This window comes from Acartia tonsa, chromosome 11 (assembly GCF_053477335.1).
Source record: "Acartia tonsa isolate MP-2025a chromosome 11, ASM5347733v1, whole genome shotgun sequence".
Lineage (NCBI taxonomy): Eukaryota > Metazoa > Arthropoda > Copepoda > Calanoida > Acartiidae > Acartia > Acartia tonsa.
The window spans coordinates 18126022-18336502 of NC_137270.1; the positions used below are offsets into that span (position 1 = coordinate 18126022).

The window sequence follows — 210481 nt, forward strand, 5'->3', positions numbered from 1 at the left end:
GGTGGACAAGAACCGGTTCTCATCCATACGAAAGAACTATGTCTAGCACCGTATTATATCCAGCTTTCTACGAATATAAACATGTACAATCATAAGATTAAAGCCAGTTTTTAGCCCGCGCCTTCGGCACCTCGGGCCTAAAAAAACTGGTTTTAAACTTATATTTGTACATTCTATATCCGCGGAAAGCTATTTAGAATACAATGCGAGAAATAACTTGAATTTTGATTAGTTGGTTCAAGATTAGTAGTATACAAACTATTCTGCCAATAATGCTAATCTTCAGAAGGGTTAATTTTGTTTCTCATCATTGCCCTAAACCTATTTACTTTTTTTCCTTCCTGTTCTTTTAAACTACCAGACGCAGTAAATATTAATCGTATGTTAATACAATAACAGCTAAAAACGTTTTGAAACATATACACGCTTTCGTTATTTTTTATGTAACTTTTTGTAACGCAATCAAAATAGTATTTATTGCATTTGACATGTTATGTAATAAGTAATTAAGATCATTTAATGGATATAGAATAAGTGGCTATATTGTCAGAGGTAAATTTTGTCGTCAATTTAGGTAGCCGATATGGACCTTATTTGTTGGTCAGTTCGTACATACATTAGGAGGGGAAATGATGGGGTAAAATGGCTGAATGAGGGGGTTATTTTAGCCAGCTGCTAGTATGGCGTTATTAGAGTACATGCAACATCCCATCATATCTGAGCTGGATCTTAAAATGTGTAGTCGTTGACGTAGCCGTGGCCGTAGTCATGGCCGTATTCGTAGCTGTCGCCATTGCCAGTGCTGCCAATAAAACATGGATTTTTAATTGTTTGAAGTTTTTACTTATTATTTTTATCATTTTTTTTCATATTTTACTGAAATTTCAAAAAGTGGTTGTGTTTAAGCCGTGGCCACGCGTAGCCAATTTGATTTAAAGATCGCTATTAGGTTAGTGGCTGTACCTCTGGCAGCGGCAACGGCTACACATTTAAAGATCCAGCTCAGAATTTAGAGAACAAGTATATTTCATAAGTAGCGCAGCAATAACAAGCTACCAATTCCTCATAATGCAACAATACAGTTATACAGTAATAATATGAAGAGAACACGATGTCTGTAATAAAGTGATTCTCGCAGCTGGCTAAAATAACGATACCTCCATTAAACCCCCTTTGCCCCATCCTCTTTTCTCTTACTGGATAAACTAACTGGCCAATAAAAGAGGTCCAAACAAGCAACCTTAATTTACGACAAAGTTTTCTTCGTCGATATATCCACATATACAATATCCATTATATTATAAATCAAAATACACATATTCATGCATTGGATAGAATTTGTTTTACCCAGCACACCTGTCTTGAAGTGTAAATGGAAAACAAAATATGTCTGCCCTAAGTTTTAGACATTTATATCAAGATTAAACCCTGAAATTTTCAAAATATTCTAACGATGGTTTTTAAGAAATTAGATTTGAAAATTTCAAGTTCAATTTTCACCCCCTAGGAGTTGCCGCATAATCATAACAAGAAAAGCAAAGATTATTTATCTAAAATTTTGAACAACTTTGCTTTTATGAAGTCTTTCATAAAACCTCTCTATATATGATTTATTTAAGGCTGAATAGTAGTGACCTTAGCAAAGCAACTGATAAAAATGACCATTAATTAACTCCCTTCAGGAGAGGTTTTATGAAGAACTTCATAAAAGCAAAGTTGTTCAAAATTTTAAATAAATAATCTTTGCTTTTCTTTTCATGATTATGCGGTAACTCCTAGTAGATGAAAATTGAACTTGAAATTTTCAAATCTAATTTTCTCAAAAAACCCTTGTTAGAATATTTTCGAAAATTTCAGAATTTAATCTTGATATAAATGTCTAAAACTTTTATTTTCTTCTTATAGGGCAGACATTTATTGTTTTTCATTTACACTTCAAGACAGATGTGGCCAGGGAATAAAATTTGCTTTTGGGTGAAGTCGTTCATATCAGGAATAGTTTCTCACAAGGGGGGGGGGGGGGGGGAGGTTTGTCTTGACCATATATGCTACAATATGATAATTTTTCCAGAAATAAAAATGACAAAATGTATTCTGTTAATATCATTGGTTTGTGTTGCACTACTGCCCCTTGGAACTTGTGATGATAACGAGGTAAACTTATTCACACAACCAGCGGCGACCGTGTATCAACACGTAGTGTGTCATAACTAAAGACGTTAAAAAAACGTTCCTACTGCTGCTATTCAGAGTAGGGAAAATGCATAGACCAAAAACAGGCGCAACTCATTACCTTGCTTATTTAGGACTTTCAAACAATGGACAAAGGACAAAGGGTTGGTTGACTGCTGGGTGTTTCTTAACCCAGTACCCTGGTTGTTTGGACAGAAAAGAAAGATTTGGCTCCCCTAAGTTATCCTTGGTTGTTGGAACTGAAATTAAAGTGTCATAGACGAGAAAATAAGCCCGCACATTATTTACATTCCATAAAGTCAACATTTTCATATTTCTTTGTATTGTGCATGGTAAATTTTAACGTGCCGGGTTTCTGGCGGGCAGGTATCAAGTTCAAGTCTTGACATGAAGGACGCCCAAAAAGGGGGTAAAATGGGGTTTGAGGTTGAGGAGGGTATTCTAATGTACTTTTAAAGTTTTAGAGAACCAAAATGATTGGTTTTAAAGATTGATGAAAGTAAAAACCCACCTACCCCCCACCCCCTGTGGACGTTTATGCTTAACACCACCGCAGTGTAGCAAAGATGGTAAAAATGTTGCTATGACATTTTACATTAATAGCAAGATTATTTAAAAAAATGTATTTAGCTAAAAAAAATATGTTTGCAGAATGATGGATGGTTCAACGCCTCTCCTCAAGAGATAGTTTCAAAGGTTAATAATATAATCTTTCACTCTATACTGCTTCAAGAATTTGCGCGTTTGATAGCTTGGAATTATTTTAAATTGCCCAAAATATCTTTCAGGGGTGGGGGGTGGATAGTGTAAAAACATACACTTTAGACTTGTGAATTGTGAAATGGCACAAATTTCAATGAAGTTTTTTAAACTTAGAGATAGCTATTATCGTTAAGTGTCATAAAAAGAAGGAGAGGGGGAGGGGGATGAGATAGAAGTCAGCAAATGTCTTTCTCAGAAAAGAGTACTCCCACCACCCTCATTCAAATACTTACTTTGGACATACTTAAGTCCAAAATTTAAATAAAGCTTTCATAAATTTATCTTAGGACTCTGGTGATTTATTAGCAATGGAGAGCCAACAGTATGAAACTAAACAAGAATACGCGCCAAGTGGTAATTGTTCGTAGCGCAGCAACTCTATAATTAGGCTGTCTGTATGTCAGTCAGAATATATTTAAAGCTAACAGAATGTTAGTAAACAAGAATATAAGAAGTGTTAATTATTTGTTAGCGAAGATCTATAGTTATGCATTTTATATGGGAGGAGGACTTCACAATACCTCTTAATCTCTTACAGGCTAGGGGCGAAGCCAGTATTATTATATGAATAAGGCTCGGCTGCAATAAAGATCCAGCTGCTTTCCAGATCCAAAATATTAGTAAAAAAAATGTTTCAAACGCTCGGCTAAATATCTAAATTCTTATTTACCAATTAAATGCATAAATTACTAAAAAATTTAAATTACAGATGGTAGTTATGGGGATGAGAGAAGGAGAAGGCGAAAATTCAGGTATAAAGGGAATAGGAAATAATTTTAAAAATGCAAGGACGTCCAAGCTTTTTTTTGTGTGGGGATATGCTTACAAAATCTCAATATGAGGTGATATTTGGTTTGAAATTTTAAATTTGGATTGGGAAATTACTCCCCTCCCCCACCAAAGAAAAACCTTTTGTTTTAAAATGTTTTTAGGCGATAGATTTTTTTTTGGGGGGGGGGGGGGGTAAATGAGTTAGACAATCAATTTACTTTACCCTTTCCCTTCGTTTTCGGATGTCCTTGAGTGTATTTATACAGAAGAGTAGAGGAAAGACAGAAAGACACATTCACCTATCATAGAGTTGCTTTGCTAATAATTTTTTTTTAACCTATTATATTTAGAAATCGGCCAGTTCTAAGATACGGCCAGGCCTACCCCAGCTACGACTACAAGGAACACAATTTATAAATTTAAAAAATAAGATGGTAACAATGTCGTGCATAGAGTTTTGCCAGCCAGCCAGCAGCAATGTTAGTGACAAAAAAATAGGCTTTTTTATTAACCCTTACAGATCGGGATTTGGGGGGGGGGGGCTTTAAGAGCCCCCCCCCCTATAGTTTTTTCAATGTAAATTTTTTTGTAGGTAAGATAGAGAGCTGTGACTTCATGACTTTTTAAGTTTAGTAATTATACATCGGCAAGAGTTGATTTTATAAGGATATCTGGTCTGTGTCGGTCGTGGTGTCCGGTCAAAGTCGGTTAGTTAGCACCAAAATTAGAAAAATTTCAAAATAAATCCTAATTTTTACATTAAGACTTTTATGTATAAGGTAGAGCCCTACAATTTTGAATACTTGGATATCAATGATCATCTGAAAAAAGTGGTGTTATGACGGTTTGACTGTTTGACCGCTCCCTGACCGATTTTTGTCCGGCTTTTACTGTGGACAAATATCATGAATATCGTGGCTTATATTACAGCTAGAGACCTATAAATTTTTTTTGATAAATCCTTGAGCAATCTAAAACAGATAAAAATATTATTTGGCGCCGCCAACCGCCGTTTTACCGCCGTAACCGCCAAAAATTGCGGTTTCCGTTATTTGCCGTTTTTAGGCGATATTCCGAAAAAGTAATTTTTTGTTATGAAAAAAAAGTTCCACCTAAAATTTGGTAATCCTAGCTTTAAAATTGGCCGCTCTACAGCTGTTTCAATATTTAGCGGCTAAGGAGCGGTCTGGCCGCTTTGACTAGAAAAAGTAATTTTCTCTATAACATACACATGAACCACCAGAAAAAATTGTATGTCTCTATCTATGACAGGAGCCGAGATAGTGGGGAAGGCTCTTAGAGCCACCCCCCCCCCCCCATCTATTGTGTCAGAATTGGAATGCCAAAATTCAAATTGATAGATTAGTTGTATCATATATAGTTAGTATTAATTATGTAGAACAATTCTAACATGCATAAATAAACAGACATAGCTATCCAATACGGATTTACGGACGGATTGGCTCAAATTGTAGAATGCTTCGCTTCTTAAGAAATATCAAGTTGAAAAATTATTATTTGGTTCAAATAACATATTTTACTTTCTTTACCAATATATTAGAGTAAAACACTAGAGGGAGAGAGGGTTAAATAGCGTGTATCTCTCCATCACAATGTCATTGTGGCGACTTTTAATTTGGTCATTGAAAATTGACCAATGGTGTTGGGAATATTAACACAGCCAAGTAGCAAAATACATTTTAATTGCAGACGAAAAATGTCGTTGAAAAAGGGAGAAAGGTAGTTATCTGTATATACATCTATACTAAAGAACTGTTACCAATAAAAAGATAATTTTGTGTGTAAGTAGCGCAACAACAGTAAAACTTTAGAAAAGAAGACGTATAGTTTAAGCAATTATATCCTATAATATAAAGTACTAAGTTTTTTTGTTTGTAGCGAAGGATCTCGCTAACCACAGAACCAATATGGTTCTCATTTAGAGGAAAGCTTCGTACAGGCCCTGAGATGGTTTTAGGCTATTTTATTTTTATAAATAAGTCTGGGTATGGTTTTAAGCTATTTTTCTGCCCTTCGAATATAGAGCCCCTAGATGCTAGGGGCACAGCCGCTAGTCCTTAATAAACTAGTGGCTACGCCCATATAGATCTCAAGGGGCATTTTATGTGGTAGTCCGGAATCTACCCTCCCCCCCCCCCATTACTTTTATTCTTAATTTTGAAAAAAAAACTCTCTTACAATAGTTATAAACCTTCCGCGGACCCATGATAAGCTGTAAAGGAGACAAAACGGTACAAAACTAACAGACACATTAATTTACAGACATTCTGTTACGAAAAATCTTTCCGTTACGGACGGACGTACGGACGGACGGACCGACCCTAATTATAGAAAAGCTTCGCTTTTAAAAATAGATGTAAAATAATAAAATAGAAAAATTAATCTTCTAGTTACATATTTAAAAGGACTCTCCACAGAAAAATCAACTTTGGATTTTTGAAAATCTAACCTGAAACTATTATTCTCTGTTCAATTTTAGGTATTTTTTGTTTTTGTGGCATCGCGATCGAAGCCCTTTGAAAATTTTGTCCGCCGCCTATTTGTACTGCAGCTATAACAATATATACTACACTTTCCTCCACTCAATATATGTTTGCCGCTAAAGAACATTTGCTCCATTGCAACCGGCCGCTCTACGATTTATCCTCTTCCTTGACTGGACAATCCTGCCGCCTCTATTTTGTGTTCGCCTCCGCCAAATATAACCATCTTTTGCTGCAGTTGCCGCATTCATCGCCCTTCTCCGCCGCTACTCCGCTATACATTGCGTACGTCGCTATACACAACACCCCCAGCCTCCATTTAATTTCTGAACAAGGGAGAGGGGAGCATGTATTGAAACGCGACGTACAGCAATGAATAGCGGAGTAGCGGTGGAGAAGGGCGATGAATGCGGCAACATAGAAGCTAAAAATCACTAAAGCAGCACAAATTGAATGGCGGGAGGATTCACTTAAAGGAGGTAAAAAATTTTAAAGGGCTTCGATCGCGATGCCACAAAAACAAAAAATGCCTAAAATTGAACAGAGAATAATAATTTCAGGTTATATTTTCAAAAATCCAAAGTTGATTTTTCTGTGGAGAGTCCTTTTAATCTTAAAGATATAAAATCATATAAATATTTATATATATTTTTTTTTAAACAGAAACTATTTGAAATTCAATTCCGAATAAAATATTTAATTTATATATTTTACTAACCACAATTATTCATTATTTGTAAATTGGTGTAAAAAGTACATTTCTCATTTAAATAACACTTTTATAAAAAAAGATTTCGTGATTTTTACCATTATTATTATCTATCAATGTTCTTTTTCTTTTTATTTTCATCTTATCTTTATGAAGAACACTATGCTTGTTTTTGCTTTGCTGCTTAAGGACGTTGTCATTCTTGTTAACTTTTGTTTTACCTATTTTACCAATCTCCAGTTAAAATTGACAAGGATGACAACATCCAAGGACGTTCAGGGGGCACAGTGGGATCCAGTGGGACATCCAAAAAATTTAAAATTGACTTTTATCTATCCTAGGAATTAATAATGGCTGTAAGTAGACAGCTAGAAAAGAAATTTTTAAAAGATATTCAATTTTGGCGGATTTATGCCATTTTTAAAAAAGGTAGTGAAAAATTTCTTTTCAGTTTTGATGATTTTCCAGATTTTTTTACACAATTTTTTCAAAGCAACAAAAAAATACATTTATGTTCATCTTATGAAAATAATTTTTGATTGAGGTACTTTTCAGATACCTGTACCAATGTCTAATTAAAGAAAAATTTTTAAAAAATATTTTTTTGGTGGTGTAAATTGACATTTTGTGAGAAAATTTCACCAAAAATATTAAGATTTTTAACCCCAAAAAATCAGTTTTCTCCATTTTACCCAAAAACGGCCAGGATGCCCCGGGTTTTGCAATAATAATATTAATATGCAACATGTATTGTGTTTAAAACAGTTTTCATAACCTGGGGCCTCCCGGCCGTTTTTGAGTAATTGAGCATTTTACATTGCATGGTTTGAACAATTTCGTTCTTGTTAATTTGAAATTTTCCCTCGTTAGAGGGGGAAGGAGTCATTTTAGAGCCCAAAGTCATCTATGCAATGTTTTCTAACTTTTTGAGGCGAAACTTTCTTTACTTATGCATTATTTGCCTCCGGCCAACCGTTTCGCCGTTATTTGCCGCCGTAGGTGTTATTTTTAACGATTTTTGCCGTTCTCGCGGTTTTAATGGACATTTAAGGGAACAAGGAGTCCTTAAAAAAAGATGACTTATAAATACTTTTATTTTAGCAATTAAATTTGCTAAATTTCATGTGTTCTGAAAAAAATTGTATTTCTAACTGGTTTTGGTTCAGCAGAAATTCAAATTCGGGGATTAATTATAATATTGCAAAAACATTATATATGCGTGTGAGAGAGAGAGAGAAATATACATTTGAGAGAGAATATAATATAAGCAATTATGTTTATATTCTTATACAAACTTTAAATGAAGATAGCTAGACTTAGAATAAAGGTATTAACACAAAATCAAAAGTGTTTTGAAAATTATGTTATTGTTGTTTATATCTGTAAAAAAAACATTAGAAAACATGCCTTGTTAGTGTCCTATTTTACTTATACTGGACCTACCTAAAAATGCCGGGACTCGAACTGGGTGCACCTGACGCTATATTCATGTTCACAAACATTGCTTGCATTGAAGAAATATTTACATAGACGTTTATTTTGTTAAAATATTCCTATCCTAACTAAAGTTATGAAGGTTTATAGAATTTTTTAAAAATAGGGTAGCTTCGCTCCTCCAAAACGCCAGACGTACTTACCAAATGCACATTAGAAGTTAACAGGAGCAAAATTTATGTTATTTTTGAGTTAAAGCAAAAGAAATTACATAATTTCGTCAAGTACAAGCTTTTTTATTGATGTTTACTTTTGTCTACCCTTAATGTCCCGTTTTTTGGCAAAAGATCCCACTGTGGGGGGGGGGGGTAAAGTGTTGATTACCCCCCCAAACGAATTTTTTTTTCATTTTACCCACCTCATTTAAAATTTACCCCTACCTTGAAAAAGGGGGGGGGGTAAATACCCCCCCCCCAAAAAAAATAATCCCTAACAAATAAAATTTTTGCGCGCTTCTCGAGCATTTTTACTACTACATATTTAATAGTATTTCATAATTAGGTTGGTACCTTTTTACATTATTAAATTACCCCATAATATTTTACCCCGGGGGTAAATTATTTTTTTTGGGGGGGTAAAAAAAATTTACCCCTGCCAACAGATTTCAGGGGGGGTAATTAACACCCCAAAGCAAATTTTATCCCCCCCCCCCCCAAATAAAAAAGCTTAAACGCCCCTGACAACATCTATACAAACAAAAATAATACATAAACTTAATAATAATAATAAAAGAAAATCACAAAACCATTCACAAAAAATGCTTATGCCGTTTGAAGCATGACAGACAGACAGACAGGCGGACAAACCAATGTATACACTAGAACGCATATTTATTTGAAAATATCAGTTGTCTATCTTCGATAGCATCCGAGAAGATATCATTTCCCCCATCTTTAAGGACTAACTGATGTACAGACAAAAGGAAAATACAGAGTAACATCGCTACTAAAAATTTACAAAATTGTGTTGTTAGTATGACAATGAGTACATTGATAGAATAGACAGAGATGGTGTGCCAGCTTCTTCAGGTATAGATAGATAGATAGATGATAGATAGATAGATAGATAGATAGATAGATAGATAGATAGATAGATAGATAGATAGATAGATAGATAGATAGATAGATAGATAGATAGATAGATAGATAGATAGATAGATAGATAGATAGATAGATAGATAGATAGATAGATAGATAGATAGATAGATAGATAGATAGATAGATAGATAGATAGATAGATAGATAGATAGATAGATAGATAGATAGATATATATATATATAGATAGATAGATAGATAGATAGATAGATAGATAGATAGATAGATAGATAGATAGATAGATAGATAGATAGATAGATAGATAGATAGATAGATAGATAGATAGATAGATAGATAGATAGATAGATAGATAGATAGATAGATAGATAGATAGATAGATAGATAGATAGATAGATAGATAGATAGATAGATAGATAGATAGATAGATAGATAGATAGATAGATAGATAGATAGATAGATAGATATATAGATAGATAGATAGATAGATAGGTAGATAGATAGATAGATAGATAGATAGATAGATAGATAGATAGATAGATAGATAGATAGATATATATATAGATATATATATATATATATAGATAGATAGATAGATAGATAGATAGATAGATAGATAGATAGATAGATAGATAGATAGATAGATAGATAGATAGATAGATAGATAGATAGATAGATAGATAGATAGATAGATAGATAGATAGATAGATAGATAGATAGATATATAGATAGATAGATAGATAGATAGATAGATAGATAGATAGATAGATAGATAGATATATAGATAGATAGATAGATAGATAGATAGATAGATAGATAGATAGATAGATAGATAGATAGATAGATATATAGATAGATAGATAGATAGGTAGATAGATAGATAGATAGATAGATAGATAGATAGATAGATAGATAGATAGATAGATAGATAGATAGATAGATAGATAGATAGATAGATAGATAGATAGATAGATAGATAGATAGATAGATAGATAGATAGATAGATAGATAGATAGATAGATAGATAGATATCTGAAAATATTAAAGGAAAATATATTTAAGAAATATTTAATAATGTGATATTATCAAAAATTCAGGGAAGAAAGGGTAATAAAGTGAAAATTAATCTACATACCTTTTCTCACCCAAAATATTTTTAAACGGAAACTTGTCAATAAAAAAAACATTGAGGGGAGGGGAAATATTAATTTATTGTGCATTGTCTTATCCCTGACAAAAAGTAGATTACACAAATTCTTTTGACAAAATTATTAACAAAGAAAAAACCTTTCACAGTTTTTTGTTATTTTTAGAAAACTTCTCAAAGGTTTTGTCGTAAGATTCTTTCTTTAAATTTTTTTCTGAACAAATGTTCATAGTTATTCAAAATTTGAAAATCTGAAAAGACTTTAAAAAATTATTGTAATAAAAAATATTCCTTTTTAAACGAAAATTTTCTAAATTTACAATTTTTTATCCATTTTTCCTCTTTCCATCCGCTTCAGAGATGTACAGAAACCCAACTTGAGTTGAAGTGTAGAATATACCCATTGGTTTAGACGTTTATCTCATATGGCAGCCTAGTAAATCCAATGAACATCATACATTTTGTCCACTTAATAACTTTTGAAAGGATAGATAGACTTTGTGCGTTATATAGTAGCTTCATTCTTTAAAAAAACAATATATAGGTTACAGTGGACCTAGCAGCTATGACGTTCCACCTCTAGCATATGAACAACAGAGTTCTGGTTATGATGTTCCTGCTGGTTATGAAGCACCCAGGTATAATATAATCCCAACTCAAGGATATGAACAACAGAGCTCTGGTTATGATGTTCCTGCTGGTTATGAAGCACCCAGGTATAATATAGTGATACCTCTAGCATATGAAAAACAGAGCTCTGGTTATGATGTTCCTGCTGGTTATGAAGCACCCAGGTATAATATAGTCCCACCTCTAGCATAAGAACAACAGAGCTCTGGTTATGATGTTCCTGCTGGTTATGAAGCACCCAGGTATAATATAGTCCCACCTCTAGCATATGAACAACAGAGCTCTGGTTATGATTTTCCTGCTGGTTATGAAGCACCCAGGTATAATATAGTCCCACCTCTAGCATAAGAACAACAGAGCTCTGGTTACGATGTTCCTGCTGGTTATGAAGCACCCAGGTATAATATAGTCCCACCTCTAGCATATTAACAACAGAGCTCTGGTTATGATGTTCCTGCTGGTTATGAAGCACCCAGGTATAATATAGTCCCACCTCTAGCATAAGAACAACAGAGCTCTGGTTATGATGTTCCTGCTGGTTATGAAGCACCCAGGTATAATATAGTGATACCTCTAGCATATGAAAAAAAAAGCTCTGGTTACGATGTTCCTGCTGGTTATGAAGCACCCAGGTATAATATAGTCCCACCTCTAGCATATGAACAACAGAGTTCTGGTTATGATGTTCCTGCTGGTTATGAAGCATCCAGGTATACTATAGTTCCAATTCTAGTTTATGAACAACAGAGCTCTGGTTATGATATTCCTGCTGGTTATGAAGCACCCAGGTATAATATAGTCCCACCTCTAGCAAAAGAACACCAGAGCTCTGGTTATGATGCTCCTGCTGGTTATGAAGCACCCAGATATAATATAGTTCCACCTCTAGCATATGAACAACAGAGTTCTGGTTATGATGTTCCTGCTGGTTATGAAGCACCTAGGTATAATATAGTTCCAACTCTAGTATTGAACAACAGAGCTCTGGTTATGATGTTCCTGCTGGTTATGAAGCACCCAGGTATAATATAGTCCCTCCTCTAGCATATGAAAAACAGTTCTCGGGTTAGTCTACCTGGAGCTCATTACAATGCTAATTATGAATCTTGATTTAGTGGTTATGAAGGTCTAGGTTATGTGGACAATAGTATTGATGGCACCATTCCCTCTGTATCTTATGATTCTATATTTAGTGGTTATGAAGGTCTTGGTTATGTAGATAATAGTATTGATGGTACAATTCCTTCTGCATCTTATGATTCTACACCTTCTTATTCTGGGTAAGTTCAAAATTTTTGAGTAACAAAGAAACATGTGTGATGGGCGAACTCTGTATAAAACTTTAAATGCATGTTTGAATTTTTTAAAACTGGAATAGCATGAACTTTTGTTGTTGTCAATGTTTACTTGTGTTAAAAATTAATTTTAAAATGATTATTAATATTATGATAAATTTGTTAAAATGACAAACTGAAATCCACCAAATTTGATTTTGAAACATAATTCAGAATATCTTTCTATTGTGCTTGGATGAACTGTTTCTAGAGTAAAATCTATATGGTATATAGATTTTCCTTCTATAACTATCAGCTTATTATAAAGAAATATTTGTATATTAAAGTTTCTTATATCAAATGCTTTATTAATATCAAGGTGCATATAATTTAGGACTATAAAATTGTAGTTAGTTACCCGTAACATTTTTTCTCGTATTCATTCGAATCCGGTGGATAGAAACCGGTTCTCATCCATACGAAAAAACTATGTCTAGCATCGTATTATATCCATCTTTCTACGAATATAGAAATGTACAATCATAAGATTAAAACTAGTTTTTTTTAGCCGGTGCCTTCGACACCTTGGGGCTAAAAAAACTGGTTTTAATCTTATAATTGTACATTCTATATCCGCCAAAAGCTGTTTATAATACGATGCGAGAAATAACTATTACCAGCAGATACGGGAATTGACTTTTCAAGTTTAATTTATTTTTGGAGGGGGGCATTTTTATCTAGGGATTATTCTCTTGGGAGGGTAATGGCATCCTCCCCCAATTAGTAATAAACCTTCCCAGTGAGGAGTTACTCTAAAAAGGAGAATGATAACGGTCAGCAGTTAGCGATATCCTAAGGCATGAACAGACAGACGGATAGACAAAAAGACCGAAAGCAGCCATCCTGATACTTCTAAATACAGCTATAACAATTGAAAATTTTTTTTTTGACAAATAGTCAATTAGATTAGAACATTTTCTTCAGTGTTTTAATAATTTTAAAATAATATAAAATTAGTGAGTTTATAATTATTTAAAAACAGAATTATTAAACATGAAATATGAACGCTTTTTATTTTAAATGAGGTTCTATTCATGAAAAGAAGATACTCTATAAGTTTTTGTGTCGAATTTAAGTTATGAAATATTGCCTCTAGTGACGTCACGAGATATGGTTAACTGGAGGGAGAGGAGATTGGACTTTACATTACCAAAAGTTTAAATAGTTTTTTCTTTCATCGTATTGTAAACAGCTTTCCGCGGATATAGAATGTACAATTATAAGATTAAAACCAGTTTTTTAGCCCCGAGGTGCCGAAGGCACGGGCTAAAAAAAACTAGTTTTAATCTTATGATTGTACATTTTTATATTCGTAGAAAGCTGGATATAATACGATGCTAGACATAGTTTTTTTCGTATGGATGAGAACCGGTTCCTATCCACCGGATTCGAATGAATACGAGAAAACTACATTATCTTATTCTTTTAAACTTTGTACACTTTTCTTTATTTTAATTGATCGGGTCAAACCTAGTGATGCCCTAGCTAACTAATGACTTTAATATAAAGTCAGGAATGATTTTGTTTATCATTATTGGGGATGTATGAAAATTTATAGTCCATTGTCTGACAGTTTTCGATAGCATTTGTCAACCAAGTGTAAAGTCTATGGGTGAACTTTTTCTTACATTCTTTTGAAGATTAAGATTAAGAGGTTTTTCTTCTCAGAAATATAAATACTAATCCAATGTTAGTTTTAAGCTTCTATTAGGAGGGGTGGGACACCCTGATCCTCCCTAGAAAATTGTCCTCTTTCCCCCCAATTTTTTTCCTTCATGAATGCCCTTATAATTACTTGCTTTGCTACTATTGGATCTGATCATCTTTGTTTAATTAAAACTTTTAATTTTTTTAAAAAGTAAATCCTTATAAATAATCCAAATATATATAATTGAAGTTATATAAATTTTATAACATTATATTATAAAAATAAGCGTTTTTTATTAAAATTATATCAGTGTAATAGATATAGAATACGTGGATATTGTTACAGATTCTCGCACACCCTGTACATACATCCTTGCGGGGGGAGAGGGGGCAACAGGAGGGTAATTGGTCATATTTATTTATGGCATTGTACTATAGACAGCTTTCCGCGGATAATAAATAAAAAAATTATAAGATTAAAAGCATTTTTGTTTATAAACTGTTTCTTTTTTCAGCTTTCGTCGAAAACTGTCTGTAACACGATTTCATACATAATTTTTCAGTATGACTGAGAAACGGTTCTAATCCGGCGGATATTAATCGGTTTCAAAGCCATACTGGAAAATGCATTCAGAATTCTTAAAATTGTTATTTGCATGAAAAGGTCTGCACTAACATCACGTCGTGCCCGTCGGCGGCTGGACTATGGCGGCGGTTACGGCAGCTTTAGCGGTTTCGGTGATTTCTCAAGTGAAGGAGACGCAACGGGAAGCGGAGCAGGTGTGGCAGCTGTGGGGGCAGATGGGCGTGGCAGCGGCGGTGTGGCCAATAACGGGGCGAACGAGTCACTGCTAACAAAAGCTCTCAGGAACATTGCATGGATATTATTAATCTGAAGCTTGCCCACAAAGTGCCTACCGAGCACAGAAACTCCCTTAATTTTATAAATAAATTTCAATAATGGGGGGAGGGGGGAGTTCTGTATTCCTTGTCCTTGCTGGGGGTCCTATCCCTGCAGTATCTATAGCTTCCATGTACCCAATATAACCTACCCTAAATTGACCTAAAGAAGAAAATTAAAAAAATACACCCTTTTATTTTTAATTTTAAAATTCTATGCTTGGCTTGGCACCTTACTCTAGGTATATCAATCACAAAAAATAAATGCCCGTGTCCAACATATTGTGCTTAAAATATTTTATTTATGAAAATAAAATATCTTTCATGTAATTTTCTTTATGAAAATATTAAAAATCTAATTTTCCACTTTTTTATTGTTATAAAAGAGAACCTATCATGTAAAATATCACGTATAAAATTTTATTAAAACAAGGAAGACTACTTCCATAAAAGCGAAGCTGTCAACTCAGACGGTTGGATAAACGAACATTAATTCTTAATAATCTGAATATTAAGTTTTAGTTATCTGCAAAATTGCAAAATTTGAAATCGATAAGGCAATTCTAACATGCTAAATTAAATATATAATCTATCTCTTACGGACGGACGGACCTACCCTAAATATAGAAAATTTTCGCTTTTGATAGAATTTTAATTTGAAAAGATAGTACAAGAACTAGAAGAATCCTTTATTTTGGCCAATATTCAACTTATATCTCCATATAAACACATAAAATATATCTAGAATAGAGGGCAAGTAGAAGGTTGGAAAAAAATTAATGGAGATATCTTTTTAAAAATATTTTACGTGTATATCACAAGAAAATAAAACAAGCCCCCCATCCAAAAAATACTTAGTTTTTAATTTAAACTCCACCTAATGGCCTCTGGGGGCGCAGCCGCTAGTATATATATATTTATATAATTGAAAGAAAGACAAAATATGAAAGATAATTGTGAAACCGGAGCTCAATTAATTGTTGAAAGAGATTTGATTTCAATGGTTTCTGATAATTGTACTATGTAAAGAAATTAAAAGTCATAATAACACCATAAGCTCTATGCCTGTTTACAAATTTAAAGTAATTAAGAAATTATTGGTGTGTTTATTCCTTTTTTCGCCTGAAAAATTATTTCATTAGCCTGTTTTTTTTATTTTCTATTATAGGATTTATGCAATTTAAACCCTATATCTATTTTTATACCTTATACAGTTCCTAATTAAAGTGCCAATGGAATAGATGGAAAGGATGCAAACTTGAATCCACATCTTACCAAAGACATTGAAAATGATTTGGCACAAAAGTTTGAGTAGGATGAATGCAATTGCCCCAAAAAAGGCATAACTCTTTACTATGCACAGCAAGGATTTCCAATCAAAGGGTTGGTTGTCTGCAAGAACTGTTCCACAGGTTTGGGGCTAGCTTTTGAGTTGACAAGTTGACTGTTCAGTCCAGATGCAACATACCCATAAGACATTTACATCATAGCTTTAAAATGTGGAATACACTTACAATGATAAAGGGATATAGATTACAATTATTATTAGGGGGACATAAATCTAAAGAAGCTGAGCTAAGATTCTTTAATTCTTATAATTGTGCAATACAATTAGACATATCATATTACACCAACTGTATATGATACTAGAGACAATTAAACACAAACTATATTGTTATTCTGTAATCTTACTACTTACTAGAAAAATAAAGTTTTCCTATCAAATTGTCTTATAATCAAATGCAAAAATCTATAGGCCAGCTTTCCAAAATGGTGTATACATAAAATGGTGCTTATATAGTTTTGGAAACTTTGGACATTAAAGAAATTGGGGAAACACCTATTTTTTTATTATTTACTTAATACCATCGTATTCCAAATAATATATTATTTTTCTTTTCTTGAAAAGGATAAAAAAAACAGTCTTTTGATAAAAAAAAACCTGAATTGGGCAGACATAATAATAGTTATTTCTCTTTTTGTATTATAAACAGCTTTCTGTGGATATAAGTCTGATATACAATTATAAGAATAAAAACAGTTTTTGTAGCCGAAAGCATTTGCGAACAAAATGGTTTCGATCTTATGATTGTACATTTTTATATTCGTAGAAAACTAGATATAATAAGATGCTAGACATAGTTTTTTTTCAGTATGGATAGGTTGTTATCCACTGGATATTAATCAGTTTCAAATGAATATGCAACTCCGCAGAAAGCTGTTTAACTAATAGTGTTTTTTAAACAATGTTTATTCACAGTCTAAACAAAATTGTTCATAAATTTGATGCAAAATTGTATAATTACAGGATACAGTAAAAGAACATACTTTCATTTTTAAAATTTGATTATAAAGATGCCTCACATTTAATTTTGTACTTTGTTGTCCTGGTGAAATAAGGGTGAGAAAACAATTTTTGTTAGAGATTGAGTTGAGTATCCTTTCTGAAAAAGTAAAATCTTGAACTATTTTTAAAAAGTTTTTTTTAGTAAATATGGTAAGTTAAAATTTTGGCGCTTAGTAGCACCACTTACGCATGCAATGCCACAAAAAGGTTTTTGGGATTCCAAATGTCGTCTTATTCAACAGGAAGAAATGGAGATGCTTTCTACGATGATGACTACTTCACACCGTAAGCATGCAATCAATTAATCAATTAATTTTTCTCAGACAAAAAAGAAATAATAAAAACAAATTTATTAAATGATTTATAATCATAATTTGATCGGGTGGAATGCCTTGGTTATGGATTTCCACTTACAAAAATGTTTAGGATTTGCATGATGATTCATAAAAATGTATTTTTCACTTTATTGCATGATTTTTAAAAATTTGCACGCTTTATGATATTTATAGATTAAGAAGGTAAAGTATGTTTAAAATAAAATAGTGTAAAGCCATTTCTGGATCTTTGTGAAGTATCAAAATATTTATTGAAATCTTAGGCTAAACCATTACTACTTTAGGATCTACAGCAGTTCACGGTAAAATATTGCTGGTAAGCAATATTTACAAAAATCTATGAACTTTACATGCTGCTAGCTGCTAAACGGCTGAACGTACAGATCATACCCGCACACCATTTTAAGTGGCTTAAGAAGGCCTACAAATAATCTGTAATAGCCAAGATCCAATTATGCACAGGGAATGCTTCAATGAAGAAAAAACGCGTAAAATAGGTCTTTTTCGCGCATTTCTCTGCACTGCGAGATAATTATGCATTATTGATTTATGGCTATTCCAGATTATTTGTAGGCCTTCTTATGCCGCTTAAAACAGTGTGCGGGCATGATCTACACGTTCAGTAGTTTGGCAGCTAGCAGCATGTAAAATTCATAGATTTTTGAAAATATTGCTTTCCAGCAATATTTTACCGTGAACTGCAGTAGATCCCTACTTTATATAATAGGATAGGCTACGTAGAAGAATATACAACACTAGGAGTTTGGGAGGGGGCGGGGGGGAATGTTAGAGAGGGATTTCTCTTGATTAGTATTTGACACTTTTCAGGGGGGGGGGGGGTACCTCTACTCTATTAGAGAAATTAATCCTAGAAAAATGTCTCTCCCCCCAAAAATTGTATCTTTTAAAATTTAAATCTATATTTAGGGTTCAACTACAATCACCCCCTTTCCTTAAGTACCTCTAGAGTTCTCTAGGGGCATAGTTGGTAGCATAAAAATAACTGATAACATTACATCTGTAACTCAAGCATAAAAAATCAAATATTTTACAAAATACAAATAAAGTTTAGAAAATCACTGTATTTTAGATTTTAGATAATAAAATTCACAATTCACATGTATTTAATATTTATGTAGGAACAGCAAAAAGAAGAGCACATTTAGCGGATTTTTGAACGCACTGGCAGCTTTCCTCCCCATTGGTCTGTTTTTGGCGGCAATTCCACCCAATCTTATTGTCATCAACTCAGATACATCGTAAGTACTTTGCTCTCATTGGTTGTTTCTTATTTCTAGTCACACTGACGAACCGGTTTATTCACTGTTTGGCGGGTTTATCAAGACGATTCTACCAATAGGTAAACAAAGTTGTTTTTTTTAAAGACAAAAATGGTCATCTATCAATTGAATTCTCGATAACATAGTTGAACTAGGTTTTTAATTGATTGCTTTCAACACAGACGACCTTTTTTTCTTTAACTACCCAACTCAGGATTATATTTAAGATGAGTAGTATCTCTTATAAGTATCCACTTCTCTCACTGATTGACTCACTGATTCCCTTACTCCTTCCAACAGAAATTTTGTATACAGCTATCATTAGAGTTTATGCTATTGGAGTGCCCTTAGATTTAAAGGTTTTATGATACATTAGTGATAAAATTTCTTTCTCGTATTCATTGGAATCCGGTGGATAGGAACCGGTTCTCATCCATACGAAAAAACTATGTCTAGCATCGTATTATATCCAGCTTTCTACGAATATAAAAATGTACAATCAAAAGATTAAAACCAGTTTTTTTAGCCACCCCGGGGCTAAAAAACTAGTTTTAATCTTTTAATTGTACATTCTATAACCGCGGAAAGCCGTTTATAATACGATGCGAGAAATAACTATTTCTTCTTTCAATAAACCCATTTGATGTTTTACCCTTTTTTAATTTTTTATTTTTACAGGGGGGAAGGGACAACAAAAATTAAATCAACATTTTACTCTCTCTATAAATAAAATATAGATGTCAGGATAATAGCATAAAGCCAACAAGGCATTTATATAGCTTCCTTTAGCAGTACATACAATTTGGATCAATGTTTTCCGAGATCTTTAGCTTCAGACAAACCTTATTACTTTATACTACAGGATATATGTTATCTATTCTCTGTTAAATAATATAAATTATATGTAAATTTCATCTATGACAGTTTTCGGTCTTGTTTTTATACTTTTGCTGCGATAATTTGACCAATTTTCTTCTGATACAAAAAATTGCGCAGTTACTCTTAGTAAATGTAATATTTAGTACGTTTCGTTTGCAAATAATATTTAAAACTAAATGAAATGTAACAGAAAAAAATCAGAAAAAAACAGAATATGTATTTAAAAATCATGTGAAAAAATAATCAAAAAAGTTTCAGGAAATACTCAAATATTCTTTTATGGAAAATTAGAATTGTCAATGTCCAAGAATGGTGATTTATTGCAAAGTATAATATACAGCTTTCCGCGGATACAAACAAAAAATCAATATTTATAAAATGAAAAACATCTTTATTTTTCCCGAGGCGCCGAAGGTCCAGGCCTTACAAAACAAGATTTTTTATTTTAGTATTCGTAGAAAATTGTCTGTAATACGATACTATACATGATTTTTGTGTCAGTTCAACCGGTTCTAATCCAGCGGATTTTTATCGGTTTCAAAGCAATATTCCTTACTTAAAGTTGGTTAGGTCCATATCTATAAAAAGAAATATTTACTAAATAAATTATATTTCATAACTAATCTTGAAATACAGTTGATCTTTAAGGCCTTGAAATAATAAGAATGACAGCATCTGTAAAAACGAAGCTTAACCAATCAGAATTGCTTAAATTATAGTGTTTTATCGCCCAAGTAATCATCCAAAAATCAAATGTGTAAATAAATATATTATTACTAAATAAGAAGTTTGTTTAAATGGAGCTAAAAAGTGAATGTACCGACTTTCTGGTAATTGATAAAATGTTGCTATCTTCTTAAGGGTTACAAGAATCATAATAAAAAGTTTAAAATCATTATGAACATTCTAACATGCCTAGATTACAAAATAAGAGTTAGGTAAGATAGACTTACCTACCCTAAATGTATAAAAGTTTCGCTTTAAGAATGATATTTAATGTATTAGTATTTTTTGAAATTGATACTTTTTAGAATTAAAATTTTCAAAATCATCTTCTCATGAAAGGCAAAATTTTGTTTTACATAACTTAAACTCTTTAATATGTGTGGCACGTTTTTATGCCAAAAATACCCCAGACCACTTTTCAGGGAAAGAGTGGCAAACCTGAAATAGTCAACATTTTTAGTCTAACCCATAATAGTCGCATTGTAGACAGCTTTCGCGGATAATAAAATACAAAATATAAGATTAATTTTAGTTTGTTGAATATTTTATCATTTGCAGAAAATTGTCTATAATACGAAACATGATTTTTAGTTCGGCTCTAACTGATTCTCACCGGGGTGTGGGGGGGGGGGGTGTCTGCACTACCCCACTTTCAATTTTAGTTTTAAAAATTGGAGTTTTCTTAATTTTTCCTAATGGCGATTTCTCTTGGGAGATTGGTGGTACCCTCCCCTAAAATATAAACTATGAGAATTATTATGGTTCAGTGGTTAGCAAAATCCTTGGTTACAAACAGACAGACTTACACCCTTCCTGTTCCTTTCATTGATGGATATTGGATTTGACATTTTATAACATTGTATACCTAATTTTGTTACTTATGCAACTAAAATAACTTTTTAATATAATTATTTATTATTTAAACTTCAGGATTACTGATATCAGCTCTAGTACCAACTCATGTCACACTTCATGGGTAAATAACCAGGGGTAGAGGGATAGGAATAGCTCTAGTAACAACTCATGTCACACTTCATGGGTAAATAACCAGGGGTAGAGGGATAGGAATAGCTCTAGTAACAACTCATGTCACACTTCATGGGTAAATAACCAGGGGTAGAGGGATAGGAATATCTCTAGTAACAACTCATGTCACACTTCATGGGTAAATAACCAGGGGTAGAGGGATAGGAATAGTTCTAGTAACAACTCATGTCACACTTCATGGGTAAATAACCAGGGGTAGAGGGATAGGAATAGCTCTAGTAACAACTCATGTCACACTTCATGGGTAAATAACCAGGGGTAGAGGGATAGGAATAGCTCTAGTAACAACTCATGTCACACTTCATGGGTAAATAACCAGGGGTAGAGGGATAGGAATAGTTCTAGTAACAACTCATGTCACACTTCATGGTTAAATAACCAGGGGTAGAGGGATAGGAATAGTTCTAGTAACAACTCATGTCACACTTCATGGGTAAATAACCAGGGGTAGAGGGATAGGAATAGCTCTAGTAACAACTCATGTCACACTTCATGGGTAAATAACCAGGGGTAGAGGGATAGGAATAGCTCTAGTAACAACTCATGTCACACTTCATGGGTAAATAACCAGGGGTATAGGGATAGAAATAGCACTAGTACCAACTCATGTCACACTTCATGGGTAAAAAACCAGGGGTAGAGGGATAGGAATAGCTCTAGTAACAACTCATATCACACTTCATAGGTAAATAACCAGGAGTAGAGGGATAGGAATAGCTCTAGTAACAACTCATGTCACACTTCATGGGTAAATAACCAGGGGTAGAGGGATAGGAATAGCTCTAGTAACAACTCATGTCACACTTCATGGGTAAATAACCAGGGGTAGAGGGATATAAATAGTTCTAGTAACAACTCATGTCACACTTCATGGGTAAATAACCAGGGGTAGAGAGATAGGAATAGCTCTAGTAACAACTCATGTCACACTTCATGGGTAAATAACCAGGGGTATAGGGATAGGAATAGCTCTAGTAACAACTCATGTCACACTTCACGGGTAAATAACCAGGGGTAGAGGGATAGGAATAGCTCTAGTAACAACTCATGTCACACTTCATGGGTAAATAACCAGGGGTATAGGGATATAAATAGTTCTAGTAACAACTCATGTCACACTTCATGGGTAAATAACCAGGGGTAGAGAGATAGGAATAGCTCTAGTAACAACTCATGTCACACTTCATGGGTAAATAACCAGGGGTATAGGGATAGGAATAGCTCTAGTAACAACTCATGTCACACTTCATGGGTAAATAACCAGGGGTAAAGGGATAGGAATAGCTCTAGTAACAACTCATGTCACACTTCATGGGTAAATAACCAGGGGTAGAGGGATATAAATAGTTCTAGTAACAACTCATGTCACACTTCATGGGTAAATAACCAGGGGTAGAGAGATAGGAATAGCTCTAGTAACAACTCATGTCACACTTCATGGGTAAATAACCAGGGGTAGAGGAATAGGAATAGCTCTAGTAACAAATCATGTCACACTTCATGGGTAAATAACCAGGGGGAAAGGGATAGGAATAGCTCTAGTAACAACTCATGTCACACTTCATGGGTAAATAACCAGGGGTAGAGGGATAGGAATAGCTCTAGTAACAACTCATGTCACACTTCATGGGTAAATAACCAGGGGTAGAGGGATAGGAATAGCTCTAGTAGTAACTCATGTCATGATTTTCGTTTGTTTATTGATCTTCTATTTAATCTAAGTAGCTTGTTTTAGAAAGTATTTAGAATCACATAAAATTTAGATAATACTATCTCCTAGGTTATTACTAGCTCTAGTAACAACTCATGTCACACTTCATGGGTAAATAACCATGGGTATAGGGATAGGAATAGCTCTAGTAACAACTCATGTCACACTTCATGGGTAAATAACCAGGGGTAGAGGGATAGGAATAGCACTAGTAACAACTCATGTCACATTTCATAAGTAAATAACCAGAGGTAGAGGAATAGGAATAGTTCTAGTAACAACTCATGTCACACTTCATGGGTAAATAACCTGGGGTATAGGGATAGGAATACCTCTAGTAACAACTCATGTCACACTTCATGGGTAAATAACCAAGGGTATAGGGATAGGAATACCTCTAGTAACAACTCATGTCACACTTCATGGGTAAATAACCAGGGGTAGAGAGATAGGAATAGCTTTAGTAACAACTCATGTCACACTTCATGGGTAAATAACCAGGGGTAGAAGGATAGGGATAGCTCTAGTAACAACTCATGTCACACTTCATGGGTAAATAACCAGGGGTAGAAGGATAGGAATAGCTCTAGTAACAACTCATGTCACACTTCATGGGTAAATAACCAGGGGTATAGGGATAGGAATAGTTCTAGTAACAACTCATGTCACACTTCATGGGTAAATAACCAGGGGTAGAGGAATAGGAATAGCTCTAGTAACAACTCATGTCACACTTCATGGGTAAATAACCAGGGGTAGAGGAATAGGAATAGCTCTAGTAACAAATCATGTCACACTTCATGGGTAAATAACCACGGGTAGAGGGATAGGAATAGTTCTAGTAACAACTCATGTCACACTTCATGGGTAAATAACCAGGGGTAGAGGAATAGGAATAGCTCTAGTAACAACTTATGTCACACTTCATGGGTAAATAACCAGGGGTAGAGGGATAGGAATAGCTCTAGTAACAACTCATGTCACACTTTATGGGTAAATAACCAGGGGTAGAGGGATAGGAATAGCTCTAGTAGTAACTCATGTCATGATTTTCGTTTGTTTATTGATCTTCTATTTAATCTAAGTAGCTTGTTTTAGAAAGTATTTAGAATCACATAAAATTTAGATAATACTATCTCCTAGGTTATTACTATAAATCTAAAAGTTATCATTAATATTTAGATAAAACATGTCACCCTTAGGTAGATCAAAAATGTAGTTAAATTCAAACACATGATCAAAGTTTAAAAATTTTTAATAATCTTGAAATCAAGGTTTCACCCTTAGATATATTACAAATTGTTTTACTCTTTGTTTTGACGTTTGTTAATATTTCTAAGGATGGTGGAAGAATGCTTACTTCAACAAATAAAAGTTGTTCTTCTGTCAAAATGTGTAATACGTTGAATAAGTTACAAAAACAAAATAATTTTTAATTCACTAAAAATTGATTTAAAAATCTGCATTTTAAGTAGGTATTTATTAAAGATAAATTTATATTTACTGCTTTTACTTTTTTGTCATATTTCTAAAATGTATTTTTGATCGTTTGTCTTTTTCTGAGTTTTTACTTATCATAACTTGCTATAGAACATTCATATGCGGATGCTTCAAATCTTTTCAATTGGTTCATTATAATTATATCATTTTCATTTCTACCCTTCCCTATTCTGTGATGTCCAGTACACTCAAAATTTCAATTAGTGAAAGGGAGGGGATAGAATACCTAACCCTCCCACCTTTCACAATGAATGAAAAAGATGTAATTCAAAATGTCATTTCGTCAGTCTGTGAGCTATACGTTTTCAGATAAAACATGATTTTCTAGGCAGCTATAGATGGCTAAATTTTGTTAAATGTTTCCTATGATAAATAATAAATAGCCAAGGTACAAAAAAAATTAAATTTTTACTGTCCATCTTAAATGCACTAAGAGAAATGAAATTAATTATTAAATTGTTTTTGCTTTGCTGCCTAAAGATGTTGTTGTTATCCTTGTTAATGAATATTAACATTTATGTCATACAATAATTAAAAGCGAAGCTTTTCTATAATTAGGTTCGGTCCGTCCGTCCGTCCGTCCGTACGTCCGTCCGAGATAGATAGCTTTTATTCGTTAATTTAGGCATGTTAGAATTGTCCTATCGATTTCATGATGATTCCTGTAGTAGTTGGGTACGATTTAGAAAGCGTAGCAACTCTATAATCATTACCAGAATGTCCGTACGTCCATTTTAAACATGTTGATTTTTCTACTTTTTTAACAACAAATTTTCAAGTGTTTTAATTATCCGTTTGATCTGATTTTTGGTATATTGATTCCTGGGACAACAAAGAACAATATTATAAGCGAAGCAACTCTATAATCAAGTCCAAAAATGTAAGTATGTCCATAAACATCATCCTGTTTTTAAGCAGTTTTTCAACAAATTTACCTACAACTTTGATTCGACATTTATACATTTATGTTCCGATTTTTCAGTTCAGATACTATACAAGTGTTAATGTCCGTTTGTCCTACCGTTTCAGTGCTTCGCTTTTATGGATGTTGTCATCCTTGTTGTATTAATAAATATACATTCATAATTACTTTTTAGATAACCATTAGAAATTGGAAATCACACTGTAAAAAAGTATTCACAAATTGAATTAAATCTAGCATAAAATGGCTTATGTACAGGTTGCATTTTATTGGCATAACTAGCGGCTGCACATCTAGCATCTAGGGGCTTTGTATTTAAAGGGACAAGAAAAATAGCTTAAAACTATCCCAAAACTTGAAACTAAAATTAAATAGCCTAAAACCAACAAGGGACCTACGTTAAGATTTCCTAAAATAGATATCTCAATCAGTTCAGTAGTTATTGAGATCTTAAGATTTAGACAAAAAACCTTACTACTTTTTTACATAATAAGATAACATAATAAGATTTAATTTTTTAGGTCAAAACGTTGGCAAAACTAATAGGGGAAGTAAAGTGAAAGTAAAAGAGGGAATTTATTTTTTACAGTATATTATACAAATTATACAGTTTATTAAAAGCAAAGCTTTTCTATAATTAGGGTCGGTCCGTCGGTCCGTCCTTACGTCTGTAACGGATAGTTTTTTTCCATCAATTTAGGCATGTTAGAATTGTCCTATCGATTTCAAACTTTACATGATGATTCCTGTAGTAGTTAGGTACGATCTAGAAAGCGTAGCAACTCTATAATCATTACCAGAATGTCCGTACGTCCATTTTAGACATGTTGATTTTTTAAATTTTTTAATAACAAAGTTTTATGTGATCTAATTATCCAATTGATCTGATTTTTCGTATACTGATTCCTGGGACAACAAACTACAATATTATACACGAAGCAACTCTATAATCAAGTCCTAAAAATGTAAGTATGTACATAAACATTTATCTGTATCAAGCAGTTTTTCAACAAGTTTACTTACAATTTTGCTTCGACTCTTATACATTTTCATTCTGCTAATTCAGTTCTGACAAAATACAAGTGATAATATCCGTTTGTCTTACCGTTTCAGTGCTTTGCTTTTATGGATATTGTCATCCTTGTCTATTCATAGATTTGATATATAATTGATTAATATGAAGACACACAAATATATGAAAAAAACAAGGCGAAACTATTAACCCTTAACAGTCGGGGGGGGGGGGGGCGTTGAACGCCCCCCCCTCTGGTTTTTTCTATCTCATTTTCTGTGTGTGAAAGATAAAGAGCCCAAACTGCTTGACTTTTTAAGTATAGGTATGACACATAACTGAGAGTTGGAATTTTTTGAAAATCTCCATCCTGGCGGGCACAGGATGCCAGCAAACCTGGCAGGGTCATCCAGGTAAAGAACAAAAATATTTTTTTGACTTAAACAAAGCATTTTATCTTACCAAATTAATAAATATCCTTTAGTAGTACATCCTCATCTTAAATACAGGTGTTTAAGTCAATTTCAGTTTCCAGGTTTGATCCTGCAGGTCCTGATCCTCCAGGTCTCCAGAAATCTTTTAAAGGCTCCTGTGGCCGCAATTTTTGTCTTAGAGACTTCAAATTTTAAACTTAAGCTTTTCTTACATGTCTTGATAACGTATTAAAATTTCATAAAGATCCGCCGCCGTTTTCCCGCCGACCGCCGACTGCGGCGGCTGGCAGCTGCCAAATACAGCTGCGGCCGCTGAAATTTATGTTTGATATTTCAAATATAAAATTGTTCTTCTAGCTTCAAAAATAAAAAAATTACAGTCGTTTGAAATTTTTAAGTAAAAAAGGACCTAAAAACAAAGGTTGTTAAATAAAAGGGTGAAGGAAGCGAAAATTGACTTAGACTTATAAAAGGTCGGAAATTCATCATAATACAGGGGACTTGCACAAAAAAATTTAGCCCTCTAGCTCTAATAGGAACTGAGATAATATGGGGAGGGGCGTTGAACGCCCCCCCCCCCCCCCCCCGACTGATTAAGGTGCGGCAAGGGGCCCGACTGTTAAGGGTTAAGGGGGTGTAAAGTGAAAGTCAAATAGTAATTTTTTTTTCATAGTATATTATACAGTTTATCTATTCATAGATTTGATATTTATAATTGATTAATATGAATACATACAAATCTATGAAAACATAAGGATGACAAGTTACAACATCCATAAAAGTGAATCTCTGAAACGGTAGGACAAACGATTGTCAGAACTAAACTTTTTCGAAAATAATTTTTAAACAAATTTGTTGAAAAATTGCTTAAATACATTACACTGTTTAAAGATATACTTACAATTTTTAGGACTTGCTTTGCTTCGTTGTCCAAGAAGTCAGTATTCAAAAAATCAGATCAAACGAATGTTTATATTACATACAATTTGCTGTCAAAAAAGTTAAAAATTAACATGTTTAAAATGGACGTACTGAAATTCTTGTAACGATTACAGAGTTGCTACACTTTCTAAATCGTATCAAACTACTACAGAAATCAACATGCAAAGTTTAAAATCGATAGGACAATTCTAACATGTCTAAATTAACAAAAGGACTAACCGTTACGGAGTGACGGACGGACTGACCCTTTTTATAGAAAAAGCTTCACTTTTAAAAAGATAATAAATATACATATAAATAAGTGTAAACCTAGATAACTATTTTCTTAAGAATGTAGAACATAGTTGCACTTGTAGTTATTGATTTTTTGGATTGGTTAAAATCAAGCAGTTTATTGAAAATTAAAAATGTAATAATAGTTTTTTCTAATTTAGAACGTTAATGTATGTATTACTGTAATTCATACATTTTACCTTAGACAAATTTATTTATCACAACTTTGTAATATTTCACATGCGGGAATAGATATCTAAATTATTCTGTCAATATAGTGATCACATGACAAAATTAACTATTCTAGCATAGTTTCTTATGTTTAAAGCACAGCTTAGTTAGAAACAGAGAAAACAAGGATAACAACATCCATAAAAGCGGAGCTCAACAAAGCCTACAGACAAGCGTACATTGTCTAACAGCTAATGACTTTATTTTTAAAATCAAAGAAACTTAGTACCTAGTATAATTTCAAAATCGTTGCAAAATTTTATACTACATGATATTAAGTATCGAATAATGTTTTTAGACTTGATTATAGTGATACTTTGCTAATTACAAAAGGATCATCACTTCAAATATTAGACGGACTTGCTCTAAAAGTAGAAAAGCTTTGTCTTTAAAAAAGTTTGAGATGTTCAAATTTTTATTTTTAATTTAGAAAACGGAAAAGGTCTGCTGAGGAGTTGAATAATTCTGTTGATGAAACCAGTCAGCTAAATATCATGGACAGGATAGGTAGGTTTCAACTCTCGACTGTGACGTAACACGTAGCGCATCTGCACTATTTCAGGAAGGTGATAGGCTCTAATTTCGGACAAACACCGCGTCATAACTAAAGACATTGAAAATGGTTCCTAATGCTGCTTAGTCAGGTGTGCGACAAAAATATAGTTAAAGTGGTGGTTATGTATTGGCCTAAAACAGGCCCATCTTACCATACATGTTCAGTTAAGAAATACAGACAAAGGTCGTGCAATTAAAGGGTTGATTGTCTGGAGAACGTTGATCTTAAACCACCCCTTGACCAGTATTCAGTATATATAATTCTTGAAAAATAGAGTATTATCAGTTAAGCATTTACCGAGATCCTAATCTTCAGACAGACAATTAGACAAACTGCTAGACGGACAGACAGAAATCATACTTTTTTGTATTGTATATTAGAGGCACCCCATAGCATCTAATGGCAGAGAGAGGCTAGAAAATATCTAAAACCATTACAGGACCTATGGGAAGTTTACCTAAAGTAGAAAACCCAATCGGTTCAATCATTTTCGAGATCTTAAGCTTAGACAAACAAAATCATAATACTTTATATAAAAGGATTTCCAAATATCTAAAATGTTGTAAATTTTATATTAGAAATGGGCCTAGCACGCTTACAAGATACCAGCTGTCAGAAGTTCCTGGCTTGTGAAAATGCCCTGTATGGTAAACATCAAGAAGATGCAAACAGGTAAATATTTAAATAAAAGTAACAGGATGTCCAGGATTTTGTCTGTTTGGATATCATGCTAACCGCTGAATCGATATGATACTCCTTTGCAATAAAGCTTCTTAAATGTCTGGGGTAGGTAGTTATATTTCTGTTTTTGGGGGTGTGCACCCACACCCTCCCAAGGAAAATCGCCATTTCTTTTTTAAGCAAAATATGGGGGAGAGGGTAACTTTAAATATTTTTTTATAATTTTTCTTTTTAAAACTAAAATATAAAGTGTCCCCTACCACCCACTCCCTCCCCCTAAATTTTTTTTTGAGGGGTTAAGGGTGTCTATTCCCCACCAATATATAGTTATAAACCTTCAAGAAAATAGGAGAAGCTACACTGTAAAGAAGAACCTTATCGATTCAGCGGTTAGAAAGATATAGTCACTATTATTATAGTGTGTCCCAGCTACTAGAAATGATTATAGCATAATACAAAAATTATGAAATAAAATAAAGATTCCTGGATTAATGTAGAATAAAAATGTAAATCTAGATTGCAACGAGCTCTCTCCAGCCTGGCCTACTATACTCCAGAGTTTTTAGCAGAATATTTCAACACATTGGACGTTTTGAAGGTAATTATCAGGGCTCGGCAGCGCGCCTCTTTAAACCTGCTTTTGTGCCAAAAATTTATTGATTGTCTGTTTAGGAAGATGTTTAGATATCTGGCAGAATTTTAAAGTTATAATATTACGATTTCACTGAGGCTGCCGAGCCCTAGTAATTTTAGCAGCATTAGCTACTCTAAAAAACATTTTATAACAAGAAAGTGAGGGTCGTTTAAAATTGTCTATGCATAATCTCTGAGGTTCTAACTCTACACTTACAGGGCTACCCAGTACCTGATATCATCTATCACAACCTAAACTAAACTAATAAACCAAAAACTATATGTACTTCTACTATAGCTGTATTTCAATACTTGGATAAAATTTGTATCAAAATAAAATTCGTTAAATATTTTTCACATTACGTTACCTAAATATTCATAAATATATTTTACATTTACTAATATTGTTTTATGCTATTTTAGGCAGTCCAGAGCGATGATTGCAGCACGTTTTCATGCCATCAATTTTAAACTAAACTAGTTATAATTAAACTGGATCTACTGCAGTTCACGGTAAAATATTTCTGGTAAGCAATATTTCCAAAAATCAATGAATTTTAAAGGCTGCTAGCTGCTAAACGGCTGATCGTACAGATCATATACGCACACCATTTTAAGTTGCATAAGAAGGCCTACAAATCATCTGGAATAGCCAAGATCCAATTATGCACAGGGATAGCTTCACTGAAGAAAAACCGCGTAAAATAAGTTTTTTTCGCGTATTTCTGCACTGCGAGATAATTATGCATTATTGATTTATGGCTATACCAGATTATTTGTATGCCGCTTAAAACAGTGTGCGGGCATGATCTGTACGTTCAGCCGTTTGGCAGCTAGCAGTCTTTAAAATTCATAGATTTTTGGAAGTATTGCTTACCAGCAATATTTTACCGTGAACTGCAGTAGATCCATTAAACTTCAGTAATTTTCAATTTAATGTTTTTTTTTTAACATGACAATTTGGTTTTAAGAAGGAGAGGATGTATATACTCCTATATTATCCCCAAATAATTTTAAACATCAATTTATCGTCCATTGTTCTATTCGTTAATTCCTGTCCTTCAATAGTTCTTATTTTTTATCAAATGCTTTATTAATATCAAACCAACAATAAATGGCTTTGAGATAATGAACGATAAGTTAACATACATCCCTTATGATAATAAACAAAATAATTATATGAAAAATTGAACACTTTACTATTATTTTGAAACATTCAAATAAAATAACCTAAAGTTTTTTAAGCAAACAAATAAGAATACGTGGTTATAAAACTTTGGATACTCCTTAATAAAAATCCTTGCTGAAGAATCCATTTTATAAAACAATAAATTAATAAAAAATAATATTTTTTTTATAATAAAATTTGCATTTTTATTAGAATGACAGAAATAAATTTCCAGTTTGGCTTCGAATCCGATTAATATCCGCTGGATCAAAACCGGTTCTTAGTCATACTGAAAAAATCATGTACAGCATCGTATTACAGACAAATTTCCACAAATTTTAAATAAAAAATTATTTATGATTAAAATCAGTTTTGGTAGCCCCGAGGGGCCGATGGCTTTGTTTAGAAAAACTGGTATTAATTTTATAATTTTCATTTAAATATCCGCGGAAAACCGTCTATTATACGTTGCGATAGATAATTGATAACTTATTGATTCTCTTGTTCTAATAAATACCTATTATTTGTAAAATTTTTGTCATATTTACCTAAATTTTAGAATATTTTAAAGGAATTTTATAAAATCTATTTCAATTGTATACGGCCATATTTTAATTTTGCTTAAACTAAGAATCTCAATTCCATGTTAATGCACAATTTAATTTTAATAATCATAATTTAGATAAAAATAATATTATTGTGATATTTAGTTGTATATGTTTTAAACAAATAAATAAAAATGAAAAGAAAGAAATGTTTAAAGAGTTACATTTCAACTGAAGGAGAACTGTAAAAAAGCGAGGCTTTTTAATAATTATGACCATCCGTACATAACGGATAGATCTGATCGTTAATTTAAACATGTTATAATGTCCTATCCTATCAATTTCAAACTATGTATGATATATTATCATTGCCAGTAAGTCTGAACGTCCATGCCGATTTTAAAAAAAGTTTACAACAAATTAACGTATTGTCTGAACCTAACTGTAAAAAAGCTTCGTTTAAAAGTCATTTATTTGTGGCTGCCAAATAATATTTTATCCTTGTTTAAAAAGCTAGCAGCCAAGCCCCTATCATTAAAGAGCTTTGTGTTCAAAGGTGCTGGAAAAAAAAGCCTAAAGCCATCCAAAGACTTGAAACTGAAATTAAATTCGCCTTATACCATAACTGGACCTCTGTGAAGATTGCCTTAACCTAACCTAGTTATTGATATCTAACGCTTAAAAAACAACTTACTACTTTAAAGAGGAGGATAATTTGTTCAAAGCCTTTTCGCTTTGTCGTCTTACTCTTATTTTGAATTTTTTACTTAGTAAGCCATTAAAATCTAATTTAATACATATAAAGTTAAGCATAAACGAGCAAAAATGGGGCGTTTTCCCCTTTTTCAAACCCTAAATAAATACACTTCTTGGTAAAAATCTACGCACGCCACTGGTGGTTAGCTTAATAAATTTCTGTGCTTTCACTCAAAATTGTTTTGTGTCAAATGAGAACATCACCCATCTTCTCCCCTCTAATTTTTTTATTTCTTTCAATATAAATTTCTATCCTCTATGGGGGGGCTGTAACCATGCAGGGCACAATACCCCTTCGGTTTTTTCCTTCCAGGCACGACTAACCTTTATTTAACCTAACCTAACTGTGAGGGGGTCATTTTTTACTGGTAGTGTAGAGATACCCTCCTCCAAAATAGCTAAAACCCTTCCCTGGACCTATTAGAAGCTTCACTGTAAAGGAGAACAATATCGGTTCAGCAGTTTATGAGTACCTTTGCTACAGACAAAAAAAACTTACTACTTTATATAATAGGATGAAAAAATTGTGATTTGTGAATTAGTGTTGCAAATAAAAATAGGTTATTGAATAAATTAACCCAACAAGTATTATCGACAAAATTTGCGTACTGAAATTTCATTAAAATTATAGAATTTAAAAATAAAGTTTGTCTATGTTAGAACTATAATTTTGCAATAGAAAAAAAGTAATAATTCTATTAATACATATATTTATAAACATTTATGATTGTTTTTAACATGAACTTTTTACAATATTTACAGTACAGGTTCTGTGTATATACAAGTGGGTAATCTCAAATTTAGCTAATTTTTAAATGACGACTTATGAAAAGTATTTCATATGACTGAATGTATCTGATAATAATGACCCTTCCAAATGTTTTTATCTACCACAGTGAGCCCTCTCAAAAGAATTATACATTGTTGGGTAAATTAATACATCTGGCTCTCCAAATGATTCAAACTTACGAAACCCTTATCTTATCCCCTTGAGATAAAAAGCTTGGACGTCCCTGTCCTGAAAATATACCAACCAAAAATAGTTATACAATTAATAACCCATTGAATATATTACTAAATATTCGCAAAATACTTTTAAGGATTTAATTGAGTGTAATTTTAAAAGCAAAAAATTAGTAAGTTTTGAAGACTACAAAATTCGAGATTTCCTTTAAAGGAAGCCAGCAGCAAATTCCGGTCTTTTTCCCACTAAATGTAAACATATTTTTAAATTAACAAAATTTCTTGTAAAACCCTAGCCAATTACATCAAATAGTTACAAAGCATTATAATTCCTATTAATTTTTTTCTAATAATTTTTAATAATGCATAATTTGTCAATTGTCAATTCTTTTTTTGGGGGAAGAAGTAAAATCTCGTTAGAGGGAGTTATTTAACTTTTGGATTGGTTTTAAAATTTATATTATGGGGTATTTACCACATTTGGCATTTTGGCACAAGGAGTTATACATTACTGTCATGGACTCTATGCTGGAAAGCCCGTTTCATGGCGAATGCATGCCTAATTTTAAAATAACTGCCAGGATTGGGATGAATGATCAACAAGGTGGTTGTCAAGTTTTATTAAACTCTAGCATAAAAGCAGTTGACAATCCTAAAAAATATACATAATTAGTACATTTAAAACATTATAAAATAATATTTCAATTGCTTAAAAAATATTCAGTGTTATGACCGATTGGACTCTGTTTAATTTTTTAAAAGAATTAAATCAAATCTTTAGGTATTTGACAAATAAAAGACATCTAAGCTTTTTAAAAGAAAATATTTACTCAATGACAAAAACTCTGGGGTTTAAGAAAATCTAAAAAAATATCTTTTTTATATAAAAAAACACTTTTTTTCACCAAAATATCTCTCAGTTTTTTTTGCCACACAAAACATGCAATTTTCATACTTAGGGAGGGTTAAAATAAATCATAAACTCTCACCTCTTAGACACATTCATAAATCACCCAAACCACTACCAGATCTATGCTCCTAGAAGCTTTATACCCCTTACACAACCCTTATACAAAAGTTCTATTTAAATATCAGAAACTATTTTCATCTTTTCTGAAAACAAAAAAAAAACATTCCCAAAACAATTACATTTTGCTCATGAGTTTTTACCCCACTTGGTTATTCTCCATGATGCATACCTCTAGTTAACAAATTGTCTAAAAAAGAAGCTAAGAACAATGGGAAATCTAATGTTGATATTATTATTTACTTTAATGTAAAACAAGGATGACAACATCCATAAAAGCGAAGCGCTGACACGGTAGGACAAACGGACATTAACACTTGTATAGTGTCAGAACTGAATAATCAGAATATAAATGTATAAGAGTCGATGCAATATTGTAAGTGAAATTGTTGAAAAACTGCTTGATACAGGATAATGTTTATGGACATACTTACATTTTTTAGGTTTTAATTATAGAGTTGCTTTGCTTATAATATTGTACTTTGATGTCCCAGGAATCAGTATACAAAAAATCAGATCAATCGGATAATTAGATCATATAAAAATTTGTTGTTAAAAAAGTAAAAAAAACAACATATTTAAAATGGACGTACGAACATTTTGGTAATGATTATAGAGTTGCTACGCTTTCTAAATCGTACCTAACTACTAGAGGAATCACCATGCAAAGTTTGAAATCGATAGGACAATTCTAACATGCCTAAATTAATGAAAAAAGCTATCCGTTACGAACGGACGGACGGAGTGACGGACGGACCGACCGACCCTAATTATGTATGTATGTATGTATTTCAAAATTTTTACTATCGTTAATACAGTTATTATAAAATAATATAAAAAATAAGTTACGAAATAGGTTAATGTACAAAGATAGTAGAGATTATTACACCTCTTTTAGTACAGTCAGTTCTGGTAGAGGTTTTACAAATAAACTCAGTTATGATAATAGGTTTAAGGGTGTAGCGAACAAGTGAGCACAGGGGAGCAGGTGTAGGTCAGGGTAATGGACCAGAGTTGACCGGATTTTTTTTTATTTTGGTGAGCTTTGATTGGATATTAGTCAATTTGGATTTAGATAGTGGAGTCTGTATGCATTATAGAAAAGCTTTGCTTTTAAAAACCTGCTAAAAAGCAGTCTTAAACTGTTTTTAACCTATTTTTGAATGGGGGGTCAAAAATATACTAGGACACCTATAAAATCAGACTGCAGAGCCCAAATTTGAATTAAGTCCCCAATAAACCAGAATACAATATTTATGAAGCAAAACACTCTAAAAGCTACGAATTTTACCCAAATAAAAAAAAACCTTTTGCTTCGGTCAAAATGATCATGGCAACAGTAAAAATTAATATTTAAATCCCCCCAAAAAAGTTTATTGTGGACTTAATTCAAATTTAGGCTCTGCAGACTCATTCTACTGGTGTCATAGTATATTTTTTATATACGTTTTAAAAATAGGTTAAAAACAGTTTAACACCATGGATGTTTTTTTTTAATAGATAATTATGCTCCATAATGATGGAATGTTGACAAGAAGCTTCATCCTTCTATCTAAAATGACAGCCGAGAAAAAATTTCCCCAAGGCGTTACGGAATGAAGGACAGACATAGTGATTTATAGAGCCGTTTCGCTGTTAAAAAATGGGCTTATGGTACAGGCTTCCTTTGACAAAATAGTACGCATTTAGTAGCACCCGTTCCTACAGTTGTCGTGTCGTTTATTTTACAATAGGTACTCATGTATAGGGTTGTACTGTCACATTTAATTAAATAACGGTTATAGGAATAACCTAGGAAGTATTTAGTGGATTTTGAGTATATTTTATCAGTGTAGTAGGTACATTCACCGGTGATTGTACTACAGGATGATTACCAAATTATCATTATTTTTATTAACGGTAATATATATTTTTTAATATTTTCTATATTTTATTTCGAATATTTTAAAATTTATTCTTTTTCTTTAATTATGGACCGGTCTTTATGTCCGTCCGTACGTTCCGTTCGCAACAGTTTCGTTAATATGAACATGTTACAAATGTCTTTTCGATTTCAAGCTTTGCATAATCATTCCTATAACAATTAAGGACGATTTATAAAGTGTAGCATATCTATAATAGTTATCTGAAAGTCTTTGTGTCTTTTTAAAAATGCTTATTAAAGCTTTTAAAAACTTTTTAAGATCGAATTATCATATCAGATTTTTGGAATGTTATGTTCAAAAAGGTATGATTGTCACTTTAATATGTTTAGCTTTGCTTCTTATGGATGTTTTTATCCTTGATACTATCTAGGTGGCGGGGCTGTGTAGGTACAGCCATGGGCAGGAAGAAGAGGAGGAGGTAATTATGTTTTCAGGATCCATTTATCTTTAATACAAAGTATGTCCGACCGTATGTCCGTTCGTCTGTCCCTTAAGATCTCTAACCACGGAACCGTTCTGATTCTACCCTTCAGGTCATATACCTACTGTTATACTATTCTTTTAATGTTAACGATTTTGTTAACCTTTTTTTTATCCTAGCTTGGAGGCTTTTACTCCCGGGTGATAGAGAAATCTGGGGTGCCACAAAATATGTCCACTGAAAGATATCAACAAGAACAATTAATTAGATTAAGGGTATGTATGTTTTTAGATTCAGAGACTAAAAAAAAATATTTTTTTGAAGGGGGGAGGTGTTAAATTGGAACTACTCTTTAATACTATTTATGGGTTCCAAATGTTCAACTTGGATTTAATCAGGATTTAGTCCCCCCCCCCCTAAAAAAAAAACTAAAATATATCATCTCATTGAGATTATGTACTCTCTACCCCCCCCCCCTCTAAAAAGTTTGACTTCCTTTTTTTATTTTTTATAATTAGCATGGGGGGGGGGGAGAATGTGTAGGGGTGAAACAAAATTATTTTTGGGTTCTATGAGATAATTCTTACATTTCGTACTTCATTATGAAAGTTCCTAGTCTAAATTAATGTCCGTGATCTTTTTTTAATACTTAATGTTTATTTTAGGAGGTTCTTGATAAATTAACATCTGAGGTAATTATTTTATAATTAAAATGGAAATCCGTGTAAAAGTAGTAGTTCCACGAATAATTCAAATATATAACTATCTATGTAACAAGTAATCAAAACCGAACTCATTTGCTACGTATTTTTTTTACATGATTAAGAATAAATATCTACTTTGAGTAACTTACAAATAAAAATATTTATCGTTTTAGGAGGGAGTCTTTTGATCTTTTAATATTAGACTTATTTTTTTTATTTGCCAGTATTTTTTTGTGGTAGTTTGGTTATATCTCATTTTAGATTTATTAAAGGGGTAGTTTCACGAAATGCATTTGAACTTAATTTAGTGAACCGCATATTTTTTGCTAGTTAATGGGTTCAACTATATTTATATGGCATATATTAGAAAGAATTTCAATTTTCTACCACTTTGAAAATATCAAGACTAGAAAATCTTCTTTTTGTTATATATGCAATTCAAAAAGACTATTTTTCAAGTCTTTATATTTTTAAAACTATGGGGTAGAAAATTTAAATTCTATCAAATATATGCCATATAAATGTAGTTTAACCAATTAACCAGGAAAAAATATACGGTTCATTAAATAAAGTTAAAATGCCTTTCGTGAAACTACCCCTTTTCCCTATGGAACTATCCCTTTAAAATAGTTTTAAACTTGTTGTAAGACTTTTCATGAAAGTTCTACTCTAGGATGAACCTTTGGATCATAGCAGACATAAAAGATCTATTGAAGAGGGTTTCCTTGCCAATATAAATGTGGGATTCTATAAACAGGTTTGTTTTTTTTTAATAAATTTAAAAAATCTAGATTATCAATTGGATCTTAAAACATAAACTCATAAATATGCAGAGAGTGGGGGGGGGGGGGGACAATGAACTGTTTAGCATTCTCCAAAGTTTTATGATAACCTTTTATGTGTTGGTTTATCAACTTTGTGAAGATTGATTGATTCATCAAGTTGAATGTTCCAACTTTTCAACCACTAATTTTAAATTACAGAGTGGGTAATTTTGTGTATCTATTAGGAATTTATATAAATTTATCGGCCCTAGTCTAATTCCTGAAGATCCTGTTGATATGATGCATACCATTAATACGAGCGATGAAAGCTTTAGACATTACCTAAAGCTGCTTATTATTGACGGGTTGTCCTATGCTTTACATATAGATTTAGTAAATTTAGATGATCGAACTGGCTCTAAAATCTGACAGACTATCCTTTTTGATTATTTATAGATCTATACAGGGATCTAAAGGGATAAGGCTAGGCGGTAATTGAAAGATTTTTTTTTTGGAAAGATAATTTCTCTTTTGCTTTATGGGACAAAGGTGGAGGTAGGTTGAGCTAAAATTCCGTAAAAGAGTTTTATGGCTTAAAACAGTAGAACGATAATATTCACTTAATATTTGTAGTCCTTATTGAAAAGAACTAAAGACAAATTGTTTTTTTCTAAAGTTAACATAAATTTTATCTTTTTACTATTGTTTTTAAGCCCTAAAACTTACACTTTTACGGAATGTTAGCACAACCTACCTTTCCCTTGATTGTAAAGAATCACTTGTACAAAGCTGATATTTATTTTTTAGGATACTCTCTTAATCAACAAATTTCAATCTTTTGCCACAACTTCTGGTGAAGAAAGCGTTACAGACCCTGCTCAGTTCATGATTGAGAAGATTGTGGAGTACAATGATGCCGATAATGTCAAGACCTTGCTCAAATTTACTGCTACAGTAAGTAATTGTTTTTCTTCTTTCGGCAGTGCCTATATCATTGTTTAAATGGATGTATAATACACGTGGATATTAAAAACACTAGAAAAATTTTAGTTTATATAAGTTGCAATATCTCTTCGCTTTTATTGGTCAGGCTGTTTATCCAGTTGGAGGGGAATGAATGGGGTAAAGAAGGGGATGGGGTAAAGGAGGGAGATCGTTATTTTAGCCCGCTACAGAGTTCACTTTATTATAGAACATGGAAAGCTGGGGTACGATCTGACTAATAATAAATCCATTCTTTTTTATTCAATTTTTAATGACCAGGGAGCAAATTATTGTCAATTGGCTCATAAAATAATAATTCAAATTATCTAAACTGATAGTCCTAAGCGCAAATTTTAACTCTAATAAAAAATATTTTAGGATTTTTTTTATCTTAGATCACCTTTTCTAATATATTAGTAATGTAATAAAGGCTTTCCTAAAATGGTGCTAATACAGTTTAAATTCAGGGTAATTTCTTATGAAAGTAACTCTCCCTCGCCCCATTTTATTTTTATAGAAATAAAATGGATTATAATACCCCCCCCCCCTCCCCCCTTCAACTTAATTAAGCAATTATTTTTATGTCAAATTCGGGGCAGGGGTGTCTGTCCATATTGTAACATTATTTGTCTTCCTCTCTTAGGGAAGTACAAGCTTTTTATTTTGAGATGGATGGGAGGTAATATTAGATGTTTAACGATGGGAGTGGGTGGGGTGGGGGTTAAACACTCTTTTATCCCTTAGAAGTCTATATTCTCTGTAATTCAAGAGAAATTTTGATATGTATATTCAAACACTTATTTTCAGAGAGCTGGTATTACTATACAATCCTACAATGCTGCCCAAACTACGTGGACTACATTGACTGCTGATGGCAATTCATTCGCGTAAGCTATAAGACCTTTTAAGAAGCACGGCTCTTTTAGTTTTGTTTGTATGTCTCGTAGAGAAAAAAATAAAAGAGAGGAATCTAAGCAACTAGAAGACGAAAATAGGCAGTATTTCTATTTAAAAAAATTTGTTTATGAAAGATGAATCCTTCTATTTCTAAAAAGGGGGAAATTTTTTTCATAATGAACATTCAGCTGATTCTGACCGCCCACGGCTGTTTGCTAAATATCGCTTTTCTTTTTATTCACATTATTATTTATGATTGACTTACAAAAAGCCCTGGGCGGCTTTTGATTTTCGTCTGCTTCTAAATTTAGAGATGGGGAAGTAGTATTTTACCATGAAAAAGGGGTGATTATTCATCCTCTTATCCTTTTTCCTTATGGTATGTCTAAATTCATTTTTCTGTATCCCGCCTAATTGCCAACTGGGTATTGTTTGTTTTTAATTTGGACCTTTTAGTACTTTTCTTTAAAAATTGGTAATCTTTCTACTACCATATCAGGTGCTTTGGTATGGGGAATGCCTTGACACTTAAAACAAGTGCTACTCGGTACAATGCGCTTTTTCGACTTCCATACATATGTTGTGCAATCAAAGGTATCTTTAATTGTAATTTTATTTGACTAAGTTTCTTAAACGGATATGTCCTTGCTCCGGCTGGCAAAGATAATCTTAGCCATCTGTCCAATCGAGCTACAGTAAGATTTTAAACTTTGATGGTCTAAAAATTGAAAAATCATTATCCTAATAAATGTTTTTTTAGTAACTTTGTGCAAACCTCTGACAGCAAGCTTACCATTACTGATGTTGAGATGGGTAATAATCCTGCCAGTGTGTATAATTTCTTGTGCATCACCATTGATTTTGATGATGGATATCCCAGGTATTTTATTGTGTACTGCGGCTACGCCCCTTAGATGCCTCTAGGGGCACTTTATAAGGGGGGGGGGGGGAGAGGAGGAAAATTCGAAAACCTAATCTTTTACTCTGGATTTAAAAAGAACCATTTTTTTGGGAGGAGGGCAGGGGGTTTTACTCTTCCTTAAATCTATTTATTAAAAATATTTTTTCAGGAGAGGTATTTTTTCTATGAGTAATTCGCAGTAATATTAAAAATGTCATGGTTTACATCTTGACGTTAAAAGCCGTCGTAGAAATCTTGTTTATTACTTTAACTACCTACAAAGAATTATTTTAAAATAACCGTATTGCATAATTAAATCCACTTAACTTAAATTGTTCATTATTATCTCCTTTTCTTAATTTTCCTCTTCCATCAATATTCTAAATACATTTATGCTAATATGTTCAAACCATGAAATCTGATTTTCTAAATTTTCAAGTCGAAAAAGAGTTTGATTCCTGATTTGTCAGGGCTTAGTGGGTTAAATAAAGCAATTGATTCCATTGAAAAAAACTCTGTATAATTTGACACGATCCTAATGAATTCGCTAAAACTTTCTTGCAGTAATGTGTATAGAAATACTTTTGTTCATTCATTTTTCCTCTAAAATTTGATATCTTGAATGTATTAACATATTTTTGGATAACTTTTTGTTTTCAGAGAGCGTACTGATATTGTTATGGAGAAGGATATTAACCAGCCCTTTATTCTTGAAGATGTGCATAAATCTATCCTGTTTTAGTAAGTACCTTTATAGTGGTTATTTATATTTGAAGCTCTAACTTCCTCCTATTGTATTTTTCTATTCCCCAAAATGGTTCTAAACCCTGCCTGCCAGAACCTATGAGAAGCTACCTACATTATCTAGGAGAACCATTTCGGTTCAGCGGTTAGCTAGATCCTTCGACGCATTAGTTAATTACTCTTCTGTTGGGTTTCTACAAAGGTTATAGGTTATTTTTGTCTAATAACTCTTATTATTTGAAGATCTTGTTAAAGCCTTTAACACTAGGAAATCTCTTGGGGCACTTGTGGTTGAGGATGGGAGGTCTTACCCATCCCTTTAGTTATGAAAACCTACATATATATTACACATGCCTCAGATTACTTATAATAATAAAGATTAATGTTTCTCTTTTATTTTAGCTTTAATCTTGATCTTGAAAACAACCAATTCACGTTGACTCCCTATCAATTGGATACTACCCATGCAAGGGTAAGAATAGTTATTTATATCGTAGTATTATAGACAGCCTTCCGCGGATATTAAGTAAAAAATTATAAGATTAAAACCAGTATTGGTAGCCACCGAAGGTCTAAAGGCCTGGTTTAATAAAGCTGGTATTAATTTTAGGATTACTATTTTTTTATTATTGTGGAAAATTGTCTGTAATATGATGCTATACATTATTTTTCATAATGTTTGAAACCAGCGGATTTTAATAGGTTTCTAAGCTTAATGTTTCGAAGTTAACCTGTCTTATTTGTTTAAAGTGCGTCTGTTTGATTTTTATTTAACCTTATTTTTGTATTATAGAAACAAGCTCTTTTCAATAAAATATATTTCTAGTAGGAAGCTACTCTTTAATTTGAAATGTCCATCAGTCACAAGTGGGAGAAACGTGATTTCCTCGGCTCCTATGAAAGATAGAAGGCTGAAATTTTCGGGGATTAAATATATTAACATTTTTCATATTTTCACAAAGTTTCTTTAGCATTCGTCATTTAATTGGGGTGCTAGATGGCTTCCTACATTTTAAGTTTTCATGATTTTCGTAACTCCAATTAAAGTTAGACGGTTGTTAAGTTTTATTGAATTTTGTTTATTTGTTTGGGGGTGCTCGATTCCTTTATTTTTAATTTTTCACGATTTTCTTTACTCCTATTCAAGAAAGACTGCTGATATATATAGGGATTAGATATGTTAACAATTTACATATCCCCATCAAGGGGGAGGGGGGTAGAGTGGGGATTACCTCCCCCAAACTATTTTTTTTTTATTTTACCCCTCCCATTTAAAATTTACCCCTACCCTGAGGGTGCCGTAGGCACCTCAACCATTTAGAAGGGGTTGTTTACCCCCCAAACAATTTTGGGAGTTAAATACCCCCCAAAAAAACTAATAACCCCCTTAAAAAATTTTTACCCCCCCCCCAAAAAAAAAAGAAAAAGCTTGGACGCTCCTGATCCCCACAAAGTGTCATTCAGATTTGCTTTTTGGTTGAGGTGCTAGATCGATTCCAAGTTTTTCACGTTATAAATCTCACAAGGTTGCATGATTTTTTTAGGTTAATGATTTTTATAACCCTCCTCTTAAGTAGGTATATTTTTTCCGGATATCCATCAATAATTTTTGACTTTCGCTACTTATGGATGTTGTCATCATTGTTTAAGTGTTCTTTTATTTTTAAGCTATTTTAACTTTTATATCATTAACTAATAGATGGGTTAAGAAATGCTAACCTGTAGACTTTAGGTTAAGTTAGGGCGTTAGCTTGAAATTTGTTCATTTTTCAAAAGTTAAGCTTTTCTATAACTTTGTTTGTTCTTAAATATTTTTTATAATAATAAGGATGAAAACATCCATATAAGTTAAGCACTGAAATGGTAGGACAAACGTCATTAACACTTGTATAGTGTCAGAACTGAATAATCAGAATATAAATATATAAGTCGAAGCAAAATTATAATTAAATTTGTTGGAAAAACTGCTAGATACAGGATAATGTTTATGGACATACTTACATTTTTAGGACTTTATTTTAGAGATGCTTCGTTTATAATATTGTACTTTGTTGTCCTAGTAATCCGTATTCAAAAAATCAGATCAATCGGATAATTTTATCTGATACAAATTTGTTGTTAAAAATCAACATGTTTAAAATGGACACCCGGACATTCTAGTAACGAATATAGAGTTTCTACGCTTTCTAAATCGTACCTAACTACTACAGGAATCACTATGCAAAGTTTGAAATAGATAGGACAATTCTAACATGCCTAAATTAACGAAAAAAGCTATCCGGTACGGACGGAAGGACCGACCCTAATTATAGAAAAGCTTCGCTTTTAATAAGCCTGGCATATATATAATAAATTCCAAAAAATAAAGTGTACTTAAAAAGTATTTTTATGAAGCAGTTAATAAACCAATTTACTTACAATTTTGTTCAGACTTCAACATTATATTCTGCCTATTGGAGTTCTGTTATTTACAATTGTTAATGTTAGTTTGTCCTCCTTGTGTTTAAGTCATTAATCTCTTTGATAATAACCTATATTTTAAGGATTGTGAATTCTGGGTTGCTGACGAAAAATTGATGCTTGGAATTGCCCAGTATGGCAACATTCAGACGGATCAGCCTAGACAGAAGTCAAAGATTTATTACCAAACTAATCCAGACGTACCATTTTTTGAGGAATTCATTTCAGAGGTAATCTATTTGTTTTTGCTCATGAATATACTGATAAAGCTCCAATATCTCTTTGTCTGTACCTAATGCTCTAGGATATCTTTATTTTATTCAACACACTTCTACTTTTTAAATTTAATGCTCAAATAACATATTACTACAGAGCATCTACTTTGACTCTGTCTCGTTAATGCTTGGAAGGGTTTGGATTGTAGTTTTCATCTTTAATCTTTCATTTCTTTAGACTAAACCTAATTAAATCCTTTTAAGGCTGATACTGAATTGTTTGCAACTTACAAAGCTGTAAGAGTTGTGCCTTTCATGATGGATGGGCAGAGTTGTGTTCTGTTTGTGAATAGTTGGGATGGTATCAATGAATCTCCTATCTACTGCTACAGTTTCCAAACCATGAACTTTGCATTGAAGCAGAATGTGCACACATTTGGAGCGCAAGACGCGGCATTCTTAACCATTAGAGATACTTATCCAGCAAACTCTTTCTTTTTCCTCATCGTCTGCAATAAAGTGGTAAATATAAAATAATTTTAGTGTCGCTTTGCTAATTGTAACTAAGGTTTAGCCAATTGCATTGTTATTAGTTTCTTTTTTTGCTTATTGTTAAATTGTTAGATAACTGATCACTAATATTATTTTTCATTAGGATCCTTATCTCTGCTATTTGTAAAGGGGTTGGTGTTTATCTAATTCTCTTAAATATTTTGCATTTGTTTAGTTCCATTACTTAGACTACATTTTATTTAGGAAAGAGTTGGCTCTATATTGTCTCCAGTGAGCCCAACCGTCTTCAAAAGAACACATGGAAGATTTATTCCTTACCAAACCTTGTCTGACATGGAGGCTTGTGAAAATATAAGATCCTTCGCAATGCAAACTGATCCTGTCAGTGCAAATTCCAACTTGCCAAACTTACAAACTGTAAATCTCCAACACTTTGTTGCTGTAGCAGGTGATAATCGAATAAGAAGCTATCAGTTTGATGGAAAGCATTTTGTTCCCCAGGGTTCTGATATTGTTTTTGGTTCTGGCACACCATACATTCCAAATTCTCTAAGTTCTGTTTATGATCTGAATCCTACAGTCCATGAACCGAGATTGTCCTACAGGGTATTTGTTTAATATTGGAATCTTAAAATATTTCATAAAGATTATTTTTTTCTCTTCTGTATTGGTTTTATTTTAATGCCACTGTACAGGATACTGCAAATATTCTCTTAATCAAAGCGCAAATTGTACTTAGAATCTGTATTTTAGGAAGAAAGTGGTAGTTTCACGAAATGTATTTGAACTTAATTTAGTGAACCGCATATTCTTTCCTAGTTAACGGGTTAAACTAAAATTATATAGCATTCTTTTGAAATAAATTTAATTTTCTACCACGTAGTTTTTAGAATAATAAAAACTTAAATTGTCTTTTTGTGATATATGCAATTTAAAGACTATTTTCAAGTCTTTATATTTTAAAAACTACGAAGTAGAAAGTTGAAATTCTTTCAAATATATGCCATATAAATGTAATTTAACCAGGATAAAATATGCGGTTCACTAAATTAAGTTCAAATGCATTTCGTGAATCTACCCCTATGGAATGAATATTCTTTGGTAGGTCTATTTTCCCTTATTTGAATAAAAAGTTGGAAAAGTACTGGCTGGTGGCTCAGCCGTGTAGCAAGTTTTTTTTGTCTATTTTTAGGGCAAATCAATCTGGAATTGTGTAATAATAAACTTTTTGAATGATATTTGTATATTGATATTAAAATGATACTCTTGGCATTTTATAGCTTCTTCCAGCCGTTTTAAGTCTGTTCTGCTCTGCTCTGAAGCAGCTGTCACTAGATAGATTTAAAAAGTTTATTTGTATCATTATTGATAATTTTGCCCTCTCCAAAGCCCAAAAACGGCTTAATGGCTGAGCTGGCAGCCGTTCCCCGTTACTTTTTATTCAATTTAGGGAAAATAGACTTACAAAGGAATAGGTACTCATGCCAAGTTGCATAACAAAATTCTGATTCTGAGGACCATTTGTGCATTGATTATGAGATGGTTGCATTAAACCCCACCCACCTTAAAAAAAACTAAAATATAAATGATACATGAAACTATTATTTGGGCCTAAACCTTAAAATCCTACTTTTCATTTTCTCTTGCTACACTAGGTTGTGTTTGCTACATAATTTGTGTATAATTAAAATCACGCATACCCTTTAACTTTTTTAGTATGCTGATCATTTTTTAATAACTTTAACAAGTTTTTTATTTGGTTTTTCTTACACTTAAACAATTGTTATTCCTCTCCTTGACTCCTATATCCAATTTTGAATAAATACTTTTTAGAAGACTAATGGTATATCAGTTAAGAAGCCAACATTTCAAGATGTTTCTCATGATCTTAGTGCTCAAACTCATAATATGCTGGAGTATTGTCTCACAAAATCAAAGTCTAGATTGGATACACAAAATCCAAGTGAACTTTACAAGTTTTTCTCACTTGCTCCAAAGTTTGCTGATTTAGCTACAGGACTTCACATTGATGATGTTACTTTTGATGGTACTGTTACTGTAACTAATACTAAAGTTGAAACTATAAATTCCACCCTTCTCAAATTTGATGTTGCTGATCTTCAAACTATTGATGATTCCTACCCAGATAGAGTTACTGATATTGATAATCTAACTACCACACATGTTGATATCCTTGATACTTTGACTACTTTGATTGATGGTTCCAACACTGTGAAGACTGATGTGGACAATAATTTTGCTGGTCCTATTGCACTTAATAACGTGCTTGGAACAGAGTTGGCAGGAGATAAGGTGTCTCTTGTTGATGAAGAGTTCTATATTCTGAAAGACAGCAATGTTCCTGTTACTTCAATTGACACCACGGACTTTTTTAGCAACCTGTGCCTAATCAAAGGAGCCAATGTGGTTGAGGCTGGTTTCCTGCTAAATAAGGAAACTATTTTTGAAAATGTTGTGGTTAATGAGGGCTATGATATTGAGAAAATTCAAGACAGCCTTGTACTGGATTATGTAGATAAGTCTCAAGATGACGTAATCTTGACTGGTGAAGTAACCTTTGATTCTGCCAATACATTTAAAGGAGCTTTCAATGCAGAGACTGTGAATTCTGCAGCTTTTGATGAAACTACTGTAATCCTCAGACAAGGTGACCAAACTTTGAAAAATCTTAAATTTGGAAATACAGCTAAATTTAATACAATCAATTTGGCTAATTTTAATGAAGCTGATCTACAGATAGTTGATGCTGCTTTGATTGTTGAGCCTGCACTTACAATTCCACAAGATCTTACTGTTAATAGCCTTACTGTTTTTGGAGAAGTTGATGCTACTTTTAAAGCTGAAGATAGTCAAGGTGGTCAGGTTGTTGTTGATTTTAATGATCTATTAAATAATCATATGAAAGTTACTGCATCAAGTATTGTTGATGTTCAGCATCAGTATACAAAGAGAGCGTCTGTTAATGATATCACTGTTAGTGACATTAATAATTCTCAATGGCCTCAGGATTATGTTAAAATAGATAGTGGAACTCTGGATCAAACAAATACAGTGACTATAGGTGATACAAGTTTTACCAATGGTATAACTGTTAATGAGCAAGTTACAGATGGTACAAATTCTCTGACTGTTGATGTTTCTACAACCTTGCCTGTAATTCCTCTTACTTCAGAAGATTCTTACACTATCACGTCAACCAAATCTTTTGGAACAATTAACCTGCATGCTGATGGAACTGTAAATGAGCTTCTTCAAGGTTTGTCTCCTGCTGATTTGCAGTCACGCGTTACCACTGGTGAAAAGCACCATTCTGGCTCCATAACCATACAAGATGTCATTGCTTCTGGAAGCCACGAAATTACAACCCTTGAACTTCTCAACTCTGGTATGATCAAATCAGAGTGTGGAACTTCTTGTGTACAAAATAATTTAGTTAATCTGTTCAATGGCAAAGGTATTAAAAGACTTGCTACACATATCAACAATGCCAACCTTGTATTTGACAGAGCTGAATTTTCTAGCAATGTTGATACTAACCTGCTTGATCAAATTAATCTTTCTACTCAATGGGTGACTCTGGATGGGTCTGATGAAAGAATATTGAATGACATGTCATTCAAGGGTGTTGTTGAATTTGACGCTGATCTTGCTCAAGTTGAAGCAAAAAAGATTATTGCCTGTAAAGATAATGCTGTACGTAGAATTTACTGCAAGCCAAATCTTTGCACTACTGGACATTCCAGTTGTGAAATGGTCAACAAAGAATGTCTCGTCAAAAACGGTATTAATGATGACACTCTTTGTGTGGAGGAGTTGTCTGAAAATATTCATTATATCTGGGAGAATTCTTTGAAAAATGATGAAGAAGTAACTCTGTCTAGAAGTGTTTATTTCCATGCTGGATTTAAGGCTCGTGAAGTTGAAATTCGTTCTGGCACTGAATGTACCCTAAATGGTGTAGATTGCTTAAATGTAGCCACCACAACTCATGATGAAGAATTCACTGGTGATAACCATTTTGATGGGTCAATGCATTGGTATCAAAAGGTTGTTGTTGAAGACCTCCAAGTTGATGGTACAGTTGAAGGTGTGGATATAGATGCAATGTATAGTGATTCACTTTTCATAAACTCTGCAGATGCCCAAGATGTTTCCAACCTTATCTTTAGTGATAAATTTAAAGCTGATGCTTTTAATGCTAATGGGATTGATATTGCTTCAATTGCTGCTAATGATCTTACTAACAGAGCAACTAATGTGCCATTATCTGGATCTGCTAGGTCACTTTCAAGTAAGTTGGTAATTACTCAACCTGCTACAGCTGCTAGTCTTCAGGTGGATACATTTGATTCAGTTGATATGAATAATTATCACACAAACAAAGTAACTATAGCCGATGGCCAAACTATAACCTCTGACATAACCGTTAATGGAGATTTAACCTTCTTGGGAGCAGCAAATCAAGGTGGCAGCACCACAGATGACACAAAGGTCAATGGCTTAAATCTTTTCCAATTGCAAGATAATCTTGCAAGAATTGATGATGCTTCACTTTCTTTCAACAATGTTGATTTTGATGCTATTACAGTCAAGAAAGGTATAAATGTAAACAATCAGCTGATTGGATTAAGTGTTCCCACTGATGTTGTTTATGAAACTGCGAACACCATTGCATTTAATGCAAATAAAGTGTTTGTGAATGCCGACACAGAAGTTTTGGGTGATGTTCTCTTGACTAGTTCTACATGGAAAAAGAATGATGCTAGTGCTGCAGTTGGTTCAGATAACCTAATACAATTTATGGATGATGACAATTTGGATAACCTCTACTTTGCATCTGGTGTGACAATTACTAATGAGCCTACAATAACAAATTTAAATGATCAAAGTGTAGCCACAAGAATTACTGATGTATGGATGAATGATAGAGATGATACTATAAACTTCAACACTAAGTTTAGTTCATTAACTGCTAAGAGTTCTTTTATTATGCAATCTGGTAATGAAAAAATTAATGCTATTGACATTACTGACCTTAACAACTATGTTAGCATTACAAATGTTCCTGTAAACACTAATGGTCCTGCTGATGTTACTTTCCTAGCTGGATTAACTGTTAAAAATCTTAATGTTCCTGCTGCTACTCTGGAAGACAATTCAGTGGAGAAGGCTGTAAACATTGGCTCTACCGTTGTTAAGCCAAAGGATCTTACTTCCAGAGCAATTCATCTTGATGGCACAAATGGAAATCTGCCTGTTCAGTTGTCAATTGATAATATTGATGTAAACACTGTTCAAATGGCTGATGGTCAGACCTCTAATAATGTTGATCTAAGTGATCAGGCCCTGACTTATGTTGGTGGTAAAGCATTCCCAGGAGCTTTGACAATCACAAGTGATCTTGTTGTTGAAACCTTAAGCTCTGACTCTGGACCTGATGCCTTGCATTTTAATTTCCCTACACAAAGGGCAGATGAAACTCATACTGGAGTGTCTGCTTCCAACGGCTTGCTTCAAGTAAATACCTGGGGCGCTGCTAAAGGAAATGCTGTTTACAATGACAATAATGCGGCAACCATCTCTGGATCAAAAACTTTCAGGTAATTTTATTATTCATTCAGTTATATTCTTAGTTCTTGCAAATATTTTAAATCCTTGTAAAGTTATTAATGTCAAACTGCTCTTGGTTTTTTTAAAGTATTCTCTCAGAGGGGGGGGGGGGGTTAATGCAACCAGCCTGTAATCAATGTATAAATGGCACTTAGAATTAGATTTCCGATCTGAAATTTAGCATGTGTAATCCTTTGTAGGTCTATTTTCCCTAAATCAAACAAAAAGTTGAAAAAGTAACTGCTAACGGCTCAGCCGTTTAGCCTTTTTTTTTGTGGCTATTTTTAGAGCAAATCTGTCCTAAATTACGTAGGAATCCACTTTTGAAACATAAATTTGCTTTTAATCATGTGAAACTATACAAAAAATCATGTTTTAGATTTCTAGTTCCAGCAACTACCGGCTAGAACCGTTTGAAAACGTTTTAGAGCGGGAAAGAGTATTATGTGGATAGGATCGTGAAGGATTTACCTTCAAAATAGCTTTAAAATTGCTAAACGGCTGCGCCGTTAGCCGTTACTTTTTTAACTCTTTGTTTGATTTAGGGAAAATAGACCTACCAAGGATTACTCCTACAAAATTTCAGATCGAAATTTGAATTCTAAGTGCTATTTATACATTGATTACGAGATGGTTGCATTAAACCCCCCCCCCCCCCCCCGTTTTATTAAAGCTAATTGTTTAGTAACTATTTGATTTTATTTTCAGTGGAAATGTTGATATGACAACTCTATCAGTCACCGGAAATCTGAATAATGTACCCGTTGGTTCTTGTGCTAATCCACAAATTTTGTTGGACTCTCCATGCAGTGGCAGTACTCCACAGGTATGGTTATTGTTTTGAACCTGGAATTATGTTGCTTATTGTTATCACCTAAACCGGTTTTATCTTTTAGTCTTACTCCTTTTATTTCCTTTATTCCCTACCCTTTAGTTCTAAATATCAGTCGGTTGGCATGTCTATAAATTTTCTTCATAGTCAGTAGGTCTATCTGTTATTTAACATACATTTTAATTAAAAATATGTAGTCATGACCTTTATATGACTAATTACATCAATACAATGTCAGTCTATTTACTTATATTTTTACATTAAAGAGCTTCGGTACTTAAGGATTTGTCATCCTTTATTTCTTTGTTATATGTATTTTATCTCTATCCTCTTTAAATGTAGGTACTTTATGTTCAGGGAGGTAGGGGATATAATGCTGTTTATTACATTAGTTGACGGAAAAACTTTGAGGACTCGTATTGAATTTTAGTTGGTACATTAGGTTTAGTGTAACTATTCATTCACTAATTTTAATTTACAGAAGGAGTAATCTTGTGTTTCCTCATTTGGTTGTACATTAATTTATTGGCCATTGTCTTATCCTTTTATTCCCTGGTTACTGTTCGAATTAATTCTAGACCTTATTTTTGTTCTAGACTATTTCTGGCTCTTGGACCTTCAACAGTGATGTTACCGCCAACACTGTCTCTCTCGTCAACCTTGAGGGAGAGAACTTTGATGCATTGAGTGCCAAATTTGTGTACAGAGATGGAGATAGTGTTATCACTTTTACTGGATCTAATACCTTTACAGCGGATCTAGAAATTTCTGAGGATTCCGCCTTTGCCTCCGGAAAATTGGCTTTCGGTGGAGATGTAAGTTTTAAATTAATTTCCTATATGGCTAAAAACTAGTTTACATCCACTGCACTGTATAAGAACTGGTCTTGAGTCATCAAGGAAAACTATGTTTCGCATTGTATTAGACAATTTAAAAACTTCTTATTATTTGTAATAAAATGTCAAATTTTATTTATCCTAATTTTAAAAATTAGTATGCTGTATGATTATGGTAATTTGGAATTATGTTATATTTTTTATTATCTGGCAAAATGTTTTCTTTATATTTTTCCCACTATTAATCTGATTGTTTGATCATAGGTTGGTAATCTGAAGACTTATGCCAATTCTGAGATGACTGCTTTGGACATGTCTTATGCTAGTGGAGACACTGCTCCTGATGTCAAGGCAATCATCAATGAAGTAAAGAAAGAAAGTGACCGTGTTCCAGAGAAGTTTCTTCATACTTCAAGAAATGGCAAGTTTTATTTTCTTAAATTTTCTGAAACTCTTTTTATGCTGAGAATTTATTTATCTATATATATGAGCAATATATGTACTTAAACCTCAAATTATTACATATATATTTTGTTTTAGAATGGGTTCAAACTACAAACAAAGCTTTGGCTGTATCCATCACTGGATCAATGTCAGACTCCTTCCCACTGCATCTACTTGGTAAGTAACTACTGCTTTTTTATACTAGTGCTCGACAGATACTTCGAAAGAAAGCAGCAAGTTTTATAGTTATTTTTAGTAGCGAAGCTTCTCTATGATTTAAAATGTCCTGTCCGTCCGTATGTCAAACGTTTTGGGGTCAACGTGATTTTCTCGGCTCGTATGAAAGATACAGTGGAAATTTTTAGTGAAGATTCCCATTATGTTTGCCAATTTAATATACCTATTGTCCATCTGTCATTTGGGGGGGTTAGATAGATTCCTCGAGTTTTACGTTTTCGTGATTTTCTCCTCTTAAAAGATAGAGGACTCAAATTTTCAGGGATTAATTATTTTTACATTCTACATATTTTCATGAAGTTTTATTAAGATTTGTCTACAAATTGGGGTGCTAGATCGATTCCTAGATTTTTAGGTTTTCTGGATCTTTTTTTAGGATTGATGGCTGAAATTGTCAGGGATTGAATTTGCCTATGCTCTACATTTTTCTATAAAGTTTTATTAAGATTTGTCGAATAATTGCAGTGCTAGATGATTCCTAGATTTGATGATTTTAAAGGTTGCGTGATTTTAAAGGTTTCTTGATTTCCCTATTTTATCAAGTTTGTTTATTATAAACTGCTTTATATTAAAATTTTGATCTTATTGCAGGATTGGAAGTTCACCACCTCTCTCAGAATGAACTAATTGAAAAAACCACTGGAAAATTGACAATGTACTCAGTACCCACTGATTATGCTCTCCATGACAGAAATATTCTTTCTTCACTAAAGGATATAGATGTTACAATTGAAAATCCAGGTGACCGGATTTAGTTTTTTTAGTAACAAAAACTGAATGTGAAATTTCTTTGCATTTACTTTTCAAATATTAAATTTTTTCTCAAAGATTTATTTAAATATTTGCTAGGGGGTAAATTAAATATTTTTGTGTGGATTGATTCTTTTAAATATAAATTGATTTACACTAATTAGCACTATTAAACTTTTAGTTGGAAAAATATTTGTTTAGATGAAATGGACATTATTTGCCTGCACCATGATGATACTAAAAGAATTCTGTTAGTGAAAGGTAATTATGAGTTGAAAATAATGCTAAGTTTCTTTGGTCTGCACGAGTAGAAAGAATACAATCGCTGGTTTTGACACAATTGTTTATTTGTTTTTTTTTCTTTGTAAAATAAGCATATATGTTTACCCACTGTAAAAATTACATCTTTACTGCTGTCATAAATAGTTTCATTATTTAAATTCAAATTTAATTGGTTGTGAAATTCAGTCTAAGTTTACCAGCAGTTCGGACTTTCAGTCAAAAGTCCTGTAATCAAAGAGTTTATTGTCTGTTAGGTGTTACGTAATCTAATACCCCGGTATTGTACTGAAGGATCTCACTAACCGCTGAACCAATTAGGTTCTCCTTTACATTGTAGTTCCTTATAGGTCCAAGGCAGGTTTATAATTATTATGGGAGGGTACTAACACCCTCCCAAGAAATATCACTCCAAAGAAAATAAATCGCCCCACCCCAATAAAATTCTTTTATTTTTAAAATTATAATTAAAACTGTGGGTCGTAGCCCCACCCCCCAAAAAAAATTAATAGTTGTAATCACCCCCCCCTCCCCTCCTTCCCTTCATTAGTTTTTTGAAATTATTTATATTTATAGAATTTATTCCTTCTGTGACTGCGAGCTTTGAAAGCATGCCGGAGCCTCTTAACTTTCTTGGTGCTGAGAATGGTTTCTTGGCATTAATGACAGTTGATGTATCTTCGGGAAATGTTGTCACATCGTAAGTAACTTTTTTTTCTCGTATTCATTCGAATCCGGTGGATAGGAACCGGTTCTCATCTATACGAAAAAACTATGTCTAGCATCGTATTATAAACCGCTTTCTACGAATATAAAAATGTACAAACATAAGATTAAAACCAGTTTTTTAGCCCGTGCCTTCGGCACCTCAGGGCCAAAAAAAACTGGTTTTAATCTTATAATTGTACATTCTGTATCCGCGGAAAGCGGTTTATAATACGATGAAAGAAATAACTATTCTCGTTTGTAAACTTTTTCAATAATTTTTAGTTTATTTTTCTTAGAATATTGAAGATGCATCTTTACTGTATTTTATAGTTTTTTTCTTTCAGTGTTCTACAGGCTGGAAAGGCTGGTGAGACCATTCAAGACATTGCATCTGTAATTATTGGAACCAAGAAATGTGTTGCTATTTGTGTGGTAATTATTCAAAGTGGTTTTTATAATTAAATCGGTCCGTACGTCCGCAACGGATAACTTTTTAGTTAGTTGTCCTATCAATTTTAAACTTTGCTTGATTATTCCTGTAGTAGTTAGATTAGATTTAGAAAGCGTAGTAACTAAACAATCGTTACTAGAATATTTAATTTTTTAAATTTAAATTTGATTGATTGTATTTGGAGTACTGATTGCTATAACAATGAAGTGAAATATTATAATCTAAGTATCTCTATAATCATGTCTTAAAAATGTCCTTAAATAATATTCTATATTTAAGAAGTTTTGCAACAAATTTACGTATAATTTTGTCAAAACTTTTATATTTATATTGTATATTCAGATCTGAAACTACTAGAGTTAATGTTCGTCTGTCCCAACATTTCAGAGCTTCGCTTTTATGGATGTTGTCCTACTGTTTTTTTCTAAAGCTGTAGATCTCTGAAAATATTAAGTTGTTATTTAAATTTTATATTTTTTTCTCAGTAGATTTTTTGTTGAAATTTTGATTCCTGTTTTATTACTAGGGTGGTACAAGAGGAGTTTCTGTCTTGTGTCTAAACGATGCATTTAAACTGGAAACCAGACAGGTAATTTGCTTTTCAGGTTGTTTTAAATATTGATGTTTTTTGATAATACTTATATAAAAGTGCCTGTACTGAAGGAAATTGCCAATAGCTGAAAAAAAAGTTTTTCTCCAAAGGGATAGTTGCAAGAGTTGGGGGAACTTGTAAAAGTGAACCTTTAAATGTTTTAGTAGAATATTATATATTTTAAGATTAGCCAAGAAGAAATTTGAAAGAAAAATAAATTTTAAACTTAGAGTCATATCCAAAAATGTCTAATTTGTGTTGGTAAAAGGAAAGCTTTCAGTCTTGATATTTTAAAAACTAAGTGGCAGAAAATTTAAATTCTTTCAAATGTATGTTTTATAAATATAGTTTGAACCATAAAACGGGAAAAATATGTGGTTCACTAAATTAAAGTTCAAATGCATTTAGTACAACGACCCCTTTTTATTAAACTTTTATTAAAAGTGAATTTAGATATGTTTTTAAGGGGTGGTTGCACCTAGTACAATTTAAAACTTTAATATTGTGTACTGTAATTTTTTTCTGTTCAATAGTCTACATTACATTTACAGAATATAAATTTGAAAAAATTTTAATTTTCTACCAGGTAGTTTTAAAAATATAATATTTGAAATTCATTTCTTTATTATAAGTATTATAAGTAACTTGTGCTTGCAATCAAACTTTTAAATTCAGTTTATGCAACTATTCCTTGGTTTCTTATTTCTGTACACCTTACCTCTAAATCTATACTAAATCTCTAAAACCTGTACATGATAGCTCTATAACCTGTACATATTCAACTGTTTCAGATCATACCTGGTACATGTACACAAGTTACTGCCACTCCCGACGTCATGTCTTCATCTGATGTGGTGAGTTAATGATTTTTGTATAATTTGGGTATTCCTGGAGGTTAATTATGCTCCCATCTTTCTCAATTTTGCCTGTGCTATTATATTGGTCTCTAAAGAAATGACTTGACAATATATTGTAAGAATTCATAACTTTGAGCACCCCCTAAATATTTATTTAATAGTTTAAATAGAACATGTTTCTAAAACTTTAGGGAATAGTTATTTATGATTTGGACTCTTCTGTAGGAAAGGGATTATTAGGAAATAAAGCTGAAATTATTTTTAAACTTTTCATCCAATAATATATATGTACTGAATATTGTTAATGGTTGGTGGGATCTTAAAATTATTGCCATGTCTTTACCCTGAAATGGGCGTTTTATATACTGAACTGCCTCTAATCCTTATGAAATTATGCATTTGATAGCTGATTAATTTTTTATTTCAGAGCAAAGCATTTTTAGCTATTGCCAACAACAATCCGGCTGCTAATGAAAAGAATCTGCGTGTTTTCAAGTTTGATAACTCTGCCAATTCTTTTGTAATAATCCATGAGGATTTAGCTGGTGAAGATGTTCAGATGAAACTGTTTGGCTTTATTGGTAAGTAGCTGATGGAGTAGTTGAGTGCTATATCTGCCTACTCTGTTTTTTTAACATTGTTAAAGTTTAATAAATCTTCAGTAGAAAAGATGCTCAAACTATTGTGGGATTTATTTGTACATTAGTAAGTGGATATGTACATTACTAGATTTCCATGTCTTTAAAGCTAAATTTTCACTATATCCCTTTCTTTTAACTGGATGGATGAACTAAAAAATGAGTTTTGGGTCTACATTCTAGTTCTCCATGTCTAAATCTATATTTTTTATATCTATTTATCTATTTTCTATATCTATTTATCTTTATTTGTTGTAGAACATGTTGCAGTTCATTGCCGAAATTGTACCCTTGATTATTTTTAGATACTTCTACCGGTTCTCCTGTTGAAAGAACCCTTCTGACTCTCTACCCAGGACCTAACAACTTTGTTATCCTTGAATACAGCCAAGCTTCCAATACGTTTGAGGTGATCTAATGTTTTATCAGGGGTGTATATTCTGCACAAGATTTATTTTTTCCCCCGGCTACAAATTTTTTATTTTTTTCCCCCATAGTTTTTTCTCACCAAATAGGGGGGAAATTAGAATAGTTATTTCTCGCATCGTATTATAAACAGCTTTCTGCGGATATATAATGTACAATTGTAAGATTTAAACTAGTTTTTTAGCCCTGAGGTGCCGAAGGCACCGGCTAAAAAACTGGTTATAATCTTATGATTGTACATTTTTATATTCGTAGAAAGCTGGATATAATACGATGCTAGACATAGTTTTTTCGTATGGATGAGAACCGGTTCCTATCCACCGGATTCGAATGAATACGAGAAAAGTTTTTTTTCACCAAGGAAGGGGAGAAATGGAATTTTTTTTTTCAGTTTTCTTAATTTTTACCTCAACACTTATTTTTTTATTCCCCCCCCCCCCCCCCGTCTGAGCCGGGGATCCCATGTAGAATATACACCCCTGTGTTTTATTATAATCTTATATTTTCTGTATTTTCTGTCTATCAAGAAACCTTCCATATACCTATAATTGAAGATATATTTTCCCTACAAGGAAAGGGTTGTTATAAAAGGCTGAACTTTTCAAAGTTTTTTTCCATAAAACAATTTAACTGTTTTAGTTTATATAACCTAATTAGACATAAACCTAGTAAATTCAAAAAAAAATACTAAGGTTCAATGCTTTAAATCACTTATTCTTGTTCGTGAATAGTCTCCTATTAAGTAAACCCCCTCTATCTATTTTAAATTATTTTTATTATTTCTCTTTAGTTTTATGATATGATTGATCATGATCATGACGTGAAAGACGTTGACTTTACTGCTGTTAATGGCATTGGTGTTGAGTTGCATCTTCTCTTGTTGGAGAGGGAGGCCACCTTTATTCACACCTACACCAACAGGTCACCATTTGATTTATTACCAGATTTTTATTATTTTAATAAACTGTTATTTTATCTAGCTGAGAATACACAGTTATGGATTCTCGACTACAAAGATTTTTTTATCCAATCTTGACAAGTGAGGTATTTTTGGAAAGAGGAATATACGTAGAAAATGCTTATGTAAATTAGAAAATCCGCAGAAATCATATTTGCAAGTTATTTGCAAAAATCTGCAATGTTAATTTGCAAAATTTATTTCATGCCTTAAATGGCTTATTTAGAAAAAAATCTCTTTATGAAATGTGTTTATCTATAAGTTTAGAACATACTTAAGGCAAAAAAATTTCTTTACTGTTACTTTTTTCACCTTATACATGAAAAAAGCAGTTTCTCACAATTTATGATAAAAAAAAGGTATTGGAACAAAAAATATGTTTTTTCTTGATGTAAACACAATAACTGGCATAAAATCTATCATCCTAAATGTAAAAATCAGATATAGACTCCTTTTTAGAGCAAATATAGTGCAAAAAGTAACCAAGACATTTTTGCAAAGTATGAAAATCTAAAAAAAATAGTTCTTTTTGATTTTGATATACATATCAGATAAATGTATATAAAATTAGTGATCAAAAACTATAAAACAAGTTATAACTTTTTCAACCCTATCATTGAATGAAATGCACTTTTAGGTTTACTCAATACCAAAGTTGCACATAAAAACTCTTTTATTAAGTTTTTAAACAAATTAAATTCAAATCAACAATTAGGCGTTTTTTTATAATGCAGTAGGCCATTTTGTAGTTGGTTTTTTGGCATTTATTTTGTTTAATTACTACATAAAAAGAGTTTTATGCACTACTTTGGTAATTCTTAAACCTAAAAGTGCAATTTAATCAATGACAGTGTTGAAAAAACTTATAACATGTTATATTGTTTTTAATCACTAATTTTATATACATTTATCTGATATGTATATCAAAAGCAAAAAGAACTATTTTCTTTAGATTTTCATACTTTGCAAAAATGTCTTTGTTACTTTTTGCACTATATTGACTCTAAAAAAGGATTCTACATCTGATATTTTCATTTAGGATGATAGATTTTATGCCAATTATTGTGTTTACATCAAGAAAAAACATATTTTTTGTTCCTATACCTTTTTTTATCATAAAATGTGAGAAACTGCTTTTTTCATATATAAGGTGAAAAAAGTAACACTAAAGAATTTTTTTTTGCCTTAATTATGTTCTAAACTTATAGATAAACACATTTCATAAAAGATTTTTTTCTAAATAAGTCATTTAAGGCATGAAATAAATTTTGCAAATTAACATTGCAGATTTTTGCAAATAACTTGCAAATATGATTTCTGCGGATTTTCTAATTTACATAGGCGTTTTCTTTGTATATTCCTCTTTCCAAAAATACCTCACTTGTCAAGATTGGATAAAAAAATCATTGTAGTCGAGATTCCATAACTGTGAATATATAAACTGATACACCACCTTCCTTCCATCCTCCTAATTTAAGGAACCGACTAATAAATATGGTGCATATTAGCAATCTAAATTTACAGAAAATTTTTAATTGTCTTTATGTCCTAGTATTCTAAATCCATTGTTGAAGACTATTCTGTCCCTTAATAAGAAATTAAAAATCCAAATTTAAAGTATTTTTGAAGTATTGCTTACTGAAATTATGTATAGCATCTCATTTTGTAAAATTTTCTAACAATATTAAAATGTACAATTATGAGATTGTACATTTTATATCCGTGGAAAACTGTTTATATTACGATGCGATAAATAAGTATTCTCTAATATATTATTTTTTCATTATCAAACCCTTTATCCTGTGTGCTTTATTAACTTTTATTTAGGGGATTTGCCAAATTCTCTAGCTATGGACCAACCGAGGTTGTCAAAATGCATAAGGATGTTAGAAAGATTAAAGTTTCTTTCAATTTTGACAAAAAGGTTACCTACACTTTTTTCTTTTTTTTTCTGAATTTCCTTTTGGATTTAGTTTTTGGGGTTTAAGTAGTATTTATCAAGTCTTAAAACTTCAATGGATTAAAACCTGCCCAGAAGTAAGACTAGAATATCTGTAAATTGGGTTCTAAATCTTTTTTAGTTTGAGAACTTTTCATACATGATTAATTATTTTGTTCCTGTATATATGGTACTAGCGGCTACGCCCCTAGATGCCTCTAGTGGAATTAAAATTTTTTTTTATTTTAAATATCTAATTTGAGAAATAATTTGTCTGTTATCAGCTGTTAAATTCATGTCTCTACGCCTTGGTACCCTCCCCAAAATGGTTATAAACCTTCCCGGGACCTATGAAAAGCTACCCTGTTAAGGAGAACCGATCGGTTCAACGGACACACAGACATCATGTTACTTTAGTATAAGGATTGTTTAATTTTTTGTTTATTTTGCAGAAGTTCGTTGCTGTTCATGGTCCTACAAAATATGAAAATTCTGTCTTGCTTGGATATGTCAACAAGGTATCGTACACATGGAGGGAGAAGATACTAGAATTTAAAATAATTCTGGTTCCTTTGCTATTAATAACTACATTTCGTCTTTTTTCGGCTTAAAATCTTTAGTATTTTTTAAATCGTTATTGTTTAAATCTAAGATAATATAATTGTAAATTATTTCACTGTAATAATTGAAGTAATTATTCACGGCTGGACCCTCAGATGTCAAAACTTTATTTTAGTGTTTGGCCAAAATGACTTAGCAATTGTATCTGTAAGTACGTCTAATAACACCCTTTGCTATTTTTAAAATCCTAGAAAATTTTTTTTGCAAGAAAATTGCATAAATTCGCAACCTTTTTTAGAACCACTACATAACTCGAGTTTTAAAACTTTTTATATAAAATCCTTTTTACAAAATATATCAATAATTACTTAAAATTAAACCTGAAAGAAAAAAAATCTCATTACACGTGTTAATTTGCATGTTTTAGGTCTTTTTTTGAGGAAAGTATAACTTCCACATTTTTGACAATAATATATTTTTTTAACATTTCAAAGTAAAATATAATAAAACCTAAACGATTTTTCTTGAATTATCAGTTGAAAATTTCATCAAACATGCAATTTAAGTGATGAAAATTTAATAAAATCATTTTTTGAATGTTTAGAATTACCAATTTTCTACATTTAAAACAAAATGTTAACAAAATTTAAAAACATTCTAATATATAACTTTAAAAATCAATAACATTTTATAAAATGATGTTTTAAAAAATAAATCATTAAAAGGTATTAAAATGCATTTTAAGTTGCTTAAAATTAAAACGAGAATATCTTTTTACACTTTATTCTTTGTAATAGAGATTAATCGTCATTTGCTGAAAATGAAACATTTAATAAACTAATAGAATCTTTTTGTGACCATGTTTAAACTTTTTAATTTTTACACTAAGGTGTTTTTTAATGAAAATCTTTGTTGAATTCTCTTTTGCGACAAATAAAGAAAGGGAATTTTTTACTATTCCTAGGTTATCTTATGTAATTTAAACTATATAATATGAAATAATTTTTAATTGTCTTTCTTTTGAGCCACAAAACACTGTAAAATGTAACATATATGCAAAAATAACAATTTTTTTAATGAATATTATAATATCCTTATATGACATTGCGTCAGAGCTTATTCTTTAGATCATATGTTCATGAAAAGTAGTCATAAACTTGGAGGGTTGCGCTATTTATTAGAATATTAAATAAACTTGAATGGTAAAAATATTAGCATAGCCTTTGTCAATTCAAATGCTTTAGGTATATTATTCGGAAAGTTAGTTAAAAAAGAGAGAATTTGCTGTGTATACTGTTGAAAGACTTTCAAAAATGTAAATTACAAAGCAATCCTAAAAGATCGGGTCGTAGGCGAGTCTTAGTCGGGGGTTTCCTGATAGCAAATATTGCGTTATTGGTACACAATGTAAAAAAAACATTTTAAAGAAATTCTTTAAATAAAACCCAACGTGTATTGGCAGTACAAACATCTAGCAGACATATGTTTATCAACATTTGCAGAAAACTATTTCCACAAGAAAAATTATTCAGGTTTCTACTTCACAATTTTAAATATTTCTTTCTGATAAAATGTTTGACATATATCGTATAATCATTTACCAAAAAGAATATTTTGATAATTTAGATTTCAGAGAAGATTAATCCTTTCAAAAAACTAAGACGACATTTTGCATCTTCTCTCATGACATTTTAGAAAAAATATAAAAAAACAAAATTTAGTATGAAAACTATTTTCATCGATTTTTCTGAAGGTATTATCGTATTCTGTGGCTTTGTTATTATCATTTACTTATATCGAAAGTGCCAAACATTGTACCCTAACTTATTCATTTAATAAAAAACTAACCGTGTATTGTAAGGCAAATTATTGGTTGGCACTTTCTGTCCTTTGCCAGTGATTAAAAAAATTATGCTGAATGTTAATGTTAACACCTGATGGAGATTAGAATATTAAAGAGATTTGGCTACTTCATGCTTTGTGTGTCTTAAGAACTATTTAAGTTTTGGCCAATTAATAAGAGAACATAGTTGTAATGCTATGAGTCCTAGTGTAAATAACAATGTTTTGAAATATTTACAATTGTAGGAGCCAGTTGCTTTAACATGTATGGTTAAGTGGGAGGATTTTTACCACTCTTCCCCATAAAGTTTACTTAATAATTGGGGTTGTCATTTAAATTTAAAATCTTCGACGTCTTTACTTAAAATTTCATCCTCATTTTTATTCTAATTTAGAGATAAAATCCTTTTTCAGTCAAAAAAGTTGTTTCCAAGAATATTTGAATTATAAAAATAATTTAGATCAATGATGTGGCGGCAGTAAGACAAGAATTCCAGGATTCCAACAACATTCCTCCAGAATTTGTCTCTTTGGTAAATTTTAATTATTTACTTTAAATTACCCAACAGGGTGTCTAAATTTTAAATTTTTCCGCTTAAGTTCGTAAAAGGGAGTAGGTTGCGCTAAAAATCTAAAGGCTTAAAAAAAGTAGAACAATAATATTCACTAAATCTGTGTATTTCTTATTGAAAAGAACTATAGATAAAATTTTTTTTTAAGTTAACAAATTTTTATTGTCTACTATTTTTAACCTAAAACTCACAACCTTTACGGATTTTTAGCGCAACCTACTCCTCCCTTTAGAACTTTTTAGAATTCTAAACTATTTAACTTTTGTTCATAAACCTTCTGCTTGTGGTAAGGACCAGTATACCTGACAGAAAACACGCAACCTAAAAATAGATTAAAATCTATGAAATACTTGTTATTTTGTTAGGACTGTCACACAATGGTTGCCAATAACCTTAAGGCGTTGTACAGTGACGATACCTTCGAATTGGATACGGTAATTATTTTTCTCGTATTTATTCGAATCCGGTGGATAGGAACAATTTAACAATCCTGAAAATTGTGCAGCCGAACATCGTATTGCATAAGATTAAAACAATTGTTAGCTTCTAGGTTAAAGTTGTAAGATTATATGCAATAAATATTTATCTTATTTTAATAGCTAATATACTTTTCTTAATTTTGTCTATCCACAAGAAACTTTACAGGAGTTATTTGGCTACGCCTTTAGAGTTATCTATAGATGGTGTTTAAGGGTGTGGGTTAGAATATATAAGTTGGAAGGAATTTTAATGTTAGGGGGAGATTTGAAATCTGCATAAAATTTTAAGGAATTTTTATAAAATTCGTTTTTGTATAATTCCTTATCTAAAAGCGGAAATATAATTTAAGTTAATTAATTTTGACCAATAGGATAGGTGGATTAGAAACTACCTGCGCTCTAATTGGGTGAATGATATACGACACTTAAGCTTCTCCAATCAGAGCGCAGATAGTTTTCAATCCACCAATCACAGATGTCAAAATATATGAACTTAAATTGTATTTCCGCTTTTAGATAAAGAATTATACAGAAAAATAATTTTATAAAAAAAATCCTTAAAATTTGATGCAGTTTTCAAATCTCCCCCTAACATTGAAATTCCTTCCAACTTATATATCCTAGTGTGGGTAGGGGGTTGTGGAAGTCGCTCCCTCCCCCCTATTTCAATGAAATTTTTTATAAAGTAAAAGTAAAAAATAAATAAAGGAGGAAATAACCTTTTTCTTTTAGAGGTTGGTGTTAATCTCTCAAACCTTCTAGGACAGGCTACCTTGTTTAAGGGAACCATTTCGGTTCAGTGGTTAACGAGATCTTTTGGGCAGACAAACTGACTGGTTCATTTACTTTATTATAGGGATTTGCAAAGGTAGATTTTTTTACTTATGTATTGAGAAATGATTATTATTTTTTCTTTAAGATTTCTGACATGTTTATACGCCTGATGCCAAATGATCATATCAACTACAGACCTATGGACTTCCCTGACCCAGTCAAGGCCATTCTGGAAGATGCTAGATTCCAAACTCTTCTTTCACCGTAAGATTTTTCTATAATTAACAATTCTGTTACTATGTCGGTTCGCATACCCGTGACTTAAGTCAAACCTACCGCTTTTATGTGAGATTAGAGACTTAAATGTACTATAGAGCTAAATAATTTAGCATAATATTAAACTACTTTTAAGTCATGCAATGAAAGGTTTGTTTGTATTAGTTGGGACCAAGCAATAGTGTCACGTGACTTATGAAGTCTTCAAAATTAGGTTTTTTGTCAAATGCTTTAAGATCTAAATACATCTAATTATGATTAACAATTTTGTTTAATTTTAATTAAAAGCATTCATTGGTTATATTCTATTTTGTTTCTAGGCTTACAAGTAGTAAGTCTGAATATTAATATTAGTTGTTGCACTCATAGCATATAGCGGCTGTGCATTGAAAATGGCTCTAATCTAATTAAATAGCCTAAAACATTCCAAGACAAAATATAAAAAAAAATTAAAAGGAGAACTTTTTACTAATGTTCAGTAGTAATTGAGATCTTGAGCTTCAGACGAAACAAACTTTCTACTTTATGTAGTTTAATTTTAATTAATTTTTTCAGTCAACAGCCAACCAGTGTTGCTAATATTTACAAGTATATCAACGATGTTAGAACACCAAGTGATGCCAGCTACATGGGATCTATCCTCCTTTACCAGGTATACTACATTAAAAGGACTTGCCAGATTTTTTAAAGAGGTTAATTAAGGGGTTTGAAAGCTTTAAGGGGGGTAAAACTAATAGAATGTATACTATTTGGATTTAAAAGTTTTAGGTGGGATAAGTCAAAGTATTATTATTTAAGTGATTTAAACTTCCCTTTACAGCTCTCTCCCTTTTGCACTCCAGCCCAAATCTCCTCTTAAAAATAATTATTCTACTCCGCACAACCACTTAATTTTGTTAAGTTTTCATTTTTTTTTATTTCACAAAAATTCAGCTTTGTAAATTGAAATTCTGCTATATTTTATCTATATTGGTAGAAATTTGATTTAATTAAGGAGTTCAAATCTTAAAATCTTTTAGTTATAATTAACACTTTCTAAATTATTTAGGAGTACGGTACTGTTGCCTATGTATACTCCAGATTATTAACTGATAGTTCTACCTTCCATGCCATTTCTTTCTGGACTTCTTGTGAACCTGATGCTACTCAAGTAAGTTAGATTTCAGAGGTGGATTCTTTAAAAATAATTAGGATTGTTGGTGAGGCAAAATTGTTTATTCGAAAAATCCTCTAAAATCACTTTAGAAAGCTAAAAAAATGAAATAAAATCTTAAGGTTATAAACATGAGATTTTATTTAATGTTTGTAGATTTTTTATGCGATTTTAGAGGATGATTCATACCTGCTACCCAGAGCTGGATCTTTAAATCATTTCAATGGTGCGCCAAATCGGGGTGAGCCAACTTTCACCAATAAGAGCCCAGCATTTTACGAAATGCCGTCCTGTGATTTGCTGAAATTCGGCGCACCATTGAAATTATTTATAGATCCAGCTCTGAACTTCCAAAAACCTTAAATGTTAGCCCTAAAAACCAGAAACCTATATAAGTCTAGGAAACTCTTAGTCAATGGAGCTAATAAATACTCTTAAATTTTCAGTCTACCGTTGAGCAGTTCAGTGGAGCTGACGTTGACCCCAGGGTTGTAGCAGATTCTGATACTCTTACCAAGCACCAGTGCGGACTGGTACATGAGCTGGCACAGGACTTGCGCACAAGATTGGGTGCTCTGGATAATAAGGTGCATTTTCCCTTTTATTTGTAATGGATATATTGATTAGGTGGATATTGTGATAGGGAGATTTCAACATAAATCTAAGTTTTATAGTCCTTAGATATTATTAATACGATTTTCATAGTATGGGGAGGGTAGAATTAAGATGGGTGAATATATTGGCCAGCTCTAAGAAATATTTTAAAAGATGAAATGTGCAAAAAACTATCTATATCCACATATTCAATTTTTGGATTTAAAAAAAAATTTTAACGTTGTTTCTTTTTGTCAGGTTTTTAATTAATGACCCTTTTTTAGAATGATGCTGGAGCAATTGTTATCCATGCAACTGATTCTAAAACATCAGCTAGGTAAGTTTATTTTTAATTATTAATTTCAAATAATTGTCTTAATCTAGCTTTTGTTTCAGGCTTTCTTTAATTTTATGAAATGTGGTTCTATTTTGCTAGTAGTTAAGCTAGATCAATTTTAGTCTACACTTCGAATTGTAGAGTAGCTTTGCTATTAAAATTTATAGAAATGTCGTTAGACTGCTTAAGGGAATCTTCATTTTCTTCACATTTAATAAAAAAGAAGACTTTTAATTCTAATGTTATGGTTTTTTGTTATTGAAAAAATCACTTCAAACTAAGAGTTCTTCAATGCTTTCTAGTAATTTCTAATTAATGCAGCTGTATAATGGAGTAACTTAAATTATTAAGGCTTGGATGTGGATATTTGAAGAAGCCAACAACGGCCAAAATCCAATTCTTGAGAGACCATGATGAAGCTGCCATTGGATTTGAACCTTTCATTCAGTACACTATCTAAGTACATACAGTACACTATGTAGTCATTTATTGTACCTACTATGTAAATCTTAATAAATATTTTAAATTTTAATGATAGTTTTTATTTCTTACTTTTTTTAGTAATGCTTGTTTTTTTTGCTTGCTTTGTGTTTGTCCTTCCAGCTATAAACAAGGACGACAACATTCATGAAGCGAACCTCAAATTCGACATTCGGAAAAAACATCTAAGGCGTTGTCATTAACTTCGGCCCTATTAACAGATGGATAAAACATTGGATAGATCGGATACACATTAATATGAATCTTCGCTAAAAACTTCAGATATATATCTTGAATAGACATCCTCATTCAATCCCATGACCATGAAGGAACTTACTAATATCTGAGGACAATATTTACATTTTTTATTTGTTTTGACTGGGCAACATTATTTGAAAGTTCTGCTTTTATGTTTAATAATATTGCATATTTTGTAGTATCCTAAACTAGTAGTTATGCCTTTAACGGCGTTAAATCTACCCCCCTAACTTTCTAGTTTTAAGTTTTTTTTTCGCCTTTTTGTTCTACGAGTGCTTTCTATTGGGAGGATGGTGGTATACTACCTCAATATTGTTAACCCAACCTTCCTAGGACCCTTGTGAAGTTACTCTAAAGGAGACATCCTGTTACTTTAATACAAGGAAAAACAGTTTTGGATGAAATTTCAATGTCTATTATTTTATTTATTATTTGTTACAGTCTAAAGTCATAGTTACAATACAAAAATGAAAAATGCGGCGCTTTCCCTTTAATTACCTTGTCGGGCGCTTAATATCCCCCTATAATAATTATTTACATTGAAAATAAGAGGGGACAGGGTATGTTTTGTTTAGTACTCCAGTTTAAGTTCGAATATATTTGGTGCTTTGGGGCCCCTCAGTTAAAGGCCCTACAGGGGAAGTTCATAGGGAAAAAATAACCCTCTTATTTCAATTTAATTAAAGAAAGAAATACAACTTTGTTGAAAAATATACACCCCTGCACCCTTATTAATAAAATGGAGGTCTTATTGGCATCGTGTTGAAATGTCCAAAAGCAGAACTGTGGACTTCCTTCATTCTGAAAAAAACTTATAGTAAAAATATCTTTCCAGTTTGGATTTGAATAGTTAAATTTATCGCAACGTATTATAGACAGATTTCCGCGGATAAAACAATCTAAGATTAGAGGGCCGGCCAATAAAACCTGCATCAATATTCTGAGTCTTATTTTATTATTCACAGAAAATTGTCTCTGAAAAAAATACGATACATATTTACTAATATGAATTAGAACTGGATCTAAGCCAGTGCAGTGGAGACTTCATAACGCAGAGAAAGGCATCGTTTATGGTAAGGTTGAGAAAAGTTTATTTGCCAAATTGCCTGGTTTAACAAATTATTCTTAATAGCAGCTATTTATATTCCCTAGAGGCACGTGAAGGCAGGGATAGGGCGACATTCAATTCTCTTTAAATAGTTCTAAAATTTTCCGGAACCTATGAAACGTTTTCTTGTTAAGGAAAACTATATCGGTTACGTGATAAGCGAGATCCTACGGTACACACACAGATAAATATAATATTACTTTAAATTGGTACCTGATCCAAACAATGATGGTGATGACAACCTTGACCATACCAGGAAGAACATAGTATGTCCTGATTTCAGTGATTAGGAAATAGTTGTTTTGGTTCTTTTACTAGTTGCTTCGCCCCTAGCCTCTAGGGAAAGGTGGAGAAGGGGGTCAGAATTATGACCTGAAACCATATAAGGACATTTGTACAGCTTCTTTTAAAAGTACAACCCATTCGGACCAGCAATTTCCGAGATCTTGGCTTCAGACAATAATAGTTATTTCTCGTATCGTATTATAAACGGCTTTCCGCGGATATAGAGTGTACAATTATAAGATTAAAACTAGTTTTTTTAGCCCCGAGGTGCCGGAGGCACCGGCTAAAAAAACTGGTTTTAATCTTATGATTGTACATTTCTATATTCGTAGAAAACTGGATATAATACGATGCTAGACATAGTTTTTTCGTATGGATGAGAACCGGTTCCTATCCACCGGATTCGAATGAATACGAGAAAGTCTTATTACTTTATATTTTAGGATTAGCGATTCATTTCTTCCCCTTCACTTTCCTTAAACTTCTCTTCTTTCTTAAATTTTCAATTCACTTCACTTACACTTCACCTTTACTTACCTTACAATCCCCCTTCACTTCCTTTACAATTCCCTTTCACTTCCCTTACAATTCCCCTTCACTTCCCTTATCATTTCCCTCACTTCCTCTTCACATCCCTTAAAATTCCACTTCAGTTCGCTTAAACTTCCCCTTCACATCCCTTACACTTCCCCTTCACTTCTCTTATATCTTACTTTAATTTCCCTAAACCTCTCCTTCCACTTTCTCTTCATTTCCCCTTTACTTCACTTAAACTTCCCCTTCACTTTCCTTAAACTTCTCCTTCACTTTCCTTACACTTCCTCTTCTCTTCCCTTTCACTTTTCCTTTATTTCCCTTATCTTTGACCATCATTTCCTCTTCACATCCCTTAACCATTTCACTTCTCTTAAACTTCCCCTTCACATTCCTTCAACTTCCCCTTCACTTTGCTTCAACTTCCCCTTCACTTCTCTTAAAATTCCCTTCACATCCCTTACGCTTTTCTTAAATTCTCTTATTCTCTCTGTAATCTTACACTTCCTTTCCTCTTCACATCCCTTCCTCTTCCCCTTTACTACGCTTAAACTTTCCCTTCACTTTCCTTACACTTCCCCATCACTTCCCACAATCTAAAAATCCGGCCAACTTGTTCCTATAATATATTCTATAATCCTGCCTTGTATAGATTGTAGAACCAATGATTATGCTTACAAAGCACATAATCTCCAACAAATACCTAAAATGATTATTTTGAAAATTGATCCAGGGCGCCTTTGAGCCAACAAAACTGACATTAATCCATTATTTTTTTTCTATATCTATAAAGATATGTAACTATCAAAGTCTGTATTGCAATTATTAAGGGGTTATAAATTCTATTTGCCAGAGGGGGAGAGGAAGATTATATACTTTCAATTTGTCAGTTTTTATGTGTTTTCCTTCAATAATTTAAATCTGCACATTCACAATGGTGCATAAAAGGATTTTTTGCTCATAATTAGGACAAGGGAGATAGAATAGTTATTTCTCGCATCGTATTATAAACGGATATAGAATGTACAATTATAAGATTAAAACTAGTGTTTTAGCACCGAGGTGCCGAAGGCACCGGTTAAAAAAAAACTGGTTTTAATCTTATGATTGTACATTTTTATATTCGTAGAAAGCTGGATATAATAGGATGCTAGACTTAGTTTTTTCGTATGGATGAGAACCAGTTCCTATCCACCAGATTCGAATGAACACGAGAAATTTCATTATAGATTTTATTAGTAGCGCAGCTACTACATAATTCTCCTTTTCTGTCCGTGAGTCAGTCCGTAACGCTATGAGACATATGGAATTTTCTCGGCTGAAAATAAATCTGAAATTTTTAGTGAAGATTCCAATGACATATGCATATGGTGCATTATTTGCCAAATGTACCACTTTTCTGCACTACCTCTCCGATTTTGTTAATACTCTATATTTTGGTCCGTTGGGTCATTCAAGGATGCTGGATGGCCAAAAAAAAGTTTCAGAGTCCCTGGATGTCTAGATATCTAGCTATCTATGAAGGTAGGTAACAAAAATTTAAAAAACACCCATTTTTTCACAATTTAAAAAATTATTTTTTTCATCAATCTTACATCCAGCCTATACATTTTATACACCAAAATGATCGTTTATTCATGTAAAAAGCGCACATATTGCTATTTTAACCAAACCTCTAATTTTACAGGGTGTCCAACAAAAAGTGTATTTTGGATATCTAGCGTAATACCCAAAATACCTGTCCGAAAAAAATCATTTTTTTTTGCTTAAATCCTGTGTTTTATCTGTGTGCATATGTGGTATATAACGGTTCGGACCACCCGGGACTATAAGGTTGTCAAATTTCACTTTGGGACACCCTGTAAATGTGATTTTTGCGTCTGTAGAGCTAAAACTTGGTCCAAATCAGACATATGTCTACTAGAAATCTATTCAATAGATCTTAGACGATGGAAATTTGAAACTGTCGGGTCAATATTTCTTTAATATTCCCCCTAGTTTCTAACTGTCCAAAGACGTTTATAACAATTAGGGAAAGGGTTGAATTTGGACAGGAAACCTAAATATTAAAATCTTTTCTAAATTTATACGATCCTGAAAGTTAATATTTACTGATATTTTCCAATAAATTTTTTCGTTTCGTCAAAATTTGGAAAAATAGCCAATATGGCTGTCTAGAAAAAACACGAAACCTCTACACCTAATATTTTCTCAGTGTTTTTTTTACTTTTTATACAATTTTTTTAAAAAATTAAATATTGATGAGTTTTTTATTTTTATAGAATGAATTATAAAAAAAATAATATTGGTTGATTGGTTTTTGCGATATCAGAACTCAGAACCATATCAGTTTTACTTTTAAACAATTCAATAAATATGAAAACTTTAAAAATTAAATATTGATGAGTTTTTTTTATTTTTTTAGAATGAATTATAAAAAAATAATATTGGTTGATTGGTTTTTGCGATATCAGAACCATATCAGTTTTACTTGTAAACAATTCAATAAATATGAAAACTTAGATATAAAATTTGTATAATAGATAAGACTTTTAAATAATTTATTCTCCCCTTTCTTTATTCCAAAAATCTCGATTTTTCTTTCATTGTCATATCCTAGTATTTATTATGTGTATTTGTATTGTCGTGTGAGTATGTGAGAGGGTTGTAAAGGATAGATAAATTACCACCCCCCCCCCCCTCTCCCTCACATAGCTGTTAAGACTTAAGATTTTTTGTTTCAGGCTTTCAGCGTATCTACTCTATAATAATCCACCTTCCAAAGATCCAACACCCTACATTATCCAACCCTCCACCCTGCTTACTGTCTTCTACATTTCAACTCAACCATATATCAAACTTGCTAATATCATAAAGTGAAAGAAAAGTTAAAAAATAAACCACCAATAACCATTAAATAATGTATTAATCATTCTAACTCAAGTAATATGTACTAATTTATTATTTAACCTAACATACTAACAAAACAATAATCATAACTTTTTTTACTTTAATGAAATAAATAATCTAAATAAATAAATAAACTATGTTGACTTAAATAAAATGAAAATAAATATTTTTATTTTATTTGGATTGGAGTTAGTTTTGTAAATTGTAACGATTTGTCCTTGTTCTCTAAGGTCTCATATTTCCTGTATCATGAGTTGACCCTTAGCTTTATGCGGTCATAAATGTTCCCCCCCCCCCCCCAAAAAAAAAAACGCTTTTATCAATATACCTTGTATATTGGGGAATATTAACAAGGATTAAAACATCCATAAAAACTAGTACTGAAACTTTATGACAAACGGATACAGGAAGCAAATGCCTACATTACCAGAAATGAAAAAAGCTATCCGCTTTCTTACGGAGATTGACCAGCCCTAATTATAAAAAAGCTATTGTTCTGTAAGATTAAAACGATTTCTGAAACTGTATAACAAACGGATAATAACACAAACACTTAAATAGTTCAGAATAGTCGACAAATAGTCGACGGACAAACTGACCCTAATTATAGAAAATTATTGTTCTGTATGAACTTGAAGATCTCATATTTCTCATGTGAGTTCAGTTAAGTTGACCCTTCCAGTTTCCCTTCCTTAATCAGGTGACATAAATTTTTCCTCCCCGCCCCCCCCCCAAAAAATAAATATTGTACAGCGATTAAGGCGCGAAGATATGTTAATTTTATTTACCATAAAAACGAGTACTTTTATTATCAAACTGACATTATTCTTTTATTTTAGTAATTATGGGAAAATTGAAACAAATTTAAAATGCACGGAAAAATGTCTATAAAAATTTTAAAAAACTTAATTATGAAATAGCTTCGCTCCAAAAAAAATAAAATACTGAAGGGAAACAAACTAATCTCAAATCTTAAATATATATGAACATAGCTTTGTAAGTATGTCTGTCCAGGCGATAAATTTAATTCAAAAAATAGATATTTATCAAATTATCACATCGTATTATAAGCGTATGACCGGAAAGTAAAAACGATTTCTTTCAACTGAAGTCCAAAAAAACCGTATATAGTTATTCCGAATTTTACGATTTGTATTTAATAAAAGATAGACAGACAAAAAGAAAGAACTAAAATTATTAAAGTGATTATCTAAATTTGGTTACTATCATCATATCTTTGTAGTTTGTATAATTGATCAAAAAGCCTTCATAAAACTCCTAGGAAAGTTTTTTATCCGTGGAGATTAACAGACATCCTATTATTTTATTCTTTGGTTTTCAATGATAACTATGATATATAGACAGAACAGAAATGTACAATCGTTTGATTATTAAAACCAGTTTTTTTAGCCCCGAGGAGCCGTTTAACTATGAAAGAAATAGCTATCTGTCTTAAAGAACGAACGAATTAAAAAGTAAAAACTTTGTATATTTGTTTTATTCAAAAAGAGTAGGTTTTATTGCAATTAGAGTCTTCCAACTAATTCACTTACAATTTTGCTTCATATCCGTGTCATGTTATTTAGTTGACCCTTTTTAAAAAAATTTAAATTTCCCTTCCTTGCGAAAGAATGTTTTTTAAACTTAAAACATATGAAATGATATTATCACAGATATTATCATCAATCTATAATATAATTGGCCAAAAAGCCTTCATAAAGTGTTATAAAGCATATAGAGAAGTTATCTATATTCCAACTTTCAATATGTAACTTTGAAGCAATTTTGTTTGTTTTCTACATTACCGAATACTTTGTGAAATCAATTCGTCTTAAATGTAACTTTTCTTAAAAATAGGTTTCTAAAACTTGAAATATAATTTTTAACTTTTCTCACCAATGAATGATGAAAGTATAAATTTAAGAACAATTTGAAATATTTACCCTCTAACGGCTAATTTATTTACTATAATTTCATCGTATTAAATCCAAATTTAATCTTGTTTCTCCCCCCCCCCCCACCCCAATTATTACCATACCATTACCAGGTTGGTTACGATATTATATATTTGTTTTTTATCCGTGGACCGTGTGACATGAAAGATTAAGCATCAAATCCTCCCCCCCTCCTCAAAGGGGAAATTAGCATAATTCTTACATGTCTACCTAATAATTATAAAACATACATAAGTAGCGAAGCTCTAAAATTATGAATAATAAATAGACCATTTGGAACAATGTATGGTTGTCTTTTGAAGCATTAAGCTAATAGAAAAACGTTAAAACTTAAACAATTGAATTTACAATTACATAATCCTAAATTTGCCTAAACTTAAAATTGTTTATTAATTATTTCTTATCAGTTCAGCATTTTGATTTTTGATTATTATTTATTATTGTCAACTGTCCTATCCCCTCCTAATATTTATGTTTTTCCCCCTTTTTTTTTGGGGGGGGGGGGGGAGCTAAACAGATATCCTATTACCTCCTAATATTTATTACATACAACACCAACCCCAATTTTAGGGGGTTACATGGGGGGGGGGGGGGGGGCGCGCATTACCACTCCGCCCATATTCATAATGAGCGGTGAAAATGGACAATTCAAAACATATGGAAAATAGGAATTAGCGAAGCTTTTCTATAATTTGTGTTGGTTATAAACGTCAGTTAGTATTACTATTTTATATAATTTATAGACAGAATACTTAGTTTATAATTATACTTATGCATTTATGTTAATGTTCCCCCCCCCCCCAAGAAACAAAACAAAACAAAACATATGGAAAATTCAAAATACTAGGAATTAGCGAAGCTTTTCTATAATTAGTGTTGGTTATAGACGTCAGTATGTTAGTATTTATATAATTTATACTTATAGACAGAATACTTACTTATAATTTTGATTATACTAATGCATTTATGTTAATGTTTTGCTTTAATGGATATTGTCATCCTTGTTAAAAATATTTCACACATCCGATCCCATTGAAGATATCTAGAATATTATAAATCTTAATAATTTCTTGGAAACCAACAACAAAGAAAAATTTGTAGGGGGTAATTAATGATTCCTTGAAATTTCATTTGCTTACAGACCTTTGAAGTGACAACATTTGAACATTTGTTTTATTTTTGCTATCGTTATTATGGCGGAACAAGGACAGAGAGTCACAGTTGGGCGCAGGCGCAAGCCGGTAGCGATGGATGACTTGGTTCCTTACTTCCCCCGTACACTTACCTGTACAGATCCAGAACCAAGTTTATACCCCGACCTGATGCCTGGATGGTACGCCCATTATCAGGTCCTTCACAGATCTTTTAAAGATATATCTAACCTGCTTTACAGGTCGGGGTTTCAGAGTGTTCGGAATATGCAGGCGATCAGACTATTTAGTGAAGGAATTGGTATATACCAATTCCTTCACCAAGCCCTTCCATCTTCTCAGCGTACACGCGAACAAAACCAACTTGTTCTGCAGCAAATGGAAGCAAAATGCAACGGTTACCGTGACGACGTTATCCAGGCGTTAGCTGTCTATGACCGTGCGATAGGATTAGATGGCACAGTAGATCTATCAGATGAAGACGAATATCCCAATATCTCCGGCGATGTAAATCCATCTTCCGATGATGGAGATATTGACGCCATCCTGGAAGTTCTGGAACACGAAGGTGGCGCGAGCGAAGGTGAAGGTGATGACTCTGATGAGTCAGTGATCATTATCGATTGAGTTGAGAATGAGATCGCATTCCTGTGAATATTTAGTTAGATTCCACATAAATAACATAACTTGACATATATATGCTATAATAATAAAACTATGAAAAATAATTTTCTTATTTTTATTTAATTTAATTTGTAATTGCGATGCTGCTCTATAATTTGAATTATAATTGAAGAAGTAAGCTCTGTTTGTCTGTAGCTAAGGATCTCGCTAACCACTGAACCTATATGGTTCTCCTTTACAGTACAGCTTCGTATAGGTCCTTAGATGGTTTTATTTGTGTACTTATTTTAACTTTGAATTGAAGACATAAATTTAAAATTATCAATAGCTATAGTATTAACTTTAACAAACAAAAACATTTAAAGTGCCACTAGAGGCCTCTAGGGGCGTAGCCGCTAGTAAACTTATAAAGAAGTAAGCTCTGTTTGTCTGTAGCTAAGGATCTCGCTAACCACTGAACCTATATGGTTCTCCTTTACAGTACAGCTTCGTATAGGTCCTTAGATGGTTTTATTTGTGTACTTATTTTAACTTTGAATTGAAGACATAAATTTAAAATTATCAATAGCTATAGTATTAACTTTAACAAACAAAAACATTTAAAGTGCCACTAGAGGCCTCTAGGGGCGTAGCCGCTAGTAAACTTATAAAGAAGTAAGCTCTGTTTGTCTGTAGCTAAGGATCTCGCTAACCACTGAACCTATATGGTTCTCCTTTACAGTACAGCTTCGTATAGGTCCTTAGATGGTTTTAGGCTATTTTTCTGCCCTTTCATATCCCTTCGAATATAGAGCCTCTAAATGCTAGGGGCGCAGCCGTTTGTATCCAAGGAAGAGACTCGAGAGACGTTTGATATAGTTATTTGATATACTTAGGTAGGTAGGTAGGTAGGTTCGAATATAGAGCCTCTAAATGCTAGGGGCGCAGCCGTTTGTATCCAAGGAAGGAAGAGAGACGTTTGATATAGTTATTTGATAAAACTTAGGTAGGTTAGGTAAGCGTTCCACGTATTTAAAATTATCAATAGCATCGAGACTCGAGACTCGAGAGACGTTTGATATAGTTATTTGATATACTTAGGTAGGTAGGTAGGTAGGTTCGAATATAGAGCCTCTAAATGCTAGGGGCGCAGCCGTTTGTATCCAAGGAAGGAAGAGAGACGTTTGATATAGTTATTTGATAAAACTTAGGTAGGTTAGGTAAGCGTTCCACGTATTTAAAATTATCAATAGATAGCTATTTCTTGCATCGTTAACGAATAAAAGCTAACTATCTCGGACGAAAAATCAACATGTTTAAAATGGACGTACGGACATTCTGGTAATGATTATAGAGTTGCTACGCTTTCTAAATCGGACGGACCGACCATAAGAATGAATAAAAAAGTGTATTATTTCGAGTTTCTTATCACATTTATTTTTATCACGAATATGAATATGAAATGAAATGAATGAATTTATGAAATACAAAATGAAAATGAAACAATGAAATTGAAAAACGAAAAAAAAACAGACAGACAGACAGACATATTTACATTTAGAAATATAAAGTAGATTTGCTACTAAAAAATGAAACAATGAAATTGAAAAAAAAATTAAATGAAAATATTAAAACTAAAGAAAAGGGGTAGTTTCACGAAATGCATTTGAACTTAATTTAGTGAACCGCATATTTTATCCTGGTTAAATGGGTAAACTACATTTATATGGCATATATTTGAAATGAATTCAATTTTCTACCACGTAGTTTTTAAAATATCAAGACCTTAAAATTGTCTTTTTTGTGATATATGCAATTTAAAAAGACGATTTTCAAGTCTTGACATTTTAAAAACTATGTGGTAGAAAATTGAAATTTTTTCAAATATATGCCATATAAATGTAGTTTAACCATTTAACCAGGATAAAATATGCGGTTCACTAAATTAAGTTTAAATGCATTTCGTGAAACTACCCCTTTAAAAAATCTGCAAATTTAGTAAATAAAGTATTATAAATATATCAAAAATAGTATATACAAAATTTGAAAATATCCCCCCCACCAATAAAAATAACCGCGGGCGCTCGGCCCCCTAGCCATATAACCTAACCTAGCCTAACCTAATCCAGTCATTTAGTCGGGGGGGGGGGGGGGGGGGGATAATTGGAATTCTAGTAAATAAAGTAAATATATCAAAAATAGTATATACAAAATACAAAATAGATTTTTACAATTTTTATCCCCCCCCCCCCCCCCACCAATAAAAATAACCGCGGGCGCTCGGCCCCCTAGCCATATAACCTAACCTAGCCTAACCTAATCCAGTCATTTAGTCGGGGGGGGGGGGGGGGGGGGATAACAACACAAAATAACAATAAATTAACAGTAAATATCAACAATAATCAATAGAATTGAAATTGATTATTGTTGATATTTACTGTGGCGTGCGCACCTATTGTCAAATTGAAAATAGGTTGCACACGTTGAGGTTGACGTTCTTGCTGTGGCGGGGGTGGGGGAGGTGGATTGTTGTCGGGAAGGGGCTCTGGAGGGTCGTCCTGCTGTTGAGGGTGGTCCGGCTCTTGAGGATGGTCCGGTTGTGGTGGTTGATGGGGAACATTGACATTATTGTTGTTCCCCATGTTCCCCATCTGTTGGATAACCTGTTGACCTTAATAAATTAAATCAAAATTAAAATTAAAATCTCTCAGGAGGGTGGTCGATAGATCGATGTACATCCCCAGTGATTTTCCCTTCTGTAGATTACAATTAGTTCCATAAAAGCCAAAAAAAATACATTTTAATTAAAGATCCAGCTTAGATTTTTTGACGCATTTTTTGGAGCTTCTCTTTTATGGATGTTTTCATCCTTGTTTTATAATAATCATGTAAGCAATTCTGTATGATATTTACTATTAATTTAAAATAAATGGTTATTTTTTCCAAACCATAAAATATCTCAACGCAATTAATTAATTAAATTAATTCCAAAAGGTGAATTTATTATTTTAGAGTAAGGTTACTGGACAAACGTATTATATATAATACCTACCTAATTGTCTTGCAGCATTACGGCGTCGTTGTCGTCGAACTCGACGCTGGTCATCAGGCTGGGGTGCAATAGCAGCCACAACCGGATCATCTCGGAGGGGGGCCTCAACAGGAACAGGAAGAGGAACAGCGACACCTTAATAAATTATAAATGTATAGAGTCGAAGCAAAATTTTAAGTAAATTTGTTGGAAAACTGCTTCATACAGGATAATGTTTATGGTCATACTTACATTTCTAGGACTTAATTATAGAGTTGCTTCGCTTATAATATTATTCTTTGTTGTCCAAGGAATCAATATACCAAAAACCAGATCAAACGGATAATTAGATCACATAAAATTTTGTTGTTATAAAAGTAGAAAAATCAACATGTTTAAAAGGGACGTACGGACATTCTGGTAATGCTTATAGAGTTGCTTCGCTTTCTAAATCGTACGTAACTACATCATGCAAAGTTTGAAATCGATAGGACAATTCTAACATGCCTAAATTAACGAATAAAAGCTAACTATCTCGGACGAAAAATCAACATGTTTAAAATGGACGTACGGACATTCTGGTAATGATTATAGAGTTGCTACGCTTTCTAAATCGGACGGACCGACCATAATTATAGAAAAGCTTCGCTTTTAAAAAGGTAAAAAGGAGAACCCGATCGGTTCATCGGTTAGCGAGATCCTTTAGTATAAGGATTATTTATTCATTATATTACACTTTGTGGAATAAGTTATAACTATAAAAACAAGGATGACAACATCCATAAAAGCGAAGCTCTGAAAAGGTAGGACAAACGGACATTAACACTTGTATAATGTCATGTTTATAATTGTTTATGGTTATGGTTATGGATTTACGGACATTCTGGTAATGATTATAGAGTTGCTTCGCTTTCTAAATCGTACGTAACTACATCATAATAAATAAATAACTAAAAATAAATAGAATTCAATATATATTATACCTTGACGTCGTTCAAGTATTCGCTGGCTCCTTCGTTTCGTGCTGCTGGGTACTCTAGATTTCATTATTCGTTGATCGTTCGGATATTTATACTGAAATAATAATTTAATAATTAGTATTTTATTTTTCATAATGCAAATGCAGATATAATTAATTTCAATTTCAATTCAATTTCATCAAAACGTTCACAATATACGTATAAAAACACTGCAAAATCAAATATTAAAAAATAATTAAGTTTATAAGTTTATTTTATGCGTATATAAAAACTAATTACGCATTAAAACAAAGAGAAAGGCGGTCAAAAGGTAGAGAAAGCCATTAAAATAAAGGGGTTGTATGCAAAAATGTAATTTCCTCATTACCTTCCGATAAGCCGCTGAAATTTATTTTGCCTTTTCTCGGCAGTTTTCGGCGGTTGCGCCGCCGTTTCTTCTCCCCTTAGTATCCAAGTAACTTGAAGTTGGCTGGCCCATCTCTCGTTCGTCGCCAACCTACTATTTAACTTTAAATTACAAATTTGTAAAATGTAAATTATCTTTATAAACCAACCTAATGCCGTAAAATCAATCTTCGAATAAACCAACCTAATGCCGTAAAATCAATCTTCGATATTTATTATTTAGAAAATGTTAAGATTTTTAATTTGTTAATACTAATAGTCTAATAGCATGAAAAAATTTTATCTTTACATACCCTTTAAAATAAGTGGCATCCGAGAGGTCAATATCCAAACATATATGGGTGGGGGAAAAGGGTTTTACATGTAAGTAACAGTTAACACCTTTATAGTCCCCCCCCCCAAAATAAAGGGAAGGGCAATGGGCTGTTTATTTTACTCTAGTCTCCCCCCCCTCCCCTTTTAAGGAGGGTTGCTATATGAAAAGAAAGGGTTGAACTTGATTTTGAATATAACCCCCCCCCCCCAAAAAAAAAATACAAAGAATAATCCCTTTATTTATTTAAATTTTCCTTTATAAAAATTTTCCATAATATATATATGACGACACCTTTATTATACATAGAATATATGAAAAGAAAGGGTTGAACTTGATTTTGAATATAACCCCCCCCCCCCCCAAAAAAAATACAAAGAATAATCCCTTTATTTATTTAAATTTTCCTTTATAAAAATTTTCCATAATATATATATGACGACACCTTTATTATACATAGAATATATGAAAAGAAAGGGTTGAACTTGATTTTGAATATAACCCCCCCCCCCCCAAAAAAAACACAAAGAATAATCCCTTTATTTATTTAAATTTTCCTTTATAAAAATTTTCCATAATATATATATGACGACACCTTTATTATAACCCCCCTTTATTTATTTAAATTTTCCTTTATAAAAATTTTCCACTAATGCTGGGTGACGGGAGAGAGTTTTTTTTTAACTTTTAAGAAAGGTTTATATATATGACACCTTTATAAATTATAACCTTATATTATAATGGCCGATAAATTGATGTACACTCCCAATGATGATGCACAAAATTACCCCTTTTGTAAATAACAATTCATAGTTGAAACGTTTTTACACTCAACTTAATGAAGCAACCAAGTCCCAAAATTCCCCAAAATTGTTGAGCAAACCAAAAAGAAAACGTTGGTATAAAACTTTGTTTTTAAAAGATATGAAATGATACAGATATTCATCATATCATTATCATCAATCTATTCTATAATTGGCCAAAAAGCCTTCATAAAGTGACCTCAAAGCTGACAATGTCAATGGTAATCCTTGAATGTTATGTAACTTCCAATATGTAACTATGAAGCAATTTTGTTTGTCTACATTACCGAATACTTTTTTAATTCTATTCATCTCAAATGTAACTTTTCTTAAAAATAGGTTTCTAAAACTTGAAATATAATTTTTAACTTTTCTTACCAATGAATGATGAAACTTAAGTATAAATTGAAAAACAATTTGAAATATCCAGCCTCTAACGGCTAATTTATTTACTAAAATTTCATCGTATTAAATCCAAATTAAATCTTGTTGGTTCCCCCCCCCCCCCTCCTCCTAACCATTACGTTATGATGGGTGGAGAAAAAAAGATTACATATAATTATATTCAAATAAGAAGTGTTGAAAAAGGGGGGTGGGGCAGGTTTCAAATAATCTTTAATCTTTTAATCTTTAATCTTTTACGGAGGGTAAATTAAGTGTTAAATTACCCCTTCTGCAGATTAAGCATCAAATCCTCCCCCCTCCTCAAGGGGAAATTAGGAGAATTCTTAGTCTTACATGTCATATAAATATTTTCCAACACAGATTATAGTTATACCCCCCCCCCCCACACTTTCTTTTATGTGTGTTTATTTTATCCCTTACTATTCCAAAAAATAAAATTATGGGTGGAGTTACTGTTAAGTTGTTAACCCTTTTCTTCCCCCAATCATCCAATGTAAGCGGTAACCTGGCCATTCTCACCACCTTAGGCTTAAAGTCATAAAGTCATAATTAATATTAATCTTTTTTTTTAGTTTTAGTTCAGTTACAACATCGTTAGAGAATGGCTGAGCCTGACTCTAATAAAGTTATAGGTGACGATGATGACAGTGAGGTTGTCCAAGCTATGCCTGACTCTTCAGTTACGCGTACTCGTAGTTTGCGTGAACGTAAGACGATCCCCGATGCAAGCATACCCGATGTTTTGGATGAGGTTGACCTTGATATGTTGGAGGAAAAGGAGGGTTTGGGGTCCCCCCCCAAAAAAATAACCCCCAGTGATAACATTAGGTAATAATAATATTTTCATTTTATATTTAATAATGTTATAAAAAAACTAAAAGGGGTAGTTTCACGAAGTTTATTTATTAAGCTCAAATGCATTTCGTGAAACTACCCCTTATAAAATTAGTGGGTTTCGTCGTATTTTTACTTTTTATTTACTATTAAGCTCAAATGCATACCCCTAATAAAATTATAATAAATGGGATTATGAAAAGTAGTAACTTTTTATCTTAGGGTAGGTAAATGTTATTTATTTATTTAATTTTCAGTTGCACTCCAGGGTCGGTAATGTTGGAGGAGAAGGAGGGGTTGGGGACCCCCACAAAAAAAATAACCCCCAGTGATAACATTAGGTAATAATAATATTTTCATTTCATATTTAATAATGTTATAAAAAAACTAAAAGGGGTAGTTTCACGAAGTGCATCTACCCATGCTAAAAAAAGTATAGAAATGGGATTTTTACAGTAACTTTTTATTTATTAAGCTCAAATGCATTTCGTGAAACTACCCCTTATAAAATTAGTGGGTTTCGTCGTATTTTTACTTTTTATTTACTATTAAGCTCAAATGCATACCCCTAATAAAATTATAATAAATGGGATTATGAAAAGTATTGTATTTTTACAGTAACTTTTTATCTTAGGGTAGGTAAATGTTAAAAAAATATCCTTACTTACTTTTGGTCAGGTTAGGTTGGGTCCTCCATCCATCCTCCGGGGCGCATTCCTTCCATGTTCAGCAACTCTCGGTGCTCTACACACCAAGAGAGGCCATTTTTTTTTAGAATATAATCCCAAATTTGGTAAATTTGGTGGGTTCTAAAAAGAACCAGAGAAATTGAAAATTTATTTATTTATTTAATTTCAGTTGCACTCCAGTCACTTCAAAAATAGCTGATCCACAACGGAAGCGAATAATAAAGTTGTGTTCACCTCCAAGGGTCAAGAAAAGAAGAACAGAGTCTTCTCCACAATCGAGGTAAAAAAAACAAGTAGCCAAATAATTTTTTTTTATTTTGTCCAGAGGGCAAGGGAAAAATAATATTAATTAATAATTAAAATAATAGGCTATTTTTTTAAGGTCAAAACCTGACAGCCCAGAACCTGAAAATCCAACTTCACCCCCCAAACCTTCTCCCCAATCGAGGTAAAAAAAACAAGTAGCCAAATAATTTTTATATTTTGTCCAGAGGGCAAGGGAAAAATAATATTAATTAATAATTAAAATAATAGGCTATTTTTTTAAGGTCAAAACCTGACAGCCCAGAACCTGAAAATCCAACTTCACCCCCCAAACCTTCTCCCCAATCGAGGTAAAAAAAACAAGTAGCCAAATAATTTTTATATTTTGTCCAGAGGGCAAGGGAAAAATAATATTAATTAATTATTTTAAGGTCAAAACCAGCAAGCCCACAACCAGCTTCACAAACAACACCAGATACATCACCAATGCGCCCACTCAACGTAACGCCGCCGCCGTCTCCATCACCTACAAGTACAACAGCCACACCTAAAGCCGCAGCTGGAGACACACCTTCTTCAGCACAGTCATCCCCAGCTGGAGAAAAGCCAAAAGGGAGAGGTGGCCGTACAAGTACAACAGCCACACCTAAAGCCGCAGCCAAACCTAAAGCCGCAGCCACACCTACAACACCAGCTGGAGACACACCTTCTTCAGCACAGTCATCCCCAGCTGGAGAAAAGCCAAAAGGGAGAGGTGGCCGACAAAAAGGATCCAAGAATAAACCCAAGATGAACAGTGACAGTACGGAACATATGTTCATCAGAGGTAAGCTTAAATTAGTATAATTAATATCAATAACATAGGTAGTAACATTAAAAATTTAATTGACAGGATGTCTATTTGTCTGTACTTAAATAAAATACATTATATTATATTTATAATTAATAACCATACAATCTCAACCGTAAATACATAAATTTCTAGAATACTAGTTTGTTTTACTTTACCTATAATATATTAAATTAACTGTTCTATTGATTACCTAGACTGCGTGGGTACAGTACAAGGGGACACACACTCGCTCTATGACCGCCTTGATGGGAAGAGGATAACATATAGTAATGGTGATAAGGTACAAACATAAATACTAAAAATAATAATAAAATGTAGAGGGGGGGGGGGCAAAAGTGACACTTTTTGAAAGCAAAACTAAAAGTCAAGAAAGGAACACAACTAAAAAAAGAGTTACAGGTGTGAGATTATTAAATAAAATGTTTAATAAAATTAAAATTACTTCAGGTTTATGTCTACTTGGTTAAAGTGCTTGAAGATCATGCTTACATGATCCCCAACTACCCTGGAAAGGGTCAGAATAAGACCCCGTGGGGGCGGGGGTGCAAATACTGTAACTTCCATACCTGGGATGGCACATACCACGTGAAAGAATACCCCAAAGAGGGAAAACCATTAGAGAGATTTATACTGCAAGAAACTAACCTTCTTAGGTAATAATATTAAGTTGACATAAAATAACATGATGTATTAACGCAACGTGCCGGAGCCGTATAATTTTGATGCGGCTCCGGCTCCGGGGAGCCGTATTTGGAAATACGGCTCCCGGCTCCGGCTCCAGCTCCGGCTCCTACCTTAAAATTAATATATCAATTTTTTTCCATTATTGAATTTGATAAAATAAGATAAATAATATAAAATATTTTGCTTTTATTTGATTAAAGCTATATAAAAGTAGAAGGATGTGTGTCTATTTGTTAAGTAACAATAGTTTTTCAGTTTATTATATGGAAATAGACCGTTGCCAAATTATAATATTACTTTAAAAAATCATTTTTACCTAGTCCGGAGCCGGAGCCGTTTTTAACAAAAAATACGGCTCCGGATCCGGCTCCACAAAAAATGTTGCTGCTCCCGGCTCCAGAACACTGGTATTAAGTATTCATAAACATTGATTAAAAATATATACTGACAGACAAGGTGAATTATAGAGTAGCTTTGCTAAAAAAAATAATATTAATTGCTTACCTGTTTAGGAGGTTTAGCCGTCACTGGATCATTGACCACAGAGATGTTTACCGAGAGTATAGGAAGGGAGTGAACCTGGCCAGCTTTCAGAGGAAGTTTCAACAGGCCCAGGCAGATGCTGAAGTTATCCATGAAGTCAAAATATACGTCACTGCCCTAGAAGCGCTGCGCCACATAACAGGAAAACTGGTTAATAATGAAAGTTTCCTTCGCTTTAAGGTAAATGTATGTTTAATATTTTTGATCATATTTGCTGTTATCTAATGTCTCATACCTATATTTTTTTAAACAAAATTAATTGAAAATGATTGCTAAAATCGAAATATATCTTCATGTCAGTTAGAATAGTGTATTTTTTAAAAATAGGTTGAAAAACATACTAACTTTAAAAAATTCGCTTTAAGGATACGGATGCCAATGCCTTTGACCATATCGTCGCCAAGCAGGTCGGTTTACTTGAGAAAGGCAAGAAGCAGGATGCACCCACCAGCAAACAGCTTCATAACTGGCTGCAGGGGCAGCACAAGTATTACATGGAATCCTTCAAGAAGATTTTAGAAAATAAAGGTATTAATAACTATTAACTATTAAGTATTATAATTTATAAACTAAAACATTACTAAATAATTTCAAAATCTGAAAGAAATAACAAATAATTAATTTAAATTATCTTCACTTCCGCGGGTGTGTACATTGCCGAAATCGAAGGAAAGGTGCACACCTGCGGAAAAAATGTTAATATTTAATTATTTTAAATAATCAATATTATCTTTGTTTCCGCAGGTGTGCACCTTTCCTTCGACTTCGGCAATGTTCACCACACCGACTTCATTGCAGGTAACCTAAATAAAATAAATAAACTATTATTATTTATTAATGCAATTACAACTGCAGCAGCTACATAACCTGAATTAAATAAAGTAAAGTAAACTATTATGAATGAATAATATAAAAGAATTACTAATTTTTCAGTAACTGCAAACTATACCGATGCAGACGGTCCCAAAGAATTGTTGCTCGCCTGTGAACAGGTATAAGTTTAAAATTAATTCTTAGAAATTTAGAATGACCACAAATACCTAAATGATAATTTGATTAATTACTTATGTTTAGATGCCTAAACCCGATGCTTCCGGCCGCAGCATCTACGAATATTTCGAAGAACTGTTGAAAAGGTTTGGGCTTGAGCATTATCAACTTCTCAGCTCCACATCCGACTCGGCTGCCAACTGTGTAAAGGTAATGAAAAATTATAAATTATAATTATAAAATCATAACTATTTAATAGTTTTTTCTCGCATCGTATTTTAAATGGCTTTCCGCGGATGTAAAATGTACAATTGTAAGATAAAACCAGTTTTTTTAGATGAATATTTGAATGAATACGAGAATTAATATTATAAAACAATACCATTAGAAAGTAAATCATTAATTTATTTTTCATTCTTTAGTCCGTCAAGATACTCAATGAAGAGCACGGGAAAACCCCCACAGAGTATACAAGTTTCATGAACCATGAGGGAGTCAGTGATGATGATAGTGATAAGGAAGACACACCTGAGGCTGATAGTGAAGATGAAATCCCGTTGGATTTGTTTATAGAAGATTTAGATGAGGTTGAGGATGGTGTTGTAGAAGCCGAAGGTGAGGGTCAGGATGGAGATGAAGAAACCCTGGCAGGAACAAGACAAGGCGATGGCGGCGATGGCGGCATATCAAGTGCGATTTTCTACAGGTCCATCGCCATCAAAGATCCACAACAAAGAGAGGGTAAGTAAAGTTAAATTAAATTCATTCCCAAAAAATTCAATGAATTACATTTAATGATTTACAGGGGTAGTTTCACGAAATGCATTTAACTAAATTATATTAATTTATTAAATTATTTCTTTTCAGCAATCACAAATTTCGGGAAACTAATAGAAGAGAACATCCAAAGAACAATGAAATGTGATGAGCAGAAATGTGGACTTATAGTGGGAGGTGTTTGCCTCAACCACCAAGTGGAGTTGGCGTTGAAGCAGGCTGCCAAAGTTGTAAGTAAATTAATTAAATGATTAATAGAACCAACTAAATAACTTATACAGTAACTTAAAAAGTTAAATAATAAATTATACAAAAACGTGAAAATTAACAAATATTATATTTTTTTAGAAAGGGAAGGGGTACAACAGAACCATAATTAACCTGGCAAAGCTGGTCAGTAAAATTATGAATAACAAGAAGCTGCGTCGCATTTTGGTAGAGAGTGGACAACGTATGCTTACCAGATACGTGGAGACGAGATGGAGCTCCAGAATGAACATGATAAAGCGGTTCTTAGAGTTGTTTGACAACAAACCACTACTTCAGAAGGTGAAAAAATCCTTGCAGGATCAGAAAGGTAAACCCAAAAAAGTTAATTATAATTTAAACAACAATTTAAAACTAACAAAATTACCAATTTAAATTTCTCTCTGTCCCTTAATTAAACAAAAGAGAAAGGTAACAAATAGAAGTTTATTAAAATTTAAACTAAATAAATTATTTCTTCTCTCGTTCCCTTAATTAAAAATTAGAACTGTATATATCAATAGAATTAATTTTTAATTTTTAATTTTTATTTTAGTCAACAAGAAGTTTGACAATCTGTGGCCAACACCTGACCAGGTTCTTGCCCTCAGAGAAGTCCTGGAAGTGTTGGAGTGTGTGGATACCATGCTGACAATTCCTGCACAAGCCCATGAGGCCACAATCGTCCAGATGTTCACCATGCTGGATACGGTGTTCTTTACCCTACGGACAAGTATGCCTGGCAACTTATTCGCTAGACGTGTATTCAAGTTCCTTCACCTGAGAGTTAACAAGATTGTCCGTACTAATGCAGGATGGCAAGTCTGTCTCTACCTACACCCCCTGTCACGCAGTCATTTGGAAATGATTGCGAGTGGCACACAAAGCTTTACGGTGACACAGGATGAAGCAAAAACAATTTTACAACAAGCACCCAAAAATTGTAGGTTGTTGGGTGAACGGCTACACCGAATCTCACTGAGAGCCAACCTAAGTCCTGAAGAAAAGGCAGATGAAGAGGCCGACCTGCGTAGAGCTAATGCGGATGCCGACAATGAGGATTCCGAAGCTGACGAGTACGAATCTCCAGAAACTGCACCTCCCACAGGTAAAGATATACAATATTAATTAAAATAGATAATAATAATAACATTAGTTAAATAATTCAATTATCATTTTTATTAATTATATTTATGTATTACAGGCATGATGACACCCATCCAAAAGATGTTTTGGAACAAACAACAAGAGTTCAAAGAAATTCAGGCTCAAGCAGCAGCCAAGAAGAAAAAGAAAGAACAACGTGACAAACAGAAGGATCCCCTGGACGTCATGAAGAAACACCTGAAAGCTGGGCTGAAGGATTGGAGTAACATAGAAGAATCCAAGTTGCATGCCTTGACATACGGTTACCAACGTGAAGTCGCTAAGATAAAGGAGGAAATTGCGAAAGTCAAAAAATCTAAGTCCAAGGATTTCGATGTTGAAGAACGCCAGAAACTGTACAAACAAGGAGCAATGACCGCAACCCACAGGATGCTTACTGCCAGGTATGAACATGTTGCAGAGAAGATATGTTATCCACCTGGACTTGTCAGTTTGATGACCAACTTCAACAACTTACCTGTTTCTAATGCGAGGTGTGAGAGAATTTTCTCACACCTCAAATTAGTTTACTCATCGAGGCGGTATAACCTAGAGAAAGAAACCATCCACGCCATCATGTTCTTGAAGATGAACAAGCTAGTCCCCAAGAAGTCCCAAGCATTTTGGGATAGGCAGGTAAAAGTTACCAAGAAGACAGCAACCAAGGAACTGGAAAAGTGAAATAATTTTTGTAAATATGTTTATCATATTAATTATGTTGGAAAGAAATAAAGTAGAAGTAAAGTAAAACAAATAATTTAATGAAATAATTTTGTGTTTTTTAAATATCTGTATCATTACCATTATAAAATAAATGTTGTAATAAAACCCAAAAAACTGTTTATTGATATATTTTTTTTTTTGCAGTATTGTTATTTAATTTAACAAGGATGAATAATCAATAAGTAGCGAAGCCAAAAACATTACTCAAATCATACTTGTCTTGTGTCTTTATGCGTGGATGGTCTCTTGCTCGAGGTTCTAGAGTAAATAAGTTGGACATCAAATGAAAGTAAATACTAAATATCCAAAAATAAATTTGAATTTCAATTAAAGGGTGATGGAAAAAAATAAAAATGCGTACTTGCCGCTTCGCTTATATTATTGTACATTCAAACATCAGTAAACCAAAAATCAGACCAATCGGATAATTAGGTCACATAAAAATTTGTTGTTAAAATGTAAAAAAAATACGGACATTAATGTCAGAACTGAATTATCAGAATGCGAATATATAAGAGTCTAAGCAAAATTGTAAGTAAATTTGTTTAAAAACAGCTTGATAATCAGGTTTAATATGAGCGTACATTTAAAACCGAGTTTCAACGCAAAAAAAACGCGGAGCCGAATCTAGAAATACGGCTGCGGATGTGTGTATATTTGGTAACATATGGTTTTTAAGTTTAATTTAAGGAAATAGACCGTTAAATCATATTATTACTGTAAAAACTCACTTTAACCTAATGTGGAGCCGAGCCGTTCTGAACGACGTAAAAAAATGCACGGAAATTCTTTTCGAACACAGGGATTCAATATTTTTAGGTAAGACTTATCGATAAAACACACCCGATACTTTGTAATTTTGGAACGATATAAAAAAATAAAAAATAAACATAATTAAAAACAAAGTATGGAGCTTGCCGAATTATTCACAGTATAAAATCTGTGCGTTTAAAATTGAAATTACCAAAAGGCAAAATAAGAATAATTAAGTTATAACGAACAGACTTATCACTTTATATTTACAAATTATTACAAAATCCTTACCTTAATATACAGTAAATGATTATGTGTACTGCCTTCCGAAATAGAAAACATAGCCTATTATTTTGACGTGTATGTACTCTTATGACATTCACTCAAAACAATAGACTACAATAATTTTTTTCGGACGACAGTACAGAATTAGATCTTCTTGTGTTGACACTTGACTAAGACTTTGTTTCTTTCTTCTTTTTTTTTATAACTATGCAAATAATATTTATCACTTTATTTTATTGTATTAATATAATTCCATTTGAAGTTTTCACATTGAATATTAAATTTTTTATTATTTTTCACTTTTCTTTGTATCTAACTAACGCGTAGTATGACGTGTCAATACACTCTGAAATTCAAATAAGGACTGAAGAACTGTGTGTGTGTGCACGAGGTGCACGAGGTAGAAATGTACATGGGTAATTAGAAACTTCAATATAATTTATTTCGTTATATTTACATTTTTTAAAATAAGATTTTTTAATATGTTTTGACCACGGTAAATAATAAAAATTTGTTGGAGGAATTTTTGTGTATATATTTATCCCTGATATAACAGCATACACCGGAAACGGATGATATCAAATAACAGGGAATCTATAAATATATTGTTACAAATACAATTACAAACTATTATAAGTTAACTTTAATATATTTCATTATCGTTATATACTTTTTTTACGTAATGCAAAATTATCCTTTTTTAATATTAGGAAGAATTTTTATTTTACCCTGTAAAAAAAGCAATGAAAAAAGTAAGACGTCTAAAATGTCGTATTCTTAACAGGTAGACTTTTTGGAGTAAGGAAATTATGTCATCACATTAATTTCATAGAAAGAACCTAAAAGTCTAATATATCTAGTAAATTTTATTTCGGAATTGTTTAACGAACATACTTAATTTAAGATTGCGTGATTTATTTCGAAATAGAAATATAAAACGTAAAAATTTATTATTTTTCAAAATCTTCTATTTATTTACCAAGTACTTCGTATATAAATATTAAGAAATTTGAATATTTAGAAAAATAGAAATAGGGATGTATTTTTGAACGAAGTGAGAGGGGAATTAATATCCTATTTTTGAAATAGAATTCTTGCACACGTATATAAATATTCCCCAATTTCAATATTTTCATATGTCTAAATTCCCTTCCAAATTTACTCGAAATACGATACGTTTAGGGTTTAGAATAGTTAATATTTAAAATATCTAGTAGACACATCATTGGTCCAAATTGGCTATTTTTTCCAAATTACTCTAATATGTGTCTTAGTATTTTTGGCCATAGTGTTTTCTGACCAGATCAATATTTTCATATTTTTTGGACACCCTGTATTTTCAAAAAAAGAGAAAAAAAAAATTTTGTTTTTTTTAAAAATTTTTTTCTATTTTTAAGTTACTTAAAACTGTCATATAGATACAGATTTTGACTAATAACAATAATATTTGCCTATTTTACAAATTTTTACACTTTTGGGACACCCTGTGCATGTTTTTGAAAAATGATGGTTTTTGCCCATTTTTGGGGGAAGGAGTCGTTTTTGGGCCATAGACTATTTCTTCATTTTTCTAGAACTTTTCAAGACACATCATTTGTTATTTATGCAAAAACCGCAAAAACCGAACCGTTTTGCCGTTAATCACCGCCAAAGGCGGAATTTTTTACGTTTTTGCCGTTCCGGAGGTTGTAATGGGCATTTGTGGTAAGAAAACATTGATTTATCAAGATCCCTCTGAAATACTTTTATTTAGGTAATTTAATTTACTAAATTTCATATAAAGTAAAATTTTTTGTGCAGCTAACCGTTTTTCGTCGAGATGAATTTCAATTGTTAAAACAAAAAAATGAAGTGAATATAACATAAATAATTGCTATAACATAAGTAATAAAAGAAACATAAATCATGTGCATTTGAAATTCCTTTTGACAAAAATCGGTTAGCTGCACAAAAAAATTTACTTAATATGAAATTTAGTAAATTAAATTACCTAAATAAAAGTATTTCAGAGAGATCTTGATAAATCAATGTTTTCTTACCACAAATGCCCATTACAACCTCCGGAACGGCAAAAACGTAAAAAATTCCGCCTTTGGCGGTGATTAACGGCAAAACGGTTCGGTTTTTGCGGTTTTTGCATAAATAACAAATGATGTGTCTTGAAAAGTTCTACAAAAATGAAGAAATAGTCTATGGCCCAAAAACGACTCCTTCCCCCTAAAAATGGGCAAAAACCATCATTTTTCAAAAACATGCACAGGGTGTCCCAAAAGTGTAAAAATTTGTAAAATAGGCAAATATTATTGTTATTAGTCAAAATCTGTATCTATATGACAGTTTTAAGTAACTTAAAAATAGAAAAAAAATTTAAAAAAAAACAAAATTTTTTTTTCTCTTTTTTTGAAAATACAGGGTGTCCAAAAAATATGAAAATATTGATCTGGTCAGAAAACACTATGGCCAAACATACTAAGACACATATTAGAGTAATTTGGAAAAAATAGCCAATTTGGACCAAGTTTTAGCTCTACAGACGCAAAAATCACATTTACAGGGTGTCCCAAAGTGAAATTTGACAACCTTATAGTCCCGGGTGGTCCGAACCGTTATATACCACATATGCACACAGATAAAACACAGGATTTAAGCCAAAAAAAATGATTTTTTTCGGACAGGTATTTTGGGTATTACGCTAGATATCCAAAATACACTTTTTGTTGGACACCCTGTAAAATTAGAGGTTTGGTTAAAATAGCAATATGTGCGCTTTTTACATGAATAAACGATCATTTTGGTGTATAAAATGTATAGGCTGGATGTAAGATTGATGAAAAAAATAATTTTTTAAATTGTGAAAAAATGGGTGTTTTTTAAATTTTTGTTACCTACCTTCATAGATAGCTAGATATCTAGACATCCAGGGACTCTGAAACTTTTTTTTGGCCATCCAGCATCCTTGAATGACCCAACGGACCAAAATATAGAGTATTAACAAAATCGGAGAGGTAGTGCAGAAAAGTGGTACATTTGGCAAATAATGCACCATATATATTTGTCGGTCATACTTTAACGTATGTTTTAAGGTTTCGTGATTTTCTTAAAGTTTTTGACTATTTTCTCTCTTTTTGTCATTGTAATGACAACTAAACATCTGCTCTAGTTCTCGCTTTGCCTGTTTGTCTCTTCTCTGATTTTTTTATGCTTCGCTACTTATGGATGTTGTCATCCTTGTTATTTTATGAATCAAAATGAATCTTACCAAATAAGCCATGGTACTAAAAGGTCTTTCTTTCCCTAAAAAAGAAATTCTATATCTTTTTAAATCTGTACATGTTTTCAGTAGTTCTTTAAGTTCTTAAATCAGGGCTCGGCGGATGCGCAACAGCCGCCAGTAAGCCTCAGGGAAAGCAAACTTTTAAAATTTTAAAAATCAGCTTGAAGTCTAACCTATCGTTTATATGGTGATTTCTCATTTTAAAAAAAATGAGCGTCTAAACGGGTTTGAATTTGAGCTTAGTCGCGGCTGCCGAGCCCAGATTAGGAGATAATGACCAATGATTACCTTATAAAATCCAAGAAAAGCAAGCATATCCATAGTCGCGCCTTAAATATTTCAATCAATATAAATAATAAAATATATCAACACTAGCGGCTACGCCCCTAGAGGCCCCAAGAAAATAGTTATAAACCTTCCCGGAACCTATGAGAAGCTACCTAGTTAAGGAGAACCCGATCGGTTCAGCGGTTAGCGAGATCCTTCGGTACAAAAATACAAACACACAAACACACAGACAAACATCCTGTTACTTTATTATAAGGATGTACTAAATTAATCCTTGTAATAAAGTAACAGTAAGTTTGTCTGTCTGTCTGTACCGAAGGATTTCGCTAACCCCTGACATGATATGGTTCTCCTTTCCAAGGTAGCTTCGCAAAAGTCCTTGGAAGGTTTATAACCATTTTTGGAGAGTGAATCTTCTCACTATCAAGAGAAATCGTCCATTAATCTCCAACAAAAATATTTGTTTTTTCTTCTAAAACTAAAATTAAAAGTGAAGGATAATTTCCTCCACTCCTTATTCTCTCAGTGTCACTAGAGGCCTCTAGGGGCGTATCCGCTAGTCCTTGTGATAAAATAACAGAATGTATGTTTGTCTGTACCGAAGGATCTCGCTAACCCCTGACATGATATAGTTCTCCTTTCCAAGGTAGCTTCTCATAGGTCCTGGGAAGTTTTATATCAAGTACTACAGAAAGAGGTACTTTATAGAAGGATCAAAATTGATAACTTCCATAAAAGCGAAGTTAAGAAATCAAACGGTAACCCAAAAAAATGAACAATTTTGTTAAAAACCTTATTAAACCTTATTAAAAAAATAAAGAAAAGGACTTTCTGGTAACGTTTATAGAGATGTTAAGCTCTCTAAATCGTTAAGGCGCAATTCGTTAAAGGACCAAGGAAATCTTCAGCAAAAAAAGGACCAATGAAATCTTCAGCAAAAAAAGGACCAAGGAAATCTTTAGCAAAAAAAGGACCAAGGAAATCTTCAGCAAAAAAAGGACCAATGAAATCTTCAGCAAAAAAAGGACCAAGGAAATCTTTAGCAAAAAAAGGACCAAGGAAATCTTCAGCAAAAAAAAATCGGTGGGGATTTTTTTTGGTTTAGGGGGGTTGTGGGTGTCCTAACCCCAAGAAAATAGCCTAGAACCACCACAGTACCAGTAGGTATATTCCCTGAAGAGTAGAATCCGATCGGTTCAGTGGTTACCGAGATCTTAAGCTTCAGACGGACGGACGGACACACAGACAGGCAGACATCAAGCTACTTTGTATTATAGATGACCGACATCCGAGACAAACACGTTTTTCCAATAGCAACAGATAATAGTAAATTATAGAGTAGCTTTGATACTGAAATGAATTGCAGACCTAATGTGCCCCAACAGACCATGCAAGTGCTACCGACCTAAAAATAAAAAAAAATAATCAGAATTATACACGGATCTTTACGGATAAGACAAAGAACAATAAATGGCGTAAACTTCTAATTACGATAAACAAAATTACCAATTCTTTGGATTAAAATTATTAGTGAAAAAATTTATACCGAAGGTTTAACAATCTAATCAAAGTTTTCAATCCAATTCTTTGTTTGTTTGTACTAAAGAATATCGCTAACCGCTGAACCGATGTGGTTCTCCTTTACATGGTAGCTTCCTATAGATCATGGGAAGGTTCATAACTTGGGGCAAAGCCCCTAGAGGCTAGGGGCGAAGCCGCTAGTATACCTAACAGTAGTAGATTACAGAAATAAGAAGCCTTTGTTAATCTTTGCCTATCAGGAAAGCTTCATTTTTTGTAAGTGTAAAAAAAACTTGCCATAACGTAGGTGAACATTTGCTCTGTATCCCAGTAGTCTACTAGTCCCAGTGTAAAGCCAATGCCACCTAAACAATATTTTGTTTCATCATGTTTCATTAAATGTTTGCGGATTTGATTGTACACCACGTTGATTCGCAATACAATTGTTACAAAATTCGAGGAATAATTTAGATAAAAAAATCTCCGCGATAATATTTTATTTAGATTTCATTTCTGAAATAACATGACATGAATTACCCTTAATGTAAAATTATTTTATTAAGAATATTGGTATGAAATTTAGGATAATAAAACAAATAAATCAAGATTAAATGAAAGTACCCGAAACTATTAAGACAACACATGAAAGAAGTGCTTATTAGTTATTTCTCGCATCGTATTATAAACGGCTTTCCGCGGAAATAGAATGTTTTTTTAGCCCCTAGGTGCCATTTTTATATTCGTAGAAAGCTGGATATAATACAATGCTAGACATAGTTTTTTCGTATGGATGAGAACCGGTTCCTATCCACCGGATTCGAATGAATACGAGAAAAAAACTATTATTTATATTCTACTTTTTCAGTTCTTTCTGACACTACTACAAGCGTTAATGTTCGTTTGTCCTACTGTTTCACTTTTATGGATGTTGTCATCCTTGTCTGCTATTGTCCATGACATTGAAAAAAATACTAGTGCAACATTTGTGACTCGATGGTATGCATATTTTTTTTTCAAATTGTATGCGAATCTGCAAGCACTTTGCGCATTTGCTTGCAGGGATGTGGATTGGAGCCTATATTTTTTCCCCTTAGATAAAGCCGACTAAGGTGGCTTCTCATTTTTTACATCAATTTCAATTTAGAGTTACGTTAATTACCAGAGATTAGACGGTGACCGATAAACTGATGTACATCAACAATAATGATAAACAAAATTACCCCTTTTGTAGAATGCGATTAGAGGTTGAAACGTTTGGGAACTCAACTTACTTAACCAACCAATCAAAATTGTCTATAGAATTACAGACACACATACATATTAAGCTATATAAGTTGGAAAGAATTTTAATGTATATAATAGATTTGAAATCTGCATAAAATTTTAAGGATTTTTTATAGAATTCGTTTTTTATATAATTCTTTATTTAAAAGCGCAAATACAATTTAAGTTGATTAATTTTGACCAATAGGATAGGTGGATTGGAAACTACCCGAGCTCTAATTGGTTGACTGATATACGAAACTTAAGCTTCTCCAATCAGAGCGCATATTGTTTTCAACCCACCAATCACAGATGTCAAAATTTATTAACTTAAATTGTATTTGCGCTTTTAGATAAAGAATTATACAAAAAACGAATTTTTATAAAAAAAATCCTTAAAATTTTAAGCAGATTTCAAATCTATTATATATTAAGATTCTTTCCAACTTATATAGCTTAATACATACACTGTTATAAAAACATCAACTCTTTTCTATAAAACTTACCTACAGCTATGATTGTAATGTTGACTATGGCAAACACTGCTATACTTATCTTCAAAAATACAATATCCTAAAAAAACAAAAATTGTGAATTCCATTAGTGGCATTTTTTTGCTTATACAACTGCATTTCAGGGATAAGACAATACACGATAATCGATATATCATCTTTAGCTATCGAAATATTATTACATGGATATTGAACCATATTTTCATGTACTCTCTACAAAAGTGATACTTGCAGCTAGTTGAAATAACGATACCCCCAATTTACCCCTTTACCCCATACCCTAACATACTACTTAATGAAATAACTGACCAATAAATGTGGACCATATTAGCATCCTAAATTGATGATAAATTTTACCCTGACAATATATACACATATACTATATATTGACTAGCGGCTACGCTCCTAGAGGTCTCTAGTATCACTTTAAATGTTTTTTTTTTTCAAATAACACGATACCTATCTATGTTGCTTTCAAGTCTCTACGATACAATGCTATGTTGCGTTCAAGTCTCTTAGGTAAACAAAAATACGATTTTTTTGTGATTTCTCTTGGGAGGGCGGTAGTACCCTACTCTAGAATAGTTTAAACCTTCCCAGGACCTATAAGAAGCTACCCTGTAAAGGAGAATAATATCGTTTTAGTGGTTAGCGAGATCCTTTGGTACAAACATACACACAGACAAACAAACAAACAGACATCCTGTTACTTTATTATAAGGATTCTTGTAACTAATTAAATAGCATTAGTAAATACACGTAGTTAATTAAGAATATATTCTTTTAACAATGCTGTAATGTTCTTAATTTTCTCCCTGTAGCAACCAAAATGTAAACATGCGGTTTGTAAAAATTCAGGGAGTAAGGGAGGGGACAATGAATCGAATATTCAATCTTTAGGAGTCTCAGACTTTGGGGACTGGCTTAAAGGGAATGTGCAAGAATTTAGCAGTTTCTGACTGAGTTTGGGGACTTGCGCAAGAAATGCCGTTACTCGCTATGTTAGTTTTGAATATATATAGTTTTGCAGACAGAGAGTAGTTCAAATATAAATACACGGCCCCCCTCCCATACTATATTTCACTCCCTTCATCCCCACCTCCTTTTTAAAAGTAGACGAGAAAGGGAAATGGAGAAGGGAGGTGGGGGAAATAAACAGGATAAAAAGGGGCAGGAAGGCGTGCGGGTCATATACTTGCCCATCCAGCTACACGCCTGCCTGCCCCTTTTTTCCGTGATCACATCACTTGCCCCCAAATCTCTTTTCTCTTTCCCTGTCATCTGAAGAGATCCAGGGAGATATTTCTAGTAATTAATTACAGAATGGTTATGTCAGTCTGTAATACTGGTAATCTTATTTTCAAATGATTGCTTTTTTTCTTGGAACTTTTTTCTTAGTTTATGGTTTTCTAGATTTAATCAACACATTTTACAATTTCCACCATATTTTCGGGATTATTCTGGTTTTCATGGCCTTTCTTCAAAAACTCTTAAATTGAATTAATTGCCCATTGTCCCCTCCCTTACTCCCTGGTAAAAATTAGGTGTTCATGCGACACAGTAAAAACAAGGATGACAACATCCATAAAAGCGAAGCACTGAAACTGTAAGACAAACGGACATTAACACTTGTATAGTGTCAGAACTGAATAATCAGAATATAAATGTATAAGAGTCGAAGCAAAATTGTAAGTAAATTTGTTGAAAAACTGCTTGATTCAGGATAATGTTTATGGACATACTTACTTTTTAGGACTTGATTATAGAGTTGCTTTTGCTTATTACATTATGCTTTGTTGTCCCAGGAATCAATATATTAAAAATCAGATCAATCGGATGATTAGATCACATAAAAATTTCGGACGTACGGACGGACATACGGACGGACCGACCCTAATTATAGAAAAGTTTCGCTTTTAAAAAGTAACATTACTCTTTAACTTGCCCCTGTCAATATTTCTGTCTGTATGGGTTCCATCGGGATTCCTCCCACACAGGATTCCTCCCACTGAATTCCTCCCACGGGACTCCTCCCAAATGGGATACCTCCCACATGGGATTCCTCCCCCACAGGATCCCTCCCACGGGATTCCTCCCAAACGGGATACCTCCCACGGTATTCCTCCCAAACGGTATCCCTCCCACGGGATTCCTCCCAAACGGGATACCTCCCACGGTATTCCTCCCACACGGGATCCCTCCCATGGAATTCCTCCCACACAGGATACCTCTCACGGTATTCCTCCCACACGGGATACCTCCCACGGGATTCCTCCCACACGGGATTCCTCCCAAATAGGATACCTCCCACGGTATTCCTCCCTTGACAGGACTCCTTTTCAATTTTTCAGGGTGGGGTGTCCTTCCACACCCCCATAAAAAAATTTTTTCAAATTCTTTTTTTTTCATTTAAAATTTTTTTTGGGGGGGTGAACTTCCACACTCCCCCCAAAAATCTTTTTTTCTTTCATTTTCAAATTTTTGTGGTTGGGATGAGTTCCCACACCTCCATAAAATTTTTTTTTTTATTTCTTTCATTTTCTCCCACACTTCCATAAAAAAATTAAAAAATTTTTTTTTCTTTCTATTTTCAATTTTGTTGAGGGTGGGTTGACCTCCCACAACAAAAAAAAAAAAAAAAAATTTTTTTTTTTTTCATTTTAAAATTTTCGGGGGTGGGCTGACCTTCCACACCCCCCTAAAAAATTTTCTTTCCACTTCAAATTTTAAACTTTTCAGGGGGATGGGGTAACCTCACACATTCCCCTGAAAAATTTTTCAAATTTACATTTTTTGCCATTTAAAATTTTTTTATTATTTGAAAAAAAAATTTTAGGGGGGTGTTGGAGGTCACTCAACCCCAAAAAATTTTAAATCCAGAAAAGAAAAAAATTTGAAAAAATAATTTTTAGAGGGGTGTGGAAGGTCACCTTACCCCCAAAAAATTGAATATGGAAAAAGAAAAAAATTTGAAAAAAGATTGTTTAGGGGGGTGTGGAAGGTCATCCTAACCCCGAAAATGAAAAAAAAAAAATTTGAAAAAATTTTTTTATGGAAGTGTGGGAGTTCACCCTAACCCCAAAAATTTGAAAATGTAAGAAGAAAAAAAATTTTAGGGGGGTGTGGAAGGTCACCCCACCCCCGAAAATTTTAAAATGAAAAAAAAAAATTCAAATAAAATTTTGTTTGGGGGTGTGGGAGGTTACCCCACCCTCAACAAAATTGAAAATGGAAATAAAAAAAATAAAAAAATTTTTTTTTAGGGGGGTGTGGAAGGTCATCCCCGAAAATCTTAAAATGAAAAAAAAAAATTTGAAAAAAAATTTTCAAGGAGGTGTAAGAGGTCACCCCAACCCCAAAAATTTGAAATAAAAGAAAAAAAAATTTTTAGGGGGGCGTGGAAGGTCACCCCACTCCCGAAAATTTTAAAATGAAAAAAAAAAATTGGAAAATTTTTTTTTACGGGGGTGTGGAAGGTCACCCCACCCTGAAAAATTGAAAATGGGAAAAAATTGAAACATTTTTAGGAGGAGTCCCGTGTGGGAGGAATTCCGTGGGAGGGATCCCGTGTGGGAGGAATACCGTGGGAGGTATCCTGTTTGGAAGGAATCCCGTGGGAGGGATCCCGTGTGGGAGGAATCCCGTGGGAGGTATCCCATGTGGGAGGAATACCATGGGAGGTATCCTGTGTGGGAGGAATTCCATGGGAGGGATCCTGTGTGGGAGGAATCTCGTGGGAGGGATCCTGTGTGGGAGGAATACCGTGGGAGGTATCCCGTTTGGGAGGAATCCCATGGAAGGGATCCCGGTTGGGAGGAATCCCGTGTGGGAGGAGTCCCGTGTGGGAGGAATACCATGGGAGGGATCCCGTTGGGAGGAATCCAGTTGAGGAATCCCGTGGGGAGGAATCCCGTGACTACCGTAAAAATTAAGTGTTAATACAACAAAAAGAAAATTTGGTATAAAACTAGCATTTGTCAGAATGCTACATTCTTTGCTGTCTGTCTGTCTATATATCTGTCTATAATGCTAAGATATTTCTACTTAAATAACCAAAGTAATAACTACCCCTTGTCAATATTTCTGCCGTCTGTCTGTCTACCTTTCTACCTGTATGTAAAGCCTGTAGTGGCTTAACTGTTAGTAGGACTAATTTTATAATTTATATTTTGAAACAGCTTAATTTAACTTTTTGTTAACCCACCGGAAGTTAAAAAGTCCTGAATTAAATCTTTGATTACATTATGAGGGTTATTTATCTATCTTTTTATTAGCAACATGTGCAGCTACTCTATAACTCACTTAGACCGTATGTCTGTCCGTCTTTATACTCCCAATGAAATTGAAGTATATTCATTTGTTAATAGCCACAGCATAAGCGTACTTGGTAACGTGTCGGCTTGCTGTCGGGTTGGGATCTGAATCCACCTCTGGTCCACACCGTGTCATACTAGAGACGTTTAAAGTGATACATTCTGCTGCTATGTCAGGCGCATGACATCAATGATAATAGTGCATGGAGAGGTCTAGATCCAGAAGAGACACCAAGCTTATAAGAGGTCATCATGTTAAATCAAAAATTGCTGAAAAATAATTTTAAAAATAAATTGTTTCCCCTTTAATAATATATTAACATGCTTGTTATTGCTGAACTTCTTATCGACCATAATTATTTTTGTTTATATCTTATTAAATGATTAAATCTAATTATTTAAGGAAATAAATCTTTATTTTCAGAAAATTATACCTAATGTTACTTTTGTCGTTTTTACAACAGATTTCTTCCTTATTGCTATTAAAATTAAATTTCAAGTAAGTAATTGAAATATATACTATCGGCTGCGACTGGTTTCAAAACTCATTATCTTATTCGTTGGTTTAAAAACTTAATTGAATTGAGATTGGTTTGTTGAAAACTAGTAGTGTAGTGTCCAATATTTTCAACCAATAACATTAATCCAAAGATTAGTCAATTATCATCATATGATTTACATTAATTTATTTTCGAGCTACAATAACCCCCATCCACCTCTTAAATTGCCACACCTTCCCGGCTGCTAGATGAACGAACTAACCAATACATAAGGTCCTTATGAGCAACCTAAATTGACTACAAATTTTCCCTTGTAAATATATCCACTTATTCTATATCCATTCTATTAACATACAAACGTATCAAGACACAAGAGGAAGTATTTTAAGATGAAATTAATATATAACTCCAAGCATAAAATTGTAGATCTGTAAAAAGCAAGGGCAAATATGTCCATAATTAGACGAGAAAAAATCAAAATAGATAAACATGTAAGATCTACGAAATAGCGTAAGGAACCTTTCCGTTGATAATGATATTCTGAGAGAGATAGAGAGAGAGGGAAAGATAGATAGATAGAGAGAGAGAGAGAGAGAGAGAGAGAGAGAGAGAGAGAGAGAGAGAGAGAGAGAGAGAGAGAGAGAGAGAGAGAGAGAGAGAGAGAGAGAGAGAGAGAGAGAGAGAGAGAGAGAGAGAGAGAGAGGATAGATAGATAGAGAGAGAAGGAGAGAGAGAGAGAGAGAGAGAGTGAGAGAGAGATACATTTTGCTGACTTCCATAAGTTCACTCATTTGCGTTCTTAAATCTCTTAAAATCCCTAAGGAAAGGGGAAAAAAGTGACCATACAACGATAGTACCACATTTATAGAAGTTTCGCTCCTAAAATTCATATATTACGTTTCATAACCTTTTAAATGAAATAATAACATATTAATTAAAAATCTGTAATATAAATAAAAATAATCTAAAACATTCTCAAAAGTAAAGGAGAAAAGAACAGTTAAAACAGGCGGCCGTTTTGTTATAATTGTCAATTTAATCAATATTCAATTTAACACTGTGGGACATAAGGACATAACCTTCATAGAGTAGCTTTGCTTCTAAAGGGTTTATTTGTAAACATTTCTATATAAATACTACACGAAAATAATTACTTTATTCTCACAATTAAGAGACACTCTCAAGTTTATATCCCGTGGATTGAAGCTAGTTCTCAGTCATACTAAAAAATCATGTATGGCAACGTATTAGAGACACTTTTCCACAAATATGAAAATAAAAATCATAAAATCAATATGCAAGCCATACAAAATATTTTCGGTTAAAAATAGCATTATCAAGACAGCTAAAAAGTTATCTTGTTAAGGATGGAGATACGGACTTTCTGGTAACAAAAGTAGAGTTGCTACGCTATCTAGATAATTAATACCTAACCATTTTAGAAATAATCATACCCAGATAAATTAACTTTAATTATTGATAAGAGCTATCCGTTACAGAAATACGGATGTACATTGTACAAACATTAATGTAGAAAAAGCTTCGCTTTTAAAAGATAGAAAACACAAATTGAATAAATGATTTTAAAAAAGAATCTCCTTTTGATATATTAATAGATAGGAAGTATGTAATGAATTTAGATATATGAATGCATGTATAAGGAATAGTTATTAAGCAATTTAAAATCTTGATATTTATCTACGTCAGTCTTTTTGTTACGTTTGTTACGTGATTTTCTCGGATGCTATTTAAGTCAAATGGTTATTTTTGTGTGTGAAGATTTTGTTAGCATTTAAAATATTTTCTGCCATTTAGAGGTAGTCAGGACTGTCTTAGTATCCTATATTTTGAACTAGCTTCTTATAGGTAAGGTTTATAGCTATTTTGTTTGGATGAGTGTAACACCACCCTCCCAAGAGAAAATGCTTACACACCCCCAAAAAAAATCTTTTCCTTTTTAAAGCAAAAATTTAAAGCATGGAGTCGACACCTCCCCCCCCCCCACTCCACTCCAGCTCTTGACCTACAGAGGCGTAGCCGCTAGTGATAGAAATAGTTAGTCACAATGTCGACACCTCCCCCTGGCACCCCCCCCCCCCCCCCCCCCCAACTCCACTCCAGCTCTTGACCTACAGAGGCGTAGCCGCTAGTGATAGAAATAGTTAGTCACAATGTCGACACCTCCCCCTGGCACCCCCCCCCCCCCAACTCCACTCCAGCTCTTGACCTACAGAGGCGTAGCCGCTAGTGATAGAAATAGTTAGTCACAATGTCGACACCTCCCCCCCCCCCCACTCCACTCCAGCTCTTGAGGCCATATTCTGGTTATTTATTAAATTAAAATGTCTGAATATTTATTCCCGTTCCTAGAAAAATGTCGTAAGATTATGTTCCTTGACATTTATATCTAACCAATAACTTTAATAATCAAAAAAATTTAATTTTTATGAAATGGTTGTTTGTTTCTTTGTTTGTTTGTGTGTGTGTGTGTGTGTGTGTGTGTGTGCGTGTGTGTGTGTGTGAGTATCATATAAATATCTTATTTTAGAGTGGGTATCCAATCCTCCCAGATAATAAAATATCCTGAAAGATATTGTTCCCTTCCCCATCACAAGGTTTTTTTGGTCGCAGTTTACTATCTTCTATAATACAAAGTAGCTTGATGTCTGTCCGTCCATCCGTCCGTTTGTCCGTCCGTCCGTCTGTCCCTTAAGATCTCGGTAACCGCTGAACCGATCGGATTCTACTCTTCAGGGTATATATATACCTATTGGTCCTGTGGTGGTTTTAAGCTATTTTCTTGGGGGGTGGGACACCCCTTACCCCCCAAAAAACAAATTTTTTTTATTTTTTTTTATTTGATTTTGCTGAAGATTTCCTTGGTCCTTTTACGAATTTCGCCAAAGTTTTTTTTGATCACCTCTTGGGGCAAAGCCCCTAGAGGCTAGGGGCGAAGCCGCTAGTATAGTATAAAGTAATAAGGATTTATTTTCTTTTGAACCTATTAAGTTGTTCATTTTTGGAAATCTTCACATATCTCCATCGGTAGTTGTAGGCTAATATATTTGAACATTTGAGACTGTTGTTTGTAGGCTATTTGTTTAATATTCTAATATAGAGCCTCTAGATGCTCGGGGCAAAGCCGCTAATTTACTGATAAAGTTTTTAAAAAAATCACTCAAAATAGTATATTTAAAAAGAATATATCTTACTACGATAGGTGTAGCAAAAATTTATATTTATTAAAAATAAGATTTTTATTGAATACATTTAAACGACATAATGATATCGACCATTTAATAAAAAAATTATAGAATAACTTTGCTACAAAACTAAATGTTTTCTTCTAAATGATTGAGCTTAGCCTTGAATATTTTAATAATCATAGTTTTGCCGGTAGGGACAATTTTGATATCAAAAATCAACATCATAGTTTGGACAAGGAATTTTATTATTAAAAATTATAACATTACTTTCATTTTTGGAATTATTTATAGATATGCTATGCTTATAATAATAGAACTTGTTGTCCAAGGAATCATCATTCCAAAAATAAGATGAATAGGATAATTATATCATACAAAAAGTTAAAACTCAACATGTTTTAAATGGATGTACAGACAATCTGGTAACTATTATAGAGTTGCTCAGCTTCCTTAATCGTTCCTAACTGTTATATAAAAAGCTCAAAATTGATAGGACAATTCTAACATAAATAATCTTTTTACCTGACAACAGAGTGTTTTATCTGATGCTGTTGTGTCTACTGTTGATGTTGTGGTTCTATAATAGATAGATAGATATATAGTTTTATCTGATGCTGTTGTGTCTACTGTTAATGTTGTGGTTCTATAATAGATAGATAGATATATAGTTTTATCTGATGCTGTTGTGTCTACTTTTGATGTTGTGGTTCTATAATAGATAGATAGATATATAGTTTTATCTGATGCTGTTGTGTCACTGTTAATGTTGTGGTTTTATAATAGATAGATAGTTAGATAGACAGACAGATAGATAGATAAATAGATAGAGAAATAAATATATAGATAGATAGACAGACAGATAGATAGATAGATAAATAGATAGAGAAATAAATAGATAGATAGATAGATAGAGAAATAGATAGACATATAGACAGAGAGACAGACAAATAGATAGATAGATAACTGTGTATTATTGAGTATTGACAATTTCAGATTCTGTTTTGGCCGTTCGGGCATTTGCAGCATTAAAGTTTTATATAATTTTGGAGATAATCGTTACCAGGAACATTTGAGAGCTGAACTGCACCTGATCCCAAAACTGACTTACCTAGATGAGTTTGACTGTAGGTCATCTTCAGATAATCTCCTCCAATCCTCTTGCTTCATTATTCGAACATTTTTTATGTTTATTTCAGGTTTACCTAAAAAAAATTGGGGTATAGTCCTTTCCACGACATCCCTCCATAAGGAGCGATACTTCGTATTTTTAAAATGGCTTTTTATAGGTTATTTTAGGTTAGGTTAGGTTATATTGTGTTAGGTGATTGCCCCACAGGGTTAGGTAATTGGCCCCGCAGGGTTAGAGCCCCTCGCAGGGGCTAGAAATAGGAAAAGCTACTGTGAAAAATACGAAGAATCGCTCCTTATGGAGGGATGTCGTGGAAAGGACTATACCCAAAAATTGTTGATTATAGAGCTGCTATGCTTTCGAAATTTTAAGTATTATATAACATATCAGAATTGAATTACATATACTTTCATAATAGTTGGTTTAAAGATCTACTTATAGAATATTTTAACTTTAAAGTAAAATAATGAAGGGGAAGGAGTTAAATAACTGTATTTCCTCACCCCGTAGACTTTTAATTGGGTCTTTGAATATCAGCCATAGTGTCGGAAATATTAACACAGATAAGTCGCTACAAAAGAGCAGAAAGGAATTTGCTAACAAATGAAAAATGTTTCTACAACTGGAACCAGGTATTTGTCTGGGTTATACATTTATACGTATTAAGCTATATAAGTTGGAAAGAATTTTAATGTATATAATAGATTTGAAATCTGCATAAAATTTTAAGGATTTTTTTTTATAAAAATCGTTTTTTATATAAGTCTTTATTTAAAAGCGCAAATACAATTTGAGTTAATTAATTTTGACCAATATGATAGGTGGATTGGAAACTACCTGAGCTCTAATTGGTTGAATGATGTACGACACTTAAGCTTCTCCAATCAGAGCGCAGATTGTTTTCAACCCACCAATCACAGATTTAAATTAATCAACTTAAATTGTATTTGCACTTTTAGATAAAGAATTATACAAAAAAAACGAATTTTATAAAAACAAGGATGACAACATCCATAAAAGCAAAGCACTGAAACGGTAGGACAAACGGACATTAACACTTGTATAGTGTCTGAACTGAATAATCAGAATATAAAAGTATCGAAAGAGTCGAAGCAAAATTGTAAGTAAATTTGTTAAAAAACTGCTTGATACAGGACAATGTTTATGGACATACTTACATTTTTAGGACTTGATTATAGAGTTGCTTCGCTTATACTATTGTTCTTTGTTGTCCTAGGAATCAATATACCAAAAATCAGATCAAACGGATAATTAGATGACATAAACATTTGTTGTTAAAAAAAGTAGGAAAATCAACATGTTTAAAATGGAAGTACGGACATTCTGGTAATGATTATAGAGTTGCTACGCTTTCTAAATCGTACCTAACTACTACAGGAATCATCATGCAAAGTTTGAAATCGATAGGACAATTCTAACCTGCCTAAATTAACGATTAAAAGCTATCTATCTCGGACGGACGGACGGACGTACGGACGTACGGACCGACCCTAATTATAGAAAAGCTTCGCTTTTAAAAATCCTTAAAATTTTATGCAGATTTCAAATCTATTATAAACATTAAAATTCTTTCCAACTTATATAGCTTAATACGTATACATTTATTGAGCTACTTATAGAATAATTCAACTACTACAAACCTAATAAAATTGTGACAAAAGAAAAGATGTGAACATATTTTTTATGTTTCAAGGAGAAACAAATTATCATTTTCAATAATAAGCTATTTTTTTTTAAAGATACACTTCCATATTTCTTTATAATACAAAATATAAATAGTACTGTCTATCCGTTCGTCTGTCCTTCCTTCCTTCCAACACTCAATTTTTGAAACTCTCTAACAAGGACGGATGTTATTGGAGCAACCCCAGCATTGCGCTAAGAGCCACTAATAATTTAATCCTTATAAAAAAATAACAGGATGACTGTGTGGTTGTACCGTTAGATCTCAATAACCGATGGGCTGATATGTTTCTCCTTTGCAGTAAAGGTTTATTTCAAGGGAGGGTACATCCATCATTCCATTTTTTTATTTCTACTTTTAAACTAAAATAAAAAATGAAGGGTTACCCTCACCCCTCTTACCTTCAGGGCGCCTAGAGACCTCCCTATGGGGGGGGGGGGGGGGTACGATATAGCCACTATATATTTACTAATAAAATAAACTTACTTAATATTTTTGGTTCTGTATTGAAAAAGCTACGTTTATCTCCACCAAAATTAGAATAATTCTTTTTCCTAAAAAACAAAACAAATATTTATAAGACAAAGCTTAAGACCATGGTAACCACTGAACCGATTTCGCTATACTCTTCATATTATATAGAAATTGGTCCTCCAAAATGAGTCTCCCTTTTAGCCGCAAAATAAACCTCAATACAGACTGCGCGGCTTACTAAGCCAACCCATAAGCCTCAGCCACAGACAGCCGCCAAATTTTCAATAAAAAACTATAAGCCACACTAGTATCAGCCAGCTAACCTAAGCCTCATTTAGACTCAACCACAACCAGCCGCAGCCACCTTTCCTTGGCAGCTTTTGAGCAGCTATTGTCGCTGTAATGTACTCATTCAAACAGGCTAGACATCCGCAACTAACCGCGCGACGAATTCGAAAAATATTGCTAGAAGAATCAACCTCTTACAGTCGCAGCCAATAATTTTAAATTGGGACCCCCTCAGCTGCATCTATCAAAAGCCGCCCTATGCTTAATCTAACAAAATCTGCAGCACGCGACTTTGTATTAATCTACAGCAGAACCCGCGCTAAAATAAATTCCTTGCAAATGTTCTTGCAAAAAATGAGCTAGAATTTTGAATTTTTGTTACTTTATTAACACGATCTACATCCCGTTCTTTCCCAAAATAAATAAAGAAAACTAGGGTTTCAATTTTATACATACATTAATTTAAAAATAATTTAAAAGAAATACCTTAAATCCCATTGTCCGTGATCCATATCTATAACTAATAAGTATAACTTTTTATGTAAAAATCAACAAATTTTTTCACAATTTTTCTCAATTTTGAAACATAATAAATGTTTCTTTTCTGAAATTTAACCAAAATGAGATCAGAAAATGTAATAAAAATCTCCCAAACTTTCACTAAAAATTTCCCAACTTTTATATAGAACCCTCACTATAGAGTATTTATATTATATAATGTATGTGTGTGTGTGTATATATGGTCAAATTGCGTCCACCATATGTGTCCTTATTTCAAACTGACTTTAAAAATCTACTCTCCTTAATTCTACCACTTGACTACTTGTGCGGGTTTTAATATCTTTAAGATGACACGAATTACAGTAAGTTACAGCATATTTATGGCCTGAACGATAATGTGATGTAACAAAAAGTTGCGACTTTAAAGCTGGTCAATATTATTATCTCATAGAAGAAAAGTGCAATTGAAAGAGATGGGGGGAGGGGGGAGATTTAAAGTCGTGCGTCACTCGGTTGGCGTACGCATTTTCTGCGTTTGCAGCCGCAAGGATACGCAATTATAAAAATATATTCATAATTAGCTTCATTCCAATAATATGAAAATAAAATCATAATATGAATACTAGTTTTGTTAGGCCGGGGCTTGGGCTTTTCGGGGATAACAAAACTGGCTTTAATTTTATGATTTTTCATTTTATTATCCGCATAAAGCTGTCTATAATACGAAGCATGTATATTTGGAGGGGGATAACTAATATCGTGTCGGTAAAAAATCATCGGGCTTCAACTTTTGATATCTTTTGGTGCTTTGAATAAACAGATAACAATCAACTAGATTTTTTTATTTCTAAAAACATATAATTACAAAATTAAATTTTCCTCAGATTTTTTGTCTTTATTAGTTCAAATTTGTGTGTTTGTGTGTGTGTGTTTGTGTGTGTGAGTGTGCGTGCATGGCGTATAAACCTTTATTTAAGTAGTTATAAAATGATGTATGCTAAACATATGAATGCATACTTTTCTAGAAATACTAGTGAAGCATAACTAGCACCTAGGGGTGGGAGAAAAATATCAAAATAGCCTAAAACCATCCTAAGAATATCACAATCATTGTAAAGTTTCACTAAAATAGATAACTCAAGCGGTTCAGTGGTTACGCAAGATCTCAACGGACAAAAAACGCGATTACTACCCTATAAAATAGGATAAAGGTTCATAAAATTGTTATTAAATTTAAATGAAGTCCTGTATTTCATTCAATGTGCAATGGAATAAAAATCACGTTCAAAATTTATGTAAAAACATCAACATGTTGGAAATGAATATAAACCGTTTCTTTAAGAGTTATCCTTCACAGATGGACGGATTACCCTACTAGACCTTTTCCCTGTGGGTTTCCTTAATTCTTCGGGCCCACTGCAGGCCATCAATAGTGAGACAGTTTTCATGTTTAATAGCTTCACCACTTACGTATGTTTTTATCCTTGTTTTGTAGCTAAATATTACAAACATGTAATGAAACAAAATTTAATGTAATTGTAAACGGATATCTATAATACAAAGTAACTTGATGTCTGTCCGTCCGTCCGTCTGAAGCTTAAGATCTCAGTAACCACTGAACCAATCGGATTCTACTCTTCAGGGTATATACCTATTGGTCCTGTGGTAGTTTTAAGCTATTTTCTTGGGGGCTGGGAGTGACACCCCCAACCCCCCAAAAAAAGAAAATTTTCCCCTCATTTTTTTTCTCTTTTTTTTCGATGTATGATTATTTATGATGAAGATGAGGATCCTCAATTTTTTTTTTTTGCGGACATTTCTTTAATTATATTTGATTCGCCTCCGGCTGACCGTTTAGCCGTTATTCACTGCCGAAGGCGTGATTTTTGGCGATTTTTGCCGTTTTCGAGGTTTTAATGGACATCTAGGAGGGGAAAGAGTTGTCCAATCAAGTTGAAGTACATTTTTGTAGGCAATTGCATTGGCTAAATTTCATGTTATGTAAATTTTATTGTACCTCCAACCGGTTTTGCTCCAGCTGAATCGATTTACAGATACCCCCTAAAAACCGGAAAAAACGTTTTTTTTTTATAAAATTCATGGCTGGTTTTGGCCGGATCCGGCTCAAATTTTGCATGGAGTCATCCTTTGGTATTCCCCACAGTTGATACTTGACACAGCAAGATCCCAGAAAAGTGTGGTATATCTACCCCCCCCCCTAAAACAGGGAAGATTGTGTAAAAAAATTACATATATTGATTATGTATAGGGGTGGCCACCTAGATAGTGCATCCATCCCACCTGACAATAAAATAACACCCAGTTTTCTGTATTATAGCCCCCTTATTTTTTGGATTATAGGGGGTGGGGCTCTAAATCTACGAGTGCTCTTAGCGCACCTCCTTGAAAACCCTGTGCGACTGGTTAAATCATAAATATTTTTTCTCTCCAAATTTTCATCTTAAAATAATATTTCATTTATCAGATTTTTTAATCGATTATAAATTAAATTGTGGGAATTTTTTGCTGGATTTTTTTCAGGAACAAATGTTTATTAATATTTAAATATGCATAATACACGATTAGAACTAGATGCATGAATAGATTCCTAGTTTTATTAATGCAATATTGAAAGAAAAATCTTGAGTATAATTTATGGCTTTGGAGCCGCGCGTCAAATTTAAACCCGTTTGGATACTTAGAAATTTTTTTCTCAAAACAGGGATTGCCATATTCAGATTTAGACTTCCAACTGATTATTAAAATTGTAAAACGTTGATTTCCATTAGGCTTATAAGGCTGCTGAGAAAAACCTTTTTAATCACAGAGATCTTAAGGGACATGGGACATTTAAGAGAATACATAGAAAATATTCTCTACCATTACACAGTAATTCAACTATGCATCCAACTGTTTGATTTAATTTAATATATCATAATTCACGTGATTTATGAATTCGGAAGTCCTAACTACAGTGCAGTAACGGCGTGCAGAGGATTTTACTGGGGGGGGGGGGGGGGAGATGAGCGAAAATATCGACATCCCCTTTAAACCAAAATCGAGGGAAGTGTGACAACAAGAGGGATATATTTAGTGTTAGGGCAAGCACGCACATTTTTAAAAATATTCTCTTAAACAGGGGGAAGAGGGTCGATTAGAGGGTGCAGACCCTTGTCAAGGTGTGTTTTGAGGGGTTGACACATAGGGGGGCATATCTATTTTGTCAGGGGGTTCGACACTTCCCCCTCTGCACGCTTATGATCGTAACTAATTAATATAAGTATATAATTTTAGCATTGCAAATCGTTATATTCAGTAAATACTAATTCATCAAGGATGACAACATCCGTAAAAGCGAAGCTTAACAATACAAACGGACAAATTCATGGATTCAAAGCTGCTGGATTAGAACCGATCCTCTGTCATACTGAAAAATGATGTATAGCATCGTATTAGAGACAATTTTCCACGAATAACAAAATATAAAATTATAACCAGTTGCGTTTTTTTTATTTGGTATCTGCGGAAAGATGTCTAACTATTACTTGTACAAATTAACTAAAAAAACTGTTTCCAGCAAGGAAGTTACATTGGCAGGCTTGTAAATTACACTAGTACCCAAAGTTTTATAAGCCCGTTAACTTATTCGCTAACACTAAAATTTGGTACTTATTTTGAAATGTTATTGATAAGTTTATTATCATTAATAATGTACAATAATTAAATGACAATTGTCTTACTACTGAAGGTTCAATTAACTAGAAAATCCGGCCAGGGCTCGGCAACCACGACGAAGAATCAACTAAAATTCGTTTGAATGCTTTGAAACGTTTTTGAAACATGGGATTGACATCATTGACGTCCAAGGGGGGGGGGGTAAAGTGGTAATTACCCCCCCCTCCAAATAAAAAAAATTGCCTCTATGATATAAGGATTACCCCCCCCCCAAAAATTTTATTTTCAATCTTTTACCCCCCCCCCCCCCCAAATGAAAAAGCTTGGACGCCCCTGATTGCCATTTTTAAGTCAGGTTTAGACTTGCAGATGAGTTTTAAATTGTAAAAGGTTGATTTTCACTGAGGCTCACAGGCGGCTGAAGCGCGGCTGCCGAGCCTTCGTTGTCATCCTATTTATTTGGTAACTTAACACATGATTTCCTTCTCTTTCATTAATTAAACAATAATAACAACATCCATAAGTAGCGAAGAGAATAAAAATCATGGAATGGAAACGGCAGACAAACGGACAAAACAATATCAAAACCAGATGCGCATATGTCATAGGAATCTTCACTGAAAATTTCAGCTGTCTATTTTTATAAATTAAATCATTTTTTTCTCCTTAGAGTTACTGAATGAAAGACAAAGTGAATTTTATAGTACCTTTACAACTGAAAAAAGAAGAAAATGAAAAAGAAATGATTTTGCTACTTTTCTTTTGTAAAGCTTGACATAAGTAGCGTGGCTCCTATTTGGATATGGATTGTCCATCAGTCTACGCGTCTAACTCATTTTATTCTTATAATTTCCATTTTAATATCTGCGGAAAGCTGTCTATGATACATTGCGATAAATAACTATTAAATTGAAAGCTAAGGTTTCGTGATTTTATACAGAGAGTGAATCAGAGTTTTAAAATATTCATACACAACTACAATATAAATATGGAAATAGTTATTTATCGCATCATATTCAAAACAAATTTTTGCTGTCATAAAGATTAAAACCAGTTTTGTAAGCCCCGATAATATGTTGCAATAGGCTTGATTTATTTTAAAACTTGCATGGGAATTTTCATAATAATGATTTAGAAATGCATAATTTGAGTTTTATTTTGCAATCATTTTGAACTTTCAACATAAACTTTACCAACAATTTCAGATATCTATCTTGAATATCAGCTGAGTGATCAACGTTTTACCTATTCTGTTTCTTAAACTCATATGAACGGCATTTGGATTTTTAGGTTTGCTACAAACAATGTGAAACATCTATTTCAAATGCTGAAGCAGCAAAAAGAGCCTAAAAAATGACGTTATACAATACAAAGGACCATTGATAGGCAAATATACATTTACATTGACCAATGGTAAAATATATGTGGTTTATCATTGGTCATTTGTATTGTATAATGTCATTTTTAGTTAGGCACTATTTGCTGCTCCATAATATTTATTACTAATGCTCATTTTTTCCTAATTCTATTTTGTCTGATTTTTAAAAGCAAAGCTTTTCTATAATTAGGGTCGGTCCGTCCGTCCGTAACGGTTAGCTCTTTTCGTTAATTTAGGCATGTTATAATTGTCCTATAGATTTCAAACTTTACATGGTGATTCCTGTAGTACACTGCATGATAGACTCGAAATAAAGTATTACCAAACTTTACCAATAAACTGTAAACAAATATGATAAATATACAAGCAAAATAACAAGTTAATGTTGAATTTCAAATCCTTCTCGTCCCTTCTTAGGCATAAAATGAATTTGAAAATTTTGAAAATAGATTTTAATTTCCTTATAAGGATGTTGTTTTTATATGTCGTCTTTATGACAGGTAAATATTTTATAAATATATTTCTTAAATTATATATAAAAGAAAATATTATACAATAATATCAGATTAAATTAAAAGTATTTCAACTTGTTTTATTTTTTTTGGTACTAAACTCATCCCTGACTTGAATGAGAGAAAATTTTTGTTTTGAATCAGATTGCAGAAAGAACATAATAATAAAATACACAATAGTCTCTTTGTGAGTTTAAATTTATAACATTATTTTTTGTTAATGCATTAATGAAAATTATTTTGTTTAAAATTTGACTAAATGACATCTCGTATAATATACTTTACATTCCATCTTAAAAATAAATCTGTAAGGTGTATATATATGTTTAGATATCTCTAAACCACCAATTTATGACTATTGATTTTTGATCAGCTGTGGGTTTCAATACTAGATGTTTTTTTAAGTAGCGCAGCTACTCTAAATCTAGAGAATAAATCTAATTTTGCTTAGAATTTACTTTTAGGTGTTTTAAACATTGTAAATTAAAGATTTTATTTTAATAATTAATATTTTACAACAATATCTTCTAAAAACTGTGAGGAAGTTTGATAAAATTACGTTTATTTTGCAAGCTTGTTTGAAAATATTTCATTATTTTTATAATTCTGACAAAATAGATTTTCTGTTTAAATAAATAACATAGCCACAAAAAGGTTTAAGTAGTTATTGAAATATTCTATTACTATTCTTGCTAATTAAATATTCGTTAACTATGTTTAATTTGCATTTTTAAAATAGACAAGAAAAATATCCTACTTAAATGCTAATTTTATGAAGTTATCTTAAACCTTTTCCAAAAGTTTGTTTTATAAAACTTTTTTATTTTTCATTGATTTTATTGATTATATAGGTTAAAAATATCAAAAGTATTTTTCAAAGGCTATAGATAAATTTTGATTAATTTCGATTTTTGATTTTTTAATTTTTTTTAAAAATTTGCAAGAATATGCATGTCTATTCAAAGAATAGATTATATAAAAAACAAAATTAAACATATTCAGGCTATCAAAAAGAAAAAAATATTCTTTTTTACCATTAAATCGCAAATATTTAAAATCATTAGATTTTAAGCTTATTTTGCATGGAAACACATTTTTTCAGTTATTTTTTCTCAACAATGGATCTTAAATGATTATTACTGAAAACTTTTATGAAAATGTTATTATCCAAAACTTCAAATAAAGGAAATAATTGCCGTTTGCAAAAATGTGTGCAAAAAGTTGCCAATATCTCGTTAGAAGGGACTTAATGGATTTGAATTCTTACTGCTTATGAGTTAGTGGACTATAAACTATTAGAAAAGTATCACTTTAAGGTGAAATTTTGAGGGTCAACTTTTTTTCTTTTAAAATTCGCAGTGAGTGAGTAGTAAGGTACAATTTAGAAAGCGTAGTATCTCTATTATCGTTACCAGAATATCCGTGTGTCCATTTTAAACATGTTGATTTTATATCATTTTCTTTGTGTGAAAAATAGCGGGCCATAACTAGCAAACTACAAATAAGTGACTTTTTAAATGAAGGGATTTCACATTTATTAGGGCGATATCTCTTGGGAGTGTACTGTTATTCCCCCCCCCCCCCCAAAAAAAAAAAAGATAAAAACTTTTCCAGTTCCTAAAAGAAGCTACACTATAATGGAGAACCATGTCGGTTCAGTGGTAAACGAGGTCTTTCGATACAGACAGATACATATAACACGTTACTTTTTATTACAACTGAAAAACTCCTCCACAACGACAACGTTGCGCTTATGGAGGAAGGGGACAATGGGCTGTTTATTACACCAGTCCCCAAAGTTTGATAATAATGTTTTACATTCGTTGGTTTAACTTTGGAGACTTTTAATACGTTTTGATGAGTTGGTTCAAAACGTTTTATGGACGTACATCAATGTATTGTCCATTGTCTGTAGATTCCTGGTATACGCTATGCTTTACGGTTAGTTATATGTATCTTGATATATCTTGTTCTCGTATAGGTTATGAAATTATGTAAGAAACGCAACTTATAAATGTACAAATGAGAAAAAGGGATATAGGTATAAGTCAATGTGCTTTTAAATTAAGCATTATGGTGGTTGATATATGTATAAGTATTGATGTATAATATAAACAACTCCCTAGCTCAATTGTTGGAGACCCTTTTCGTCTGCTAGCAAATTTCTTCTGTTAGTTTGTATTTTTCGGCTGTGTTTATATTTCCGACGCTAGATCTGATTTTAAAGACCCAATACTAAAATGTGGACAGAGCTAGATATAGCCCATGCCTCCTCTATCCTTTTAGCTTTAATAATGATTGCATTTATTTTTTTTTTGCAGATTTTAAAGCTTTTAGGAAAGGCAAAAAAAACCCGCTATATCTATAATACAAAGTAGAATGATGTCTATCCGTCCGTCTGAATCTAAGATCTCGATAACTGCTGAACTGATTTGGCTTTACTCTTCGGGAAATAAACCTTCTGGTACTGTGGTGGATTTAAGCTGTTTTCATGGTGGGTTAGACACCCCCACCACATTAAGTGCCCTTAGAGGCCTCTAGGTTTTTTTGTTTGAAGCAAATTATCTCGAAAATGGTTAGTTCAATCGACTATTGCTTTCCAGAAAAGCATCATTTATGGCTTATCGTAATAAATGAAATACAAATACCTAATTTTCTGGAAAAATATATTTTTGAAAACCCGATGAGATCAAATTCTAAAAATGCATCAATAGTCCATTGTTCTATCTCTATATCCATGTAACTTACCATCTTATGTAAGAAATTTTACTTATGGAACATTTCATATGATGAACTTTAAAATTTTACTCTCCACAAAGCACCTATACTAACCCTCCTCCCAAACCTTTGTGAATTATCAGGGAGGAAGGGACATTTGGTTGTTTATAAGACTAGTCTCCAAAGTTTTATGAAACGTTTTATTCTTCGTTGGCTTAATAACTTTGGGGACTTTTATTAAATTTAAATTGGTTGGTTCATTAAGTTGAGTGTCCAAACGTTTCAACCCCTAATTGTAATATTCAGAAGAGGTATTTTTGTGTACCAACATTGGGGATGTACATAAATTTATCGGCCTTTGTCTTATCCCTTTAAATCCCTGGTGAATTATATAATGCTTGTTCCAAACTATCTATCTATTTACTTCACACAATAGATATAGCATATCTAGAAGGACAAAGTGACCCAATAATCCGCCAAACGTTATAAAGAAAGTATAGCAGACATACGCTTTTGTTTATTTTATTTTATATACAATTCTTCTAATAATACGAGCAACAATTTTGACACGATATAATTTACTCAAGCAAGGTTTTATCCTAAGAAATGGGACTATTTATAACTGACTTATTATGAGAATTAATTTATTAAATGAAAAAAAATTACCGCCCTTTTTCATCAAAATATGTACACTTTCTAACCAATAGTATGGTTGGCTTGTTCCTCCTCTGTTTTCCTATTGGCTAATTTAGATATTCTGTCTCTAGATTATCCCTATTTTTCACATATATCTATCTATCTATATTTAATCGGTATACCCTTTGTAGCGCTATGAAAGCCGCAAAACAGTCAACAAAATTAAATAGCCACAAAAGCTATATTTTACTAACTAAGCTACTTTAATAAGATTCCAAGCAATGGCTTGCAGAGGATTTTGCCACAGGGGGATGGGAGAAGCACACCCAAAAATTCGATACCCCTCTTATGATTTTTTACATTTCCCTTAAACCAAAATTTATATAATTTATCGCGTATATAGGAACCCAATATTTGATATACTTGATATTACCGGCAATAAAAAATCATACTATTAAAACCTTATGCCCCTTGTGACTAAAAAATGGTTATATTTTTAATTTAATATCCGTTGAAGCTGTCTATAATACGATGTGATAAATTATCATTCTTAATTTACAGAAAAGTTTTTAAAAATGAGTCAATAGCCCCTTCTAAAATCTAATTTTGGTAAAAAATAACACTAAAAAGGCCCGGTACATTGTACAATTATTTATTCTATTTTTTTGCCCTTAAATAAGTTTGCTTTTTTGTTTAAGCTGTTTTGCTATTTTACCACGACGTATTTATGTTTCAAATCGAGGTAGGATAGCGTTGTCCGTAAAAGTAGACCTAACCAATATTGTGAAAAGCAAGAACGATTATGTTCAATAGTTGCGGTAGATAATGGTTATAGAATATACTTGGATATATTGACAGGAGAAAATTTGTCGACACTGTAGGTTGCTAACATGGGCCTAATTTATTGGTCTGTGCATTCATTAAGTAGAAGAGGAGGGGATGGGGTAAAGAGGGTAACGTTATTTCAGCCAGCAGCAAGTTTTACTTTGTTAGAGTACATGAAAATCTGGTGCAACATCCAAGTAATAATGTTTTGATTCGAGATATCCTATTATATAAAGTAGTAAGCGTTTTTTGTCTGTCACATAGGTTCTCACTAACCGCTGAACTGATATTGTTCTCCTTTAGAGTGAAGCTTCTTATAGGTCCTGGGAAGGTTTTTAACTATTTTTGGGGAGGGTGTCTGCACCCCCCCCCCCAAAAAAAAAATAAATATTTTTTTACTCTTTAGGAACTCAAATTTTAAATGGGATGAGTTCGACTTTTCCCCCTCCTACCTTAAGAGCCCGTAGAGGTCTAGGGGCGTAGCCGCTAGTATAGAATAATATAGGCGATAGAAAGAGAGAGAGAGAGAGAGAGAGAGAGAGGGAAGAGAGAAAAAACATACATGATACATTATTTTAAAAAATGCAGCTAGGGTGGTTTTAGGCTATGCAATTGCCTCCACCCTCCTCATAAAACACAAGGCTCCTGGAGGCTAGGAGTCCATCCGCTAGTTGTAATAGGACAAATGTTTTTTGGACTAGGCTAATCCATGCGTAAGATATAGACTTGCGTAAGGATTTCCTTGCGTCAATGCGTACATACACATATACGCAAACACACACACATGTATACGTATATGTACGCAACCACACACACACACACACTCAAATGAAATTAGTATAAAGAGACGTGTAAGCCAAACCACAGAAGTCAGTTATCTACCAGCGTTGAATAAACAAACACTGCCATATCATAATAATTTATTATTTATCATAAACAATGAACCGATACATAACCTTAGCCGCAGCCCTGCTAACCGTCACAGTCGCAGATTTGCCAGGTAATTATGCACAGTGGACGAACATACAAATGTAGAGTAGAAGAGCTGCTTCGCTGTTTTAAAAAAATCCAAAATTAAATTTGTAAAACAGATTGTTTTAAAAAACGTTTTCATTTTTTCATGTATTTTTAAGTATTTATATATTCTATTTTTGATTGCTTTGATCCTATACTCTAGGGGTATTTTATGTGCCATAGAGTAACTTTAATAATACTTTATGTTTGTTACTAGCGGCTTAGCCCCTAGCCTCTAGAGTCTTTGCCCCTAGAGGATTGATAAAACTAATTTTTCGTATTTTTGATTTTTTAAAGAATTTAAAAAGAAAACTTTTAAAAAAAAATTTGGGAGGGGGGGGGGTATTTTTCATTTCTGAGGGGGTTGGGGGTGTCCGACCCGCCAAGAAAATAGTTATAAACCTTCCAAGGACCTAAGAGAAGCTACCCTGTAAAGAAGAACCCGATCGGTTCAGCGGTTAGCGATATCCTTCGCTACAAACAAACAGACAAATAAACAGACGGACAGACATCGTTCTACTTTGTATTATAGATTGCTTCGCCCCTACACTCTAGGCCATTTCTTTATAATTTTTTTTTTTAAATTAGGTATGGGTTTGAGCCTTTGAGGGTTTACTTTTTTCATCATGGGTGGTTTTTAGTGACTAATTTTATTATAAGAAATTCTAAAACCTACTTATTATTTGATATTGTTATATTGTATTAAAGGAGGTGGACACCATGTAGGCCATCACGATGCTCACCACGGCGCTTCACACCATGGACACCACGTGGCTCAACATGGTGCTGTTCATGGCTCTTCACAGGTATACATAATATTTCCTGAAAATTCATATTTTCTAAATCTCACGTGATTATCGCACACATTTACATACACACAAATCAAAACATATTGGCTGAATGTGCATGGAAAAAACACATAAGAGAATAAAAAAGAATCTAATAATTATTATTTTATGTTATTTGTTGTAATTATTATTACTTGGAAGTGAAACTTGTAACTGGCGATGCCCCCAACCACCATCTTTACCCATCCCCTCCCCCTCTAATGGATGAACTAACTGGCCAATAAATCAATTTCATGTTAGCAACATAAAATGACGACAATTTTTCCCCTGTTCAGGTGAACCATCACGGAGTGGCGAGTGTCCAATCCCATGGTCAGGTCCATCATGGCACTGGAGTGTCCCACCAGTCACAGCACAGTCTCCACCACGCCCCAGCGGTCCACCATGCTCCCACTTTCCATCATGCCCCTGTGGTTCACCATGCCCCCACCTTTCATCATGCCCCTGTAGTTCATCACGCCCCTGCAGTCCATCATGCCCCAGCTGCAGCCCAGAACATTGCTGAGTTGGTGGTCGCCTCCCCACAGTTCTCCACTCTGCTGGCAGCTGTCCAAGCCGCCGGACTTGTCGATACCCTGGCTGGCGAAGGACCATTCACAGTTTTTGCCCCAACAAATTCTGCATTTGAAAAGGTAGGTGGAATCTTAGTTCAAAACTTGTCAACTAGGGGTCTCATATTATTTTATGGATATAAGTTATATAACAAAAGCAAATTAGAAAGGACTTTGATTTTTTTTTATTGTTATCATAGTAAAAAGATGATATGCAGCCAAAATTTTTTGGTTAATTAAGATCTTATGTAGAAATATTAGATGGTTAATTGAAAAAAAGGTTTTTATCAGTTATACCCGCATTAATATTCGTATTAGTATTAGTAGCTTACCTAACCTAAAACCTGCTTTATTTAACCTGGCTTAAAAAATAATTTATAGATAATACCTAGCAAAATTTAATTAGAAATATTTTCAGATTCCCGCCGCTGACTTGAATGGTCTTCTCGCCGACAAAGATGCTTTGACCGCTGTGCTGCTGCGTCATGTTGTTCCCGGCGCCGCTCTCCAGGGCAAGGATGTTCCTCCCGGCGCCACTCCCCTGCAGACTGCCGGCGGAGAGACAATCACAGCCAACCGCGCACAGTTCATCCAGGTAAATTTCGAAACATATTTTCCTGTATAGTATGGCTTTGTAACTGATTAATATCCGCCGGATTAGAACCGGTTCTCAGCTATACTTTTAAATCAAAACAAACAATTTTCAACACATATTAAAATAAAAATCACAAAATTAGCCCGATCTTTGAAACTTTTCTTGTGAATTTTTTTAGTAAACTTTTGAGTCATACTGAGTGATTTATTGACAAAGCCTTTTGTATTTCAGGTTGAAAGCGCTACAGGTAGTGCCTATGTTACCTCCTTTGATATTGTGGCGAGCAACGGTGTTGTCCACGCCATTGATACAGTCATATAAACAAGACAGACAAGCAAGCCATCCTTGTGAAGAAGACGCCATTAAATATTTTGTGTATTCTTAAAATGGCGGCTTATAGGACAAACATTAACCGCCATTTTCTTTTTTATATTATTTGGTGTGTTCTGATCAAAGTGGTTTTAAAAATTAAATTCTTGCCGATGAGAAATCCAAAGATATTTGTTTTATCGCCTTTAAAAGTTTAATAATGAAAAATTTTGTTTCTTTCAAATATGCAAAATGATTATATTGTTATTCTAATTAAATGGCACTAAATAATAAGACTGGTTTTTTTAAAATTATATTTTGTATAATTATTGTTATTTATTATGAAAAAATAAATGTTAAACAATATTTTATTGTTGGTATTTTCTTCCGTATTCGAAGCCGTTAACATAAAGAAAACATTGGAAAATTAAAAAAATATATTTGAATATTGTACATTTAAATAAATAAATAACATTTTGGAGAATATTAAGGTATTGTCCTTTTCGTGGCAACACCTTAAAGGGCGTTTAGTCTGATTTTTACAGTAGCATTTCCCCTATTTCCAGCTCCTGCAGGGCCAATTACCTAACCTTGAGGGGCAATCACCTTACCTAACTTAACCTAACCTATCAAAAGCTCCTGTGAAAATTTGACGAAACGCCCTTTAAGAGACGTTGCCACGAAAGGGACTATACCCGAATATTACATTAAATATTTTAGCACATATTAAACACTTTTTAAAAATTGAACTATTTATATTTGGAGAAAATCTTAGGTATAAACTTTAATATGTTACAAGCTTTTAATGTTTTGATTAATAACAACAAATTCATGCAGATCTTAGATAATTATATCAAGTTTCTCGATGACTTTTTCAATGACTAGTTTGATATTCTCGAGATACATCTTGTTGTAAGTCTTATTTTCCATTTCTTGATTGGGTTTAGTATTTCCTTCTGTATCCATATATTGAGATTGGGTCAGCAACTCTTTTCTATGAGAGTTGACCATCACCATCAGGAAGGAGAAGAAACCCACAACAATGGCCACTATGACACAAGTCATAATCATCTCAGTAATCACCCACTGTGGAATATATGCGTGTTGCACAGCAATGGCAACTTGAATTGATTGATAAGTTAGAGCACCAATGGCAGCTGTGCCTGTACAAATACCAAACATAACTATCCAGCATAGTAGGTATCCACTTTTTCCCTTTATTGTTCCTTGGATAAGAATAGCAGAGATTGCAATTTGAACAGTAGGTCCAGCAATAGTGAGTCCTCGAATCAAACTATAATGAGATATGTCAGAAAACAACCAGCTTATATCAATACAACAGAGAACAACAAGAGTCACGATACTGATAACCATAAGCACTACTCCAATGATAAGAGCAGCAGTCTTGGATGTAGAATTAGGTGTTAGTCGGCTCCAGTTTTCTTTCTTCTCAATTTCAGAACTAATATGTAACTGGCGCATATGAGAGTTTACAATTGTCACCAGGTAAGCAGAACTAATTAAAATGATGGACACTGATAAAAATGTTGACTCAAACATAAACTCAATGTAGCTGTAATCTGCCATAATTAGAACACCGATTGCTGTTAAAACTGTACTTAAACCAAAAATAATCATCCAGAATAACAGGTAGCCAGGTCTTCCCTTTCTTGTTCCGTGGATAAGAATAGCAGAGATTGCAATTTGAACAGCAAGTCCAGCAATTGTGAGTCCTCGTATCCAACTGTAATAATAGCTGTAGGGGGGAGACAGCCAGTAAAATATCAAATCAAGGCTACCAAGAATAATAAGAGCCAAGATACTGATAACCAAATACGCTACTCCAATTACAAGACAGGCTGTCTTGGAAGTAGAATTAGGTGTTAGTCGGCTACAGTCTTCTTCCTTCTCAGTTTCGGAACCATTCAGTAGTTGGTCCCTATGAGAGTTTACAATTGCCACCAGGTAAGTAGAAATACCCAAAACAATGGCCACTATTACAGATGCCAAAACAAACATATCATTAAGGTAGAACCTGAACATCGTTTGTTGTACCATCATAGTTAGTACACCAATTGCAGTTAAAACCATACTTAAACCAAAAATAATCATCCAGCAGAGCATGTAATTGGGTCTTCCCTTTCTTGTTCCTTGGATAAGAATGGTAGAGGTTACTAGTAGGACAGCACCTTCAGCCAATACAAGTCCCCCAATCAACATGGGGGGAACATCAGGAGGTGGTCCCATTTCATCATTGAACCAACCAATAAGAACAGAGCCACCAACAAGTAGTTGGAAACTGATAACCATTTGCGCTGTTCCAATGATAAGGCAGGCAGTCTTGGGTGAGTTGCAACATGTAATATGACATCCTTTAGAATTTTTAGTTTCGCCCATTTTGCATCTGAAAATAAATATATACGTATAGAAGTGTAACCCAGACAACTATCTGGTTCCAGTGGTGGGGACCTTTTTTGTCTGTTATCAAATTGCTTTCTGTTTTTTTTAGCAAATTAGCTGTGTTAATATTCCAATACTATTGGCTGATATTCAAAGACCCAATTGAAAGTCAGCACTATGTCCCTACCCATTAAAATATAGTTTTAAAAAGCAGAAGCCAAAAAATAGATACCTAAGCTCCTGTAACTAAAATAAAGTGTGTTTTTATTAAAAGAAGCAAAAGTATTCTCTATTTAAACCATTTACCTTTAACAGAAATTAATCAATATTTTTTTTTCTACATTTGCTTGGGGCAGAAAAACACATTCAACAGTTTTAAAACAAATTAGACCTAAAAAATTCAGTTTTTTCATTGTATATGATTTTAGAAAAAATAATGCATCAACACCAAATTCTATAGTTTTATTTTAACTAAATAACTTAAAATGCTAACCCCAAACAGCTGGAAGCACAGTCTGTGTGCACTTATAATATAAGATATTTCTTATTATTCACATAAATTTCAAGTGGATTAAATAAAGCAATACTTTTCTTCTTTAAATGAAAACACACTTTATAAGGATATTGAACAACAAGCTGTGAGTGTATGCTGTATTTTACTAAACACCATGTCCATATTTAAGAAAAGTTTAACTGTGTTCCTGTTCGCGCGCGTTATTGAAAATCAAACTGTGAATTACAATCATACAAAAACTCCAGAAAATAAAAATGGTTCAACATATGGTTTTTATCATTTGCTTTGTCATATTATTTGTTAAGACTGGGCAGTCAGCTTTGAATTCAAGATAAAAGCTTTTAATAGCTTTAAAATTTAATAAAAGATTCCCAGAAAAAAAATTAATGGCCCTTTACTAATGCTAACCTATTTATTCTCTTTTCAAAATATTCATAATACTGTTTACCATAATTTTCAGGGATAAGGGATAGGAAACCTAGCCATAAATCAGGTCCTGGCTTAGTTTCTAAAGGGATATTGCAACTTTTACCATTTCCTAATTAATTGACGCCACTGGAGGCTATCGCTCTATACCAATAAAGATCGGCTTGTTTTGTATCAACCAATAGACAACTGGAGGCAGCCATTGAATAACCGTGGCATGTGAACTTGAAGAAAATATTTGAAATGGTCTGCTTCTAAGAAACATTAATAAAAGGTGTTATATCACATCAGCTTAATTATCAAATCTGCCCAGAGTTTTACATTCAAAAAATACCATATAGGAAAACCAAAAATAGAGGGATTATATTTTGGAAAGTGGGTAGCTACGAATTTTTCATTTGGTAGTTTGTAAATGAAATGTTGTATTTTAAATTTAAAAATTTCATATGGAATTGATTGAAACCCCTCAAGGTACTATTTTATTGTATGCTATAAAGTACAAAAAACATTATTCTATTAACATGGAACAAGAAGAATTGTTAGAATGTACTTATTTAATTGTACTAAATTTATTTATTTATTGAGAATTTTAATAAGCAATGATAAAATAAAATTATCAAATAAAATCCGCCCTTACATCCATGACGGTTAGATCTTTGTTAATTTAGACATGTTAGAATTATCCTATCGATTACAAACACTGCATGATGATTCCTATAACAGCTGGGTAAGATTTTGGATGCGTAACAACTCTATAATCGTCACCAGCAAGTCTGTATGTTCATTTAAAGCATACTTATTTTCAACTTTTTGACAACAACTTTTGTATGCTATCATTATTATTTATCTGTTTGTTTTGTAATAATTGAACACTATTATAAGCAAAGCATCTCTATAATCAAATCCTGGAAATGAAAGTATGTCCTTTTACTGCATCCTGTATATAGCCAATTTTGCAGCAAATTAAAGTAAATTTAGTTTGGACTTAAAAATTAAGTTCTTCTTATTAAGTTCTGGCACTCTACAGGAAATATTGTTCGTTTGTCCTTCTTTCTGAATTTAAAGCTTATGTTTTTTAAAAGCGAAGCTTTTCTATAATTAGGGTCGGTCCGTACGTCCGTCCGAGATAGAGAGCTTTTATTCGTTAATTTAGGCATGTTAGAATTGTCCTATCAATTTCAAACTTTGCATGATGATTTCTGTAGTAGTTAGGTACGATTTAAAAATCGTAGCAACTCTATAATCATTACCAGAATGTCCGTACATCCATTTTAAATATGTTGATTTTTTTACTTTTTTAACAACAAATCTTTATGTGATCTAATTATCCGTTTGATCTGATTTTTGGTATAATGATTCCTGGGACAACAAAGTACAATATTTTAAGCGAAGTAACTCTATAATCAAGTCCTAAAAATGTAAGTATGTCCATAAACATCATCCTGTATCAAGCAGTTTTTCAACAAATTTACTTACAATTTTGCTTCGAATCTTATAGATCTATATTCTGATTATTCAGTTCTGACACTATACAAGTGTTAATGTCTGTTTGTCCTACCATTTCAGTGCTTCGCTTTTATGGATGTTGTCATAGTTGTTTTTAAATAACTAAATTCACATCTATTCTTATAATAAAGTAACAGGATGTGCGTATGTCTGTTTGTTTGTACCGAGGGATATCGCTAACCGCTGAACCGCTGACCGCTGCCAGCTAACCGCTGCACTGAACCGAAATTTTTTTACGTTCCTCGATTTTAAGAGGAGAGTTCAACGCAACATAAACGTTAACGCAACAAAGACATATTTGATATATAAAAAATTTAAATAGCCACTAGAACTTTCTAGGGGCGTAGCCGCTAATCCTTATACTAAAGTAACAGGATGTCTGTGTGTTTGTCTGCGTGTTTGTACCGAAGGATCTCACTAACCGCTGAACCGATCGGGTTCTCCTTTACAGGGTAGATTCTCATAGGTCTTGGGAAGGTTTATAACTATTTTGGGGGAGGGTACCACCACCCTCACATGAGAAATCACCCCTAGAAAAAAATTACCCCTTTCCAAAAAAGAGACTTGAACGAAACATAAACCGATTATTTTTCTAATTAAATATTTTAAATAAAAAAACATTCAAAGTGCCACTAGAGGCCTCTAGGGGCGTAGCCGCTAATAGATTATAAATTGTTCAAAAATTAAGATATTTATTGAAGAAATATTTTTGATACAAGATTGGTATAGATATTTATCGCATTGTATTATAGACAGCTTTCCGTGGATATTAAAATGAAAATAATAATACTAAATTCCTGTTTTTTTACGCTGAGAAGCCGAAGGCCCGGCCTAACTAAACTGGTAATGATTTTTATTTTATTTTTCATGGAAAATTGTCTGTAATTTAATGCTATACATTATTTTTCAGTATGGCTGAGAACTGGTTCGCATCCAGCGGATATTGATCGGTTTCGAAGCCATACTGGAAAATTAGTTGAGCAGTGTAATAACTCCACAGGCCAACCTGATATTATTATATATGACAATATCTATAATCCAAAGTAGAACAATGTCTATTCGTCTGTATATCTGTTTGTGCGTATGAAGCATACGATCTTATTAACTCCTGTAACAAATGGCCAGAAGGGTAGCTTTAAAAACTTTCTGTAGGACAAAATCTATTAGAACATATTCATGTTAGGGTGCTGGTACCTTTCTCCAAAATAGCTATGAACCTTCCCAGAGAAGCTAAAAGAAGCTTTCCTGTAAAGGAGAACCATATCGGTCTAGAGGTTAGCGAGATCCTTTGCTACACACATAAAGACAGACATCCTATTACTGTTGTATAAGGATGATAAAATGTTGAAACTGCTTTGTCAGGATAAGTAAAATGAATTGTAGTTAATTTAGGTTGCTCGCATGGACATCATTAATTGGTCAGGAGGAGATGTGGTGAAGGAGGCGTGTGGGGGTTATAATTATTTAACCAGCTACAAGTTTCACTTTTATAAAAGTACATGATAATTTGGTGTAAGATCCAAGTGATAATAAATCCATTATAAGTAGACTTGTCATATAATTTCCTAGCGCCAGCGTTTCCTGTCTTCTTGCTCTCATCATCTCCACCCTTGCCAAGATCATCCTCGCCAGCATGGACAACAATAGCACGACCAGCTATATCATTCACACCTCCGTCTCCCAGAGTCACAATTCTGAACATTAAAGTTTTAAGAATATAGGGGCATGAGCTGTATGTAACTCTGACCCACAGGGTAGATACCCCGTGTCGATTTTGTATTGGGTCTTAGAAATCAGCTATTAATCTCGGAAATAAAAACGCAGTCAAGTCCCTACAAATGAACTGAAAGCTATTTACTGTAAATCCAAAATTGAGATGGGAAGTGAGTTTAGAGGTGGTGTATTACAGAAAATAGGAGGCTATTTATATTATTGCCAGTGGGGTGTGAGCCTTATAGTATAAGACAAACATACATTCAGTGTGTTTAAAATATATTGTTTAGGGGACCTTGGTATAGGCATGTTTAAGGCTATTGTAAGTTAAATTAATGAATTATAAATTAAAATGTTTGGTTTTGTTACTATACATAGGTTTGGTGATTACAAGTCATTCTAGTAACAATCAATAATTCAGCTTCTAAAGTAGGTTGACTTATAGATAATGCCAAATTTTTAGATATAAGCATATATAAATTTATTCATTTATATATCTGTATTTATGTCTTTCTATCTATCTTTCTATCTGTCTTGATGTCTGTCTATGTGTGTATCAACCTACCCATCAATCATGCTGACACGAGTAGTGGGGCCAACTGGAGGTGTGTGGATATTTCCCAGGTCACCAACATGTCTGGCACTATCCACGGGGCTGGAGTGAGGGTTACCTGCAGGGTTAAAGTGACCGCCAGCATCCTACACATACCATCATTCAAAATAGTTTTCAAAGAATAAACAAATTCCTATAACATTACTATTGAATCGAGCTTACCCCTGTAATATAAGGGATTTTTGTAATATAAAATTAAATCAACCTAACCTAGAAAGAGCCGAGCAAATACTTGTTTCTCGTAAAATTATTGATTTTAACGATAACAAGTACAACTATGCTTAAAAAATAATGCATCAATTTTAAGACAAAAACTACAGAATAGCAGGCTGCAGAAATCCCTAATATTTTTTTACTCAATAAGTCATTTGCTGTGTTGCAAACTAAACATTATATTTGTTATACAGTCTTATTTTTATCTTATTCATTCATTGGTCAGTTCGTTTATCCAGTAGGAAGGGAGGAAATGTGGTAAAGAGGATAGATGGGAGGTATTGTTATTTTAGCAAGCTGCTAGCATCACTTTATCAGAATACCTGAAAATCTGGTGCAACATCCAATTAATAATATATTGATTATCATATTCTTACCTTACATTGGGAAGTGAGTTCACCATTCATATGAACATGGAAACCGTGAAGTCCTATAAATAATGGCTGGATAAAGTTAGGACCTAACAAAAAAGTTTCTTAATTTAATGGGACGAAGGAAGCAAAATATGTTTAGTCGAAAATTCTTTGTAGAACATGGGAATTACACAAAATGTCTAGCTCTCAAGCTATTGTAAAAAAAAGAAGAAGAAGAGACCTTCTTCCCTTCTCTGACCCTGATCCACTCAAATTTCAAAAACAGTTTTCCTGACTTGGTAAATTGACGTGCGAAGCGCGCAAGTTTTTTTTCACATTAACCCCTGGAACCTAGTAATAGTGTCTGACTGATTATGACGTAAAAAAAATTAGCCAATGAGAGGCCATTATTGATCAATGGTAAAATTCATATTGGCCTCTCATTAGCTGATTTTTTTTACGTCATAATCAGTCCAACACTTTTACTAGGTTCTAACCCCTGTGTTAATTTATTGGCGAAAATGCATCCACTGTATTTGTGCCAGACGTGCCAACGGCCTTGGATTGCCTTGAGGACGGGATACACAAAAAAAACTTTTTTTAACCATACCTATATAAAAGCTGAGTATGGGTAAATGAACATACGTCATTCAATCAACTAGCCCGTTAATTGTCTTAAAAGTCCTTACTGTACAATCATGGAAATGACTTGTTCCTGTTTAGGACCAAGACATTCCTCCTTTTAACTATTTATGTTCCACACCTGACATAGCAGCAGTATGACACGGTATTAGGCTTAGATTCAAACCTATGACCCTTCTGACAACAAGCAGATGAGCAACATTTTAAGCCACAGTTGCAGGTACAAATCCTTTAAATCTTACCAGGTTTCAATCCATAGATAGATCCTTGGATCAGAACAGCCTAGTCACAACAATTTATGCTCAATATTGTTTTAAAATTTTCAAAAAAAAGTACATAGACAATTTAAAAATTAAGATTTTGTTAGGGCTAATAATTAACAATAAAAATCAATTGATATCAAAAACTAAACTTAAAAAAATGAGATAGAGGTTTTTTCAAAAGCTGTTTAATCATTTAAAAAAAATATTATATTCCATATCAATCACTAAAGCATTTGAAATGATCTTCAGATATGTAATATTTATTACATACGTACAGGTTAAGGATCTAGTTTTTTTTTTAAAAAGTTTATTAGATCAAATAGAAATTCATTTCTATAAGAATAATCTGATAAAGTTTTGAAGACATTATTTATAGACCTTAAAATCAATACCTTACTTAAATATCCAATCAACTTTATTCAAAAACTAGTTAGACATATATGCACTACATAAGGTATTTAAAACCTTTGACATTTTGTCATTTAATCTGTTTGCAGCCATTAAATTAAAACACTAAGTGAAAGCATATATACTAGGGTGGGTCGATTTGCAAGCTTTTTGGGATTTTCACATTGCTACACATTGGCAAGGGTTACTGTGCAAATATAAAACCCTGTGGAACTATAATGGGGTTTTGTATTCTAAAAACAACGGGCGCGCGGGGGGTATAAAATGTGCCCTCCCCCTTATAAAACCAAAATGACCGCATTGAAATGCTGATTACGAATATAAAAACCATTTTGAAAAATATTTATTCAGTCTGAACTGATCTTCAAATGAACTACCAATATAAACAGTTTTGACTAAATCAGCTGTACTTAATTCGATCTTATTTGAACTAGGATAAATATTTTTCAAAATATTAGATTCGTAATCAGCATTTCAATGCGGTCATTTTGATATGCAACATGCCTGTGTTTGAAGGAATTATAATTTTTGGTTTTATAAGGGGGCGGGTAAACTTTATACCCACCGCGCGCCCGTTGTTATTAGATTACAAAACCCCTTTCAAGTTTCACAGGGCTTTATATTGGCCCAGTGACCCTTGCCAATGTGTAGTAATATGAAATTCTAAAATCGACCACCATCATATACATAGTATTGCAGGTGTTCCAAATTAAGTCATCTGCAATGGTAAGATAAAAATGAGGAGCTCTCATGAGATAATAGGGTAATAATGTGCTTGAGCATGGCTATTTAAAAGTTTCTCAACCTACTCCATGACGACTTATGTACATACTCCAAGAAACTAAGGCTAATCAATCAATAAATAGGTAAATTTTTCTAGACATGGCATAAACATTTTCCTGATTAGGATGAGAGAGAGTGGTCAGACTCAAATGTCCCGACACATTTTCATCCGCCCCTGACACTAGGCGAACAACTAAAAAAAAAAAAATATCATTGTATAATCATATGGGATACAGGATAAAAATGAGAATCATAAATTGAACCAACTGCGGTGCTACTGGTTAAATTGAATCTTTAGAATTATTTTCTCTTGATTTAGACACTTCCTTTTATTCTGTAATATTGCTTAACTAGTTATTTGTCAAAGCTAAGCAAAAAGTATAAGCAAAAAATAAAAGCTGTTAGAGTTATCTCAAATATTATATCTTTCATTTGTAGATTGATTTTGTAAGGTCTTCTAAAGCAGGGAAAGGGTGGGGGGGGGGGGGGGTTAATGGTCTTAATTTTTAAGGGCTTTGTATATTAGAAAATAGAATCATGGAAAAAAACAAAGTAGCAGGTTTTGTATTATTTTCACAGTAGCTTTTCTCATATTTTTACCCCCTGCTCTATCCAGGCGATGCCAATTTCCTAAACCTGCGGGGATATCATAAAAAATTTACCTAACCCAACCTAAAATAACCTATTGAAAGCCACTGTGAAAATATGGCGAAACCCGCTACTTTGTTTTCTTTCCATGATCTGAAATATCTATTTGGAGCATAAATGATTTCCTCATGGGGATAAAGAGTAATGGGGGTAAGAGTCAATGTTCCAGTTACATTGGCAGCTCCAGGTACTAGAGTTACAGCTGCAAATATACATTAAAAACATTACAATTACAATCTTTAGAAAGGCAAAAACATATTTTTCGTCTTCTTAAAAGCAGCAGCTTATAGTGCCTATAAAAATGAGGCCATGCAATTCAAAAGACCAATAATGAAATGTATAATGGCCTATCAATAGTCATTTTTTAACATAATTTTTTTATAGGCACTAAGAGCTGCTTCTCTTAACAATCTTAAATTATTAAAAAAGAAATTAACTTACATGCTCTCTTAGGAGGAGCAGGTCTTGATCTTGAAAAAAAATCTCGAAAATTTGAAAAGATGTTGTAACCCTAAATAAAAGTAAATTAACTTACAGAAATGTTTTTAAACACATTGTACAACATTTTGACATTCATAATTCCTACCTGCAAAAAAATCCTAATGGAATTACAAAATTCCCAAATTAGCGCCAAAAACCCGTGTTTTCCTGTGATTTAATAGAATTTAAAAAATATAAAAGTAAAAAAAATTCAAATACAATGACAAATATCCCACCTAAGTGACATCAACTATAATAGCCAAAACTTATTACTATTAATGTAAGGTGGGAAATTGTCCACTTAGTTTCCAACAACACCCTTAATAATTTGAAAAATTTAGATAAAATGACAAATGTCCCACCTAAGTGCCAACAACTACGTTGACTATAATAGCCAAAACTTATTGCTATTCATCTAAGGTGGGAAATTGGCTACTTAGGATTTAACAACACCCCTAATAATTTGAAAAATTCAGATAAAATGACAAATGTCCGACCTAAATGCCAACAACTGCGGTGGCTATAATAGTCAGAACTTATGGCTATTAAACTAAGAAAGGTGAAAATTACAACATTGGTTAATCAACACAAACTACAATAAAATGAAAAATTCAAACAAAATGACAAATGTTCGACCTGAGTTCCAACAACTGCGGTGGCTATGATAGCCAGAATCAGAGGTATGCCAACAGCAAAACGAGACCTAAAAACAAACATAAGTAATAACGTATCTTGGACAAAGTAGCTTCGGATAAAGTAGCTTCGGACAAAGTAGCTTCAGGACAAAGTAGCTTCAGGACAAAGTAGCTTCGGGACAAAGTAGCCCAGTTCATAAATAACTTTTAAAGGTCGACCGATTTTTTCTGTAGGTCAACCTGAACAAGTACAACCCACAAATACCTTTCGGTCGACCTAAACCTTCTATAGGTCGACCTAAATTTTCCAGAGGTCGACCTATGTCTTTTTTGATGTGGATTTTTTTTGTTGCTTCTGCATGTTGAAAAAGTTACAGGGAAGAACAGTTATTTATCGCATTGTATTATAGACAGCTTTCCGCGAAAAGAAATGAGAAAACCTTTTGTTGAAAATGTGGCCCAAAGGCCAGGACAAACAAAATTGTTATTAATCTATTTTTTTTTACTTTGTTATTCGATAAAATTATTGTCCCGTACTGAGCAATACTAAAAACTCTTGTATCATATCGGATTACAAAAATTTTAAACAAATGGTAACATGAAAATCATAGAATATAAAACCAGTTTTGTTGGCCTGGGCCTTTGATCTCTTAGGGCCAATACAAGTGGATTAAATCTTTTAATTTTGCTAACCGCGGAAACCTCTTTATAATACAATAGGAGCACTTAAGGTGTATGTAAAAAAAAATAGTCATAAACCTTCCAAGGACCAAGGAAAACCATGTCGGTTCAGACGCGACCCTCACACACACATAGATATCCTGTTACTTTTATATAAGGATTTTATGCATCGTTTTAAAAATCAATCTTTACTACTAAACGTAAAATTAATGTGTTTAATGTATGAAATTTGAGATTTTACACAAATGCAAAAATTTGTCATTTTTATCATAACATTAATACATTTACAGTATAGCTTCCAAACCGATTAATATCCGATGGATTAGAACCGGTCCTCGAGCATACTGAAAAGTCATGCATTACATCGTAATACAAACAATTTTCCACGAATATTAAAAAAAAACACTAACAGTTTTGTTAGTCTTGGCCTTAGGCCAACGGGTCTAACAAAACTGGTTTTAATCTTATATTTTTTTAGTTGCAAATCTATCTGTAAGGGGATGGGGTAAAGGGGATAGATTAGGGTTATCGTTATTTTAGTCAGCTACGAGCATCACTTTATTAGAGTAAATGAAAATCTGGTGCAATATCTAAGTTATAATATGTCAATGTCTTAATCAAAGTATATCTAACATAACCGCGATAATGTGGTTTTAAAGGAAGCTTTAAGTATGTCTCCAAGTTGTTTCAGACCATTTAAAAACTATTCTGTAAAAAAAAACTCCCAAAGGGATAGGGAAGCACTAATTTGCGTAAGATAGAGAAACTTACATAATAATTTAATCACTAATCTAACTTTAATGAGAATAATTATATGTTATCAGTTTTGCTACATAATAACAACTAATAATTTATTGTAATAGTAACTGTTAAGGTTTTTACTTACACCACATACAGTAGACAAGGGTGTGTACGGTAAATTAATTGCAGGGGGCCTTTGTCAATTTCAATATTATTATTTTCTCATTATATAAGTATTAGAGGCTAGGGCGGAGGTGATAAAAAAAAAATTGGGCGAAATACGTAAAAGGACCAAGGAAATCCCCTAAAAAAAAGTGTCCCACCCCTCAAGAAAATAGCCTAAACCCACCACAGGACCAGTAGGTATATTCCCTGAAGAGTAGAATCCGATCGGTATAGTCATTATGTCATCAGACATTTACGTCCAGGGGTGGGGGTAAAGGGATGTTTACCCCTTCCAACTTTGATACCACCTATTTTACCCATCTCAAATTAAAAAGCTTGGACGTCTCTGTCATTAGAATAACGTTATGCCGGTATTAAGTCAGTTATGGACACTTTTATGGATTGCCAAATAGTCGACATAAACAATACAGGGATCTTAAGGGATAAGCCAATGGCTGTTAAATTAATGTTCTTCACCATTGATGATACACAAAATTATCCCTTTTGTAGATCACAATTATGGGATGAAACGTTTGGACATTTAACTAGGTAACCTAACCAATTAAAATTCATTAGAAATCCCCAAAGTTATTGAGCCAAAGAATAACAAAACGTTATTATAAAACTTTGAGGACTATTGTTATAAACAGCCCAATGTTCCTTCCCTCCGTAAACAATGACTAAGGAATCATTTCAATGACGGTATGTCGATACTTTGTCAGCCGAGATAACCTTTGATATGCAATTTTAAGGAATTGGAATTGGCTAACATGATTTCGACATTCGATAGTCTAATGACATCATAACCACTCATTAATTGGCCAAATTACGACATAACTTTAAGAGGTAAGACGAGGTTTTTGTGATTAATTTTTTTTTCTCGGAGGGTGGGGGGTATTCCCCAATTCCAAGTACCCTCTTAAATGGACAAAAGCAACATAAATTTGTTTATATTATCGTAGAATCATGAAAGTCAAGGCTCGGCAGCCGTGCGTCAGCTGCATGTAAAGCCCAAAGGAAATCAACCTTTTACAATTTTAAAAATCAGCTGCAAGTCTAACCTGAGCACAATATTACAATTAAAAAAAAAAATTAAACCATCCAAATTTATAAATTTGAGGCCTAGTCGCGGATTACGCACTGCTGCCGAGCCCTGATGGAAATCTTAAACCGTATCGGAGGAGATTATTAAGATGGTGTCCTCACAATACCAGCAACAATGATCAAAAAGCTTATTAGTAGCTCATAGAAAATACACAATCGTAATGAATTTAGCAGGTCTGTCTTTCAAATTAATTTAATCAAACCAGTAGCTTGCAGAGGATTTACCAGTGAGGGGGGGGGGGGGGTTGACATTCCGTTAGTCAAGAAAATTTCTAGAGATACTTCGCTAATAAAAGAAAAATCTGTGTTTTTGTCTGATATAATCTGTTTTGTTTAAATTTTATATTCAATAATAGATATTTGATAGGTGGATAAATTGACAGGGGTAAATTGTAGTCAATTTAGGTTGCTAATATGGACCTCTTTTATTAGTCAGTTGATTCATACATAAGGAGAGGAGGGGATGGATTTTAGCCAGCTATAAGCATCACTTTATTAGAGTAATTGAAAATATGGTGTAACATCCAAGTAATAATATATCGATTTATTAAGTTTCTTACACTATGAACATTAAAATTTGAATAACATGAACATTATTAATCAAATTACTTCAAAACAATCCAATAATATTTATGTTTGTCTGTTTTTCTTTCATTGAACATTGAAACCGTTTTAATAGTATGAAGGAAATAATATTTACTCAGCTGTTATTTAAGACAGAATTCCATAAAATTAGCATGATTGTTTTGTCACTTTTCCCTTCGGTCGTCTAATTTTAGTTTTAAAAGTTTTATCTGGCTGGGCACTGATGGAAATAATTAACCTTGTCATAAAATAAAACAAAAATATATGGAAGGCTCTAATGCAATCATTATTATTGTAAGTTACATCTTTGTCTTTTTGGTCGTAAAATTTACGACATTTAGGGAAAGAAAGGACAATGGCGTATAAAATTAGCTAAATCCCCCTATATTGCCAGGGGGAAATTTGTTGTTCAAATATAGGATGCTTATATTGACCCCATTTATTGGTCAGTTCGTTCATGTAATAGGAGAGGAGGGGATGGGGTAATATGATATGTTAAAGAAATAAACAAACAAACTAAAATAAAATATTTGAAATTGGAGTGCTTTTTAAAGTAAACTGTATATTTTTAGAAAACAATGTTTTCTGGAAACTTGATACTTAGAACATTTTTAGTTGTAAATTCATTTCCGAACATATGTTTCACACAGTAAAGTAAAAAATAGAGGGGTCACGACTCACGAGCGATATGTATCTCTAACTTATCATCCAAAACATCCCATTTCCTTATGTCATAAAACGCGAAAATTGCATCACCCACCTAGCATTAAGTATGACAACGAGATCCTGCATCTTCTCTGAGAGTTCATACAGAATAAAACAAAGATGGAGGGAAGGAAGGTGTTGATACGGAAGTGATTTCACTCCCCCAAGTTGTAAAGTCAATGACCAACAAGTGGAGGAGGGATCATGGGACAAAAAAATTTACTAGTACCCAAAATTTATAGTTACAATCGAACTTTGAGTACTTTTGTTAAATCTAGATTGGATGTGTATTACAATAGCAGTGACCAAACTTGTCAACCATCATATTTTTTCTCGTATTCATTCGAATCCAGTGGATAGGAACCGGTTCTCATCCATACGAAAAAACTATGTCTAGCATCGTATTATATTCAGCTTTCCACGAATATAGAAATGTACAATCATAAGATTAAAACCAATTTTTTTAGCCCGTGCCTTCAGCACCTCGGGGCTAAAAAACTAGTTTCAATCTTATAATAATACATTCTATATCCGCGGAAAGCCGTTTATAATACGATGCGAGAAAAAACTAATCTATACCAGAGACATTATGGATGAAAAGTGTACATTTATTTATAGTCCATTGTATTATCCCTTAAAATTCCTAAACTTTCTACCAATGTTTAATTTGTCATAAAAGCAATGAGCCTAAAATTGTTATAATCAAAGCTACTCTATGACTTGCTCTGTCAGTCTGTCCGATTTCTGCTCTAAAATGTTAGTTGATTTACTGTGCAACTTATCAGGGATCTAAAGGGAAAAGACAATAGCCGATGAATTGATGTGCATCCCCTATGATGTACACGAAATTACCCCATCTATAGATTACAATTACAGGTTGAATGAAACATTCAAACTTTCAACTTAATGAACAAACCAATCAAAATTCCAAAGTTGGTAAACCAACAAATAAGAAAACGTTATTACAAAACTTTGAGGAATAGTGTAATAAAAAGCCCAATACCCCCTCCCTCCCTAGTTTTTATACAATCAAATAATATCTGCATTCATTTATTATTACTTGCACTTTTCTTTATTAAACTTGCAGGTGAAATTAAGAATTTTATGATCTGTAAAAAATGGATATATAATTATATGAATATTGCACCAGATTTTCGCCTACTCTAATGAAATGATTCTTTCACCTGGCCAATCCCCTCCCCAGAACGTGGAGGAACATATCGACCAATTTCTGCCGACTATATTAGCAATCTAAATTGAAGACAAAATTCGGATCTACTGCAGTTAACGGTAAAATATTGCTGGTAAGAAATATTTCCAAAAATCTATGAATTTTAAAGGCTGCTAGCTGCCAAACGGCTAAACGTAGAGATTATACCCGCACACCATTTTAAGCGGCATAAGAAGACCTACAAATAATCTGGAATAGCCAAGATCCAATGATGCACAGGGAAAGCGTTACTGAAGAAAAAACGCGTAAAATAGGCCTTTTTCGCGCATTTCTCTGCATTGCAAGATAATTATGCATTATTGATTTGTTGCTATTCCAGATTATTTGTAGGTCTTCTTATGCCGCTTAAAACAGTGTGCGCGCATTATCTGTACGTTCAGCCGTTTGGCAGCTAGCAGGCTTTAAAATTCATAGATTTTTGGCAATATTCGTTACCAGCAATATTTTACCGTGAACTGCAGTAGATCCCAAAATTCCTGTGTCACAATATCCACGTATTATACATCCATATCTGTAAATGTCATCCTATGTGGGATAAAGGAATGCTTCCAATGTTTATATGTGTAAAATTATGCCTTTGATAGCTAGTAATCTTTGAGATAAGAAATGGTAGCGGATTAATTTATTAACTAAATGTAAATCCATTTTTAACAGCTAAGCTTTTCTATAATAATGATCGTTCCCGCAACGGTTGGCTCTTTTTGTTAATGTAGACTTGTTAGATGTGTTCTTTCGATTTCAAACTTTGCATAATGATTCCTAAAAGAGTCACTGTGGTCTAGAATTGAATCAAGACAAAATTAAGTGCCGAGCCCTGGGACCTATGTATGGTGAAAATAGACATAAAACCATGATTATTCCAGGTAAAACCAAAATATTTCAGCGGGGGCTTTTTGAGAAAATTAGATTTGAAAATTTCAAGTTCAATTTTCACCCCCTAGGAGTTGCCGCATAATCATGACAAGAAAAGCAAATATTATTCATTTTAAATTTTGAACAACATTGCTTTTATAAAGTTCTTCATAAAACCACTCCTGAAGGGAGTTAATAAATGGCCATTTTTATCACTTGCTTTGCAAAGGTCACGAAAATTAAGCCTAAAATAAATCATATATAGAGAGGTTTTAAGAAGGACTTCATAAAAGCAAAGTTGTTCAAAATTTAAAATAAATAATATTTGCTTTTCTTGTCATGATTATGCGGCAACTCCTAGGGGGTGAAAATTGAACTTGAAATTTTCAAATCTAATTTTCTCAAAAAGCCCCCGCTGAAATATTTTGATTTTACCTGGAATAATCATGGTTTTATGTCTTTTTTCACCATACATAGGTCCCAGGGCTCGGCACTTACTTTTGTTTTGATTCAATTTTAGCCCACAGTGGAGTACGATTTCGGAAACGTAGCAATTTTATAATCATTACCAGAATCATTTAAAACATGCTATTTATTAGATTTAAAAATATCACTATATATACCAATAAATTTTTTTATATAATTAGGAAATTAAAGTCTTTTTTTCTCTTGTAATGACGTAATTACATGGTATACCAATAAATCTAACATGTAGAGTTACCTCGCTACTTTAATATTGATATTAAATAGGAACAAATACTATACATTTAATAATATAAAATTTATATAACAATTTCTTAATAATTTTTATTACAAAACTTACATTATCAAACTGCTTGTATTTTACACACGGGGCCTTTGAGTGTCTCTTCTTTGCTGATCTGCAAACAACTGAATCTACTTAGTTTTAAAATCATAGCAGTTACTAGAGAGAAAGAAGATTCGCTTTATTAATACTTGGATGTTGCATCAGATGTTCATGTACTCATAAATGATGCTTGCAGCTGGTTAAAAAATTGATAACTCCCATCAACCACCTCTGTCCCATTTTCTTTCCTTTTACTGGATGAACGAACTGACCAATAAATAAGATGCATATTAGCAACCTAAACTGATGACAAATGTTCCAGGGAGGGAGGGAACATTGGGCTGTTTATTACACCAGACCAAAAAGTTTTATAATGACGTTTTCTTATTCTTTGGCTAAACAAATTCTTAAATTTTGATTTGTTGGTTCAGTAGGTTGATTGTCCAAACGTTTCAACCACTAATTTTAATCTAAAAAGGGGGTATTTCTGTGTTTACTGTTTATTTATTTGGTATTTACATAAATTTATCGGCCATTGTCTTATCCCTCTTGATCCCTGCAAATTTTTCCCTGTCAATATATCCACGTGTATCCTATATCCATTGTTACTAGAGAGAGCGAAGAAAGAAAGATTTCCAAGGATGATAGGATAGAACGTAAAACTAATCTTCCCTCGTAAAAAAATATTCTTGCATTCTGCCATTTAAAGCTTGTAAGTGTTTCATAAAAAGAAAGAGTTGTAGATTACGTTTATTAAGCTTGTACTCTTTACTCCCTGGTCCATTCTTCCCCATATCTATCCATCTACCAGTATAAAACAAGGGTTTACTTATCATTTAATTTTGGGGAACTTTTGGGAACTTTTCAATGAAATATTAAGGAATATCTTAATCGTTGGATGAAATCTTTGGGTACTTTTACCAACATTCTGGGTAGGAGGTGACATTGGATTGTAAATTATATTGGTAACTAAACTTCTAAAGTTTTATAATCTCTTAGGTACATATATTAAATCATAATCATTAAATCCAAACTAGGGCTGTCCTAAATTTTAATCAAAAAATTATAATTATGATATTTTAAAAGCTAGTAAAAGTGGCTGACTCAGATTATGACGTCAAAATAAATTAACCAATGAGAGGCCACTATAAATTTTACCATTGGTCAATTACAGTGTATACTGGCCTCTCATTGGTTATTTTTTTCTAGCGTCATAGTCTGTATCAGCCACTTTTACTACCTTCATATTTTAGATTTTACATCAATTTATCTTCCATTATCTTAACCCCTAAGATCCATGCCATTTTTTATAAGATTGCAAACTATAACAAACCTTTTTTACGCTTATAACCACTTTGAAAACTAGAAAAAATTGAAAAGGGTGTGGAAGTGGTTTTTGAAAGCTAAGCTTTTCTATGTTTAGAATCTTAACATCACTACGGCAAAAACAGTTAGTTAGTTAGTTATTTTGCGATATTTGACGTAATATAATTGTCATATTGTTATAAAACATAAGTATTTGTAACAATTCTACTACATTCTACTACTACGTTTATTTAATTTATGAACTTTTTCTACAATATAGTGATAAGTATGATATATCTCATAAATGTATAGCATTTCTTTTGCAATTTGGCCACTAATTAATTATTATATATCTTTTAATCCAAGAGCTTTAAAAGTTGAAGATTTTATATAAAAGTAACTACAACTTGTAAGTTATGATACATTAAATCATTAGTTTGGCTCTTTTTGGATGTTGTCATTCTTGTAGAAAGTTGTAAGACCAATATATACTAAAAATACTTACATAAGTTTAATCGTCAAAGCAGGATTCTAAAACAGCGGTAAATAGGGATAAAACAATGAAAGATAAATTGAAAAATACCTATTTTGTCGCTTAAAATTATAGGTGGAAAAGTTTGGACACTGATTTATTGAACTTACATGACTTATTTCAAGCCCAATGTCCCCTCACTCCCTGATAAAATTATAACTTGTGAATTCCCTAAATATCAAAAGGGCAACATGTCTTATTTTGGCAATATTATTTATGCTAGTTTAGAATTGAAAGCTTTATATTATCTAGTTTTGAAATGTTATTATCTTACGTAAAATCAAAATCTAGTAAGATTTTTTTTACATAATTTCTTATTTTGAAAAACTCTTGTTACATATTAGTCATTAAAGTCTTTTCTATATAGTTGATAGAAAAATAGTATAACGTAGTAAGTTATATGTTGTAATAACACATAAAATGTCGCAAACGGCTAAAGCAATTGATTAACAGTATAAATAAAGGGCTATATTTTAATGTCGGGAGCGTTTAATTTATGCAAGTGCAAATAATACTGAAGTAAATATATATATAGATTACATAGTTAGGTTAGGTTAAAAAGGGGTTAACTAATGTTCCTTCCCTTTGAATATTTGGAGATTAATAAACATTAATGCTACATATAGATTACAATGATAACAAAAATAACCTATAAAAATATTAAACATGCAAATTCATTGTTTGGAGGAGCGAAGCTAGTCTATTAGCCAGTCTGTCCCGCCATAATAACGAGGGATTGCGAAGGGGGGGGGGGGGGGTTGTCAATCCTCCCTAAGAGATGCAATGAATATTGAAAAGTCGTTTTGAGATTATAGAATAAGTGAATACTTGAGGTTTCCAAACACGACTTCTAAATTGTTACCCTTTTTAAAGTCTAGACTTCAAAAATATGTGGTAGACGGCATCATACGGACAAGCCTTTCCTAGAGTATACTTCGCTCTGGGACTCCCGGCAAATGCAGATGTTAAAACTCCACCCATCAACTTTAGATATGCTATCAAAAGACGGTCATTTTGATAAGCGGTCACCCAACCCATTGTTATGGAATACAATGGCCACCTGGGCATGGGGAGGGGATTACCCCCTCCCCCTTTCCGCAGCCGGACCTTCCCTTTTCTCTGCCATCACCTGCCTACCCCAAGGAGGCAGCCTTCCCTCCTACCTTTGCGCCTGTGGACACAGCCCCAGCTCAAAGGAACCCCTCACCAGCTACCCCTCATAATCTATTATTATACTTCTATTTGCTATATAAACCTGTATATCTATTGTAATGAATCAGTTCAAAATATATCTCTTTAGCAATAACTACTTTTAGTTATTTATTGATAGAATCTTTAAGGCTAGGGGCTCGTTTGAATCGAACTCGCTCAGTAGGGTTGAACTGTTTCACCCCTACCACAAATACATGTTTTTATGCATTTTATATTACAAGTTTATGATTTCCATCCACCCTTACAGAAAAAATAATGGTGATTTCACACAAAGTACCCTGTTGAACAGTTATACCCTTACCCCTCTCTTTTTTTAAAATGAATTTAATGAAGGAGTAGCAGGGGAGGGGGGGGGGGGTAAAATTTTTCATTTGTTTGTTTATTTCTTTAGGTTAGGATACATTAGGCTATATTGTAATTGTAACTGCAGTGTAAGAGACCCCCGCAGGAGTTATACACTTACCTTTTACCATAGAAAACTTGTGTCAAACATGATTTTATTTCTACAGAATCTTCGCTGTTATCTTGGGATTCAATTTCAATTTTAATATCATTTTTATTGTCTGTTTTGCCATTTTCTATCATATTTAATGCTTCTTTTTTTTCATTCTATAAATAGTGGGAGTAGTAAAAAGGATGATAAGTAAAATTACCCCTTCTGTAGATTGAAATTATCTGCAGACATTGCAAACAAAACAGACACAAACACTATATAGTAACTTTCCTACTAAAATCACTAGTTTTATGATAAAACAAATAAGCGCTTGTATTTTGTCTAACTATTCATTTGAGGAAGTTGTATTGTATAACTATCACAACTAAGAGTTTTAACTGTCAGAGAGAGGGGACAATGGGCTGCTTATTACAGTAGTCCCAAATGTTTTACAATAACGTTTTCTTATTCTATCGTTGGCTTAACATCTTTGGGACCTTAAGTGAATTTTGATTGGTAGGTTAATTAAGTTGAGTGTTAAAACGTTTCAACCATTAATTTTTATCTACAGAAGGGATACTTTTGTGTATCATCAATGGGGATTTACATCAATTTTTTGGTCATTGTCTTATCCCATTAAATCCCTGTTCAACTGTTCAATTATGTTCAATTTACATTTTTAAAGCGAATCTTTTCAATAATCCTGGCCCGTATGTCCGTTTGTAACGGAAAGCTATTTTCGTACGTTAGTGTAGAAATGTTAGAATTATCCTATCGATTACAAACTTTGAATGATGATTCCTGTAACAATTAGGTTTGATTTAGAAAGCGTAGCAGCTGTATGATTGTTACCAGAAATTCCGCACGTTCATTTAAAAAAAAAACTGCATCAAATGTATGTAAAAATTTGTTTAGACTTACAAATTAATGTTCTCCTTATTATGTTCTATTATTGTTTGTTTGTCCTGCCTTCTGATTTTATAGCTTCACTTTTGTGTAATTTTCAAATCTCCTCCCCCCCTCTTTATTTTTTGGGGTGTGTGACTTATTTAACTTTCCACCCATTGTAATCTTTTTAAATAATAATAATACGATTACAAATAAACCGTTTAATTCTATGACTGTTAATTTGTATTAAAAATCAAAAATATTTATTAAAAGAAATGTGAAAATCAACAATTTTGAGTGTTTTAATAAATTTGAAATATTACAATAATCAAAATCACAAAAACAAATTTCTTTGTCCTCATCCATTTCAAAACATCCCTAAAAAAGCAAAAAAAAAACAATTTTTTGCGTCGTGATAAAGACAGCTTTTCGTGGGTATTAAAATGGAAAAATATAAGATTGAAACCAGTTTGGTTAGCCCCAAGGGGCCGAAGGCAAACATCTTCTAATAACTTTATGATTTTTTATTCTATTATTCGTAGAATATTGTCTGTAATAAGATGCTATACATGATTTTTCAGTTTGGCATTTTTAATAAACGTAGATAAGAAATCCTAAAGGAAATGTTATACTAATATACATCTATACCTATACATTTATTGTTAGGTATAATTTTTTTTAAACATAATTTATTAAAAGTGAGTGTTAAATAAGTTTACCATTTGTACTTGATGAGGGGAGTTAGCAGCAAACATTGCAACTTCAATTATTTTTCCTTCTGCAGATATTTTACTTAATCTAAAATTACAACATAAAATCACGCAACCTTTAATTCACTGGTGAGGTTGCGTGATTTTATGTTGTAATTTTAATTGTTTATGTTTATTCAAGATATAATTTATTTCCGAAATTAAACCCTTAAAGGAACCCATGGAAGAAATACACCGCTTTAAATGCTGAAAGCCTGCCACGAGTAGACCCAATACCAAAAATCTGAAGCCTCCAGCTTCAATATCATAAAAGTTACAGACATTTCAAAATTATTTTTAAAAAAATAGATTCAAACCTAGCGCATAAATTTATCTGCTTGTAGCCACATGAAACTTGAAAACCTAGAAATTTAATCATTTTAAAAACAAAACTTTATCTATAATTATGTATAGTAGGGTGGGTTCATATCGGAATTAGACAAAGCGGGGATATGCAACAGATAAAACCAACCTTAAAAATATTTCTGACCGAAAAAGAATTTTAAAAAATTGAGTTTTAGAACACGACCACTTAAAAATATAATTCATTACTTATTTGTATGCAAAGACGACATTCAAATTTTTTTTTTGAATCAGAACTTTGGCTTCATGGTGCTCCCTGGAAAGGCCTTGAGGAGCTGAATCAGGAACTTTTGTCCGTTTCATATCTCGTTCCTAGCCTTAGAAATCACTAAAAAAACAAAAAAATTTAAGGTTTATTGAGAATTGTCCAATTTGTAGAGGTTTTTTAGATTTTCTCAGGCTAGGAACGAGATTTTTTGAAACGGACAAAAGTTCCTGACTCAGCTCCTCAAGACATTTCCAGGGAGCACCATGAAGCCATAGTTCTGATTCAATAAATTTTTGACTCCCATTTACAAATAGCTATACAATTGAATGTCTGGTCGTCAGCGGTTTTAAGACTTAGGATAAATTTTAAATCATCCAGAGGTGTATTATATCTATATAAATTGAGTGCAGATCCCCGCTTTGGCCTCAGAAAAAAAATGTCCAAAATCGACCCACCCTAATGTATAGTCCGTACAAAGTTATAATCGAAACATCTCTATAATGAAGCCTTTGTAAGTTTGTATGTCCTTAATTTCAAAGTATTTTTTTATTTAAGCAATTTTGCAACAAATTTACATTGAAAAATATGAGTGGGGTGTGTGCGGTATGGAGGCGTAAAACTCCCTTCTATTTTTATTCAACCTCCAAATGGTTTCATACACACATGGTGAAACGATGTGGATAGCGAGTTCTTAAGCTACAGAGTCCAGACTTTTATAAAATAAGCTTCAATGTAAAGAAGAACCATATTATAAGAACAGACAGACAGGCAGAACCCTGTTACTTTCATCAGATATGGTCCTCCTTGTTTTACCTGTTCTTGGAAGGTCACTAAGACCTTGTCTCATACTTTCAAGATCCTTCGTATTTGGTAATTTTACAGATCTACAAAAACAAGAATATATGTATATATGGATAATGGATATAGAATGTACATGGATTTTATGACAAGGGAAAAATTATCGTCAATTTAGGTTGCTAACTTGGACATCATTTATGGGTGAGTTCGTTCATCCAATAGGAGGGGAGGATATGGGGGTTTCACTTTATTAGAGCCATATTGGAACATATTTTTACCTGATTTTTTCCATAGGACATACAACACCTAAAGCAATAAACATAATCTTTTTTAAAAAGAGTCCTGAATTTTATATTAGGTATGCTTTATAAAACACAAAATTACTTTTGCCTGGGCTCTCGGACCCTTGGGGACATACAAAACTGGAATAGATATAAATATTTTATTTTATTAATGTTGAAAAATCGTCTATAATACGATGCTAAACGTGATTTTTTAGTATGGCTCTATGGCTTATAACATGTACTAATTCAGCAGCTGTTAATTGGTAAGTGAGCCATACTGGAATGAAAATTAGCCAACCTCTTTTTCCAACAAGGGAAGGAACATCTAAGAAGATTGTATTTGTAATATAAGCAATTTCAACTTCCAATTTTTGCCATCTAAAATTAAATAGGTTATATATAATCTTTTGATTCTTAACGGGATAAAAAGTCTCTCTGTACCAAAGGATCTTGTTAACAACTGAACCAATATGGTTCTCCTTTCCAGAGAAGCTTCTCATAAGTCTTGAAAGTTATATAAATATTTAGGGCACCTCCCCCCATTTTTTACTTTCTCTTTAAAGAATGAACGTGGAACTGGAAGGTCCTCCAACCTATTCCTTCATGTGCCTCTAAAGGCTTCTAGGTGTGCATCCGCTAGTCTATATAAATAAAAATGGTTGGTATTGTTCCTTGAGTTTTTATACAAAGAAACTTTCCATACGCCACGGCATGAATGATTGCTGTTTTTTAAAATACAAGTCTTGGGATGGTTCTATACCATTTTCTGTGCCCTTCTTTCCACTAAAAATACAGAGCCCCTAAATGCTAGATTACAGCTAAAATTAAAGTTATTAAATGTTAAATGAATGAAAAATAACAGAGCTCGGCAGTTGCGTATAAGCCGCCTGTAGGCCTCAGGGAAATCAGCCTTATACAATTTTAAAAATCAGCTGGAAGTCTAAATCTGACCCAAATATGGCGAACCTAGTAATAGTGTCTAACTTTTTATCTTTGTGACGTAACAAAAATCGAAGGATGAGAGGGGAGGTGGGAAAGGAAACCCCTAAAAATGAGATGGATTTTTGTTACGTCACAAAGATAAAAAGTTAGACACTATTACTAGGTTCAAATATATATGGCAATCCTTCTTTTCAAAAACTAATCATATAAACAGGTTTGAATTAAAGCTTAGTTGCGGCTGACACGCGGCTGCCGAGCCCTGAAAAATGATGTATATTTATGCTTACTGTAGATTCCAACAGAGTATTCCATTTACTGGACGTGTCAAAATTAAAGTCAAAACCTTAAATGATTTATTAAAGATTAAATTGGTTTAAGATGTTAGGATTGTCCTATTCAACCAAACCTTTAATTATAATTCCTGTTTGACAACATTTTTTGTATGACTTTTGGAATAATGATTATAAGGACAGAGATGTACAATATTATAAGCGAAGCTTTTCTATATCAAGTCCTAAAAATGTATCCTGTTTTTAATTAATTTTACAACAACTTTGCATACAATTATATTTAGACTTAGAAATAAATATTTTGCTTATCAGGTTCTGATACTTTATGTTAAAGTTCGTTTGTCCTCACGTATTATTTATTAGAACTTTGCCTTTAAGGACGTTGTCCTCTTTTTATAACTGAAAAAATAAAATATGAAAAATAAAAAAAAGTATAAACTCAAATAAGAAAAAGTTAACAACTCACCAATACATGAAAATGTGTCAATTTCATTTAAGCATAACTATAACTAAAGCTATTTTGTCATATAACACATAATCTTTTTATGCGTATTATTTCACACGTTTGTGCTAATTTATATCCTCCCTCTTTATTCGCCTATAGTTCTACTTATAGAGAGTGTAGGTACTCCCACAACCCCCAACATAAATCATTTAAAGAAGACATAATTTTCTCAAGAATAATACTAAAATCCATGAAATCGAAGTTGAATAATTCCGACAGTTTGACAAATTAACATTAACAAATGCAAGTGTGGTAAGTTGAAGCGTTTCAATCTTACAATCGCGAGTTCGAGTCAAACGAGCCCCTAGCCTTAAAGATTCTATCAATAAGTAAACAACAGTAGTTGCTACTAAAAAGATATATTTTAAACTGAATACATTTACAATAGGATTATTACTATATATACAAAATTAGATGATAACATAGGTTAGGTAGAAGGGGGTGTGGGGAGATGAGGGTGGAGCCCTGTTGCGGTAGATATTGGTGGGGTAAGCTTCAGCGAGGGGAAGGCAGACATCTCCTGTTAAGACAGTTGACTGGGGCTTGGGGTTGTAGAGGGGCCGCGCCCCTCCCACTATCAGAGATGTCCAATCTGACCGCTGCTTGTGAGGTCTCGGCAAGGCCCCGGAGGGGCAGGGTGAAATGGTGATAATAGGATTAGCGCTGGGTTGTAATTTGATAAGCCGCAGCATAGCAACTCTATGAAAGGCTTGTCCGTATACTGCTGTCTTACCACATCCTCCCCTTCAAGGGCTGCGGGACCACCGGGACATCAGGCCTTGAACCGTGGGGGACGGCAGGTTCTCCCTAAGACACAGCACGGTGTAGGACAGCTCGGGCCACACAGGCCCCTCGGGAAACTCGTTGCACGGTCTGACTGTGGTTGGATATCAGCATGGTCAACTCCCAGTTGGCTCCCAGCCGAGGGTTGGCGACGGCCAGGCCTCGGCGTTGGAAGTTAGGCCTCGTCTGCAGGACTAGCTCTGTCTCAGCGGGCAGCTGGACACGGAGACCCAGGCTCACTCTAGAGGCTCCCAGAGGAGGGACAATGATGGTAGTAGGCGCATAGAACTCCATAGGGGCGCCTGCCTTGTCCAGGTTGCTCGGCCTCTTGGCTCCTACCCGGATGGGGATGGCTGTCATCTGGAGGGGGCACATCGCTTCCGCTTTGCCCTCAGGGGCCGCTACTTCCATCTTGGTGGCAACTTCTCTCCCTGGGGGCTCGCTGCTGGCAGGTAGGGGCTCCATGTCCGCATCTGGGTTCCAAACTGCATCAGTGGGTGGTTCTGGGGTTGGCGGTTGCTCGCTGGGCTGGTTCTGCAGGTTCTTTTCCACCAGGTCACGATTCTGGCAGCTGGGCCGTGGGGCTTCTGTTGCCGCGGCAGCCGGCTGATACACCGGGAGCTGCCCTGGCCCACTGGATGGCACCGCCGCGGCTCCGACCGGCAGCCAAATCTTCCTGGATGTCCGTTGGAATCTGCTGGGCGGTGACATCTCCCGTGTATTTGGGCAGCCGGCCAACATTTCGGTGATTTCCGAGATCTTGGCTGTCAGAGAGGCATGGCTGATGACGTAGTGGACGTCCGTCGCCCGGCTCACTATCTTCCACTATCTTCCGCCGGTCCACCTCTTGGTAATCTTGGCTGCTTTCCCCAGCACCAAGCGGGGGGCTAGATACCAGACCAGATCTCCAACGAGTTCGAGTCAAACGAGCCCCTAGCCTTAAAGATTCTATCAATAAGTAAACAACAGTAGTTGCTACTAAAAAGATATATTTTAAACTGAATACATTTACAATAGGATTATTACTATATATACAAAATTAGATGATAACATAGGTTAGGTAGAAGGGGGTGTGGGGAGATGAGGGCGGAGCCCTGTTGCGGTAGATATTGGTGGGGTAAGCTTCAGCGAGGGGAAGGCAGACATCTCCCGTTAAGACAGTTGACTGGGGCTTGGGGTTGTAGAGGGGCCGCGCCCCTCCCACTATCAGAGATGTCCAATCTGACCGCTGCTTGTGAGGTCTCGGCAAGGCCCCGGAGGGGCAGGGTGAAATGGTGATAATAGGATTAGCGCTGGGTTGTAATTTGATAAGCCGCAGCATAGCAACTCTATGAAAGGCTTGTCCGTATACTGCCGTCTTACCACACAAGCTGTAATTCGTTGCATACTACTTAAATAAAGGATGCTTCATATGAATGAAGATGCTTACATTGTAAGGCTTTCTTTTAGAGATGATTCGCATTTAACATAATCATACTAGGAATCATTGAATTTAATGTCAAAAACATAATGTTTTAAATTGACTTACAGCTTATTTGGTAATTATTAAAAGCAAAACTTTTCTATAATTAGGGTCGGTCCGTCCGTACGTCCGTCCGAGATAATTAGCTTTTATTCGGTAATTTAGGCATGTTAGAATTGTCCTATCGATTTCAAACTTTGCCTGGTGATTCCTCTAGTAGTTAGGTACGATTTAAAAAGCGTAACAACTCTATAATCGTTACCAGAATGTCCGTGCGTCCATTTTAAACATGTTGATTTTTTTTCTTTTTTAACAACAAATTTTTATGTGATCTAATTATCCGATTGATCTGATTTTTAGTATACTGTTTTCTGGGACAATAAAGTACAATATTATAAGCGAAGCAACTCTATTATTAAGTTCTAGAAATGTAAGTTTGTCCATAAACATTATTCTGTATCAAGCAGTTTTTCAACAAATTTACTTACAATTTTGCATCGACTCTTATACATTTATATTCTGATTATTCAGTTTTGACACTATACAAGTGTTAATGTCTGTTTGTCCTACCGTTTCAGCGCTTCGCTTTTATGGATGTCGTCATCCTTGTTGTAAAGTGGCTAGGTACTCTTTCTTAAAATCATTTACCTTTTATATCGTTTTAGACTTTTAGCATAGCTGCATTCATTAACAAGAAATATGTGAGTCTCTTGTTAATCTTTAAACAAATAGTAAAACTTTATGATAAGCTGTAGGTAAACTTCTTAAAAGCAAAGCTTTTTTATAATAGGGGCGGTCCGTCCGTACGTCCGTTTGTCCGTCTGTCCGTCTATCCGTCCGTATGTCCGTCCGTCCAAGATAGATAGCTTTTATTCGTTAATTTAGGCATGTTAGAATTGTCCTATCGATTTCAAACTTGCATGGTAATTCCTGTAGTAGTTAGGTACGATTTAGAAAGCGTAGCAACTCTATAATCATTACCAGAATGTCCGTACGTTCATTTTAAAGATGTTGATTTTCTACTTTTTTAAAAACAAATTTTTATGAGATCTAATTATCCGTTTGATCTGATTTTTGGTAAATTGATTCCTGGGACAACAAAGTACAATATTATAAGCGAAGCAACTCTATAATCAAGTCCTAAAAATGTAAGTATGTCCATAAACATTATCCTGTATCAAGCAGTTTTTCAACAAATTTACTTACAATTTTGCTTCGACTCTTATATTCTGATTATTCAGTTCAGACACTATACTAGTGTTAATGTCCGTTTGTTCTACCTTTTCAGTGCATCGCTTTTATGGATGTTGTCATCCTTGTTTGCTTTATATTTAGTGAGGTAAGAATATTTATCTATCGCAAAGTATTATAGACAGCTTTCCGTGAATATTAATTGAAATTATCCTTGGAGGAAAGAGAACAATATAACACAGAATAATTCTATTCTACCAAGGGAAGAATTTTGTTTATAATAATTGGAGAAAAATGCATTCTTCATTCTGTTTATACAAATTTTTTAGTGACATACATAAAAAGGTATTTTTATCCATTTTATGGGGGGTGGGGGGTACCAACTAAGATATAAAATAAAATTTTTTTATTATTTAAAAAATATTAAAGTAGTAGGTCCCCACACCTTTTATTACAGTGGCCTTATGGATCTCTAGGGGCGTAGCCGATAGTAAATAATAAAACGTATAAAACAATGGCCGTTGGGATTCATTTTATTTATTTTATTTTTTGTTTTAAATAGATTTTACACTTAAGCCATTTTTATAACACTTTTTTAAAATTTCCAAGGAAGAGAGGAATAGGACAACGAAAAGTAAAAATATTTATTCATTAAACATCTTCGCAAGTTTGCATCTACGACAGTTTTTGGTCTTGTTTTTATAAATTCAAATTAAAAGAAGATAATATTTATATGATTTAAAGAGAAATATGAGAGAGGAAGAGAGAGAAAAAAGAGAGAAGTAGAGAGACACATTGAAAGAGCGCGAGTAAGTAATAGTTATTTCTCGCATCGTATTATAAACAGCTTTCCGCGGATATAGAATGTACAAAGGCACCGGCTAAAAAAACTGGTTTTAATCTTATGACTGGACTTTTTTATAATTGTAGAAAGCTGGATATAATACGATGCTAGACATAGATTTTTCGTATGGATAAGAACCGGTTCCTATCCACCGGATTCAAATGAATACGAGAAATGAATATCATGATACTCGTGGCAATAGATATATTAATACATGGATGTCGTCCAGGTTTTCATGTACTCTAATTTAAACTTTAAAGTATTACTCACAGCTGGCTCATATAATGGTACCTTCTAACTGGAACATCGAACAGACCAATAAATGGGATCCATATTAGAAACCTAAACTGACGACAAAAATTCCTATGTCATACATCCACTTATATTAAATCCATTCTCATGGCTGTCAGACATATGTATGCTCACAACACCACTCAAAACTAATCCTCTCATATCCATACAATCAAATATTCCACCCCATCCTCCCATTTCATAAAATGGGGGGAGGGGGGCGGTATGAATAAGGTGAGATGAAACAGCTTCTGAGAGACCAAACCTTGTCTATCAACAACTAAGAGTAAAATTGATTCCGCATGCCAATTTTTTGCAGAAAAAAATCTGCACATCCTTTATTATGAGTGTGAACAAATAAATCATTTTTAGAAGCTAAAAATGCATTATTAAAAGATGGTTCTGCAGGTGGGAGAGGGGAGGGGGTTGAGGATAGTGTGCAAATTCATTTTCTTTATTATCTGTTAGTATTGCAAAAATAGACAGATGATCTATGAGTAAGAGTTTGGGGGGGTTAAGGGAGTGTACCCCCCCCCCATCCCTTTTCTGATTGAGTAAGACTGTGCAAAAATAGTGTGTGATGGACAGGAGAGAGAGAAAATAAGAGTACGATATGGGTGCATTTTCCAATGGCACTTCCGCTTACGAGGTTGCGGACCTGGGAGGGGGGGGGGGGGGGAGTATGACACCCCATTTACACTCCCACTTTTAGAATATTTTCGGGAGGGGTGTAGGATAAATATTTTGGGGGACAGTGAAGTAAATAAGGTCCACTCTTTGCATACATATACTGCTTATCCACCAATGTCTCCCTTAATTTTTGAAGCAACTACCACCCTGGCATCCACCCTTACAGAATCCCTTTTATCTGGTGTGTTCAATTTATATTTGATTGCCCCTATATTGCACCCTCAGCAACGTGGGAAAAACCAGGAACGGATAAGAGAAGGTCCAATAAATTGATGTACATCCCCAAGTATGACAAACAAAATTATCCCTTCTGTAAAATCTCAATTACTGGTTAAAACGTTTGAACACTGAACTTATTGAATCAATTAATCAAAATTCAATAAAAAGTCTCCAAAGTTGTTGAGACAGATAAATATGAAAACATTATTATAAAACTTTGGGAACTAGTGTAATAAACAGCTCATTGTCCCCTCTCTCCCTGGAAAAAACCTCATAGTGACGTTGTATCACACACAAGGTTTCACTTTCACCATCTACCATTAGCATATTAAGTAAATATAAAAATGTTTTGCCTCAATCTATATTTAAATTCAATTGTTTGCAAATATAGGTTCAACTTGTTGTCGGGGAGGTGTCGGGTTCGAATCTGGAACATACAAAGTCATTCTGAAGACATTGTACCTACTGCTTACAACCAGTCCCCAAAGTTGTAATAACGTTTGTTATTCGTTGTCTTTACAACTTTGGGGACTTTTATTGGATTTTTGATTGTTTGGTTCATTAGGTTGAGTGTCCAAACGTTTCAACCTCTAATTGTAAACTACAGAAGGGGTAAATTTGTGAATCATCATATTGGAGACGAACCTCAATTTATTGGCCGTTGTCTTTTCCCTTTAGATCCCTAAATAGCAACCATGATGGTATACCCTGTCATTCTCTCACATATATTTCTCACACCCATACATTCAAATATATGTTGCCGGGAGGCTACTAAACATTACAACCCTTCCCCCCTATCACCCCTGACACCCTTAATCCATACTTCTTTTTACCATTTACCTACCCACTACCCGTCAACAGGCAAAAACCTTCCCTATGAAGGCGAAAATGGCCTCTGCGAATAATGCTTTATTTTCTCTCTCTCTCTCTCTCTCTCTCTCTCTCTCTCTCTCTCTCTCTCTCTCTCTCTCTCTCTCTCTCTCTCATCATTACATACTCCTTACTCTTTCTTTCACTCAGAATTTTGTTTGATGTTATATATGCTAGATGTGTTTGTATATATGGTAGAGGATTTCAAAATTACAATTTATTCTAAATGGATGTACGTCCCCAATGATGAAAACAAAATTTTCCCGTCTATATATTGAAATCAATGGTTGCATAGATGTAAATAGTTTGAAACAACACGTATCAAGAAAAAATAAAGTCACAACGCCAACGAATTATAAGACTTTTGGCGATAAGAAAGTTATATGGTAAATGGTTTCAAAAGTATGATTTATTCTAAATTATTGTATATCCTTAATAAGGATAACAAAATTACCCTTTCTGTAGATTACAATTAGTGGTTGAAACGTTTGAACACTTAACTTGATAAACCATCCAATCAAATTTCATTAACAGTCCCCAAAGTTGTTAAGCTTACGGATAAGAGAACATTATTATAAAACCTTTTGGGACTAGTATTAGTAAACAGTCTAATGGCTCCAACCACCCTTTTTAAAAGCGAAGCTTTTCTATAATTATGGTCGGTTAGTCCGTCCATCAGTCAGTCAGCCCGTCCGGAACGGATAGCTTTTTTCGTTAATTTAGGCATGTTAGAATTGTCCTATCGATTTCAAACTTTGCATGATGATTCCTGTAGTAGTTAGGTATGATTTAGAAAGCGTAACAACTCTATAATCGTTACCAGAATGTCCGTACGTCAATTTTAAACATGTTGTTTTTTTACTTTTTTAACAACATTCTTTTATGTGATAAAATTATCCGATTGATCTGATCTTTATATTACTGATTCCTATTACAATAAGGTATAATATTTTGAGCGAAGCATCTCTATAATCAAGTCCTAAAAATGTCAGCATGTCCTTAAATAGAATTCTGTATTTAAGAAGTTTTGCTACAAATTTACGTATAATTTTGTCAAAACTTATATATTCATATTTTGTATATTCAGTTCGTCTGTCATATCGTATTAGAGCTTCGCTTTTATGGATGTTGTCAGCCTTGTTTTTTTTTATCTACTTATAGTAGTAAAAATTCCCAATCACATCAATCAAGTTTATATATTTGGGGACATAATAGAATAAAAAATGTATCTAGCTACTTGAGCTTCAAAAAGCTTTAAAAAGCTGGTTAGATAAAATAAATAATTTCAAAATTATTATCTTAATACATATTACGGAGATATGGAAAGTGTCATGTGTAACGTCATAAAAATAAGTCTAAATCCATCTCTTTTTAGGGGGTTTCCTTTCCTACTTCTCCTCTAATCCTGCCTTTTTAGACGTAGCTTTATGACGTCATACATGACACCTTCCGTATCTCCCATATATACTTATTCATGTCAAGCACATATCCTAAACTAACATATAATTTTGAAACACTCTAACATATATATATATATATATATATATATAGATCTATCTATCTTTATATACATTGTAGGTCCTGCACACCCTACAGATACACATACACATACATATATAAGGATATATGGGAAAAAGAAGCAGAGAAAGAGAGAGAGAGAGAGAGAGAGAGAGAGAGAGAGAGAGAGAGAGAGAGAGAGAGAGAGAGAGAGAGAGAGAGAGAGAGAGAGAATGAGAGATGTAGTTTAGTAGCAATGTCAAGATCAGCCGGAGAGGTTATGTCTATACTAAAAAAGTGCTTTGATGTTGAAAAAAACGCTCTACTACAAAACTACTGCTTATTTTTAAAAGACCCAAACGGTCATAATTTGAAAGAATACCTTTATATGATTAATTAATTGACAAATCAAGTTTGTATTATAATGATAAGATTATTTTAAATACTACTCATGGTATATTAAGATAAAAAGCATAGTTTAACCATAAATATCATGCTATAAACACTCAAAGTTGAGTATGACAACCCTCAAATGTATAGAAACTAAGATTAATTTTCATAAAACATCATTTGTCAAATTTTATTAAATCTTCAAAATATGAAAAAAAATATAAAAGAAAATAATTTTCATTTTGATTTTCAAATGTAAATTTGTTTCTTGAGATGGTTTAAATTTGTTATTTGATTTCTTAAAATTTCTTAAAATCAAATATCATTAAATACAAGAGAGAGATATGTTACAAAAATTGATATGAATCAAAATTATAGTGATTAAGTGATAATTAGTGATTTTAGAGATTAGTATACTGTTTTAAGTTTATTTAATATTTAAGTCTAATCAAAATTTAAGATTATTTGTTTATTTGTGTTTTGAGTTTATTAATAGTTATTTCTCGCATCGTATTGCTATACATATACAATGCTAGACATATTTTTTTTCATATGGATGAGAACCGGTTCCTATCCACCGGATTCGAATGAATACGAGAAATATATATTTCCAGTACGGCTTCGAAACCGATTGATATCCGCAGTATTATAACCGGTTCTTAGCCAAACTGAAAAATCAAGGATAGCATCGTATTATGAACAAATTTCTACGATTAATAATGCAAAAAATAATATCATAATTGATACAAGTTTTGTTAGCCCGAGCCTGTCTAACAAAACTGGTTTTAATTTTTCATTTTAATATGCACGGAAAGCTGTCTATAATACGATGCAATAAATAGCTATTCATCATTTGACCATTGGTAAAAAGGAATTAAATATGCATTACGGCCTTAACTAAAAAATATGAAAACATTTGTTTTCGATTAAGTTTTTTTTTAGGTGAGGTATACCAAGTACTGAAATTTTGATATGATAGAATTATCCAAAGTTTTTTTTTGATATGGAGATTTCTAATCTATTAAGCAATGTGTCATAGTCGTAGCTATTTACGATAAATAGGAATTTCATGAAAATGTATCAAGTACTCATGGAGGGAGGGAATACTCGACTGTAAAATAAAATGTTACCCAAACTTTTCCAACCTCGGTGTTTTTATTCGCGTGTTCATGAACTTTTTGTAATTTTTTAATTTTGCATAAACTACTAGGTGTTGTAAATTACTAGACGTTGGAAAGGCTACATACTGCGCTAAATCAGGCACGTGACATTAATAGTAAAATAGTGTGGGGAATGCCTCGGCCCATAAGCAGTCGCAACTCATAACCATTTACAGTTAAGACTTCTATCGAAGATCGTACAATCAAAGGGCTGGTTGTCAGTTGGGTAACCCAAAATCTATTGGGCGAATGAATACTTTATATCGCATTTATAAGACTTTAAGTATGTTTCAAGGTGCGTGGATGGAATGGTCCAGAACCCTAAGCAACACCAAGCCTCCAAGAGGATATTATCAAGAGTTGTAAATTAAAAAGTAAAAAAGCGTTGTCCCATTGCTCCAAACAAGTGAATATCTATGTAGTACTACAATTTAACTTCAATTCAAATTATTTACAGACCACTGAACAGAAACTTTGCTATATCAAAATAATGGATATATGATTACTTGGATGTTGCACCAGATTTTCATGTACTCCGTCCACCCCCTTTACCCTATCTCCTCTCCCCAATTACTGGATGAACGAATTAAACACTAATTAAGGTTCTTATAAGCAATCTACATTTTCCCCTGTAAATATATCCACATATTCTATTTACATTGTCAAAATCTAGGTCGAAAATTTTACACACTTTTAAGAGAAAATTCCACGGTTGCGGGGATGGGACAATGGATTGGACAATGTTAAAAGAGCTTAAGATCAAGTATGGGGTAACGATAGGGGGTGTAGATTACTATCAAAATAAGGGGGAAAAGGGAAGGGGGCGAAGAAAATTTACCCTTCTGAGGTGGATTCTTAAAAAAATTGCCCCACTAATCGCTTAGTGGGTCAAAATTGTTTTCGTGAAAAATCCTCCAAATTCACATAAAAAATCTACAATAATTAAATAAAATCTTAAATTCATAACCCTTTTATGATTATGCCCCACTATGCGATTAGTGGGGCAAATTTTTTTTAAGAATCCACCTCTGATTAAGATGGTATACTTCTTCTATCTTCTATCAGGGCGATTTCTTTTGGCAGATTGACGACTCTCCCCACAAATAGTTCCCAGGGCCTACAGTGAGAAGCTACAGTGTATAGGAGATTCCTATCCGTTTAGCGAGTAGACAGACAGACTCAAAGACATCCGATTACTTTTATATGATCATTGGAGGTATACATAAACCTTTCGGCCATTGTCTTATCTCTTTATATCCTGTGTATTGTTCCTGCGCTTTAAAAAAATGGATCTACTGCAGTTCACGGTAAAATATTGCTAGTAAGCAATATTTCAAAAAATCTATGAATTTTAAAGGCTGCTAGCTGCCAAACAGCTGAACGTACAGACCATGCCCGCACACTGACATAAGCGACATAAGAAGGCCTACAAATAATCTGAAATAACCATAAATCAATAATGCATAATTATCTCGCAGTGCAGAGAAATGCGCAAAAAGACCTATTTTACGCGTTTTTTTCAGTGAAGCTTTCCCTGTGCATAATTGGATATTGGCTATTGGCTATTCCAGATTATTTGAAGGCTTTCTTATGCCGCTTAAAATGGTGTGCGGGTATGATCTGTACGTTTAGGCGTTTGGCAGCTAGCAGCCTTTAAAATTCATAGATTTTTGGAAATATTGCATACCAGCAATATTTTTCCGTGAACTGCAGTAGATCCAAAAAAAAATATTTTCCTTGTTTAATTCTAATTTACGTTCTCAACCGTTTTATTTAAGAATTCTATATATGGAATTTACTAAAATGAATTTTTTTTATATTCAAAGATTTTCTACAATTATGGTCCGTACTTTCGACTTAAAATAGTGGTCGCAAAATTAGGCACTTTATAATCGATCCATAGCTTTGCATGCTTATTATTTTAAAAAGGTATTGTATTTTATGATTCCAAGTCTGATTCAGACATAGTTAATCTTCTTTTAAATCAAGTCTTTTGAAAAGTTTTATAATATTAATAAAGAAGGTGTATCAACTTTTTTTTTATAGCTAGCCGGTTCTTTTAGTAAGTAGTAGATGTAAAATTTTTCATAGAATTCAGATATGCAATCGGTTTTTTTTGTAGACCTCTTATTTTTTAAGTAATTTAAGTTTTAAAAAAAAATAATTAAGTCGATTTTAAGGTACTAAAATGCAACAAAAAAAAAGAAAGAAAATGGCCATTATGAACAAAAATAGTAAGATCTTTAATTTGACACCTTACTTTTTCAATTCTGTCAGGTAATTATTGAAAAAATCGATTTTTTTAAACCCACGAGAATAAAAACTTTGAACTTAATTTTATTATTTCACAGATAAAAAAATATGGGTTCATAAATACCTTTAGAATCAGAAAAATATTACGAATTCATTGTAAGCAAAATTGAGAAAAAAAAGTTTACAATATAGTATATAAACTAAAATAAAAGGAATTATATGAAAATATCATATTATATTGTACAGGCAACGTCTTAATTCTTGAATTGAGTATAAAAATGGGAAGGGGGTAAAGAGGGGGTAAAAAAGGGAAGACGATAGTGTTGCCTGAACAAAAAATACAATTGGCCATTTGTTTAATTTTAAATTTTTTTACTTTTTTTCAATTTTGCTTACAATGGATTCGTAATATTTTTCTGATTCTAAAGGTATATATGAACCCATGTTTTTTATGTCTGTTTGAGAAAATATTTAGGTCTAAAGTTTTTATTAAACCGAGGTTAAAAAAATAGATTTTTTCAATAATTACTCAACAGAATTTTAAAAGTAAGGTGTCAAATTAAAGATCTTACTATTTTTGTTCTTACTGGCCATTTTCTTTTTTTATTTTGTTGCGTTTTAGTACCTTAAAACCGACTTAATTATTTTTTTTAAAAACTTAAATTACTTAAAAAATAAGAGGTCTACAAAAAAACCGATTGCATATCTGAATTCTATGAAAAATTTTACATCTACTACTTACTAAAAGAACCGGCTAGCTATAAAAAAAAGTTGATACACCTTCTTTATAACAATCAAAACTTTTTTATAATATGCAGCCTAAACTTTAAGTCTAAATATAGAGTAGCTTTGCAACCAAATATATAATAAAAAACAGTAAATTCTAGTTTGTGGTTATCTGTTTAAGTTAAGCCAAACCATTAAACTAAAGATACATTCTTTTTATACTTTTTATAGTCAACTCATTTCACAAAACGGAGAAAAAGTATTCTTTTTTTTGTAGGGTTTTGCAAGCCGCGTGTCTGCGGATAAGAAATTTAACCTCAACAAGTATAAAATATGAATCCAGTTATAAAAGTAACATGATATCAGTCTGTCTGTAACTCAAGATCTTATTAATTGCTGGACCGATTAGGTTCTTCTTTTAAATTGTAGTTTTTCAAAGGTCTATAGAAGGGTTATAACTACTTTTAGGGTGGGTACATCTTCCCTCTCAGGAGAAATCCCCCCCCCCCCAAATAAAAAAAAAAAACATTATAAAAACATATATGACAAAGAACTTTAAAATAATTACAACTTAAAATGAAAAAAAAAACGCTTCCGCAACCTTTTATTGCTCTAAAAATACAGAAGCGGCTAAGGAAAATTATTTTCGCGGCTGCAGTGCCTGAATCCTTCTTTTTTCTTTAAATTAAATGCTTAATTACATTATAAAAGGAAAAAGAATAAACGAAATCAAGGATGACAACATCCATAAAAGCGATGCTCTAAAATAAGAAGGAACAATAATTCTTTGGAACTTGTCAGAATTTGTTAAGTCTAGACTAAATATGAAATATATTTGTGGCATATTTGCGTATCTGACTTTCATTTTTGGATTTATTAATAGAGATACTTCGCTTATAATATTGGACCTTGTAGTCCTATGAATCATCATTCCAAAAATCAGATGAATAAAAAAACTTTTCAGCATGTTTAAAATGGACGTATGGAATTTTGGATTACGATTAAATAGTTTCGGCGACAAATAGTTATAGGAATCATCACACAAAATATGTTTCTTTTTTGATTTAGAACAAAAGATATTAAGGTATTAACTTTAGTGAATCCAAATTGATAGAAACTGATATGATGTAATAATATTTTTTCAATGAAATCATCTTACTGAATAAAAATGATAATAGTAAAAATGTATTCCATGTGTATTGTATATAAAGTTTGGTGTTTGTGGTTATACAGAAACTTTACAATAATAATCTACAACCTTTTTTTCTCCTCACATTCTCAACTTATTATAGGTTAAATTTGAAGAGTTTGATATAACTTCGACCCTCAATTTTTAATTATCCTATTATATAAAGTATTATAATTATAATATATATAAACACAGGTTATTTCATTAACTTTTTATTGATGGAATACAATTGTTTCACTATTAAATAGATCATCAGTTTCAATTAAAATGTATAAAATAGAAGTTAAAAATATATTTCCTTGCCTTTTGAATCCTTTTAATAGACTAAATAATAAGAAAGAAGTGCTGGAAAATTGTAAAGTAGAAATTTTTTTGTATGTAGCTTAAGATTTCGATAACTACTGGACCGATTGAGTTTTGCATTTTATGGAAGCTTTTTATAGGTCCTTTGATGATTTTAGGCTATTTAATTCTTAAATCTAAGTTTGGTTTCAGGCTATTTTCATACTTTCCTTACTCCTTCGAATACAGAGCTCCTAGATGCTAAGAACGCAGCCGCTAGTTCTTGGACCTAATAGAAGCTTCACTGCAAGGGTGAACTTTATCAGTTCAGTGGTAAGCAAGATCCTTTGCTATAGACACATAGAAACAGACATACTAATAGACACACATTCTGTTACTTTTAAATATAAATTGTACAAATAGACAAGTTCTATTAGTCATAACAGACATACAGACAGATATCCTGTTAATATTATTTAGAGGTTGTACAAATTGCTAAGTTCAGTAAGTCCCAACCAAAGTTTGCGCATAAAGGTAAAGAATAGAAGAAATAAATGTTCTCAAGAAACTGCAATTTTTTAATTAAAATAGCCAAAAAAATTAATAAGATTGGATTATCATTTCATTAAAACAGGGATGGAGGGGATATTGAAAAAAAATTCTCGTAATTTTTATAATTATGGTCTCAAACCTTGAGTACTTTTATTGAAAATTGATTGATTAGTTCAATTTAGCAGTGTCTAAACTTTTAACCAATAATCATTATTTCCAGAAGGGTTAACAGAGGTGACTCTACGCCTTTAACATTGGTGTATCTTTATAAGAATCATTTACTAAGTATATTTGCGATAACTTTTATTTAATGAAATCTTCCAATTTTTAACATGTACAAAACGGCCTGCTTAATTGCTTCAAGATCCATGTCAGATCTATATAGGAAATAAATGTCTATAAACGAGCTCAAGTTTTCCAAGGAATATTTGTTTAAAACTCATAGAGCTCCAATAATCCATAATAAACTCTCATTGCCCAGAATGATAAGACCCATTATTTTACTTTATTAAAAATAAATTCCTTTTTTTAATTTCATGTTGCCATTTACCTTATATCAATGTATTTAATTTCTAATCATAAAAAAGAAAATTTAAATTTATAATATAATAAATTTAAGAAAACTCTGTTTTAAAAGAATTCGATTGTGGCGACACTTTGTGTGTTCAAATATTAAACTAAAATTGTAATCATCATCATTAACCCTTTGGTGATGGTAATGTAAAGAAAAAAATATAATTTAAAAAATCTTTTTAAAATCATTTAGATTATTAAATATTTACTTTCTTTTAGATAGTAATGCCGGGTGAGGAAAATAGATTTATTGAGAAATAGATATGCATATAGAAAACTAGCCAATAGGGAGATAATTATATCGAGCCAACTCTAGTAATATCATAACAGTTAAAATTAGCTTTTAAAAAATTTACTTATGTAATAAATACAGTATTCTTTAAAATTTTTTTATCTATTACATTAGTGAATCTATATGCTTGGTTTGAGACTAATAGGTCAGTTCCAACACACCTATATTAATAAACCTGAATTTACTATTACATTATTTGTAAAAGTATAGCAATGGTTTCCTGTTTAAATTTACTTTAAATAGTTCAATTTTTTTTGCTAAATTGAAAAAACACCCAAAAAAAGGAAAAAGTAAAGAATTGGGTAATTAGGATTCAGTATATAGACTATATACCAATAGAATACTAGATATAGAAGTACAATACACCAGGTATCCAAAGGGATAAAACACTGTCCGATATATTAATGTACATCCCCAATGATGATACACAAAATTCTCTCTTCTGTAGATTACAATTGTTGGTTGGAAAGTTTAGACACTTAACTTAATGAATCAACCAATCAAAATTCATTAAAAGTCCCCAAAGTTATTAAGCCAACGAATAAGAAAATCTTTCTAAAAACTTTGCAGACCCGTGAAATAAACAACACTTTTCTTCTTCCTTCCTGAGAATACACTTGGATATTATGACAGGGGAAATATTGTCGTCAATTTAGGTAGCTAACATGGATTGGACAATTTTTAATGGTCAGTTCATTCATCCAGTAGAAGGGGAAGGGTATGAGGTAAAAGGGGTGGATGGGTGGAATCGTTATATATATTAGCCAGATTCAAGTTTCACTATATTGGAGTACATTATATATAATCTGGTATAAGATCCTTGCAATTATAAATCCATTACTACTAGATATACAAAAAAGAACAATTAAATCTTTTAAAAAAACGTAAATAAAGTGTGCAAAAAATATTGAGGCATTTTTAACATGAATAATACTTCATTTGAGAATTATTATTCTAAAATTGATTGAAATCTTTATTCTTGACTTGCAAAAATCTATCAGACAGACAAACCCATATTTATAGGATAACTGCATTATATATGGATATAGAACAAGTGGATATTTGTTGCAAATTGATGTTCCTAACATAGTCCACATATTTTGGTAAATACGTTCATCCATATTCAGAGGAAGGGGAAGGGGGGTATCATTATATTAGCCAACTAGAAGAAAAAATTATCAGGATATCATACAATATCCATGTATTCTAAATCCATTGTTCTGAATACTTATTCCATACATAATAAAGATTTAGTATTATACTCTTATACTTAGGGGATGGAGGGGACATTGTAGAGTAAATAAGACTGTTACCCAACGTTTTACACAATGTTATCTTATTCGTTGGCTCAAAAATTTTAAAACTTTTATTATATCTTGACTGGTTGGTTCAAACTAGTTGCGTCCAAACTTTTTAACCAATAATTTTAACAACAAAATGTGTAAGTTTGTTTATCATTTTCGGGATTAAATATGTAATTATTGTCTATTGTCTTATCCCTTAATATCCCTGCTTATACTGTACTAAAAAAGGAAAAACAGTAGATAAATTAGAAGGAGAAATTCCAACGCCTCTAGCTGCTTGGGGATTTACCTAGAAGGCAGGATTCTATTCAAATATTTAAATTTTAGTTTTGAAAATACTGTGAAAAATACTTAGAATCGCCCCATAAGGTGCGATGTTGCGAAAGGGACTATACCCAAATTATGAATATAAGAAATGCATTATTTTTAGTTTAATTTTGATAGAAGATAGATAAATATATAGATAGATTAACTACATAGATTAAAAGACAAGTTCCTTCTGATTGAACACCTGGCTGCTAATTATACCTGATACTGCCGTTTCAAGATATATTTTTTAAAAATTATGTTTATTTGTAATTTCAATATTTTAAAAAATCCTCAAAATTTAATTGAAAAAATCTATTAATGCTAATATTATTATCAGTATCAAAAGTTAAGTGTAACTGAAGATTGCCTAATGCATGAAACATGATGTTTTACAAATAAACTTTTGTTTTTCATTCTATGTGGACTATACAGATTAATAGATAGATAGTTAGATATATAATAGATAAAAATAAATAATTATGTCCCTCTCTCCCTGATCAGCCGCGAGCACAGCGATTCAAGAGAGGGGTGTAAAACCATTAGAGGTGAAAAAGGGGGAAGACACACCTTCACAGTTTTGAAATTAAGGATGGGTCTTAAAAACACTCTACACCCAGGGAGTAAAGGAGGGGACAATGGATCGTATATTAAATTTTTAAGAGTCTCAGACTTTGTGTACTGGCTTAAAGGGAATGTAAAAGAATTCAGCAGGTTCTGACTGACTTTGGTACTAGCGCATCAATGCCCCGCTAATTAGCTGAGTTAGTTTTAAATAGAAAAATTTGTTTTACATGGCTGGTTTTAACAAATATTTTTCCCAAGGAAATGTCATTTCATTTATAGAAACTCTACTGTGATATTTATTATCAAACAATCTAAGAACCCCCTGAATTTAGATGTCAGTTAAAAATATATGAGAAGGGTTGACAAAGTTCTAAACACGATTTTTCTAGTGATTAATTACTCCCTGCTCTACACTCCCTTACCAAACGCCACTGTCCCTGATATATTTATTTTACTGACATGACAGAGGGATGAAGATAAATTCTATTTATTGCATTTTCAAAACACGGAGAGATAACATTTATCCTTATATTACAGTAACCAGAGGTGGATTCTTAAAAAAAAATTGCCCCACTAATCGCTTAGTGAGGCAAAATTTTTTAGTGAAAAAATCTACAAAAATTAAACAAAATCATATGTTCTATGATTTTGTTGAATTTTTGTAGATTTTTAATGTGATTTTGGTGGATTTTTCACGAAAACAATTTTGCCCCACTAAGCGATTAGTGGGGCAATTTTTTTTTAAGAATCCACCTCAGATCTGTGTGTGTATTTATCTGTGTCTGATCTTGCTAACCGCTGAACCAATATGGTTTTTCTTTACAATGTAGCTTCCTATAGGTCATGGGAAGGTTTATAACTATTTTGGGGAAGGGTAAAGTGCCACTAGGCGGCGCCTTGTGGCATAGAAAACAAGAATAAAAACAGCTGATCTTAGAATAAGGAAGTTATTTCTCAATTTAAAAAAAAAAACATTTAAACATCAGCTAGAGGCCTCTAGGGGCGTAGCTGCTAGTAAAAATAGATGAATGAATCAAATTGTGAAAAAGAATAAAGATTTGTTAAAAGTTTACTTTTTTCTTAAAGGCATTTCGAGACATTTGAAAATAGAATAGAAAATATATTTTTGGGGTAGGATACCTCCCATTCTAAAGAGAAAACACCCTTAGAAAAAAATACCTCCCAAAAAGGGTCGACTTTCCCCCCATTCCTTAAGTGTTTATAGAGCGAATTAGGTTTAAGTATGGTCTCTTACACATTTTTTCCTCCTTCAACAAAACTTTGTTTAATAACTTTGTTTATCAAAAATATTATTTGATAATCAGAATATTTATCCTAATTCTAAAGACAAACATTAAGTAAAGCCTTATTTACTTCCTTGGAACTATCTATCTTTCTATCTTTTAGGATATTTTGTCCTCAATATCTATTTAATCATTTCTTTACATTTTTTTAGCTATTTATCCAACCACTAAAATTTTTATAACCTCAAGTAAACTCAATCCAATAGGAAGTTTTATCTCCCCCCCCCCCCCTAAAAAGAGAGGGGTAGGTTTCTGGTAAAATCTGTAAAGGTTATGTGTTATAAGTTAAAAACAGTAGTAGAACGATAAAAATTTATGTTAACTTTAAATTTTTTTGTCTATAGTTCTTTCCAATAAGAAATACACACATTTAGTGAATATTATCGTTCTACTACTATGTTTAAGCCTTAAACAACACACCTTTACGGATTCTACCAGAAACCTACCCCTTTATTAGATCTTAATTGAGTAGTACAAACCAGCTCTGTCTCAACTTTTCTAGATATAATTAATTAAATACAGAAGATGTCATGTGTTAGGAATAATAAACTAAAATTGATAAAATAAATACCAGTTTTAATCTTAAAATGTTTCATTTTATTATCAGCGGAAAACTGCCTATAATACGATGCGATAAATAACTATTATCGCCTATTGTCTTATCTAAGGAATTCCATCTATCAGTGATACCCAAAATCTGAAATAATTGGCAGCTACAGGAACGTCCAATGGGGAGATAAAGGGGTATTTACCTCTCCCCCCCCCTCCTTGATATAAAGATTAACCCCCCCCCCCTCTCCAAAAAAAGAAGCTTGGACGTCCTCGGGCAGCTTACTCACGGCAGCTTATCCTCGCTACCTATCTTAAAGATTAAATGTTTGAGTTTATGTAAATTTAGTATGTAAATGATTAACACTTTATCTAAAGTTTGGCCCAAGTATCATAATCACATTCTCATTTACCCCCAGGGAGGGAGGCGACATTGGGATGGTTATTATGCTAGTCCCCAAAGTGTTATTTACTAATTTGTTGGCCTAACAACTTTGGGGACTATTATTGAATTTTGAATGATTGGTGTATTAGGTTGAGTCTCCAAACGTTTCAATCACTAACTCTAATCTACAGAAGGGGTAATTTTGTTTATCATCATTGGGATGTACATTAATTTATCGGCCATTGTCTTAACCCTTTAGATCCCTGCATTTACCCTACACCTTATTTAATATATTAACGAGGTATAAGTCAATAGAATATGAATCTCTAAGATTTAAGAATAGCCTTAAACCATCCAAAGACCTAAATCTAAAAATAAAATAGCCTAAAACCTTTCCTTAACCTATGTGAAGCTTCCCTAAAATGGAAAACTCTCTTGGTTTAGTAGCTTCAGTAGAAATCTTATACTTTAGACAAAAACATCTTATTACTATCTATCTATCTAACTATCTATCAATCTATATATATATATCTATATATATATATATCTATCTATGTATATCTATCTATCTATCTATCTATCTATCTATCTATCTATCTATCTATCTATCTATCTATCTATCTATCTATCTATCTATCTATCTATCTATCTATCTATCTATATATCTATCTATATATCTATCTATCTATCTATCTATCTATCTATCTATCTATCTATCTATCTATCTATCTATCTATCTATCTATCTATCTATATATCTATCTATCTATCTATCTATCTATCTATCTATCTATCTATCTATCTATCTATCTATCTATCTATCTATCTATCTATCTATCTATCCTATCTAACTATCTATCAATCTATATATATATATCTATATATATATATATCTATCTATGTATATCTATCTATCTATCTATCTATCTATCTATCTATCTATCTATCTATCTATCTATCTATCTATCTATCTATCTATCTATCTATCTATCTATCTATCTATCTATCTATCTATCTATCTATCTATCTATCTATCTATCTATCTATCTATCTATCTATCTATCTATCTATCTATCTATCTATATATCTATCTATCTATCTATCTATCTATCTATCTATCTATCTATCTATCTATCTATCTATCTATCTATCTATCTATCTATCTATCTATCTATCTATCTATCTATCTATCTATCTATCTATCTATCTATCTATCTATCTATCTATCTATCTATCCTATCTAACTATCTATCAATCTATATATATATATCTATATATATATATATCTATCTATGTATATCTATCTATCTATCTATCTATCTATCTATCTATCTATCTATCTATCTATCTATCTATCTATCTATCTATCTATCTATCTATCTATCTATCTATCTATCTATCTATCTATCTATCTATCTATCTATCTATCTATCTATCTATCTATCTATCTATCTATCTATCTATCTATCTATCTATATATCTATCTATATATCTATCTATCTATCTATCTATCTATCTATCTATCTATCTATCTATCTATCTATCTATCTATCTATCTATCTATCTATCTATCTATCTATCTATCTATCTATCTATCTATCTATCTATCTATCTATCTATCTATCTATCTATCTATCTATCTATCTATCTATCTATCTATCTATCTATCTATCTATCTATCTATCTATCTATCTATCTATCTATCTATCTATCTATCTATCTATCTATCTATCTATCTATCTATCTATCTATCTATCTATCTATCTATCTATCTATCTATCTATCAATCTATATTGTATATATATATATCCATCTATCTATGCTGTATATCTATTTATCTATCTATGGTGTATATTGTCCCATGTATTCGAATTGAATGTTGAAGTTGTTGTTGTTGCCAGGGTGTAAATTATGTGTCAAAGTCAGAAATATGCAGGGATAAGATAATGGAGGATAAAATAATGTAAATCTATAGAATTACCTCTTCTGTGGATTAAAATTGTAGATTACATTTTTAAAAGCTAAGCTTTTCTATAATAAGGGTCGGTCCGTCACGGATAGCTCTTTTTTCGTTAATTTAGACATGTTAGAATTGTCCTAACGATTTCAAATTTTGCATGGTGATTCCTTTAGTAGTTAGGTACGATTTAGAAAGCGTAGCAACTCTATAATCATTACAAAAATGTTCGTACGTCCATTTTAAACATGTTGATTTTTTTACTTTTTTAAATAGCTTTTTTCGTTAATTTAGGCATGTTAGAATTGTCCTATCGATTTTAAATTTTGCATGGTGATTCCTGTAATAGTTAGGTACGAGTTAGAAATCGTAGCAACTCTATAATCATTACCAGAATGTCCGTACGTCCATTTTAAACATGTTGATTTTTTTTTACATTTTAACAACAAATTTGTATGTGACCTAATTATCCGATTGGTCTGATTTTTGGTATACTGATTCCTGGGACAACAAAGTACAATATTATAAGCGAAGCAATTCTATAATCAAGTCCTAAAAATGTAAGTATGTCCATAATCATTATCCTGTATCAAGCAGTTTTTCAACAAATTTACTTACAATTTTGCTTTGACTCTTATACATTTGCATTCTAATTAATCAGTTCTGACATTATACAAGTGTTAATGTCCGTTTGTCCTACCGTTTCAGAGCTTCGCTTTTATGGATGTTGTTATCCTTGTTTGTAAACTGTTAGTTTATAACAACTAATTAAGATTAAAAAAACGTAAACAAAATAGTTAAGCTTTTGAGAAAACCTAATTGTAAAACATTTGGGTATTACTTTAATTTAGAGTCCAATGTCCCCTCCCTTCCTGATCAGAGTAGGTGGTGTATCTTATCTTCCGAATGAGAAACAGCTTAAGAAAATAGGGATAAGATTGTGGCCGACAAATTGATGTACTTTCCCAATGATAACACACAAAATTACCCCTTCTGTAGGTTACAATTAGTGGTTAAAACTTTGGGCACTCAAAGAATCAAATTAAATAAATGTTGCCAAAGTTGTTAAGCCATCGAATGAGAAAACGTTTTTATAAATCTTTGTGGACTAGTATATTAAACGGCCCAATGTTATATCCCTTCCTTCAGAAAATGATACTTTTCGGAATTGAATGCACACTCTGCTATGCTAAATTGTTCATACATTCTGACACAAAATTATTGTAATTATTTAATCCCATATTTCAAAACAATATATTTAGTCCAAACAGGGAGGGAGGAAACGTTTGGTAATAAATTAAACTAATATATAAAGTCAGAACAGGAGGTACTGGGGAATACTGACGTCCCTCCCCTTACCAGTCACCCTTCCTTCCAGGGATATGGAAGGTTTGCGTAGGACTAACTATCCTACCTGGAAAAAAAGCTTGTTAAAGAAAAGACCAACAGAACCTCAAACACTTATGGCTTTCACACAGCCATAGGTGTACATGAAACAAGAACTGTTGGAACTGATGCTCAGTTTACTGAGAATATGAAAGATGATGGTGAAATCCAAAAGGAAGCTATCATTTTAATAACAGAACCAATAAATTCTAAGGAAAGCTGTAAGATAGGAACCTGGAATATATAAAGTTTTGATTAGCACTTTATGTCATTTAGGTAATTTTATAAAATATTGATTAGTTTGTTCAAACTAGCAATAACCTAACTTTTTAATGAAAAATCTATCTTCAGAATTTATCATATATATTGTCTTACCGCTTACTTAAGATTTCTTCAATGCTTCAGAGCTTTTAAAATCCCCCCCCCCCCCCTCCAGAAAAGGAAAAAAATTGGTAGTTTAGAGTAAATACCGATATAGAATACCACTTCAGTCCAAAATCCTTTACATACAAACTCTCTTGCTCTCTCTCTCTCTCTCTCTCTCTCTCTCTCTCTCTCTCTCTCTCTCTCTCTCTCTCTCTCTCTCACTCTCTCTCTCTCTCACTCTCTCTCTCTCTCTCTCTTTCTATCATCTATATATCTATCTATCTATTTTCTTCACTTTCCACTTAAATTTCCTCTTATCCTGAAAATTTCCTTCCCTTTTGATGTTTCTGTTGATTTAGTGTTTACTTCAAACTGCTAAATTTCTTATCTTTTACATGCAGTTGTTTTACTGTAAACTATAAATATAAATTAGCCTAAAACCATCCGTAGACCTAAGTTTACTGCGATTTGCTGGCTTCCTGTGCCCGCCAGGATGGAGATTTTCAGCTCTCAGATACCTGTATTTGAAAAAAGACAATTAGTTATAGCCCTCTATCTTTCACCATTGAAATAACCCTGTATAGTCTAAAATTTTAGGATTTGATGGAAGGCAAAATATTTTAGGGTCCTGTTGCCGTACTTAAACATGGAAAGTTTCTATGTGGCCCTTTTACATATGTATGTTAAGTATTTGAACCTTTCCAATTTCCCAACCTAAATAACTATTAACCTCAGAGATCTAAGAGATAAAACAATGGCCGAAAAGTTTGGACACTTAACTTAATGAACCAACCAATGTAAATTAAATAAAACCTCCTAAATTGTTAAGCCAACGAAAAAGAAAGCGTTGTTATAAAACTTTGGGGACTAGTGTAATAAAAAGCCGATTGTCTCCCCCTTCAGATATGAGCGCATGTACTTTTCTAAGCCAAAACTTTTGTACATTTAAGTCAACAAAAACTAAAATTGTACATTGATTAACGTGGGTTTGTTCTATTGACTCTAAATCTTGAGACCCCTATTGGAACTTAAACCACAATTTCTATGTTCAGACGGGAGGGATTTTTTGTAATGAAAAGTAAAGAAAACCCTCCCTGCAAGCAAAGAAAGCTTCTTAAAAATGTTAAACTCATTCGGTTAAGTGGTTACTTAATATAAGTACATTACTTATTACTACACTTGTGGGGAATAGGGGGAGGGAAGGGGGTGTAGTGGAAGTAGAATCCCCTGCATTTTTACATTTTTTGTTGTTGTATTTTGTCATTTTTTCTAGGGGCAAATCTTAGGGGCGTGATGGGACACTCCTCATAAATAGCTATAAACCTTTTCTGGTGTTAAATCACAATGTAAAGGGGAACCATATGTGTTCAGCGGTTATCAAGATCCTTCAGTACAGACAGACAGACATTCTGTTACTTTCATATAGGGATGAATGAATAAATGATATGAGTCGATTACAGAAATTCTTCCAAAATATTTTTTTCTAACTCTAGTAGGTACAAAATGCATCAATTTTGCAATTAATAAAAATCAAGAATACAGGGTAAATAGCATGTTAAATTAATCTTTAACCCTTTCATCAACCCAAGTAACAATTTTGTCCACAATTTCTTTCAACAGTAATTATATTTCAAAAATTTGTAAACAATTTTTGGGACATATTTCTTGATAGCTCAATTTACAGTCTAGCCGTTTTAAATTTTTCATTGATTTTTTCTAACATATTTAGGCAAATCTTTATGTATTCCTAATTGAAATAATGCATTATTGAATTTTGATATACTTTTTTTTTCCATGGATCTAAAGGGTTAATACTATGGGTGATAAAATGATGTACATACCTTATTATAATACACAAAATTACCCATTGTAAAGATAACAACTATTGGTTGAAACGTTTCGCCTCTCAACTTAATGAATCAACCAATCAAACATTCAATTTAAGTCACCAAAGTTGGAAGTCAGTTAAACAGCCCAATATCCGCTTCTTCCCAGTTTTTCATTTTTTAAATTATTGTCTGGAATGCGCGTATTAAGCTATAAAAATTGGAAAGAATTTTAATGAATATAATAGATTTGAAATCTGCATAAAATTTTAAGGAATTTTTATAGCTTAAATCGCGCATTCCAGACAATAATTTAAAAAATGAAAAACTGGGAAGAAGTGGACATTGGGCTGTTTAACTGACTTCCAACTTTGGTGACTTAAAACAAATTAAGTTAAATAATTTTGACATCTGTGATTGGTGGATTGAAAACTATCTGCGCCCTGATTGGAGAAGCTTAAGTGACGTACATCATTCAACCAATTAGAGCGCAGGTAGTTTCCAATCCACCTATCCTATTGGTCAAAATTTATTAACTTAAATTGGATTTGCGCTTTTAAATAATGAATTTTATAAAAAACGAATTTTATAAAAAATCCTTAAAATTTTATGCAGATTTCAAATCTATCATATTCATTAAAATTCTTTCCAATTTTTATAGCTTAGCGCGTATGTCAAGAAATGGCGTAGACACTGTATTTTCACTGTTATTTGAAGGATGGTCGGACGTTACACAATAACAAAGCTTTTCTGATAATTTAAATGCTTTTCTTTTAAAGCTGTTCGATTCGATATTCACCAGCTATTCATGTACCCTAGACATATAATTATACTTGCAGCTGGCTAAAATAACGATACCCACTTTCCACCTCCTGTACCCCATCCCCTCCTCTCCTTATGAATTAACGAACATGCCAATAAATTAGTTAATAGATTAAATAAAAACCTAAAATAGTTTGCCCCTGCCAATATATCCACGTATATCTATTTATGTTTTAGATGTATTATTAACAATTTATGTCTTCTTGACAATAACAAAGCATTTAATATAAAAATAAGAAGTAAGACAAAACCCATAAAAGCGAGGCTCAACCAAACAGACGGACAAACAAATATTTACAAACAGAGAGGCTTTACTTTGAGTATTTAATACGTCTTATTAAATTTTTTCGTAGATATGTCGTTAAAAAGCTAATTTCTGACGTTTTCAGACTTGATTATATAATTGCTTCGCATATTCCATATATCCTTTTTGTTTTATAAATCTTACATCGTATCCAAATAAAAAAAAATTTTATACAAAATTTCAAAGGTAAATAGAAGTAGAAATCATATAAAATTACTAGAGGCTGCGCTGCTAGCCTCTAGAATCTCAGTAATGGAATGGAAGGGTGGCTTGAAAAACAGCTTTTATCTATCCCAAGCCTAAAAACTAAAAAACAGCTTAAAACCAACACAGGACCTAAGTGAAGCGAACACGAATTAGAGAACCCAATCGGTTTAGTAGCTATTATTCTTGTAATAGGATTTAAAAAGGTAACTGTCAATTTAAGTATTTGTAAGCTTTTCTTGTAAAGATGTTATCATTCTTGTTTACTCTACTTCTAAGAACAGTAATTCATGTTTCTGGATAAAAGTTGTTGAAAAAACAAAATCAAATATATTAAATTACACTAAGAGAGAGAGAGAGAGAGAGAGAGAGAGAGAGAGAGAGAGAGAGAGAGAGAGAGAGAGAGAGAGAGAGAGAGAGAGAGAGAGAGAGAGAGAGAGAGAGAGAGAGAGAGAGAGCCAAGATGAAAAGAATCGTTTGTTGTTAATCAAAAATACAATTTCCTTTATGCTTGACGTCCAATATGTTTAATAGAGATAAATATATTTATCCTTCCTTTCCAATTTTTATATTTACTTTTTCAGTATGGCTTCAAAACCTGCATATATCCGCTGGATTAGAACCGGTTCTCAGCTATAATGAAAAAATAATAAAGAGAATTATAATACAGACAATTTTCCATGAATATTAAGATAAAAATCATAAAAATAATACTAATTTTTTTTAGCAAAGTCCTTCAGCCTCTCGGGGTTTACAAAGCTGGTTTAAATCTTATGATAATTCATTTTAATATCCGCAGAAAACTGTCTATAATACGTTGTGATAAATAGGTATTCTCAAAATATATCATTTATAATATTTTTAATAATTGCTCAGAACAACCTGCAGTAATAAAAGAATAATTAAATAATCTGAAGAAATGTCACATAATCAACTAACACATCTCTAACTAGCTGATTTACTCTTATTAAAACATAACAATTTTTCATTGTTAATTTATTTTTTTGATGTTTAAGTTTCAGAAATTAATATTTAAATGTTCAATGGGGTTTGTTATTCTGTTCATGAAAGGACGGTATTCTTTTTAATTTCAAGTAGGCATTAGTTTTTATAAAAAAACAAGGATGACAACATCTTTAAAAGCGATGCACGAAAACGGTAGGACAAACTGACATTAACACTTATATAATTGCAGAACTGAATAATCAGAATATAGATGTATAAGAGTCGAAGCAAAATTGTAAGTAAATTTGTTGAAAAATTGCTTGATACAGGATAATGTTTATGGACATACCTACATTTATAGGACTTGATGTTAGCGTTGCTTCGCTTATAACATTATACTTTGTGTCCCAGGAATCAATATACCAAAAATCAGAACAATCGGATAATTAGATCACATAAAAATTCGCCGTTAAAAAAGTGAAAAATCAACATGTTTAAAAGGAACGTACGGACATTCTGGTAATGATTATAGAGTTGCTACGCTTTCTAAATCGTACCTAACTACTAAAGGAATCACCATGCAAAGTTTGAAATCGATAGGGCAATTCTAACATGCCCAAATTAAAAAAAGCTATCCGTTACGGACGTACGGACCGACCCTAATTATAAAAAATAATCTTGCTTTCAAATTTGTTTATATTTAGTCCAGATTATTTGTGATTATTCCAGACAAATTTGATCTATAGTAGAATAGAGAAAGAGATGGATAGTAATCCAACTTTATGCTTTTACAATGAAGTAAATCAAGGTTAAATATTATTATAATTGTTATTTATCTCATCTTATTACAGTCAATTTTATGCGGATATTAAAAAAGGAAAATCATAAGATTAAACCCGAATGCACGGGCTAACAAAACTGGTATCAATTTTATGATTTATATTTTGATATTCGTTGAAATTGCTGCAATACGATGCTATACAGTATTGCTGAGAACCGGCTCTAATCCTGCTATACCCAACACATTTTACTATACCAATAAGATTCAGTGATCTAAATGTATAAGAAATGACCGATAAATTGATGCACATTTCAAAATTTTCCATTATGTAGTTTACAATAAGTGGTTAAAATGCTTGAACACTCAACTTAATGAACCAGCCAATCGAAATTCAATAGCAGTCCCTAAAAATGTTGAGCTAACGAGACTGCGTAAGGTTCCTAAAAAAAGACGTCTTGCTTTAAATTACCGGTATAAATTTTGCCACTGCACTGGTCAATGACAGTGTATACTGGCCTCTCATTGGTCAATTTTAGTGTTTGACGTCATTTTTTGGTGGCACTTTGCGCTGTCTCTGAGCTAACGAATAAAAAAACGTTATTATCAAGTTTGGGGACTAAATAGCCCAGTGTCCCCTCCCTTCCTGATAAGATAGACGTAATCGTTTTTTTTGTTAAGTTACAGGAATACCGAGTAATCTGTATTCTTTCACGAGAGAGGGAAACAAATTTGTTTTATTTCTTTTTCTGACTTCTCAGCACAGACGATACATTATCAGGGAAAGAGAATAGTATTTTACAATTTTGTTAGTTTATTCAAAAGTGCCTAGCGACCCCCCCCCCTCCATCCATTAAAAAAATTTTGGGTAGCATATACTCCAAGGGCGAGGGTAAAGGGATTATTACTCCCCTCAAACATTGAAACCCCTCTTTTTACCAAACTAAAACCTGTAAAACTCCTCCTCATTTTAACCCCCCCCCCCCCTCCCAATCTAAAACGCCTAGTTTTACCCTCTCTAAAAAAGCTTAGACGCCCTTGGGGAGTTGTTTTTCTTATACCTTACCTCTATACACCTGCGGTGTCCTAACCCATCTAGGGTTTCCCTGTATCAATTATAACCTAACCTAACCTAATATAAAAAAAATTGCATGTAGTTTTCACTTCTTCCATTAATGTAATTTCACCACAGGGCCTAAATCTAGATACAGTAAATATTTCTTGAATACTTAAATTAAACATTGAACAATTTATTCATGTTATATTTTTTATTTCCAAAAACAAATTTCTATAAGATAGTCCTTATGAATTTTATGTCGACAAAATATAACTTTTAGTAAACGAATCTCTATGTCTGTAGATTGTAAATCAAATATTTTCTAGCTTACTGTAGATGGTAAATCAAATATATTCTAGCAAGAATATTGAAGGGGGAAAAGTCCTAAGGTTATCAATAGAATAGATAATGATATCTTTGGATTAAAAACATGTATGTGAACTTTCCAATATCGAACTTTATGCTCTTAGCATGCCACTTTAGAGCCTAGAAATAAATCTTCAATAAACCAAAAAAAGTTATTGGGGCTTATCATAGAAAATGATCGCCCCTACCAAATATTACCATACTTTTGAAATAAAAGCTTGGACGTCTTTGAATATATAATTATCTATTTTTTAAAAAAAGAATTGCACCTGTTTACAAGCTAAGACATAACCCCAACCCTACTAAAGATGTCAGCCACTTTACATATTAGTATATAAAGTCAATTTTATTAACTAAAGTGTAATTATTTATTACACCTTTTATAAAATTGTTTCAAAATGATGTATTTTTAATGTTTGCAAATTAATATTCATTTTATTATTATAAAACTTCAGTTAGTTTGCGTCCTGCTTAAAAATTTCAAGAAAACGCCAAAAAATTGTTTATCTTTACTTGATTGCTTTTGTATAAAGTTATTCTTCTATAGTTCACTCACTTTATTGTAGAGTCCCTTTGACCGACGACAAGAGGACTACATAACCCTCCCGCCCCTTTTTTCTTCAACATTCAAACATTTATTTGCCCAATCGATATATTATTACTTGGATGTAGCATCAGATTTTCATGTACTGTGATAAAGTGTTACTCACAGCTAGCTAAAATAATGACACCCAAACCAACCCCTTTACAACAACCCTCACCTACTACTGGATGAACGATTTAACCAATGAATAAGGTCACTGTTAACAACCTAAGTTGACGAAAAATTCTATACATTCTATATCCATCTTTAGCCCCTGTTGGGAGTATCATGATTGTTGTGTAATTAACTTTCTTGACAATTGCTTAATATAACCTATTCCAAAATATCAATGAAAAATTATTTGCATTTTATATAAAAAAGTTCGGTTGTGATCTACTTTTATTTTAAGGAAAATTGCCTTTTCTTTTTGTTTGTTTTGTTTACCTTTCAAGCAGGAAAATCAATTGATCTTTGTACTTGAAGAAATGGATATAAGATATATGTGGATATATTGACAGGGGAAACTTGTTGTCAATTCATCTTTTTAATGTGGACCTCATTTATTGCTCAGTTCAGGAGGTGAGGGGAGGGGATAAATCGATTGGGATTATTATTATTTTAGCCAGCTGCGAGCATCACTTTTTTAGAGTACTTGATAATCTGGTGCAACATCCAAGTAATAATACATCGATTCTTATAGTTAACACACAATTTAACCAAAATTAATGCATAAGTTTAGCTATTTTAATTTATTGTATTTATGACCGAGTAAAATCAAGTTTTAACGTGAGTTTGTATTATTCAAGGATAATATACTTGATAGACAGACAGTTGAAACTAATGGTTGAACCAACAAATCAGGATAAAATAAAAGTACCCATAGTTTTAAATCCAACGGTTGGCAAGAGCATAATCAGTAATCAATTGTTCTCGCCCTTACTTAGTAAATTATTTTTTTTTCTTCTAATTTTTCACAAGTCAATCTTTTATAGCAGCTATGCAATTTTTTTCTTAGTCATGGCGTTACGAACAGGCACAAAGCATCAATAAAAGCATCCATTGAAAATTGGTGGCATTGAAGAACCTCCATTTTTAGCTTTTTCGTGTCTAGACTGATAAATACAACACAACATAACTTGAAAAATGATCATTTTTTTGCTTAGAAATATAAAAACCCTATCTTAACTAATTGCAGAATGGAACAAGAATGACTTCATCCAAAAAAAACAAAGTTTAATAAGTCAGATAAAAGGATAAATAAACAATGTCTAAATCACCTTGAAATGCAAATATATTAAGACATCCTAATGAATAAGACATTTTGCGAATCCCAAATGATGATAAACAAAGGTAGCTCTTTGGCAGATTAAAATAATAGGTTAAAAAGTTTCAAACATTTCTAGTTTGTATTAATCAATCAGTAATAAATTATTCACGACCAAAAGGTTTTGGTCAAATAAATGAGATAGCATGTTTTAAAGGCAAAATTAGAAAGCTGCTTGATTATTACCTTATGCCTAACATTTTCTAGGAATCCACATTCAAAAGATTTTCCATAATTCTTTTATATTATATATACATTTTTTTAGATCAAATATTAAAATAACTCCTTTCAAATGGATATATTTTAAAACGTTTTAGTACACAAACACTAATACATGATTAAAATATTAATCTTATTTAGGCTTGGCCTTGCCCCCCATTAAAAATAATGAGGAATAATTAATGTAAATAATAATTAAGTTAGTCTAGCACATATTTACATACTAGAGTTGGCTCGATATAATTATCTCCCTATTGGCTAGTTTTCTATATGCATATCTATTTCTCAATAAATCTATTTTCCTCACCCGGCATTACTATCTAAAAGAAAGTAAATATTCAATAATTTAAATGATTTTTAAAAGATTTTTTTAAATTATATTTTTTTCTTTACATTACCATCACCAAAGGGTTAATGATGATGATTACAATTTTAGTTTAATATTTGAACACACAAAATGTCGCCACAATCGAATTCTTTTAAAACATAGTTTTCTTAAATTTATCATATTATAAATTTAAATTTTCTTTTTTATGATTAGAAATTAAATACATCAATATAAGGTAAATAGCAACATGAAATGAAAAAAATGAATTTATTTTTAATAAAGTAAAATAATGGGTCTTATCGTTCTGGGCAATGAGAGTTTATTATGGATTATTGGAGCACTATGAGTTTTAATCATATATTCCTTGGAAAACTTGAGCTCGTTTATAGACATTTATTTCCTATATAGATCTGACATGGATCTTGAAGCAATTAAGCAGGCCGTTTTGTACATGTTAAAAATTGGAAGATTTCATTAAATAAAAGTAATCGCAAATATACTTAGTAAATTATTATAATATTGTTCTCTTTTTGTACATGTATGCTCATTAGGGTACCTCAAGATTGGGCCATGCTAGAGTACACATTCTTGATCATAAAATAAGAAATCACCTCCAAGACTTTGCCATCCAAGGTTGTAGATAAAGAGGTGTTTACCCACTCAAACTTTAAAACTTCTCTTATTGATTTTATCTTTAAAATTTAATAAATACATTAGATTGTCCTCAAAAAATTGTACACCTCTCAAAACAAAAAGCTTGAACGTCTCAGATTAAGGATTATACCAGACAAAAGTCTAACGAAAAGTATACTCTATGCAAGATTTAAAGCTAGAAAAATACTTGATAAATGCCATTATCCTCACCATAACTTTGTATTTAAGGTTCATACAAAAGGTTTACAAGATTAAGAAAAAAATCCTAAAGGATAATACCAAAATTTGGGTCGCTGCATCGCTAGTAAGGAAACATTGTATTTGTAAAAAAATCCTCCAAAATCACATAAAAAATCTACAAAAAATATATTTTGTCTCACCAGCGATGCAGCATCAAAATTTTAAAAAAAGAATCCGCCTCAGGTTTCTGCAATTAAAGCTGAACAAATGCTGTGGCTCTCTTGTTTATTTGTGTAATGGGCCGATATAAACATGTAAACATATGTATAAAAGTTATACCACCGAATATTACAAAATATGATTTTTAGCAAACTGTTCTCATAAATAAAATGTTATATCTTGTAGCAAAATTTTCAGCAACTCAAAAAAACATTACGTTATAGGGTAAGGGGGGGGGGGGGAAGTTTCGGTAAGGGGCTATTCTCGGTAATTTCGACCTACCTTCATTAAATGACCTTTCTCTCCATGTTCCTTTCAAATGACAGAAAAAAACATAAAAGCAAATTTGTTCCTTATTAAATTGCCTACAAAAAAGTATTAAATGAATTTTTTGTGAGATGAATATTAAGGGTACTTATTGGGTCTCAAAGTCGGACGAAAAATTTTTTTTTTCCAAAAATTTTTTAGTAGGTGTGTAAAGATCGACCTACACAAAAATTGGTAAGACCTAGAGCTGATCTGAAAAACTTTTTGAACTAGAAATTGCCCGCTTTTTCCAAATCCGTTGAGAGCTTTAAAATCGGGTTAATATTTTTTTCAAAAATGACCAAAGTTGGCGCCGGGGGAAAAATCGGTAATTTCAAAAGAAATTAAAATTCAACTTTTAAGGTCATGTTTTCATGTTTTCTTTTGTCAAATCTATTATTCCATATGGACTTTTTAAGAATTAGGCCTAAAAATGAATAGAACAGATAAAAAACAAAAAAAAATTAATTTTATTTTTTGAATCAAAATTTTGCGAGAAAAAATCAAAATTTCTGGTCCTTTGAAAAAAAAATATTTTTGACATAGGAGGAATAGTCCGATATTTATGAATTTTTTTGTGGTTAATCCCAATCACCTATACTAGTTATGATTTATTACGCTTGTTTGGTCGTTTGGCCTTTTTTCATCGATTTTTTTAAGGTTAAAATGTAGTCAAGATTTTTTGCAAAGATGACACTTTTGCTTCAAATTCAATTTTTGAGGTCAATTTTTAATCAATTTTCATGTTTTTTGGGCTAAATCTATAATTCAATGTGAGCTTTTTAGGATCAGGCCTAAAAAGTAATAAAATACGTTTTTTTCTTATATTAATTTTAAGTTTTTAAAAAAAAAATTTTCGAAAAAAAAAATCGAAAATTCGCGTCTTTCAAAAAAATTCATTTTTAACATAGAAGGAATAGTCCGATCATTATGAAACTTTTTGTGAATAATCCCTATAACCTATACTAATTGTGATAATTTATGTTCGACTGGCCGTTTGGCCGTTTTTCATCGATTTTTTTTAGGTTTAAAAAAATTACCGATATTTCCCCCGGTGGTGGGGAAATATCGGTAACTTTTTTGCGGTCAATTTCGGCAAACTTCTAAAAGTCCTAGGATAATGTCCTTTTAGGACCTGATAGTCCTTTCCGTAAGCTTTCTACTGGTCTTGGTTTCATTTGAAAATATTAATATTTACCCAATTTTTTTTCAAAAAAACCGAAAAAAACCGAAATTTCCCCCCCCTTACCCTATGTGATTGAATTTTTGCTTAAAAGAAATATTGGAAGCAAAATAGAATTATTCAGATTGTAGGATTAAATCTTTAATATGAGGTAGATACTTAAAAAAAATTAAATACTAAGCGATTAGTGGGGCAAATTTTTTTCATGAAAAATCCTCCAAAATCACATAACAAATCTACAAAAATTAAATAAAATCTTATGTTCATAACCCTTCTATGATTTTGTTTATTTTTTGTAGATTTTTAATGTGATTTTGGTGGATTTTTCACGAAAACAATTTTGCCCCACTAAGCGATGAGTGAGGCATTTTTTTTAAAGAATCTACCTCTGGTCTAAGATAATTTAGTATATTTTTAGTTTTTATTCTATATTCAAAATAATCTTTGTTCCGACTCAAAAAAACATTCTGTTTCATTATTATTGGTAAAGGCAATATTCATGCTTTAGTAAGATTTGTATAGCTACGTTTTTATGGCAGTTTTCTTTTTTGCTATTACCAAATAACAGTTGTAATGTCTAAACACTATGTATAGGAAGTATAATTAATCAGTGAGGCTAACCTTTAGTACCACTAGCGGATGGTAGTTACAAAACATTACAGTTATCACGTAATATAACAAAATAAATGAAACAGCAACTTTAAAAATAATATCCCTATATAAGATTTTTCATTCTGAAAGCTAAGCTTATAAACCACCCATTAATTTTGATTTCTCGTATTCATTCGAATCCGGTGGATAGGAACCGGTTCTCATCCATACGAAAAAACTATGTCTAGCATCGTATTATATCCAGCTTTCTACGAAAATAAAAATGTACAATCATAAGATTAAAACCAGTTTTTTTAGCCCATGCCTTCGGAACCTCGGGCCTAAAAAACTGGTTTTATTCTTATAATTGTACATTATATACCCGCGGAAAGCTGTTTATAATACGATACGAGAAATAACTATTCTTTCATTTTGTCACTTGAATAGAATAAGATCAATGGAGTCTTTCTTTTAAGAAATATTTGTAAATCACACCTAGTCACACGTAGACCATATTTACTAGGGGAGAGTCACTTGTTTCTGCAAACATTAACCACCCATATAAATATTGGATGTACTGAATTTTAGTTTCTGAAAGTGTACCTAGCATCCGCGTCCTATCTGAATACATAATAATAGCTATAAAAGCTTCAAACTTCCAAATAAAAAATCAAAATTTGAAACATTAAAATTTTAAATGTATAATTATGTATAAATAGTTTATACATTATATCGCTTTTCCCTTTGGCCGGAGTAGCTGAAAATAGCGTTTGCAATAATTGAGTTATCTGCTGTACAACTTTGGAAATTAGAGAGGAAATAGGCAATCCATTTTCAGCACATCAAATATTGAGGTATAGACTGGGAGGGAGGGAAAAAATGTGTTTACTTTATAATGGGTTGTACTAACCTTAAGAGGGGAAATTTTGTTTATCCTAATTTAGGGTGTACATCAATTTATCGTCCATTGTCTTGTCCCTTTAAATCCCTGGTTATAGACAAGCAGTTAGCATGCATAAACATGAACATAACCAGACTACAAAAAAATAGGTAAATAAGAAAGGACAATAAATTCTGAAGAAAAAAAAAATATATGAAACATTTCAGCTTTTATTTAGCTGGGATACTTAAATAAGCAGGAAACTTTTTACTAACGTAATTTTTAATTTTTTTGATCTGGTGGGGTTTATGTTTAAAAGTTCCTGGGATCAACTATCTCCAAAACTCTAATACAACTGTTAGCTGTCAAACGGCTGAACGTATATGTGCGCTGCGAACAAAAAATATGCATATTCAGCTGTTTGGACGCTGAAAGACTTTAAAGTTTAAAGATAATTGTTCCCAGGAACATTTTACAATAAACTACACTTCATCTAAATTGTCTTTTGTATAAATAATTTTTAACATGCATTATCCCTACCTTGATTACTACCTCTGTATAGATAGGATGAATATGACCTCAAGGTCGTTTAGTCCATTAATTGTTTTTTTCTCGTTATTTATGTTTGTTTATTTCTGATAAAGCTTCTGAGCCAAAACATATTTAGATTAAAATAGTTAAAACAAGAATTATAACGTCCATGAGTTGAATAACGTGGCAATGGTTTGTTAATAAAATGTTCAGAATAGCAACGGATAAAAATATTATATATTATTGTTTTAAAAACTTGATTGAGTAGTACAAAGTAGCAAACGTCCCCTCCTCTCAATAATTTTAATTTATAGAAAGGTGAACTTGTCATAGTCATTAATTACTAATTAGGGGTGAACATTAATTTATCTATATTGTCTTATCCCTTGTTTATTACGACACCTGAAAACCTTGATAAAAATCAGGGATCTAAAGGGATTAGACAATGGCCAATAAATTGATTTACATCCCTAATGATGTAAACAAAAATACCCCTTCTGTAGATTACAATTAATGTTGGAAATGTTTGGACACTCAACTTATTAACAAAACCAATCAAAATTCATTAAAAGTCCCCAAAGTTGTTAAGCCAACGAATAATGAAACGTCAATATAAAACTTTGGGGACTAGTGTAATAAACAGCCCATTGTTCCCTCTCTCTCTGAAAGGCACCTAAGTAAATAAATGTTAATATCTGTCCAATACTAATGCAGAGGGATAAATTCTAATGAATATAAGTAGAACAATAGATATACAAAGTATGGATAAATAATCCCTTAATAAGATCACAGTGTTGTATAAATCTGACCTAATTATTGGTGTTTTTTTCTTTTCATTTTTTGATAAAAATTCAACTGTAAATAAAAGATTTATTTTTAAATATTTTAAAATTTTGTCAACTTGAAATTCCTCTTTATATTGGACGTAATGAGTGATCATCTAGTGTAATACATATATTGGTATACCCAACCTTCAGTCTAACAAAAATAGAAAGGGTTTCTTTTCCTTTATGGCTTCGAATCTAGTTAATATCCGCTGGTTTAGAACCGGTTTTTGGTCATACTGATAAATGTATAGTATCGCATTATAGACAGTTTTCCATAAATGATAAAATAAAGATGATCAAAAGGCATTTCTAAAAATTAGTTTGACTATTATTTTTGATATTTTTTTTCTTCATATTTCAGACTCAAAATGGAAGCGAAAAATGTAAGATAGTTAAAAAAAACACATTTTTGAAGAGTGATTATGAAACAAGAACGAATTGTTCCAATAATAGTGAAGCTAATGAACACTGCAATTAAAATTAACTTCAATAGTAGCCCAGAAACTCACTTTGAACGTTTCTGACATACAAACAAAGTAAATTATAGAGTAGCCTCGCTACTAAAACTAGTATAATACAAATGCAGAGATGGGTTTTTGAAAGATGAATACCGCGTTTTTTCGATTCGCGAAATTTAAACTGAGTATACAACTATTTATTTAATTATTTCGCTCTTGATGGTACGGCCTTCATAGAAGAAAAAATCTGTTGAAATCCTATTGTCTTCGTTCTATCAATCAATGGCTAAAAAATGTCGAAAAAAGCGCAGCATTCATCTTTCAAAAACCCATCTCAGGTCAAACTACGGAAATGTTTTTGAGAGGTTTCATATAAAAAGATAATTTATTTGAGTGTCTAAGACGAGTGTACTCAGGGAGGGAGGAGACATTAGTCTGCATTTATTACTGGTACCCAAAGTTTTTAATTCGTTGGCATATTGTACTTTTATTACATCTTGATTGGATGGTTCAAACTAGCAATGACAATTCTTTAATCAATGATTTTAATCTACGGAAGATATTATTTTTATCATTTAGGGGATGTACATCAAATTATCGTTCTATCCCTTTAGATTCCTGAGTGTATAACAATATCCTGTAAAGCTTTAGAGCTGATATTATATCAATGCAGTAATAAAATCAGAAATTATGTCTTTCTGCTTAATTTCAAGTAGCTACGGCGTTGCTACAAAAGACCTACTCTACAAAAGACCAACGCCTACAAAAGACCTACTCGTCGGTTCTACAAAAGACCAACTCTACAAAAGACCACCGCCTACAAAAGACCTACTCTACAAAAATCGTAATGCTAGAAGGTCATGGCCGCAGAGCTCGGCCCCCTGGCCTGCCTAGCCGCGGGCGCTCGGCCCCCTTGCCTATAACCTAACCTAACCTAACTTATATGTAATAATGTATGAATGTTTATCGTACATTAACTTAATTATATTTTAGAATTTCGTTGATTTACAAAAAGTAATTGGTAGATTTTTTTCAAATATTAATATTTTTTTTTACAATATTTAGGTAAGGTTAGGTTAGGTTATAGGCAAGGGGGCCGAGCGCCCGCGGCTAGGCAGGCCAGGGGGCCGAGCGCTGCGGCCATGTATTGATTATGTATTACTTTAATAATAAATTTGATGTTTATATAACAATATATATTCGTTGGTCTTTTGTAGAGTTGGTCTTTTGTAGGCGTAGGTATTTTGTAGAGTAGGTCTTATGTAGGGGTAGGTCTTTTGTAGAGTAGACCTTTTGTAGGGGTAGGTCTTTTGTAGAGTAGGTCTTTTGTAGCAACGCCGTAGCTACATCCATTACATTTTTTTAGAGGGTAGCGGATGATATTTGAGTTGTGATTTTTCTTGGGTTGGTGGATAGTTATTAATCTTTCTGGAAGCTTTACTGTAATATGCAATTATATCGGATCAGTGGTTAGCGAGGTCCTAAGCAACAGTGAGACAAACAATTAAACAAACAGGCATCCTGTTACTTTCATATAATGATACCTAACTAAAAAAATCCCATTGTAGGATTTGAAATGAATAGGTTGATTCTTTAGCTACACTACTTAAAAAATAGATAAAATATTTGTTTATATCCTATTTTTTTTTTGTCTGTCCCGAAGGATCTCGTTAACCGGAGAACCGATATTACAGCCTTATTTTACATGCCAAAGTATATAAAATTGAAAGAAAAATAATGTTTCAGTGGTGAGTCTTGAACTACCCACCTTGAAACTTGACATCTCAAACCTGACGCCTTAACCAAAAGAGCCATATAAACATTGGATAAAGTTTACAATTTTACAGCCTTAGTTTACATGCTAAAGTATATAAAATTGAAAAATATTGTTTCAGAAAATATTGTTGACAGAGAGAGAGAGAGAGAAAGAGACAGAGAGGGGGAGAGAAATTACAGCCTTAATTTACATGCCAAAGTATATAAGATTGAAGAAAAATTTTCAGTGGTGAGTCTTGAACCACTCATCTTGAAACTTAACATCTCAAACCTGACGCCTTAACCAAATGAGCCACATCAGCATTGGATAAAGTTTACAATTTTACAGCCTTAGTTTACAATCTAAAGTATATAAAATTGAAAAATATTGTTTCAGAAAATATTGTTGACAGAGAGAGAGAGAGAGAAAGAGACAGAGAGGGGAGAGAAAGAGAGACAGAGAAAAGTACATAGATTTCATGACAAAGGAAAGATAAAAAAAATAACGCATCATTCTTTTTATAAAAACCCACCCCTGTGTATGTTACAACATGTTGTGATGAACACAACATGTTTTCAAAAACATATTCAATGTCGTCTCTTTCAAAAAAAAAAGAGAGTGAATTTGTGAAATAAAATGTATGAATTAAAATATCAGTTTGTAATAGTTATTAGATTAATTTTGAATTGGTTATTAAACTATGCCAATACAAGGTGGGTTTTTAGTAAAAGAATGCCGCGAAAGGATTTTATAGAAATATAGAGTGTATTTTATATTGTAAATCCATAAAAAGTAAATAAATCATTGAATAAACCTAGCCAATAGCGAGATAGTTATATCGAGCCAACTCTAGTATGTTATATTAGGTAATCCAAGTCTATATATTTGTATGTATATTGTATAACATACATATATTGTATATGTATATGAAGAGAGTTATTGGACATTGGCCTGTTTATTACACAAGTACCCAAAGTTTTATTATAACATTTTCTTATTAATTTGCTCACCATTTTTTTAACTATTGTAAAATTTTGATTGTTTGGTTCATTGTGTGTCAACAGGTTTAAACCACTAATTTAAATCTACAGAAGAGGTAATTCTTTTATTATTTTTGGGCATGTCCATCAGTTTATCGACCATTGTCTTTTTAGATCCCTGTAATCCAAGTCTATATATACATGTATGTGTGAGTATGTAGTGTAGTACCTATCTGTAGTAATTTTATTATGGTCTATCAGCTACATATGTCCATGTAGAACTGTGAAATCTATCTTAATTATATATTTTATTAATATTTTATAAAATTCAGAATTTTCCTATGGGGTAGATTGATCTTTTACAAAGTTTTATCTGTGTCGATTCTTGTAAAATTGTTAAAATCCGCTGGAATAAAACCGGTTCTCAGCTGTACTGAAAAATCATGTATAGCATCGTACTAGAGAGAATTTTCTACGAATTTTAAAAAAAGATAAAAAATTTGGTTTTATTCTTATAATTTTAAAGTTCGTGGAAATCTGTCTATAATACGATGCGATAAATAGCTATAACCGAATCATAAAATTAGGTGCTTGGAATAAGCATACTAGCAAAACCTATATTTACTATCATACATATATTCATACCTTTTCTTTTTTATCTTCAGTCTATACTGGACAACTATGTATACTTTTCTATAAGAGAAAAATGGAATATATATAATCTTTTTTTTGTATTCTTAAAGAAAGTGTTGTATTTTGAGAGTAAAGTTTTTCTCTACCATTTGCCTATCATATCCATAAAGCTTGAATTAATATTAACTGTGTGTCACAATATTATAATTTTAAAAGCGAGGCTTTTTTATAATTAAGGTCGTGCCCCACGTCTGGATAACTTTTTTTTGTCAATTTAGGCATGTTAGAATTGTCCTATCAATTTCAAACTTTGCATGACAATTCCTGTAGTAGGTACGATTTAGAAAGCGTAGGAACTCTACAATCGTTACCAGAATGTCCGTACGTCCATTTTAAACAAGTTGTTTTTTAACTTTTTTAACAACCATTTTTATGTGATATAATCATCCGATTGGTCTAATTTTTGGAGTACTGATTCCTATTACAATAAGATACATTATTGTAAGCGAAGCATCTCTATAATCAAGTCCTAAAAATGTCAGTATGTCCTTAAACAGTATTCTGTATTTAAGTTTTGCAACAAATTTACGTTTAATTTTGTCAAAACTTATATTTATAAAATTAAACAAAGCTTAAGGATCAGAGACTATTACGTTTTTATCCTCCTATTATTAAAGTAGTAAGGTTTTTTGTGTAAAGCTTAAAATATCGATAATTACTGAACCGATAGAGCTCTCCATAATAGAGAAGCTTGACTTTATTCTCACGATTATATTAGGCTATTTAATATCTTAGATTTGAGTCTTGTAATGAAATAGAAAAACCTAACATAATCCGATACTTTATTATTGTTTTAATATCCTTAGAGGCAAGATATGAAGCAACTGGAATATTCGTTCTCGTATTTATTCGAATCCGGTGGATAGGAACCGGTTCTCATCCATACGAAAAAACTATGTCTAGCATCGTATTATATCCAGCTTTCTACGAATATAAAAGTGTACAATCATGAGATTAAAACCAGTTTTTTTTGCATCGTATTATATCCAGCTTTCTACGAATATAAATATATATCCGCGGAAAGCCGTTTATAATACGACGCGAGAAATAACTATTACCGTACTCCACGACGAAACTATGGCTGACCAATCAATCAATCAATATCCTATAAAAAAGCTATGATATTTTATGACAAAAAACACCTTACTACAATATATCTGAAAAAGCACTTGAAAAAAGGAAGAAAAAAGCATTTATGTTATTGTTGATAAGACTTGGTAAGTGGATAATAAAAGACCTAATTATATTTATATAATAGAAGATTATCTGTATTGGGGGGATTGGGGATATATTCTACAAACATCACTGTAGGTAAAGATCATTTTATGTGCTGTTGAGTACCCCCTAGTTTATGAGATAACCTATACAATCCATAAATAAAAGTAATAGGATGTTTGTGTGTGTGTGTGTGTGTATGTATGCCTGCCAGGGTTACCGAAGGATCTTTTTAGTTTATCCTAGTGGCCTCTAGGGGCATATCCGCTAGTTTGTATGTTTGTTTTTTAATGACATTTTTCGTCTACTTGCAAATTGTTTTCAGCTACTTGGCTGTGTTAATATTCCCGACACCATTGGTTGTTTTCAAGGACCCTATTGAGAGTCGGAACAAGGTCATTGGGATAGGGATATACAAATATTTAACCACTTCCCCTCTAGTGTTTTACTCTAATATCAAGATAACTGAAATGCGAACTTAAATTTTCTATAAAAAATCTGCTTTTCAAGTTTATTTACTTCCATTAGAGGAGAAGTTTATAAATTAAAAAAAAAACATTCAAACAAGGATGCCAATATCCACAAGTATCGTAGCACAATAAATCATTAAATGGACAAACGGACAAAGTAAGTTATAGATCAGATGTTAAGTTATCATATAGAAAAAAATAAGAGAATAAGGTTTATTTCTTTTGAAGTAAAACCGGCAGACAGACGAAAAACAACAATAGGAATCTGCTCTAAAAATTTCATTTGTATATCTTAACTAGCAGCCGAGAATTTCCCCCATAATATTTCGGACTTATTGGCGGACGGACAGACAAAGTGAATTATAGGGCTGTAAAAAGACATGTAACAGACCTAAGAAATCAGTGTTGACTATAATGAATGTTGTAGGACTAATATTGCCAATTAACACTAATTACAGTGGATGTAATATTAATTACACACACACACACACACACACACATACACACACATATATATATATATAAGATTAAGTATGTATTGTACCAGTAATTTAGTAACAGGACACTGAATAATTATATCACCTCCCAAATTATTGATCATAGGGCATTGGAATAGATTTATTATTACTTGGATCTTACACTAGATTATCATATACTCTTATAAAGTGACATTTGTAGCTGGCTAAAATATCGATATCCCCTATTCATCCCTTTTACATTAACCCCTCCCCTCATACTGGATAAATGAATTGAACAATGAATGATGTCCATTTTAGCAACCTAGTTTGCGGACAATTTTCCCCTGTCATAATATCAGCCTATATTCTATATCCATGGGCAAAGAAAAAAATCAGTTATTTTGTCTTGACCATGGGTAATTTACTATTTCATTCTTCTTTTTTTGATTAATGATTAGTTGATTAAACATAGTTTTGTAATATAGTTGTCCTGGACAATTTCATGACAATTGTAGAAATACCTTTCAATTATCTAATACGCGCAAGATTTCTACCCATGACATATCCTTCAAGGTCCAAACACCCGGGGTATTAGGTTAAGAAACAACCACCAAATCTTTGACCTTTGTCTGGAAGTCCTAACTGTGCATGACAATAAATTACGCAAGTTTTAGGCCTATATATTAACACTAGCGGCTACGCCCCTTTTTTATTTAAAATATCTAATTAGAGAAATAATTGGTTTATGTTTCGTTCAAGTCTCTTTTTCGGGAGGGGTAATTTTTTTTCTAGGGGCGATTTCTCTTGGGAGGGTGGTGGTACCCTCCCCCAAAATAGTTATAAACCTTTCCGGGACCTATGAGAAGCTACCCTGTTAAGGAGAACCCGATCGGTTCAGCGGTTAGCGAGATCCTTCGGTACAAACACACAGACATCCTGTTACTTTAGTATAAGGATTAACCACCTTACATTAGAAAACCTAAATAATTAATAAGAAACTCCAATCTTTCCTTTTATTTAAAATGTTTAATAACACAGTTACACCTGTCAAAATCTCTTTCAATTATGTTTGTCATTTACTATACCAAAATCTTTTTCTTTTCAGTTTACTATACCAAAATTATGTCCTTGATTATGGAACAAGTTTTCATCTTCAGCATAAAATATTCAGGATCAAAAGCGAGGAATATACATGATAATATTGTGTAATCTGTATCTCTTTACAGGGATTAAAAGGGATAAGACAAAGGCGTACAAATTGATTTTCATCCTTAATGAGATACACAAAATTAACCCTTCTGTAGATTGGTGGTGGACAAAAAACTCTTATGAATTAAACAATCAAAAGTCCCCAAAGTTGTTGAGCCAATGAATAAGAAAACGTTATTATAAAACTTTGGAGACTAGGGTAATAAACAACACAATGTCCCCTCCCTACCTGATTTCTTTACTTTAGGCTTTTGAAAAAAAAGTTTAAGGGAGTTTATAAACACAAAAAACACAGATAAGTCTTTAGTTGATTTTATAAACTGTTTATCTTTGATATTCAGTATGCGGTACTTAACCTTTTTGCTATGCTATCAAATTTATTAAATCCATGAGATACATAGTTTTCATCTTTTAGTATTATTTTTCAGTTTTCTTTTATTTTAACAAATACTCCTCTAGCTTAAAACATTTCCTGGGCCTAAGTAGAACCTCCTAGAAAATCTATCCAGCCGTTTACAAGATATTTTAATAATGTTTTCTCATTCGTTAACATACCAACTTTGGCGACTTTTATTAATTTTGATTGGTTGATTCATTAATTAAGTTAAGAGTCCAACGTTGCAACCAATTTTGTGCATAATCATTGGGGAAGTACATCAATTTATCGACCATTGTCTTATCCCTTTAAATCCCTGTATATAAATAGAGACAAAAAATCCAGAACCGCTTGTCTGTATTCACGTGTGGATAAGGGTGGTCAGAAATAAAATGCCATTTCTCAAAGTCATACGCAGTGTCGGAAGAGGAGTGACGCAAATTTCAGATCTCAGTTTTCGCGATTTCATTCACATAATTTATATTTAAGATACATGCGGTGCATGTAAGATCTAATTCACTATGATTTAAAGATGAATTTTTCTCGGGAATAGTCCCTTTCGTGGCAACGGCCCTTAAGGGGCGATTCGTCGTATTTTTAATATGGCTTTTGATAGGTTAGGTTATATTGGGTTAGGCGATTGCCCCACATGGTTAGAAAATTGGCCCCGCAGGGGCTAGTAATAGGAGAAAAGCTACTGTGAAAAAAACGAAGAATAGCCCCTTAAGGAGCGTTGCCACGTCACCCTTTTTCTCAAATCACGAAAACTGAGATATGAAATTTGCGGGTCCCTGACAACTTTGAGTTTGACTGCGTACAAACTTAAAGGACGCCTGCAAGAAATAACCCGCTTTAACTGTTGAAAGACTGCCACTAGATGACCCAATACCCCAAATTTAAAGCCTTCAGCTTCATTAACAAATAGTTCTAGGCATTTCAAAATAGCATTTTATGTACAATGGAATTTTTGAAAGATTTCCAATGCTCATAAAAGAATAAACAATATTAAATTACGTCGCCTAGACACAAAATTATAACCTTATCTTTGTCAGAAACTTAGATTGCCTGTAACTGATTACATTTTTACAATAAAAACACCAAATTTCATAGTCAAAATCTATGAAAAAAATTCGATTTAAATTGCATTTTTAAACGAAAATCATAGCGGAAACAAAGGGGTAAACTAATACAAGCTTAGCTGTGATTGGTTGTTAAGCTGATTCAGCCTTCTGATTGGCTACAGTACATTCAGTACAACACAAGTAAAACCTAATTTTTTAAAATGATTTTGACTCTAAAAATGGGTATTTTTATTGTAAAAATATAATCAGTTACTGGAAACCTAAATTTATGACAAAAATAAGCTTATAATTTTGTTTCTAGGCCACGTAATTTAATTTCAAAGTTTTCAACATGAGCATTGCAATTCTTTCAAAATTTTCATTGTACATAAAATGTCATTTTAAAATGCCTAGAACTTTTTTGTTATAGAAGCTGAAGGCTTCAAATTTGGGGTATTTGGTCTACTTGTGGCAGTCTTTCAGCAGTTAAAGCGTGGTATTTCTTGCAGGCTTCCTTTAAGAAACGGCATTTTATTACTGATCATCTGATATGGGTTCTCAAAAAAGAATGCCGCGTTTTTTCGACATTTTTTAGACATTGATTGATTGAACCAAGATTATATTGCTATACAGAGTATACAACTTAAGAATTCAAAATTTTTAAATTATTATTTTAGCCATTTGTATAATTCGCTTTTGTTGGTACGGCCTTCATAGAAGAAAAACAAATTATCTTCAATCTATTTTGCTGCATATTAATTAATGCATCTTTTTAGATCTGTATTAGACATTATACAAATGACTAAAATAATAATTTTAAAATTTTGAATTCTTAAGTTGTATACTCTGTATAACGATATCGTCTTCGTTCAATCAATCAATGTCTAAAAAATGTCAAAAAACGCGGCATTCTTTTTATGAGAACCCATCTCTGGATAAGGTTAGCGGGAGGAAATTAGACTGATTTATTTCCTTCCCCGGGTTTTCTCTGGTTAATTGCAAATATACTTTTTTCATTTTATCTTTAACTTTCTGGGTAAAGATTTTAGATTTTTAGATTTTAGATTTTTTATTACAGTATTTCAAACTGGATGATATTTTTTGGATTTCTTTCCCCTGTCTGAGAATAGCAGAAAACCTGGCTAAGACCAAAATAATGTTTTCTTCGAAAAGATACATATGACAGACGGACTGATAGATATAGAGATGGCAAAGTGATTTATAGACTAGAAAATTTCCCTCTTAAATTCCTTAAATTTTGTTTTTGAGCTCGTATATTGTTCTTTGAAACGCTACGTACGCTGAATTAAGAAGGAATATGTAATTTCAACTCTGGTTTACCATTTGAAATCTTTTATTTTATCTTTTTAGCTTTAATTATGTTCATATAATACATTTAAAATGCTAGTATTAATATACAGTCATCTCCCCAACATTCAACTTTAGTTTTGAAAGAGCTTTAAAAAGTTTTTAAAGGGGTAATATTTTAGAGCATATTTCTTGTGTGAGGGTGGTGGTACCCTTCTCCAAATAGTTTTAAATCTTCCCAGGACCTATGTCTAGCTACATTGTAAAGGAGAACAATATCAGTTAAAGAGATCCTTAGGTACATACAAACAGACACAAAGACATTCTTCTTACTTTAAATATGAATAAACCATCAAAATTTGGCATGAAATAAAAAAACGAAAATCTTCCATATTTTAGTTTGATTGTGAGCCTAACATTTCTCCACACTTCCTTGAGCTACTTTTTAAACTTTTCAGTTTGTTTGTTTGTTTTTCTCTAACTTTGGTTTATTTCCGGAATAAAGTAACAAGAAAATATAATCTATTATGCTACCAACTGCGCCCCTTTGTATAAAGGGGCTTTGTGTTCGTTGGGTTAGGAGAGGAAGTAAAACTGGCATAAAACCCTACCAAGACTTAAATCTAAAAATAAAATAGCTCAAAACTATCCCCGAACCTATGTAAAGCGTTTAAACACTGTAGCCAATAAATTCAATTTTTATTTGGGCCAATTTTATTTATTATCATTGGGGAAGTACAGAAATTTTACAAACTATCGTTATCGTTATCCTATAGGATCCCTGTTATGGTTCTAAAGGATAAAATGGCTTATTTTTGTGAGAGTTGTTTATCCATGTTTGCCTGTATTTATTAAAGACAAAGCTTTTATGTAAGTCGGTCCGTCCGTAACGGTTAGCTCTTTTCGTTAATCTTGTTATATAAAAGTAGTCCTATCGATTTTAAACTTTGCATAATGATTCCTATAACAGTTAGGTACGATTAAGAAAGTATAGTTTCCATCGTTTCCAGAAAGTCTGATTTTACTTTTTAATAACATTATTTTTTGATTTTTAGTAGTTTGTCCTTCCTTCTGCTTTTAGAGCTTCGCTTTTAGGGAATTTGTTATCCTTGTTTTGACAACTGGATGTCACTCACTGTTTAGTTCACAAACTTTTAAAAATGTTTCTTCACTTCCGTTGACTAAAAAACATTATAATGTTTTTTTTTAAAGACACCATAGAAAATACAGTATAAGATTAAAACCAGTTTTGTTAGCCCCGAGGAGCCGAAGGCCCGGACTAAAAACATAGGTATTAATTTTTAAAATTTATTTTGATATTTGTTGAAAAGTGTATATTATACGATGCAATACATGATTTTCAATATTGCTGTACCGTTTCTAATCCATCGGATTTAAATCGGTTTCAAACTTATGCTGGAAAAAATATTGCAGAATTTTACCTACTTTCTCTTGACAGAAATTGATAATTAACATATCAGGTTATTATGCCAAAAAAAAATATTTCTTGGTATCAAGGGGATTCCAAAATTATTAGGTGTGCTTCGCGCACCCCTCTGGAAAATCTCTGTTCGGAAGTGAATGTACTCCACCTTTAAACTGTTACACATTTAATAAAATACATATAGACAAGAATGACAACATCAATAAAAGCGAAGCTCCAAAATCAGATTAAAGGACAAATGAACAATAATTCTAGTAGAGTGTCATAACTTAAAAAGCAGAATCATAAAATATCAAATTACAAAATATTGTTTGGTCCAAGAAAGTAGAACTGTTTAAAACATAATAATTTTTACAGTTTGGCTCCGAAACCGAATGGTGTCTGCTAGATTAGAACCAGTTCCCATCCATACTGATAAATTATGTATAACATTGTATTACAGACAATTTTTCACGAATATTAAATAAATATCATAAAATTAAAACCATTTTTGTTTAGACTGATCTGGCCAGATATTCAAAACTATCAAATGCCTTGAGAAAGTCTAACTGCTACCTAATTGATTTAAAAGTTATGGATTCAGAGATCTAATAGGATAAGACAAAATTGAAGTCCCCAAACAATCCAACGAATAAGAAAACGAATAAAACCTTGGGGACTAGTGTAATTAACACCCTAATAGATCCTTCCTCTCTTTCGGCTGTATATATTTAAGAAAACCATCCTATAACCTAAATTTAGAAATATAATATACTAAAACCATCTTGGGACCACTGTGATTTTATAGGGTTTATTGATTAGCTAGATATTAACGGACAAAAAAATTGATTCTTTATATATTTAGATTCTATTTTTATCTATCTATCAATCTAATAATCTATGAATCTATCGAAATATCTACCTATCAATCAATCTATGTTCCTATTTATCTATTAATAATATTGTATCTTGATGTGCAAACATGAACAAATCACTTTCTGTTTGCTCTTCCTATTGATCCAGAATATTTAACTTTTACCTACTTTTCTCAAATTTGAATTTTTATAAATATTTATTGGTATAACCAGTTCTATCACACAAAGTACCCTGTTGAGCACTCTAAACCCCCCCTCTCCATATTTGAAATAGATTAAAGGGTTGTAGTTTTTTGTTTGTTTGTTTATTATTTTAAATCAGGTTAGGTTAGGTTTTATTAGGAATTGTATATTCCCACAGGGTTCGGTATAGGGAAAACACCACCCTCTTTTAAATCATATCAAAGTTTATAAATTATTAGTGCCACTTGTTTATGATTGGTAATCGCATGGGATCTTTAGAGATAAGATAATTAACCATAAATTAATGCTTATCATTTATGATGAAATTAGTAGCTATAAAGTTTCTATAATGCCAGTTTGAACCAACCAATATCAAGATTCATTATTAAAAGATACTAAATAGTTGTTATTACAAAAGTGTATTCCTAATTATACATTGTTGTTACATAAACCATTAAGTCAAAGTTAAAACTGTACAATTAGGGACGTACAGACTATTCCTAAATTAAGAAAAGTATTGCTTTAAAAAAAAATTTCTAGTTTTATATCATACATAAATATTCTCAAACTAAGTCCAACATAACTTTTCAAGCTAGTAGTAGTAGCGGTTGGGGCTAAAGTCTTTCAACATGACCCAATAACATAAAGCATAAAATAAGTGAATCTATGTGTAGACAAAATATACGTAGCACAGCAATAAGTAACTAAGCATATTTGAACTATATAAAAACTTATATGATTAAATCTCAAAACCCATAAAGAACCTAAAATTATTTTTTTAAAGGTTACATTTAGTTAAAAAAATAATTAAAAATCTCCCTAAGGGGATAATACCCAACAGTTTTTTTCAAGGTTATGTTAGATTATGTAATATTTGGAAGAGCCCCAGAGGCATGTTACCCCTATAAGAATTAAACCCTATAGGGCTAGAACCAACTATAATTCATAATTGTGAAAATAAGATAGAAAACAACTTTAGAAATAACTTTTGCTAGTAAAGTAGGGAGGAAGTGCCATATATTATATTCACACACCCTCCCTACACACACACAAACACACACACAAACTCACACACAAACACATACACACACACACACCCACACATACACATAAATACACACACAAACTCACATACCAACTCAAAACTCCTATATTTACATATATTTGATGCTAGCGTAGTTTCAGACTTTTGTTGCATCTGTTCTATATTTTACATTATTATATTACTCTATAATTGTGTCTGTCTGTCCTTCTGTCTATCTGTCTGTCTATTTCTAAGTACTACCAATTCAACATCTAAACGATATAAAATGGAATAAATTATGTTGAAACTAGAGTTGGGCCGGATACCGGATATCCGACTGGTTTATAAAGCCGGATATTGAAGTTGTAAAAAAAAAAATTCTTCATAAAAATATAAATAAACAATTTCTGGGAAAAAGTTTCATCTAGCTTAAAATTTTTTTAAAAATTACAGCAATTTGAAAAACAAAAAGTAGTTACTTTTATAGTATAATACAAAAAATTATATTGCCGGATATTCGGCATAACCAGATATCCGGCCCAATCCTAGTTGAAACACCTGTCATAATAATTTGGTTTATTATCATTTTTATAAACCTTAAAACCTATGGTGTGCACAGCGTTTTGTCAAAAAAGGGCGCCAAATGCACCCAAAATGAAAATTGAGAGGAGTTGTAGGAAGGTGTAATACATACAAAAAAGAAAATATTTTAGGTGATCATTCCTCTAAAAAGTCAAACATGCTGTTTTAGGGGGGTTTATCAGGAGGTTGTAGGATGGTTAAAACATGGGGGGTTGTATCCAACCCGCCAACCTTAATTTTTCCAAGGGGGTATAAACATCCCCCTTCTGTTCGCTTCTGCTTTAAACGTTTAGTGATATGGATATAATATTTCATGTTATTTTGATGTAATAACTATTAATGGGGCTAATAGAAAAGAAGCCAAGAAAATTACATTTCCACCATATCGTTACGGACTAAAGAACTGATGGACTGACACACGGACAGACAAAGTGAATATTAGAGTAGCTTCGCTTCTAACAAGGAAATTGTAGATGTTTTGTCTCTTAATTATTTGTGAAAACTATTGACCTGACACTATTTAGACATAATTTACTAAATAATAATTTACTAAATTGTTGCTGAAATATGCTAAAAAAAATAGTTATTTATCACAACTTTCCGCGGAAATAAAATAAAAAATAATAAGATTAAATTCAGTTTTGTAAGCTCTAAGGGGACGAAGGCTGATATTAATAGATTTCAAAGCAGTACTGAAAAAAATAATAATTTGTAATTTAATTAAATATTAATTTGTAAATTTGCATATAGGAAAAATATCCCAATTCCTTTTATTCAGTTTATTTATCTAGATATCAGTGCTAGATAAGGAAAGGACATTTTTTTATTTTTTTAAAAATTTTTTGTTCTGCTTTTAGAAACGAATTATTAAATAATTATCTCTTAAAATCTTTAAAGATTACAAGTTAAAGAAAATTTAAATTATTCCATAATGTTTTGATATAACTCAGGGCATATGTGATTTTATTATGCCCGATCCAGGGATTCTAAGGTATAAGACAATAAAAGATAAACAAAATATATCATTCTGTGGATCTAAAGATTTGTACTATCACATTAAGATTTTACATAAGTCTTCAAAGCTTGCAAGCCAACAAATAAGATCTTTTATGAAACTTTTGGTATTAGTATATTTTAAGTGCTACATATCCCCCACCACCATGGTTCAACCCTTGAACATGGTTTAACCTTGTGTGTGTATTACTATAGTGTCAGAGGAAACAGAGAAAATGACAAATATTTAAAAAAATATTGTCAACTTTCCGCGGATATTAATATGAAAAATTTGTATCAATCTTATGATTATTTTTTTTGTATATTCGTGGAATATAATATAAAATCAAAACACTACTAAATATGATTTTTCAGAATGACTGAAAACCGGTTCTAATCTAGCGGATACTAATTGGTTTCGAAGCCATACTTGAAATGATATTTTTGATAAAATCGGTAAAACTGAAAATTAATTTCAAACTAAACAAGGTAAAGGGTTGAATAATTATTGGGAGGGGGATATAAAGGTTCGATGATTAATTATGGCTTGAAACCGATTATTAGCCGCTGGATAAGAACAGGTTCTGTACCGTATCTTTTGGTAGTAAAGACTACTTGATCAAGGAGACTAAATCAATATTACGGGCCGTCAATACTGGTATTGATTTTATTAAAAGATTATTGTCTTATCTTTGCCTCCGACTTCAACCTTAGGACTTCTAGATAAATGTATTACAATCGATGTCTCTTTCCTTGTGTAAGTGTGTTGAATTGCAAAGTCAGGTGTTCGTTCACTTCCGAAAGTTATCATTTTAACAAATAATCAGAACTGCACTTCATTACAATATCAAAGAATAACTATGAATCTTTTCATCTTTCAGCAAATGATACGTCCATAATCACTTGGATGTTGCACAAGATATTTATGTACTCTAATAAATTGATACTCCCAGCTGGCTAAAATAACGCTATCCCCTTACCCCCTCTCCCCTCCTACTGGATGAGTGAACTGACCAATAAATGAGGTCTATAATAGTAACCTAAATTTGACAATAAATTTTTCTTTATCAATATATCCATCTTTATACTATAAATTCATTCTTGCAACATTAAACACTTTACATTATATACATGCTATTGACTAAATCCGCGAATATGAAGCCCTATGTGGAAAGCTAGGCACACTGCAAGGCTAGAATCCATAGAAATGGCAGAATATTTGCACAAACTTGATACTAACAACACAATAAATTAGCATACATATATATGGAGATATAGATAGATAGCTGGATATACTAATGGATGGATGGACAGAAAAGGAGACAAACTCAAATAAAAAAACTCTGCCATGTTTTTCTAATATTTTGATTTGATTTAAAATTAATCTAAAACGATTGCATTAGGGTGGGGAACTATTTATTTGCTCACCCCCTCCCCCTTTGAATAAGAGTTAGTATTATCGTATAGATGGATAGATAGACAGATAAGAAATAAATACATTTACATATTTCATACAATGACTTAACCCTTAACGGTCGGGGGGGGGGGGCGTTGAACTCCGGTTTTTTCTATCTCATTTTATGTGTGTTAAAGATAAAGAGCCCAAACTGCGTGACTTTTTAAGTATGGGTATGACACATAACTGAGAGTTAAAATTTTTTGAATATCTCCATCCTGGCGGGCACAGGATGCCAGCAAACCTGGCAGGGTCATCCAGGTAAAGAGCAAAAATATTTTTTTGACTAAAACAAAGCATTTTATCATACCAAAATACTAAAATATCCTCAAGTAGTACATCCTTATATAAAATACAGGTGTTCAAGTAACTTTCAGTTATATATATAGACAGGCTTTTAGCGATTTTTGAAGGCATACACAAATGAAGAATTATACATACTTATATAGAAAAATAAATTAATTGATCATAAAATGTATAATACTTATTTATCGCATTGTATTATACACATCATTCCGCGGAAATTCAAATGAAAAAATTAAAGATTAACTTTAAGATTTTTCATGGTGGCTTAGAACCGGTTCTAATCCAGCGGATATTAGTTCGTTACCAAGTTATACTGGAAAATACTTTTTTTCTTCAAAAATCAATTTTGTTATAAATGTCAAGCGCAAAAAATGGCCTGTCCAGACAAATGTCAAAAAATGTTCGTCTTGCACTGCATTACTGTCGAGCTGAAAATTAGCGCAGCTACTCACTTACTCGTTAATTACTATGGTTTCTTGGTGAGAATGGATGGTCATTTTACCAGGAAAGGAGGAGACATTGTAGTGTTTATTAGTACCCAAACTTTTATAATGACGTTTATTGAATTTTGATTGGTTGGTTCATTTAGTTCCGTTTTAAATTTTCATTTTAATATCCTGGAAAACCTGTTTATAATACGACACAATACATACTATTATTTTATTTTAATAAAAAATGTAATTAATATTTTATTTAAAAGTTAGTTTTTGTGCTTTGCAACATACCAATGTATGTAGTTTTTTACGCAAACATATACATTACTCTGGCGTCTAGTTGCTATGTGCTATTAATATAAAGTACATAAAATATTTTTTTTTGTATTTTATTGATCATTCTTTGCAGGAGAGGTTGAGTGGGGTATTCTAGATCCGATTTATCTTGAGAGGTTGTAGGGTAAACTCCCACAAAAAAGTTATATACCTTTACTTTAAAGGTTCAGCAGTTAGCGAGATTCTTTGCTACAGACAGCAGACATCTTGTTACTTTTATTAGAAAAATAATTTGCCGTTCTATAGATTTTTGTAGTTAAATCTTTAAGTTATTGCTGAAACAAGGATGACAACATCCATAAGTAGCGAAGATCAAAAATTATGGCTGGACATCCAGAAATAAAAACTATAAAGTAATGTAATAAAAACTAAACATTAAAATAAAACACAAAACCTTTTAGATTTATAATGTGAAAATCTAGGAATCGATCTAGCAACCAATCGAATAAGCAAATCTTAATAAAACTTTGTGGGAATATGTAAAACATGAACTAATTTAACCACCGAATTTAATTCAGCCTTATATCTTGAATAGGAGTCTAGAAAATCATGAAAACTAAAAAATCTAGGAATCAAACCCCAACCAATAAGCAAATCTCATGAAAACTCAAAATTGTAGGAACAAACCTCACTTAAAAGGTTCAGCGAGATTCTTTGTTTAGAGAGACAGACATCTCCTTACTTTAATTAGAAACGTTCTTGAGAGGATTGTGTAATTTCTGAATGAAATGATAATTAAATATAACTTTTTTCAGTATTGACTGACATTCTAGAAATTCAACTCTAAAAACATCTACTATAAAAGTTATATTAAAGTATAAAATAAATAAGGTGTTAAGGGCTCAGCCATTAGTGGTATTTTAATTTTCAATACTCTAATTAAGACTCATTATAAAGAGAAATATTTTTGTTTTAAATTTGCAATATTTACTAATCCCTTTATTCTTAAGTGAAACTAATACGTGAATTACGTGCACTGCTTTTGTTCTTTGAAGTAATAAAAAGTTCACTAAAACAAAAAAATAACTTTCTAGTAACTTTATTCAAACAAACATGTACTTTAAAATTACTTACTTTAACTTTTAACTAGCGGCTTCGCCCCTAGCCTCTAGGGGCGAAGCCCCAAGAGGTAGTTTAAAAAAAATAGATCTACTGGAGCTGCCACCACTAATTTCAATTAAATATAAAAAAAAAATTGCTGAGCGGTTTTTTCATTTTGGGGGGGTTGGGGGTGTCCCTTCCCCCAAGAAAATAGCCTAAAACCACCAAAGGAGCAGTAGGTATGTTCCCTGAAGAGTAGAATCCGATCGGTTAATTGGTTACCGAGATCTTAAGGGACAGACATACAGACAGACGGACGGACGGACAGACATCAAGCTCGGTACGAATAGGTCTTGACTTAAGCATGTTAAAATTGAACTATCGATTTTATGCATAATGTGATGATTCCTGTATCGTTAATTGTTTTTTTTCTTCGGTTATCAAATCTTGATTAAGCTACAGTGTCCCATCTTTTCCGCCAATAATTGTAACCAACTTAATTTTGTTTAACATAAATAATAGTTAACATTAATATTATCCATCCCTTAGTATACAGTATCTACGCAGTTTCACTTTCGATTTTTGTTGTATTAGAAATAATTTTTCATGTATAAATCTAATTACTCGTATTAATAAAATAAATGTAACTGCAGTCCTGCTTATACCTACATTTAAACAAGGATCTAAAGGGATAAGACAGTGGCCGATAAATTAATGTACATCCTTTATGATGATACACAACAATACCCCTTCTGTAGATCACGTTTGAACACTCAACTCAATAAACCAACCAATCAAAATTAAACAGAAGATGTTTAAAACAGCTCAATGTCTCCCTCCCTCCCTGCATTTAGAGCTTAGCTTATGAATTATATTAATGCCATAAGATGGTTGCTAAGAAATACTGCATCATTTATATCCACAGTGTTTATATGATGACACCAAAATAAAAAAAAAAATTGAAACACCTAAAAAGAGAAATAAAATATAAGAGCTGTTGTAAAATGGATATTAAAGAATGTACGTTGATATATTATAGAGGAAAATTTTTCAAAATGTATCTTGCTAACAAGGACCGTCTTTAATGGTCAGCTAGTTCATTCAGTAAAGGGCATGGTTTAAAGGGGTTGGATTTGGAGGGGGGGGGGGGGGGAGGTACTTATTTTAGCCAGTTTGGAGCATCACTTTATCAGAGAACATGAAAATTTGGTTCACCATCAAAGTAATAATACATTGATTATTCTAAACTAAGTATTTTAAAAATCTTAGAAATTTGATTTATCAAAATTGAAGAAATATTAATCAAACATATTATTAGCCTGTACTATGCCTCTTATTGCAAGAATTATCAATATTTTTTTTATTAATTCAATGGCTAATTAAAGAATACGTAGCAATGTAGAAACACGCTAGATATATTTTCACTTTGAAATTCTAAGAAAGATTGAAATTCTGAGTCAAATTTAGGAGAATCTTTTTCTATGGTGTCCTAACAATGAGTAAGATTAAAAATAGCAAGTTCCTTTCAAAACATGTTTTAGAATATTTAGAACGCCCCATGAAACACCCTAAACCATCATACAAAAAAAAACATAGAAAACCAATTTAAAAAGTATATTTAAGTCAGTTTAGTTTATCTAGACATCATTTTATGTAATATTTTCATAGTCAATAAATTTAGATTTGTATATTTTAATTTTAACCAAAAAATGACAAAAGTTATTAAAAAATAATCTTAGCTTGTGTTAGTATGATTTAATTGAATTTTGATTTACAGATAGTTTTTGTTATTTGTTTGATTGGCTTAATAGTAGCTGAGTTTCAACATTGATATTCTGCTACTATTGGGGGCATTTTTGGATATTAAAATACCTTTTGGAAAATATGTGGATATTCAACTACCATGGAAAAAAAACCACAGTTTTAAAATAATTCTTTTGGATTTTGTAACAAAAGTTTTGATATAAAATCATATAGAATTAATTCATATCCAGTGCAGCATTCTTATTCATTTATTAAAAAATAAGGGATATTTGTTATCAGTGCTTAACTGACACTCTGTGTGAAAGTTTTTGTAAAGATTAAGAATAGCCATAATAAAAAATGAGTATCTCAATGATAAAATCATTATTACTTTATTAGGATTGACAAATGAGTTAAAATAAATTGATTCATTAGTTAGTTAGATTTATATGTATAAGCTATAGATAGATAGATTAAAAAATGATTTAATTTTATTTGATATTCTGGTTATTAATGATCAAAAATTGGTTAATGATAAAAAGATAGACAAATCAATAATAGAAATATTTTTTTAATTAACCCATTAGAACCGAGCGCCACTAATGGACCGATCGAGCTGAAAATTTCAGGGAAGCTTTGTTATGGTAAAAACGGAATTCCATTTTTTTTGTTTTGCTCTAGTGGCGTGCACAGGAGAGTTGCAATAAAACCCGGTTCGGCGCGAGTAAAGAAACCGTTCGGCATAGGTAACCGTTTTTGGCATTTTTTGGTGCTTTCCCCCGGCATTCAAGCCCGGTTTTGTCCTAAATACCCGGTTATTTGGCCCAAAAAATTAAAAATGTAATTTTTGAACGCCCAAAGTGAGTTGTAGAGTAGCTAATACTACGATATGATCCGCAATTGAAAACTACATAACCTCATGTAATTGATAGAGCTACAAGTAAGATACAAAACGATTTATATCACATTTTGTGTTTTGGCTATAGGTGCCACCCTTTTCAGTTAAAAAAGCCCGTTTCCTAGAAGTTTTAAAATTTTGATATTATATGTGGACGGGTATCTTTACTCGCGCCGAGCCGGGCAATAAAAATGGTGGGTATCTTTACTTGGGCCAAGCCGGGCCAATATAGAACGTAAAAAAACGATAAAAAAATCATATAAAAGATAATAACTTGAATAAAACGAATAAAACGGCATTTTCTGGAAGCGGGCGTTAAAACATTAGACATAATCAAAAATCTGGATATTAATGATATTTTAATAGGGTTTCTCTGTCTAGCATCGTATTATATCCAGCTGTCTACAAATATAAAAATGTACAATCATAAGATTAAAACCAGTTTGTTAATCTTAAAATTGTACATTCTATATGCGAGGAAAGCGGTTTATAATACGATGAAAGAAATAACTATTATCTTTATATACAGATTAGTTGATCAAAAGATAGAATGTTAGATTTATCCATAGATGGACAGATATATATTATATACAATATATATAATGGATATTACAAAAAGCTGTATCTCAAATAATATAAAAACTTGTAATTTTTCATGGTATGACATGTTAGTGAATGTCCAGACCTTATAGTAATATCCAATAGAGTTATGTTAGACTAACCTAAATCATATTTCATCACTTCAGCTCCTTCTTTAGTTGGGTATTTCATATTTTTATATATTTCATTACATGACACGAATTCCTTCTTGATTGAACCAGATGTCATACTCTGTTATATAACTTGGTAAAACAAACCCAAG

General features: G+C 32.5%; 12 protein-coding genes across 16 annotated transcripts; 7 read left to right on the forward strand and 5 right to left on the reverse strand.

Annotated features, from left to right (window-relative positions):
- The first annotated feature begins 2074 nt into the window (after positions 1 to 2074).
- Positions 2075 to 32575, forward strand: LOC145332124 (uncharacterized). 2 transcript variants are annotated; one of them, XM_080177068.1, is made up of 16 exons: positions 2075 to 2154; positions 2845 to 2889; positions 3243 to 3309; positions 3665 to 3707; positions 4077 to 4126; positions 9405 to 9461; positions 11178 to 11271; positions 12457 to 12543; positions 14909 to 15110; positions 17697 to 17776; positions 19125 to 19186; positions 21642 to 21687; positions 29214 to 29290; positions 29918 to 30011; positions 30537 to 30618; positions 31077 to 32575. In XM_080177068.1, exons 1-16 carry the CDS (start codon positions 2080 to 2082, stop codon positions 31122 to 31124), a joined length of 1209 nt encoding a protein of 402 aa, XP_080033194.1. In that variant the 5' UTR covers positions 2075 to 2079; the 3' UTR covers positions 31125 to 32575. The 2 variants fall into 2 exon arrangements, with proteins under 2 accessions (XP_080033194.1, XP_080033195.1); XM_080177069.1 differs by lacking the exons at positions 14909 to 15110; positions 17697 to 17776; positions 19125 to 19186; positions 21642 to 21687 and adding an exon at positions 18966 to 19085.
- A 4226-nt stretch (positions 32576 to 36801) lies between these two features.
- LOC145331864 (uncharacterized) lies at positions 36802 to 68338 on the forward strand. Its single transcript, XM_080176709.1, has 37 exons — positions 36802 to 37011; positions 37408 to 37455; positions 37638 to 37733; positions 38124 to 38150; positions 38836 to 38919; positions 39734 to 39880; positions 40718 to 40797; positions 41568 to 41687; positions 42369 to 42449; positions 42855 to 42924; positions 44996 to 45142; positions 45392 to 45649; positions 45884 to 46246; positions 47474 to 51261; positions 51980 to 52097; positions 52700 to 52918; positions 53204 to 53360; positions 53480 to 53560; positions 54212 to 54361; positions 54572 to 54631; positions 55226 to 55349; positions 55702 to 55789; positions 56335 to 56397; positions 57192 to 57254; positions 57685 to 57838; positions 58201 to 58304; positions 59112 to 59242; positions 61107 to 61203; positions 61671 to 61736; positions 64083 to 64154; positions 64559 to 64627; positions 65592 to 65710; positions 66278 to 66374; positions 66771 to 66872; positions 67322 to 67462; positions 67754 to 67806; positions 68158 to 68338. The coding sequence occupies exons 1-37, from the start codon at positions 36979 to 36981 to the stop codon at positions 68264 to 68266; spliced, it is 7779 nt and encodes a 2592-aa protein (XP_080032835.1). The 5' UTR covers positions 36802 to 36978; the 3' UTR covers positions 68267 to 68338.
- A 605-nt stretch (positions 68339 to 68943) lies between these two features.
- LOC145331867 (uncharacterized) lies at positions 68944 to 110893 on the reverse strand. Its single transcript, XM_080176724.1, has 12 exons — positions 110774 to 110893; positions 110012 to 110079; positions 107800 to 107893; positions 107214 to 107268; positions 98667 to 98733; positions 97195 to 97262; positions 96745 to 96781; positions 95377 to 95417; positions 95074 to 95108; positions 71115 to 71174; positions 69866 to 69925; positions 68944 to 69345 (listed from the first exon to the last, which is right to left on the reverse strand). The coding sequence occupies exons 1-12, from the start codon at positions 110797 to 110799 to the stop codon at positions 69276 to 69278; spliced, it is 681 nt and encodes a 226-aa protein (XP_080032850.1). The 5' UTR covers positions 110800 to 110893; the 3' UTR covers positions 68944 to 69275.
- On the reverse strand, positions 79448 to 82162 carry LOC145331540 (uncharacterized). The gene is made up of 4 exons (XM_080176249.1): positions 81469 to 82162; positions 81105 to 81195; positions 80143 to 80277; positions 79448 to 79761 (listed from the first exon to the last, which is right to left on the reverse strand). The coding sequence occupies exons 2-4, from the start codon at positions 81166 to 81168 to the stop codon at positions 79493 to 79495; spliced, it is 468 nt and encodes a 155-aa protein (XP_080032375.1). The 5' UTR covers positions 81169 to 81195; positions 81469 to 82162; the 3' UTR covers positions 79448 to 79492.
- Positions 82355 to 85290, forward strand: LOC145331512 (uncharacterized). Its single transcript, XM_080176203.1, has 3 exons — positions 82355 to 83855; positions 84119 to 84202; positions 84720 to 85290. The coding sequence occupies exons 1-3, from the start codon at positions 83629 to 83631 to the stop codon at positions 84832 to 84834; spliced, it is 426 nt and encodes a 141-aa protein (XP_080032329.1). The 5' UTR covers positions 82355 to 83628; the 3' UTR covers positions 84835 to 85290.
- On the forward strand, positions 85004 to 87907 carry LOC145331511 (uncharacterized). The gene is made up of 7 exons (XM_080176202.1): positions 85004 to 85640; positions 85862 to 85947; positions 86115 to 86320; positions 86864 to 87074; positions 87260 to 87422; positions 87639 to 87692; positions 87828 to 87907. Exons 1-7 carry the CDS (start codon positions 85301 to 85303, stop codon positions 87890 to 87892), a joined length of 1125 nt encoding a protein of 374 aa, XP_080032328.1. The 5' UTR covers positions 85004 to 85300; the 3' UTR covers positions 87893 to 87907.
- On the forward strand, positions 87861 to 89479 carry LOC145332380 (uncharacterized). The gene is made up of 5 exons (XM_080177378.1): positions 87861 to 88094; positions 88307 to 88625; positions 88752 to 88891; positions 89010 to 89224; positions 89464 to 89479. The coding sequence occupies exons 1-5, from the start codon at positions 87969 to 87971 to the stop codon at positions 89477 to 89479; spliced, it is 816 nt and encodes a 271-aa protein (XP_080033504.1). The 5' UTR covers positions 87861 to 87968.
- Positions 89300 to 90974, forward strand: LOC145331929 (uncharacterized). Its single transcript, XM_080176804.1, has 2 exons — positions 89300 to 90015; positions 90112 to 90974. The coding sequence occupies exons 1-2, from the start codon at positions 89553 to 89555 to the stop codon at positions 90732 to 90734; spliced, it is 1086 nt and encodes a 361-aa protein (XP_080032930.1). The 5' UTR covers positions 89300 to 89552; the 3' UTR covers positions 90735 to 90974.
- A 10476-nt stretch (positions 110894 to 121369) lies between the features above and the next one.
- On the forward strand, positions 121370 to 124215 carry LOC145331024 (protein sll1483-like). Its single transcript, XM_080175621.1, has 5 exons — positions 121370 to 121532; positions 122255 to 122352; positions 122670 to 123026; positions 123364 to 123540; positions 123772 to 124215. Exons 1-5 carry the CDS (start codon positions 121472 to 121474, stop codon positions 123859 to 123861), a joined length of 783 nt encoding a protein of 260 aa, XP_080031747.1. The 5' UTR covers positions 121370 to 121471; the 3' UTR covers positions 123862 to 124215.
- Positions 124216 to 124268: 53 nt separating this feature from the next.
- LOC145331023 (uncharacterized) lies at positions 124269 to 126279 on the reverse strand. The gene has a single exon (XM_080175620.1). It carries the CDS (start codon positions 126244 to 126246, stop codon positions 124690 to 124692), a length of 1557 nt encoding a protein of 518 aa, XP_080031746.1. The 5' UTR covers positions 126247 to 126279; the 3' UTR covers positions 124269 to 124689.
- A 3094-nt stretch (positions 126280 to 129373) lies between these two features.
- Positions 129374 to 145967, reverse strand: LOC145331866 (uncharacterized). 4 transcript variants are annotated; one of them, XM_080176720.1, is made up of 10 exons: positions 142334 to 142385; positions 140612 to 140678; positions 135448 to 135514; positions 134773 to 134842; positions 133799 to 133876; positions 132472 to 132510; positions 131612 to 131664; positions 130974 to 131107; positions 130260 to 130389; positions 129374 to 129700 (listed from the first exon to the last, which is right to left on the reverse strand). In XM_080176720.1, the coding sequence occupies exons 2-10, from the start codon at positions 140644 to 140646 to the stop codon at positions 129668 to 129670; spliced, it is 639 nt and encodes a 212-aa protein (XP_080032846.1). In that variant the 5' UTR covers positions 140647 to 140678; positions 142334 to 142385; the 3' UTR covers positions 129374 to 129667. The 4 variants fall into 4 exon arrangements, with proteins under 4 accessions (XP_080032846.1, XP_080032845.1, XP_080032847.1 ...); XM_080176719.1 differs by lacking the exons at positions 140612 to 140678; positions 142334 to 142385 and adding an exon at positions 145831 to 145967; XM_080176721.1 differs by lacking the exon at positions 140612 to 140678 and having other exon boundaries at positions 142334 to 142432.
- A 946-nt stretch (positions 145968 to 146913) lies between these two features.
- Positions 146914 to 150843, reverse strand: LOC145332698 (uncharacterized). Its single transcript, XM_080177717.1, has 8 exons — positions 150789 to 150843; positions 150320 to 150375; positions 149389 to 149468; positions 149085 to 149112; positions 148822 to 148892; positions 147755 to 147800; positions 147408 to 147486; positions 146914 to 147066 (listed from the first exon to the last, which is right to left on the reverse strand). The coding sequence occupies exons 1-8, from the start codon at positions 150813 to 150815 to the stop codon at positions 146935 to 146937; spliced, it is 519 nt and encodes a 172-aa protein (XP_080033843.1). The 5' UTR covers positions 150816 to 150843; the 3' UTR covers positions 146914 to 146934.
- Positions 150844 to 210481: the final 59638 nt, after the last annotated feature.

Coding starts and splice junctions, on each gene's coding strand:
- LOC145331023 (XM_080175620.1), bottom strand. CDS start 126,246: ATGGGCGAAACTAAAAATTCTAAAGGATGTCATATTACATGTTGCAAC.
- LOC145331866 (XM_080176719.1), bottom strand. CDS start 145,952: ATGATAGAAAATGGCAAAACAGACAATAAAAATGATATTAAAATTGAA. Junction 131,665..132,471: donor TATCTATGGATTGAAACCTG/GTAAGATTTAAA, acceptor CATTATTTATAG/GACTTCACGGTTTCCATGTT. Junction 131,108..131,611: donor AACTCACTTCCCAATGTAAG/GTAAGAATATGA, acceptor TGGTATGTGTAG/GATGCTGGCGGTCACTTTAA.
- LOC145331929 (XM_080176804.1), top strand. CDS start 89,553: ATGCTGACAATTCCTGCACAAGCCCATGAGGCCACAATCGTCCAGATG. Junction 90,016..90,111: donor AGAAACTGCACCTCCCACAG/GTAAAGATATAC, acceptor TATGTATTACAG/GCATGATGACACCCATCCAA.
- LOC145331512 (XM_080176203.1), top strand. CDS start 83,629: ATGGCTGAGCCTGACTCTAATAAAGTTATAGGTGACGATGATGACAGT. Junction 83,856..84,118: donor ACCCCCAGTGATAACATTAG/GTAATAATAATA, acceptor TTTAATTTTCAG/TTGCACTCCAGGGTCGGTAA. Junction 84,203..84,719: donor ACCCCCAGTGATAACATTAG/GTAATAATAATA, acceptor ATTTAATTTCAG/TTGCACTCCAGTCACTTCAA.
- LOC145332698 (XM_080177717.1), bottom strand. CDS start 150,815: ATGAAATTGACACATTTTCATGTATTG. Junction 149,113..149,388: donor TTCCCTTGTTGGAAAAAGAG/GTTGGCTAATTT, acceptor TTATTGCTTTAG/GTGTTGTATGTCCTATGGAA. Junction 147,487..147,754: donor CAGATAAATTTATGCGCTAG/GTTTGAATCTAT, acceptor TTGTAATTTTAG/ATTAAGTAAAATATCTGCAG.
- LOC145332380 (XM_080177378.1), top strand. CDS start 87,969: ATGCCTAAACCCGATGCTTCCGGCCGCAGCATCTACGAATATTTCGAA. Junction 88,095..88,306: donor CGGCTGCCAACTGTGTAAAG/GTAATGAAAAAT, acceptor TTCATTCTTTAG/TCCGTCAAGATACTCAATGA. Junction 88,892..89,009: donor TGAAGCAGGCTGCCAAAGTT/GTAAGTAAATTA, acceptor ATATTTTTTTAG/AAAGGGAAGGGGTACAACAG.
- LOC145331867 (XM_080176724.1), bottom strand. CDS start 110,799: ATGGATCACGGACAATGGGATTTAAG. Junction 107,894..110,011: donor TACAGAACCAAAAATATTAA/GTAAGTTTATTT, acceptor AATTTTTTTTAG/GTAAACCTGAAATAAACATA. Junction 97,263..98,666: donor CATTACAATCATAGCTGTAG/GTAAGTTTTATA, acceptor AATATTGTTTAG/GTGGCATTGGCTTTACACTG.
- LOC145331024 (XM_080175621.1), top strand. CDS start 121,472: ATGAACCGATACATAACCTTAGCCGCAGCCCTGCTAACCGTCACAGTC. Junction 122,353..122,669: donor CTGTTCATGGCTCTTCACAG/GTATACATAATA, acceptor TCCCCTGTTCAG/GTGAACCATCACGGAGTGGC. Junction 123,541..123,771: donor ACCGCGCACAGTTCATCCAG/GTAAATTTCGAA, acceptor TTTGTATTTCAG/GTTGAAAGCGCTACAGGTAG.
- LOC145331511 (XM_080176202.1), top strand. CDS start 85,301: ATGCGCCCACTCAACGTAACGCCGCCGCCGTCTCCATCACCTACAAGT. Junction 85,948..86,114: donor CATATAGTAATGGTGATAAG/GTACAAACATAA, acceptor AAATTACTTCAG/GTTTATGTCTACTTGGTTAA. Junction 87,075..87,259: donor AAAGTTTCCTTCGCTTTAAG/GTAAATGTATGT, acceptor ATTCGCTTTAAG/GATACGGATGCCAATGCCTT.
- LOC145331864 (XM_080176709.1), top strand. CDS start 36,979: ATGATTACCAAATTATCATTATTTTTATTAACG. Junction 38,920..39,733: donor ATGTGGGATTCTATAAACAG/GTTTGTTTTTTT, acceptor TTTATTTTTTAG/GATACTCTCTTAATCAACAA. Junction 39,881..40,717: donor TGCTCAAATTTACTGCTACA/GTAAGTAATTGT, acceptor ACTTATTTTCAG/AGAGCTGGTATTACTATACA.
- LOC145332124 (XM_080177068.1), top strand. CDS start 2,080: ATGACAAAATGTATTCTGTTAATATCATTGGTTTGTGTTGCACTACTG. Junction 9,462..11,177: donor TGGTGTGCCAGCTTCTTCAG/GTATAGATAGAT, acceptor AACAATATATAG/GTTACAGTGGACCTAGCAGC. Junction 30,619..31,076: donor ACACATTGGACGTTTTGAAG/GTAATTATCAGG, acceptor ATGCTATTTTAG/GCAGTCCAGAGCGATGATTG.
- LOC145331540 (XM_080176249.1), bottom strand. CDS start 81,168: ATGAAATCTAGAGTACCCAGCAGCACGAAACGAAGGAGCCAGCGAATA. Junction 80,278..81,104: donor AATACTTGAACGACGTCAAG/GTATAATATATA, acceptor TAATTTATTAAG/GTGTCGCTGTTCCTCTTCCT. Junction 79,762..80,142: donor TAATGCTGCAAGACAATTAG/GTAGGTATTATA, acceptor TAATTTATTAAG/GTCAACAGGTTATCCAACAG.